We start from the raw sequence: 254061 nt of genomic DNA on the forward strand, positions 1-254061 counted from the left end.
CCGCACCGAGGACGATATGCTGCACCTTGTAACAGCACTTGAAAAATGAAATTATTTCAGAATTAGATTAGAATCAGCTGCTGTATTTGATTAGTGGATTATAAGGTAAGAACTCAATTTCCAAAAATGAGATTTGATTTCTTTGACACTGGCAATCGTGCAATGCTTTGAAGGAAATTGAAGGCAGCTCTCCTCTTCACCTCTGTCTTGCAGACAGCTGCCCTGGCCTGCCCAGGTCCCAGAGGCTGGCTCCTGGCCTGGGGAGCGCGCCAGTGTTGTATGGGTCCCCTCCTTGCACTGAGGGGTGCCTGGGGGCTTGCATTGAGACACACTCACGCTCACTTCCTGAACTCCCGTCTCTTCAAGATCGAAGCGCTATGTGACCCGTTTGTTTCTTCTTTCTCATTGTTGATGCTTTTGTTTCCAAAGCCGGGAGGGCACATCTGGTCCCTGGAGTTCTCCTGGCCCAGGTGCAGTCTTTCTTATTCACTTGCAGTGGAAAAGGAATGCTTTCAATACACTTATAACCTTATGCAGAAGCTCCTCCTACAGGCTGTGGGGACACACGCCTGCATTCACAGCCATGCTCCATGTGACATTATGACTTCCACACCAGGACGCTGCCAGGAGCCCCAGGGACAGGCACCTCCGGCTCTCGCCCCTCAAGTCGCTTCTGTGTGAACCCTTCCTTGGTGCTACTGCTCATTACAGAGCTCACAGTACTTAGAGTACTTACTTACAGTGCACAGTACTTATTCCCTCAGCTGTCACCGACTATGTAAAGTGCACGTTTGGAGGGCTGAACTCTGAGTGTGTGTGTGTGTGTGTGTGTGTGTGCATGCATCCCTACACTGCTGTCTATATACACAAACAGGTAGACACACACGCCGAGGCTGCTGCCCACAGCATATCTGGCCGCTGGCCACTCTCCTATGTTCTCCACTCCTGGGCCCAGGTGGGGTCGACGCCTCAGCTCTGCACTCAGCAGCTCAGGGAGCCTGGCAACCAAGGGACTTGACTCCTGCTCTCCATCTTCTCAGTAGTGTCTCAGCCTCTCATTACCTCTTTGGAGTCAACTTCTAAGTCACCTGGGCTCCGGTACCGCCCCTCCTTCCCTGTGCTCAACCCTTTTCCCTTTTAGAGAGCATTTCAATGCTCTCTGCTCCGAAGGCTCGAGCCCTGCGTGTGCCCTCAAAATGCCTTTGTTGTATTTAACAAAATCCATTTCCTTCCTCCTGTGGGACCTTCTGAAATCTTTAAGGATAAAGACTTTTCCGCTGTTATCTTCACTAAGATTCCCACAAATGCGAGCAGGTTCCCCCATGAAATTGGCTTAGACTAGACTTCCAGGCAATATGAATAATTCATTTCCTGTACTTCGGTTCAGGATGTGGGATCCTGTCTGCCTGTATGTCTGTAAGCCGTCCGCAAACCTAGCTACAAACGGCCTCGGGGTGTAGGCTACACTGATGGCACGACTGTGTCTGCCTGGCTCCACACGCCACAGGACCACATGCAAGGAAGCCTTTAGAGCGAAGCCGTGAGGCCCGGATGCTGACAATCCATTCACAGTTGGGTTTTTCTCTTGTACATAATTAACACCTCCAGACAAGCTCTATTTTAACATGTACAGAATTCTCTTGCAAAAAAAAAAAAAAGACAGATGGATGGGGAATGCAAATAGAAAAATGTGATGGTACAATGACTGCTCCGGCGGGCATCTTAAATAATTTACACAAATATGTTCCAATTTGTGAGCCAGAACAAAAATAGCAGCAATTGTCAAACAGAAGTTAAAACTTTGTTGAGGATTATAAGGCTTGATTTACACATCGGATGGTTATATTGGCCATTGTTATGCACGCCATAAGGGCAGAAGCCGAAACATCAACATGCCTTCCTCCACAGCTGCACAATTGTCTTAATCGGCACTAATTTTCCAGCAATTTCAGCGTCATTTGTTTTCCTTGGTGGGGAAAGGCAAGTGGGTTTGCTTTTTCTATCAATTCTCTGAGAGAGCAAGCAGGGCATCACAGCCTGCTAATCTGGAGCACTGAGCCACAATCGATGAGTGAGACACTCAGTGAGACGGCCTCCCACGTGCCTACTTGTTACACGTACGGGGGCCGCAAGAGGACATTTTGATTCAATTGGATTCATGATTTGGGGGTTTAGAAGAGGTAGTGGTTGACCTTTGGAGCACTGCTTCTCCCTGCTTGGATTGGCTTGACAACTGTAACACCTGCATTGAAGCTTACTTTTTGACTGATAAATATGGTTTCATTCAAGTGAAATAATGATATTCATCTTCAATATGATATGGACCTAAAAAGGTAAGAAAACCACATCACCATGTTTTTCATGGATGCCACAAGAAGAATTTTGTGTCTTAGTTCAAAGACATAGTTTTTATTATAATTTTTTGTAAGTGCTAGGAGCCACTCAAGGAACATCTGAAAGGTGATAGTCCATCAGTTGGTGTCAACGCATCTTAAAATCATTTCTGTTCAGAAATTATATTTCACAAACTTCAGCATGAGAACGCTGTGCTACTCCCAAAGAATGAAGAATCCAACAGAATCCTCTGACAGAGCCACATGGCAGAAGAGAGTCACTGAAGGAGACAGCTCCAGGGCTGGCCAGCGTTGTGGCACAGCGGGCAAAGCTGGCACCACTGCTTCAGTTCCAGTGCCCTGCTGATGAATCAGGAAGAGCAGCACAAGATGTCCAAATCGGCTTGATCTGCTGCCACTCACACAGGAAGCTGGATGGGGTTCCAGGTTCTCGGCTTCACCCTGGCCCAGTACAAGCTGCCATGGCCACTTGGGGAGTGAACGGACTCTCTCCATCTCTCCTTTACCTCTCTCTGTAACTCTGACTTCCACATAAATAACAAAAACAGAAGTCATCCACGACAGGGCTTTTTCATGGAAGCAGTGCCACATGCCACCATGAGAGAGAGAGATGTCCTTCCTGGGAAAAGGCTCTTTCAAAGCACCATCAGGAAATTGCAAACATCTCTGGCAGTCACATCCTGGAGTGAAATGTTCCCCAATGGGAGCTAGGGGGGAGCTAGGGGCTGGAGGATTGAGATGTTAACAGATAAAGCCACTGCCTATGATATCAACATTCCCTATGGGCACTAATTTGTGTCCCATCTGCTCCACCTCCTCTTCTGCTTTCTGTTTATCGCCTGGGAAATGCAACTAAAGATGACTCAAGTGCATGGGCCGCTGCCACCCATGCAGGAGACTTAGTGCTCCAGGCTCCTGCCTTTGCCTGGCCCTGGCCCACTGAGGCCATTTTGGGAGTGAATCAATGGATAGAAGATTCTCTCTCTCATTCTTTCCCTCTCTTTTTCTCCCTATCGCTGTGACTCTTTCAAATGACTGACTGAATGAAGGGATGTTCTCCAACAAGGATGCATGTCAGCTTCTTCTTCCCTTGGTAATCACACAGGAAGGACAAGTCTGAAAAATCGACCATCTCCATGAGTTCTTTTGGAACTTCTTTTTCTGTGTGAAAGGCCAGACGAGGGGACCTAGGTTCAGTAGCAGACCATTGGGCAAGGTGCTTGGTCCTTGCTACAAATGATTCTTTGAGTTGACTCTGAGAGGCTCCCTATGAGATGCCTCCCCCGTCCAGCCCGCTGCATTCCCACGAGGCAGCTCACTGCTTGTCACCAGGAGGCCCGTCACAGACAAATGTTCAGTATGCCTGAGTTTACCTCATGCTGTCAATAATAGGAGTCACAAACTGCAGGGCTCATTAACCATCTCCACACCATATTGATTACATCTCTGTAATCCTGGATCAAAATGAGAAATTTTAGACTGGGAGCAATCTGAATTCCAACAACTGCTCCATTAGGATAAACAGCTGAAAGCTCTGGAAATTAAGGAGATAATCATATCTTCATCATTGTTTTACATTGTAGACAGGCTTAAGACAACCAGCCACTTTGCTACAAGTGCCATATTGCTGTCACAGCAACTTTGGAAGAAGTCACAATGAATTGGAAACTGGAATGGTGATGGACCCAAAAGGCAATTTAACAGTGCCTGCAATGATTCCTGCTGGGGAAACACGGCCACACTGCAAGCAAATATGTACACTCTTACCAAGCTTCATGTTTCTTGCTTCATACATTTTTAAAATTTTGGAATAATTTTAGACTTGGAGAAAAGTTGCAGTAGTAATCTGAAGTTTCTACATAGCCAGAACCCAATTCTCCTTAGTGTTAACATCGTAAATTGTGATGGCACACTGTTGTAGTTAACTGATATTGACATAAAGGTGCTTCCTTCAGCTTTCTAGTTTTTCTTCCAAATAGCCTCTTGCTACCTGAGGATCCTGCCTAAGAACTCAAATTATATCTAGTTCTCACGAATCCTGACACTCACTGCTCCTGACTGTTTAGTTTCCTTGATTCCTAATAACTTTGACAGAAGCTCAGAGTCCTGCACTGCTTAGCGTAACAGTGAAGATGCCAGCTGGACCCCTGCCGCCCATTTCTGAGTGCCTGGGTTCAAGGCCTGATGTGGCTTCCAATTTCAGCTTCCCACTCATGTGCAGTCTTGGCAGCAGCAGGTGCTTGGGCCCTGCCACCCCACTAGGATATGCAGCCTTAGGTCTGAGCACCCAACATGGCCAGACTCTCCTATATGTGCCTGTTAATGCCTGACTGCTCCATTTCCCACCGAGCTCCCTGCTGTTGCCCTGAGAAACCAGTAGAGGACAGCCCAGAGTCTTGAGACCCTGCACAAGCTTGGCAGACCTGGAAGAAGCTTCTGGCTCCTGGCTTTGGATTGGCTCAGCTCCAGCTGTTGCAGCCATCTGAGGAGTGAACCAGTATATGGAAGATCTTCCCTGTGTCTCCTTCTCTCAGTAAAAACTGATCTGCCTTTCCAATAAAAATAAATCATTTAAAAAAATAAAGTGATGATACACTTCATTCCAGTGAGAAAAAGAAGCCAATAAAAAAAAAAGGCTCTTTCTCCACTCCCACACCTCCAGCTCAGTCCCTCTCCACTGACATCCACGCTCCCGCACTCATCCTGCCTGAATGAACGCGCTCACTTGACACATTGTCCATTTGCGCATCCCATTCCATCCTTGGGACCGTACTCTCTTTGGATTTGTCTAATCTCATTGGCCTTCCTGTAATTTCTTAGTTATCATAGAATATTAAATTAATTTGGTGCAATGGGTAATTATGTTAGTTCTTTAAAGACTAAAATGACTATTTTTAATGAGATTTACCTATTTGATTACTTGAAAGATAGCATGAAAAAATAAAGGGAAAGAGAGAGAGAGACTGATTATTTCTATCTGCTGGTTTAGTCCCCAGATGGCTCCAATAGCTGGGTTTGAGGTGGACTGAAGTCAGAATCCAAGAATCCATGAGGATCTCCCACTCGGGCAGCATGGTGTCCAACATCTGAGCCGTCACCTGCTGCTTCCCAAGCACATTAGCAGGGAGCTGGATCAGAAGCCTGGCAGTTGAGATGTAAACCAACAACCTGATATGGGATGGCTGTTGCAAGCTGCAGCTTAATATTTTATGCCACAACACTTGCCTCATAAAGCTTTTTTTTTAAAGATTTATTTTATTTATTTATTTGAAAGGCACAGTTAGAGAGATACAGAAGCAGAGTTTGCTGGTTTACTCCCCAAATGGCCATGATGACCAGGACTGAGCCGGGCTGAAGCCAGGAACCAAAGCTCACTCCTGGCCTCCCATGAGGGTACAGGGGCTCAAGCTCCTGCCATCCTCTGTTGCTTCCCCAGATACACTAGCAGGGATTTGGGTTGGCAGTGGCTCATCCTGGATTCGAGCCATATTCATAAGGAAAGCTGGCATTGCAGGTAGAAGATTTACCTGGTATGCCAGAACACAAGCCCCAGTTTCTTGAAATGCATGGCTCTAACTGCTGAACTTGCAATTCTTCATGTCAGAAAAAAGGGAAATTTTGTTTTACTGCAAAGAAAAGTTTTAGGGAATCTAGGAGAGGACAGTTAGCCTAGCAGTATCTCAGAGAACAGGGCTCAGTCCCAAGCTCCGGATCCTGACTGCAATATGGTGATGCATACCCTGGGACGAAAAGTGATGGCTCGATGAACTGGGTTCTTGCCACCCACGGGGACATGGAGACCGAGTCCTGGCCCCTAGCTCCCAGCCAGCCTGGCTGCAGCCCTCGTGGGCATCTGGAGAGTGGAGAGCAGATGGCAGGTTCTCTCTCTCTCTGCCTATAAAATATTTTTTTACAAATCAAGTAATATAAAGTGAAAATCAAGTACATGTTCCAAATTCTTTTTAAAAAAAAACAATGTTTCTTGATCAAACTAGCGTTTACAAAAAGCTTCCAATTGCCAGAAACTGACCACATTTCAGAGCATTCACAAGCCTTCCTCTGAACCCACGAATTCCGGTATTTAGGCTCCAGGTCAGTGCTTCTGTGTATGGAATGTGGTACACGGGCGAATGAGGGCTCCAGAGACCACTGTCTCCACTGAAGGAAACGCTGTCCACGTGGCCTGGTCTCACTTGGCTCTTCGGCATGGGGACAGGTCACAGGCTCACTGCTTTCAGATGGAGTCACTAAACATGCCTGAGCTCCAGATGGAACAGGGTAGGAGGAAGCAGGCACGAGCTACCAGGGCTTTCAGGAATAGCACTCAGCTCTGACCTTGACAAGTGACTTGCCCACTCTGGATGCTTGGTTAGACAAATGCATCGTAACTGCAGGAGGTGGAGTGGGATGCCTCTAGAACCTTCCATCTTTACTTTCCTGTCAACTTTAATTCTCATTTATTTTAGCTCCTCATGTATCTTTCCTTTATGTCACACTTGTCAAGAACACATGAGCCTTGCACAACACTGTCTGTGCCATTTAATCCAACAAAACTAGCTCCCAGAGGTACAAGTCTATGCTTATTATCTTCCCAGAGTTTCAGAAGTATGCAAGCTATTCTTTAAGATACAGCATCTACGGTGGCTTTAACAAAGAGAGTCTTTCAAGGAAAATTCAATCGTTAGCATTCAAGATCTCTGGGAGGAAATTTTGTCTTTTAAATCAATAGTTTTTTTTTTTTTAAAAAAAAACCTACCCATACTGGAATTACAGTGTATTCTGTTTCTGACAGTGATTTTTTCCATTCACATAAATAATACTTGGCTCTGAAGTCAAATCAACGACATGAATGGTGCCACCTGCCAGGCTACCAATCCCAGCGTGCCTATTTTTAATTTCAGTGCTTGTTAGAATTCTCTGATGCTTTTGAGGAGAATGAAGTATTTTTAAACAAATGAGAACCATACACTAAAGTGTACAGAATATAGTTTGGAAAGTTGTCAATATTTTTACATACCTTATTTTTCGGATTTTTCCTTAGAAAAAATGAGCTATTGCATCATAACAAGTATTAAATGGTGAAAGTTACATCACTGAATGTATATTGGACACAAAAGTATTATTACACTTCAGTAGAAACTGTAAAATGAGTGGTAACACTCAAAAATAAAGATCAATGTTATCTTTTACTGTTTTTTTTTAATTAAATTCTTATCAACTAAGCCACAAATCCACAATGGTTTGTTGTAAGCTTTGGACTCCTCTAAATGATCTAGAATTTACTGGGTGTAGATGATTAATGACATGTTTCTAATTTGTTTTCTAGCTTTCTGGGAAATAAAGAACAGAAACAACCTGCTTCGGTCATCGCCACCGTCCCACCACACCTGCCACTTCTCCCTTATATTGGACTCAGACTATATATGGGGCTACAGGAAGTAAACAACTTTTTAACACTTTAATTCATTAAGGGAGTGCGATATAACAACACCACCAGCAATCTCTTCTCCATCTTGAGACAATTCACTGAGAAGAGTAAAAACAAAAACACACACAGCGGACACTCAAAGGGACAGAGAATGCTGGAGATTCCAGAAACCATGGGACTTCGAGCAGCAGCCAGTCGGAACATCCAGGTGCAAGGTTGGGAATGTATTTCTCTTTGTGATGTTATGACCTATTTTTCTGCTCTTTCACTGTGTGTGAATCACTCTCCTTCCCTTCCTTGCTCCTGAAGCATGGGTGGAGAAAAGGTGGGCATGAGGCCAGCCTTTCAGGAGACAAAAAAATATTCTCAGCTGCAGCCTCATGGACTTGGCTGTCTCCACTGTGTGCGTCTGAAAACTCACTTTGGATTTGTAAAATACGACTTCTTTGAAAGTATTTGTCCATATGTGTGGGAAGTATGTATCATTCTTATCACGGAAGTCTGTGGGGGTAAATCAAAGGAGCAAGTGGGGAGGAATGAGGGATGCTGAGTCCACAGACAGGCCGACAGGGTGCTTTACTGAGTTGTGTCTGGACCTCCTTTCTCACGTGAAGCTGCATCTCTTCCCCTCTGCACCCCATCCTGCAGTCCAAGCACCCCATCTCCCCACTGGGGCATGCCAGCAGGTCCCCTGTCTCTGTCCCAACAGTGAGGCTGCATGGTCAGTTCCTCCAACTTTTCACTGGATGTCTACCCTCACTGCCCCCAAAGGACAGAATGTGTTAGTGAGAATATACCTGACATTTAGCATTTCATGAAGCAGGAATAAAATCCCTCCTCTCGTGGTATTAAGGTGATTGATGTTTGCACGTTCCTAAAGATGTAAGCAAAATTCCAGAGACAGACAGGGGTGTGAGGGAAGCAGCATCGCACCACACCACACTGCGTCATGACGTGGGGGAACACACTGACCCACGGCATTCTCATCAGCCCAAAACACAGAGCCACATGCTTCTCTCCATATTTCCAGAGCACTTACAAGGCCAATCGGACTCCGAGGACTACAGAAAGAGAGGAAAAGCCACACTCACGTGCTTTCAAAGAAACTCTTCTCAAGATTAGAATAACCTAACCCCAAAACCCTCCCAGAATGACCCAGAAAACCACAAAGTCCTGTCTTTACTTCAGTGAAGATGTGGTTATCCTCGAAAAGCCTGAGTGACAAGAAGCAGAACATATCCTCAAGCAATCTGGGTCTGTCTCTGAAGAGTTCAATCTGGAACAGAGGGAGTGACAGCAACCATACAGATCTCTCCCACAAGGGAGAAAGGAGAGTACAAGTTTCTATGATTAACACCACACTACAACTATCAAGTCATTCTAATTTGAGATTTGCCTGTCAGTCTGGCTTACCTGCAACAAAGAGAAAGCTATAAAAAAATTGCCACTGTCCCTGGATCAGAGATGGTGAGAGCTGATTCTTAGGGCGTGGCCAGGGGACCTTGGGGAAGAACGGTTAACTCTCCCTCGGGTGGACTGCTGGGAGCTGTATTAGTATCTCAGAGATGCCAGAATCCACATGCTTCATGTTAGTTTTTTTCAGAACACACACCAGATTCAGAAATTTGATCATCACCTCTAGTAGAAAACTGTATGAAGACAAATGGAATCCATAGCACAATGCCACAACTTCCTTTCCGAAAGGTCACCTCACACTATGTCATGATTTCTCCTGTGGGAAAGTCAAGTTAATGATTTTTATCTTGACGGTGAATCACATCGAGCTTCTCTACAGGGTAGAACCAAAACACTCAGTCGAGAGACTGTCGGAACGCGTAAGAGACAGGGAACCAGGATGCAAGTTAGTACGCTTTCACGTGTCTTCCTGCTCATTACATGCTTCAGAACAGAAAATGGAGTCCAAGTTGATTTGACAGGATGCAGTTGATTTCCACTTTTAAAAATTATAAGTGATGCATTTTCAAGAATAATTTTAGGAAACCTGTCTCCAACACCTATTTCTCATCACTGTTTTACCTGTTTTGGTGGAAATCAACATCCCTCTAGAATCACATATTCTTACAGTTTGATTAGAGAACAGCTTTTATTCATACTTTTGTAATTTAATATATATTTTTATAATCACAGTTTCTTTTTAAAAAAAATATCTACTTATTTTTATCAGAAAGGCAGATTTGTAGAGAGAAGGATAGATAGAGAAAAATATGCACCCTGCCTGGAGAAGCTGCAGATCAAAGTCCATCAACAGCTTTGCTTTGCCCAATTCTAACCCAGAACAAGCAAAAGCTCCATTTTCTTTCCATATTTATTCAGGAATTCTTTAATGTAGCTAATCCACGCCTGGAACAAATGCAATCCTCACTTAATTTCAGAGTTGACAATGTTTCAGTTGCAGCGTTGCAAAAGGGGCCAATACTGGTGTATATATTCTTTTAAAAAAAGCCAATGGATTGTAAAAAATCTACTTCAATAAACAGTCCAGTTGGCCAACACAGCAGCACAGTCCTTCATCACCACTGGGCGGTTATCACCAGAGGTCAGACAAGGTGCGCTACTCTGCTTCTTTAGGGTTACTTCCCATCACCTTAGGCGATGAAGACACCTTTGGAAGGAACTTTTGAACCCATCTTTCCAGACTGTCTGCCTCTTCCCCCATTGTCTGTACAGCTGCTAACAGATGAGAGCAGAGTCTTGGATGGGGTTGGGATACAGGTAAGTGACAAAGGAAGTAAGTCTCTGGTTTCACCACGAATTTCAGACCAACAAAAACCAAAAGAAAGACATGGTACTCCTGAGCTCTGACGGTGCAGGTGGGTTTTACAGTCACTTTACAGTCCTGAAAGCAAGTTGAGCGTGAAAGTAGATTTCGCATGCCCAGATAATGTTGGTCAATTCATAGACTTTAACATCAATGACTGATTTTTGGACACATAATTTCAAGAGATTAAATTCTAAAATCCTAGTGATTGACATATGTATGTCTTTCCAATATGAAAATTAACCACTCAGCCAACTGCCAGTGTATTTTACATTTCCAGCAAATGCTGCACAGCTCATCAAATGTCTGCTTTCTTATAGCATTCTGAAAACACCCAATATAAAAGCTGTATTCAATATAATTCTAAAAAACTTTCTATATTTTCATATTTTCCAAGGTAAACACCAGCAAGCTTAAAATACATAATTCCCAATGTTCATCAAATGTTTTATCAAAGACATAAATCTATCTGATTAATAAAATGTAACAAAATAAATAAAGAAATGACCGCATACAAACATTTTGTACTCATTTTCTGAAAGCAAACTATTAAAATCCGATGATGGGCATTCAAATCAAATTTTCTTACACTGAATTCTTCTGTGAGTGATCCTAAACTTAATGGTGTCCCTAGCATGCTTCCAGGAGCTGCTGTGACCTAAAATTTAGACCAATCCCCGCCCCTCAAAAGCTGATGCAGTCAGCACAAGAGTAGATGAGTTTGTAATCGCTCACAGACTACATGGAGAAATCACTTGTCTAATTACAAACTTGTACTTGTTCCGGCAATATTTTCCCCCAGTGCTTCAGGATGTGCCCTCCTTGAAGGCTCTTTAAAAAGCAGCATTTCTCAGCAGTGATTCATCTCCAGGACTGCTGTAAGACTGACTTGTTCAGTTGAAAGGCAGTGGTACACAGAAAGCAAGAGATGGAGACACAGAAAGATAACAAGCTCTTCCATCCTCTGGTTTGCACCCCAAATGGCTGCAACAAACAGGGTGGGGCCAAGGCTAAAGTGAGGAATCTATACTTGGTCTTGGTCTCCCACAGGGGCTGCAGGGGCCCCAGGGCTCAGGCCATCTGCTGCTTTCCTGAGAGCATTACCAGAGAGCTAGATTGGAAGCCGAGCACCTAGGACTCACACAAGTGCTCAACATGAGATGCTGGTGTCACAGACAGTGGCTTAACCGGCAGTGCCAAGTTTTCTCTGAGCCAGCCTGACCTATCATTTCCATGGCTCTCTCTGAAGGGCTCCGTGAGCTGTCCCTCCAATGGGCTGATTGATTGATTCATTGATTGTAGGCTCTTGGCTTTTTCCCTTGGAATCTCCAATTATAACTTGCCTGAGATTCTAAAATGCACTTTATTGATGTGGCAGCAAAGACTGAAGGGATCCAACAGACCAGAAAATCTGATTAGAGCCTGGGCTTGGCTTTCCTTTTTAAAGGTTTATCTTTCTGTAGATCAAATGAGATCTACATTGTATCATTTTAAGCTGCCTTGATGATGCATTTGGAAAACACATAAAATCACTCATCACTTTGGTCTCACTGGCTAAGGATGCTGACAGAATGCTGCCTGGATAAACCATGGTTATTTCTACCGCAAGCTTTCTCCCCAGTTTGGCATGATTTTGAAGAGAATCTGTAAAGAGATGCCCAGCCTCTGGTTAGTTCATTTCCACCTCTATGTGCACAAGACTCAATCGTAGGAAACATTTCCTGATGGCTGCGTCAAGCGCTGGCGAAAGCCTTACCCTGGCCAGCCCCTTCACGATGTCCTTAGCTCAGGTCCCTGCAAGCCATTCCTGGGGCACATGACACAGCGGCTCCGGAAGGCGCACACTGCGAGACCATCTCCTTATGCCTGAGGAGGAAGACAACCCCTTCAGCATAGACTTTCTCTCCTGAGAGAACATTTTAAACACTAACTATATCATAATGGAGCCAGCCTGCTCAGCCACAAAGAAAAAAAAAATCCATAACAAATGTAGATAATTACCTGATGGAATGTAGCAGATAATTATAGGACTCCTGTACTTTAACCAGAATCTAACTCCCTATTGTCTCAATCAGAAACAGTTACCAATCAAAGAGATGACACAAAATGATAAAACCTTAGATTGTGGAATTGTAATCGAGATAAAAAGAAATTTAATACTGGTTAAAAATAGCACAGGGGATAAGAATGTCTGCCTGCTGGAGCAGCAGGTCTCTGCAGAGCCAGTATCCAGGTAACAGTCCCAGCTGGTGCAGGCACATTCCTGCTGTACTCGGGAAGCATTCCTCTAAGACAGATACGGACAGATCTGTCCTTCATGACAAATGCAAGGGAGGGAAAAATCTGTATGTTCTTGTAGCTGATTGACATGGAAAATGCAAAAAGGGAAGAAAGGAATCCCAGAGATGTCCCAGGGATGGGGCTATGAAAGAGCAGGTGCCTTGTTAGTGCTGCTGGAGGAAGCTGTACACCAATACTGTGGGTTGAGGGATTAGGCGCTCACAGACTGAAGGACTCCCTATTGGAGAAGACTCCATTCTGAGGAATAGCTCAGCCTCAGGGTTACTCCCAGGCCAGCTCACCCATCCTGCATGAATTGTCACAACTTCTCAGCTGGCCTTTCTCATCAACAAATAATCAGAAAGAATTTATCTGAAAGCCAATGAAACTTTGTCTCAGTTTTTGTACATGTCTTCCCTCATACTTTTCTATCTAATTTTTCTTTCTAACTTTTTCATCAAGAAAGTAGTCAAATTGTATAAAGCTTCCTAGGACCTAGAATTTGTTGTTTTTAATCTGCTGTTGCCTTTCCAGTTTATTCTCAATAAAACAGCCACAATGATTTTCAAAAACCTCTGCTTCAAGCCCTCCACTCTTCTTCCATCTCATTCAGGGTAAAAGCCAAAGACTCTGGATTGGCCCAGAACGTCTCCCTGGTTAATGCAGTCATGTTGCTCCGCCTGCTCCACCCTGCTCAAGATTTCCAGCCCCTCCTGGAAAATGTCCAGCGTGTTCTGCTTTGGGACTTGTGCACTTGCTGCTCCCATGCCTTCACTCTCTTCCTCATTGCTTATTATTTTCATCAATGTAAATTCCAGTCCTTAAAGTTCTCAAATGTGAACCTAACATAATATTTTAGTGGCTAAACCCTTTCCTTGAATGTGCTGGCAACATATTCAGGTGCTGTCTTGTGTCCTGGCTGCCCCAATTCCCATCTAGCTCCCCGACTATGACCCGGGAAAGCAGTAGAGGATGGCCCAAAGCCTTGGGACCTTGTACCCACGTGGGAGACCAGGAGGAAGCTCCTGGCTTCTGGCTTCAGATTGGTTCAGCTCTGGCTTTTGTGGCCACTTGGAGAGTGAACCAGCAGATAGAAGATCTTTCTGTCTGTCTCTCTGTAAATCTGCCTTTTCAATAAAAATAAATATGTTTAAACATTTTTCAAATTTTTCACCCCACTTTCCAGTTCAACCATTCTATTAGCAATCACTATGATCAAATGTTGTATTTTACCTACTAATTTACTGATTGTCTGTGTCTCCTATTCAAATTTCATTTCTATGAAGGTACAGAATTTTTCCAAGTGTCCCTGCAATGCTTCCTGGAGGCCTAACATAGGTGATCAATAGACACGTGTCTAATGAAAGAAAAGAAAGCAGCTGCTTCTGCTATAGCGCCAGTGCTGGTTCCATGGAGAAAATACTGGAGGTTGCATGTTGAAGGGTTCCAGGAACCTGAACACATAGAAATGAGCAAAAACACACAGGAAAGCATGAGCCAGACCCATCAACTATGTTGGCGAGTTCTTTTGGGCTGCTTCCACCTGGATCTCAAGTGACTGTAGTTTGATGTCATTCACATGCTGGGAGATAGCACTGCGGACATTGGATGTGAGGGTTTTAACAAAATTTAATCAAATTTCCACAAAAACAAAAACAAACAAACAAACAAACAAACAAAAACTGATCTGTTTAACTTCCAGTAGTTTCAATCAGTATATGTCTCTACATGTAACATCTGAAGTGGTTGACTTTCATCAAATACATTCTGTTTCAAATATCATTGTAATTACATACAATTGTAGGAGTGAACTTGGTAATTGAAAAATGATGCTTTTCTTCTTGACTGCCTAATACCTATCATTTATTGTACATTAAGCGACAACAGAGAAATCTTTGCCGTTCAAAGTCACAGAAATCATTTCCATTGAAATTATATTCAATTTCCTATTTTTCCTTCTGGGTATAAAGAGCGAAAAAAGAAAAATCCAAGAAGACAACAGTAAGTGCAGGTGTGACATGGAATACAGAGACCCCAAATTCTTCCCTTTTTTCCCCTCCTGGGGTGGGATACTAAAGAAAAAAATTCTGAAGATCACACTACACATTTTTCAGTCTGGACTCCCACTGGTTGTCCTGAGACAGAGCATGCGTAGACAGGAGGCAGACCTGCTGGAGAAGCAACTCCCCCTTGGCACCACAACCACAGGGCGTGGCCTCCTGTCCGGCTTCATCCTCTCATCTGGACACACAAAGTCCGGCTCCAACAGTTCAGTCCTGGTTGGAAGGAACTTTTCTTGTGAAACTGAGCTGTTTCATGCCAATTAATTCAGGAGGGCAGGAAGAAATGGGATACATTAAGGAACTGCTATTGCTATAGCAACCAACAGGAGAATTACAATTATTTTTATCCCAAATGTATATTTTATAGGAACTTCGGCAGGAAGTGGAACTCAGGAAGCTAAGCAACAGATTGAAAGTCACATATTCCCTGAAAGGCTTCTTCCTGTGTGATAATCACACTACTGTCCTCTCTGCACCAATTCTTCCCTAGGACCAAAAGGAGAGAAAGTCCCCCCCGGATTCATGCCATCCCTTGGTGAACTACCACTGTGCTCCAAAAGATAAGTGTGTGCAAACCTCTTGGACGAAATGGTTCATCATAAAAGTGGGTCTTGTTATCCTACCTACAAAACCCATCAAGTTCTTGACCTTGACGGTCAAATTATCCTCAGATCCTGGGAGGCCCATGTGCACAGACTTCCTCCATAGAACCCTCCGCACTGTCCTTCTTTCCCCACACATACAAGCCCCAGTCACACTGTTATTTTCTTTTCCTCTGCAATCATTTATTGATCAACAAGTTTCTATAGCACTCAATACTTTAGATTATGACTAAATGTTATGTCAATATTCCTTCTAGGTGCTTCTCTCGACAGCAGAGATGATGGTGTATGAGTCATAAATATTTAAAGTCTTCTGAATGGTCTGCACAGAGTCACTTCTACAGAAGAATGTAAGCCAATATGCGGGTTTTTTTTTTATAATCCAGCCTTATTAATGGAAAGAAAGAATCTTTCACAATAACATTTTAGTGAAAATAAGGGAGAGGACCAGTGCCAAAGACTAACCTTGTTCTCAAGCTTTCTCACTGGCAGGTGGGCTACGATGCCCCTCTTCAGTTCTCAAAAGGTATTCAGCAACTTCTGAATCAGCTCTAACCTCCTGCGCATGCATTTTATTTCGAATTTGAAGATTCTCTGGGAAGTAGTTTGGCAATACAGGCCATCATCCATGTTTTGGAAAGCCATGACTCTGTTTTCTTTAAAATATTTTATAATAGTTTTGTACTAATATGTTCTGCAACTCTAAGGCAATCTAAAACTTGAACACCTACAGTCTACAGGGTTATTCTGGCTCCCAGTCCCTTTATTATCTAACTAACGTCATTGCTCCTGCTTTCCAAGAAAACCAAGGGCAACTTTACTAACACTAAAACTCAGAGAGGGATGGTAACCTGTCCTATTTCTCACAAAACATAAAATCAAAGCCAGCTGAGGAGGTCCCAAAAGGTCTAATGTCCACCAATGACGCCAGGTTACGCGTCCTTGGTAGAAATCATCATGCTAGCTGGAAGAACCTCGAGAAAGGAGCGAGTGCTCTTACAGGCCCCGGCTAATGCTGCATCTAGAGCATCTTGCAAGGTTGCTGAAGCTTTTAAAGTTCTTTGGAAAGCAGGACAGATCTAAAACCCATCATTGTTGGGCATCCATCACTGCAACCAATAGTGAAACATCAAGCTTCCAGAAGCTTTTCAAATAACACATTTTGAAGCATGAGACATTTCAGTGAAACCTAGCTGAAAGATATTTTCACCAAGCATCTACCATGCACAAGTCTCTCAGCTTCCTTTGTATAACTGGGTGTTCATGAAGCATTATTAAGGACTGACTCTGGGAGGGATGTAACCTGGCTCAGGCAAACACACAGCAGAGGAAGACAGGGAGCAAGCACAGGGCATCCAATTCATCTTCTAATTGGTCACCTTTCGTTCTGAACTACAGGGCCAGTGTTTTCCTCTTATCAATATGATGGATTTTTGGAAATAATTGCAATTTGCAATTGTGTTCCATAAACCAGATCAGTACCTATTTCTTATGAATGTCTTATTTTTCCAGATTATATTGACTGACAGTACACAAAAAAACTTTGAAAATCAAGCTTTTCTGGATGCAATAGGCCGAAAAGAACTGAAATGAGGAGATATCATTATAGGCAGAAGTATTTGGTAGAGACAATTTAAGATCCTAAATGCATAAAAATCATTCCTTAGAACACCCACCTCCTCAGTTCTACAGCTTTCTACCGAAGAGCTGACCAGCAGCTGCCTGAGTTCTCCTATGGCTCTTGGGGTCTGACTACACAGGGAACAGAGCTGCAGATAACTCCAGTCATTTAGCACAGAGAGATCATCCTCTCCAGGCTACTTTTGATTGGCAAGTGGAAATTGTAAACAGAGAGAATACACAAGGTGTGCGGGAACAGCCAAAAGACTGACCACATTCAGCGGCCAATCCCTACCGAAAAACACGGCCAGCCAGGCCTCCGAAATGATGCAAGATCAGCTTGGACAGTCCCTGAGTAGTTGTGTTGGCTTAATTTTTTTTTGGCTGAGATTAATTTTCGTATTTTTCCTTTAAAGACGCAAAAGCTCCTTTTCTGACATTTTACCTTCAGTATCAATTTCATGTTTGCTTTGAAGAAAGCACTTAGAAAGGTGGTAATTGTTACTAATCGTGTATACCTGAACATGACATGGGTTAAGCGACCTTCATTTCTTCCTCTGGCTTAGAATCAATTGAACGCTTTCCCTTTTGATCTGCTCAATAGGCAGCACGATCAAAAGCTGAGACATTTAATTAAAGCCAAAATTTAATAGACAGCAGCTTGGACAAGGAAAAATAATTACATTGTGAATTTTAACCTTATCCAGCTTCATTAAAATTGAACATTAAAGTATTCTGAGGAACAAGAAACAAAGTTGAAACTGCGATCGCTACCTACTTCATCTGAACCCTATCACGCCTCCCTTCCTTTATTGGATGTTGAGTTACGCTCTTGATATTAGAATAATTTTTCATTGGTTCAACGTGCATGAACGGGTCCTGTACATCTTTTCAAAAGCTTTCTCTTGTGCAATCATTTGAACAGCTCCTCTCAAAGAGAAATTCCACTTGGGCTTCACAGACAAGAAACACAGGTTCTGAATACGGGTGACTCGGTCAGCAGGAAGGGCACTCAGCTCCTGGGTCCCAAGCCCATTGCTCTTCCCAATGCCTGATGATGCTTCCTTCAAATGAATTACAACACGATTTCAAACATATTACCAATTGACATCAAGGTACTTTTTATTATCAATCTTTATGGAAAAAAATGATTTTCATCTCCTTGAAAGGTAGAGAGACAGAGATCTTCAATCAACAGACAACTGACAGAGCCTGGATCAGACAGAGCCAGGAGCCCGACTCCCGCCATGCCTGCCACAGAGGTGTCAGCACAATGACTGCCTCCCAGAGCAAACCAACAGGTGTCCCAAGTGGCGGCCTGACCCAAGTGGCACCACAAGACCCTCCCCTAATTCTAGTCCTAAAATGGAATTATGTCTTTAAAATTAAAAATGGCCTTCCAAAGTTTAACACATTTTTAAGCTTGATAAGGAAAATCCCGGCCCATTGATTGCTTGGCAATGTCTCCTTGCCTTCCTGACTGGAGTCAGGCTCCTCCATTACGCAAGGAGTGTCCGTGGAGTACTAAGCATGTACCGGCCTAATTTTCTTCCCTCCTAAAGTATCGGCTGTGCATTTTAAAAATGTTATTCAGGGTGATTCAGTGAGAGGCACTTACTACAGAGGCGAGCAAAGTCCATCCTGGGAAGCAGGAAGAATCACTTCCCATCAGTCAGCAGACTTACGTCCCAGTTGACATTTGCCATGTAATCTTCAGTGAGGTAGAGAGGATGGGCTTTTCTTTCTATCTGATAATCATTCGGAAGCCTGAATTACATTTTTCATTTGCGTTTGGATTTCCAAAAGCCTAACACTCACCATAGCAAGCAGATTCAATGAGTGCTCCACTGCAGCATTTCCCTATTGACCCCGTAGAGCAAGCTTTACCAGGATATGAACGCCTAGAGGACCAAGTGTCTTACGTGCCTTGGCATACAGGCAGCAAAGCGGTGGTAGAGCTTGGGGCTCTGAGGGCAACCCGCTCTCTGCCTACTGCTCTCCACCCCAGGCCAGTAGAGCCAATCTCTGCCCATCTCCACTCCCCATTTCAAGCAGTGAGACTGGGCACCTGCCACGAAGGCTGCTCCTCCAGAACTGGCCATGCTGAGCCTGCTACCAACTGCACTTGGATTCAGCGCAAGAGCCTAGGAAGTGGTGGTTACTTTTCTGGCCCCAGAGCTTTGGGGAGGATTCACCTGCAGTTCCTTTAGGACTCCTAATGAGACAAAGACCTTGTGACTCAAGATGTGATATTTGCCTAATTTCTGCTCCTAGCAACAATGTGGGAGGGAGTTATAAAAATCCGGGTGGGAGAAAGGTTCTTAAATTAGCTGCTGTAGTGGTTAGTCACGAGAAGTCTAAATTATAGAGGAGTGTGGAGTGCCTCCCCAGGCCTTCGTCAAAACCAGAGCAGACGCACCAAGGCGACTGCTTTGTCACCATACAACGTCCGCTACATCTTCAAGTTCAACATGGAAAAGGATAAGAGTGCAGGCAGAGGAGTGAGGTTCAGTGAATAACTTCACTGATTAGATCATAGCCACGTGGAAGACATCAAAGATGTCCACCCAAAATTCAACAGAATCCAGAAACGACTGTAATCAGCACTAGGAAGCTACTGCTATCTGTCCCCAGCAGGACTGCATTTCAGAGAACAACCAGTCCATGGCAGAAGCAACTGAGATTAAACTGATGCAGTTTTGGCTCTGGCATGGTAACCTAGCAGCTAAAGTCCTCACCTTGCATGGACCAGAATCCCATTTGGATCAGCACTGGGATAGAGCGAGTGAAGCCGCATCTTGCAACACTGGCCTCCTCTGTAAGTGCCAGGTTGTGCCCTGGCTACTCTACTTCCAACCCAGCTCCTTGCTGATGGCCTGGGAAAGGCAGCAGGGGAGAGCTGGATGTCCAGACTCTTGCTTCATCCCCGGCCCTGGCTGTGGTCACTCTTGGAGAAAACCATCAGATGCAATCTTAATCTCTCTCCCTTCTTTCCCAGCCTTTATAGCTCTGGCTTTCAAACCAATACTTTAAAAAAAAGTTCATTTAATATTTATCAGGAAACTCCAACAGGTACCTGGTGAACACCAACAATGAAATCTGGAGGGAGGAGCGGGATGCAGAGGGGTATGATTCAAGAAGAAGCAAGGGAGCTCCATGAGAAGCAGAATGCTCCAGGCACACTGGGAGGGGTGTGTGAGGTGCTACACTGGCAGGAGGGGTGAGGTGCTGCACTGGCAGGGATGGGCGAGGTGCTGCACTGGCAGGAGTGGGGTGCTGCACTGGCAGGAGTGGGGTGCTGCACTGGCAGGGGTGAGCAAGGTGCTAAACTTTGGCTCTAGCAATGGAGGGACTCGGTGGATACTTTAAGAGGAAACATGCAAATCAGCTTCCCCAAATCACATATTGACAGGAACGTCACACCTTCACAACAGACACATTTGTAGAAGCAAGTCAGGTTCTGAGGCACCAGCAACATTCAGAAGGAATGAGGAACCCACATGCCTACAAAAACAGTGAACTAACAGTATCCCAGTTGGGAACACACTCCTCTTGCCAGCCTATCTCGTCCCCCAACCATTGGCAGGAGTGGAACTCACCAGTTCACCACAGCCCCGGCTGCCATGTCTTCTTGCGTATTTCAGCAGCTGTATGAGTTTTGAGTTTTGGCTTCTTCCCTGGCCATTCACTGGATATTCTCCGTGCAGTCTGGAAGAGAATAGTGCATTAAAATGGGCTGTAGAAAAACATCACACAGAGCTCCACTGAATAGAATAACTTGCCTTAACTTGAGAGCTTTATGAAATCAATAGTTTGACTTGCCAGGCCCCCAAACAACCATACACCAAGTAGCAATAAACAGAACAAATTATGGGAGGCTCGGCACCGTCAGGCTGATCTGGCTCCTGAGGAAATCTATAGGAGACAGGAATCGGTGACAGAAATGGAAACGACTTGACATTGGAGGAGCTTGGGTCTGAGCTATCCTAAAGTTCTTTTTCCCAAGCACCCCACGTTTCTGTGCTCATATGGTTTCTAAGCTGTGAGTTTACAAACATGCACCCTTTCAGATAATAACTATAAATGGTACTTATACAAGAGATTAAAAATAAAACCTTACTTTTCATGCAAAGACCAACAAAAGCCAGGAGACCCAATGCACAGGAAGCGTACTACATATCTGATTTTAAAGTTATTCTGGAAGGGCCTGGATTCTAAGGGCTGCAGATTCTAAGACCTAGAGAAGACAGAGTCCCTTTTAAAAATGATTAATGACTTGCTTCATCAAGGCAGAAAGAATACTAACAGTTATGCAAATTCTGAACTGAGGCAGAAAACCAAGTCATTGCCAACGTGCAGGACAAAGATGTCCTTAGCCCTGAGGCCACGGCTGCTGCAAGAGGAGCAACAGTCGCTGTGATTCTGATTTAGAATGTGTCAATTTAGAGTACGTCAACATCTCAGTGATCTGAAAAGGCTTGCAAAAACGCACAGGCTCAAGAGCTTTGCTCACACAAAAATCCAGTCCAGAGAAGTGCACCTCTACCTTCCTCAAGGTTTAATGCCCTGGGTCTAAAGAACTCATATTTAATAAAAGTTCTTTCAAAGATATATTCTGTATAGCTTGTATGACCCATTCATGAGAATGTGTGTGAGTTTTCTTGCAAGAGACTATTTGAAAGGGACTGAACTGGTGAGATGAAATAAGCCCACTAGTAAGTCAAGAAATAGCTACAGCCATTTACCAATATAATCTAAACTATGCGGTAAAATAATAAAACAACCAAAATTGGAAGACAAAAAATGATTCTGTGGCTTGTCTTCATCTTGTGTTCCTAGGCAAATCAATGTAATGTAAGACTTGAAGCCTAGGACACTCACAGAAAAGCGTGTGAATCATACAAGGACGTCAAAGATGGAGCTACTGAGATCTGCTGGGCACACATTCGCCCTTTGCAGAACACTTGAGACATTAGCTGCAAGGACGTGACACTGAAGAATGCGGAAACCTAACACTTCTCCAGCTACGCACACATATCAGAAAGCAAGAAGAATGAGGAAATAGTGAGGACCTTGATAAGAACTATATAAATACCAAAAAACACAACTCTCCAGAAGGTATATGCTTTCCTTGTACCACCATATCCCATTTATGGCAAGGGTCAGCAGGAATCACTGGTATCTAACTTTGTCACAACTTCTGAATAGTTTCCAAATAATTTCTAGAGCTCGTATCACATAAAGATAAAAAGATCTCTAACCAAAATGCCAGGGGTAACGAGGCTGCAAACCAACGTACTGCCATGGTCTCTCCTTTGGTATTCCAGAGCCAGGATGCTACACTTTGGGGTGGTTTCCTCAGTGACCCCTGAGCCAAGTGGATCACTTCAGACAACTCCTTTAAGTATTTTTCTTTCGTGTCACAAGACTAGCTACCCTACCCTTCCAGACTGTATACTAACATGAGTCACAGCCTTCTTTTTCACAATGATAACCAATTATTAGAACTCTAAATTTGTTAACCAAGGTTAAAGTCAAAATCCTCTCCATCAAGCAGCTTCCCTTACCTAAAGTTCTAATGTCTGAAGTTTCAGGTACCTGAAATCAAGTATGAACCACTGGAAAATTCCAGAATCAGCCCCATGTCCAAAGTATCCGGCCTGTTAGTCACTTATTAGCCATCTGTGTTATTAGAATGGCTGTCTTGTCATGTATTCCAGTGCTGTAAAGGGATTCCTTTAAGATAAAAGATGAAAGTTCCCAACTTCGTAAGAATAGGAGATTCCTAAGATCTACAGTAAAAATGAATATTCTGTCTTTGAAATTGTGAAAAGGGACAAAAAAAAAACATCTTGCGAATTCTGACATCACATCTTATACTGCAGACACTAAAGGCTCGGTGCTTATGAGTCTGGTTTATGCAGAAGTGGCAAGGTGCATATGTTCTAAGCATCCATTGAGTCTTGGAACATAATCCCCACAGGTAAGGGACTATTGTGCTTCAAAAGGTTTGGGGAAAATAAATTTAAAAGATAAGTTAGTTTCAGTGCAACGAAAGTTCGAAATTCATACCTACCAGCAGTCTTCAAAAATGTTTATGAAAAATGCTTGTTAAAAAATCCCAGCCATGTAGGTTGAAGCATTTTTGTACCAAAAATTAAAATTTTGCATTTCATGTCTATGAACATTTTGAAGTTCTCATGTGTCTTCTATGTGATTTTTCTTGCTCCCAGTTGAAGAGATATAGACAGGCGAATGAAATGCAACTGAAGGGAGCAAGGTGTGTCTTTCCCCCTATCTTCTTATAACATAACTGAGATGGGACAGATAGGCCCACAGAAAAAGTGATCAAAATAAATATTATGGCATTTCCGACTCTGCAAATTCTCTATTACATGTGTTAAATTCACGTGTACACCTTCTTAAGAGTAGTATTTTCTGACACCGATTGCTTCTACTCTCAACCCCCAAAACTTCTTTATTCTTTTCATTATTCAGTATATGTGGAGTCAGGGTGTATTCCATTCCCACATTTCTCTGCCAGACTTGTCTGGGATAAATACTATATCCCTGTAAATTTGTTCTTAGGAAACTGGGTTTCCTACTGCTAGGAAATTAGACCCAGTACCAGGAAAAATGGCAAGCTTAACACAACCAGCAAATTGGTTAAATATTGACTGCTCTTGCACCACCCAAGATCTCCACTGGTATGAAAATTTCATAAGAAACAGGCTAGCTGACATCCTAGGATTCAAGGTTATTTGCTTTTTTTCCTTTGAAAAAATTGGTGAGTTTCTTACTATACTAATTATATTCTCTATAGAGAAAGTCCATTATTTCAGAGAGAGCTTCAGGCACGGAAGAAGACTACCTGAGAATAAAATACCTTGTTTTCAATTTTTCAACTTACTTTCAAGAATCAGAAAGAAAATATGTGACAAATCTACGTTGACATTATAACAAGGACACAAAATAGATAACATGAGATTGACAAATTTCTTCAGTGACTAGGAAAAAAATCATCCTGTGCAAAGGAAGGAAGGAAGGAAGGAAAAGAGAAGGAAAGAAAGAAAGAGAGAGAGAGAGAGAAAGAAAGGCAGACAGACAGACTGACCGACCTCCAAAGGAGGTCATGAAGTGGACCTTAGCCCTTCTTGTAGTCAGGTTGGGCACCTCCTCACACACACTTGCCCAAGCATCAGCCGGGATCTTGCCTAAGCTGATGGAAATCAGCAGTGCCCCTCATGAGCCACAGACATGAGCCACATTCTTGCCTTTTCATTTTTCTAGAGCTACTTTGTAAAAAGTTAAAAAAGAAAATATAAATTTTTAGTAATATATGTTAGCTTAACATAAAATCAATACACAATAGTATTCTATTGTGACTGCTGCACTAATTAACCTAATGCTTATAATATTAAATTTTTAGCAATACATGTTAGCTTAACAAGGAATTCATATATAATAGTACTTTATTGTGACTGCTGTGTTGATTATTAACATAACGTTTATACTACTAACATTGGTAAACAATATGTTGCTGTGTTGGTTGTATAAAACATTATATTCATATTAAATACCAACGTTAGTGTCTAGTTTTATACTAAGTTTTTGAAATCCATTTTATGTCTTTGTGTGTGGCTCAAAACAATCTCGATACACTTGAAGCACACAGTGACACTTGTGGCTGGTGGCTGCCGTGGTGGGCAGCACAGGAATAAAGCAGTGTTTCCAAACAGTATTGTGCTGGAGTCCCTGCCAGGAGTTTTTCGAAATGCTGACATTAAGGCTGTTCCCCAGATAACAAAATCCATCATCTCTGGGCACCACCCCCTTTAGTTCATTGCAAGTTTTTAAAACCCAGGGAACTCGAGCTGCAATATACAGCAACACTGACAAGCCAAGTGTCCCGTGTCCCAGGAAACATCTAACACAAGACTTCCACCATGAGCAATGCTCCTTGGGGCTTCTGCATTCCGGGTGGGGCATCCTCTCGTTTCTCCCCTTTGAAATGAGTGTTTGGGAGGGAAGAGTCAATAGGTGCAGTCCACCTTTTATTCAGTTTCTCACTTTTGCAGCAAAACCTGGACTCAGGTTCAACTGGCAGCTGACTAATCGGCCCTATTTCAGAGTCACAGGAATGAAGTCACATCTTTGCAGTGGCAGTAGTGCTGCCAGGGAAAGCCAATGCTGACTCAAGTCAGCACGGTTCTAGCACAAGCTAGGGAAACAGAATCCTGAGACATGGGTGGCAGTACAGCACACAGCTTCTCTGCACTCTCCAAGGATTTTGGTCCAAGGAAGTGGATGTTTGCCTTCCCATTCTGCCCCTGCACATTCACTTCCTGGCTGTCTAAACACCAGGTCTGGTGTCTACATGCCCAACTGTCCAGAACCAACTGTCAAGAACCATCGCTAAGCCTGGCCTCTGAATAAAAGAAATATTCAGGCAACCTATCACCAAATACTGAGCTGACGAGAATGTGACGGGGGTCTCCAGGGTCCTTTATTTTCTCTGAGTTTGACTGCATTATGAAAGAACTTGGGCAAATGAAAGATCTGCCCACTGATTTATAAGTGCGGTCTTCATAGCTGGACGCCTAGCATGCTAACTTCTGCAATGTGCTTGGAAGTCACAGCTCGAACTGCATGCGCAGCGTCTTGGAGAGAGGCTGCGGCAAGCCGCCCAGGAGGACGGAAAGGAACCACGACGTGGAAAAGGAGCCAGTTCTGCCCCACCTCACGCGGTGCTCTTGCTCCCACAACCCGCGCTCTGTCCAGTTTCCATTTCTGTCCTAAATGCTCCAGGTACAAGTGAAAACCCATGTGCATTTTTGGTTTTTACAAGTGTATTAGCGGTACTTAATCAAGATTTTGAATAGGTGTATCCTTGATTCAGTCATTTCACCTATACGAATGTGTCCTCCAGAAGCACACACACATTCACACAGCATTCAAACAGAGATGCTCATTAACCGTGTGCGTTGTAAGAGTGAAACGGTGACAGCTTCAGTATCAGTTAATACAGCCTGTAGAAGGAAAATCGTCCATCTGTGTGTACTGACACAGAACCACCTCCAACACCTCAAGTTACCAAAAACAATGCCCCCAGCGCCACCCTGCGAACACAGGAGGAGAAACAGAGGGGCCCATGCTCAGAGCATGTTTCTAAAAGAATATTTGAAGACCTGTTAAGAGTGTTGATTTCTGCCAATGCAGGGGGAGTTGGGAACATGACTCCACACCATTTGACACTGTAATGTGGAGAACAAATTTCCATAGTGCTGCATAATTAGAAAATAAACATCTTCAGGAAAATATTCCCCAACCTCACGGCAAACAATGTGGAGTATTCACAAGGGCCATCTTACTTAGAGACGTAGATGTTCTTTTTAAATAATGAACGTAATTTTTCTAACTCCCACTGTGCTAGAACTTTGCATGAAAGTCACTTGTATGACGTCTAAAGAATGAAGAAAAACTAATTAAATAAAAATAATAAGCAACTTAAATAATGTCTTTTCTCAGTGGTGATTCTGCTGGGGCTTTTGAGTTACAAATGAAATTGAAAACAACTCTGGAAAGTGGAATTTCATGACACTTTCCATGCTCCTGTTTTAAAAAATTTGGTTTGTAAATTATAGCCAAAATAAATCATTCAGAACAGGTGTTAAAGCCAACAAATAAAAACAATCGGTACAAATATGCTGCCTGTGCCAAGCCTTGATGGCATTCCCAGGGTCTGATTTCCTAGGCTGGGAGAGACGTGTGCTGCCCTGCGGAGGCCCAGATGAAGGAAATACCATTCACCACACCAAGCACCAGGATGTGTGCCCAGGAAGTGGACCCTGGGCTCGATCCACCTAACCCGGATGAGGCTCCGTTTGTTCTTCCTCTCCCTCCCAGCTTCTAACAATCTCTATTCTGGGCTCAGATCGAACTTCTATGTATGTATGTATGTATGTATGTATTGCTTCCAGACAGGACATAGGACATGCAGTATTTGTGGCTTATTTCACTTAAATGGTGTCCCCAATTTCTATCCGTTTTACTGCAAATGACAATGTTTTATTTTTTCTACAGCTGAATAGTACTGCATTATGTATGCATGAATATCTCTACCTACCATCTATACTGATTTACATATAAATATGGACACACACACATCTATACTTATCTATATGTGCCCTTAGTTATCTATACTTATGTGGATGGATGCATGGAGGGATAGATGGGTGGTGGGATGGACGGGTGGAGGGACGGATGCATGGAGGGATGGATGGGTGGAGGGTTGGACAGGTGGAGGGATGGACGGGTGGAGGGATGGACGGGTGGACCAGCCCATGTGTTCTTTATGCACTCATTGGCTGATTGACAGTTTGGTTGGTTCCGTATCCTGAGGACTGTGAACACTGCTGCAATGAGCGTGGTGGAGCAGGTATGTCTTTGACATAATTATTTCATGTATTTCCAACACACACCAAGTCACGGGATTCTGGCTCATTCAGCAAGTCCAGTTGCATTTTCTTTAAGGTTTCTGTCCAGACGGCTTCCCATAGTGCCTACACTGATCACATGCCTACCCACTTCACAGTTCTCTGCAAGTTGTCCTGCCTGATGTAAAGGCAGGTGCAAAGCCCTGGAGCACGGAGACAGCTCTGGAGTGGAGAGTGTGTGAGATGGTTAGGACTGGTGCACAGCAAGGAGCACACACAAGGAGCACAGCAGAGCAACAGCAACTGTAAATAGCACCACGTTCAGAGGACCCCGGCCCGGACGGGGTGAGCAAGACAGCTGTGGGGAAGGAAGCCAGAGAGCCCAGAACACAGGAGTGTCTGCTGCCAGCGTGGCAAGCAGAGCCCAGAGGACAGGAGTGTCTGCTGCCCAGGGTGGCAAGCAGAGCCCAGAGGACAGGAGTGTCTGCTGCCCAGGGTGGCAAGCAGAGCCCAGAAGGTGCACGGCGGGCTGCGGGCAGAGCCGGAGAGGTCTGCCAAGCGCCTTCGCACAGACTTCACGGTGGCTGTGCGAGCATTTACATGCATTTATCTTTCTTGGCTTCATTAATTCCTTCAACAACTTCACGAGTTGATTGTTAGAACCATTTCCCATTCCTGAGATAAGGAGAATGAGAGTATTGGAAAAGGCCACTGATCTGCTCAAGACCACATGGCAGATGAGGGGGAAGGACCGCCTGTCAGCCCAGGCTCCTGGGCACATGTCGGCTTACTGATTTGAAATGTCCATTATGCAAATGTCTATAAGCAGCTCGTCAGCTTCCCTGCGAAGCTAACTGAATGAAGGGGAAGGCGATGTCATCAACAAAAAGATGAGAATAAGAGGAAGGAAAATACTTCTGCCAAGCTGTCAGTTTTGTGTTAGCTGTTCAGGGAAGTGAGAAATGGCTCAGCGGACAGGGAGTTGGAATGCGTTTGCTTGACAGGCCTGCCCTGGGCAGAGATGCTAAGTGGGAGCCATCTCCACTGCCAACCTCAACTCTGTGCTGCAGGGACCCTCGGGGACGGCGGGCGCGGAGCAGGAAGGGCTGGAGCAGAAGCAGGAGACGGGAGGCTGCCTGCAGCTTCCAAAGCCTGCTGCACCTGCTCCTCATGCCACACTCTCGACCCCATGCTTGCTTCCGGGTTCTTTGGGATGCTGAAGCAGGCCACTCGGTACAGAACTCCCGGAAGCCCCCACACTTGGTGCAGGCTGCATTTCCATCTCAGCCCTGCCACTTCCTGGTCTCCAACATAATGAGAAATGTCTTGGTAGACAAAGACCCTTTAAACTTCCTATGACTATGACATCATCAAAAGCGTAATTACGTCATTAAACCTCGAATCCCTCACAAGTCAGAGTCCTTAACAACTAAGACAAAAGTCATTCTAGTATCACCAGCAACTTCTGCTAAGGCTCTCCTCCAGCCCAAAATGGCTCATCTTCCTTTCCCTTGCACTTAGCATGGAGCTGGCAATGATTTTGTTGTTACTGTTGTTAGGCAATTATTCATCTGAGTTACCACATATCTTCCCTCGAACTCATCACCCAGGTGAATTCTGGCATCCAGCCAGCTCACCCTAGGGACGAAACCAGACGGACAACAGTTGGCAGAAAGACGTTCTGAAGCACATCAGGCACCAATGTACCGTGTGCAAAATGTCACAGCAGGCAGACAGGGGGTCAGATGTGGGCAGGTTAGTGGGAGCAAGCACAGAGGAGCCACGGTTGAGGGGTCAGGGGTGGACAGGTTCAGAGGGAGCGAGCGCAGAGGAGCCACGGTTGCTCGGCCTTTTCCGTCAGCTGCTTCTCAGGGAGGTTTACTCCAGATTGTGATCCCTCAGAACCCAGTCCTGCTGAGATCGCCACACATCTGCCTGTGAAGGGGGAGGGGGCATTAGCACTATAGTCGAGTAGTCTGAAATGCTTATGGAACGACTAATTTTTAAAAAAGATTTATTTATTTTCATTGCAAAGTCAGATATACAGAGAGGAGGAGAAACAGAGAAAGATACTCTGTCCAATGGTTTGCTCCCCAAGTGACCATAATGGCTGGAGCCACGAGCCACGAGCCTCTTCCGGGTCTCCCACACAGGTGCCGCGTCCCAAGGACTTGGGCCATCCTCTACTGCTTTCCCAGGTCACAAGCAGGGAGCTGGATGGGAAGCTGGGCTGCTGGGATTAGAACTGGCACCCATATGGGATCCTGGTTCATTCAAGGCAAGAACTTTAGCCTCTAGGCCACAGCGCCAGGCCCAAGAGTAATTTTATTCCAAGAGTAATTTTATACTGGTTAAAGTATTATCAAGCTCTTTTCAAAGTGTTCAGTTGATAAGAGACATGGAACTTTAAGCCCTTACTGAATAAAAATGCATTTAGGTCAGGAGCCTTTGCCTAAATGTAGATACCGTGTGTCAGGAGACGAGAAGGCCAAACGATGGGCACGTCAGAGATGTGCTAATCACTTAACTGAGCATGAATTCAGCGCTGAACTCACCTCTGTAGATGACTGCCAGCAGCGTCAGGAGCAGGCCAAGAAACAGCCCAAGTCACGCGTCCTCAGTGTTCCAGGAAGGGCACGGACTTGGAGCGACACCGGAGGAGGACAGAGCAAAGTGCAGACCGAACACAAGCACAGACGTGACAGTGGTCGCTGTTTTAACCTATGTGCCACCTGATGTGTCCTGACCTGGGACTGTCATAGGCACACTCAGATCTGTGGCACCAGGAATTTCTGCTTTTGTATCCACACACACACACGCTGACAGCAGGGACTCCAACCACACCCGAAGGAGAACCACGACAAAGACAGTAACTCTGAAATAGTCTAGACTGATAAAAGGCAGGCGAGTGGACTTGGCCATGTTTCTGCATTGCTGAGACAGGCCAGACCCCCAGGAGCTGCATCCCCACGAGCCAGCTCTCCCGCCCCAAGCCCTGTGCCTGCGGTGTCTGAACAGTGGGCGACTGAGCTGGCCACAGGAAATCAGGCCTGCAGGAGCCACGGAAGAGGGTCTGAGCTCCTGGCTTCGGAGCGGCGCAGCACCGGCTGTTGAGGTCACGTGGGGAGTGAATCACGGACAGAAGTTCTTCTTCTCTGTCTCTCCTCCTTTTTGTATATCTGACTTTGCAATAAATAAAATTAACAAATCTTTTAAAAAAAGATATTTAAGAATAAAGCAGGGCAAAGGGAAGGATAAGACTTCCTCCATGGTTTACTTTGAAATTACCTGCACTAATATTAAAAATGAAGACTGCATCAATCCACAAACTAGACCCTAATGAGTCCAAAGAACGAAGGGCAGAATGGCATGATTTCTGAAATGGCTTGAAATAAAGCATTCTCATTGATCATGTGAAACTGAAATAATCTGGGGGCAATAAAATGTAAAATTAAAGTAATACTGTACTATTTTCCTGTCAAGAATTTTTGAAACAAAGGTAAACTAAATATATTGCATAAAGATTTCATGAAAAGTGAAATAAAAGTGTTAGGGGTTCTGCTGTTTCAAGAAAGAGTTCTTACAATGCATTTAAAAACTTCCTCATATCTATCACTTCTATTTATTCAACCCCTTCTCAGCTAACCTGACGATAAGCACCATGGTTCATGAAGTCAATACTATCTTCTCCACACGTGCAGGGTGGTGAGCAGGTGATACCCTCTGTACAGATGATGTTTCTGATGGGAATTCTAGTGTCACTCCCTAGCATCTTGTGTGCCTCCACATCAGCGCAGGAGAATTCGGGTCTTTCTCTTTAGTGGCTTTCCTATAACGTTCCTTAAACAGCCAAGCCCTCCCTAAACCTTCCCGTCAAAACCGAGCCCTCGTGTCAGAAGTGACTCCCTGCTCTAGGCAGCTTGCTCATCTTTGTAGCTGTCCCAGGGGACCATCTGGAAACAGGCAGCATGTGCTTTCTTTGCACCAATTCCCAACCACAAATACCATGTGAGTGGTGAGCTGGGGAGGCTGAGCACTCGTGGAAGGACCCAGAGCGGCCTCCAGGTCTACCTTCGTGTGTCTGCAAGTTCTGGCTCCATCTCCTCTCGTGTGCGGCTGCGAGGACGAGCACCTGTGTTCCTGTGGCCAGTTCCCCAGCGGCTCCCCCAGGTCACCAGGCCAGAGAAACATCCTTCTCAGCTTCTTATGTCACCTGCTATGCTAACATCAGACACTTTCTGGCTTTGCTTGTGTTTGGAAAAAAAAAAAAAACCTGATCTACCCTCTCATGACTTCATTCCACTATGCTTCTCTTTGGTTCAAGTGTAGAGACTGCCTGTCTGGCATCTCCGTCTGTTTCTTCACATCCTTAAAATATATTTACAGATTATTACACAAGGATCTCCTCGCATCTACTTACAGAATATCTGCCATATGCTTGCATATGTGAAATTCACAAAAATAAGCCTGACATTAATTCTGCTCTGCAGAAGATTAAATTCTGGAGGGAGAACTGTAACAGTAATACAGTGAATACAAACACGGAGGATGCGTGTGAAAGCTCAGGCTGTAAAGATGAGGCAGATCTGGTACTCCTGCAGGTCAGAAGGAAGATTACTTTCCAGCGATGACAATCAGGCAAATTTCAACCAGGAGGGAAGTGAGACAGAGAAAAGATTTAGACAGGCATGGGCAGGAAAGAAAGGCAATCCAGGAATAAAGGGAGAAGAAATAAATGTAATACATGGGAATTGAAAGGAGACATCAGCGGCCAGAACTAGCAAGCCTGCAGCCCAGCGGGGCTGGAGGCCGGGTGGACGAGGAGCCCTGCAGAATCTAGCTGGGGTGTGCAGGTCTGAGTTGAGTTCTGGATATTACAAAGGTGAAGGACCAATAAGATAACAAAGTGGAATTGTTCAGTAGAGAACTGGAAGTTTGAAACTGAAACAAGCCGAAATTCAAATGAAGGTTTTGAGGTCTTCAAAACAAGAGTGGCCAGAAAAGCGATGGCATTATCAAGGGAGAAAGTGCAGGGAGAAGAGTGAAAGTGATTTGATCGATGACTGATTTTATATGTGACTGTCCCAACACATCTGAGAAATGTAACCTGAGGATATTCAAATTCATAAGTAGCCAGCATACACTCTTGAAGCACCCAGTGTTCTGTGTGTTGGGGATGCTACAACGAGACAGACGCACTGTCTCTGTCATTAAGAATCAGTTGTTCAAATTAGAGAGAATAACCACACAAAACAAGCAAATGCATTCATAGCAGAACTCCACATCGTGGCAGGAAGACAACAAGGCATCGTGCAACTGCCTAGGTTGGATACTGAGCCCAGCTTCTGACTCCAGCTTTCTGAAAGTGTGGACCCCGAGAGGCAGCAGATGGAGGCTGGAGTAAATGGGTCCCTGCCACCCTCATAGGATGCAGCAGAACTGACTCCTGGCCTCGGCTAGGCCAACCTGAGGGGCATCTGGGGAGTGAACCAGTGGATAAAAGCTCACCCAATTTCTCCCTCTCAGATAAAAGATGTATAAATGTAAATGTGTGTATACATGCATACACACATATACACAAATACACACGTGACTCAGAGTAAAGGTGTATGGTACCCTACTTTTTATTTTTTCATAAAATCACAACTGCCACTTAAGGAGAACACAGTACTACTATACTATGTCACACAGGTCTTAGTTCAAACTCAATTTTCCAGAGAAAAACAAAAAAAGCTGGGCTTAGAAAATTTTAATTATTTCTTGAGTTCCTTGAGTAACTGAAATGGTGAGCTAGGCTGTGGTGTCAGCCTCCTCCGACCATGGTGACTACCTTGTGCCTGAGAGGGCTGCACTGGCACTTCCTGGTCCCCCAGGCCTGTGCTCCAAGCATATTCAGTTTCCTTGAGGATGAACCCATTACCAAATCAAGTGAATTGGAAAAGCATCAGCACTTTACTCTTCACATTGCCTGAGTGGTTTATGTTTTGGTCGTGCCTGGGATTACTCTTGTAGCTACAGACATGTTAGTGCTGGCCAAGTGGGAACCTCCTTCCACAGACCAGGCAAGGCACCAAGGGCTTTGAGAGTAAAGCAGCTTGAGCCTGGTGCAATAACCTAGTGGCTAAATCCTTGGGCTGCTTCTTGTCCAGGCTGCTCCACTTCCCATCAAGCTCTCTGCTGGTGGCCTGGGAAAACAGTCGAGAACAGCCCAAAGCCTTGGGACCCAGCACCCAGCACTGTTAGGAACTCAGAAGAGCCCCACACAATAGCGGGGGCTACGCAGGTCCAGCATGGATACCGAGAGCATCGGTGACTACAAGAAGCAGAAGCTATCTCTCTGAGTAGTCAACAACAGCCTTGCTTCCTCTACTGGCAAACCACTCTAGTGCAGGGACGTATACTGAAAGGAATAGGAGCATCACAATCATGAAGTGACACTTTCTCTCATATAATTATGACATTAATTAAGATAATCACTGCTACTTTGGTTTATTAAATATATATTTTTAATTATCAGTGCTCTGAAATATCACAGATTTATAGTAATAACAAATTATAACAGCTGGGGTTCATTTAGCAAATACCATATACTAGTTCAAGAAACACAGAATTTTGAAAGAGGAAACAGTCTCACAACTGCGAATAACAACCTTACAAACCAATACTACCCTTAAATACGCAATTTATAAGAAGTAAATGCAAAGGTGCTTCTGCCACACACACAGCTGTAAGTTCATTAACTTGAACTTTTGAGTCAGATAATTTCACAACTGACAGGCATTTGTTATTTCTAAGAACAAAACTAAGTACATATTAACAGGAACGGTGTGTCTCTCAGAAGATTGGAACGAGCCAAGGATTTCCGGTCATGTGCAGTCACCTGTCAGCCAGGCCCAGAAGGACTCCACCGAGTCACACGTGCAGCTGGGGCGCTGCCCGCCTCCACAGTCCTCCTTCTCGGCCTTCTTTGTGAACAACACAGCCTGCCACCTGCCAGACCCTCCACACAGTCTCATCATCACCCCGTCAGCAGTGCCCCGCTCGCTCAGGACAGGCGCCCAGTGCCCAGTGCCAACACAGAGGCCCATTTCTCTTGCTAAATCCTTGGTCAGGGCCACCATTTTGGACAGAGTTGAGAAAACGCTTGTTACTCACAGTGTACTTCCCCTGGACTGTTGCTGTCAAAGGCCTGGCTTACACACAATCCATTAAGATGTGGGAAGCCATCCAAAATGCAGCAAGAAAAATGATCTGGTGGTCAAGTGGAGACATAATGAGGTCTCCAGGCCCCAGTGAAGTGCAGGTTCACTCAAGGCAGCCCTGCCAGCCTGGAAGGACACAGCTGCCCGAGTCTGAGTGAATTACAGCCCAGAACCCTTCCGCTTCGCAGGCGAGCCTTCTGGTCCTGGGCAGAATTTAATTTGGTTACTTTTTTTAAAATCAGGTTTGTATTCCTTTTATTCAGCTCTATGATTTGTTCCTCTTACACATTTTAACTCTTTAAATTTTAATTTTGAATTTTAATTGGTATTCAAAACATTTCCCATGATGGCCTCCACTAAAATCTGCAAAATGCAAACCAGGGCCAAACTGAGAACAGAAAACAGCCGAAAACGCAAGTGAGCTCCACCAAGTTCTATTTTTGAACCTACGAAATAGACTGACTTCTTCCAAGCAGAGGCCTTGCAAGGTCCAGAAGCAATTAGCAAACGTAATGATGTTTTTCTTCTCTTCTTTCAGCACAGAATTCACTGCATTTCCGAGATACCCGCTCCGCCCCATTGCGAGAGCGCCTCCCTTCCCCACTGCACGCCACTTCCTGCTGGGCCCCGGGGTCACTTTCTGTCACTGCCCTTACAGAACCTGACTCCTAGGCCTCATCATTAGATATCCCATCACTGGCTGGCAAGAAATGCTACCAAAAAATTGATTTTGACAGTTTCCAATCCTTGGTCATGCAGTGTAATAGCTCAGAGATTCCAAACAGAAATTGAGGCACAGTCAGTTTTCACAACACTCTACTCCGCGCTAAATGCCACCATTTTACACACCTTACGGATGTCCCAGAAAACGATCCGATACTTCTGCCTCAAGAATCAGCCTGTAGCCAAACATCTTTACATGACACTTGATCCATGAAACGCTGCTTCACTTTTGAGCATCTTGATGAAAGGGAAATGGCTATGTATCGCTTTTTATTTCCTTATAAATGTAAAACAGACCATTTGGAATTGAATTATTTTTGCATTTTTAATTAGGGTAGGTATTCTGATTTCTTACAAGAAGGACTGCAGATGCCGTCACAAAACAGTTGCGGTTCTGGGCTGTTTTCCGTTCTAAGTTTTTGCCTTTTGCCTGGTAATTAAGTGCTGTGTCACGCTTCATAGAAGGCACGCAACAAAGAGGCTTCTTTCCAAAAGATTTACAAAAGAATAACACAAAAAACGAGAATTTTACCTTAGCCCAACATGTTTGCCATGAATCATCAACCCTCAACACAAAGCACCGATCATTTCCGGCTGTTTCTCAGGGCCCACTCGACTGACTGAGAAACTCGAAAAGGCAGCGTATCCCCTTCCTCAACAAGGAAGCTGTGGCAGCGCATTGGTAACAAAAATGATCAGGAAACAAAAAGCCATGTATTTTTAGCTTTCTGATTCACCATGAAAATCCAGGTTCTCAGGACAGACACAGCACATGGAAAGGGAAGGTTATCCGTGAGGTGTCATGGCTACCGAAAAACCCAGAAGCCTGGACGATGGAAATTGCAGCTGACAAAAGTGGCTATTAAAAGCCTAACACATGCATGCCTCCATCCCAAGAGCTGTTCTCAGAGGGGCAACCATGTGGACCTGCAGGCACAGGTGCCAGGGCACCTGGCAGAGGTGCAGGATTCCAGAAGAGCCTGTCTTGGCTCCATGGCTCTCTGGAAAGGCTCTTGGTTGTGGCCAGCCCCTGAAGCACTTCCAAGTAGAAAGCTTACAGTTCAAGCAGCCTCTGCTTGGGAAGCAGGCCCTTACTGTTAGCAGCCGGGAGCTAGGGTCATGCACGCTTCACACAGGCAGCTTCATCTGCCCCAGCTCCAACGATAATCGATCCACTGCAGGCAGCCACTCAGAACACGAGGCACATTTCTCAAAGCTACAAAGGACACCTGTAGTTTAGGTGGAGTCCTGCAGACATGCCTGGTCAGACAGCTGGCTTTGAAAGCCACAGCACTGCAGCAACTGCTTCGACAGACCCAGGAGAGCCAGGACTCTGAGCAGAAACTTATCAAAGCAGCTAGAACTGAAGAGGAAGAGAGAGAGAACAAGACAAATGAAAATAACTCTAACTCATACTTTCAGCCGAGGCACTCGGGCAGAATTCTGAAAAGCAGCCCTCTCAAAATGTTGATTTTGAGCAGCAGGGTTGGTAGGTGCAAAATGTGTGACAGGTAACTGAAACATCACACAGCAAGTGCAGGACCGGCATTTTCAGCTACTCACTAGTAACATGCCCAACGTGCAACGGCTTTACTGTCCCTCGACCTCAGCTACTCGCCATCACCTCCTAACTTGTCAAATGGGCTCCACAAAATCAATGCCGTTTCTCTCCTGTTGGCTCCACCTTTCTCTCCCCACTCCAGTGGTCATGCCTCCAATGACCAACTACACAAGTGGCCACACGTGCTTCCGTTAGACTCCCCGATGCCAGAATGTCCAAAAGGCCATGACCCTGGTGCGCCGACGTACCCCCTTTCTTCTCTGGCTTCCCACTGGGAAAAAAAAATAACCACACCCACACCCACTGTGTGCTGACGATCCTGCTGTTTTTATCACCTTCAGTACCTGGGAGTTTTATTGTGCTCAATTTCAAGGATTACTAATTTTTCTCTTCCATAAATTGAGTAAAACATTAGAATATAGATGCAAGCAACTTCAACTCCAAAATCACACATTGCACATACTCATGGTAAAATGAATTTTTAAACAGCAGTCACGAGTAGCATTTTGATCTCCCTTTGGCTTCATCATACATAATTTAAGAACTACGTTTCTGTAAGTGAGGTCCAAAAACAGCTGCCTCAGAATTGGCTATTAAATGGATGAACACATCATTTTGGCGAGTGGGCACCCCTACAAGGGTATTTCTTGTGGAGATGCTAAACTCTGTAATCGCTAGGACCCATCTCAGCAGGGAAGTGAGGACCCTTGTGCGATGCAGCAGGAAGACCACAGTCCCCCGTGACATATTCTTGTCCAAAAGCTATGTTTATAGGCCTGGCTTGTACTCCTGAGAAACAATGGCTTCTGAGTTAAGTAAACAGGAAGAATTTTTTGTAAAATTAAAGATTCAAAAAACGAGGAGGCGGTAGGGTGGAACTAGATGGTAGACTGGGAAGTGTATCATTAGAGTCTCAAAGCTGTATATATGAAATACATGGAACTATATTCCATTCATTTAAATCTTAAAATGTAAAAAAGCTACTGAACATGATCATATTCAAATCTCTGGAACCAATGACTAGCTAGAGGGAATACATGGGATGGAAAAATGATCAGATAACACTACCATGAAGAAGCAAGCAGCCATTCCCAGAACCTGTTTTTCCCTAATAAATCCATGACTTGAGAGGGCGGTGGGAAGAGAATCTCGCAGCAGGAAAGCCTGGAGCCTGGTCAGGAGGAAGGGGGAGGGAGCTGCCAAGCCCTCAGACATACCTACAAAGCATGAGACAGGAAAAACAAACTTGGCTCCCAGAATCTTCACAAACAAGAATGCCTTCATCTTTTCACATGGGAGTATATTGGCAAATGTGAAATTCTAATTGCCAAAGTCCCAAGAATTTGGACTTTTGCAATGAAAACTGCCCTGGGCACAGTCAGGTTCAGAACAGATAGAGTTCAGAATCCCAACACAGGCGGTTCCGCAGCACAGCCAGGGCTGAAACGGGGCTGCTCGGTGTGGACAGGAAGAGATCTGAATCTCTGCCACACCACGACGCTGCCTCTAGAATTCTTAAAATATGAATTTCATTTCTTCACCTGTAACTTACCTCTCTGCACGCAGAGAGATCTTCCCTCCGTGGAATGCCCGCCACAGGCCAAGGCCAGGGCAGGGCCCGCACCTGGGCCAGCCTCTCCATTTGCAACCCCAGCGCTCAGATTCCCACAGGAAAACACCTAGAGGCCGGAGTGCTCAGGGACAGAGAAATGAGTGCTTGACCTAAACAGAAGGGCTTCTCTACATCACAGCACAGTAAAAGCAGCATTCCCATTCGTCATGCGCTCAAACAGTGCTGCTGGCAAGTCAGTCACAGCATTTCTTCCTCTGGAACGACCCAGCCAGGCTGCCTGACGTAGCAGGTCACATGCTGAGCCCACACTGCCGATGTAGACATACTGTTCCAAGGTGCACTGCGCTCTATCTATGTAAAGAGCACCACAGACACAAAACCGGGGCGCTTGCACTTCCTGTGTTTTTCAGTACCTCCGGCGCTTGCATTTCCGGTGTTTTTTCAGTACCTCTGGCGCTTGTGCTTCCGGTGTTTTTTTCAGTACCTCTGGCGCTTGCACTTCCGGTGTTTTTCAGTACCTCTGGCGCTTGCACTTCCAGTGTTTTTTCAATACATCCGGCGCTTGTACTTCCGGTGTTTTTTCAGTATATAGATTAGGAAACTGTTGTGAACTGGGTGCTTGGAAGATGTCATACAGATATGTCAAGCTCTTGTCTATTCACTCACATTTTTACATCAAAAAGTGGGACATAATACCAAACAAACTTGCCTTTGCAGAAAAGTGAGGCGGAATATTTAAAATTTGGACAGAATAAGAAAAGTCATACATACAGAGAAATCTTAGACTTGTTTTATGCTTAATTATATCAAGGAAGAAATGGCCATAAACATTAACTATGCATTTATTCACAGAACAGATTTTAACAAAATTGTGAATGTGTTAGGGTCAAACTCAAAGTATTTCCAGAAAAGAGTTTGTGCATTACTTCCTAAAATTCAGAAATAAGCCTAGAGGTACTATACATATATATATACACACACAAACAATATTACATAAAGATAACATCAAGGATTTTTTTAAAAAGATTTATTTTTATTATTTTTTTATTGGAAAGGCAGATATACAGAGAGGAGAGACAGAGAGGAAGATCTTCCGTCTGATGATTCACTCCCCAAGTGAGCGCAACGGTCGATGCTATGCCGGTCTGAAGCCAGGAGCCTCTTCCGGGTCTCCCACACGGGTGCAGGGTCCCAAAGCTTTGGGCCGTCCTTGACTGCTCTCCCGGGCCACAGGCAGGGAGCTGAAAGGGAAGTGGGGCTGCCGGGATAGAACCGGTGCCCATATGGGATTCCGGGCATGCAAGGTGAGGACCTTAACCACTGCGCCACCGCGCCGGGCCCATGGTTTTTTTTTTTTAAGTTAAAAATAACAGATAGATCCGGTGCAGTGGCCCAGTGGCTAAAGTCCTTGCCTTGCATGCACTGTGATTCCGTATGGGCACCAGTTTTAATCCAGCAGCCCTGCTTCCCACCCAGCTCCCTGCTATGGCCTGGGAAAGCAGTCAAGGATGGCCCAAAACCTTGGGACCCTGTGTGGAAGATTTGGAGGAGGCTCCTGGCTCCTGGCTTCGGATAAGCTCAGTTCCAGCCGTTGCAGACAATTGGGGAGTGAATCAGTGGACGGAGGATCTTCCTCTCTATCTCTGCTCTTCTTTGTGCATCTGACTTTGCAATAGAAATAAATGAATCTTTTCAAAAATAGGTGACTTGTAATAAGAGTGTTGATTAAAGTTTCCTGTCATAAACTTCGAATACCTAATATTTATTTAGCTCATATGAAGTTTCCACTAGCAAAAGATCCTTTATACACATATATTAATTTATCCTTATCCTGGAGGAATGCCTAAAATTCCCAATTATATTTACATATTTCAATAATCTATTTCTGTTTCCTTAAAACATTTAATGAAGGCATAAGCATATAAAAAGTTTATGCTGTGATCATTCTTATTAGTTGCTAAAACTTGTAATTCCCTCAGATACAGAATCCTGCAGTTTTGCACGGTTCGTTGGCCAAGTTAAATCACTGTGTCTAACCGAGAGCCGAGGGACAAATCAGATCTCTCCCCTCAAAAGTTTATTAAAATAATTTATCTTAAAATTCCAATTAAAATAAAAACTTAATATCCCAAATATTTACTGTGGTACATGTTTTATAATTGGATTATGAAATCACCTCTAACTGAGAAACTCATCAACTAAATTCATAAAACATCGTATTGCTTATACAAGTTAACAGGGAACTGCTATTTTAAGCTTGTATAAACAAATCCTAATATGTTCTGTGTCTCATTTTTCACATTGACATACAGATCACAGTCATCCATCAATTTCTAGGGTTCAGTAGGAAAAACCTACTTGTGCAAGCATTCTGGATATTAAATCTAAATAAGAAAGATATTGGAATGGAATATTCAGGACATAGTCTAATGAGGAAATAGCCAGATCTCATAATACAACAGATATAAAGAAGGTCAGAGCCAAGTCAGTCATTGCTGCACACGTTTTCCTCATGGGAATGGTGATGGAAGAAAGAGAAAGCAGATGAGTGACACTTCTTTATTTGTCATGTGTCTTTGGAACAATATAATAAATCCAGGAGATATATATATATTCTTTTCCCATACCCTTACACAATTCAAAAGTCTTTTTCATCTCATTTATACATACTTTAATTATCAAGATTTCCTTATGGTATGATTGCTTCCCAGAAAGTAAGTTTCTGAGAGGTTTAAGACATAGTACATTCCTTCAAAACACACGTACGGAGCCTCCCTCTGCTCTGGGGCAGATACTGCCTCAGTCCTGGGGGTTGTGACTGCACCGGACACATGCTGTCCATACAGACCGGGCAGGTGACAGGTGCATCAGCCGGGCCCAGGGAGTAAGACAGGACACAGGAACAGGCCCAAAAAGCAACCCTCAAGGGTCTTGGAGTTACAGTAGCACAACATCAATTCTCTACTCAAACACCCCCATCTCCCCGAGGTTTCCTGTTAGCGTCACGTCTGACGGCTTGCTAAGGCTCCTGGTGTTGTCTGCATGCAGGGGAAATGGCCCTCCAAAAATCATCAGTGTTATCAGATAAAAGGAAATGGCACTAACAGTGAACTAAGGCATCAGTTGTCAAATTCTTACTATATTTCTAACATGAATTACAGATTCCACTGCCTGTTTCCAGCATAGAGAAAAAGAAGACACATTTAATGAACTATATGTGTAAGAAAGAATAGAGGTTGTTCCGAAGCTGCTCACTTTTCCTCACCCAACACAGGGCTAAGTTAAAGCTGAGACAAACACAGAAGCCACTGCAAAATTTGTACTAGCCTTTTCATTTACAATACTTTTTCTGCTGTGTATTCTAGTCCATCACTCCTGTGTTCCCCAAGGCCAGCACATAACCAGAAGACACGTCCATGAACTGAGTACCATCAGACGGACAGCAGGCTTAGCACAGCGGCACTCCACACCCCCCATCCCACTCCTCACAGCCTCTGAGGAGAAGGAGAGACAGAAAGGTCCGTCACTGGTTCACTCCCCCTGTGGCCACAACGGCCAGAGCTGAGCCAATCTGAAGCCAGGAGCCAGGAACGTCCTCCAGGTCTCCCATGCAGGTGCAGGGTCCCAAGGCTTTGGGCCATCCTCAACTGCTTTCTCGGGCCACAAGCAGGGAGCTGGATGGGAATTGGAGCAGCCAGGATATGGACTGATGCCCACATGGTACCCTGGCACATTCCAGACAAGGATTTAGCCACTAGGTATTGCACCAGTCCCTGAAATAGCTTACAATATGTCAAATCTACATATTTGAATACTCTTAAAATATGAAAATAAATATATATCGCTGATTTCTAAGCAAATAGAAAAAAAGCTCTTTTATTGATAAAGTTACTTTATTTGACTATTTCTTTAAGCAATTTTGGTTGGAAATCCTAGAAACACTATAACCTTCATGTAGAATAACTAGAAAATCATGGGAATAAGCCCTGGCCAAAAGAATGTCCTGAGGCCAGAAAACTGTGAGTCTGCGAAAGCGAGAGCAGAGCGAGGAGGGAAGGAGAGGGGCCCGGGGCAGCAGCCTAGGATCCCAGTGCAGCTTGGTGCAAACCCCAGCCACACCCAGCGTTTCACTAGAAACTGTGTTTGGCAGGCTCGACACAGGAGGGTGACCGCACTGCGCCTCACCAGGCAGGCTTGGTACGATGAGTCATACTCATCTGGGAAAGTCGAGCCTGTCAGCTCGAGGCCTCCGTTTAAGCAAAAAAGATACTTAGTGAGGTTAGCTAAGCAAATGCAGGCACCTTACAAATGAATTCCTGTGGCCCAAATAGCATTCGCCTTCCTCCCAAGACACGAGTTCATCCAAGATCAGCCTGTGTCCACGTGAAGGTGCTTTATTTCCACCATGTTTAACACACTCTCTCTGAAAAGCTTTGAATGAACTGGTTTCTTAAACTACTCTTTAAAAACTTACATACTATTTTTTTTTCAAATCAAGTAATATGCTTTATTGTAAACATGTATATGTCAAAATGTGTACAATGCAGAAAAATGTATTAGAAAAAGCAAACCATTTGAAAAGGCAAGCTGCTGCCTCCCTCATTAAAGATGATATTGTTATTTTCATGTCTTGGTCTTTCAAATGCATTTTTTCAGTGTGCTATGGTCCTGAATGTGGTTTAGTCCCATAGGTGCATGTGCTAGAAGCTGGGTGGCCAATGCAATGTTAATGAAACATACGGGACTTTCCAAGTGGGCCACAGGGTGTCACCCTCAGAAGGACTGATGTTTTGCTCACAAGCTACCCTCTTGCTCTCGCAGGACTGGACCAGGTATACTGGGAGTTGGGTGTTAGCTAAGCCAGTCTAGTGCTTCCCCTTAACTCCCTCCTGGGCTGCCTCTCTTCTGCACTTGGCCTCCTTCTTCGCTCCCACAATATGTGCAGCATCAAGTCCTTACCAGATGGGGCCACACAGCCATCAACAGGAGGGAGCCCAAAGAAAGCTTCTGCATCCATCGCCAGCCTTCAGCATTTTGGTGCAGCCAAACAAACTGGACTAGTGAGTCTGCTTAAAGCTCTCTAGAAGCACATCTGAAGGGTGAACAGGTGCCACGGCAGCTGGGACACTGGTTTGGGATGCTTGCATCTCATACCTCAAAGCCTGGGTTTGTCTCAGCTCTATCGCATCCTGCCAATGCACATCCTTGGAGGCAGCAGCTGATGGATCAAGAACTTGGGTTCCAGCCATCCACTGGAGAGTCCTGATTTAAATTCCCTGGTCCATGTTGTAGCCAGGCCCAGTCACTCACGGCATTTGGAGAGCAAACCCACACAGGTAAATCCTCTGTATCCCATGGCTGAACAATAATAATAAAGCTTTTCTAGGATTCTAACTAGAAATTTGACAGTTATGGCACTTAACTAGTACAGTAATCTGGGAAAAGTGACATTTTATGTTAGGTCAATTTGTTTACCCAGTTCTCTTATGTCCTAGATAAAATATTTCTGCCCGAAGGACTTGTGTATTTTTAGCTTAGTACCTGTACATATTGTTTTGCTGTGATAATACTTACAAAACTGTTATCATTTGTTCTGACAACATATTGTTAAGCATTTTAAAGGAGATGATTCGCATCTTTCGAAAGAAAGATTTAAGTATGCATTGCCATTATAAAAAGATGCCCATTCTTAAACAGCAATAACAACAACAGTTATCTATAATGGTTATACTTTCTCCTTTTATCATCGCTTCTAAAATGCAGAAAAACACAGGATTCTGAAGACTGAACAAGAACCTTACCTGATGTACTCAGGGTAGACATCCGGGAAAAACCACCTGTAGGTGAATCTGTAGGATTATTTTTCACTAATCAAAATTTTTCCTTTTAACATTGTCTTTCTTTTCTTACTTGAACTGATCATCTTTTGTGAGCAGCAAACTAAACCACACGTGAAAAGAAATGTGTACAAATTACCATGTTAGCAGCCACCATCGTTTAGCAGAGTGGTGGCTTAGTGCTGCCTGTAAGCTCCAGGCGTCTCCTTCTCCCCTTCTCTGACTGCTGCCCATCAGCACATCCCCCTCGCATACTTGAGAGGCTTCTATGGAGTCTAAAGGAGCACAGTAGGTCCATCACTGATGGATTTTATTACCAAAAGTTGCTATTGACATCCTTCATCACTGAATCAGTTAGAACCCCCTTTTATCTACTCTGGATTCAGCACCAGCAAGTGAAAACTTCCAGCTCCCTGGGTTCATGAGACGCCACCTTGACCACTGGGGCCCTTGCAAGTGCTAAACATGGTGCTGCAGTCTTGGGCCCGATGGCAAACTGGTGTCTCAGCTTAGAACATTTCCTAAACTCAATATATTCCACTAGATTTGTCAACTTGCCCTGATAGTAAGACAATCACCAGATGTGTGTAGTGTTGCACTAAAATATTGCAAGACAAATACTATGAAACCTTGATAACACAGACCTAAGAATCTAGACACCTGTCTCACCATTATCCACCTCAAATTGCTCTTGAGTTAATAATCATACATTTTCTATTTGAGGAATGTCTGCAAGATACCAGGAAAAGCTCAGAGCTAACAAATTCTATGAAAGAAAAGTGAAAACATCATTCATTCTTCTCTCCTCCTCTCTATTTCTTCTCCCCCTCTGCCCATCTTAGGCTTTCCCAGCCCCCATTTCCTCTTTGTGTTCCTCTAATGAAAGAGAAAAGCAGAGGACTTTGAGAGTGGCAGAAGTGCTCAGCCTGGTATTCAAACAGTAGCTCCATGCCACTGTGTCTTTGTGAAAGCCCGTGGGATGAAGGTCCCTAAATACAACCCAAACATATGTTACGTACGTTGGTTGACCAGGATGTATCAGTGTAGGTTTCCTGGAGGTCATGAGTGAACCATGCCAGCGGGAGATGCCCGAGTGGGCAGGCTGTGCGTGCAGGGGCTGGCCAAGGGGGTACAAGGTGAATGCAGTTGTAGGATCTCTATCCTCCTTTCATTTTTGTTTGTTTCTTTATTTGTTTTACCACAAACTAAAACTTTTCTAAAAAGTCTATTCATCAAGAACAAAACAGGAATGGATGCAGTAGAGAACTCCAGCCTCCACAGGACATTTAGAGGCTTGAGCCAACAGTCAATTCTGCAGCAAAGACAAACAGGCTGGAGCCCAGGACTAGAAGCAACATGAATTCCAATCTTGTCCACATAGAAAAAGCCAAAACTGTAAAAACTGTTTAGCATGCTAACAAATTCCAAATGAAAACCCAACACAAATGAGAATACATCTATGATAAGACCCCAAAAGGTCCCAGAAAGAGGGAATTTAAAGATAAACTTATGTTAGTGCCAAAAAGTTATTGAAATCTGTACCTTATCTACAAGAGGTCTTAAAAAAAAAAAACTCCAGGGCAGTGATATGCTGCAAAAACTATGCATAGCTTTCAAATGTGGGGACACCAAAAGCCACTTATCTTTGAACTCGGTTTTTACAAGAGGCTCCGAGAGTCCCTGGCGCCTCAAGGGCAGAGCCCAGAGCACAGCCGCCCAGGGCTGACTTCCACGATCCAGTCCTCCTGGTCTCCCACGGGTGGGAGAATGATCCAGCAAACACGGCCTTGCTGATGACAAAATTAGATCCTACTTCCCTCAACTTCGGACATTTTCAAAATAACGGTGAGTGGGCTCTTTCTCACATGCAAGCAACGCTCATTTTCTCTGAGATTGTTGAGTCGTGGCTCATGCAGGTCTGTGCCGTGCTGCAATGAGTGACGTTCTGAGCTTTACTTGTGCAGCTTTCTCTTCTTCTAGAAAGATGCATGCTGGCTCTTGGTCATAGCTTTGAATTCATACTTACATTCCCCCGTAAGATTCCTGGGGTGGGGTGGGGCAGTGAACATCAAAGTTTTCTATTTCTTTGGGAAATAAGAAAAAGTCATTTACCATTTTCTAAGCCACTGCCATGGAACAGAAGAGTGAGGCAGCAGCTGTACCCAGGGTTAGCTGGGGACAAAAAAAGGGGGAGAAATAGAAAAGACAGAATCAATTAAAGAAATTCTAAACAAAAATGGGTAGCATAAAGCAGCAAATGTAATTTTAGAAAGCTTTTCATTCAAAGCTTTAAAAATGAAAAAAAAGAAGCAAAGAAAAAAAGCAGCAACAGAACAGAAGAGCCTCCACACAGCCGCTCCAGACTGAGAAGTACGCTTTGCCACGGAAAGGGTTCTGAAAGAGCAATTGTCACTGCTTGGGGAATTTATCAGGATGCTTAAGATTTTCAATCAATACAAGCCAGTCCTCTGAAAACAAGGACTTCTTGACGCCACAGATAAGGTTTACCAAAGGCAATGGATAGAACTGAATGTCCTGCCTCAGTGGTGACTTCCACACACTAGCCCTTAGGTCCGCGAACAGAGCAGCCCACCCCTGCTCCTCCACTGCACCTGCCGTGAGAGATGTTGGGTTCTGTTGCAGAAACACAGTGATCGTTAAACATGACTAATTACATAGTAGGATTTGAAAGTCACTGGGAAAAACTGGAGTAGGACAAGAACGGCTGAGACACAGGTTTTGGAGGAGAGGACCAATGGATGAGCCAAAGGCAGGTTGCTTCAGAATGGGGACATGTCAACACGGGTCTAGAGCAGGGAGTCCTCACCACCAGTCAGTGTCAGGAGGTGTTTGCATGCCTGAAGGGTACAGGAAGAAAGCCAGACTAACACCCAAAAAGCAACCAAACACAAAGTGTAACACCAACATGATGAATTCTGAGGAAGAGTGAGGCTAAGAGTACAACTCAGAGGATTTCTGGAGGAAGAGATGTGCGTTCAAATGGGCCTTACGATGTTGCTAAAGTTTTCCCTCCCACAGGAGTAACAGCAGTGATCACAAGCACCTATGGAAGCTACTAAACAGCAAGGCAGACACAGCGATGCTCCAGCACACCACCACACACACGCAGCATCGCCATGCTGGGCTACGCTCAAGTGTGACGCGTTCTAGGAACACGCAGTCCCCACCCACACTGTCCCTGTAGTGCTGGCCCAGCCATCTCTTTCAGAGGGTGTCAGGTCTGTCCCTTACATCCTTTTCCACACTCTTCTTTGGATTCCTCCATCTCGGACACCTGCTGAGCTCCCATAGGCCCCTACAAACAATGTTTGTCTTGCTTTAAAATCCAAAGCATACTCTTTAGTTACTTTGTTGCTTGACCTTGTAATTTTCTTTCGTCTCTTGCTCTTTCCCTCCTACCATTTTGTTCTTGTGATGCTGTCAGCTGCACACACAGCTGGCTGTGTTCTCAGATCTCTGTTCCTCAGTACTTACTGTCTCCAATAGCACTTTTTCTTCAGATGAAGTGCCCACTCCACTATCCACCTAAGTTACCAGGTAACCAGCAGGTGCCAGTTTCTCCAAGCCACCTGAGTTACGCCAGCTGTCAGAACACAATTGCGATGCTGCCCCCTTGCATTTACACACAGTTGTTACAGAAGAAAGCACATTCTGCTACAAGACACAAACACGTTTTCAATTCAGAACTCTACACAGACTTAAGTCTAAAGCCATAGTCATCTGTCTGCTGAGGTTTCAGAAGAACTCAGATTGATGTAAATGCTCCCCAGCCTTGCTGGGCCTTGCCGGGCCTTGCCAGGCCTTGCCGTGGCCACATCCCCTTTGCAATTCTCAGATGGCTTCCATCTCGTCGCTCTGGTCACTCCGTCATCTGTTCAAGGCCTCCTGGCCTCCTGATGATCCTGGATGCATCCCTGCTTTAACACTCTGCCACACCAGTTCTTTCTGCTGGGAGGGCTCCTTGCCCAGCCAAGTACCCATTTTTGTCCTAAAAACGGACCCCTAAGATTTTCAGTGGGAGGCAAAGGTGAGGGACCCCAATGCACATTCTTCGTCCAAAGCACCATATGCTCTCACCAGGAGACACGGTCAGAGTACATGGACAGAGTACGTGGTGATTGTCCGTTCCGCTCTGCCTCCCAGCAACTCCATCCAGTCGCAGCTTGAGGCCTGGACCTTGTCACCGACCTTCCCCGGCATGGAACTGTAGGTCTCCGTGCAAGTTTACTCAGTGTCTGAATTAAGTGAACTAACTTGGCGGAGCTCACCAAGAAAACCTTCTCTGACAATCATCATTCCAACAAATCTGTAAGTCCTTCAGGCGCCTACGTGTAGAGTGGAAATTAATACCAAGTGCAGTCTCCACTGTTCTCATTATGTTGCTTTTAAAATTTTCTTCTTTATATAATAACCTCACAGAGCTGTTGAAGAACTAGTCAAAATTCAAATAGTATCTTTTCCTAAGGTCTATTCCAGTGCATTTTCAAAGGATCATATTTATCAATGAGAAAACATGTACCTAATGATAATATAAAAACACTCACAAAACACTGTAAATGCTGACACTCTCACTCACAAAACACTGTAAATGCTGACACTCTCAGGTAAAAATAAAACTGAATGCATTTCTGAGCGTATCTTGTCTTCATATGTTAAGGTTGAATTTTGGAATATATTCAGTCTATAAAGTTAGATTTGCATCTCTGATTTTACGCTTAACACACTGCGTGAAAGGGGTTGTACAAAATGTAAACTTCAGCGTGTGCCTGTGAATCAACTGAAAAATCTATGCATCATTGAACATTGATTTTAAAGATATGAGAAAGAAATAACTGTAAAAATGATAAAGGTTAAAGCAACATTTCAAGACAGACTAACCAGACTTAAAACAGAAATACTAAAGCAATTGAGAGAATGGATGGATGGATGGATGGATGGATGGATGGATGGATGGATGGATGGATGGGTGGATGGACGGATGGATGGATGGACAGATGAATGGATGGATGAATGGATGGATGGATGGATGGATGGATGGATGGATGAAGGGTTAAAAAGATAAAGTCAGAGTTCCATGTGTGGCACAAAAAAGGAAGTACCAGAATGAAGATCAGTAACCTACATGTGAGCACGCGTAGAATGTGCTGAGCCACGAGTGGTGCTGTGACCTGCCACATGATGCAATCACCAAGACCACGTGAGTTTACATGTGCTTTTCATTTTGGAAGGGAACAATTTCATATATTAACTGTTTTCAATGTGTCCAATCACAGGACAAAGTTTTGACTGACTTTTAAGTATTAACCAAATATTTTTAAAAAGACTTTATTTTTATTGGAAAGTCAGATATACAGAGAGGAGGAGAGACAGAGAGAAAGATCTTCCATCTGCTGGTTAACTCCTCAAGTGGCTGCACTGGCTGGAGCTGAGCCAATCTGAAGCCAGGAGCCAGGAGCTTCTTCCAGGTCTCCCATGTGGGTGCAGGATCCCAAGGTCTTGGGCCGTCCTCCACTGCTTTCCCAGGCCACAAGCAGGGAGCTGGATGGGAAGTGGAGCTGCCAGGACACAAACCAACAACCATATGGGATCCTAGCACATACAAGCTGAGGACTTTAGCCACTAGGATATCACGCTGGGCCCTCACTGAATCCTAATGGCTTAAGAAATATATTTTTCGTTCATACAGCATAGTCCACTGAAAAGTGCACGTGCATTGTAGTGTTTGATACATAGTCAGTAGTGAACTTGCTGAAAGAATAAATTAATAATTATGAGAAAATGAGAGGGGCAGAGGAGAACAGGAAGAAAGGAACGTGGAAGGAAGAACAGGAAAGGAAGAGAGAAAGTCCTATTTAACTCTGCTCAAATCCTGCAGCCCTGCAGCCTCAATTCTCACATCATTTAGTGACTAGGAGAAACACTCATTATTGTAATTCCCAAACGTGTAACATAATAACCCCGAATGCATGGGAAAGTTGGTTTTTGTTATCAAGATGAACTTGAAGCATAGCTCATATTTATCTTATCACCCCAATCTCACTCCCACGGCAGTGTGCTACAGGAGAGCTCCGTTAACTCTGTTCTCACAGCTTGCTTCCAAGGAGGAAGTCCTTTGCTTACCAACACTTCTTTAGCAAGCGGACGAAATTCAACCAAACAGAAGGAGACAGCAGTAGAACTTGGCCTTGGAGTAATAAAGCATCAGCAGGCTGCTGAGGGACAGACTGGACCAGCGTGGAGCAGAAGGGGCAGATGTCAACCCACTACTGTAACCGATGACAAACATCAGCAGGTGGATATGTCCACCAACACTACTGTGTACAGTTCTACAGATGTCCCTATTTTACTGATGTCACAGACTACAAAAGAGACCTGGCAATACTTAGTGGCTGAGCTGGCAAATCAGAATGAATGCTAGATTGAGTTCTAGAATCATATCTGACTCCTGGCTCTGCTACCAGCTCACTTGTGTGGTTGCCAGCAAGTTTCTTCCCTCCCCAGCACCCACAATCCCTGTCTGTAAATGAGAAGGCTGCGGAGGGAAACGTATTTGTCTTTCTTTCAGCAATGCAGGTTGATGAAAGAGAGAGCTCCATCAGTTGGAGGGCAGAACCGCTCATGGGAATATCAGTAGTGCAGCTGAGTATCAGTAGTGCAGCTGCAGTGAAGATGGGGTTTGAAAATGACAGGGAAAAGCCCTTTTACCAACTTCTGACACCTAAAAACTGCCTGTCTGTCATAAATGGGAAAACGCCTCTTTGAGATAAAGTTTTCACCTCATTGCTATTTCAGGTGCAGCTCACCCTTGGAACTCGGTGAACTGAGGCTGTAAGGACTCAGGAAGCCCAGGTGCATGCCGCACACTCACAGCGGGTCTGCACAGACAAAGCTGGTCAAGGCTGTGCCCGGCGGCATCTCAGCTCACCTGCACCCTCTGCCCACTTGGGCTTTCTCTTCCTTCCTTCCGCATTCTGTGATCTTGAGCATATCATTCATTTGATGGCATCGGAGAGCCTGATCCAGTTAATTCAGTCTACGGTGCTGGCATGAGAAACAAGCCCATTTGCAGACAAGAGATCCACTCCATGGCACAAGCCAAAGTGATTTAGATATCCGAGCTCCTCAAAGAAGCATCACTTCTCTGCTTCTCTTTATTGTCTGAAATACGATCTTGTGCAGCTCTGGGGAAAGCAGACTAGCCAGTGTAGGTCTCCTGGGACACCGCTGGTGGTCTCCTCCGGGATGAGTCTTCCTCAATAGTTTTGTACTCCATCCCAACTCAGTGCATTTTGGAAACTACCACTCCCCTTGGGCATTTGGTTTAAAGCCTTTTCACTTCCACATTTGGTGCTATATCACTACAGCATCTTATCCCGGGCTCTGCTAACAAAGACACCTGCTGTGTAAAAGGGGCCTCAGAAAACCACTCTCCTGCTGTTCCATCAGACTCGCGGTCAACATCGCAGATGCAGAAGAGGACATTACTGCCCTCTGATGGAAGCACTGAAGATTGCAGGGCCACCTGCTCCTCACAGCCGCCAAAGACACAGGGCCCGCCTGAGGATGAGCCTGCTAGGCTGACAGCGCCTCTGAGGACATGACAGAGTCCCGTGCCCTCCGACCCATTGCCCCACGCTATGGGTAAGGACTGTGGTCACGGGGACTTACTTCCTCGGCCAGCGTGGGGTTGAAGACCCTGAGGGTGATGGGAAGAAGGGGGAAATGATTGGGATTCTGAGCACTTGGTGCAGAGCTAACAGGAAGTCTCCCTGGCTGTGGGAGAGGCACCCTCCTTAGGACGTGTGGAGATGTGTCCAGGCACATGAGGGGGAGGCAAGCAGGTTCGGGGGGGGGGGAGCGGTCCGTTGACACTGCACTGGTGCAGCTGTAGCTGCCACACCCGCACATGCACTCCGGGGCAGGACAGATCTGGCTACCACTGCCTCTCTCACAGAGCTGCCAGCCTGTCTACAGCCACCCAGGGAAGCTCGGTGACACTGCCACCAGGCCCCCACATCCGGGCCCTCTGGTTTCCAGCATTCTCATACATTCTCTGAGCGTAGGCAAACAGCCTTGGACACCTGATAAGATACAATTTCCACTCTGGGCTGGCTGCTTTGTCACCATGGTGTTGGGAAGCCCTTCTCCCTGGGATACTACTGAGCTCATTTCTGAGAACGGTTCAAGGACATCTCTGCTCCACTGTCTTCTGCAAGGAATGCCAAGGTGCTTTCTGAATCTTGCCCTGACTCACCATCCTGTCCATGGCGGATCAGCATGATCTAGCCATCTCTGTGGATGTCAGCTCCAAACACAGACTCTATCTTGTTAAATATACTGATGTTCCACTGCAAATTTGCTAGTCAAATCCAAGGCAGCATGGTGAGGCCTGAAGCGTGACACCGTGCCCCGTGCACTACGCGTCTCAGACTGGCGGGTCCTGCAAGGGAGATCACGCCAGACAAGTCTAAGATGGACGAAGGCATCTTTAGTAGCCAAGCTTGGAGACGGCAGGGCCCTCTAGAAATTAGCAAAAGAAAAATCACCGTGGAAATCCAGCCTGAATCGAAACCCTGAGAAAAGCACATGCTTCTTACTGGGAAACCCATTTGTTACACTGAAGACCCAGCTGCCCTGGCAATATAAATTATCTTAAGAGAACTGCAAGACAACCTGGACACACTGACAAAGCTGCAAATATTCACCTTTTTCTGGCTTCTCTGCCCACACCCCATTATTGCTAGGCCTCGCCTCCCCTGGAACTCAGTTTGGCCAATATTATCAGACTACGACCATATGCAAATCACCGAGGAGCTTTGTGAAGAGAACAGCATTTTACCTTCAATTCTATTCAATTTTTTTTTCACCACAAAGAACGGACACCTTCTACTGCAAATCTTTTCAGATATTTTACATAGACACGGGCATCAATCTATCACCCACAAAAATAAGGATAAAGAAACACACACAAATGAAAATAGCCATAAAAAGCCACCCGGCATTTAAGCACAGCATTGTGGATATGCCAGCTGGACTGTATTCGGCGTGTATTCGGGTCAGCTTTGTTGATTTATCCACAACTTCCAGCCAATACAAGGCAGACTGCAAGCCAAACATGGGAGGACTCCAGGACGCCACAGAGCACAGCGCTCTGAGCCTTGCCCGAGGCAAAGGGCACAGCGAGGGCAACAGACCCAGGCAGTCCGCAGAGCTCCCAGGCAGAGGCCTGTGGGGTTGGTCCTCTTGGTCACCCAGGACTGACTTCAGAGTGGCATGGCACACGTGTCAGTGCTCTGCCATCCATCCCATCGTCAGGCCCACATGAGCTGCCATTTCCTTGGAGCGAAACCATCAACTTCTGCCTTCCCGCAGATAAACAAGCCAGCTGTGAGCTTCCAGGGCTGTCTTGAACACAAACAGTGCATTCTAGGTCACTAGTAAATGGCTCATTCAAAGCTCATCCCAGCGTCAGTACCAGAACAGACGTCAGCGCGCTCCCAGAGGTAAACCACACAGCAGTTCCCGTGCAGCCACCACATGAGTCAGTCTCATACAAACCAGAGTCACCACCCAGGTCCGGGTGCTCTCTCCTGAGCTTAATTCATTCTAGCATCTTCCCTGTCAACTCCATAATAGAGCTTTGAATTCTCACAAACTAAGCTTCCCACTTTGAAACAGTCCTGTGTGAACCAAGACACTGAAGAGTCAACTTAAACCTATTATAAATTCAGAGGCAGTACCAAGAGATATTGAAATTTTTCATATTCCCCTGCTTTTCGAAAAGAATGCATATGCTGTTTCTTATCAGGGAGAGGAAAAGGCAAGGAGAAGAGAAAAAGAAATCCAACATCTGGGAACCCCCGCACACACCAAGGGCCCTAGGGGTGCCACCTGCACCACACAGCTCCCAGACACCATACCAGGGGTGCCACCCGCACCACACAGCTCCCGGACACCATACCCCGGCCCCAGGGGTGCCACCCGCACCACACAGCTCCCGGACACCGTGCATGCAATTTTGGTGTGGATGGAGTCCCACAGTGCATGGCACACAGACATCCTGCTGACCCCACAATTACATTTTTGGCAGTGTGATGGGGCTTTTGTGCTTTTCAAAAGATGATTCTAAGACGCAGTCAGAGCTGAGGACTGCTGATGTAAACCGCCTTTTTCCCATAAGCTAATTCCACGCCGTGGAGGCCCACACTGAGATCTTATTGTCTTCAGTATCTGCCTGCTGAGCAGCTGTGTTTCTTCTCCGTCAATAACCTCAGGAATGTATCTTTTCTCATACATCTAGCTGTAGTCTGTTCTCACCCTACAAAGACACTTGCCTTTGATACTAGTTTCATTTACTTGGTGCCATCATCCCAAACTGGTGCCATCACACCTTCTCTTATCTAATTTTTACATAGATGTTTTTCTAGATAGTCCGCACATGTCAACAACCGTGTAAGGAAATCAACACAACTGTAATATGACAGTTACCTTGGAAGCATTATTCTGCTTTAATCTCTCCTTTTTGTTTTTTTTTAACTTGCACACCTGAGAGCCTTAGGAAGCGTGCAAACCCCACCCTGCTCCATCAGGATTCAGCCCAGGTTCCCCATGTGGCAGGGACTCCTCCCTGGAAAGCACCACCTGCCAGCCGCCAGGATGCAGCCAGAACGCTGATGGGACAAAAGGATGTGAGCCAATAGGAGCAGACTGAGAGGAGACGGCAGGTTCTTTCCGCTCAGCTTCTCGGTGGTCCTCTACTGCATCATTCGTGTTGCCAGTTACTGGCCTTTCTGGAGTGAGGCTCACAGATCCAAGGGCGAGGCAATGTATGTCAGAGAGCTTCTCCGAGGTTAGCCCTCACACTGACAGATGGGTGCAGTCAGAGCCACATTTTAGGGTTTTTTTTTGGGGGGGGGGTTAAGATTTATTTCTTTTTATTGGAAAGGCAGATTTATAGAGAAAAATAGATACAAAGAGAAAGATCTTCCATCTGTTGGTTCACTCCCCAAGTGGCCCCAACAGCTGGAGCTGAGCCAGACTAAAGCTAGAAGTCAGGAGCTTCTACCAGGTCTCCCACATGGTACAGGATGCCAAGGCTTTGGGCTAACCTCTGCTGCTTTCCCAGGCCACCAGCAGGGATCTGGATGGGAAGCAGAGCAGCTGTGACATGAAGCAGTGCCCATATGGGATCCTGGTGCCTATAAGGGGAGGATTTGGCCAACTGAGCCATCGAGATGGGCTCACATTTTAGGTTTTCAGGCTGGCTTTCGCGAAGATTTCTGGTTCCTATGGCCTCTCCAGAAAATGGTGGGCAGGAGGAGAGCAGAACACTAGAAGCTTGCCTTCGGAGGCCTCCCCCTCATGGGGATGGGCTCCTGCACCCAAGAGGCAGTCCCTTGGGTTGTTTGGTTTTCCATGGGTTTTGGGGGCCCTCACACTCTTCCTAGATGTTGCTGCATCTTCACGGCCCATGCAGCCTGGAGGGTGCAGGTGGCTTCTGTGCACAAGACACCCTCTTGCATCCTTAGTGACCCTTCCTTTGCCTCGGGCTGGTGAGGACATAACTGACTCAGGGCAATCAGAAGCCTGTGCCAGGAACCATATGGAACTGCATCGCTGACACTGCAAGAGCCCTGACTGATTGATCTCTTGTTCCAGTTCTCATTCTACAAGTAAACATGTGGACTTCAAATAAACTGTGCCTTGTTCATGTTAGCCAGAAGCGGTTTGTGTCACTTGCAACTGAAAGATGCCCCAGCTAGAGAAGTGGGTAGCCCAGGAATTTAGGTAACAGAAGATCAAGGATGTTTGCAGTGTCCAGGTGTACTTTCTGGGCAAGATGGTTTCAGGGAAAGTGGATAAATGCCCCACTCTGGACAGGGGACATTGCCAGCAGGGTGGGCTCTGACAGAACAGGGAGCTGTTGCCATTCACCAAGACAACTGGCCCAGGAAGACTTGTTGCTTTCAGCAGAAACAGTGGCTGTGAGCAAATGACGGGGTTTGCAAAATACAGAATGAGAAAGTTCCGGTCTTAACCCCTCCGTCTTCACGGAACGGAACTCAGGGTCTAAGCAGACCTGCTGAGCATCTTTCACAGGCTTCCTTTCTGACAGAGCCTCTGGACAAACACAAAGACATGTGCTGTGGATTCCTGAACTGGCCCAGGTCAACTAACTGCATCTCAATACATCCCTTGGGAAACACTGGAGCAGTGATCAGGGAGACGTGAGAAATGGGCAACTCAACGTGACCAACTGTGGAGAAGTGGAAGAACTGGAGAAGTCCACAACCACACACATCTTAGAAACACCGCCAAGTACTCCTTGCCTGAGGCTGCCAGGACTCTCACGGAGGAGACAAAGATGCTATCCATGCCCCGAGCCCTGCTGCTCCCTCACCCGTGAACACAGAGGAAGGGAAGCACGGGCCCAGAAGGAATTAAAAGCTCCCATGGAGTGCTGTGGCTCGGGGTTGCCTTACTGACCTAGAGAACATTTGTGCAAATGCTCTTTGAAAGATGCCGATACTGCTGGGTTGCTTGTAAGTCACAAAGAACGTCGGTAAAGCTGAATGTATCAATATGCATGCAAGCACCTGAAGATCCACATGTGACGTGCTGGCTAAGGCCCCGAGAATGATACCATCAGTCTGTTTTATTCTGGCCCTCAAGTGACTCAGAGAGGACAGAAAATTCTCGCTCTAGCCTCGGGGGTGGGGGACATTCAGCCCATAAGCTCTGTCTGGCCCTGTCAAGACAATCATGGGTAGGACTCAAAAGTTAATCAATATGTAGCAGGCTAATTCTAAGTTGATAATTTTGAATGGCCCACAGATGAAATCCAGATGGCTTTGGGCAGAGAAAAGGTTCCCAATTCCTGGTAGAAAAAGGACCTCTAGGGGCTGGTGTGTTGAACCAGTGGGTAAAGGCTCGTTTGAGTCTCAGATGCCTCATGTTCAATGCCTGCTAAAGGCACCTAGGAAAGCAGCAGATGATGCATGGCTCCATTGCATGGGCCCCTGCACGCCCATGGGGGATGCAAAAGGAGCTCCTGACTCCTAGCTTCAGCCAGGCCTGTTGTAACACTGAGCTTTTCTGAGGAGTGATCAGCAGATTGAAGATCTCTCTGACTCTCTCTCTCTCATCTCATAAGAAAACACAAGTCATTTGCATGCTGCTCACTGGTCGTGATCTCCAGAATCTTGATGATTTGGGTATGACAACACATGACAGGGGCTCTCTAACCTTAGTGGGTTTCATTGGAGCCCAAAGTGACTGATCCTGAGTGGTTCCATCAGCAGGGTAGAGAGGAGGAGAGGTGTGGTTCTCACCTCTCACAAGGAGCCTTAACATGAAATGATCTCAAAATGGCCAAAATGTGAAATTGCAGGGATGTATTCAACAGGTCATCTCTGAGGCCAGACCCAGTTTGTGAATCAGGGAGAACAACCTGGCCCTGGTGACAGCAATGCAGCACAGCTGGCTGCTCTTCTCCTAACCTCAAGTCAGACCAGGGGCCCTGCTAAACACTATCGCAAAGAAAGCCCAAACCAATCCGCTTGGGATATCTGACACTTCCTCTTAACCTTGCTTCAAATTCTATGGCAGATGATGGACAAGGTTATAAAACAGCACCTGTGTCCATGGCTGGACAAGGTCAGAAGAACCATTGGTCAGGATACAGAGGACTAACAGTGCTCTGGCCCGAGCTGGCCTCACAGCAATCCAAGAGCCCCTCAACTCATCCACTGTTAGTGCCCAAGTTCCTAATCATAAATTTGAATGATGTCAGCAATCAGCTATACCTGCACACTGCCCCCATGACCATGCATTACTGTCTGCTACAGAAGTCAGAGCCATGTGAAGATCATGAACAATTCTGCCACAAGCACATGCAAGTAAACAAAAAGCCACAATCTCATGACGCATGAAATCAAACAAAACTGTGCTGTCACAAACCCATAAAGATGTAACTGCTCAGCTTGCATATCTTCCACTAATTCTCCCATTTGGCACATGCAGCAGATGGATGGGTGTGAAAAAATGGCACTAAATTACCATAAACAAAATCAGTGCCTAAATGCCTACTGCCCAAATGCCTACTTCTCAGTGTCCCCAGGTTAACACACTGTCTGGCAATTGACACCCATTACTGAGCCTAAGAATGCTGCCTTTCTCCTTGGAAACAAACACTGAACCACAAAGAAAATAACAGATGGCTGGTACTCCCCTCTCTCACTTGCCAGAGTCAGCAGTACATTTTACACACTTAACTCAGGTGCGTGGACACACACACACACACACACACACACGCCTATGAATGCAGCTCAGGGATCTCACCAGTTCACATCTGGGTTCCCTCTGCCCCTCCCAGCCTCTTGTGGGACCCATTGATCAGGATCTGAGAGCCTGTCCTGTCCAAGTTGCCATTTGTCCTGCTCAGTCTGACTTTTTTTTTACACTACTTGCTTCAAGAGGAGCGGGCAGACTCAGGGCTAGTGCAACTGAATGCCCAGGGGAGAAGAATAATGAAGGACTACAGCAACCTCATGCCAGAGGACTGCAGACAAGAACAGGGCCAGCTCACTTCCTGGCTGAGGTCCAGTGGAATGTGGGAAGAAGTAACCAAGAGGGCAGTTAGCCCCGCAGAGACCGCGTAACCACTGGGGAAGCAGTGTAGGCCGCGGCTCCCAGGGTGTTCTGTGTTTAGCACCTAACATTACAGGGTTTGGCTTTCGTTGCAGACTGAACTTTGCCACACCAGCTTTGATTTCTCACAGACAAAGCTCATGTTCTTGTTTTCTAATAGTGATTGTATTTATTATTTTGTGATAGACTATTTCTCAGAGAAGCCAAAATCACCCTTTCTCAATTTCTAAAGTCATTTGAATTTCAATCTTATCCTCCATTGCATTTAACAACATTGTACCCACACACCCATTACAAGCTCCAGGCAAATGACTTCTCAAACACCTGGGGAACAACTTCCTTCCCGCCACCTCGTCAACCATGAATATTGACGATAAATCCGGTGACATGTCCATGAACAATGTGGACTTAGGTCACTTTAAAAAGTTTTATTTATGGATTTGTTGGAAGGGCACAGTGATGTCAGTAGAGGGAGAGAAAGAGGAAGACTTTATTACTGTTCACTTCCCAGACACTGGCAATAGTCAAGGCTGGGTCAGGATGAAGCCAGGAAAATAAATTTCATCCAGGCACTCCCTCTCCCAATGGAGGATGGCAAGGTGGCAAGGTCCAAGCACGCCAGCCCTCAGTCGCTGCCTTCCCAGGTGCAGGAGCAGAGAGATGCTTGAGGCTGAGGCAGGACTCGCTCCCGGGACTCCAACATCCAAAGCAGCAGCCCAACCTCCTGCACCATCACACCTGCTCCAGCTAAGTCACTTAGTTACAGAAGAAGCTTACACACAAGTCATTTGAAAGCGTGGTAGATTGTGAATTATACAAGACGTTTAAGCATAAATCTTTGTTCAAAAATTTGTGATGATGAATAAACATCCCTGGAGAAGGCAAGATGGTGGTAACAGGGTGTGGGCAGGTTTAAACAGACAGTGAATCATTAGCCAGGATGAAGCACAGAGAGCAGAGTCCAGGAAAAGATGGAGGACAGGCCACTGGCAGAGGGGTTACCGGAGACCCTTGGACACGGGGAAGCAGTGGAGACAGCAGAGCAGTGTTGTAGTGAACAGATACCCCAGCAGCAGTCGGTGAGTGGTGATGCGAGCTCCTGCAGATCAGGTGGAAAAGGGAGTCCACCAGAAGCTCAGGGGTGAACACAGCACAGAGCTGCCCATCCTGCTGATCCCTTTGATCTGACCATGATGAGAGACGGAACAGCAGACTCCAGGGGGTGGTGCAGGCAAGGGATGGCTCTCACGGCCCAGACCAGCACCAGTGCCCAATCAGGCACCCTTTTGTGCAGTGGGCCAAGGCTGTGGGACTAGAGGGATGGCTGAGAACAGGCTCATTTCTAGCTTAGCACATTGCACTGATCCCACAGGGAAAGCAGTGCCAACTTCGCATTCTGCAAGTTCCACACAAAGTGGGTCCACGTGGCCAGCAGACCCAAACTCTACCAGCACCACATCAGAAACTGTTTTGTGTAGTTGGGCAAAGGCTGTGGGACTAGTGAGACAACAGTAAGCTGTGTATGTACTAAACCAGAAGTGATCAGGAGCCATTGTGTAGCGAGGCAAAGGCTGTGGGACTGGAAGGACAACAGTGAGCTGTGTAAATGTTAGACAAGCAGCAAAACCCCTTCCAGCTCTCTGCATTGCACTGGTCCCCAGAGAAACAGTTCCAACGTGGCATTCTATAGGTTCCATTCAGGAGACACAGAACTACACCAGTGCCACATCTGGCACCAATTCACGTAGCATGACCAAGGCTGTGGGACTAGACAGAAAGCAGTAAGCTGCACAGGCACCAAGCAAACTCATTCCGGGCACAGCGCATTGAACTGCCCCCTCCCCGGGGGAGGACAGCAAAGGTGTAGTACCCTGCAAGTTCTACCCAAAATAGGTCTGGGTGGCCTTCAGACCTAACAGCCAGCAGAAGATCAGACTGAAGAAGGAATACTAGAAGTAAGAAGATGGGGAAGTGACCATCTGAGACTAAAGAGGAGACGCTCAATGCATATGCTACATAAAATGACCACAGGAAATATCTATTTACATACTCCTCTTAGATGTCAAGACAGTTCCCTTTTCAAATGCGAGCAGAGAGAACTATGTTCATCTTATCAATAGAATTAACAGTTTCAAAAACACTGATTAACAATCCTCTATTCACACTTCTTTCTAAAAGGAATTCAGCTGTCTAAAAATCTCACGGATCAGAAATTAATCTCCAATCAGAAAAAAAATCCAATGGATTTTTAAGACCTCTGCGCGCTCAGGTTGACTTGGTGAAATGTATACTCTGAAGGGAGCAAGCTTCACCTCTCACGCACAGCCTATCACTTCTTCCACAGTTTTCAAAAATAACCAGCTGTCCAGAGTCCATATCCCAATGGAAATAATGTCTAAGAACCCCCAATTCTGACAGCTACAGGGGAAGGCAAGTGAGTGAGTGAGTGTAGAATGCTGAATGAGGCAGTGATGCGTGGTGAGGCTGAGACAATGCGAGTCCCTGTTTGGGGGAGACAGCGGAGCTCAGCGCCCACCTCTGCAGGGAAATGACAAGCAAGCAAAGCACTGTCCAGATGTGACTTTTCAAAACAGGCTAGAAATTAAGACTGTTACAGGAAATCTCAAATTCTAATCACCAACGAACTTGAGAGTGTTGCAACGCTGGGGAAGCCAGGTGAATCACAGCCCCTCCAGCAGCCTAATGACATCACGGAGAGGAGCATCCACTGATCCTCAGGAGTGACTCCAAAGGGAAAGTCAATGACACCTGACATGATCTGTTCAGAAGAAAATTTCACATCCGTAGGATTACAGTCTTAACATGATAACGATTTCAATTGTTTGAAAACCCAAGCTGTCTAGAATGAAAAACCACTGGAGTCTTCATCAGCAGCCTTCTTTTACAGGTGTATGCCATTAGTTAGCGTAGTTTGTCATAGATAGATCTGGGACCTGCCTATGGTCAGGGACCGGTGTAAAAATATAATGACTGGGCTTTCTATCTGATTCTATCAACTCAACTTCTTATAAAACTTTCACTTACAAGACAACTCCCAGAATGACAGTAAGAACTACTTAAAGTCTCTGGAAATTGTCCTAAGGGCATACAGCAAATGAAAAAAAATTCAATAAAATCTACTAAGTCTCAGTAAAAATAGCAAGTCTGTGCCATCTGGGCTGTGACCTACTTCCTGGCAACCCCACCCTCCACGAGACTGGCCTCAGGGAAGCCCTACTGCAGGTGGGGGTGGTGGAGGGAAGAGGCTTGCAAACAGGTCTCCTTTCCATAGCTCCTGGTGTAAGCCCACCGCTCTGCACCGCTCCGCCAACAAGGGAGGGTCCTCCAGCATCTTCATCCTCAACCCTCTGTGTGGCAGACGCGAGGCAGCTGATAACGGATGCAGGGCTTTCTTTCACGGCGATGAACCCAAGGCACACCGAGAGTACCGGAACCCTGCTCAGCCTGCAGCTTCCCAGGGGCACAGCCGTGTGAAGATCAAAGGCTGCTGTCCTCACCAACATGCTGTTTGTAAATCGCGGGCATCTCTGGCTGCCCCAGCTCCGGAGCAGCTGCTGAGGGCTCCTCCGAGGGAAAGGCAGAGCTCCCAGATCTCCCCAGGAATGGGATGTGAAAGCACCGAGGGCGACGGTGATAAGTCATGGGGAGTCAGGTGTACAACAGATTAAACCACAGAACAACGAGAAGATGCCAGATTGCTCCAGGGAAAGAGAGAGCTTGGATCAGCCTTCCTGGGGTGGAAAGGACGTGAAGAGAAGCAGACAGCTTGGAGAAAGGAAGGAGGGAGAGAAGGGGTTGCTGAATGGACCGTCGTCAGGGCGAGGTCATGCTCCGGCTGTCTCATGAGAAGCGACACTGCAGGTTAAAAGACTTCACCAAACAGTCCAGACAGTCACGGAAGAAACAAGCAAGGAGCAACCGAGACAGGTTCTGGAAGGGCAGACAGTAGCTGGCCCTGCTGCAATCTAAGCTGTCTGGTGTTCAGTAACGAGGGCGCATGCGGCTCAGACACCGGGCAGGTGCTACACACACACAAACGGGGGAAAGAGAATTGCCTTTGGCAGAAGCAAGAGGTGGACGCAGCAAACAAAGTTCCGCTGCAGCTACTACAAGTGTTCTGTAAGGGAAACCATATCCTTGGAAGTAATGGAAACTGTGAGGACAGCGTCTCATCAAACAGTGAATATCAGTGAGGAAGTAGACCTTACTGGTGAAAGTCACATGGAGATTCTGGAGACAGGGTTGTGGCTCAGCAAGCTAAGCCCCTGCTGGCCAAGCCAGTATCTCCTAGGAGGGCCAGGTCAAGTGTTGGCTGATCCACTTGCAATCCAGTTTCTTGCTATGTGTCTGGGAAAGCAGCAGAGAATAGGCCAAATACTCAGACACCTGTTAGCCACAAGGAAGACAGAGATGAAGTTCCCAGGTCCTGACTTCAGCTCGGCTCAGCCCATGCCTGTGCAGCCATCTGGGGAGTGAGACCAGACGGAAGAATCTCTCTCTCTCTCTCTCCCCACTGTCTCTCTTCCCCTCTCCCCAGCTCTGCCTTACAAACAAATTATAAAAGCATTTTAATAAAATGTACAACTTTTGGTCCTCTGCACTGAGAGAGACTCAAGGTGGCTCAGTCACTGCTTCTGTGGCCTTGCATGAGGCTTGCATGCCTAGGACGCACGACACATGACAGGATCCACAGTGCCAGGAGTGGGGCAGGGCTGGGATCTGCTCTCCAGGCCTCCTGTCCTGCCGCAGCCCTGCGTGAGGCAGCTTCAGCTGCTGCCCCGGAAGCTGCAGAGAGGAGCCTGGGACAGACATCTGCATAGTATCTGCTCTCATTGCATGGCCTTCCTGGGGATCTGGTCTGGGCTGCTGAGGGAGGACCCAAGTGGCCACTGCTGTTAGGAGCTGGCCAGGGCAAAGCACAGGGAATGAACTGACCGGGGCTGACCCCAGGTGCTCAGTTTGCATGACCTCTGCAGGTCTAGCGATTTTCAGCCATTTGTGGCACTTCTGTCAGGGTAGGGGCAGCAGCCTGAGGGGCCAGTGGCTTCTCAGGACGTGATGTCACCAGGAGGCATGCACTGTGTTGGGACTGTCCCTTCCCGGGTTCCGGCACCAAATGTTAGTTGATGACCGCCTACGGCCTGCTGGTGGAGTAATATCAGCAACAAAAGCTTTATTGGAACATCCGCTCCTGGACCCCCTTCACACAGAGCAGAGGGAAGTGGGAGGAAGTGAAAAGGGTGGCTGAGGTGCATATTGAGGAGTTTTATACCACCCTGGACATGTGGGCTGGCAGAGGGGCTGTCTATGTCCTGATTAGGTAAGGAATGTCCGTTCAGGTGTGTCATTGGTTGGCTGGAATCCCGCCAGGCCAGTGACGTAACTGGCCCCCGTGGCCCCTGCTGTTCCGGGTTGAAGCCTGGGCACCATGCTGGGTCTGGAGCGGAACCAGCCTCTTGCCTCCAGCGCCCTGGGTAGCCATCACAAATGTGACGTTTGCTTCATCATGCTTTCATAAAATAAACATTGTCTGCATATATAAATTTTAGTTCTGCAAAATAAATCTGACTAGAAAAACATCAAATTTCACCAACTGGCAAATCAAATAAGAAAAGCAGAAAGAATTGCATGTAGTTAAAACCAGAAAGAATCTGCTATGGCTTGAATGTGCCTTGCAGGAGTTCAGTCCTGCAAGTCTTACCTGAATGGTACCATGAAGGTGCTGAGGTCACGGAAACACAGCAGGGGATTTAGAAGATGATTCAGTTAGACCCCTGGGGTAGACGGAGCCCCAGGGCTGAATCCCGTGGCTCTGCAGAAACAGCCAGGTCAAGTCTACTCCCTACCTCTCCAGGAAATAAATGTTCTATGCCAGATGAAACTCCTAGATCTTTCATTTCCCAAACCGTGGACCACAATAAAACTCTTTTCCATTTCATTATAGTCCTAAGAAGCTGACGTGGTTTGAGAGACGGAAACTAGAAGACATTCCAAGGCTGAATGTCTCTCAACTTGCCCTCGCTGGGTAACGGTCCCTGCCACCTTGCCGGGCACCTCCCAGCCACGTTCTCCATCCACGCTAGCAGCCATCAGCAAGAGCCGGTCTAAACAAGCCATTTGTATTACTCAATGATTCTTTACTAAAGGAGATTTATTACATTCTTACTGTTATTGATCACACAGTAATGAACCACGTCTCCACCCATAGGCCTTGTGCATTTTGCCAGAGCCAAAAAAAGAAGCAAGCAAAAAAAAAAAAAGGAGAGAGAGAGAGAGGACAGCACCCAGTCCCTTCATGGGCTGAAGGTCACGGTTACATGACAGGACATGATTATGACAGGGATTCAGAAAAGGTCTCTTGTGGATGACACTTGAGCCAAAACCTGGAACTCATCGAGGAATTCCATAGAACAGATGGAAAACTGAGGCTTAACCTGGTTGAATAATTTGATGATGTCACAGAACTAGTTGGTGAGACAGCTAAGGTTTTCTGTGTTGCACTGATAATGGAATAAGTCTGAAGGCAGCATTACATGCAAATGAAAAACAAATTTCGCCATGGTGGAAATGAGCCTAAATCATCATTCACCATCTCTCTTTCAGCCTATCAATTATTCAGTTTATAGCATGTGTTTTAGCTGAACAACAGACTCCTGGGAATGGAGTTGTGGCAGAGCTGGTTAGGCTGCCTTCTGAGATGCCAGCATCACACAGACATTGCTTTGAATCCGAGCTGCTCCACTTCTAATCCAGCTTCCTCTTCATGCAAAACAGGGGAAGATGGATCAAGTGCTGTGTCTGTACCACCCGCTGGGAGACCCAGATCAAACTCGTGGTTCTTGGCTTTGATCCGGCTGGACTGTAAAAGTTGCAGCCACGTGGGGAATGAACCACACGACAGATGTCTCTCTTTCCCTCGCTGCTTCCTTTGTGGCTCTGCCTTTCAGAAACACTGGTGAATCTTTGAAGGAAGACAGGCAGACACCCCCGCACCCCCGATACAGGGTAGTCTCTACATCACGGCCATTCAAGTTGCAATTTTTGTTTTTACTTTCTGATAGCACATAAGTGACAAGGATTCAACAGAAATAAATAAGAGTTATTTCACTTATCTGAAAGGCGGAATTATGGAGGCAGAAGGGGAGTGATACACATGCAGCCCAGAAGAGGCATGAAACACGCTCAGTTCCCTGACCAGGCCTGCTCCCAGCCACCAATCTTGCACATGCTGATTGCTCCAGCTCATTCCGGCATGGCCCACTCCGCATTCGGGCCTTGCCACCAGATGCTGCAGCCTGCCCCTTCTCTCAGTTCGCCCACCTGCACAGAAAGCCTTTTCATTGCTTTAGCGTGACAAGAAGCAGAATACGGACAGCTCTGGTGCACGCAGCTTGAGAAGCAAGAGCCAGGTTGAATTATCAGGCTCCAGTCCACTGCTGCCGGGGCAGTAAAACACCGGAAAGCTCTGCCAAGCTGGGGGCCTTTGAGCCCTTGTCCACATCAGGAGGATCCTAACTCTAGATTTGGGGTGCAGCACTAACTGTCTGACAGGCAGGTGCACCCAGGATCTTCCTCATCAGCTGTATGTTTACAACTGAAAGGACTCCTATTGTAAAGCTGTATTACCTGTTAGGGAAGGAAGGAAGCAGTTAGTGAAGGTATTGTGGGACGTGGAGTCAGGGTTGTGGGTTGTGACCCTTAAGGTAACTGCTTTATGCAGTGAAATATCAATGGTTGCTAATGAGGTCTAACTCAGTTAGCATTTGAAACTAGCCTAGAATCCAGACTGCCAATCCCACAAGCATTTACAAAATGCAGAATCAACCTTTTAACCTCCTAACTGCAACTCAAATTCAATACAAAACCATCAGAAACTCAGCCCTATCACAAATGTTCTGACCACATTTGCATGAACTCAGCATTTCTGCATTGTTTTCTACAACAACTGCAGGTTAAGCACAGTGCTTGCGGAGGCTGTCAATAACCCATATTCATAATTTAGGGGAAAATAATACCAAATTACACTGATTAAAATCTAAGCCACTATGGACAATGGTAGGTTTTTCTTCAGATACAAAACATGCATTTTGTGTCTGTAAGGAGCCTTTTTAGTGGACAGCCATGTCATTTTTAAGCCTAACAACCCAACTTTTTGAGGGAGATTTGTTTTTCTTCCTCAATTTCTTCTAGTCCCGTTGGAGTTCACTCTGAGACGTTTATGGCGTGTAAAAACACAACGAACAGAAATCAGCATGTCAGGTCCTCCGCTGTTTTTCCATGCCATAATCGGAGCTGGATGGAAAATGGAGCACCTGAAGCCAAAACTGGCACAAGCATGGGATGCCTGAGCTTAAAGGTAGAGGATTAGATTACTGAGTGTTGGCACCAGCTCTTACTGATAGATACACTTTAAAAAAATATTTATATTGCAAATTCAGATATACAGAGAGGAGGTAAGACAGATAGGAAGATTATCCATCCAAAGATTCACTCCCCAAATGACTGCAACAGCCAGAGCTGCACCAATCCAAAGCCAGGCACTTCCCCCAGGTCTCCCACACGGGTGCAGGATCCCAAGGCGTATATCAAGAGGCAGGAGATGGGGCACCTGTGTTCTTGGTGCAAATCACAGAATATGAATTATAGGAATTTTCTTACAGGCAGCCTTGTGAACCCTGGAGGTGATGATGGTCCAGGAGCTGGCACCTTCCTAACCAGAGAAAGTAACAGGACCCAAGTTGGCTCTCAGGGACAGGCTCACACTGCAACAGGTTGATGTTTTCTAGATCCCCTGATGATTCTCCATGTCATTTATACACTGGCTAACCTATTCACAGGCATTTTCTCCTCCAGCCTACACAGCCAGATTCCAAACCCAGGCATGCCAAGTCAAATAAAGCTGTTTAGAAGATGGAAGGAATGGGGTGAAGCAAGCAACACAGTTACAACATAATAATGTCAAGTACCCAGTGCTTTGTGGATGACCCCAACAGTTTCTAGCTGACCTTCTCAAGACATGAATTTCAAGAGTCAAGGTTTAAAAGAAGAATAAGGAACGAGAGATTTATGAGTGGAGTATTGCTCCTTGGGAAACACACGCTGGTGAATAACCACTTTTCATCAAGAGCAAAAAGATGAAGAGGTAGGAGAGTCCTACAAGTTCCTGAATCTGGATAAAATATCAGCTCAGGGACAGGTGGATGGAAGTCTAAACTGCTGGCTTCAGCCCGGCTCAATCCTTGCCATTGCGGCCGTTGGGAGATGCATCTCTCTCTCTCTGTCTTTCTCATTCTCTCCCTCTACTTTTACTTCCACCCTCCCTAAGTAAATAAAAAACAGTTTTTGAAAGAATGGCAATTGGCTGGTATTATTCAGATTCGTCTACGCAGCAAGATTGAGACATGAGATGCAAGCGGCTGCACGTGAGGAAGGTCAGTGGGTCTCACAGTGAACGAGGCTGTGGCTGTGGATGCGACACAGCTGGCCTTGTTCTGACACTCGAATTTTCCAACCTTGCACAGCAACCGTGTTATGAAACCCCTTCCCACTTTCTGGAGGAAAGCTAGACTTTTAGTGGGGCTCAAGCAGAGCTCCCGTTTTGGGCGAGAATACCTTTCTATTCAAAGGCTTCTGCATCAGCCATCACTAACTGTGAGCATCTGGGGACAGAGGTTACGTCCTGTTCCTGTGGGACATACTCCTTTCCCACCAACGCCGCTACTGCTGCATCAGGACCAGAATTAATGCCAATAATTAGTTCTCCCTTGAGGGCACATCAACGAAAACCCTCATCTTGGAAGATGAGATTGATCAACCCAGGGAAATCCATGCTTTTAAACAAGCACACAGCTTCCCAGTTCCCAAGTGAACTTTCTGTCCAGTGCTTAGAGAGTCAGGAAATCGGAGGAGCAGTGGAGAGCAGAGAAGGAAGCAGCCACAGCGCCCCGCGGTCTCCATGTGGTGCCTTTCCCAGGGAGGAGTTTTGCACCAAGGCTAGGTCACAGGTGGGAACCAAAACCCAGCCTGTCCCAGACACAGGACTTCGCCATGCCGCACACAACTGTGGTCAAGTGTGGACGGCCAACTTTTTCTTTCTAATCAAAATGCATCTATTTTTAAAAACATAAAAGTTGGACCTAGAAGGACTCCTACAGAGATTGCAAATTGCAGACAGACTCATCTTGCCGCTACATTTTGTCACATTATCATCTAACCTCTGAGACCCTCATTTCTCATAACTCATTGAGAATTCAGAAAGACAGGCAGATTGAATGAACTAAGCTTAGTGCTTCCCCCCCACCACCAAAAAAAATTCTCAACAGACTCACGTGTTGCCATGGTAACCTACTGGCATTCGTGAGGGTCTCTGCTAAGCAGGTGCAAATTGAGAGTACCACATAGTCCTTGGATTTGAGGCAGTGACCTGGAAGGCATTCTCAGGAGACGTCTGAGAGTCCGCTAAGTGCCTGGCCTTCACGTCCTCCAAGTGCAAAAACCGCGTTCTTTCTGTGGGTTTTTTTTTTTTTTGGTAGCTCATTAACATCAATGAATATGAGAAGATATTATAAAAATGACATCATTTTTAAGTTCATTAGCATAATGTAAGCCAAAAAAAGAATACGATACGGATATCAGTTATACCCCTTTCTTTATTCTATTTAGCACTACTAGAAGACTTTGGATATTTTAATTTGTAGTCAGGAAAGTGCTAAGAGCTGTGAATTTTTAGCAAGGTTAGGAGAACACACTAGTGGAAATGGAAAGAACTTGGAATCATGTTGGAAGAACCAACCAATAACAAACTTCTAAAGTTACACATGCCATTAAAAAGCATGATGACAATCAGTGACCAAAATCAGCCTACAATTTCTAAAAACCGTATATACCTGCAGGATATTAAAACGATATAAAATGTATTTTATATTTAAAATATAATTATATTTATAGTATTTATTTAATTTCTAATTATACTTAAAATATAAAAATATTAAAACTTTATTACTCTAATAAAATCAAAGTAACCACTTCATACACAATGACAGCTGCTCAGTGTGACCCCGGGAAGCACCAGTCCCTGCCATCAGCAGACACTTGCAAATTCCCTAATAGGGAAAAGGTCCAGGATGTCCTGACTTATCCCAGAGCACTGTGGATTACCAACAAAGTGTTAGGTTGGGCAGAGGGGGATGCTGGCAGAGGCGAGCTAGATTGAGTCCATGAGGGTCACCTGGCCCTTACCTTCTCAGGAACATCTGGAATGTTCTAAGGAACCAGGTCTGGTGTCAGCCTGCCGGAATCCCTCACACCTGCAACTGCCACGCTCTCCCACCCCGCACGCCCCAAATGTCAGACATCCCAGAGATGAATACCCTGGGTGCCCATCTTCCTCATGGTCGCCCCCCCTCCCAACCTACGGAAGTGCTCCCAAGCTGTCTCCCCCAGTGGGACAGCCCATCAAATTCTCCCCCTAATAAAACTCAGCCTGGGTTAAAAGCCCCACTCTCTGTCTTTCCAAATCACCCCTCAACCTAAGGGAAAAATTATCCACAATGTGAAATTAAGGCAAAAGTAGAGCTGCACAGTTCCATGGCTAATGTACATGCTTTCTGGCAAATCCGAGGTTGCAAAAGCTAACAGATCGATTCTTCACAGCGGAAGAACCAGGATGGCGTGTGAAAGCAGATGCACAGCAGGTCATTATCTTAGATGACATGTGGATATCCAGGAGCACCAAGCACCTTGTTTGTACACACTTCTGCCCTTGGCTCCCTGGGGACAGCTGACCTGAACACCAAGGTTATGGTGTTAGGAACAGATGCTCTCCCGAGACAGTGCAAATCTGTAAGATGGTACCAAGCCCAACACGGCCATGTGCTTTGGCTCTCACTTTAAGCATTCCCTTTACCCCCAATGGTCACTGACCGCATAGCAGAAATGCAAATATGAAGCAGCTCACTAGCAAACACCCTCAGTGCACGCAGATGTTGGGTGTGCTAGCGCTTAGTTTCCCACACCTACCGGGGAGAAGTCCAGACCTGGAGAACAATACCAATGCAGTGTGCCCTCGCCAGGTGAGAATGGAGGAACCTGGACGCGAGGCTGCTGCACCTGCTCCTGTGACAGATCACCGCGCCCCGCCCGACTATACCCCGAGCTGACATGTAAAAGGTGACTTCTGGAAGTCCCTTCAGCAATCAGACACTTCAAGTAATTAGAGCATAATTAGTGCAGTGTGAAGAGGCTGTGACATTCTAACTGCTGATGTGGAGCCCATAATTGTCAAAACTTACGAAGGTTTTACTTATACAGTTAAATCAACTACAGTTTTTTGAAAGTTGGTGCTGAATACCAAAACCACCCAGCAGAGCAAAAGTCACTTTATAGTCTGTCAATCAAGTATTAGAAATATCTGGAAAAATATCAGTGCCTCCAGATCTATAAAAAAATTTAGCTTCTCAAGTTTTTAGTGTTCTGAAGTTCTTAAGAATAAACTTGAAATTAGATAAACTTCGTAACATATTTCTTAAAACAAAGAATGAACTGAAAAATTATATAATTGCTGCGCAAGATTTCAAGTGAAATCTTGCATTTATGCTTTGTACTACTCATATTTCAACCTGTGGAAAATATTAATAGAGCTTGCTCTGTATTCACCATATTTATATTCTGCACAAAACAGAATAAGGAGACTCATAAATAGAAAAATGTGCTGTTAGATGTTTAAATTTTTAAAATATTTTTACCTTTCTGGATGCAAGATCAACATTAAAAATTATATGTTAGCAATAAGCACTTTGAAAAATGAAATTATAAAACAGCTCCTATAAATTTCAAAAATAATAAAATCAGTGTAACTTTAATAAAGGAAGCTCAAGATTTGTACATGGAAAACACTTCTGAAAGAAAGTAAAGTGATAAGAGAAAGTGAACACGACGGCCGATGCTACGGCAATCCGAAGCCAGGAGCCTCTTCCGGGTCTCCCACACGGGTGCAGGGTCCCAAAGCTTTGGGCCGTCCTCGACTGCTTTCCCAGGCCACAGGCAGGGAGCTGGAGGGGAAGTGGAGCTGCCGGCGTTAGAACCGGCGCCCATATGCAAATCCATGAGTAACTTGTAGTGATCCTCGACAGTGACGACCCTAAAGGAATCCAGAACCAGTGGCCGTTGTTGTATCTGCGCCTGCGCCGTGGCTCCCATTGAGCGGGTGAGCTCACACAGAGTGATGCACGGAAGCTGCGAGCGCAGCGCTGACTTCAGATGCTTCTCTTTGCACATAATTAGGGCCTCAAAGAGCGATCTGTGTTAGCATGAGCAGAATTCTCTCAGCAAGAAAAGACAGATGGAGCCGAGACGGGAGATAAGCATAGCGTGGTTTGCCAAAGGTCACCTCACCACGCGTTGCAAAATATTTACATAACTGCTTTCCAGTTTGGGAATGTAACCGGAAAGCTCCCCGTGCACTGCGCTGCTAGCCACTCCTACCTGTCTTTCCAAAGCAAACCAAAAAATCAGTTTTGCCTCACACTGTAATATTAAAAAAAAATTGTTTGCATTATCAATCAGTTTAATGTTAGACTATTTACCCTAAATAAAGCATGGTGAGCTCTGTCAATCATGAGCTTCCTCTGCTTCTTCAGCCTGAAGCATCTCTCCACCCCTGCCGCCTGTCGCGTTCCCACGCCATCAAAAGACACAAAAGTGAAGAAAACAAAGCTAGGCAAAGCTGCCGGTCAGCGCCTCCTGCCCAGGTGCTGTGCCCGTCTGGGGCGGGCAGCTCCGGCCCAGCAGCGTCGGCTGTCTCAGGAGCACTTCAACACTTCCTTAGAAACCTAATTCATGTTGCGTTTCAGCTCTTACTAATGAAAGAGTAGACGCAGAACTTCCACAGCTGCAAAAATCCCAAATCCTAACACTGATGTGTGACCCCAGGCACCCTTACATTAATGAGTCATTCTGTGTTTCTCGGTGTGGAAACACAAGCATGTTTGCTTTCAGGATTAGCTTAGCATCCTGAAGGAAAGCGGATGACGCTTTGTTTGCCAATCAACTGAAGTGAGTTGGTTTTGAAATGTTTTTCCCACAGAAATCATTTGAAATTTATCTTGCATTACAGAAAATGAGACCAGTAATAACTCCAGGTGGTGTCATCTTTGTCTATTCTTCTCTGCTCTTTCTCTAGATGTCTTAAGAAACGAGAAGACTAATCTTAGTCTCTATATGTATGTATGTATATAAACACGTTCCCGTAGACTCCCCTGCGTTGAGCTAACATGGGCTGTCCAGTGTGGAGTGGCTTGCTTGCTCGGCTCATGATAACTGTGGGCAGGAAAGGACAAGATGAAGGCAGCTGGCCCAAGCACATCCAGGAGGAAGAAACTGGCCTCAGCAAACCGTGAATCCACCTGCGACTGGCTGAGATCTTGGCTGTAGGATTTCTAGGCCAGGAGTGTGGCGATGTCAGGGTAGACCACAGCCAGGTGTTACGTTGTGTTTCTCTCATTCTCTGTAGCTGCCACATGCTCACACACATCGCCCTTGCTCAGCTGATCCAAAGCCAGGAGCCTTAAACCTCTTCCGGGTCTCCCATGCGGGTGCAGGGTACCAAGTCCTTGGGCCGTCCTCAACTGCTTTCCCAGGCCACAAGCAGGGAGCTGGATGGGAACCAGTGCCCTTATGGGATCCTGGCGTGTTCAAGGCACTTTAGCTGCTAGGCTACCGTGCTGGGCCCAAAGGCTGAATTTATAGATACACCTTCAGTGAAGCATTTTTCACCGCACTCTGCTGTGGAACTGATGGCTGCAACTACAAGCCAACAAGAGCACTGCTCTGAGGGTGCCAGGACTTCCCACCCATCGATTAAAGTCAGCCACTGTCACACGTCCACTCTCCTTAGCATCAGCTTTGCGCCATCCTGTCCCAAGGTGATTCTGTACTCCGACGAGGGGCAGTTGCTTACACCGCATACATTTACCCATTTTGGAGCTCAAAGGTTTCATTCACCGTGTCAAGATCTGGGTCCAAGCAGCTGTGAAACAACTCCTGGCTCTGCACAAACCATTCCCTCTTACTTCTCTGTCAGTATTTTCATGTGGAAACTAAGAATAAACCGAAGAGTTCCAAGAGAAGAAAAGGATGTGACTGTAACGTCATAGATTAGGAAAACTCCAAATACCATTTAAGTGAACAAATGCTTTGACAATTAGGTATGTAGATTCAGGATTAACCCGCGTGCCATCCAGTCACCCCAGAGGACATGCACAGGGGACGGTCGGCCTTAGATGACACCGATTCCTCACTCCAAGCCCGCATTACTTGCCTTGAGCACTGTGAACCATCAGCAGGTGTTCTCTCGGAGGCTGGCATGATGGCTGCATTGGTTAATCTTTTGCATGCAAGTGCCACAATCTCAGATGGGTACCAGTTTGTGTCCCAGCTTCTTCACTTTCCATCCAGCTCCCTGCTCTTGGCCTGGGAAAGTAGAGGAGGATGTCCCAAAGTCTTGGGACCCTGCACCCAGAGGAGACCCAGAAGAAGCTCCTGGCTCCTGGCTCCAGAACAGCTCAGCTCTGGCCATTGCGGCCATTTGACGAGTGAATCAGAAGATGCAAGATTTTTGCCTCTTCTTCTTTCTGTAAATCTGACTTTCAAAAAAATGAATAAATCTTTTTTAAAAGAAGTTATTCTCTTTCTTCCACTTGTTTACCACAGTGAAAATATGCCAAAAGCTGTACCAGGAAAGTACAAGTCTCTAAGTTACAATAAGAATTTCAAATATTGAGTTTTCTCTCTCCCATATTGATACAATGTGTGTATCTTTGGTTCAAATCATTCAATTCTGGAAGCAATCTGGGTTTCAATAAGTTTCATTAGAATTATGTAAACAGCTGGAAGCTCTCAAAATTCAATAGATAATGATATTTTTACAAGGGCTTCACACTGTTTATAGGCTTAGCTTTAACTAGCCACTTTGTTACAAGGGCCATGCTGTTGCCATGGCAACTCTGGAGAAGGTCATGATGAATGTGAAATGAGTTGGTGATGACCTAAAGACATAATTTAATAAGGACTGCCACGATGCCTGCTAGGAAGGCAATGTGAGAAATGAAGGGACTGTGTCAACCCCCGCAAGCTCCACACGGCAGGCTGCTTCAGGGCTTCGTGTCAGGCCAAAGCAGCAAGGAGTTAAGCACTCACTCCTTTCTTTGGCCCGGTAGTACCTGCAACTTCGTCCTCAAGAACATTGCTTGGTGTAGGAATAGCACAAACTACATTCCCACACGTTTAACTTTTTGTTTGTTTGTTTCTCCAAAGTGGGGCCTGTCCATATCTTCATTTTTCAGTTAGTCACTCATCTAGAGAAAACCTGTATTTTTCATTTATGAGAAAAGCTTCCTCTGAAACAATCACCTGTAGGTAGCACCAGGCACGGAGTAGCCCTGCGACACGTTACATCTCTGCTCGTTAGGCACCGAAGCCCCTGTCCGTCCTCGTGTGCTTTCCTAGCTTGCATTTGTCAACATGAATATTTTTCAATGCATAAAATTATTTTTAGTTTTTAATTTTATGGTACAATTCTTTCGAGTCTAGGATCGTCCCTCCCCACCAGATTCCCACTCCCCAAATGATTTTCCTCATTGTTACAATTAGTGCTTCAAAAGGCCAGGGAAAGCAGTCGAGGATGGCCCAAAAGGAATTATAATTCCATCAACCTGTCGTTTAAGTGTGCCCTGCATTACTGGTACAGACAGTGTCAGATGGCCCAGCATCCCATTGTCTAGATTGCCCAACAGTTCCATTGGGAGTCCATCCTTGGTTTGGAAGTAGGGATGCATGTTGCATTGTATCTTCACTTCTGGACATGGCAGTCTCTGTTACTCCATCACTATACATTCCTTTAATTGAGAAGCCATGAAACAAGGTCAACAGCAGGTAGGAAGTTAAAACAAAAACAAAAAGAATTTAAAAATACAGCACCATGGAGTTGAAAAAAGGTGCCACCTAATAACCAACACACAGGTGATGAAAATAAAACACAAAAGCCTCTGGGGTAAAATGATGCCACCGTGTGATCCATGAGCCAACGATGAATTCAACAAGAGAAAAAAAGTATTTTGAAGAAATGAAAATGAAATCAAAAACATCAAAACACATTGGATACAGCAAAAACCACATGGAAAGGATTATTGGTCTTAAAATTTGCACAATGGTCTCCTTACATTAAAGAGAGCATATGGTATTTGTCCTTTGGGGATTGACTTATTGTCCTTTGGGGATTGACTGAGCATAATGGTCTCTAGCTGGGACCATCTAGTTGCAAATGGTATAATTGCTTTCTTTTTAATGGCTGAGTAATATTCCATGAAGTAGATATACTACAGTTTCTTTAGCCACTCCTCTTTGTATGGACATCTGGATTGTTTCCATGTCTTTGCTATTGTAGGTTGTGTTGCTGTAAATATAGGATTACAGGTCCCCTTCTCATATGCAGTTTTCATTTCCTTTGGGTCTATTCCTCGGAGTGGGATAGCTGGGTCATATGGCAGGTTTATCTGCAATTCTCTAAGCACTCTCCATACTGATTTCCATTGTGGCTGTACTAGCCTGCACTCCCAGCAGTAGAAAAGATGCCAAAACTGCAGGCAGTCAAAGACAAAATAAATAAATGGAGCTACATCCAACTTAAAAGTTTCTGCACAGCAAAGGAAACAATTAACAAAGTGAAGAAGCAAATAACAGATTGGGAGAAAATTTTTGCACACTACACAAGTGACTGGGGACTAATATCCAGGATTTAGCAAGAGCTTCAGAAACCCAGGGACAGAAGGAAAACAATCCTGTGAAAAAAAAATTGGCAAAGGAAATAAACAGACATTTTTCAAAAGAACAGATTCAAATGCCTAACAGACACATTGAAAGATGCCCAGGCTCCCCAGCCATCAGGGCGAACACACTGAGGTTCCACCCAACTCCAGTCAGATTGGCCTAATTCAGAACTCTACCAGCACCGCCTCCTGCTACAGATGTGGGGAGAAAGATTTATCTATCTTTATTGGAAAGGCAGATTTACAGAGAGGAGAGACAGAAAGACCCCAAATGGTCAATGGTCAGAGCTGAGTCAATCTAAAGTCAGCAACTTTTCCAGGTCTCCCAAGCAGGTGCAGGGTCCCAAGGCTTTGGGCTGTCCTCGACTGCTTTCCCAGGCCACAGGCAGGGAGCTGGATGGAAACTGGGGCAGGCGGGATAGGAACCAGTGCCCATATGGGATCCCAGCACATGCAAGGCAAGGACTTTAGCTACCAGGCTACTGCACCAGGCTCTGAAATCATAAATATTTTTTAAAAGGACATTTTGTATTGAGGTAATCACTACAAACTTAATAGAAATATTTTTAAAGAGTTGTCTGTGAGGATGGTAAAGAATATTAAGAAGTAAAAGTCAGGAGAAGACAACAGTTTATTATCATAATTCCCTGAATCTTATGCTTTTCAAAAGGCACAAGCTGTATTCTTATTTTCCAGGTTTTGGAGAACACAGAATGCGTTACATTTATCTGTTTCTTGAGCTCTGTCATGTAAAAGAAGGTGGTTAAGCTGCATTTTCTCAAAAACTCAGAATTGGGCTCTATATGGCTATTTCTAAAGGCCTCTTATCAGCTCTAATTTAACTTGCAAGTAAAGGCCACCCGTCCTTGGGGTGTGGTTTTGTAAAGCAAGAAGACAGAATAATTCTCTTCATCACACTACTGAACTGTCCCTTCGCAGCGGGAGGATGCGGCCAGTCCGCGTCCAGGACCCTTTAAAGGTAACAAGGTCAGAGAATCTAATACAGAAAACACGCCAACCCGACATGAATACTTCAGTGAGTGCAGATTCCGGTCAGTGGCTACAACATCTGACACGGTTGTACGACTATGAGAAAGGATGAGGTAAAAGACGTAACAACAGGGTTTTGAATGTTTTATTTCAATCAAAACTATTTAATGTGCATCACCTAATGTCATTAAATACAAAAATCTTTTTAAAAAGCTTTATTTATTTTTATTGGAAAGTCAGATATACAAAGAGGAGAGGCAGAGAGAAAGATCTTCTGTCCGATGGTTCACTCCCCAAGTGACTGCAAAAGCCAGAGCTGTGCCAATCCAAAGCCAAGAGTCTTATAGGAATAAAATCCTAGAAAGGCAGTGAGAGATGCAGCCAGGAGATGCAGCCACTGGCCCTGCCCTCATCGCTGGCGCTCAAAATCTGACAATGCGGGAGACCAAGGCACGCGCTGTGATAGAACCCTCAGCCTAGGCAGGATTTACCCAGTTTCTGCTTTTCTTTTTTCTCTTTAGAGCTTACTTTAGAAAATTAAATGTGCAATTAGAATTCATCAATATTTACATGTATTCTGTGTTCCTGGCTGCTTTAATTTGGATGAGCCTCTTCATTTTTTTCTGTATTTTGGGGGCGGGGGGCACACTGGCTTGTTCCAATTAAAAAGCAAACCGAAGTGCCATTCCGTTCGCCATCAGCACGATGCAGGACCGCCCGCATTTCCCAAGGTTCTCATTCTTGCTGTCAGAGCTCCCATCCGGGATGCCTCTCCTGTGAGTGCCAACCCCACAGACTTTGACATGTGAACATGTTGTGGCAAAGCTCCCACGGGGCTGCAGGGGATTTGGAGGTGCTTATTGCTTTGTGGGTGTTTTCCTGCTATCTTGCTTTTGAAATGCACTTTAAGTAGGAGCATATTTGCACATGGCTGTGTTCTTCGGTAGCTGTAATGACTTCCTCACTGTACTGTTGCCCCATTGTTGCCAGTGAATGCCAGCTATAGGTCTAATTGCAGTTTCAGTGCTTAGGAGGTGTTTGATTTTTCTTCCTCTCTGGTTCCTTTCAGATTTCTCTCCATTTTTGTGTTCTCCAGATGTACTATAATGCCTCTAATTGCAGACTTTGCTCGTGTTTATTCCAGTGGGAGTAGCAGGGTTGCCCGGCTCTTTGCGCTCAACACTTCCGTAAATTCTGGAAAGCTCTTTACTGAAAGAAGCCTCTCCTCCCCTCCAACAGCTGTGACATGAGACCACTGCTGTCCATTAGCCACAACTCCTGACCCCTCCTCATGTTTCAGATCAGACAATTTTAAAAAAATGGCACCAGTAAGGCTAGAGCTCCTGAAACAGTTCTGGGACGTGTCCATAACCTCGGGCTCCTGGAAAGGCCCAGGAATGTGAGCGTCCTTATCGCAAGAAACGACAGCACTCCAGGGTGAGATGCGGTGTTTCCTTCGCAGCTCAAGCAGGAAGCTCACTTCCCCAGACTGGTTCCCTGGAATTGGAAGGACACGCTTGTCCGGTTCTGTTGTTCACTACTAGACTGGATGTGGCTCTTGCTGATTGGACAGTTCAAAGCACACGTTTACACTGATTGGTATCTGAGTTCCTCACCACCACAGTTGATTGGATAATCTGTAATGTGCACCGGTGAACGCTCGGTTGGTTGAATAATTCCCATCACGTACCAGCGCGCCCTTAGTTGATTGAATGCTGGTTACTCAAAAACCCCTGAACATGGCTGATGGGGCCACTCCCCTCCTCCGTGTGTGATAGAATGGGACAGGCTACAGGCCGGTGAATAAAGCCTCGTGGGCTCCCGAGAGTCTGTCTCCACCTCTTTGGGGATAGACTTAGTCAACTCACAGCACTCCTGCTTCCCATTCTGCCTCTTGGTTCTGCGTCAGCAGATGCTACAGAACTGATCTCCCGGCCTGCCCCTCTCCCAGTGGGCACACCTGCTGTGCTGCTCCCCTCTCCCCCACCCTGCCAGTGTTTCCAGATGTTACATTGTCTTTTGTTTTCCATTCAAGTTTGGGTTTCCTTTTATTTTTCCAAGCATTTTGAAAGTGATTCCAATAACCAAAATGTTGGTAAATTTAATTCCTTAGTCTCTTTTCAGGTTTTTCCGCATTTGCAGGGTCTTTTTCCTTCCTGGATATTCTTCCTGCCACCTCATATTTCTTGAGTCTCTGTAATCCTGATAATTCATTGGGAAGATGTTTATTTGCTTGTCTGCGGTGACCACAGACTACCGATCACAAGCTTAGTTTTAAAAGATGGTTAGGTGTTTTCCTTAACTACCTGATTAAATGGGAAGCATGAAAGCAAATCTGGCTGAGAACTCCACAAATTGTGTGTGCAACATGGGAATTTTCCTCTTTTAGCCAGGGTCAAGTGTGAAGAAAAGCAATTTTGCTTTCAGTTTCTCCAGATTTGAGGTTGGTAGGCTCATTTCCCGCTCACTGTCACGCTGGGAAGGTAGCTGCGTGCAGCCCTGTGTTACAGCACCCTGACTACTGCCTGTCTCCACAAGCCAGGCCTACACCCTTGTTCCATTTGCTTCATGTCCACCAGGTCAAACAAACTCAAACTCAATTCAGCAGGTTCATGAAATGCCCTAGGATAAAAGTTAGCTTTGGCCCTCTACTTTTCTTACAGTATTTCAATTTCTTGACTCCACTGGCAAGCAACACCAGCATGCAGTCACTATTCAGCCCTCAGAAATACAGGCTTACACAGTTAGGAATAAGTTAAACTCACTGACACAGCTGATCAACTCTAGAACCACCAAGTTACAACTCAGTCTAATAACAGGAAAGTTCACTGATGACATAACATTATCTCCAGGATCCAGAAGAACACCTGCTTTGTAATTGGCTCTGAATAAATACTTAATAAAAAGTACATAATGAGCCAGCTCCTTGGCTATTGCGAGGCTCTCGTGCGTTTTTCTTCATGCCGTAGTCATAATGGGAGGGGAAGGGAGGGCACCCAGCTCCCTTGTCATCTCGGTGTCAAGAGGAGGTTCATGGCGTGGTTGGAGCTAAGAGACATGGGTGTGAGTTATCAGAGAAGCTTCCCTAAAAATGCTTTTAAGGGAATCAACTTGTTGATATTACTCATTTTACCTTGAGCTCTTTCTTCTTTTGTCTTAAAGACAAAATACCAAGAAAAGGAATAGCAAATCCTAATGTGCCTATGAGTCTACAACATGCTGGTAAACTAAACAAAACAAAACCTTGTCTAGAAGACCAAATTAGAAGGGTGAACAGTGTGGGTCTCAGATAACGTCTGAACTGCCAAATCAAGCCTGAACCTCCCCTCTGAGGCCCTTGAGTTTTGTGAACTGAGGCCCTGCACTTGGAGGATAAGAAATACAAAACGCAGGATTTTCCTTAGCACTGAGAGATCTCAACTATTATAGTCTTGACAAATGTGGAATAACTGAAAACAGGAAGAGGAGCAACATCAAACAAATCTTAAACATTGATGACTTTCTACTCCACTGCTACTGGACAGCAACCAAAGCTACATGCTGCATGAATATCAAAGCAGCATGCTATTTGTGGAAACCATTACATCTTCAAAGCCCTTGCCTTTTTATAAAATTGCAGCATCTCCTTGAATGGTTAGTATGCACAGACACTCAACACACCAGTGCTGTACAGGCTGTGCAGTCAAGGCAACCCCGGCACCTGCCCAGGACCCAGCCCAGGCATCTGCCCGGGCACCTGCTCAGGACCCAGCCCAGGCACCTGCTCAGGACCCAGCCCAGGCACAGCCCTGCCTGCTCCATTTCCTGCTCCAGACCCAACTGCTGTAGCTTGAAAACCATCCTTGGCTTTGCAAGGTCACATCAAAGGCAAAAACTGCCAGGGCAGCTGACACAGTGAAGGAGATGATTCTGGAAAAGCCCCACTGGCTTTGGGGACATGAACATCCCTGGGGACCCTGACACGAGTTATCCCAGGAGAGTGGTTGGGACAGGTGTCAGGCCAGAGTGCTGAAAAAGTACAGAGTAGGTTTGTGTAACTTCCTGGACTGAGTAACTAATTGAAAACTGACACTCACTCAGGACATCCTAATCATATTTTTAATAGCAACACTTCATTATCAAATTAGATCATTAGTAACTTACTTTAAGAAAGTTCATCTAACCTTCCCATAAAGGGCGAATCAAGAAATTGCTCTTAGAATGTCAATGAGCTCACGAGAAACCTAGAAGATGTTTCAGTTTCTGAACACTGCCTGGCAGCGTGCACTTATTCACAAATACAAATGTGGTTTATTTTCAGACTTGTTAAACTGTCTCTTCTACATCTCACTTCTGCAAAAAATCAGTGAGTATGAAGAGGACTTGTGTGATTTAGAGATTCATCGATACAGAGCAAGGAAAAGCATGGCAGCACAAAATCCTGGAGTTGGCACAGCACTAAAACTCACGGACCCAAACCCAAGTTGCTTAGAGGACAAAAAAGTTTTATCTGTACACTGGTGTAATTTATTGATGTGCATATTGGCATTTCAGCAAAATGATTTTTAAAAGAAGATGCTTTCTAAATACTTGCGTCTTAACTGACCTAGTTTCTGGGTCCTCTTGTAGGATCAGACGGTTAACGTCTCTGAGAAAGAAATCTCATCTACAGCTGTGTCAACAATCCTGATTGATGAGACCGTGGGGGCAGCCAAGGGATCCAGCCCAGCCGGGCACCCGCACGCTGCCAGGACACTTTCACTTCCTTTCTTCCTCAGGTCCCAAACTGAGACATAATGGCATTTCTCACACCTGAGCATATTCTGAAGGCAAATCATCCCATTTACACAAAAGTGTTTAACCAAGGAAAACTAATACAGTCACAACAATTTCAGCTACTCTAAGTAGACACACAAGAGAACTTGTTTCTGAAAAATTAAATTTTAACCCATGGTCCTTAAATATTCAGACCTAACTTCTCAAGAAAGCAAAATGAAATTCATCACTGTTAAAATGTTAACAGAGAATTTCATCTCTTCGTCACCTGCATCTTTCATGACTAAAGTCTTCATCTGCTCTCAAGAACTTCACCTAGGCATGGGGAGGAGAACAACGGCACAGAGTTGGACATTGCATCCATCTCACCCTTGCAGACCTGGCCCGGGCTCCACCCTAGCCATTTGCTCCCACAAGAACACTCTAAGTGCTTACCATATTATAACAAAGGCAGGCCCACTTGGCCGTGCTGGGAAACGGCACACGTGTGGATAATAACCATGGATGCAGTGGGTAATTACAGGACTCCAGTTCTGTAACCAGAATAGAACTCCTAATTATCGCAAAAGCCTAACTTTATAAAACCAAAGGCAGTTACCAAAGAAATTGAACAAAGTGGTAAGACTATCAGTTCCTGAAACATAAAGGAGACAGAAAGAATTGTGTGTGGTCTGGGGGAGGAAATGGAAACTGGCTGAGGACATGCCAACGCCTTGGGGTGTGGCTGGTCTTTGTCCTCGCGGCATTGGCAGCCCTCAGCCTGCCCAGAGTCAGCGACCCTGCACCCTAGTGGAGGAATCCACCCGAAGTCCTAGCCAGTCTTAACTCTTCTTTCCAGAACAATTCCTCGAGGTAGTAGTAGTTTGAATTCTACCCATGGCTGATTTGGTACTTTTTCTTCCAGTCTACAAGATACTGGTTAAACAAGCAACCCAGTTACCGGCAGGGGAAGAAAAGCAAGCCTCCTTAGGCAGCCGGCAGTTCACCACCAAGGTCAGAATTCTGTAAACCAAGATAACATGTTCCTACATTTCAGAAGTGGTGGCTGGAATAAAGCATCTTTCTCTAGTCACTTCTTTCTCAAGAGGCTGCTAACCAAGCATTTAACATTTTTAGAAGCATAATTAAAATAAAGGTTCGTGGGTTCCATCATGGACCAATGGCGTCAGAACATAGAGCTAACAAGACCGCCCGCATGAAGCCCAGGTCATCCCAAACACCTTGTCAGGGAGTGCGACCCAAGCCTGACATAGCTGTGTCTGTCCCCAGCATCGCACTTCCCTCCATGCTACACTGCTATCCCAAGCCCAATGTGTAAAGGTTTCACCATTCCTGTTCTCCCTGCCTGATGGAGGCTTCCTGGGAGAGCTCTGCAAGGCCTTGGGGTGTGTCCCTGACTCCCGGGAGTGGTAGCAGGACATGAACCTGGCTTTCTGCTTCTGCCGTCCCACCCCCGCAGCCCCCTCAAGTCAGGAGGCCTTCGGGAAAGCACCCAAGGCTTTCAGACCTGGTTCCTGCCTCCAGGTCACATGCAGAAAAGGGTGGCCCCAGACCTCTGTGGTGGCTTTCCGCTTTTAGAATTTGTTTTATTATTTTCCACTCATTCCCTTTCACTGTCTGAATCACCGCACATACAAATGGCTTTAATTGCTTAGGAAATGGAAATAAAGAGCCACAATAACTCAGAGTAAATGATGAAAAACAGTTTCCCAAGGAAAACCCTCTATTTGCATGAAAATTTTCATTTCTCTCTTTGGTAACTAAAGCTTTTCACTGCATTAGATTAGTTCTGAAAACAGCAAAATTCACAGCACCAAGGGCACTGACGGGCTTGACAGCCCACCAGACAGACTTAGCCACCCAAGATCATCGGCAGGAGCATGTTGGGCAGTGTGGGGTCACTGCGTCATCCCCTCCTCTAGAATTAGAATAATCCACTGGCTTTGAGAGAGGTGTGGGGCATGCCTACCAGGGGAGGAGCAAACTCTATGCAGACAACACACTTAGAGCCTTCCCTTTTTAAAGTAAAATTAGCCAACATGGAAATTGTATGAATATTTGCATTACATAAAATGTGTGGGTGTCAAGGAAGAAAAATACAGAGCTTAGAAAGCTCTGTGATAAACGTGACAGTATGAAATCAAAATTTTTATGTACTTGATGTATCTTGAGGTACCAAATGATAATCCTCTCAACAAGTTGGTATAGTCTAAATGAAACTTTGCTTTTATTAAATATGGAACTGTATAATTAAATAGGATCTAAAACTCACAGGAAGTTTGCTAAGCTTGGGCAGACAGAATATTTAGCTGAATGAGATGTGACAACAATAACTTAAGACCCTAAACTTTTTGGAAATAAAGTGATCTTTAGTTGATATTTTCCTTTACAGCCCAATTCACGAAAGTTCATGGTCACAAATGGTGGTGATAGCTGTCAAAGCTGGGGTTATGATGCGTGGGCACAGGACTGGGAAGAGCCAAGTGCTCTGGGGGGGACTGGGGGGGACCACAGAAGCACAGTCACAGCGTGAGTGGAGCAAATAGATTCAACCTAACAAACTCTGCCAGGGCCATGAGAACAGACAAGTCCCAAGGTCTCATGGGCCATCAAAGCAGGCGACCCCAGAGTGCAGCAACAGCTTCCCTACCCAGAGACCTACAAGCCGAGACCAGTGCTGCGGCTGCAGTCTAACGGCCAGCACGCTCCATCTCAGGGAGAACCAGTGCTTCCATCGAGTTGACAGGCAAAGAGAAACCAAGGACCCAGTCTGAAGGCAGTGAGGCAGAAGCAACAATCTCTGTTGGAACCAATGTTTTGCCGTAACAGGCTAGGTCGCCGCCTGTGACACTGCCATCACTTGGCTTGCTGGTGGAGCCCTAGCTGCTCCACTTTTCTTCCATCTTCCCACTACTGTAGCTGGGCAACTGGCAGAGGATGATGCTTGCCACCCACATGTGTGGCTTGGACAGAGTTCTGGGCTCCTAGCTTCAGCCTGGTTCGGCCAACGATTGTGGCCGTTCGTGGAGTGATTCAGCAAATGGAAGATCTCTTCAGCTAGAGAGAGGGTCGCTCACCTTGTTCTATCCATCAAAGTGGACAACCTGCTTTACTAAGTCTACTCCTTGAAATGTCACGTTCATGAACAAACACTCTGAGAATACTGCGTGACCAAATATATGGATACTTTTATAACCCTGTTGATATAAAATATAAAATTAGCCATTACACATGGGCAGCTATAATCACAGAAAATAGCCACCCACACACTTAACAAACACCTGGGGAAGGAGACTGGCTCTGGTCCAACCAACGATGCATTCGCTCAAATGATTCTACTGTTGTAGTAGCAAAATGGAGAAACAGTAAAGAAATAGATTAGAACTCACTCCTGGAAGTGTGGAAAAGGAGTGGACAACTGTAACCCTGGTCAGGAAATTATGGATATAAACTGAATGAAAGTTACAGTAACAGCAATAGCTTTTTTGTTTGCTCATTTTTGGAGAGACATCTCCTGGTTATTTGTTCACTCCCCAAAGCCTGACACAGCCAGGACTTGGCCAAGGCTGAACCAGGATCCAGAAACTGAACCTAAACAGGTGCTAGGCACCTGGTTACTGGCCCCATCCCCGCTGTTTGCTGGGGTCTGCGTTATAATAACTACAGTAGAAAGCCAACATAACTGGGAGGTGTGTGTTACAGCATTCAGTTCACACTGCCACATACACTACTTCGGGGACTGGAGAACGGCGGAGCTATTCTTGTATTCATTCCACAATTCTCTCCCGCGGTCTTACAGGATGTCAGATACTGAAGGCAGAGCAAGCGACGTGAGTGCCACTCTGTGCCCGGTGGCTTGTGGGGGTGGCAGGTGGGAGCTTGGATGAGGAGACTCTAGCTCACTCACGGGGCTGTCTGCATCGGGCGTAGCTGACCCCATCTTTCAAAGGTGACTATGACAAACCCACTGCAGCTGTGCTGAGCAGCATCTCGAAAAGGCAGCCAGAGTTCGGCTTTCTCTGCATAGTCCGCAGGAGTGAGTGCATGCACTTGGAGTGCCCAGCTGGCTGCCCTCTCCAGCACTCACAGTCACACCCACTGGCCAGGAGCGGAGCCCCAGAAAGCAGCCAGAGCTCTCCAAGAGCGTGTGGCCGGAGAAAAGGGAGCCACAGTGGAAGCCCCAGTGTCTCAGAACCATACAGGTGTGGTATAAAATAACCTTATCATAAAAGAACACCCTGATAACCTCATCATGAAAGAGCACCCTGTATTTTTCACGAATCCTCCACGAAACCAGGAGAGTTGAAACTCTTATTTCACAGGTAAGAAAGGTTTTACTGTTTAGGATGGATGCAATCACGGAAATGCTTCAGTACTATTGGCCTCTGCTACTTCTGGCCTTTGGCATGGCAATGTTTCTTTTGCTCTCTTTACTGTTAAAATCTATTTAGCACTGAAGTGTTAACAAAGTGAGTTTACTAAAACTCTGAACTTCTGAAGTCTACACAGAACTCAAAATATAAAAAGGAATGCAGAGCAATGTTCAAGCAGAAATCATACAAACCAACAAAAGCCCACATCTCTCTTTTTGAATTTTATAGGAACATTCACAGTGCCTGTAGTACTTATCTGATGCCCAGTACTCCAGCAGAACAATGTAGATGCCTACCAACAGCCACTTTGAAAGGCTCCTTTAGCGGCGTTTCCACACACTACCAAGTTTAACAACCGGGCAGCCCTCCCACACTGAACTCAAAAGTACGAAATGAAGTTTTCAAGGGCACCGAAAAAAAATGAAGAAAAAACCTTGTAAAATACAAACTGCAACAGTCCTGTTCCCCCGATAAAGGAAACAGCGAAACTGGGAGAACGGAGCGTGGCTCTCCTAGACGTAGCATTTGTTTTTCACAACATTTTGGTTCAGCACAGAGGAAGGATTTTGAGATAGAAATGAGCAAGGCTGACCTGCTGAGGATTCCCAGCAGCCTGTTGGTGCGCAGCCTCTGCAGCAGGGTGCTGGGGGTCTGCCAGGGTGAGAGCACCGTGGCTCACGGGCGCCTCAGAACAGCGTGTGCGGATGACAGCGCCCCCCAACACCCCCAGCAGCGTGCAAGGAGACACTGCAGCTTTGGGTTGCCAATGAGGCAGAATCAGACTCTGACATGAGAAATCTCAGCAACACCATTTCATCTGCGTGCCGAGAGTGACAGCTGAGTTAATATATTATTTCTTTCCCCCCATACAGGCTTAACACTCCTCCTGAGGTATGAATATTAACACGTGACAAATAGAAAATATAATAACAAAGAACAACATCACCCAAGCACACACACACACACACAAAATGCTTGGGAATATAAACAAAGGCTGTACAAAATAGACCGAACATTTTCTTGAAGGCCTGCATGAGCCTGGAAACCACACTGTTGAGAACTACAGAGTATAAATTCCAGCAGGAAAACATTATGACATGGCTTGACATTTTTGTTTCCCCCATAGTTGGCCATAAAACAACGTTGTGGGTTATAATTCACGGCGTTCCGATGTTGATCAATGTGGTTACAAGGGGTCGAGTCTCCCAGGACTGCGCTAGAGGAACGAGGGTGGGAAACACCGTGTGTGTACCAATGCCTGCAACGATTCTTTGAAAATTCATAGAAACTGACAGACTGTTTTACAAAGCAATGCTTCCTTGCAATTTTGCAATTTATTCTATGGTTATTATCAATTAACTGTATGAATTCATGGGCATCTTCAATTATTTTGACTTTTGCCATGGTATAACAATGTGTCAAGTTCTTTGATTATCCTACCTTCAAAAGTGGAGCTGAGTGTGACCTCTCCGTGGCTTCACGCCGAGGTCTGTGAGAACAGTGTTGCAAAAGCAACAGTTGGTGACGTGCAAGAGTTAGTTACAGAAGGGACCCAGATTTCCAGGTGGCGTAAACCACACCACGCCGTGCGGGCAGCACACATCCCGCAGCAGAGCGTCCGGGCTCAAGCCCTGATTCCTGCTCCCGGCTGATCTGCGCTGCAAGGCAGAAGAGGAGGGGCCCCGCCTCCAACAGAGTCTCACATGAAAATCTGCGCAGCTCTTTCTATCAAAGACATCATAAAATGTGCTCTTACTGTAAGGTCTGCCTTGTACGAGAGCTCCGAGATGGCTAACCAGGGAAAAACCTGCTGACTTGGACTGTAGCAAAACAACGCGGGAAACGGAACAGAACTGCATTCTTAGGGGAGAGTTGGACCAAGGTTTGCAGTGGAACCTCTACCAAAAATAAAGAGAACTGAAATTCTGATGAGCATAGATACAAACCCACAACAAAATGCTAGCCAATAGAATCCTACAACACATCAAAAAATTTACTGGGAATGGGTGAGATGCATCCTTGGTACGTGATGCTGACTTAGCAGATGCAAATCAATCAATGTGATACATCATATTTTCAACAGAAGAATAGGACTATATGGCTATGTCAATAGATGCAGAGAAAGCATTTAATAAAATATAACATCAATTTATGTTTTTTTTTAAAGAACACAAATTGGGTATAGAAGAAATATTCTCAATCACAGCAATATTCTAAAAAAAATCACAGCCAGTATCAAATCAAATTTCAAAAAAATGCTTAGGATTACCTGCCATCAGGAAAATGCCAATAAAACTTACCATAAGGTTTTAACCCATCCAGTTAGAATAGCTATCATCCAAAATTTAAAAAAGCAAAATAAAACAAAAAATGCAGGCAAGGAAGAGGGGAGAAAGGTGCCCTGACATATTGTTGACGGGAATGTCCACTGCTACAACCATTATGGCGGACAATAAGGAGAGTTCTTTTATTCCTTTCATAAGACCAGCTTCAAACATTTCACAGTCCCCTCCCCTGCCTTCCCACATGGGAAGAGTGGGAATTGAGCCTCTACTGCTCTTCCCACTGCTCTAGCCAAGGCTTGACTCGCCTCCCCCGAGGGCTCAGCATCCCCTACCAACACATCCCGCCACGTTAAACCAAGGAACACTTACCAGGGCAACACTGATGGCATGAAAGCCAGTGACAGCTGAGCGCTGGCTGCCACTACTGAGCCCTGTCTCTGCCTGGTGAGAAGACCCTTCATTCATAAGCTCAGACACAGAGGGTAGATTACCTGGCAGGGCAGGGTCTGCCAGCACCATTGTCACCTACATGTGTCACTCAAAGTTGGTCTCTCTCCTGACTGTCTGGGATCCTTCTAAGAAAACCAATATTCAGCCTGAATCCACTGCTCTTGGTTTCTCTTGAAACCAAAGCAACCTTGGAGTCATACAAGCTGCGGGTTTCCTGGGACCTCAGTGTGAGTCTGAGGGCTTGGTTGGTGGTGAAGTGAGAGGGGAGGAAGTGTACTGATGTACTTTGAGACCAGCACGCTGGAAGCCACAATGGCTGTGGAGCGAGGGGATTGAGCATACACTAGAACCTGTGGCCAGGGAGAGCACAGGTGGCTCAGTAGCGCAAGGATGCTCCTCCAACCCGAGGCAGCTCCTCCCACACAGCCATCCCACAGTGTTTTCAGTGACCTTACCATTGGGTTTTCTTTTTTACAAAAAGATTTATATTCTCACATAACAAACAATTTAAAAATTATATGTTTGGTCCATTCTCAGTGATTTTTAAGAGAAACCAACATACATTTTAGGATTTTCCCTTTATCAGCCTCCATAATTGCGTAGATCAATAAATTTACACTCACCTCAGGATGCTGGCGGTTCTGGGACTTGGGACCAGCTCCCAGCCACACGACCTGAGTCAAAGAGATAAACAGAGTTGAAACAAATATTTTCCTCTTTTCAGATTTTTATTTATTTGACAGGCAGACAGAGAAGGAGTGACAGAGGCAGACAGGGAGAGAAATCCTCATCCTGCCTGACCACTCCCCAAATGGCCACGATGGCCAGGGCTGTACCATGTGGAAGCCAGGACCCCAGAACTCCATCTGGGTGTCCCATGCAGCTGGCAAGGATCCAAGTACTGGTCCAACTTCCACTACCTGACTTAGTTCATCAGCAGGGAGATATATCAGGTCAAGAAGCCGGGACTCAACATGGCAATCCAATATGGGAAGCCGGTGCCCCAAGTGGTGGTTCAACTCTCTACACTATAACAGCTTTCCCTGAAGTATATACTTTCTGAGAGCTTTTATTTGGGAGAGCTTAATATTCTCTATAAAGTTTCTAAATATTTTAAAGATTTCTTGATTAAAACTAAAACAAATGTAAGCTAAATCCCAGAAAAGAGAGCATCCCTCCTCAAACTGCATCTCCACTTCGTTTTTCCATCTGTCCCATCAAAAACACTCTTGTCATATTCACTTTTTCTTAAGAACATGCAAAAATCACCATGGACACAGCTCTCTATTTTGCTTTTCCAAATATGAGCACCATGCCTCAGACTTCTGCATTTCTGCTGGCATTCTTTTAAGGACTCTTGATATTTTGCCGAGTTTCATCAGCCCATTTTGCCTGAACTCTTGCTCCTCAGCATCACTGAGAGCGCATTAGAACTACAGCAGCATCTGGACCACACCCCAAGATGGTTTCTGTAAATCCAGGTAGGAGAAGGCTGCTGTGGGTAACAGGACACGCCTGTGCTCTCACAGGACCAATGCAAAACGTTCACAGGGCTTACTTGCTTGTGACAGCACACGCATTCATTTTAAAGTAAATGTTGTTTTAGGTAAAGCACTCAGCAATAGAGAGGAAACCCAAATGAAATGAGCTCATTACACCAATACAGGTCAGACACACAGAGACGGAAGCCCATGAGGAGATCACTATTAAAATCTGTAGCACTGTAGTCTTCTGCAGATTCTGTTTGTTTAGCGTGACAGTTTTAGAAAAGTAATGAAGACTAGGATAGGTTCAGACACTGTGAACTGTTACCATAGAAACAAAGCCAGTGGAACTAGGCTTGAACACACATCCCAAGTAATGACACAAGTACTTCCGGACAGGAACAGAACCAAGCAACGAAGTCCACATCTACTTTTCTTCTCTGCAGACCAATCATAACCTACTTCTTGAATCTGGTTTTCCAGGATGGAAAGGATTTCCCATTCCACCATTCCTTTTGCTACCATGCTGTCATGACCTAGTTTTCTAGGTCATGAGTCTCATGGAGGCTATGCCCTTGGGGAGAGCCCAAGGAATGCAGGGAAAGCACCCCGTCGAGCTTGGCATAGGTGTAACACCCCTGTCATCTAACTCTGGCCGTAAGAGGGCTGTTCTTCAACTCGAATCAGCTCAGCTCTGGTCATTCCAGCATTTGGGGAGGGAACCATAGGATGGAAGGTGTCTCTCCTTCTCTCTCTGCAAATCTTCCTCTCAGATAAAAATGTTTAAATCTTTAAAAAGAGAGACGAGAGTGCCAAATGGTCACTGTTGAAATGAAGTTCTCTTCAAAAGGAAGACGAAAGCAATAGTGATATCTGAGTAGCAAAGCCTGTATACCCCACTTTCTCTTATTGAAAGCAAACTTTGAAAAGCAGAGTTCTACCACAAAGCTCTTGACATACACAGTCCTGGCACCTGAGCTCTTGTAAATACCCTGTCTGTAATGAAATCCATGCTTTGGTAATGATCATATAGTCAGTGTATGAGGCCAGGGGGCTAGCAGAAACCCCAGCCTGCCCGTGCTGGTACCTAGTGCCTCACTAATGGACTGGCATTATCCCCGACAATGAATCCTCTTGTGTAAACAGCCCTCAAGGGAAGAGCCACAGCAAGCTTTCTCTTTGAACATATGAGCACCAGGTTACAAAAAAAAAAAAAGAATAACTGGAAGATGAAACAATAATTTATGTTGTAAATAGCTACTAGGCTAGTCACTCGTTGACCTCGCTATAAACTAATGGAATATTATTTCTCTTTATAAAGAAGAAAATGAATGCTCAGATCCATGAGGTCACTCATCATGATGAAACAAGGATGGGATTCTGGCACAGCCCAACCTGGTCCCATCCAGAAAATGGTGTTTCCCTCCAAGGTCTTCAGGAGCTGGCATTTGTAACCAACCCCCAAAGTGCACGAACATGCTCCCCTGGAACCGCAAGGAAACCAGCGGCTGGAAAAGCTGCAGCTGAGTCTGCTCGCTCACCGGATGAGCATTCCTCACTGCCAGGGAAGCAGTTGGCCGAAAAATCAGGGCCTCCGTGATAGCTGTGGCAATGTGGCATGACAGCCAGGATTCTAGAAAGGACTGGGAAATCTCCTATGTTTGTGCATGGTTGAAGACCAGGTCCATTGTCCGTGGGCTGGGTGAGGGTCTCCCCACTCCTCCTCAGGGACCTCCCCCACACATGATCCAGGAGAATGCTGGGAACAGACTTGAGGCTGGGGCTACAGAGAGAGGGTACAGGCCGAGAACTTGGTGTCATGGCTGACACTGGATGTCGGGAAGCGAAGGAGAACAGTCTTAAACCTCTGCCTGACTCTCCTTGCTTGTGCTGCTCCAGCAGCATGCCACGGATAGGGTTATTTATAACAGAAATGTAGCTCTCACTGCTCGAAGCTGGGAGGTCCAGAGCAAGGTGCAGGTAGGTTCCGTGGGGGATGAGGGTTATTGCTCGTTTCCAAGGTGATGCTTGATTAAGGTGCCATCGCATGGCAGGAGGGGGAGTTGAGATGCCCTTCATCAAAGCCTTTCACAAAAGGAGACCTAGTCCCATTTCCCAGGGAGGGGCCTGAAAGGCCCCCTTGCAACTCAAAGACGCCAACTCCCAGAAATGCCACATAGACAGTATCAACTGTTACGAGAAGGATGTTAAAACCACAACACCCACTTTGTACATACATGTGGAATTTCCCTAATAAAATGGGTTTTTTTTTCATCAGTGCTCAGTGATTTTAAGATATCCATCTTACTTGCCTATTCAGTTTGGGGAAAGGAAAGACAATGCTTTTGAAGTTGTGTATTGGGGGATTCCAGGTGGCAAAATGGGGTACAACCTCCTCTGGGATAGGCAAGAACAAAGGAAGGACTATGTTTCCAGGAATTGATAGGCAAAAATTTGGGACAAAGAGGCAAAACACACACACACAATGGGACAAGAAGAGGGATGCACTACTTGTGGCCAGCTGTGCAGGGCAGCCAGCTGCAGGCTGGGAGCTGATATTGCCACCAAGTAGAGGTAGGATGAGCCACTGCACACCCTGCCTCTGGTGGTCACAGCAGAGAGGGAATCCCTGAGCAGCCACTGCCTTGAACTCCACCCTGGGGAGCTGGCTGGAGTAGAGCACTCTGGGAGGTGGAGGAGGGTAGCTGTATTTTCCCTGCCACCTCTCCCCTACCCACAGAGAGCCCAGCACGACTCGGTTCTGCACCCACCAGCACTGCACCCACAGTCATGGCAACCTGTGAGGCGCATACAGCTATGCAAGATTTTGTGCATTAACCCCACACCTACCTTCATGCACTCGACATGAGCCGGGGGAATCCACCTTAGCTGCTGGAGACCAACACCAGAGGCAGCCCAGTGAAAACGTCACTCCCTCCAGTGCATCTGGATTTCGGCCCCAGTACACCCTGTGACATCACAACATTCATCCTCAATCAAATCTCAGCGCTGCTGGAATCTGCCTGGTGGACACAGAGGAGCCCACCTGAGCCCTGGCTCCCTTGGTCCTAGCCTGTGGAGGGAACTCTCCAGTGTACCTTGTGGTCACTCTGTAGGACTGGAACAGGGTTCTGCTCATGTCCTCTAGTCTTGGGCCTGGAGCTGTTGCCTTCCTGGGCAGAGCACCACTGGGACTCTTCTGGAGGAACTTAAGATGAGCAATTTTATATGAGCAATTCGAGTCCCAAGCGCCTCTCCTGCAATCCAGTGCCTTGCTCACAGCCTGGGAAAACAGAGGAAGATGGACGGCCCAGGTGCTTGGGACCCTGAATCCAGGTGCAAGACCTGGAGGAGGCTCCTAGCTCCTCATTCCAGCTAAGTTGTAGCCATTCGGGGAGTAATTGGAAACAAGCGCTGTGTGTGTGTGTGTGTGTGTGTGTTCCTCTCCTGTTTCGGAAATAAAATCTTCAGCCAGTGAAATTAATCCACACACGGCCAACTGATTTTCGACAAAAGTGCTCGGCCCACACAGTGGGGTGTGGATAATCTCTTCAACAAATGGTGCTGGCAAAACTGGGTTTACAACCTGAGGAAGTGAAGCTTAAGTCAGCCTTGCCAGTGGCTTACAGGAGCCACACTCCGCATGAAGGTGGCTGCTGCGGAAGGGAGCCTGCATCCCTGGGGACACAGGTGGGACACCTCTCATGCTGCCTGCCCTCATCTGTCCTAAGGAACCTGAGAAAATTAATAGGGTAAAAACTCAATTCCAAAGCAATTGGGGGGGGGCTTCCTCAGTGTACTGTGGGCTATGCAACTCAGCTCAGCCTCATGGACCACAGGCAATAGTTCCTCAGCTTCTATTCAGCTCAAAGGGAAAAGCAGCTCTGGTTTTTCTCTCTCCAGAAATCGCCCTGGAGCCAGCAGCCTCTGTGAGGCACTGTCAGGGCATAGCAAAGAGATGGGAAAACAAAGATTTACGTTGACACTTCACGGAGGCCTCCGGCTAGCCTTAACATGGAATTCCCACATTAGGCATCTTAACTGCGTGTCTGCCGTCACTCAGCAGCCCTTAAACAACCATCTGGCAATCAGCACAGGTTTGTTCATAAACACCTATAGATCATCAAGAACACAGCACACTGTGTGAGTTCCTTTGTGGATGAAAGGTTAAGTGTAGATCCTGCCCCACCCGTGCCACTGGAGTCTGGAGAGAGACTCAAGTGTGCCCGCCAAAGCAGCCTAAGAAGATGAGCAGCAAGGAAGACGGGGAAAGTCCTCCTGAGTCTCCGAGCGGGAAAGATGAATCCAGCTGAGCAGATGGAGACATGCATCTCCACCGGTTGCACGCAAAGCTGGAAGAAGTCTTAACAAACATGGCTTGTGAATCGATTGCTCTCACTAGAGTCAGAGGTGTGCTGTGGGAATGGCAGTAAATCGAATCGGAAGTCGCTTCTTGGAAGGAGTTGTAGTAGAATGTTGTTTAAGATCTTTGATTAAGGGCATATACCCATTTTGGAAAACAACATGAAGATTTCTTTGAAGGTGAGACCTGCAGCCGTCAGGCTGACTCCTGGGTCCGCCCACGAGCCCACCAGGGTGGGCCGACCAGGGTGGTCTGCAGGGAAGATGCAGCCACAGCAGGAGTTCGCTGCTTTTCTTCATATAAGGAATTGAATAGTTAATTTTTTCAAAGAATTGAATCTGTCAAAATAAAAGGAGAACGCGTTCAGAAAATCCAAGAGCAAACTTGGAATAAGCGCCCTTCCCCCAATGCCAGTGCTGCCCTCCGAGCGGACGCCACGCAGGTTCTGCCACCGGACGTGACGCTTTCAGTATTTCCTGCTGATTTCCAGTGATTGCTAGAAATATCAGTCCAAAATAGAAAATGATCCTGGTGGCAGTAAATCTTAGTCACTTCCACTGAAAGATATTTTAGGACTAAAGATGCAGGTTCTTGCTTCCCCAGCAAGCCAAAGCCACAGGAGCCACGGGTCGCTGCCGCCATTCCGGTGTCATTGCGTGCAGCAGCACGTGGCCCTGACGTCTGCTTTCCCAGCTCTGATCGACTTTCTCCTTTTCTTTCTTTGGGAAATGAGCGCCTCTCATCCTGCCTCAGCGTTCCTTCACCCGCCCGCCTCTGCCAGGGAAGCCCCTCCTGCTTCCTTTGAGGTCTGTAATGGGCTTCTACTGTCCAGAGCTGGACGAGCATGGGTGACAGTGCTGGGCACGCGGATGGGGTGTGAGACACACAGGGGCAAGGACACACCAAGCCAACCGAACGCGCCATGGAACAGGAGACCCCAAAAGCAGTCTGATCTTATTTTAGTACACACCTTCATCTGTCAGGGCTCAGAAAACAAGCTTTAATAGCCAATTGAGGCAAAGAAAAGAGAGGTTTTCTTTAGCACGAGAGGTGAAAAGAGCAAAGTAATAGATTTTCTTTAATTCTACTTACAATCAAAGCCAAGTCCTTCAGTTCAACAAAGAAAAAATTCACTTAAGTTTTGACCCAGAAAAACAGCAAAGGAGCATGGGAAAACATCTGAGAAGCCATTTGGAGAAACTAAGAGCTCTGTGCTGACCAAGCTGGAGGACAACTGTCCACTGAGCACAACCAGGCCTCTTGCACCGTGGCCATCTCAACATGTGACGGGACCACTGTGCAAGAGACGGGCCCTGAGAGCGCCCACTCATCATTACCATGGGAGAAGCACTGAACCCTCACGCCCTAGGAACCTGCTCTACTCAGATTCCCCAGCGCCAGTGTCCTCACAGGGCCAGCCTGCCTTGTCCCTCTGTCCTCGTGGTGCAGCCCGGCATGGTGGCTTACCACCCACCCACTGTGTCCAGTCACAAAGACTGCTGGGACCTATGGCTGGCTGAATTCAAGTCCTTATCTCTGCTCTCTTTCCGAAGCCTTCTGTTACTTGGTGACTAACAGATGCACGGCTCCCCGAATCACATTTTCCTTGCAGCATATTTTTCAGCAGCCCCCTCATTCCAGATTCATTCATTTGAAAAATGGTTTTTCAGGGTGCACTGTGGGCCAGAGACTCTGACAAGCCCTGTGGACATGAAAGTTAATGAACCAGACAAGAATCCCTGATCTCGTGGAATTTACATTATAAAGGGACATGTAGAGAAATAAGTGAAACAGTCGATGCAGAACAAAATGACAGCTGTTAAGAGGAAAAAGAACTTGAAGCAGGCAAGGTCTGATAAGGGCTTTAAAAGTTTGGGGTTGTAATTTTCAGCAAGGCAAGACACAGTGTTAGATATTGATTATAAAACCGAAGGAAGGAAGGGGGTCAATCCTGTGTCCAGCCAGAGAGGACAGGAAGTTCAAGGACCCCGAGGCAGGATGTGCAAGACACACCAGAACACTACCAGCAGGCGTGGTGTGGCACAAGGAGGGAAGAAGTGACTGGAGGCCTATCACAGAGGGCCCTGTAGGACTACTGGAAGAAGCTGGGCTTTCACTCCAACTAATGTTCCCAAGAAAAATGAGACAATGAACTTGGAGCACTCTACTGGGAAAACTGGCAGAGTCCATGTATTTGAACAGAAGCCCAGAGAGGGGCCACTGCGATGCCCGGGTGTGCAGTGCTGGTGTCTGCCCAAGGTGTCAGCAGTGGAGTTGCAGGAAGCAGCTCTGGAGTAGTGATTTCTGGACAGAGAAGAGGGGACCAAGAGACTGGAGGACTGGAGCCTCAGGACTCTTCGACACCGGCCGTCCTGAACCCTCTCCACCACCAGCCCAAAGTAGTGACCCACCAGGTCTAAGCACCGATGGACAAGGGACCACCCACCACCCCCCTCAATCTGTCTTCCTTTGAGCTACAAGGCATGGGGTAGCGGATGTGACTTAGCATTTTTCCGTGTCATCTCTGGTCTTCATACAAACCATATTTCCTCTGTAGCATTTATCACACTTGATACTTATTGATCCTGCATGCCTTGTTCACTGTCTGCCTACTTCACTGCAAATGTAGAGTTTGGAGACCAGCTGTGTGCCACCTGCCATGAGCACAATGCCTGCTTGTACGGAGCAAACGCACTCCTGGAAAGGATGCCAGTTCGGCTGGCTCCTCAGCAGGTGAGGCTGCAGCATTCCCCAAGCCTCCCAACTGAGCAAAGCAGCTGAGGTTTCCTCAGCGTGTCCCACGGGTGCTCCCACAGAGCCCCCCTTGTCTGCAATGCTTGGGACCAAAACAACAACAAAACACATTTTCCTGGTGACCCTCAACAACCTTATAGAGGGCAGCACTGCCCCCTGGTGGAAATACTAAATACTGTACCTGAGAGCATTCCCGGAAAAATCAAAAATCTTCCTAGGTAACAACATCCAGCAGCTGATCCGGAAAGGCAGCCAATCTCGGGCAACCCAACAGACGGAAAGGCCGTGGGGTCCGCAGGAGCTTACTTCCAAGTTCTCTCCCCTCTTTCCCAGCCTCTTGCTCAGGTCTCCGCATCAGGCACACCTCCCCCACAGGCTGTCTCCATGATAGATGGAAACAGGGAAGGACTCAGGTCCCTGCCCATGGGGACTCCAGGCCTGGAAGGGCTGCGTTTACACGGCAGAGTTCTCAAACAGCTGGAGTCTGTGGAATGCTCTGCTTCATGTCCTGAAGGAAAGCCAAGTTACAAATCGCCTCTGAAACCCTTCCCAGTTTCTCCTACCTGCCAGATCTTTTGTGTGTGTTGACTTGAATGTATGGGGCCAGTGCCCTTCAGGGTCATTTTGTTTTACCCCCTAGCAGTGTGAGACACAGGGAGAATCGTGTGAGAGGGGCTGCAGGTTTTTTAAACAGAGCAACCCTGCTCTAAGCAGCAGTGGAGGGCTTCGAAAGCTCTGTGGCATGTTATGCATGATAACCTCATTTACCTTCAGGAGAAGCAGAAGGCTGCTGTAGCTGCGAGTGAGTGGCTTTCAGCTTTCCAAGACCTTCAGTTTGCAAAGTCTGTGGTTTTGTTACCTTGTTTCACATGGCTGCTGTGGCTGTGTCAGAGTCCTAGCCACCCGCTGAAACAGGTTATCAGAAATTGAGGGTTCTGCTTGAGTGAGCACCCCAGGAAACCTTGAGCTTGAGCGTGGTTCTTCCATGCTCCTTACGCATCTAACATCACGGACTTCCTTTCCTTTCCCAGCTGCCACCATTCTCGCCACATTAGCCTTTCCTTTCCCAGCTGCCACCATTCTCGCCACATTAGCCACTTGGCTGGGCTCTGGCAGTGGGCACAATATCCAGGCAGCTTTTCTTAGCCAGCGGCTCCCTGTCTGTGAATTCAATGAATGAAGGATGGGACATATTCTTTATTAACAAAAACAAACAAAATTGCCAGTATTGAATATGGCTAAGCTTTGGATTATAAGATTTTATTGGAAAGGCAGATTTACAGAGAAGAGGCAAAAAGATCTTCTATCCATTGGTTCTCTCTACAAATGACCACAATGGCCAGAGCTGAGCCAATCTGAAGCCAGATGCCATGAGCTTCTTCTAGGTCTCCCACATGGGTGCAGGGGCCCAAGGACTTGAGAAATCCCACACTGCTTTCCCAGGCCACAAGTAGATAGCTGGATTGGAAGTGGAGCAGCTAGGACACAAACCAGAGACTACACGGAATGCTTGTGCTTGAAGGTGAAGGATTAGCCTGTTGAGCCACAGTGCTAGCCCGTGGACAACTTGTTTTTCTTACAATTCCCTAAACCCCGCAGTATCATGACTATTTACACAGCACTGACATGACATTAAGTGTTACCTGTATAGGGTCCTGGACTGCCCCTGCACCTGCTGAGGGAACACGCTCCTAGTGCAGTGTCAGAGTGATGGACAGTCCCAGTGGCAGCCTCCCCATGGCTGTTGGGCCTCAGCATGGGTGACTGGAGCTCTGGAAGCTTCCCGCCCCTATGCGCCCCATCCCCACGGGTCTGCAGATTGACAGGCCTTTGCTGAGTAAGGAGCAGCTTCACATCTTCTGTTGCTCTTTTCCCAGTTTATCGGAAACATGATAGCCCGGTGGACTCACATGGCTGCACACGGCTCTGAAATCCATGCAGCTCTAGACTGCAGGACGGCTTGGGCAGACGGCCGCAAGTCCAGAGACTGGCAGCTCCAGCTCTCCTTTCGTGTCCTGGTCTGCTTCACTCGTCTCCTGACCTCAGGTAGAGCCCTCCGCAACAGGGTGCCCAGGCTTGGAATTTTATTTAATTGTAATTAATCCGAATTTAAGCCGAGCAACTGATACTTGAATCCACCAGTGAAAATCATGTTGGGAACAACTTGTACCATTGAAATAAACTTTTTCAACTATACATTAGATCAAAACTAAACTCAGAGTATACCTCATGGCAATTCATATCTAACTTGATGTAATACATTGATGATTTCTAAGCTTTAGTACAAGACAGGGTGGCAGAAGATCTCAGGAGTAACTTTGACACTGGTACCATGCTGCAACGTGATTTCAGAAAGCTCTTGTAAACCAAATGCAGTCCCCAGGGCGTTTCCATCGGGCAGTCCTGGCTTAGAGCATCCTCCACACAATGAATGCGCTAAACCAGACCTGCGTGTCTTCACTTCATCCCCTCCTGTCCCCAGCCAAAGACGCCAGCTCGCAAGAATGGAACCCAGTTGACACGTAGCAAGCCTGTTTCAGTCCCGTGCCTCAGTTTCCCCAGGAGCCTCTCACTGCTCCTGGGGCCTGTCACCACAGAGAGGGATTATCTAAGTGGCTGAGCTAAAGGAGAGAAGGCAGCAAGATGCATCAAGTACTGGAGACGGCGCTGCTAAACGGAAACAGCATTCTCCAAGTTCAATCCTGAACGCACTTCCGAGCAATTTTCCCGCAGGTACAACAAGGCCACGGCTAAACCAGGCTGTGTAAACTGACCAGGCAGCTGCTCAGTTTCCCTGTGGGACTATTTTTGCCTTGATGAGAAAACAAAAAGAAAGCTGTGGTAATACAGTTCCCCTCATAGTGCTAGACAGTTCTCCGAAGTACCAAATTCCACCAAGGATGTCAAGTATATTGAGTAATGCAACATTAGTCAAATTATGCAAGAAAGATGTCCTTGCATATTGACACTAAAAACTTGGAGGATTAAAAAAAATTTTTTTTTACTTAATTTTGAAATACTGGGTGGGAGAAAGAAAAATTTCCACCTGCTGTTCACTCCCCAAATGGCCACAACAAAGAAAGATTTTGAAAGCCAGAGGGGCAAAATATTTATGTAAGCAGGAACAAAGCGGAGAGCTATGTCTGATTCCTTCTCCGAAAGCAGGACGAGGGCAGGAAACTATACTGAGAGGGAAATAAACAACAAAACTTACAACCTGTGAAATCGTCCTTCAAAAGTGAAACAGAGATCAAGACTTTCTCAAACCTCCTGTATCAGGAATGAGCAGAGCCAGCAAGGAGTCAGCCAGCACATGGCTGGACTTGGCAGTGCCATCGAGTGGTGTGACTGCCCTCCTTGGCCCACTTCATCCAATCACTGAAGACCACACACCCTTCTCCAGCTCGGGTGGAACAGTCCCCAAACACAGTGCACAGTCTGTGGCACACAACACTGAAGCTTTCTGAAAGAATAGAAATCATACAGTGTCTTCTATAAAGTCACAATAGAATTAAACTAAATTAAAGCCAGGATCAGAAAGAGGGAAAACCTCTCTTGTACCTGATGATGAGCCAGCACACTTTTAAATAACATACGGGTCAAAGAATAAACCTCAGAGTTTCACATTTTTAATTCAGCCAAAATTTTAATTCAACTTCAGGCATTACAGTCACTTGAGGAATGCACCTGTACGTGGAAAATCTGTCTCTCTTTGTGTAAATCTGACTTTCCAATAAAAACATTTTGCAAAGATGAAATACAAAGGAAGTAAAAACAAAATTAATAATTAAAAGTAGATCTCTTAATAGGAAATCCATAGACTATCAGATTATAGAAAAAAAGCAAAAACCCGATGTTTTGAAACTATCCATCACAATCAAGAGGCCTCTGGGCTAAGAGCAAGGGAGAAGACACAAATTACTAACACTGGAAATGAAAGAGGGGGCTCCACTGGGGATCCCTCGCACGTCACAAGGGTAATAGAGAGAACAGCTTGGCCTCCCTCACGTGAGAACAAGGCCCAGTGGACTGAGCCCGTGAAACATGACCTGCCAACATTCCCACTTGAAGACAGCGGCCACAGGCAGGTATCTACGGGGGAGGGGGGGGGCTGGGTGATTTGGAATGAACCCCCCCTCCTGCAGAAAGCATCAGGCTCAGGCAGGCCCACTGGCAGATTCACTTAAGGATGAAATAACACCCACTGTTGTGTGGTTTGTAGTTTTTTCCTTAAGTTTTCCCTTTCAAAGGGACTTCAAAGAACTCACACACACAAAAAAAAATGAATGAAAGGATACGATGTTGGTGCCAACATTTTTGAAATCCATGCATATGTTTGTGGTAAGTAGCATTTTTCATGAACTCTTTGAAGACTCCTCATATTTTTAGTATTTTTTTTTCTGCAAGAACATTTACTTATACCTATAGAGCAGAAATAGGATATATCTCCCTTTTTAAAAACAATATTTGAGAGGCAGGAGAGAGAGACAGATCTCCCATCTACAGCAGGTACACACCCCACACAGGCAGTGACCCAGCTGGGAATTCAGCCTCAATTTCCCACACAGGGTTAGGAACCCAGGGGCTTGCACCACCAGCTGTCTCCCAGCGTTGGCATTAGTGAGAAGCTGTCCGGAGCCAGCAGGGGCCGAACCCAGGAACTTCAACAAACAATGCAGAAGTCTTCATCACAAGGTCTAATGCCCGACCCAACTGGGCTTCTCCTGAGCGGTGGGAAATACTTAAGATGTGTGTATAAACTACTCCCTGGAACAATCTCGGTTCCCTCTTCGGGGACTTCTCTTGTGCTTTATGATGTGAACAAGAAGGCGTCATTTCTACAATCCTTTATTTCCAGGATATATCCTGATGTCTGACATGCTTGTCACCTCACTGCGTCTTCTCAACACTGTATCATGATTTAATGGAGGATAAAATTCAGGGAAGTTATTTTCTTTCACTGGGAACTTTTACTTCAAAAGGGAAAGTTGATCTCCCGGTCCAGCTCTTTGGACAACGCTCCCCTTCTGATCTCATTGTTCAACATTCTAGCGATAGGACTGCTGTGAGTAAACTCCCTTCCCCTTTAAATTTCACAAGTATGAAATCTGTCAACTGGGGTTAGAAGTATATTTCTTTCCACTTTGACAATTTTACCACTACCATTTAAAAAAAAAATCCTGGCAGATTAAGCTGACACTAGTAGCTACGAATGTGTGAGCAAAGCTGTGATGCTTGATTTCAAACATTCAGCTGAGAACTGGCAGCCTCTTGCTTCATCTTGGACATGCTCAGTGTCTAGGACTAGAGGCCCCAGCAGAGCCTTGCTTGAAATACAATCGATAGATGAGGTGCAGTAAAGGGGGTAAAATCAAGACAGACCAGGCGCCCTGACACTGAGGGTCTGAGCAAGTGCTTGGTTGAAGGGAGTCCCCAGGCCCTCGGCTTCTGTTCAGAGAACCACGGATTCTCTGAGTTGCTCTGGAGCAGGAAGCGCCTGGTATGAAATGGTGCTCTGAGAAGCATTTCGACAAGGTGGTCAGGGGAGAGGAAGGAGAGTGGGCTCCAGTGGGAACAGCAGGGAAGGGGCGGGCGAGAGCAGAGATGTGAACCCCACCTCCGGATCTAAGCCAGGCACACGAAGGAGCTGGCCAGGAAGACTTCTGGACCCTGCCTTCCAATCCCCCCGTATGGACACGCCGCCACACCAAACCCAAGGAGTCTCTCACTGCCGCAGCCCACCAGTGCCAGAGGGGGGCTCTCACATAGCAGCTTCCTCCCCACTTCCCAGCTGCTGATCCATTTCACACTTGGCACTACCCACCTGAGGATCCCAAGAGCCTGCTCTGCACTTCCCGGTGTGTGGCATCTGTCCCTTCAACCCTGCACCTCCAGAGCGATTTGTTCCTGGTCTACAGAGTCGTTCTTGGCTTCCCTGTGGCGAACCCAAACTCAATCCCCTCAACTCGGTGATTGCTGGTAACTAGGCCTCCCCCCTCCACAGCACTCAACAGCGCTGGGCCTCCTCCTCCCCTTTCTCATTCCTCACTCCAGCCTCTCTTCACTGACACGCAGGCAACACTCAGAGAGAACCCCCTCTAGTTTCTGTTCCCTTGACAGCAAACCAGAAGGAAGGCTGTCAAGGGTTTTCACCCCAAATTCTTTTGAGAGAGAGCAGCTACTCACCACACTCCCCGTTTCGTAGAGGCAGTCTTTCAGGCAGGACACAGCCGGGCGAGATTCTTAGTTAGCACAGAGTCAGTGAGAGTTCAAGGGCTGGCAAGAAGACTGCAGTCCAGACTGTTTTTGAACTGAATTCCTGCCTCTGTGATCCCGGCGGGGGCTGCACGCTTGCCAGCTCGGTTCCACGTGAGGTGCCATGGGATTCAGAACTGGTAAGGGGTCCCACAGCCACCGCCTACAGAATGCTGGGCTTGCATGGGTTTTCAGCTCTGTTACCGGACGTGGCTCCTGATCCATCCGAAGGGAGCAGGAGCAGCTGAGCCTCAGGGCTTTCAACGTGGGAGCGGGGGAGCTCGTGTCTAGAAACTCAGGAGAGCGTGTTCTTCTCAATCGGAAACACCGGGGCAGGAGCGGGCAACCTGCGCTCCACCCTGCCCTGCAGGTGTTTCTAACTAGAACGTGATGCTCAAGAGAGAGGCACTGTGACCCCTGCTTGGGAGGCTCCCACCTGAGGGAAGAGGATGCCCCCGGACTGGAGCTTGGGAAGACCATCACACGCGCGTGTGCACCAAATATTTCCTCCTAAGTGAGACTGCACTGAATGAAACTCTACTAAACCTTTTTCTAATTGTGAAAAGGAGTGAGAGACCAAACACCAGCAGGTGCCCATTGTTCTCTAAGAAATGCTTTCCCAACAACTGCCTTCTGCCTGAAGGTGAAGAGAAGTAATTATCCCGCGTTGACAGCCAGTACGGTGACGTTCACACGGTGACAGGGATGGCGGCCTGCTTCTCACCCCCACCTGCCGGCCGCCTCTGCAGGACTCACCAAACCGTGTTCTCACAGCCAAGGGAGGGGTCTTCTCTACACAGAACACCTGGGCTGCAAGAGAAATCCCATTATACCCTCACCCTAGCTGGGAAGCAAAAGAACACATTTTTTTTTTCACAGCTCAGTTATGAAGTATGGAATAACAGAACAAGCCAATAACCATGTTGCAGAAACAACGGGAATCTGAGTAAGGAACTGCAGGTGCATTCTTCCAGGTCCAAGCAGCCAGCCATCAAGGGAGGGAGGGCCGTCTTAAGCCTTGCTTGGGACAGACACAGAACATTAACGATGGATGACAGAAAAATCTTTATGATACAAGGACCTGGAGTCTCAGACCCCTGCTAGAGATTTTTCAAAAAAAAAGTGTGAAATAGATGAGGCTCGTTTAATCTAGAGAGATGCTTAACGTGAACGCGCCAGAAACAGGAGGGCCAGGTGTTGCCACTGGTTCTGACATGTGCATCGTTGCCAGAGGACAGAAGTACTTTCCAGTCTGCACCACTTGTCTTCCCACTAACCACACGTTCCCCTTGGAGAAGAACTTTACATGGAGGGGGTGGCATACAATGAGTGGCCAGAGAATGAAGTTTAGGGCACACATAGTAACAATGTTCACAAATGTTAGTGATGTGGTGTAACACATTGAGCTACCACCTGTGACAACAGCTTCCCACATGGGAGCCAGTTCCAGCCCTGACGGCTCCACTTCCTGGCCAGCTCCTGACTAATGTACCTGAGCAAGCAGCAGCTGACCCGAGAGTATAGGCCCAATGAGGCTCCTGGTTCCTGACTTCCACCTGCTCCCAGCCCTGCGCAATGTGGCTACCAGGAGACTGAACCAGCAGTGGTTCAGGCCCCATCTGCTTGATTTCCAGTCTAGATCCTTGCTAATTATGGGGAAAGCAGCAGACTCCAGGGCCTGGACTATTGACACCCACATGAGAGACCTGGATGAAGTTTCTGGCCTCCTGCCTCAGCCTGGTGCAGCCCTGGCCTCTGAACTCACCTGGGGAGTGAACCACTAAATCAATCTCTCTCTCTTTCACCATCGCTCTAATGTTCAAATGAATAAATAAATCTTTTAAAACATAACAAAAAATAAAATGGGTGCTAGGATTTGCAGTTTACACGGGCACAGAGCTCTGAATCCCACGGAATTCACAAGTGGGACTGGAATTCTCTAATGTGCCCAGGGAGGCCGTGGCCTACGCCAGGAGGATGCCCTCTTTGTCCATGGGGGAGGCTGGAACTGCTCTCCAAGTACAAGGGCGGCGCTCACTCTGCGCATGAGGACAAGCATCCCTGCATCCCGCCAGCTCTTCATCCCCAGTGTCATCCCCACCGACACTTGAAGAAACCGTCAAAGCAACCCCCCAAAATGAAACACCAACTGAAAGACCCGAATTTGGAAGCAGGCCCGACTCTCATCCCTCAGGGGTTATTTAAGTGGGGCCTTCTTTGAGGAAGGAGGCAAATCGACCAAGTCAGCTGAGTTTAGCATCTATAGGAAATTTGTTTTAAATCCCCATTTTGTTGGCTCTGAGAGACAGCAGGTCCTTGGGTGCTCAAGTCTTTGGGTGCCTGCCACCCATGCGGCAGAACTGGACCAAGCTCTGGGCTCCTGGTCCCAGCCTGCTCAGCTGTGGTTCGTGTAGGTTATCAGAGGAGTGAACCAGTGGACAGTACACATCTCTCTCTTCCTCCCCTCTCTCCCTTTTAAATACAAAAACAAAATCATAAGAATGCTTTGCTCTGAAATCAGGTATTCATCCACAACAAGGGACAGAGAAACACGCGTGTGGGTGAGTCATCCAGCTAAAGCGAAGGCCTGGCTATCATGCAGGGCCGGGCTCCTCGCAGGCCCCGTGCCCCTAGCTCAGCAGGACTGCCATCTGTCAGTCATGACGCCCTCTCTGCTCTCCAGGCAACCAGGGTCGCCGCCATCCTCACATCTCTGGAAGTCACTTACTATTAGTTTTTCCATCTATGTTCAAGTCCCTAAATTTGAATTTAATAGCATTCTGTTGAGTTCCCTTCAACTGTAACGTTCCACAGTGCGTGCTTCCGAATGTTTCACAGCTACTGAGCACAGACGGGACCAGCAGCTCCTGCGAAACCGCCTTCCTGACCCTGATCGCACCCAAGGGCTCCTCGCCCCGGCCATCGCTGACAATGACCAAAAGAACAACAGAGTGGAACTAATTCATGGCAACACGTTTATTTAAGCACTAGCTAAGCCTTCATTTACACGCGTATATATTCAGGGGAAAAATGAATAAGACAATATGTTCAAATGTTATACCTGCTACATTAAAAATTAAACTGGCAGAATTTACAAATTAATACTCTCAGCAGACAGAAAATTATATATCCCTTTGCAAAACGCAATCTACAGCACTAAAAAATTCATACAGGCAAAACACAGGAATCTCTCTTTACAACGCACCTATGTACAAAGCTTCTCTCACCACTCGTAATAATATTCATCACAGCTACCACGGTCTGCAGACATAGTGTGTTTGAAAATATATTTAGCAGCATATAAAAAATTAGGTAATGAGGGAAGAAATACTACCATTAAATAAAAAAAAAATGAAGAAGTGATAATAGAAACAACTCCATAGGAAAATAGATCAAAATATATTTCTGTTAGGACATCAGAAAGCTTCCCATCACAGAACACACACACAGCACTACCCAAACAACCGTGTGAGCGTGTCAGAGTCCTGAGCACAGCAGACAGACAGCAGAGGTGCAAAGCTTTGGTCAATACAAGGCCAACACTGAACACGGAGACCAAGAGACAGTCTTCCTTAGTAGTTCAAGATCAATGCCTCTTTACAGAAAAGCATCGGTCATACGCCCCTTATTGTCTTCTTTACCAGGACGTGAAGCAGCTTCGAAATTTGGGAACCTTGTCTGAACTGCTCTCAGTGGCTGACGAGCAGATGGCCGTGTGGCTAACGTCTCCAGGGGGTTTACCATGTCAATCACGGGCAGGCTGCAGAACGCAAGGCCGGGGGCTGGGCTGTATCCCAGGTGCATTTTCTGATCATCACAAACGCAGCGTCTTTAGAATTCAGATAACTTGGGAGATTTTATATATATATAGCTAGGCACAAAAATCCAGCCACAATAGAAGTGCAAATCAAGCAGAACACCAACTGTAGGATACATACGTACTGCTAGATACTGACATTGAATACACAGGATGGCAGACGGTTTTATTAGAATACCATTCCTACTCAGCAGCTGGAGCCAGATACATTTTCCAGTTAATCCCACTCATAAGTTTTTTGCCTAATAAATACAGGACAGAATTTCCACAAACAACATAGATAATGTGTCACAGTATTCAGCTTATGACTTATCTTCATTCACGTTTAATTACTGGCAATATCTTCTCCCAGGTCTCCTGTGTCAGAAATTTGGCCATCTTGCAAACTGCGAGCCTTCCAAAGTCTCACGGTTCGATCACTAGAAAACAGAAGGTTAAAAGGGGCATGTGAGCAGAGGCAGAAGGCAAGGACACCCGTCCTGGGATGACCTGTCACTGAAGCACGTTCTAAATCAGCCTTTAGATGAGGCAAGTACACACACAGATGTCCTAAGAGGAGGGGGTGCCTGCCCATCACAGCAAGGACGCCCCTCGTCTCCCGCCCATCATCACAGCAAGGACGTCCCTCGTCACCTGCCCATCATCACAGCAAGGATGCCCCTCGTCACCCGCCCATCACAGCAAGGACGCCCCTCGTCTCCCACCCATCATCACAGCAAGGATGCCCTCTCGCTATCAGTTTTACAGGAACAGACAATGGGACTCAGCTGTCAACACTAGCAAGCACCTTCCCCGCGTCAACTGCCACTACAGACATGGGTACCAGCTAGGAGCAAACTGAGGTCGAGTCAGAAAGTCCGTGACTGAGACCAGATCGGAACCTGGGCAGAGGAGGCCTCAGACCATCCTCTCTCATCTCTGGACCTGGACTGTTTCGGAAAACCTAGACAACGGGCACAGGGCCAGACATTTTCAGGCCCAAGAGCGCACAGTGAGGCCTCTCGGCAGGTTGGGGACTAGGGCACAGTTGCCAGGGAATTGGTGAAACAGACAACTGTCAGGAACCACCATCCTTGGGTAATCTGCAGATAAATGCACAGGAAAGCAGGAGGCTATTGACAAACACCACCTTGCACAGAACACACTCATCCTCCAGGGAGGAGGGCTTGGTGCCCATGGCAGCAGAGCAGAGCTTACTGGAATGCGTGCCTTGCGATGGATCAGCCACCTGCTCAGCTCCCCAAAACAGCACACACATGTTCACAGCAGGCGTGCGAAGTCCTCCACCCTTCAGAGCCCCCAGAGTCACTCACGTGCTCGACACATGCTGACCGTCTGCTGTGTGCCACACACTCTTCTAAACACTCGAGATTAAAATAATAACAACAATAATAAAAGACTTCTTTATTTGAAAGGCAGAGTTATAGAGAGGGAAAGAAAGACTGAGCTATACCACCTAATGCTTCACTCCCAGACAGAAGCACAGGTCAGAAATGGGCGGCTCTGAACCCAGGGGCAAGGAGCTTCGTAAAGGTTTTTCATGTAGGTGCAGGGGCCCACATACCTGGGTGATCCTGCGCTGTTTCCCAGGACCTTGCAGGGGACTCAACCCTGGCCATTGCAGCCTTGGAGGGTGACTCAGCAGATCTCTCTGTCTCTCTCTCTCTCTCCCTAACTCTACATTTCAAATAAACCTTTCTAAAAATACCACTAATAAGGCACTAAAGGTAAACGTCTCAGAAAAACAAAATAAATTGGCCTTGACGTACCTTAGAAACATACAACACCTAATGAAAATGAAGATTTAAAGGCAACAACGTAAAGACACAAAAAACTAGACTTCAAAATTAAATCAGGATATTCATGTGCTTGAGACAGATGGAATTGAAGTGCTCCTTAAATTAAATTAAGTAACATAACAGGTTCACAAATGAAACATGCAGATCTTTAAAGCTACAAATTACATTTTACCTGAACAAGACCAATGCCTCACATTAAAATGAATGCGTTGTTCTTTCCAAGGTACTTACATCGTACCATGTCATTGTTACGGTCACCACTTCAATCCCTTCTTGAAGGCCACTTTCCCGTGGAGGCCTTGCCTGGCCACCCTAATATATCAACGTCCCCTCCCATTCTGCCCTGTTTCTTTCCCTCCATTGTACCTGTCGCCACATAACATACTGAACTCATTCGACTGAAGACTAGGGTTTGGCTCTCTTATTCACGGCTGTATTTCCAAGAGGCTGGAATGGTGCCGAGCACGTGGAAGATTCATTGTGAAAGAAAAACAGCAAAGCAAATGAGTCAGTCCTCACTGCATGGAGGGAAGCTAACGGGATGAGTAGATACGTGGGCTTAGAAGAGAGCGTGAAAAGGAGACTTCTTTTTTCTTTTTACATGTATTCATTCATTTGAGCGGCAGAGAGAGAAGCAGAGAGGCAAAGCAGGAGAGAGAACAGAAGGATAAAGAGAAGAGAATGAGACAGAGAGGAAGTGAAATGGATCAATCTTCCACTCACTGGATCACTCCCCCCCAGTGTTTGTAACGGACACTGCTTGACCAGGTTGAGGCCAGAACCCAGGAACTCCAGCTGGCTCTCGCAAATGGGTACCAGGGCCACTGCCTGCTGGCTCCCAGGCATGGTAACAGGGACTTGGATTAGAAGCAGAGCAGCTGAGCTCAGACTGGAACTCTGCACACTGATTTTGGATGCCAGTATCACAAATGGTGGTTTAACCCACTGTACAACAGCGTGCAACCTTAATTAAGCTTGTTGTTTGCATTTTTAACAATTTGTTACAAATATGAAGAATGGCAAGCTTGTTATCTTTCTAAAAGAAATAACTTCAGAAATTATCCATGTATGAATTCCATTTTAAAAGTTAAAAAATCATTGGGCCTGGCATGGCAGCCTATTGGTTAAAGTCCTCGCCTTGCATGCACCAGAATCGCATATAGGCACCGGTCTGTATGCCAGCTGCTCCACTTCTCTCCCAGCTCCCCGCTTGTGGCCTAGGAAAGCAGTAGAGCACCACCCAAGGCCTTGGGACCCTGCAGCTGCATGGGAGACCATGAAGAAGCTCTTGGCTCCTGACTTTGGATTGGCTCAGCTCCAGCTGTTGCGGTCATTTGGGGAGTGAACCAGCAGATGGAAGCTCTTTCTATTTCTCATTCTCTCTGTAAGTCAGAATTTCCAATAAAAATAAACAAAATCATCTAAAAGAAATTAAATTCATTATCCAAACACTTGGCAGCAGACGCTCCATGGCAAGCCATGAAACCTAGGGGCTTAAAGCCACCACTCATAGTAAGCATCACAAAGCAGACATGCAAGTGACCACAAGAACACAAGAATCTGCAATGCCTTAAGTTTTTCTCAGTGTAGACAGCTTAACAATATCTGTTAAACCTGAACACAGGCAAGCAACGCAGAGAACACTTGCACAGGAAACACGTACTCAGCCGCCGTGAAGACATGGGTTGAGTTAACACAGATGGCATTGATGGGGCTGTCATGCCCCTTCATCTCGGCCACAGGCGCAAACGTGTCCACGTTCCACAGCTTCAGCACACCCCCTCTGCAGCCGCTGAGCAGAACCGGGTGGCCGGGCACCATGCCCAGTGCACAGACCCAGTCCTTGTGTGCATTTGGAACTTGCTGGAAGAAAAAAGAGAAGCCACTGCTGAAATGAGGCTTTCTAACCTGACATCTTACAAACATCTTCATTGATAAAGCTCAAAAATTTGAACAACGAATGGCCTAAAGGTTGTGGAACTTCATTTTCTATGCAATCATTCAACGACTTGAACAAAGAAATCTATGCTTAGCTCTGCAAGCTGCCTACTTTGGCCGCTGCTCTCAGTCCTGAAGGCCTGTCACGTTACTGAGCTGCAGAATCTAACAAAGTTCACGGAATCTTCACACTTCGCAGCTTCTTTTCTGACAGCAAATAGCAAACCATCCTGCAGAATCTCTCTCCATTGAGCAGGAAGCATTCAGCTAAACACATGTGGGAACTACAAGCTACAACAAAAGGTAGAAATCCCACTTCTTAAAGCATGAACTTGAACCACTCGCTTGAGCCGTTTTAGATCTGTGCATTTTTTTGTCGGAAGATCAGAGGCAATCTTTATATTTCAGGGTGAACATTCATTGGATCTGAATACAGAGCTATATTTTATGAAGATAATCATATGCTCAATATAAAATCAAAACCATGAACGCATGTGTACGAAACAGAAGCAGAATGCAGCCGCATGCCGCCGTTGGCAGGATCTTTCCACTAACATCCATGCTTCCTGTTCATTTGTTTTTCATTTGCTGGATGTATGCAAGGCATGCAAATGTGTGCCTGGGCATACACTCGTAAGAGAAAGGTTGCAACTGACGACGTTTTCATCTATTCATGAGTTCTGCCCCTGGTAAGGAGAAAGCACCAGTATTTGAGTTTACACACACACCTCTTCCATGGCCTTCTGCAGGAACGTGCTCCTTGAGGTGCACGACCTCCTCTTGTACTCCTGACTTCAGCCAGACGCGGTGCACTTTGCATTGGTATATACAGAAGGCAGAAACTGCAACTGATCTGTACAACAAGGCTGATTTCATTTAAACCGTGTATGAGAATCTCGATGCTTCAGTTCTTATCAGCGTCTATTCTGCTCTGAGCTTGTGGGTGTTTTTATCAAAACCTGACTGTTAGTGACGGGGCACTTGATAATGAAACAGTCCTTAAACTATCTTTCAAAACGAAAAGATACACAAAAGCTCGTTCAGTCCTGCCCCAGAGGTACTGAGCGGTGGTGAAACGCCTGCTGCCCACCAGGAGGAGGTGTGTCTTACCTGCAGAAGGTCTTTCTGGGCCAAGTCCCACTTCTTGATCCCATTGTCTCTGGACCCGCTGAAGAGGTTGTCGCCTTGAATGGTGAGCGCTTCGATGCCGTCGTAATGAGGCGGCTCAAAATTGTGAGTGGGACTCACAGTGCCCAGAGCGCCTTCGGTTACATCGAACATCTGAAACAGCAGAAAGCAAACTCTGAAGTTTGTAACTTCAGTTACAAACAAGAGCCTACATGTGCACAGTCAGGGATACACGGAGACAGCCATGTGGGAATCCAACGGGACTTCTTTTTGGTGTTTATATTAGGCATGTTTTGTTAAGATTTTATTTACTTGAAAGGCAAAGTGACAAAGAAAGGAAGAGACAGGGAGAGACCTTCTATTCACTGGCTGATTTCCCAAACACACTGCAACACTCAGGCAGGTCAGAGTAACCCATGAATTCCATCAGAGTTTCCCACTGGAGTGGCAAAGGCCCAAGTCCTGGTACTCTCCCAGCTGCACACAGCTGGATCAGAAGCAAAACTGCAAGGGCTCTACCTTGGATTCCAAGGTGGGAGGCCAGTGTAAAAAGCAGCGACTTAACCTGCTGTACCAAGTACCTCACCAAGTTAACCTGACATGGACAACACGGGGGATGAAGCAGCATCTTTCCTCAAACTAGCTGCTAATTTCACAAAATTCTGAAGATCTTAAATATCTTCGGCAGAAAAGATAGAGGAATGAGGACAGGTTGGAAGACAAAGTTAAAAGTCCTTTAGGATGCCTTGCAGCCTACTTCCTAGAAAAAAATGAAAATTCTTGACAGAATGACAATAAATTCAGCTATGATAAATGAAGAAAAAATTAGGAAGAACCGACAAAGCCTAGACCACATAAAACAAACAAACAAAAACGGATGAAGAGAAAGGTCCAGACGAGCCTTGGCACTTTCAACCTATTGTTTACCAGGTAAACAGAGGTTAATGTTCTGTTTTACATACTTTAATGTAATGGTCCTTGGATCCAGTGATGATGAGATCTTGCCCATTGGAGATCTGATCAACAGTCAAGCACATAACAGGGCCCAGATGTCCCGTTAACTTTCCCGTGGACTGAAACCTTCAAATTGGAAGAAAAAAAATTAATTTGGTTGAAACTGTTTCTAAGCATAGCTGACACAATCCCAGCATAAGGACTACAGAGTCCTTCTTAAAATCATTCACTTCTTTTTTCATTGGAGCTCCACGACTATGAAACTCCATTCAAATTAAAATCAAAGAACAGTTAAACGAATACATGCGATGATGGAAATTGGCACTGAGTCCTCACTGAACGCTTCCCAAGCTGACTGATGCCATTTGGGTAGTAAACAAAACAGCAAAGGGCTGAGAAACTGATGCAGGCTGACTGTAACTTCCACATAAGTACAGGGAGGTTTCAACCTATTCAATGTGTGAACACATCACAGACATACAGCTGATGCTACCAGGCTCAATTTGGAATTCGAGTTAAACAACTATTCCACTGAAGTATTTATAAAATCAACAAACATACGGACAAAGTAAGATTATTTATTACACACATTTTTCACACCTACGCATGTGTCTCATACACACATGTACAACTGTACACACATGCATCAGGAAACAGGTGTTCCATCCCATCAATCAGACTCAAGGTATGATTCTCCAATAACTTCTGGGCTGTCACACGCATGAGGTCATGAGTACACGAGTAAGAATGACATCAAACCTGCCCTAGGCAAGACAACATCTTCTTGGCTGTTCTACCTTTTAAGATCCCACATTCTGACGGCGTTTCCGGAAGCTGCGTAGAGGAAGGTGCCAGTGGGGTTCAGCGCGATCTGGTTGATCTGGTTCTCTCCAGAAGGGATCGCGACGGTCCGGCTGGTACTGGCTGAACAAGCATCCCCGAGGGTCACTTGACCGGAAGACCTTCAGACACAGAACACAGCAACACAAGTCAAGCAAGAGCAGGCATGAGCTCAGTCAGGAATTCACTCAATTCCTAGGAGACTGGCTGTGGGGAACAACTGGAACCACATCTGTCACTGTAGGCACAGCACACAATACCAACACAGGGTTGGCATGCATGAACCCGTGTTGGGTGAGTAAGTGAACTTACAAATGGACAGGACTGGTGGTATGTCTTAACAATCTTTCTGTGAACACCAACTACAATGTTAGAAATTCCAGTCTGTGAGCTAGGGGTGACCAACACAGCATTCACAGAAGATTCAATGGCACAGAGACAAACTGGGAAAGTAACATATATCTGCTGCTGGCTCTCCTGCTCGTCCAGAAGTCCCCTGCAGTCATGCTTACCAATATTCCTTTTATGAATAAAAACAGCCTTGAAAAAAAAAATCATCATTTATTGATTTATGTGAAAGTAAAAGAAAGAGCTCCCATGTACTGCTTCACTCCCCAAATGGCTACAACATTCATGGTTGGGCCAGACTGAAGCTGGGACAGGGAACTTGATCAAGGCTTCCCATATGGGTGTCAAGGAATCACCTGCTTGGTCTGTCAGGGCTGACTCCCAGGACATGTGCTGGCTGGAAGATGGAGTCACGGCCTCCCACAGGGCATGCAGGTGTCCTAACTTCTAGCCAAATGGCCACCCCGTGTAAGTAACTGCCTTTGTTGATGAAAAACATGGGGGCCGTTTCAGCGGCATGCAGCCACTTGCTCATCGTGCTGAGTTACTCACGTCAGCGTCCGGATGCACTTTGCTGAGTCTCTGATATCCCACACCTTAATATAAGATGTTGACACAGTGAAGACCAGACTGGTGTAATTACAGTACTTTACAGAGATGACATTGTTGGGATGGCCTGCCAGGGACATTATCTCCTGTCCGGTCACTAGATTCCACACTTTACAAGTCCGATCTAAAACAAAGACACAGGAAAGACTGCGATTAGGTTGTCTTAGCAATAAAAATTATTTAAACAACGTACTTATCCAGGGAAGAAAATGAAAATAATCAGGATCTAGTTAACCAACAACAGGCACCCAACTTTATCCTTGACCCTTGAAGCACACTCAAGGGCACGGTGCACGTAAAGATGAGAAGAAAATCAAGGGATATTACGTGCATTTATTTCATGGCATGAAACTGACAATGGGGTGACATTTTCAACTGTGTTATTAAAGACTCTTGAATCCCAGTGCCTTGAACGTGAAGTGGGCATCCCACGTTAGCCTCTGTAGACCACCGGTGCGGCTCCTCTATCCTCCTTACAACCCTCCACGCTCACGACCCTTCTGCTCCAGGGTCTGACGGACCGTGTTTTCATCTTTGAACAAAAACACAACCACAAAATGCCTCTATTATGTGTTTTTGTAGCATGTTGAATATCTAATCATCCTGAAGAAATAAATTTAATCTCAATCATTACGAAAGTTTGAAGCAGATTGTTTTTCAATTGAATTGCTTGCTATTATTCTCCACATCAAAGTCCCAACTTGCTCGGAACTGTACCAAGGGATTAGGAGTGTTAGGCTGCACATGGGAAAACTTGGGTTTCTAATACTAATTCTTCGAGCTTGAGCTTGTTCACCTTTAAAATGAGGATGTAATACGCAAGTCACTGGAATCACTGTGAAAAACAAAGGAGATATATCTGTACAGTGCCTGCCACAGTCTGACACTGGTTACCATCCACCTCACTCTTTACCACAGTGGACATTCCACTGGCCTTTTAGAAATTTGCATATGCATAAGCTGCAGTACACAATCCAGGACCTGGCACCCAATGGGCGCCCAAGAACTGAAGGGAGGTGTGTTCTCTCACCACTGCATTCACAAAACACTGAAAGAAGTTTTACTTTCTTTCTAATTATGCAATGATTTTAAAATTTTATATACTTCAGAGGGTAAACCAGACGATCAGCTTCCTATACTGGGCACAAACAGTATACATTTCTCAGGGCCTGTTGAAAGCTATCTGCAGGAGGAACGAGTGGCACCTTTGGATCCAGTGAACAGAAGGTCATCAGTGGCGTCCACACACAGCACAGCCTTCGTGTGCCCTTCAGCAATGTGGACACACTGCAGGGCGGAGGCACGGACTCCTTTCGAGGCGGGAAATGGGTTAATTATGCCCCTGAAGTGAAAAAGGGAAGAGAAAAAAAAATGAAGATCCACTTGGATTAACAATATACCAAGACCAAGTTAATTCTATTCCCTGACCTTAAGAAATCTTTGTAAGTAATTAGTGATAAGATTGACAGCCCGTTTGCCTCTTTTTTAAGCAAAAGGATAAAGTGTGAACACTAATTAGGATGCTGGAGGCATGCATCAGACATCTGCCAGCTCAGCAACCCCCAAAGAGCAAAGCCTCGGATCAGGTTTATTTTCTCAGGAGCAATCCCATTGCTCCACAGTTTAATGCAGCCGTAGTGGGAGCTGGGCCAGTGTCCTGAATGCTGACAAACGGGAGAAACAGCAACCAGTGAGCGCGAGACGCGGTTCAGGGGTCACACCAGAGCGTGATTCCAGGTCAGAGGACGCGTGCTGGGGGAAGCAGAACATACACTCCCAATGCTGCAAACACACTTTCCAAACGAGAAGTAAAGACAGGAGTGATAGCGTCAATAGAAATTTTAAAGGGGGAATTGCTCAAGGTCTAAAAACTTCAAGAAAATTTAGGAACATCTAAAAAAACAATGAGAATTTGAAACAGCAGTGAAACACTTTAGAGAGCTCTCTGAAATTGAGTATTCAAGAAGTTTCTGCATTACACTACTTGACCACGCATTTTGGAACTTTAAAGAATATTAAAGCATTACCCTTATATTAAAGGATCTAAATTGACAAAAAAAAAAAATGTGTTGGAAAAGCTACAGGTAAGAATGGATTACGATATGATAACGGCCAAATATATCTTTTTAACACAAAGCAGAAAGAAAAACCATATTAAGATGTGTCCATTACGAGACAGGTGGCAGAACACGAGAGCAAACTTAAGGATAGTACAAAACAGTTTCATTTGCATCTTCTTGACAAGAAACAACAATCTTCCACAGCAAGGAGCAGAAATAATTAAACAGAAATGTGGTCCAAGTTAAGCTGGAGCTGAACACGAAGACTTACTCCTTGACTTCAAGCACTTGGGTCTTTTTTTTTTTTAATTATTATTATCATAAGGTTTTGGAAGCGTGTGCCTCGGTAGAGGAAAATTCCTTGCTGGCGCTGTAAGAAATCATCAGGCTTGACAGTGGGAACAAAACCTACAGAGCAGACTGTTCAAAAAGCAGGAGGAAATGTGAGCTTCCTACGTCACAGGGGAGGAAGTCAGAAACCCACCATAAACACTTGGAAATAAACGATGCTGCTGCAGAAGCCTCGTGAGCTTATCGATGGCACAGGGAAAGTTCTCCGCAGAGGCCACAGGCAGGCAAGTGGGGTAAGGTGTGTCCTATCTGAAAGATGTTCCTTCCACCAAAGCCAATACTGCAAGCTTTCAGATGTAAGTCCAGAGCTAAATGGGAAAGTCAGGAACCGACGTGGCTCCGTAAGTGACGAGAGTCACGGCGAAAGGCCCCAGGCCTCTCCGCCAGTTAGGACCGTCCACAGTGTCTGATCACTCTTTCCCTTGCAAAGCTGACTCAGTGCATTGCCCAAAAGAGCTGAACACTGGATCATACTATCCAGAAATATTCACTTGTTTCACGTACTTACCACTACAAATAATCATCAGTCTAAATTTAAATTTAAATCTAAGCCAGATTCAAAAAACAGAATGCTCTTGGTAGAAAACAAACTCAACAGAAGCCAAGTTTACTGAACTGATGGATCGTGTTACCGAAAATGAGATCAGTGGACCAACCGTTGATGGTTCCTCCACGAACACTACTGATGACTTGGTCAACAGAAGCAGCTTTGCAGGAGGCAGACCTGCTCTCCACTGTGTAGGCCTCATTTGCAAAGGATTTTAGTTCCACAGGCCACACTTCAAGAACATTGAAAAACTAGAGCTTTTCCAAAACAGTAGAAGCAAAATTAGGGATCTGTAGACTCTAAGGAAAGTACAATAAACTAAAACTACTGAGCTGATTAAAAAAATCCACTGCAGAAAGGATACATCAGCACAGTAAAAGGATGGTCGCATGACAGACAATACAAGGTATATGGTTAAAGCTGGTATATCCAAAAAGGGCTAATGGAAAAACTAATGAACAGAAATTTCAGGAAGGTACATTTAGGCTCAAAAAAAAAAAAGAGAAACCTTTCTATGTAGGGTCTGATACTGGTGACTGCAATAGTGAAGGGAGTATCTAATCTCAAGGATCTCTTGCACAACTGCGCTGTCAGTATTAGTATATATCTGTCAACCGGAGGTTCCTGAAATCTAAGATGAGGACACTGTTTATAAACTGACAGTTTAACCAGATTGAAGCTTAACTGGGAGCAACATCCCCCAAAAGTCTGAATCTGCTTTTCTGACCCTGGAGATGGATGATCCACCCTGAGGAGCTGCAGCCGCCACATTGCAAATACTGCTTCAGGCGGAGAAGGTTCTTATTGACAGTAGTGTCGTTGTCTCTCTTCAAACAGAAAAACGGATACACGGACATACCCCAAAAGGCCTGTTATAAAAAGGGGGAAATGGTTGTAACAGCAGAAGAACTGCTTCTGATGGATATTTAAGATACAAACCATCTTTAAAAAACAAACAGCTGCCCAGTCTTTTCAGATCTGTCATTCTGGGTCTCCAAAAGATTTTCTTTGGATGGGTCATCAGCTTTATGCTGAGTGTATCAAATGCTCCCCACCCCCGTGGATGTAAGAGCACAATTCACCCGTGCCGAGGCCTGTCACATTGGTAAGGTACCCCATCTGCCTCCAGACATCTGTGTGTGACAGTTATCCTCTAGACAGTAGCATGCCTTTTCTTTATCCTTAGGAGTTTCAATAACCTTGAACTGTCGTCTAGTTTTCTCCATATTAAATCGAATATTCTACTACTTACATACTTAAAATGTTCTCATTCATATTATTAGAATTATAATTTTATATAGATTACCTTACAACAATGATAGTAGAAAGATACAGATATTGGAAGCATACACTCATAACATTTCTTTCTCTATTACACTTAATCCATTCATACCTTAAGTAAATACTTCTTTAAAAAAAAGCTTTAGAAGCACAGCAGACCAGATGGGGTAGGGAACCCACACTTCTTTTTGTTCCATGCAAGCTAGTCCAGGATCACCAGTCTGACTGAGACCAATCCCCTCCCCCCACTCCTGTGCCTACCTTCTGGAGGATCTGCTGAGCTCAGCAAAGTGGTCACAAAAGAAGGGAAAGACACACACGGAGAGCAAGAGACAAAATGAGAAGCAGGGAGAGCGAGTGAGAGAGACAGAAATTAAGGGCCTCCCCAAACCCAGGGCTTGAAAAACACAGAACGCTGTTATCTTTTAAAAACTGCATCAGTAAAAATATGCATAATTTTAAAGGTTTCTTTACTTTCTATTTCTTGTTCTAATTTGAGTGGTACAATCGTGCCCTTTTTTTCCCTAGCGCATCTTCTTTATGACATATTTTTTAAAAATTTCAAATCACTAACCCAAGAGAAAATTATCTACCTCTTACACTTTGAAATCATGGAAATATTTAATCACTGAGAGGCCAATTTTCTTGGAACCAACATTTGTAAGACTCAGTTTCTTATAAAGAAAACATTAAACATAGAAAGCAAACACACCACATTTTAAAGGTATCATATAAAAAAATTCTCCCACTATTTATCTGCAAGGTATGATCATAAAAGAAACACTAAAATAAGTAAGTCTTCTTAAATATTAGTACATTTACACAGCTTATAACAAACCAGGCATGCAAGACAACTGAAACTTGCTTAGATTTGCTAGGAAAGCATTTCAGAACATTCACAAAATGCAGAATGTCGGAAAGGTAGCAAGAAAGTACCTGTGTACTTCGGACAGAGAGGAGTCACTTTCATCAGACCTACAGTGAAAGAGTTAGAATTAAGAACAGGAAGAATACAGGTGTCCACAGGCAATGACAGTGACTTCAGACTGAAAATCAGCAGACGAATAAGAGAACACATAGCAAACATTCACTTAATTGTGCGTTGCTTTTCTATTTGTCCCACAGATCAGCTCTAGCCAGGTTTTTTAAGAAAAAATGGTTCTATTACTTCCTAGTAAGACCCTGGTGGGGAGGCGGGACTGTCGACTAGGGATCTGTTTCTAAGCTAACCACAAGAACACACGTCCTTATCAGTTTGACCAGTACTAGAATTCCAGTAACTATCAATGGATGTTATTCACCGCAAGAGCTATCCCTGAGACCTAAACTCTAATGTGGATGTTGCACAAACAATAGGCTTGTATGAAAAGAAAATCAAATTTCTAATAACCCTTGGGTTTTAGCTTATGTCAAAAACTCAAAGTTGTTTTGACTAAGGAATGCCTTAGCCACACAAGGCTCTTCAACTAGCTCATGAAAAGTAAGGGCTAATAGGGAAAAAAAAAAGCAAGGATTAAAAAAATATTGTGTACTAAACTACACATATCTTTTAAATACCTTTCCATGGAGTTTTTTGGGGGTAGTCTGAGGTTAGGGGGGTTTCAGTGGAATTTAAAAGCAGGTAATAAGCTGCTTGTCTTGTTCTGCGGCCCCTGACACTGGCAGTAAGTGTGGCTGCAGTGAAAACTCCAGGAGAATGAGGAAGGGTGTGCTGGACCAGAACGTGACCAGGAATTGTGGGTGACGGTCACATCAGATGAACAAAGCACGGTGATCTCAAAAGGTGGTCCTAGAGCATGACAGGGCAGGTTCTGAAATGCAGGACATCCAGCTACTCCAAGGGCAACCAGCTACTCCAAGGGCAACCAGCTACTCCACATTTCAGCTGCTCAGAGATGACACCAGTGTTGAGTTATCGGGAATTCATAAAATATTTCAGCAAAGAACACAGAACTATCATCAGATATCAAGGTTATCAGGACAGACAGAACGTAGCCCACTGCAAACGAAAACCTAGCAATTCCTTACGTCACGTCCCAAGGACATCTCCAAAGGCGTCCCTAATGTGCTACTTTTCTCAACGGATGAAAGAAATTACAATATTTAAGATTGCATTTGTTTAAGAACACAAATATTTACCTCTCTAAGTTGATTTCAAGGAAACTACGTGAAAGCCTACTAGGGAATTGCTAACGAAGCAGACTAAACATTCTTGCAAAATCACGGTGTGTGTTTGCAAACTGACAGAGCCACAGAGCACCCTCTGAAACGCCAACAGCTCTTGGACAGCAGCCCGTCACTTCCAGAGCCACTGGTGTATGCAGAGAACCAACCTGGGAGGTGGGGATGCCAGGCAAGCAAGCAAGCACTTCATCTGCAGTGTTGATGCTCCAGACCCAAGCAGACAAGTCTGTGTTAGCAAATCACCTTGAGGCAGTATTGTTAGTACAGAATTCTTGCAGAAGAGATTCTGGCTCAATGTGGGTTTTTTTTTTTTTTTTTTGACTTGACCTTACGCTTTCCCCATCTCTCTAACCTCTGTTCCCCTCCAACTCACTCCAGATCCTCCCTCCACCCATAAGCATTTCCTTCCAAGCACGCATGACTGCTGTTTTGTCGTTGGGTTTCTCCAGAACCACCCAATGACAATAACATGTGACCCATGTAACGATCACCCTTGTTTGATCCATGACAAGAAGAACAATCTGTCTCTTCTCGACTCAGGCCACCCGGATCGGAGGCTTGCACTGGCCCAAGCATCACTAGATATTTAGCAGTCTCAAAGAGTCTGCACTTGTAACAGACATGTGCAAGAAAAGGCAAGACAGGTGCAGAAGGTGGAGCAGTGCGAATCTACAGCAGGGAATGATGTTCAGCAGGAGAATAATGTTCTCTAATTTGGGCTCCAAGATGGCTTTCCATTGGACAAATACGTAAGACATGGCAAGAGTTGACAAATCAGACAGCTCATTTCCCACACAGAGGCGGGACGTGGCTAATTGTCCCAGAAGGGTCAGAATGTGGGGTACATGGTCGGTTCATTCCACAGTGACTTACTTATCCTGCTGAACTGCTGTGTTTCCCTGAGAAACAGTAAGACGATTAAAAACATTCAGCTCGTTACGGGGCCGGCTTGGTGGGGAGGAAGGAGGTGAAAGGCTAGCCTCGGAAGTTCCAGAATCTGAGCTACAAGAGAAAAAGAATAGTAAGTGGGGCAACTTGCAGCAGTTAAAGTTGTTAGGGACACTACGGGAAACATGCGCTTCGCAAAAGCTTTTCATTGGAGACCTCCTTTTTCCCTTCCTTCCTTCCTTCCTTCCTTCCTTCCTTCCTTCCTTCCTTCCTTCCCTCCTTCCTTCCTTCCTTCCTTCCTTCCTTCCTTCCCTCCTTCCTTCCTTCTGACCCTTCCCTTTTCTTCGTTCCTTTCCTCTTTTTCCTTTTGTAAAATACAGTGCTCTCGGAAGAGGTTAAACAATCTTCCCTACCAGCTGCTGTTACGGTGGCCACAGGAGGGCACTCAGGAGAGGATTCTGCCCCCTGAAATCCAACACAAACTGCTAACTACAAATCTCAGAGTTGAGGCCAAGTTGCTCCTTTTACACACAAACAAGTAACCGCAGTGAGCTTAATGGAGATTCGTCTGTTTGGCTGCCTCCTCCCGGCCTTGATTTTTTTTTCCCTCCTCTATTTTCTAAGTGCCCTCGAGACATTAGATTCAACCCAAACAGGCAAATCACATCTTCAAACCCAAAAAGCAAGGACACTGGAAAAGTCCACTTCTATGAACTCGAATCAGCTCACCTCCCAGCCAGGAAGAGACAGGGTACGACTGTCACTGAGGGCAGACGACACACTGACACATGTTTTGACACTGATGTTGAAAAGCTTCCCTTTACCAGTCTTTGGATGTGGCCTGGTATGGAAGTCAGGCACAGGCATGAGACAGGCCCACGGTGGGTGGAAGGGAGGAAGGAAGGAGCCCTAACCCGCTTGACCACCGTGTGCTGGGGCATGAGACAGGCCTGGCCCAGGCCCACGGTGGGTGGAAGGGAGTAAGGAAGGAGCTCTAACCCACTTGACCGCTGGTGCAGGAGCGGGGCAGCGGGGTAGGCAAGTTAAGTGCCCGGAGCTGCGTGCACCACTGGGTTACAGGAGCTGCTGCGTGGTCAGCTGCCCCTCACAAAACGTGCAGATGGAGCAAGTGAGGAGAACAGCAAGAAAATGGCCCAACTCGCACACCTGAGATCCCTACGGGCACTTTACCAGTCACTCTAGGGGCTGAAGTCAATGTCAGTCTTATCAGATGACACTGATTCATTTCAAATTAATGTTAAAGAATGTCAAGTCTCCACGGAAGACCATTTGAAGTCTAGATTGAGCAAGCCTCACTGCAATTGTATATTAACCCTCTCAGTGACACACACAGAATGGAAAAGTCTCCGTGGGCCGGGACTGGGACTAAGGGGTCAGCTCTTCTCTAATCTGTGAGTGACTGAGGAAGTCAGAAGGTGACAAGGCCAAGCCAACAGCTGACGTGACTGTCTACAGAAGGCAGCTCAGTCACAAGCACAGAGCCAGGCCGGCCCTGCACGCTCACTGCACCCCGCTCCTTCAACGGCAGGACTCGGACTGCCTGCGCAACGGGCGGCCCGGCTGCAGCAACTCACAGCTTCTGCTCCTTCGCCTTCGGTTTCTCTGCTTTCTCGTATGCCTTCCTCCTTGTGACAGGGGAAGGCTCTGGGACTCTTTTCTCCGATAGAGAAGACTGTCTGGAACTAAAATAGAAAAAAGAACCATTTAATTACACAATTTTGAATATATAAACTTACTGAAAAGATTGTTACTTCAGTAGCAAGAACTAAGACTAGGAGAGGAAATCAAGTTATTTTTAGCTGATGGAAGTTCGACATACGAACTTTTTAATTGTCACTCATTAAAGACACATGAACTTTGTTATCTTCAAAGGTAAACATCATGTTACACTTTCAGACAGCTACAAAAACGTTTTATTTTAAATATATTTGCATATAAGTTTCATAGCAAACTATTTCAGTTGAAGAAAATTATCTTTATAGTTTTGTAAGAAAAATTATTATAATATCAAGAATAAGACTACAAGAAACAATGCAATCTAAGGAATTAATATTTAGACATTCACAGGACAGTATCATAGGCAATCACAAAAACACAATTATTTTTCCTTTTTAGTATTCACAGATTAATCGGTGTCTGTGTACTTCAGTAATAAAAGCATCTCTGCCTTGTAAGTTTTAGTTCCTGAATGGTTGCTATGTAACTGAAACTTCAAGACTATGACTTGTATAAAATGGTAATAATCATTAACAGAAAAAACAATGAATCTTTACTACACTTTACTAAATAATTATCAAAAAGGAAAAAAATGCAAAGAAACTTGAAGGCAAGTTGGCAGAGTGGGTTGAAAACTAAAAAAAATCAGTGAAAACTGAATGTAGTTTAAAGTTCACACACGTGATTTGTCTGAGAGAGGAGAGCACATTTGAGAATTGCATTATTTAGTTTCTGAGGATTGTTTTTATAAAATATTTGCTGAGTAATTTTTGACTTCATGAAATAGAAGCCATGCAATCATGACTGACAAGTCACTACACACAACGTCTATGACCAACTGGCCAATCGGTAAAGAACTGCAGTTTTCGTATTTATGAAAACTTAAATCATACAAAGTGATAGGATCCAAAAGGTAACTCCTACAACCTGTCACGAAGAATACTTTCTTTTTTTTAAATCAAAAAAGGCAAAAAGAAGATATTACCTGATTCTGGATTCCAGGTCACTTAATCTTGAAGTTTCCAAAAGTCTCTGGCATCCGCCAGAGTACGTGTTAAATACACGCGGGCTCCCCACAGCGTCCTGCTCTCTCTCACTACCTTTATCCCTAGCACTTCTACTCTCCTCTCACACGGATGCACTGAAGCCACAGCGGCCTCCGTCAGCCAGCTCTAGCAGCAAATCCAACGGTTTAGTCACCTCAAGCACATGCAACAGAGTTCTGTCATTAAACAGTGAATCTGGCTCTATAGGCAGCGAATGGAATTACTCAATGGAAGCTAATAACAATATCCTCATTTAAAAAAGAACAGCATGGAGAACAGATGTCCAAGGATGGAAGGTTTGTTATTATATATTATTTGTAATGCTTGCTGCTTTTAGGAGCAATATTCTTCAATGCAGAGATAGTCGTTCCATAAATCAGGCACAAGATTATATAGAAGGTTAGTGTGAAAAAAGTCACTAAAAATCTTTGCCAGTGAATCACTGATCTTTGCAATAACTATAAAACCATACAGGGCATATACATGTGCGTGTGAGAGCAGGGAAATCTTTCCTTGTCCTAAAAAAATTAATGAAGCTTCAAAAAAAAAAAGCTTCAGTTTGTTTTTTTTTTGTTCAGATTTCCAAACATAGAAGACAGAATTTCCCTCCATCAAGTCTCTAAAAGCAAAAAAAAAAAAAAAAAAAAAAATTATGCAGATGCCCATCTGAGTCATGCAACATGGTACTGGGTAAAGAATTAAGAAAGTTCGAAGTGTATTGTCCATGATTGGCACTTCTTTTTCTTTCTTAGCAAAGAGATGCTATTCTGACCAGGCTTTTAGCAGAAGGACACGGGTAAGCTTAGAATAAATTATGAGCCTTTGAAGCTTCTGTTTGCAGATAATGCTTTTACAGGTCTAACCTTAACTCAAGTGCTTCTCAACAGGTTTTATTTATAATTTGTAACTCATCTTTCATGAAAGCCTGAAGAATGATCATAAAACTAAGAGATAAGACAAGGCTCTTTCACTAAGATGACTGAATGGAAAATAATAGAAAAATCTCAAATTATTTCAAATCTCCAAAAAATTTAGGGAGATAACATCTAGCAGAAATTATTTGGAAAACTAAAAATTTTATTTGCACATTTAAAAAAAATAGAAATAAGCAGTTAGCAACATGCATATTAAAAATGAACAGTCCAAGGCAACAGGAAGGACGTTAGTACGGCTGCGTCAGACTTACATGCTGCCTATCTTAGCAGGCAAGCCTGTTGCGGGAGCAGGCTCTTTCTCCCCAGCACAAGCGCCACTCGTCTCAGCAGTCACGCCAGTCTCCTGCCCTTCGGCAACACGCGAGAGAGGGCCTGGCAAGGGGGCACCTCCCGTGCTAGTGTCTGAAGCTAGCTCACTGCTATCTGCATACAGCAACTCCATCTGAGTGGTGGTCCTCCTTCGGGCCTAGGCAGAGAAGGGATGGAAAAGCCATCAGGAGACTTCTACATGGAACTTGATGAGAGAACAGATTCATACGAGTTGAAACAGGAAAAAATACTTAGTGTGTCTTCTTCTAGCAAATGTCAAACACAGCACATGAGAGTGAAAAGGCAGAGCTATGGCCAGGTAAGCCCTTCCCAGGCGCAGAACCAGCCAACAGTTCAGGGCACTATGTGCTTGGTACTGTCCCAAACACTGTAGTCCATGGGCACAGACGGGTAATGTCATTATCCAAATTCCTGAAGGAGGAAACTGAGGCTCTGAGCAGCAAAGTGAGGAATCTGCAGGGCCACACATCTGGCCAGTGGTGAGGCCAAACCACTGAGGCAATCCATCTCCAGCAGTACTGTGCTACCCTCTAACACACTGCGTTTTAACAAAACAAGCGAGGAAGGAAATGTACAAGACAAGAAGAAAGATACTAAACCGAAAGTTAGTTACAGGGAAGTTCACCTAACTTCTGATGCTTCCCAGGCATTAACGTGAATTTTTTACATTTTATTTTCTATTGTGGGGATCCTTCCCTCCTGATGCCTGCAACAATACAATGTTTAATGTGCTCTCTAGAGAACTCAGCATAGCGAGGAAGGGAAAAATGCTTTAAACTTGCTATAAACGGCTCCTTCTTACTCCTGGAATCCAAGCATCCTCACCAGCACTGTCTACAGCTGGTTGCTGATGTCACTCAGGGACCGAGAGCTACTCAAGGGCTTTGCCTGGAGAGCAGGCACCCTGTTCTATTCAATTACATTTCCCCTGCTCTTGATACCATGCTAACACATACCCACTGAAGCAAGATGAATAAAGCTAAAGCTATTGACTCAATGAGTGACAATGAGATCTTGCCAAGCCTCTTTAAAGCTCCATCCAGGTAGCTGGCGGCCGTGAGGAAAGCCGTGGCAAGAGGGAGCCCAGCAACCACTTTCTACAGTGGACCTCCCCACTGCCCATGGTCTGGGGTAGTATTTCCTGGCGATTCCTATGCACAGGCCTTCTTTCAGGGGTTGGCATTCCACTAGGGCAGGGCCTGGGCGATGGAGGTTGCCTTGAGGTTCTCTCGTTTTCCTCAGACCGTAATCAGATGTTTTCTTGAATTTTCCTGACCTCTGCCTGGTGCTAACATGCTCCAGTTAGAACACCTGTGTCCCATAGGGAAGTGCCTGGGCTTGCCGCGTGGCTTCACTGCTGACTCCAGCTTTCTGCTGATGCAGACCGTGGGAGGCAACAGGCCTGCTCAAGCTTCCAGGCAGGTGGGTTCTTGCCCTCTGTCTCCTGCGTGCGACCTGCACACCACTCAGGGCCGCTTGCTGCTTCCCCAGCTGGAGGCCACCGTGCGCGTTTGGTTAGTGAACAGGGAAGAACTCCAGATGCTTCTGTCTCTGTGTCTGATTCTTACAAAAAAAAAGTCTTCAAACGATGTTAGCAACACTAAAAAGGTGTCTGGAAATGAGTGACTTTTGTAATATCGTTAAGATTAGGAGATGCTACACAAAAGGCCATAGTTAAGACCTTCTTGAAAAACAGAATTTGGTCATTCTTGGCCAATGTCCTCACATGGCAGAAATGACCACGACTTAGCTGTGGTATCTGCTTCAGACGGAGCACGCATCTCCAGGTGACCAGAGCAGGCTCCTCGCGCACCCTGACCCCTGCATGTCCCACCACACTGCTCATGTGCACTCACTAACCATGGTGGTCTTTATCTTGTGCACTGGCACAGTACTATTTTATTCAAGCACTTGTTGTGCTGTCGTAGGGTCTGAAACTTGGTTAACGGAAGCTCAAGATTTACTTTCCACCATCACCCTGGATGAGAGGAAAGTCCAAATTCCAACACAGAGGAATTTTCAATACAGCTTTTTTAGTTGCCACTTAAAGAGGAATGTTATTTTTAAAAAATTACTTCACATACACGGGAGAAATTGGATGAGTCCACATCCATTTCCTAATCTTTGAACAGTCACAAGGCACAGCAGGAAGCACCTGCCCACCTGCCCACATCTTCCACAGTGCTCACCTGCCCACCTGCCCACCTCTTCCACAGTGCTCACCTGCCCACCTACCCACCTGCCCACCTGCCCACATCTTCCACAGTGCTCACCTTGTTCTTGGGCTTCACTTCCCCACACAGCTTCATGAGGTCTGAGGACAGCGTGCTGCACACAAACGAAGGCTAATTGAAAACCATGACAAAACCGGAGGCCCTCTAGGCTTACAATTATGGAAAATATGTGCTATTTCCATAAAAATACAGACAATATTCAGAATCAAAGTGAGTGCATTAAAATCATTCATTTTTCCTCCCTAATCATCCCAGTGGTTGTACTTTAAAATGCACAAGTGCCAAGCACCGCCGAGGTGGGCTTCCAGCTTACTGTTCCTGCTGCTGGTTAAGCACTGCCTTGTGGCACTGTGCTCCGACTGCACTGAAACACTATACCCACGGCAGAGACAAGCTGCACCTGCTCACCTTCCTTCCGATCCTGGGCTGTGCAAAGGTGCGTCCTCATCGGTACTATCCTCTGCATTTTCTAAAAAAAAAGACAGTCCAAAATAGAGGTATCATTCACACGTCATGGAGACCGCAACCCCTCTGCTACCATAACCAGCAGCTGTCTGTCTCAGTCTGGGCGCTTGGGTGTCAGCCGCGGAACCAAAATAGAACAACAGAACAGTGTCTCTAGGAAACTCCTGGGCTGAGGAAAAATATGTTCAAAACAGGAAACCCGTCAGTGTGAACGGTGGAACACAGCACGCACTCATGGGGTGAGGGTGAGATCATGTGTGGACTTGGATCGGTATCAATGTCTAGGCATGGTCTGTCAGACTCACGTATTTATGCGGCACCAGGTAAACCCACAAGGTCCACGAGTTAGAAACACAAGTTCAGAATAAATGCTACATGAACTCCATCCATGGAGTTAGCCATCATGAGCACTACCGGGTAAGTGTAAAGACACTTGTTACACTTTGTCAGCTATGCCAACTTACTCCAGCATTTTAGCTTGTTTAATTTGGCCTCGAGCAGCGAGACTGTGCGTGAAGGTACTCAGAAGTCACATGTCAGCATGCAGCTCATTCACGTGGACACAGAGGACAAGAACAGGCTGGCATGCAACGCTCCTGTAAACTAGCACAAGTAAACCACACTATTTCCAAACAACTGTCGCAGACAGGAAATGGTGCAGGACACTCAGACACATAAAATCAGTAAGAAATCAGTTAAAAAATACTGGCCTTAGGAAAATAAACTAAAATGTCAGCAAGCCCCCACAACAGGTGCAGAATTTTAAAATGCATACATTTGACTGTAAAACCAGCTCACCAAACTGAAAATAATATTGTGATCATAAATCTAAACTACTTCTTCCCCTTGGGATTTGTAATTTTACGTCACATGAGGTGACTACCCTTTGGCTGACTTCTGCACACTTGGCTCCCAGAGTGTCCCCAGGCGGGGTTAACTGCGAAGGCTGCTCACTTGACACGGGCTGTGCCTATGCAATGCTCCTGCTGCACTCCTGCACTCCTTCTAGAAGGTGCTGAACATGACCATGCTGGAAGTCCAACAGACTTGCCTGGCACAGACCTGGTGCACACGTGAGGAAGCCTGCACAGGGATCACTACAGACCATGTGTGCGAGCCAGCTGTGTCCTCACCACAGTGCTCCCCTCAGTCTCTGGCCATGAAGACACGCTTACGCCAAGACCAGTGAGTATTCTGGCAAATCGGCCACAAGAGGGGTAAACGCTGGGACTCCAACAGAGACAGGGAACAAGAAGAAGGTAATACAGATATTATCAAGTGTTACAAAAGTGCAAGCTGGTGGCGTCAGGCGTGGCCCTGGCTGTGCCTCTAGCCTGGAATTCTGCCCTTCTCACCCTTACGGCTCCTCAGCACCAACTTGCTTGCTGGCTCCATTCACACAATACAGTGGCTTAAGCGCCTTAGGATAATAACATCTGTATCTATACTCTGCAGCTAGTCTCAAAGAAATGCTATTCTGATATTAAGATGTAGTGCAAGCATCTAAAAACCTCAAAGAGGCCATTTCTTCTGCTCGTTCAGCCTTCTAACATGGGGAATCGATGCACAGCTGGGCATTTGGCGCAGCCGTGAGCAGCTGTGTGGGGCACCCACGTCCCTGGGTCTGAATCTCATGCACACTCCCTACGTAGCTTCCTGCTAACATGCACTGTGGGAGGCAGCAGGTGCTGATCCTATTACTTGGTTCCTGCCACTCACAGGGGAGACCTGAGCTGGGTTCCGTGCCGCGGGGCTCAGCCTCACACACTAGTTAAGGTGGTCATTGAGGAGAGAACCAGAGGATGGAATCTCTCTGTTAACTACTTTCTCTCTCTCTCAAAAGTAAACAAATAGTTAAAATAATAAAATACATGTAGAGTCATAGATCATTGCACTGAGTCTTTCAATTACTTTCCTCTCATTTAGAAGCATTTGGAAAACTCAGGACTTTCTGTGTAACAAAGGGCAAAAACTTTTTGACACAAGTTTAGTTTAAAAAACACTGCTCCAAAATCACCATTTAGGATGCTATCTGGATCACGGAAGTGGAATGAGAGCCATGACAAAATCTCCCTGATCCCCCTCATCCTGCGCGTGCAAGCACTAAAGGAGGCAGTGCCTGGAGCCCACGTCACAGCCGGAGAGCGGGGAGGAAGAGCCGAGGACTCGACAAACAGTCCTCCACACAGCCCCTCCCTGCTTGCAAAGGCTCTGCAGAGACACGGTCTCAAACTCCAAACAAAATCCCATGGACACTTTAATTTAATTTGCAATATTAAAAACCAGGTGCCTAATTTTACAAACATAAAGAATCCAAGAGAAAATAGCAACAGTTGCTGGAGACAAATATATGCCAAAGAAAGATATGTACAAAAGAAAGTTATTTGTGAGGTTAAACCAATAGGTGCAAGTTAATAGACACACTGGAAATTTTTAAAGTAGCACATATTCCTATTCCATATTTTTCCTATCAGAAAGACAAAAAAGTTGGAGGGCTTATGAAACTGGAGCTGCTGCTGGAGCTCAAATAATAAAGAAGACAATTAACTAAAACATACTTCTTTAAATATCTAAGAATTTTAAACCAGGAATGTTTAATACAGACAAAAGACTTAGTATGTTTGTGGCTGTGGATACATTTCACGAAAGATCATGCAAAAATCGATTGGCTGCCAATAAAAAGAAAATCTTAGACATAAGATATACCACAATTAGTGTACATGAACAATTAGTAATTCATGCAGCTGTAGGATACACAGAAAGCTAAACATACTTACCTGATGGCACGCTATCTAGATCTGTGTAATAACAGCAAAAAGGAAACAAAAGCAATACTCTAATCAAAACAGATCCAATGTTAAAGACTTCCATATAAACAAGACTATGTACCATTTAAAAGATACACAGAATAGATGCCATAGCAAACACTTTTATAAATTTCTTTTTTAAGGCCGTTAGATACGCAGAGTAAGGTAATGAAGCTTGGTTAATAAGTAATTTAAATAACCAACTCAGAAAATTATTTAATCTTCCTTATTTGCAAAAATTACTGTTTCATAATGTTAGGAACACCTCTTTAGTTGGTCATCATTTATTGGAATAACAATGACTCCCCCCCACAGATTTAAATACACATGCACAATGACGAAAGCGTCTTTATCAAAAGCATGACGAGGTACGGCATCTAGTCACTCGAGCCACAGAGCAACAAGGTCAAGGATGGCATGTTCAAAAACCGAAGCTACCATGCAAGTCATCCAACTAAAACGGACCCCAAGTTACCTTGTAAAGCATGGCCTAGCAAAGCATCCAGCTCAGGATTTAATTCTGCTTTCTCTTTCAACATGTGGAATAACAGCTGGTTCTGTGTAGCACTGGTTATTTCCGTTTGCTTGAGTCGACCTTCAAGTACTTTAATTTGAGCCTCTTTCTGAGCGGCCTGAAGACCCTGTAAAAAGAACAAATTGTCTCAAGTCATACAAAACAGAACCTACCACACCAAGACTGCATTCACTAGAAAATGCACATAATATACACATTTTGACATCAGATAGACAATAGGAAATGTACATGATGTGTGGGCTTGGGCATTTAACTAACCTTTACTTATCCCAGCTCCCCCACCAACCAGCTTAGTGATCTTGAGACAAGTCATCCTTCCAAGCTGTGACGTTCCTTCTATCTCAGTTTCTCTCATGCAAAATGATATGAGTACATGTGGCAGGTGCATAATGAAGGCTCAGTGAGAGAACATAACAGATCCAACACAGCCCCAATAAGCAAGTAAAGTGAGTGAGAAATCATTACCATCGTTGGCATTTGGGCAGAAGTTTCTTATTGGTGACAATTCACAGCATTTACATGCAAAAGAGGAGGGCAGAACAACTGTACTTTTTCTTTCTGATTTTGAGTTACAGAAAATCAGTATCAGAACACTCATGATATCAAATGTGTTTGCATCGTGAGAATTTTTAAAATTTCTTTTGCTATTGAAAAAGGAAAATTATTTCTTCCTTAAGTTGTCTGTTCTAATGCCAAGTATAATAAATGACAGGCTAATGAAATTGACCTAAATATTGCTAGTTTTTCTAAATTCTTAAGAAAGGTGAAAGGAATATTGTCCCGTGAAGAAAAGTCTTCCTGCTTATTACCCAGAGAAACGTTACAGGAGAAAAACAAACAGAAGCACAAGGAATTCACCAAAACCTGGGTTTCCAGCACTCGCCTTATTGATGCCCATGGACAGGAAGTGATCTAGAAGATACCGGGCTTCCGTGAGTGTGCAAGCATTAATGACTGCAGTGACATCCAGCGCCTCACCTTCCTCCTGCATGAAACCAATGTAACCAGCATCAAAATTTGAACTGGATTAATCTGAAGAGAAGACAAAAGTCCATCTCGTGTCATTAACAGAGGGTACTGGATTAGCTAAGGAGAAGGCTTAGGAAATTGAAAAGCATAGTCTCTACCCCAACTAACACACGACGTAACAGAAAACAGAACAGCTGTTCGAGTGGTGACGAACTCAGGCAGGAGATAAGCAACAATGCCCCTCTCACATGCCAAAAAGGATGCCACAAAGTCAGCAGAAAAATCCAGGGCTCAGGCAAGCATCTCCACCTAAAGCCTAAGAATCTGTAAATCTGATAATCCAAGATTGATAACCCATCAGCAGAAAATCCCTTACTCTAAAAGTTCAAAGGCTTTTAATGACACACGATACGTAAGAGTTGGTGTCACCTTTGCCTCTTCCATCTGCATGATGTTGGCTTGGCAATCGGAGATGCTGTCATTGATGTAATCTATATTTGCTGTCAGTGATTCTAGCTCCTCATTGATGTTGGCCACATTTTTGTCCCCCTCTCCAGTATCCCTGATGATCTTCTCTCTTCTTTTTGAAAGTTTCTCTCGTCTTTTTGTGAGTTCTTCTCGTTGCTATGAAAAACACAGATTACACATTAAGGAACAATATTCACCTACTCGTGGAGAGTACACCCAAAACCGGAAAAATAATATACATATAAGCCGGGTGAGTGTCGCACTTTTCAAGGAACACATCCGCTGCCTGTATGCCCTACCGTGAGCAGCCGGTTCATGTCGGCCTCCATGTTGGAGATGGTCATCTTCTGCATGATAATGTCCGTGACCCTGCGCTCAAGCAGCTGCCACTTCATGCGTGCCGTCTTGGAAGTGAACACTCGGCCAGGCAGTCCTTTCCGCTGATACTTTTTTCTAGAGTCATAAAAACAAAGGTAATTCTTCCGGCACTCAGGCCAGCGCACCCAGTCAAACAAGCCATTTTTTCATTGAGAGACGACCATCCTTGTCAATGCCCACAGACCTGGTTCCATTGGCTGCAGGTGTTGGTAAGGCCTGGACCCTGGCTACAGGAATTCTCATCTTCTGCTGGGCTCCTGCCCGAGACGTGTCCGCTTCCACAGCAGCTGCACTGGTGCCCGAGTCCTGAGCAGCAGCATCCGACGAGCTCAGCTTCCGAGTGACCTTTCCGGCCACTTTGTCTGACATGGGCCTGACTTGCCGGCGAAGAGCTGTGACCTGAGAAAGCAACAGACACCAACATACTGTCTCCAGTCTATAAAGCGCTCACCGATTTCAATCTGAACATCTCCAATCGGCTAACTTGTTGACACTACCTCTTCAGTTTTGCGGCGAAGAATCACTTCTTGGTTTCTTTTTTGGGCCTCCAGAAGTCTAAGTTGATGCTATAAAATAATTTTAAATAAGGTGAAACAGTAAATCAGAAGATTTCTCTATTTATGAGAAACTATGAGAACTTGAGCTAACAAGCTTGGACCGCACAGGCATAGCTAACACATACAAACACATACTGATCTAGCCATAAAAGTCATCTCTCTGACACTTTACTGAACACAAAGCTTACTCTGCGCTATAACTGTCTGTTTTACAAACACAATTTCACACAAATGTCCACCAGTATATAAGTGAATCAACAAAATGTGCTTTATCTGCACAGTCCTAAAAAGAAATAAAGTGGTGGTACACACTACCCCGTAGGCGAACCTGAAAATGTCATGGTAAGTCAAAGCAGACAGTCAGGGAAGGTTAAACAAGGTGTGACTGCACTTGTGTTAAACGTCCAGAGTAGGCAAATCCACAAATACAAAGCAGAGATCCGCAGCCATCCCCGGCTGAACAGCAACAGACGACTGCCAGCGAGTGCAGGGTTTCTATTTGGGACGGCGAAAAATGTGCTGGAATTGGATAACAGTGACCAGTGGAAAATGCTATGAATATATTAGAGACTTAAATTCTATTATTTAAATAAATTTCTACGTGTCGTCTTGTTGTTGATTTTGTACTGTGGCTTTTCATTTAAGGAGATGTATGGCAATTATGTAATGGAGACTGTCACATCCAGATGTGAGGATACAAAGTAGTATGCATCTCTACTTCCTGATCAAAGATGAACTTCCACTGAAACTGTTAACTATATCTTGACAATAGGGTGCTGGATTCTGCCATTGTCCATGCCTGCAATGATGGACATATGGTTGTTTATGAATATTACAGTAATAACAAAAGGGAACTCGGTGGGGGGGGGGAGACTTGGGATGGGGACAAGGGAAATCCCAAAGTCTAATGAAAAATAATATAAAACAAAAGATAAAAAATAGTAGGGTCTGGCATGATGGCTCAACTGGCTAATCCTCTACCTCAAAGCGTCAGCGTCTTATCTGGGTGCCGGTTTGTGTCCTGGCTGCTCTGCTTCCCATCCAGCTTCCTGCTTATGACCCAGAAAGCAGTAGAGAATGGCCCAAAGCCATGGGGCCCTGTACCCACTTGAGTGACCAGGAAGAAACTCCTGGCTTTGAATCAGCTCAGCTGCAACTCTTGCAGCCATTTGTGGATTAAACCACTGTACAGAAGATTCTTCTCTCTGTCTCTCTCTGTAAATTTGCCTTTCAATGAAAATAAATAAATCTTTATAAAAATTTTTAGCAGTATATTTTATGGTATATACGTTGTAGCTCAACTTTCTTTTAATGTTAAAAGTGCTTCCTGATTTCAGCTGGATTATAATGTATAAACAAAATCTAAAATGCTCTGGAATTACCCAAATATACTGATTACCAAAATACATCAGTATACATGGAAAAGAATAAACACAGGCACGGACGGAGTGCCTGGCTCGTGTGTTCAGCACAGCCTTGCTGACTGCCGGAGTGACAGAGCGTGAGAGAGGTGAGAGCTCAGCCTCCCCTTTCCCTCTGCCTCTCCAATGAACCGACGGTTTAGACTTCAGGATGAGTGTTCTCGGTGACCCGCCAGAGCTCACTCACATCTCTTTTGCGCTGATCCTTTTTCAGCTGCGCAATCTCTCGGTTTCTTCTAGACTCCGTCAGTCTGGCTTTCTCCTGCTCTTCTTTCATTTGTTTCATCAGACGAACCTAGAATTAGGTTACATACCATTCAGTAAACAAACCACACAGACGAAAAGAAACTCTTGCAATTCTGAACACACACACACACACACACACAGTTTCGTTGTCTGTTTTAAATAGGTAAGTCTTATTCTGGCAGCATTAATAATTTCTGTTTCAGTTACACTTCCACTGAGTCGCTTCATGCTCCTTGCTTTTCATAGTCAATGTTCAGCTGTTTTATAACCTGAATGAGACTTTGATACCATCAATAGCTGCATGCTAGTGGAGTAGTTACTTAATTTCTCCAGGTTTTTTCTTTCTCATCTATAAAATGGAGGTAGTATTTCCATGTCACTGGACTACTGTGAGAATTCCACAAGCTAGTACCTACCCAGTGCCTGTAACAGAAATCACCTAATAACGTTTAGCTATGGCTACGCTTGTTTTCAGCAGCTACATAACAATCTACTTCGTAAAGCATTCCCATGTCAGTAATGGAATTCCCATGTCAGTAATGGAATTCCCATGTCAGTAATGGAATTCCCATGTCAGTAATGGAATTCCCATGTCAGTTTTAAGGAAATTAGCTGATTTTCATGGTTAAGAATAATCCAATCTTAAAAACAAGGAGCAAGTAAGGATCCATATATTCTTTGGTCAGAGAAAGAAACCTATTTTTTTTTAATTACAGGAATTATAAATATCAAATTCAAGACAGTTCTTACCTCCCAGGGAACGGGTACAGGGCCAGGAAAGGGCACACAGGAAGTCTGCTAACCACTTACAACACCGTGAAGTAGACAGCGAGCGTGTTGCTCCCTTTCTTCCCTACCCTAAACATGCTGTATCCCAAACGACACCAGCATCTTCCAGCCCGGCTTTCACGGAAAACGTAACCGATACCTTTGTTTTCTTCATTTCCATCACATCTTGCTGCAGCTTCTTCAACTGTTTTTCATACTGAGACTGATTTTTCAGCAGCCTGGCGTGCTCCTTCTGAGCAGCCTGAAGTCTCTGCAACTCCTTGTTCATGGCTTGCAGCTTCTTCTCATACTCAGACTTCACTTTTTTTGCCTTTTCTTCTGAGTAGGATTCGACTGAGCCTACGTGAGCAAAGGATGCTTGCACTGCTTTGTTCCGTGAGACACACATTCTCACATCCCAGAGGCTGCCACTTTACAGCCCAGAAGACGCTCCCTCAGACGCACCCTGGGAGGCCACAGGCCTTCCAACCCTCCTTTTCATCCACTCTTAATAATCCTGATTAATGGAGTTTGATTTTCTTATGTATATGTTCCCCTGATTGGATTCTTGCTTTGGCCTGGAGGCACTGGGGCAGGGGGTGGCGGGGTGAGGAGGGAAACAGCAAAAAGGCGTTCTCTCTGTCTCTTTTTACCTCTCAGATATATATAAATAATAACAAAGTTAATTAAATTCTGGCAATAAATAAGCTGATATGCTCCCAACATAATTTAAAACACAAAAACATACGTTTGGATCAAATAGTTAAATAACCTAGATAACAGCATGAAAACACAAAATAAATCATATTGAACATAATGAGACAAACTAGCATCTATCTTGTGCATTTTGAGAAGTTCCATCTCTTGGTTCACTCCTGGAACGTCTGTAGCAGCCGGAGCGAGGCCGGCTAAAGCCAGGAGCCAGAACTCCAACCCGGGTCTCCCACGTGGGTGTCGGGCTCACCTCTCTCCCCCATCAAGAGAATGCAGAGCGGGTCACTGGAATGGGGAACGAAGCCATGCGAGGAATACACACACCCCAGTACGAGGCGCAGGCATCCCAAGCAGAAACTTTCTCAGGACACCTTGCTCTTCTGAGGGAAGAAGGGGTAAAAGCCCCTTGTAAGACGTGCCTTGCGCTTGCTCCATCGGCCCTTACCTAGGTTCTGAAGCACCTGGTCTCTCTCCAGCTGAGTGTCCCGGATCTTGTGCTGCAGCATCATCAGCTTCTCTTCATACTGCCTCTTCAGCGTTTGCAGTCTCTTCTGGCTGTTTTCAAGCTCATCAATCAGCTTTTGCTTAATGGCAATTTCACAAGTGATGTTCGCTAAGTCAGCTTGGTAGTTGGCTATGTACGAAAAAAGACAGTGAAAATACTAGGAATATGTGAACTATCTTAACTCGAGTTTTCAAACCATAATGTAAACACCATCACCTACACATCCAAGGATTCACTCCCATTTGTCAGGGACTACAGATGATATTTGTACTAAACCAAAGTGGAAACAACGGGATGAATAACCGAGCCAATGAAAGACCCTGTGACTGCTTGGGGCGAGGACCTCAGAAAGGACAAGGAGGTCACTAGGAAGTAAGGCCATACTGACCAGGGATGATGCGGATATTGTAGGGTTCATAGTAACTGATAAATAGAGCCAAAGGAAAAAATGTGAAGTATATGAATGAAATGGACATCTGGAGATGTGTTACTGTTTTCAGCCCTTGCTATGCTCCTGAGTAACAGAGGTCTTTCTACCTACTACTAAAATTCATTACTTACTGGGGAATGAAGATTGTAATTACAAAGTAAACTGAAATCATGTCACCAGTGAAACTAAAAAGAAAAAAAAAGAAGGAAAGAGGAGGGAGGGTGAGAGTGAGGAGTGTATATACGAAAGACATGGAATTTGTTCCTTTTCCATAAATAAATTTTCTAAAAAAGATTATGCTTCCATTGGAGAGGGGGAAAAAAGGAGTTTCGTGCAATGGCTTAAACAACTTCACCAAATGAACGTCTTCTCTGTGCTGAAGATTAAGTACCTTTCTCATCGGACTCCGAATCTGATTCGTCAGAGCTTTCACCCCCTTCAATGTCATCTTCCTCCTCCTCCTCCTCCTCTTCCTCATCTTCATGCTCACTCACTTCTTGGCACTCTTCCTAAAATGTGATTTGAAATCATTAGAACAAACCAAGGACTTCTTGAAGTAAGAGGTGGCTGAGCACAAAGTACAAAAACAAAGCTTTACTTTTCATCAGTGCAAAAACTACTCCAAGAATTTCACATCAGTACTAAAGTTCTCTTAGAACAGTTTCTCACATGTCGTAGCATTCTCTCACACACACTCACACACAGCCTTCCTAATAACACTAGACAGAACTGCCAATACTTTACAGCTCATACTTACAAAAAGAAGCGCTCAAAGAAATAATTCAACCTCAATGCATGAAAATCATTTCCTTTTCTACATGGAACACAGTACCATCATCAGCAATAGTGACCTGCCCTGGGACAACATGTTCAAATTTGTCTGTTCACACTTACCACTTCCAACTCACTGTTCTCTCTCTCTGAAACACCCTTGTCTTCCTTCTTCTCTTGGTCTGTATCTGCATTTTCTTCTCTACTAGCCACGCTATAAAAAAAAAAAAAAAAAGGAGGGGGGGATGGAAAAGTATAGTGTTACACATGAAAATTATTCTTCCTATCAAAATTTTAAAAACCATCAATTATGTGTGAAACAATTCTAAGCTGGTCGCTTACTGTGCAAAGCTATCTAACGCTTCAGAGAAAAACAGAAACCATCGCTCAAGGACTCAAGTGGTGGAGAGAAGCTAACTGGAAACATGGAGGCAACAACTCACCCCCTGAAGCCTGATGTTTCCTGGGTCAGCTGAGACACAGCTCAGCAACAACCAGCTAGCCAGAATGCAAAGCTACTGAATTTCAAAAGAACTCAAACATTTTTTTTTTCTTTCTCTATCTTAAGCTCTTTCCCATACAGAGACATAAGAGCTGCACTTTCTACTGATGTTCCGCTGCAACTAATGATCGACCTGAGGACTGGGTGCAGCTCCGCCCCGTCCGTGTGCCCACAGTGGCTGTGCCCGGGAGCGTTCCTGTGCCTCTGTGTCAGCGCACGCTCCTTGTTCTCAGGTCCTCCCCGTGGTCCGGGGCTTGCTTCTCATGATGTTCTCAAGAACACGTCTTGGCTAGCACTACTGGCTGCCCAGGCTGCCCTTAGAGTGGAAAGTTCCAGGGCCTGCCAGAAGTTTCATCACACATGTGGCAGCCCTCTTCATCTGTTACGTAGTACCTACAACTAGGACTCCACACTGGTCAGCAAATGGTGATGGCTAAACAAATCCATCCCTGTGACTGTGACAAAGTTACAGGAGGTAAACTCACCGCACACCAAGTCACATCCTCCTTGCGTTTAGCAACCAGCATCAACCATGCTGACCAGACGCACACATGTAATCAAGCTAATCAATCTTAACAAAGGGAATTTCTAGTGAGCCTGTGAAAGATTTTTTCTGTGCTATATTAGCATTATCAAGTCATTGAGAATAAAAATCGTACTCCAGGCAACCATTATCCACATAAAGTTCTTCTAAACTTCAAATCCTATCAGGGTAGCTTCATAGCAGTGGTAACTTACTTCAGGTATTCTGCTTTGTGAAATAATTAATAATGTGGATTTAGTGTTAGCTTCTAAGTGAAATTTTTAATTTCATTATAGCCCTATTACTATCTCTTAACTCTGAAGTTTAATTCTAGACTTCTCAGATACTTTTGTGCTCAGAGCAACATGGAGACAGTATCTTTCCCTGTATTTTTTGTGGCTTGCTACTTTTGTATACTGAGTATCTACTCGTCTCCTAGACTATGAGCCTCAAGTAGGCAGGGAGACTCCTGATCTGATCGTAAGGAGGGCCCAACACCCGACAGTTTGCCTGTAAATGAATCAACTCCCGTAAACTATGCATGAGCAGTTCAGATCGACACGCCTGTGTGTCTCCTGCACTAGTTAGTGCTGAAAAGCAAAACACAATTGAAAGATGCATAAAGCTGTCTGGAAGACAGCACATCACTGGACTAAATGGGAAAGACCAGCAGGAAGGTGAATAAAACAAAATTTACTGGAATAGTCAGCTCGGGATCCTTGACTACTGTGGATCAAATCACTGTGCCACAGAAGAACAAACCTCATCACTGGGAAATGTCTACAGGAGCCTTTAGGACCAACAAGAAGTCAGACTGTGTGATATACAGAATGCCTCCCTGGGTTGTTCACGGCATGCCAGGACTGCTGACTGCACCAGCACAAAGGCCAGGCTGAACCTCCTGGGAGAAGGCTCCCTCCATGCAGTCACAGTGAGAAGGCCAACAGCCCTGCCCCAGCAGTGCCCCTGCCTGAGGTGAGGGCCCAAGGCCTCGGCCGGGAGGGAGAGTGTCAGCAGGTCTCCGCCCTCACTGGCAGTCAGTCTTTGCTTCAGTCCTTTCATGACTTCCATCCCCAACTCCCTCTCACTCAGGATTATAACCACACACCACCTTCCCCTGAACACATGACTCCAACTCACCAATACACAGTTTAACACATAATATTCACTTACACATTAACTCACGAGTGTTCATTCTACTCTAATGCAGCAACAAAGTCAGCACATAACTTGACGTGCTTAATCCACCTTTTACAAATCAAAGTATAGACTTTTTTTTAAGTGTAAACTCTTAAGATACCAGTTGATATTTATCTTTGTACCTCAAACATTCAAGCTTTCCTTGATAAACTGAGGCATATTGATATCTAAATGAATAAAACAGCAAAGGATGCTATTTAAATTTGCACTTTACATGAAATCAGAATCTTGGGAGCTGGAAGGAACATTGGCTATTAACTCTTTCAACTGACAAACAAAAGAGAAACTGCGGCCTGAGGAAGCTGCTTCACTGGAGGGAACTGCAACTGAGATCCTGACTCCCGGGCCATATTCCAGAATCCTTTATGCAAAGTCCAGTTCATGGGGCAGGAACACCTGCGATACAGCCAGAGCTGCAGAGTGTGGCATGTCCACCTCAGGCCTGCTGAAGCAGCTGCTGCTGGGCACGGGCCTTCCCCAGGAGGTGGCCAACCTGCTCCAGGCTGAGCAGCACTCGCCTGGAACCCTACCTGCTTCTGTCCTTCTGTTGCTGAGGAATGGGGACACTGAGGCCTCGACTGTTTTAACGTTTTAATAAAGTGCTTCCACACGCAGCTTTAAAAGGGCATCTTATTTTTCCACTTAGAAGAACTGCACAAATGTAATGATTAATTCCAATGGAAAAATATGTATTGATTAGTTCTAATGTTACTGATAGCTACAATTATAAAATTATTGAATACTTTTTTTTACAAAGTTATGAATTTAAGGGGTAAAAGTACAGAAATGAGAAAAAGATAACATTTAAATCATGGAATTATATTGTGGAATATAAATAATTAATTTACAGAAAATTAAAACAGTAAGTTTCAATATATTTAGATATTTAACTGCATAGTGGAAGTTCTCAAATTCCTATTAAAGACAAAATTTCTAAAGTTTTGCTTCTAAAATATTTAAATATTCTTTGTAAATGAGTTTGCTTTCTTAAACATTTTGAGGATTTTATCTAGAAAAATTCAGTTGAGAAAAATCTACTGAAACAAGTTATGGGGCTCAGCGCGGTGGCCTAGAGGCTAAAGTCCTCACCTTGCACATGCCAGGGATCCCATATAGGTGCCAATTCTAATCCCGGCAGCCCTGCTTCCCATCCAGCTCCCTGCCTGTGGCCTGGGAGGGCAGTGGAAGACGGCCCAAAGTCTTTGTACTCTGCACCTGCAAAGGAGACCTGGAAGAGGCTCCTGGCTCCAGGCTTTAGATCGGCTCAGCTCTGGCTGTTGTGACCACTTGGGAAGTGAGTTATGGGATGGAAGATCTTCCTCTCTGTCTCTCCTCCTCTCTGCATATCTGAACTTCCAATAAAAACAAAAATTAAAACAAATGATAAGTTCTGATAAGAAGCAAAATGCTACTTATTCTGTGTAAATAGTCATAATTCCAAAACAACAAAGTACAAAATGCTACCAATACAGGGTTCACAAAGTTTGCTCAAGAAATTGTTTTCAAATTTTACTGTCTCAATTTTTTTTATCCATTTCATGTACATTTTAAAAGCAAAAAAACTGCTTTTTTCTATTTCAAGCTTGGGAATTCTCTGCAAATTTTAGCTGGAGTAAGGCCACAATTTCCTTTTGATTTTGTGTCATTTCAATGTGGGTTTTAAATAAGATGACACCACATCAGGGACACAGGAGGCAGGGTTAATACCATGACCCTACACATAGAAGCAAAATGTCAAACCCCACCCAATTAATAACTTCCCTCCTGCTCACAAGTTTCTGAGCAACAAACCAATTACTCACTTTTTATTAATCAATGGTATTTTGGGGTCATTTGTAGAATAAATTGGGGAATTAAGTCACCATTATAATCATGACAGCTCCAAATTACTTGAAATTGCCTGAATCTAAATACAAATAGTAATATTTTTGTTGTTTTAAATTCTATGTTTAAAAAATGTTTTGGCATTTTGTGATTTTTTTTTTTTTTACAAAATCACAATTCCTTTTAGGAGCACCCAGTTTATCTAGTCTGAAACAATCTACAATTCTATAACACATTTCCTTGTGCACGGCAACTAAGTATGTAAATGACATTGTAAGGAAAAACCTGGGAAATATTCCAACCTTCTTTCTTCTCGACTGCTTTCCTCAAGTTTCTGTAGCCTTCAAAACCACGAGGCACAGTATTGGAAGCCAAGCCAATGAAGGACAAACCCGACAGTAAAAGGCGAGAGTGGTAAGGAGGTAAAAATGATACATGAGCTTGAAGACTTCAAAATAAATGTAAAAGATATCATCAAAGGACAATACACAGTAAAAAGGCAATACATTCTGAATGAATAGAAGGTAAGTAGGAAACCATACAGCATCGTGCCTAACAAGAGTGCCTAGACTCTGGGCTGAAGTGCTCAGTAGGACCACTCGGTCTCCCGTTTACAGAGCACCTGGATGCCAAGGCTCTGATGATTCTGAAACGAGCCACTTTTTCCAGCTTCTCTAGAAAAGTCCACATTCAATAAGATCCTCCTCCTTTTAAACCTTTACAGAAGATCTTTTCATGGCATCATGCAAACAATTTCACAAAGTAATGCCTTTATACCATAAATACGGAAATATCAGTAACACTACGAAGACTCTACTCTTGAAAACTTACGCTCAGTTTTAATCAGTACATGCGAACATCACTATCTCTAAAAAATAAATCCTATTTCAAAATTATATATGAAATGGTATGACGGGCAAACAAACATGGTTGTTATGAGGTCAATGATAAAGACTGATTTTAATAATTAAAAATAAAATCTCCACAGGGTTAAAGATTATATTATACTAGTTGTTATGCATTATCCACGAAAAAGGAATATCTACAGCAAAAGTGGTCAAAAATAGGAAATACAGTACTTTCCTCTAGTAATTTTTTTTAAATTACAAAGGTGTAAGACTTCAGATTTGTAGTTAACACCTTTGTAATATAATTTAATCAACATCCAACACACACGGATATCTTTACTCAGTGGAAGGCACTGTACTCCAAGAGTTGTCATGTAGACAAAAAAAGATAGATATGCTAGGCTCTGTCAAAGAATATATATCAATATGGATATAGCATTCCTTTTCTACAATTCCAAAATATTTTTTTGGAATTGCCAACGCTTAATGAAATGAAGCGACTGAATCTCAGATATGAATTATTTTATCAAGCCTATTTTTACATGGATTTATAAAAGATGAGGTCACATATGATATTAATTCATGAGTCTGCGACTGTTTTTTTTAAATCATCCTCAATTATGTCATTGCAAGATGAGACTAGCAATCTTTCCAAGAAGTAAGTATACAAAGTGATATCTATCTGGGGTCAGGGCCTAGTATTATAATCAGAAAAGAAAAGAAATCTGTATTTCCAGGTGCCAACCAGTGCCACCCAATCCAAACAGCGTGCAGTCTGATAGATGGGTGAAGTTTTTTTATATTCCAAGTCATTTAAAGCTAGATATCCAAAAGTAAGAGACTGAATGTGTAAGCGATAGATTTTCTTTGTCCATATACGCTAAGAATAGTAAGCAGGCTAGATTCCAATAATCATGAGATACCATATTTCAAAGGATAAAGGTCCCTTGTAGATAGCTCAACTTTTTATTCCAATGTAAATGACAAGTGTCTAAATTAACAAGTGATGCTGAAATGCGTCCCTGCTGGCCTCTCCAGCAATCAACAGTTCACAAAGACAGCCGAGGAGCAGGGAAGTGACGCAGCCCTGCTATGTCGCCATCATCTACTGGAGCTCGGTTTTTATTTCAATTTTTATTTCCACAATAATCCTTCTCTGTAAGTAAGAGAAGAGATCCATCTTGCCAGCCAGTCTCAGCATCTGTGTACCTGAATGATGGGTAGCACAGTCTAGTCAAGTAATCAGAGGTAAACCACCCAGCCAACAGGGCAGCCAGGACCCCAGAGACCCCTTTTTTTCCTATTGTCTACATCTCTGCATTAACAGAAAATCAGCACTAAGAAGCAAAAGCGCAAACCTTAGAACCTCATCTCTTGGCTACTGACTACAGCTCAGACAAGACATGGGCAGAAGAGGATGAGCAGACGTCAGCAGGATTTGGGGCGAGCTGCTAAAGCACCAGTGCAGGTTCAGGCATCACGTGAGCCCGGGGCTGCTGCTCCTCCCACCATTTCCTCCACCGTCCACTGTCGGAGGCCCTGTGGCTGCTATCACGGAACACAGCTACCCATACCCAAGTGACTTACGCAACACGGAGGTTAGTGGAGACAGGGACGCTGCCACGAACCTCAGGGCAGCTTCAGAGAACCAGTCCCAAGATGAAGCCCCAGACAAAGTTTAGGAAACATCTTCCCCCATACATCTATTTGTTTTGCATGTTGCATGAAGGTTGCCTTTTATCAGAGAGAACATATGGTATTTGCCCTTTGGGGACTGTCTCACTGATGAACTATAAAATGTAGTCTTATTTGGCTTCTTCATTCTTATCACAAAAATTTTACCTTTAATTATATTTCCTTTTCTTAGAAAATAACTTATTTTATTTCCAAGAAAATATTTATATTTCAATGTTTAAATTTATATTTAAATGAGCTGATTAGTGAGTTCTTACAACTATTGACATTTACTACTATTTTATCATAATTAACATGTATCAGAATCATTGAATTGATCTCAATTTTCCACCTTGAAATAACTACTGCTTTACTTAAATTTTATCTACTTTACAAAGGATAGGAGTCCAATAGTAAAGTAACAAAGACACATCTTAATAATTATACGCCTTGGCATTACTTGGTACTACTTATTAGCTAAAAGTGCTTCTTACCCAGCATTATTACAAAAACAACCTGACCCAGAAGTCTTATTTGGGGTACTCTCACTATATGCACATCCAAGGAAGCAAGGCTATCGGGATTCCTAGAGATTTTCTATTTTCCATATTCTACAGGTGACTAAAGCAATAGGTCTGCATTTATCTCAGAAGGAAAGGGCAACACCGGTTCCAGGCCTTGAGAAATACACCTTTGCTTACAAACCATCCAGCCCACAGAAACCAGTCCACCTGACACTGGTACCAACTAGAGGATTAGGTTTCGCAAGTCAATGACAAGTCATGTGCAAAAGTCTCCTGTTCACTCGGGCAGCACGTGGGAAGCACTAGCTTCAGGAATCCCCTTCTGGAGGAGAGCAGGTCACTTAGCACTTCTTAACACGGCCACAGCCAGCTACCCACCAAGACCATCTCAGAACACGTCAATATCTCAAGAATGAACTTTCGGCGGGAATGCCCCCTAACCGTAACTCCTTGTTTTAATTATAATAATCACGCATTCTTAATTCAAGGAGTAGAGTCAACTTGAACAATTTAAATTTCTAGTAGTTTAGAGATGAAATGCCTGATTTCTTAAATATATTTCTAAATAAAGTAAGCATAATAGCATGTAATAAATGTCATCAAGAATCCGACAAAACACTCCCCTCGTAACAAACCATGTGGACAGATAAGATGGCTTTGTATCCTTTTGAATATCTAGCCAAAAATGCTTAAATTGAATTTGACTGGTGTGCTCAAAACATACTCTCAGTAATTAACATGACTGCACTGCAGAATCAATATGCAAGCATGTAGAGAATTTATGAATATTTAACCACTCTCACACATTCCAAGTGGTCAGATTTCATTTTCTTTTGCTTCTCTGCACCAAGCTAATTTCAGAGGGAGATGTTACCAGGTCACAAGGGAAAGAAAGCCTCCACAAAAACGGTGAGAGATGGAAGGACTATGGGTTAGAAGATTCAAAAAGTCTAAAATACCAGGAGTAACTCTAATAGAACCGAATCAGATGACAGAAAACACTAGAGACCAAATGACACTAAATGACAATCTGATGAATTAGTTTAGCCTTTAGTTAAACTAATTTAGATGGAAATGAGCATGTCTATGGGACCATATGATTGCTTTAGGAAATGGGAGAAAGAAAACAAAGAAATGAGTTGAAATGATGCAGTAAGCTTTGCACACAAGCAGGCAGGGGAGATGGACAGAATGCAACAGCAGCTACTAGGAGAATTCAAATAATTTCTAACAGTAATTCCACCTGTCACAGTTTAAATGAACTCATTCCCATATTGTTACACTCACTTGTTCTTACAAAGTGAGAGAGGGCATTAAAAAGCATATAGTTATTGTCAGTAAATTTAAAAAATTTATCACACTAGTATACTTACCAGACTACAAATATTCACTGTAATTACAAATCAAAATAACAACAGATTCGTGTAGCAGTAATTTTGTTACTACCTTCTTTTCTTCTTCTTTTCCTTCCTTTTTAGCTTCTCTAAATCTTTCTTCGCTAGATCTATAATCTCAATGGTTTCCTTGTCCGAGGACAACAGAGGAGAGAATGCTGACGACCCACTGAAATACGGCGATCTCGCTGTGGCTCTCGTCAAGTTTTTCCGGAGGTTCTCATTCACAGCTTCGCTTTCCAGTAACTTGGCCCTATTGGGAAAAAAAAAAAATATATATATATATATACATATTTAAATAGGGCACTATTTCTGTTATGGCTAAAAAGAAAACAAAGTTTACCACCATAAGCACTTCTTTCCAGATGGTGGAGCAGCACGGTGCTAACAGGCCGTTCCTTACCCGGCACCGTCCCTTTCTAATTCTGTCAATCTGTCTGCGTTGAATAAACAGGAAACGCCTCAGATGTGTGCCTCTTCAGGCTGAGACCTTCCCCAAATGTATTTCAATACGGCTACAGGGTAAAGTTTCTTAAATAAATGTCTTCACAAACATTAATACATACGACATTTTAAAATTCCCTGATTGATACATTTGAAATCACATCCTTAGTGGTCCTAAGAACTCTGCATCTTTACATGTTGGCAGTAATTAGTTAAACTGAATTGTGGCCAGTGGGCAACAGTTGTTCCTGCTTTGAAAACCCACTATTCAAACTGAAAATATACAGGCAGCAGGGTCCCCTCGGTGCACAGTAATAGCACGTCCAAAACTTCGCGAGGAACAGCTAGTCAAACTCGCCCCTCACTGGCTGACAGACATCTGGCTCCTGAATACGGTGTGGGAAAAGATGATATCTCCAAGGAAACCCGAGTATTAGAACTGAAAACACTCTTTTGTTCAAGCAGCCCTAATAATGACAAGAGAATAATGTACCTGCTGTTATTCGCATGTGAAAACACGGAATATTGAGAACCGAAAGCAGCCTAGGCTAGCTGCCACGTCAGAGTCCTCTAGATCATTCTCTCTACATCAACTTGTTTTAAACTATCAGGAACCCGACTGTCTACCTGAATGTAACGGATATCCTAGGCTACTTTAGCACAAAGCTGACTGAGACAAAGTTAAACAGAAGGCAATACCACCTCCCTCTGTCTCACACTGTGTTGTTAAGCACTTCTGCCACATGCTCGAATATTGCAGAGGAAGACACTAGATCATCTACAGCCGCTGAACGCTGGAAGACCTGGTCAGCATAGCGATTTTTCATTATCTACCACATTTGTTCAGGAATCTCAAAACCAGCTAGTGATACGGTGTATTAAAATGGTAAATACACGAATCAGTGTCTTAAGTGTTCTGTAATGAAACTGCTATGTTACATATCTTACGTCACATAGGGGAACAATCACAGCATGCTTATACAGCTGAATAGTCATGCACCAACTCCTACATTAATTAAATGATTCCATTTGAGCAAAATTGTATGATGTCATTTTAACTAAGAAAGTAATGTAAGTATAAAATAACAATTATTAAAAATTCAAAGTCAAAATTCATGATCATCAACCAAAAGTAAACGTTTCTATATTTTTAATTTCCAGCACAAAGCCCAACTATATAACTGCAAAGAATGGAAGTAAATCAGTTAACAGTAAAAAACCTGCATTTTAATTGGTTCCTTTATTGTTATGTAATAAATAGAAACTTTTATTTTTTACATGATTTTGAATGCTGGTATGTGGCAAGGATACATTCGATGCTTTTCCACCATGGGTGCTGACATGGACTCCCCTCCATAAACCCTAGGCCACACAGTCGGAACCTGCTCTCCATGCAAGCGCTAGAGTGACAGTCTTTCCTCTCTGTTCTCCTTACACAGACGTGGCTGCCTGGGTAAAATTCACAGGAGACCAAGCAGTAAAGCCCAGGGGAAGTATACGGACAAAGGCCCAAAGTCACACACCTTATTAATAAATAAAAGCTTGACTTTTAATCCAGGTAATCCCACTTGAATTCAAATTCATTTAAGATTATCTCAGATGAAAATTATTTTATACTGAAAATTATAGTCCTGGGATTCTGCAAGGCTACTCTGCACAGGTGGGACCCAGCAATTAGAAAGCCATCAAGGTGGTACCGGGGATCTGTGCCAGGAACCAAGAGGTCAGTGACTGAACTCGGAGCCCGTGAAGCCATCGCTCTTTTCTAAAGGGCTTAAGGATTCGTCTTAACTCGAAACTTCAGAGGAGTTTCTGTTCTTTTGCCACAAGATGGGTGGGGAATGATTCAGGCACTTCTCCGAGAAAGAACTACACTGATCCTGCTATTTGGCCCAGATTGCGGCCAAGCTTCTATGCAGATGTACAAAACAGGAGGGAGAAGAAGCAGATTGTGGGAGCAGCTTAAACAACTGGCCAGTGCCAAGAAAGTGCATGCAATCAACAGGAAAAGGAAGAGGATTTTGTGAGTTTCACCTGAAGAAATGGTAAGGTTGGGGTCTGGAGATAAGGGAGAAGGTGATGAAAGAATGACTGTTGAGCAGGGAGGGCAGAGTCTTGCCAACCAAAGATAGCAGCTGCAAGCCCAGGTGGGCTGCTGAGTGGAATTAGGACGCAACGTCCCTGACAACTCTGACAAAGAGTAAAGCCAGAAAAATTACACAGACGTAGCCACATGCTCTCAGCCACAAACAAGAAGTTAACATTGATTTGAGTAACTTCATCAGTATCTTCTTCAGGGTTTTCACTTATTGAAACATTGAGGGTATCCAGTGTGTCTTGGGGAGTCAGAACAGGCAGTACTTGCCTGATTTAAAACATCCACAATGATCAGATGAAGAGACAGGGAAAGAGAACTAAATATGAAGGACAATCTCCCCAACTTGGATAGTGCCTGCAAACGGGCGTCAAAGTGACCTCTGCACTGCGTACACGCTCCTCCAGCGGCCTCCCAGGAGTTCAGCCATCAAGGCAAGCCAGGGAGACAATAGACGATCCAAATAAACTGGTGACAGTATGCAAATATTGATGAATTCTCAAAGGGTGAGGAAAGAGGCTCAGAGAGGAAAGACACACAACAGAACTCTGTAAACAAAGCAATCACCTACTGATGGACACAGAACTAAGAGCAGGAGGCTATAGGGAGTAAAGAAAGTACCTCAGAAAACAATACTACGAGAAAGCAAGTACCTGGTTTTCCTAAAGGGAACCTGACCAACAGACTAAAACATTCTTGCGGACAGCAGCTGCACAGAAAGCTCCAAGGACAGAAATTTCACAACATTGCAAAGCTCAAAACAAACATGCACAACATGTGCCATAAAACACGACTATACCTGAGGTCTTCTATTTCTTTGATATAACTGTGAATCATATTACTAATCTCCTCGTTCCCTTCACCTGAAAGACAAAGCATGGAATGAAAACTTAGGAAGCTAGATTTCGACAAAACAAGAGAAAAAAACCAGCATCTGGGGAAAAAAAGAAAGCAGAGGTCTTGTAAAGCACAACACTCACATCACAGCGGATATTTCACCCTTAACAACATGAGCAGACCACGGGCCAACCAGATACAAAGCAAGCGTCACTTACGCAAGCATCCGTGATTTTTTTTTTAACATTAAGTGTTTAAATGACATACTGTATTTACACAAGTTGGCATTTCTACTCCCACGCTGCTGGGTAATTATTCGACACAAAGAACATCCCCTGCCCGCCCGCGGGGCCTCTCCCGCTCACCCCGCGTACCTGCTCTGGCAAGAACCTGGTTGGCCTGGTCACTGACCAACTGTGTGATCCTGGCCCTCAGTGCGTCCACTGTCTCTTGCATGGCTTTGATTCTCACCCGCAGGTTATTGTTCTCCGTCTGTAGCATGGCATTCTCATGGAACATGTCATTGATGCTTTCTACGCCTTCCTCGTCAATTATTCTTTTCCCCTAAGGGAGGAAAATATGTCCTGGATGGTGCAAGAGCCTTAAATACACACCAGTTTCAGTCAAAGATACCCCAAGACAATACAATTCTACAAGAGCGTGAGGTCCTTTACGCTCTACCATGACCCTCCATGGTACATGAGTCACTGAACACTGAGGAAGCCTTCGAACAAGTGCTGGTCAGTTACATTGACAAGCACTACTCCCCAGGCTGAGGAGCAAGGCTCCAGGGGTTAGGGTCAGTGTGGTTGCGACAGAGGACTTCCGAGACACACAGTGCAAGCCATCACTAACAGGCATGGGGGATGTGCCGCGAAGCACCGTGGCCCGCAGAGGGACTTACCGTTTTGTACTCCATGAGCTCCATCTGAAGGCGCGTGATCTCACTGCGGAGCGCGTTGATTTGCTGGCTAGCCCTGTCTTGGTTGACCATCACCTTGTTTTTGATATTCCTAGCTCGGTTAGCATACTTCAAGGTATTGAGCGTTTCCATAAAGTCTCTGTCGGAAGGGCTGACACAGGCTATCATGATGGTTTGGCTGAAAGTTACATATAATAATTAGGGTTATAGATAAAGGCAAATAAAACACAAAAATAAGCCTTTTAAAATAGCTGTCATTGATCAGGATAGTCACTTCAAAACAGTGAATTAACGGCACTAACTTAAAACTAGAAGTAATCTCAAAAGCTCCATGGTTTAAGCACCTCAAAGAAGATTTTATTTACTTGGGTAATATCAAGAAAAATTAACTTCTTTGAACAATACCTTGAAAAAGTACAGCTGTACATGTCTTTGTTTTCACTCTACCAAAATCTTTTGAAGCAATATACACAGTAATCCCAAAATAAACTATTATGATCAATCAAATACCAAACACTGTTTCTTGCACGACTTACTAAGTTGAGTAGTCTAAGAATTTCTTTATTTAATAAGTGGTATCCTGACTCTTGATATCAGCAAAGAAATTCACACCAAATTCCATCACACCCAAGCAGGAAGAACACCTGGTCACCCCCAAGTTTCACCTCATAAAGTCTCACTTGTGAAGGCTGATGAAAGATTTAGGGTTTCTCATCAGCTCACACGGGGAAAAACAGGAGCCATGTCCCCGGGAACATTACGTCATGGTCTTAATAAACTGCTGTGCCAGCTAAGTGGCACAAAGCCTAAGCCCAGCGACTCTGCAGGCCAAGTTCAGGAAGATTCTAGCAGACATTCACACTGTGACTAAAACGTCAATGGGCTGGCAATGGAAGAGCTCTCTTGTGTATGTGGACGTGAATCAACGCCAGTCCACCCCAAAGTTTCCCACACAGTCTCCAGCTTCTCTTGTCCTCCTCGTGAGTTCAATACAGCGCTCTCAGTGCCCCTTGCACAGGGGGTCACAATACAGCGCTCTCAGTGCCCCTTCCACAGGGGGTCACAATACGGCGGGCGCTCTCAATGCCCCTTGCACAGGGGGTCACAATACAGCGCTCTCAGTGCCCCTTCCACAGGGGGTCACAATACGGCGGGCGCTCACAGTGCCCCTTGCACAGGGGGTCACAATACAGCGCTCTCAGTGCCCCTTCCACAGGGGGTCACAATACGGCGGGCGCTCACAGTGCCCCTTGCACAGGGGGTCACAATACAGCGCTCTCAGTGCCCCTTCCACAGGGGGTCACACTCTGTAACCTGCTCACTCTCCCCTGTGCTCTTTCTATTTCTTAAGCGTTCAGGTAAGTTTTCACTTGGTCATAGACCCTAACCCTCAAGTCAGCTGTACCTTTCAGTCTCCTCCTATTCTTCGTGTATCTCTTTCTTATTACATGATGACTGTTTCTTTAAAATTTTATAAACCTCCAAACTCTTGAGCACTAAGCAGGATTTACAAGTTTTATTTATCAGGGTACATCAAAGCATAGCACATAATATTGGGGTTCCTTAATATTGTTCGTATTATATGCCATATGTACAAAATATCCATTGTGTGGATCAGAAACAGAATTCCACCACTTTAGCTCTCTCTTTTGATAAAGAAGATAAAGTATTCCAGCAAAAATGAGGTTCGTGGAGACTGACTGCAAGCGAGCAACTCCAAGCACGGTCGCTTGCTCTCCTGCAAATCGTCTCTCGTAGTCAGCAGTGAATGCAGAACTTAGAGCGAGCATTCTAGAAGCTTTTATTTTAGGGCCTCCTATCATGAATGAACTCAAGTCACCGAAGAGACCAGAGGAGACCCCCTCAAAGGTTTGCAAACTTAGAGGGGCGCTCTCAAACAGGGCAAACCAAGCCGAGGCATGTACAGCGTTAGGCCGTTCCGAAAGGAGGGACTCGCCCTTCACAAATATTTTGCGAAGCACTGGGATCAAGAGCTTAAAAGACCTGTGAAAGCTGGAGCCAAGGGGAGTGGCCACAATCAACTACCCGGGCAAAAGGTCACAGATTAAACCAACCCCAGAGAGGTAAATTTCAACACTGAATCTAGTTAAAACTCAAATACCAGAGCTGCTTATTCTTAAAGTTCATGTAACCATAACCCTGTTTTAAAGGCTTCTCTGTCAAATATACTATGGTATCTATTATGAATTTTATATTTTAAGTTGTGCATCTAAAAGAAACACAGAAAACTATGAACAGTAATCCCATCTATGCAGTAGAAATGGAACTGATTTTTATTCATGCTCTATACTCTGCATTTTCCAGAATTCTTGCTGCAAACATCATGTTTTATTGAACATTAGAAAGTTATAACAGTGTGTTTTACAAAGAAATTATTCACATAAATATATGAAGCTTACTTTCAAAAACACCTGGTTTTTTTTCACTTATGCTTAATGTGTGGTTGTTGTTATTGTTGTCTTAAGGCATTTTCCTTTCAGAGATTCACACACAGTATAAGGCTAGTCAACCAGGAGTCCAACGTTACCATTTTAAGCAGGGACTGAGGTCGGCTAGGATGGCAGGAGAAGGAGAGCTCACCCTTAGGGCACTGCTACCATGACGGAAGTGGCAGAGGAACAGCTGAGCCGCACACTGGCCTCAACTCCAAAGGAACTCCAAAGCCTGCAGTCCAACTATTTTAGAGTGCTTCAAGGCAAGCAAGCTTTTAAATGTAATGACGTACTCAGAAGTATTTAAACTTCTGAAGAGGGGCATTTGCCATCTCTGTTTCGTTTTACAGTCAAGAAATAAATATAGCAAAGAGCTACACATGATGTGACTTAGAAATACGCACATTTGACTTAAAGAATAAAAATTCTACTTTGTTATAATAAGACCCAGAAGAACAGTCAAGTTCAGACCAAAAATACAAGAGGAAGAAACATGTAACAATAGAAATAAATTATATCTGCTGATAGGATATGATGAAAAGGGGTAAGCTGAGAGAAGATCAATATTATGTAAAAGGAAGAAAAATTAAAAATGATACTGTTGAATTCTATTTAAAAAAATGTTGCTTCTAAACCAAACTGATCTAGAATCTACAGATTTAACTCTAGCTAAAATTTTCTGAATAGCTGACCTAAAACAAAGCTTTAAGTTTAACTACTAGATTACTAGATAGCATCTTAGGATCTTTCCAATCAACATGGTTGGTTAGACTGTTAACAATACTGAAAAAAAATTGGAATCATGTGGTTGTGTGTAACTCCTTGACTTGTGCTATGATTACTCTCAAATGTCAAGAATATTTCCACCTGTAAGATCAACAGATTGACATCTAAACAATAGAATGCATTATCAAAAAGGTGTGCTTAGCTGATGAAATACTTCAGAATAACTAACGAATTAAAACAAAGAATATTAGCAAAGTTATTAACCACCAAACACCACACATCACCTTCGACAGACCTTTTCAAAGATTTATTTATTATTTTATTGGAAAAGTAGAGTTATGAGGGCATGGGGGACTTCCAAATGACTTGTTGGTTCACTCCCCAAATGGCCACAATGGCTTATCCAATACAAAGCTAGGTTCCAGGAGCTTCTTCTGGGTCTCCCAAGTGGAAACTGGGGTCCAAGAACTCAGGCCAGCCTCTCTTGCTTTCCCAGGTCAGAGCAAGGAGGGTTTCAGGAGAGCAGCCTGGACTCGAACCAGCCCCACATGGGATGTTGGCACAACAGACGCAGGTTTTGCCTGGCACGTCTCTCCACTGACATCTTAAGACAAATTTTCCACACATTTTAAAAAAAACAGTGAAGGTTTAGAAAACTTGGCAAAAAGTTAATAATAATTTAAATTAGTCTATGATCACTTGGAAGACAATGATTTTTTTTAATTTTATTAAGCACCTACTATGTGCTAAGCATTTTAAAACAGAAATGGTAAATGCCAGAAACAGTGTACACTATAGACTTCATTTACAAGCTAATTATTTAGCTTGTCTGAATTTCAATTTCTTACCCATAAAGTAGAATAATAACGTCTACTCAATGAATATTAAAAGGATTACATACAATAGCAACATATAACATGACTCACATACTGTAGGTCCCTAATGATATGATTATTAGTTCCGTATCCAATTAATTTGTTTTACAATAAAAGCAGTTCTTATGAATCACCTTAGATGCCTGATTAAAAAAATAATGAATAATCAGAGCCCAGCTCCATGTCTCAACTGGCTAATCCTCTTCCTGTAAGTGCTAACATCAATATGGATATTGGTTCCCTTCCTAACTGCTCCAGTTCCCATCCAGCTCCCTCCTTATGGCCTGGGAAGGCAGTGGAAGATGGCCCAATGCCTGGAAATTCTGTACCTGTGTGGGAGACTCAGACAGAGCCCCTGGTTCCTGGCTTCTGGCTTCTGAATAGCTCAACTCTGGCAACTGCAGCCGATTGGGGAGTGAACCAGCAGATGGAAGAGTTCTCTCTCTCTCTCTCTCTCTCTCTCTCTCTCTCTCTCTTTTGCTCTGTCTCTCTCCCCTTCTGTCTATAAATCCCCCTTTCCAATAAAAATAACAAACAATCCTTTCAAAGTAAATAAGGAATCATCAGCATGCAGTACTATGAAGAACACCCCTTTATACGTACCTATTGCCCCCCAGGGAATCCTGCAGGAGTCTTGTCAACTTGGAGTCTCTGTAGGGGACGTGGGTGGCCCTCTTGCTCTTATCGCCCAGGGCGCTGATGACATTACCAAGTGCCAGCTGAAAGAGAGGTGGGGCGGGGTCATACACTCTCATTCCAAGAAGGCTCGCACAAGTAATGCAGAGCTATGACAGAGCTGAGACAGTCATGTTTAGCTTTGCTTTCATCTGTATTTAGAAGTGCACGAGGAACTTCCAAGTTTTTGTGTTAGCTGACACCAGTCAAAGCTTAGTGCCCTATATATGCTACTTCACAAATACCTGAGCTTAGATTCCAAGATATTCCCTAGCAATATATCCATTAGACCGATGATTGCCAGCTATCCCTAGACAAGCAGATTGTATTACTCAAAAAGGATTAATTAATGCTGAAAATTCTCCTCAGATAAATGAAAAAAAAAATTCAGATAGCTCAATAGTCCATGAAAATGTTTATATGAAATTTTCTTGCTACAATATTGTTCCCTTCTGGGAAAACAAAGTCTCCTGTAAATACCATAAACATTTCCGCATGGAGGCCAGTGTCATGGCTTCTGCATAAAGCTGCCACTAGTGTCCCAGCATCCCATCTGGGCACTGGCATTTGGGAGGCAGCTCCCTGCTAACGCTCCTGGAAATGCAGTGGAAGATGCCCCAAGCACAGGGCCCTGCACACATGTGGGAGACAGGGAAGAAACCTCTGCCTCCTGGCTCCTGTTCCAGTGGCTCCAATTCTCTTCCAGCTCTCCTTAGAAGAGACGGAAGAACTCTCTTTCTCTCTCTGCAATTCTGCCTTTCTACTAAATAAAGAAATCTTTCCAAACAGAAAATCAGTGTGCTTTCTCTGAACAGGTACTTCTGTGTAAGCAATGCTGTCCTTCAAAATCCAATGTAACCATGCAAAGCACACAAATGTTTAAACCCTACCCATCCTTCCTCCTGCCACCGCTACTGCTTTCCTCACTCTCACAGAACTGCCACCTGCAACGTGACTGCCACCTTGGTCACACCCCCTTCCTCAACACAAGCATGCTGTCATCTGAGCAGTCCAGGGTCAGGCTGGCAGCGGCCCAGCCATCCCACCATGTCCTAGTCCCTCGCTTCCAGAGAGGCCACGGACAGTCTGGAGTGCTGACACCTTGCTAGCACGCTTCCACAGCCTTCCCAGGGACACCCAAGAAGGGCACCTCTCCTGAAAGTACCTCCATTTTGTATCTCAAAAACAACACACAGAACCCAGGCTTCAGGTCACCCTCGTGTGGACACTGCAAACACAGATGAGGAGCATGAAAACATGTCCTGGTGCTGGGAGGGAAGCCTGAGTCACTACTCAGACTGGAAGGTACATCCCTCACGGGCTGCAGCTGACACTATCACATTTTGAGCAATGATGGGGGGCGTGCTAGGGAGGGGAGGCCCAGGTGTGTGGAGACTCCGGTCCCAGAAGGAGACGGAAGTAAGGCAGAAGACACACACCCTGGCCGCCAGCACCACGGGAATCTAGGGACATCACTACTTTTCTGCAGGAATAAATATTTGATTTCATAAACGAAGACAAGATTAGGCCCAAAACATTGCTATTTACTTAAAAACCATTTTCTTCTAACAATCACAGGTGTCATCCAATCAAAGTACCACTAGGTGGCATGATAATACAGCTAATTCCTAACCTCTAGAAACATTTCTTATTTTGAAAATATTATTACTAAAAGATATTTTTTATTATCATGTCCAAAGTCAATTTAAAAAAAAAACTGTCATAAAGTGTTGGCAAAGCACTAATTTGGAAGTCCTACCCCGTGAAATATTTAAAATTAAAAGCTAAATTTGACTATATATATATATATATAGTCAAAATTAGCTTTATATATATATATATATATATATTATGTGGAATGTAAATTCTACATGGGGGGGGTTGGTGTGGTGGTGTAACCAACTAATCCTCAGCCTGCAGAGCTGGCGTGTACACTGGTGCCAGTTTATGTCTTGGCTATGTTACTTCTGATCTACCTCCGTGCTGATGGCCTGGGAGCAAAATGAAGCAAAGCTCAAACCCTGGGTCCTGGAAGGAGCTCCTGGCTCCTGGCTTTGGATCAGCTCAGCTCCAGCCTTTGCAGCCATTTGAGGAGTGAACTAGCAGATGGACGATCTCTCTCTGTCTCTCTGTCTCTCCATCTCCCTCTGTAAAATATACCTTTCAAATAAAAAGAATGTAAAAAAAAAAAACTTAGGAAAAATAAAAAAACAACTTCCATATAATTGTTTGCATGTCATACGACTAAATCACATTCATGAGAAAATCCGCAACGTGAAGCAGAGAGGTGAGATGAGCGATGCAGCGCATTATCCGTAAGCACTGTGGTCCCACTTCCCCGCTCGGTGCCTGCAGGGTTCCCACGGGTTCCGTACACGCACGGGAGAGAAGGACAGGCCCCAGCACATTGCCAGCACATTGCCAGCACCAAGCCTTAGTCTTACCAGGCCACAGTTGATGGAAATGCCTTCTTTGGCTCTCTCGCCGGTGGCCCCTGTTCGTTTCAGCCTTTCTGATCCTGCCAGATCAACAAAATGGAATTTTGCCGTCAGGGTTTCAAATTCATTCATCTGTGATGACTCAGAAATCATCTTGTTATCAGTTGCGTTCTCCTGTAAATAAGGAAAATAATTGCAAATACTTTATTAACATAACAATAAATGCCCTCTAAGCCCATCTCACCTTCAACCCACATATACACACAGACACAGCCAAAGAAGTGGGCATGAAGACAAACAAATTCACATGAAAAACACCTGCTGGCAGTGAACTCTTCAACTTAGAAAGATGCTAGAAGCATCAGAACCCAGCTGTCATCAAAGGAGATGGCTAATGCTGGTGAAGGCAAACTTGGCAGTACAGTGTCCTCAGATTCAAGGATCCTGCGTGACTGTCCCTCACCAGATGGCCACGGCACACTTTCTGTTTTTTGTTTTGTTTTGTTTTGTTTTTTAATTTCAAAATCTCACGTGGTTGGCCAGCTTCAACTTACACAGGATCAGAATAGAAAATGAGGAAAAGGAGGCAGCCAGCAGGCTGAGTCTGGCCCAAAGACTCATTCTCTCACTAGGGATTTTGGGGAGACAAGGAGCGAAGGGCACTCATGACTCACGGCATCCATCTGGGGACACACTCTGGTCTGACACACGTGGATGGTGAAAATGGCGTGCGAACGAGAGCTCTGCACGTTCATCTGGGTACTGGCCGTGGTCCTGGACAGAGCTCCAAGCTTCAGACACTGCATCATCTGAAAGGCGGGGAGAGACAAGGCCGTCAAAGGGGCACTGACGTGTCCCCCAGGACAGTGTGCAAGTCACAGCCCAAGCCAACGGCTAAAGCCCAGAATATTAAGGCATGCAAAAGAGGCTGCATTTTCACATGGTTATTTTGGATACAGGCACCTTTTGAGCTGAACTTCTCAGTATAATGGCATATTATCTTTCAGAGAAAGGACTGAGATTGCTTTGTTGGCCATTTGCTGACATTTGCAGCTTCTGTTCCAACACTGTTTGCAGTTGGTACAAACTGAGCAATAACTTCAATTACTCTGTTTTCTATGTTGTGTTGAAACATTTTTTAAGGAGCCAGAACTTTCCAAATTACAGCAAAAGGCACAACATAGTTCATGACAATTACAGACTTTTCTTTTGGTTGTTATGCCTGTATCCTTCAATCATTCTGATGCCATAATAAATGTTCTGACTTCCTCATAAGCCTGACATTTTTATAACAGCATTTTGACTTTTAAAAAAAACAAGGCAAGAGTTTAACTCCATCGAAGACTACAGATACAAATTTCTTAACCATAAGCAGGCTAGCAAACAGCCGATCTATTTCCACAACATAAATGTCACCTCCGATTCTGTGTTCACAGTGCGTGTTGTGACGCCCACAGTGTAAATTCCTCCCGTTGAATCTTCATGAATTCTTATATTTGATTTTTTATTTTTGGAATCAATATCACGAGTAGTATCAAATAAGTCAAGGACTTCTTCATTATAGAGCTGTCAAAAAGAAATATCATAAGTTGAATAATATCATCTTTCAAATACTTTTTTTCCAAGATGACATATATTTCTTCAAAACAACACATAAAATGAACAAGGAAATTATTACTGGAAATAATAAGCATATGCCATGTTTGATTACAAGGCTAAGATCAATAAAGGGCTTAATCACGACTAATGAGGTAAGGACTAGCTACAACGATAAACCAGTTCGTTGCAAGAGACCAGCAAAGTTCAGAAGCAAACGCCAAGAACTAAATGGCAAACATGTACAGGCAGATTTGAAGTTCAGAGAGTGAAGGATTTTTACTACTTGAGAGCTAAAAATGCATTTCCTAGGCCGAGTACGGTGGCTTAGCGACCTAAGTCTCCACGGGCAATGCCAGCATCCCATAATGCTCAGGATTTAAGTCGCAGCTGCCCCCACTTTTAATCCAGTTCCCTCTGTACGGCCTAGAAATGCAGCAGAGGATGGCTAAGTACTTGGTCCCTTGCACCTACATGGGAGACCCAGAGGAAGCTCCTGGTTCCTGGCTTTGGATTGACTCGGTTTCAGTCACTGTGGCCATCTGGGGAGTGAATGAACAGGTGAAAGATTTCTCTCTCTCTTTCTCTCCATTAGCGTGTGTATGTGTGTCCTTCTCTTTGTAATTCTTTCAAATAAAAACACATCTTTTTAAATACAGATTTCCTACTACCCTATCTTGATCGATACTAGGCATTTTGCAATGCCAGCAATAACAGTAATGTTTTTGCATCAGTGGGGGCTGACAAAATCAAGCCTGCTTCTTAGAAGAGGAGAGAGACCTTTTTTTCTTTTAATATGCTTGAAGGTCATAATGCCTAACAGCGTTCTACAAGACGCAAGGGAAGGCAGAAGGACGTTGTTTCTTTCCTTTTTTCCTCTATGATTTATCTTTCCTTTTGGTAGAATCTCAGTCACATTTTTCTTGATTTTTCCTAAAAGGGGTTTTCACCACAGTCAACATTTCTGACATTCGTTTTTATGAAGTTTCCTATTTATGCTATATATTGCAGAATGAAATGCTCCATCAACGACCAAAATCATTAGCTCGTGGATCAGGTGCTCTGAAGTGGAACACTCTTGGGACTGAGACTCCAGAGTCACGATGTCACCGCCACCTACCTGCAATGCGGCTCAAATCCTGCATGTTCTCATACTATCACATCCCTCCCATACAACAGATGGCACTCAATCCAAACCTGCCCCAACCACTGCACAGGAACGAGCTTCTGCAAGCCGGTGAGATGCACAGCATAGAGCCTATCACTCATACACTTTCCCCACTCCCTGTTGGTCTCACTCACTGAGTTTCCAGCACTAGGTATCTAAATCACAACAGACAGTTGGCTTTTCTTCATGACAAAGAGAGGACCTGAAATAAATAACAGCTGTTCTTTTACTCTAAGAACACTAGTCAAGTGTTTGTATTATTATTATTATTATTATTATTATTATTATTATATTTTAAGGGTAGCGAAGCAAAGGCAAAGAGACAAAAAGGGGTCTCCCATCTGATGGTGAATTCCTCAAATGCCTACAGTCAGTGAGGCTGGGTCTAGTCCAAGCCAGGAGCTGAAAGCTCTGTCTCTTTCTCATGTGGGTGGCAGAAATGCGAGGACTTGAACCATCAACTGCATCTGCTAAGAGTGCACATTAGCGGGAAGCTGGAATCAGGATTAGAGCCAGGACTTGGACACACCATGTAGGCATCGCATGGAGCATCTTCATTCTGTACCAAACACCTACCCCAGGTGTTTGTAACCTTCAGTATCAACATCATTGGCTTCAAGTACAAAATGCTAACTTCCTATTACCTTGTGCCCGTTGAGTCAGATAGCATTTATCAAGCACAACATATAATGCACAGTATTAGAAGCTCACAGTTAAAATCATAATGGCTTATGGTTGTAACAACAACACTTAAACTAGTGATATAATCGGATTATTACCTCTAAGAACTGGGCATTCACTTTAAAATCTGGAGGAGGAAGTCCATTTTTGATTGCTGTGGTTTTTTTTTCTTCGATACTCTTGAAAAGGTGTTTAACAGCACGAGAAATAATACCCTGTTCTTCCTCAACGATGTTAACATCAAACCCTGTTCCCATCGTGTACGTTTTTCCAGCTCCAGTCTGGACAAAAGAACAAAGAGAAATGAGTGTTCTGCCTCAACCTAACCTCAAGAAACAAGAAATGAAAAGTGCAACTCAACCCACTTCTGAAGAGTTACAAAACCTGTGAGAATAACACAGACTCACCTGTCCATAAGCAAACACTGTAGCATTGTATCCTTCAAAACAACCTTCAATCAGTTTTTCAATGCACTGAGTATAAATTTGCTGTTGCTGGGAGTCGATGTCAAACACATAATCAAACGTGAAAGCCTTGTCTTTTCCCAGGAAGACCTGAGGTTCTCCTGGTGTGACAGATGTACATATATGGCATCCTTCAATCTTTTCTTTGGCAAGCTGAGGTCTTATTCTGTGAAAAATAATCAGAAAAAAAACGATGTTTAAAATTTAAAAGGGGCAAAAAAAAACCGTCAAGAAATAAGTTAAAAATCCTTGGCCAATTTGTTTATAATCACTAACATCATCACAGCAAATTAATACCAGTTTCTAAGATAACTTGCTTAACAATCCCAAGGATTTACTTGCCATTCTCCAAACATCAACCAAAGTAAAGTTTACTTCTAAAGTTAAACAGTTGAACAGATGACTACTTTCCTCAATTCTATAAGGTGCAGACAATCAAATAAATCCTGCTACATAGATGCTGTTCATCTTTTTCTAAGATTTCTTTTTATTTCCAGTGGTGATGATACAACCAAATGAAAATGTTAAGGACATAAAGCTTATCATGAAGGTCAGATGTCCCTAACTCTGCTTTTTCTTTTGCCAATTCTGCACCAGTGGTTTCCAAACTTCCTTGACTAGTAGTCACTGGCAGCTGAACAAGTACAAGCACAGTCCTGCAACTCACTGCACCTCTAGTCATTTATAAACATCACACCTAGGCTACTTTATTCATCTATCCTATGCTGAAATACATAGAAAAACACTTTGTAAATAAATTTCAAATAAACACAAAAAGAGATTCTAGTATTTCCTTTCCAAAACTCAGTGGGTCATTATGAGCTGTCCGTCCGCCAAGTGGAAGACCCCAGCACCACACCCACCACACATCCACTCCCATCCACTTCAACACCTTCCAGGTCTGTCTTCTCTTATTTCCAAAGCAGCAGACGTGGTAACAACAATCATGAGCTAAAGTCTGACCCTATTATCCTGGACATACAGGCCAGTGACCTGCTAGGTCTTTCACAAGATTCCCAATTGCACAAAAGAGTAGCTTTAAAAAGAAAGACAAGATGACTAGATAAAGACAGACTAAGATACAGATTTTAGAGGGATCTGGCCCCAAATCCTTATTTTGTGAGGTAAGAGGCTCTCAGAGATAAAATGAGTTCACCTACTTATTAGAGATAAAAGTTGAGCCTTGGTCCAGATTTCCAGCTTCACTCATTCAGCTTGTCATGATGGAATGTCAACGGAAGGATAAGAAAGAGAACTGAGAGAACTGTATATTTCTTCAACCCTAGTTATCTAACGTGGGATTCTGTACTCCCAAAAAACTGTAACTAAAGAATATATTTATAATAAAAATGTACTACTAATAAGTATATATTGCAAAATTATAGTATGTAATTATTTTCTGTGTGATGGTGGAACTTTCCTTGATAAAGCCCGGCTCTGAGGGAATGCAGTGTCAGTCAGTATGCTAGCAGCCAGGCAGTGGGGCAAGATCAACAGCGTGGCCCTCAGAGGACTTGGGTCCTCCTATTCCGTCCCATGGCCCCCTCCCACAGTGTCAGTGTCCTCACCTAGTGACAGAAAGAATAATTTTCAAGATTCTTTCTGGATCTAACATTAACTATAAGTCACTGTATTAAAGAAGAAGAGAGAAGGGGAATAATATCATGCATTGTGACACAAATGAAATTATATAACAAAGAATTCCTTTTTGGAAGATTTATTTATTTTATGTAGTTGAAAAGCAGTTAAAGGGAGAGAGGGGGGAGAGGGAGAGAGAGAGAGAGAGATCTTCCATCCACTGGCCACAACTGGGCTGGGCCATAAGGAGGCCAAAACTTCTGGTTCGTCAAGTGACTACAGGGGCACAAACACTTGGGCTAGCTTCTGTTGTTTTCCCAGGCATATTACCAGAGAGCTGGACTAGAAGTAGAACAGCCAGAACTTAATTAAACCTATGCTCATCTGACATGCCAGTATCACAGAGGGAAACTTAACTGGTTGCACCACAACACCAGCCCTGAGAGTTCTTCATAAGAGCTATGTCCCAGGATCACAAGAACTGTCCATGGTAGTAGAAGCTTCACCTTTCTGATCCTTCCTATTCCTCAGAGTTCATCTCTTATTTCCAAACACTTCTTCCCCTTTATCTGCCTAAGGAGGAGCAATCTAAAACAGCACATGATCCTCTTTGGGAGAGCTGCCATCTTGATTCTTGCTAACCCCCAAAAAGGGAGAGCCAGAACCCACTGAGCATTGGATGTCTGTTCTTTGCTCTTCCCTATTGTACAAGCCTAATCCGCTTCCATGAGCTATAGTTATCTCCAGGACAACTCTTCAGCCCAGAGCTCCTTCCTACTCTACCACCATCATGCTTATCAAGGCCATAATTATCTCTTAGAATATTGCAAAAATCTTGTTACCATATGCTTGGCCCACATACTGCAGTATCAGTGATACTAGAAACTATGTTGATTGTATCATAATGTTGCTTAGAACCCTTCAGTGTATCTCCAAGTCCTTCTGCTTTCGCCATCCTTCATCTATGCGGTAACCAGTTTTCCTTGGTAGTGTAGTGATGGTTTGTTTACTTAAATCGGTTTCAGCAGCGAACTCTGGTCTCTCTGGCTTTTACGTGTTCAAATACAGTGCTCCTTTTCCCTGGACCCTCTTCTCCACCCTCTCAATTCCAGATCCTTCAGCAGCCCGAACACCCATTTCTTGTTGATGCTCCCACACACTCTGCATCCCAAATAAAATCACACTGGAGTTCACACTTTCACTGAAAGCTGCCTTGTTAATCCCAATCTTTGCTGCTTTAGGACTCTGTGAAGCCTATTAAGTCCCAAGGAGCAAAACAGAGAGAGGAAAAAAAAAAAACCCACAACCGTCAAAATGGAAACAAGAGCTGGTTGCTGTGTGAAATCAGTGTCTTACTAATTTTAAGTGACTGATTTCAGCCATAGGCTAATGTACTTGCCTATTAAAAAACTTGTAATTTCATTTCAACACACATACAAAGAAAAACTAGGACATTCAACTCTGACAGTTTTAGAATAGCAGAGTCACTCAGAACGTCTTCCATTTTCCTAACTTCTCCTAACTTGCCATGCTAATGGCAAGTCAGACTCCCTTTGAAACACATATCATGCCCATTTCCACCCACTGGCATGAGTGGAGACAATGCGAATCAATGCTTAGGCAGGCCGGCTCCTTTTCTACCAGATTCAGGCAACAGAAATTTCCCAGCACTTCTGAGACATTAAGAGGGCCTGGCAGCCCACACATGCAGACACCTGAAGCTGACTGCACTTCAAAAGTCATGGACAAATGTGCCTTTTCACTTCCCCTGCAAAAATTAGTATTATAAAGTCTCCAATTTGGGGGCTCAACTGGCGTGTTTTCCCCCTTCAAATGTCGTCATCCCATTTGAGTGTCAGTTCATGTCCTGACTGCTCCACTTCTGACCCAGCTCCCTGTTTGTGTCCTAGGAAGGCAGCGGAGAATAGCCCAATGCCTTGGGACCTTATGTTAGAGGCCCACAGGAAGCTCCTGGCTCCTGGCTTCAGATCAGTTCAGCTCTGGCCATTGTGGCCATTTGGGAAGTGAATCAGCAGATGGAAGATCTTTCTCTCAGTCTCTCTTCTCTGCAATTATGCTTTTCTAATAAAAAATTTTTTTTTAATTCCTAAATTTATAGTCAAGAATTCTGATACAGTCCCAACTCAAACCCATTTGCCTGCTTTAAAACAAAGTATGCCATGGGGGGGAGGGCATGGGGAGGGGTTGGGGGAATCCCAGAGCCTATGAAACTGTGTCACATAGTGCAACGTAATTAATAAAAAAAAAAAAAAAAAAAAAAAACAGAGTATGAAATCTACCCAGATATACCTCAGCTTTAAAACTATGATTTGTTATTATATACAGACAAAACATACCACTTATGGGCAAAAGAATCTCACATAAGTATCTTCTTAGTATTTTTTTTATGTTAAAAAATCATTACACACATTCATCTAGTCCAATAGTAAGTAATCATTATATTGACACTTGAGTCAACAATATGACAAGCAACACCAAAAAATAACAAAGCCTTGAGGCTTCTAAAACTATGCAATCATACAACTCAACATATTTGAAACTGCTTCTTCAAGACAAGCAAGTATGCCTAAAACTTGCATCACTAACATTTATAATGTAGTCTACTATTAACATAGTAATATAATATTAGAAGGCTATCATAATTATAGATAATCTATAATCAGGTTATCTATAGATATCTATAATCAGGATCTATAATCTATAGATAACCTGATTATAGATAAATGTTAGTGTTAATCTTTCACAATACATTGTAAATAATTACATATGGATTACAATGACAAAAGCTGTGATTTGTTGAAACTTGTTTGTGAAGGCTAAAGTTTGAAACAGAACTGATCTGGGATGCTCGCTAGCCAACTTCCAGGTGAGGGAGCCAGCACCCCGGTCTCCATCCCTCCTCTGAGCCTCCGTCAGCACTCAGCCGCAGTAGCTCTGCTCCCCCACCACTGAAGTTACTCTAATGGATGACCCCAGTCACCCGGTGACTCCCAACATTCCCTAGTCCTGCATCTCAAAGCTCCATCACAGCCACATTGTGGGACACCCCCATGAACCAATTCTGATGTCTGAACCAGTATCTCCCCTTAGACCTCGTAAATCTGTTTCCACAGGGAAATGTGTGTGATCTCAACTTAGCACTTAAGAATTTTTCTGATTCCTCCGATCTCTTCATCCTCAACTCACTCACACTCAGCTACATACAACCTTGCTTCCTTTATTGATTGATGTGGGTGCTGCCATTTAGACTGAGTTCCTCTGGAATGCTGGTCCTCTGTCAATGTTTAGAAGCATTTGTAATTCTTCAAGACTCACTTCAAACATCACTCCCTTTTGCCTCCAAGATGAATTATTTCTCTCTCCTTGTGTTTTGCTCATGATTTTATAATAGTAGATATCAAATTCAATTTTCCTTTCCCCACTAATAATTGAACCTTTGTATATCTTATCTTTTGATAAAGTAATTCAACCAAAGTATGGGGTGGGTATTTGATAGTTAAGAAGCATCTTGAGGTACCCACATCTCGTAGTGGACTGCTAGATTCAACTCTCAGATCCACTCGTGATCCCAGCTTCCCACAAAGGCACACCTTGAGAGGCATCTACTTCTCTCCCTGCCACCGACACAGGAGATTTGGACTGAGTCGCAGATCCTGGCTCGAGGCTTGGCTCCAGCCCCAGCCAATGCAAGCATCTGGGAGTAAACCAGCGGATGAGATTTCTCCATCTCTCTCTCTCTCTCCTCTCTCTCTGTCTCTCAAACAGCTTTAAAAAATATATATTTTTTTTTAATTGGGAAGGTAGATATACAGAGAGGAGGAGAGATAGAGAGGAAGATCTTCCATCCGATGATTCACTTCTGGCTCCTGGCTTTGGATCGGCACAGCACTGGCCGTTGTGGTCACTTGGGGAGTGAAACATCCCTTCTAGTGTTTGTCATATTTAGAAGAGCAGCATTCAAGTCACTTAATAACATAAGCCCAGCACGCTATCCAACCTGTCCTGAAATCCATGCACTTCTTACAGTGCTTCTCAGACTTACTCCTTCCCAGCCCTCCCTCTCCTCTGAACCTCCACCTGCCCCACAGACAGAAGCAGAGTAACACACAGGGCTTCCTCTCTGCAGGTGGCCACTGCTGACCTCTCGGCCTGCCTCACAGCACTGCTTGTCCTTAACCTGTGGTTTTACTGATGCGACACGTTTTTCCATCACCTGCGTCTTTGTGAACTGTCCATTCTGTTTTTTACTTGAGTTACTCTGCTCTCATCCTCACATGACTGGTCAGTTTCCAACTAACTCACTAATCTGACCTGGTTCCTATTGTGTGCGGCTCCCTAACGTACCCTGGCCCACTTTTCTCCCTCTGGAACACTAGTAAATCTTTTGTTTGTTCAGTTTGGGGTGATCACTAGACTGAGTTCTATTCATTAATGTTCATTTTGATTCCTTAATGTTAACTAAAGCTTCCTAACTTCTTCCCCTCCCTCCCAGCACCAATTTCCAAGAACTTAGGACAACTAGCGCACTGTGTCAGAATTGAGCCGCAGAAGTTTCTGAACTGATAACATCAGGAAGCGTCTGCCTTACTTTAACCCTCCACCTTCTGTTCCAGAAGCTTCCAACACACAACACAAACTTGACAGATCTAAGATATCAGGCTCAAACAATAAGCAATTTAGGTCCACAAAAGGAAATTCCTCCCTTCTAAATGGATCTTTTAATTACAGTGATGGCTGATGGGAAGAAAGGTATTTCTGTAAGATATTCAAGAAAGGGACACACCTCAGTAATTCCATTAACAAGATTATTAATTCAGTAAAAAGCTCCAATGAGGGCAAGAATGTGCAGGAGTGTGTTCCAGGGGCTTCCACGCATGGCGGAGCCAGAGAATCCATTAATGATGAACTACTGACAACACTACCCAGCAATCCCGTCCTAATCTATAGAATTAGCCCTGGTCTTTCTGTCTCACTTGACTACAGGTCATTCTTTCCCCATGATATAAAATGACATTCATAAACATAGCCATTTTTTAATACATAACATACACTGCTCACATTCAAAGCTGCAACCCTAGACCGGTTTTCCACACCATTCGGAGAAACAGAGATTCCTTTGCTTGTGTGCAATTCCACTGTGGCTAACGAGGCAGAAGCAGCCAAAGAAAGTCTGATGAGACAGTGTGTCACCTTGCTGTGGCTGTAGTATCTCCCACCCTTTTCTCCACATGTTCAGCCAGGGACACTACACGTAGCAAGCAGCTCTCTCTCAAGTGTCCTTCACTGGGAGTGGCCCTGACTCCTCCCTCTGCTGTATACCAGATGTTTGAAGAACTACACCCAAGTACTACACACAGACTGTAAATTCAGAAGTTAGCCACTTTCCACATTTAGGGGAAAGCCCATTCCTGTGTGTGACTGCAATGAATCCCTTTGGAAACTCTAGGGCTTTTTTTTTCTTCAACTTTCTACCTCCCAGAAATAGAAAAACATCTATTCCCCCAAAACCAAGGTGGTGAGGCAAGAGGACACTTTCAGTGACACCATGACCCACCTGCCTATTTCAGGAAGGGCTTACAGATCTCCTATTGCTGCTGGCAGCCATCCACAGCAGCGCAGTTCCACCCAAAGCCCCCAGGAACAAACCCCAGGGAAGCACTCACCAGACTTCAGTGTGCAGGGCAAAGATATTCAAAGCAAGCAAACAAGCCAACTTAGAGAAGTGTAGCCAGGGTAGGGAGCACAAGATAAAGGAGCTGGAAGATGACTAAATACATGCTGAATGGAACACTAGACACACGGGGAAAATGGAGGCAAGATTTGCCAGGAAGAAATGGAGGCGGAGTCAGAAAAGAGGCACACTGGAAATTACATACGGCCTGGATTGTGAATGCTAATTGTGATTTTTCAGAAAGAAAAGGTAGAACTAGTTCAGGCAGAAGAGGAGCATTTTCTTGCTGGTTATGGCACAGCCCTTTCGGGGCAGAAGTGAGGATGAACATTGCTAGAATTGGGGAGTGTTTTCCAACTTTGATGTCACCATCTCACCAGGCAAGCCACAAAGACATTAACCTTAAAAACAAATACCACCACCACCATCACACTCCAATCTCCCCCAGGTTAAAGATGCTATGCAAAGACATCCTTGAGGTCTTGGCCTGATAATTCTTGGTGTCTTCCCCCGATCTGAGTCCTGAGTCTCCAACTCCCCTTCAACTCAGAGACTGCCAGTGGCTGCAGCAAGAGTGCCGGAGGAGGCACCAGGCTTCCAGGGACGTGCAGCAACGGGAGGTGCAAATGGGATGTTGTAGCGTAGGAAACGAACAGAATTGGAGGCTCCTTGTCCTGGTTCCTTCCCCACCAGGTCGCTTGTCCCTTCACCCAAGGCCACAGCTCCTGCCAGGAAGCCACTTCTTACAGCACAGCCCTGCTTCACCCCTTTGCAGTCTCCCTCATCAAACTCTCCTCAGCTACCCTGTCCATACCACCCTGAGAACATGGCAATACCCACGTTCAGCTGCTGCTGCTGAGTCAGCCTGCCTGGCATTCCCTCTCCTCCAATCCACACTGAGCCAGAACACACTCCCGACCACTCGCCAGCCCTTCACAAGCAAGTCACTGACCCATTCTCTGTCCTGTGCAACACTGGAATTTAAAAATCTTTGTTGCTCAAGAAAAATAACTTCAAAAACTCTTTAATAGGTTTTAATTAGCCCATACTTATCCTCAAATATTCATGACACAGCAGAAAAGGGAGGAAAAAGAAGTCCTAAAATTAGAGTTGTCATAACTATATAATATTTAAACTCTCATTCAGAGTCAACATGTTTCTACTACACACCTCTCTTTTTTTTCCCCTCCCATACCAACTATAGACAGAACTGTCAAAAATCTTCCTATAAAGTTCTTTCAAACGAAACTACAGGAACCAGAACCATGGCATAGCAGGCCCAGCCACCACCTGCAGAGTGGACATGCCATGCAGACACCAGTTTAAGTCCACCTGTTCTGCTTCCAATCCAGCTCTCTGTCAACACCCATGGAAGAGTACAGGGTAGCCCAGTGCCCGGGCCCTTGCACCTTCATGAGAGACTAGAAGATCCTGTCTCCCAGCTTCAAACCGGCTGAGCTCCCACTGCTGCAGCCATCTGGGGAATGGGAGACGCCTCGGTCTCTCCCTCTTCCTCTGCAACTCTGCCTTTCAATGAAGTTAAGCACATCTTCCTTCTAAAAAAAAAAAATCAAACTACATATTCTCTGGGAGAAGCGGAGAGCCTCTTTCTGTTGCCCAACAATACTATATCAGAACAGATAAGCACCACATAACGAGGTCTTGATCAAAAGCAGACCACACACACAACAGCAGTCCCACAGGGTCACACTGCTTAGCGCCACGTTGGCCATCTCGGCTGCGTGAGTGTACCTCCGTGAGATTTGCAAAACTGACCACATGATGCATTTCTTAAAGTAAGTCCCTATCTTCAAGCCATACATGACTCTATGTCTATTTCACTATGAGAAAAGCCGATATAATTCTCTGTAATCATAACAATACCTTTTGATCTCAGATTCCTGTATTTTGTGTTTATAATTGCTCTTTGAGAAGTAAAACTCTTATTTCATCTCTGCCTCTTAGAAATAATCTTTCAAATGTGCAAATGATATCATGCAGAGTAACGTTCTTGTTCTAAAGTAATAAACTGATACTGAATTTTATCATCGAAGAAAGATAACTGCTACCACAAATGAGAAAATACACCATAATTCTGTCATCTTTCAACAAATCACAAGCAATTGCTCAAAGAGAAGGCAAGACACATTCATTTTTATAACAAAGTGTGGCAGGCAGAATTTTAAAATGCTCTCCAACCCCGCATACCTAGAAACAATTCCTGCCCTGGACTGTAGCTGGGACTGCGAATCCGACCAGAAACCACTCCTACTGCAGTTATTAACCAGCCGACCTCATCACAGAGAAATCAATGAGGCTGGCAGACGGGCCGTCAGAGGAAGGTACAATGTCTGACACATCAAGCAGGCTCGCAGCAAGAAAAGGAACAGTCATGCTGTGAATTGTAGACCCCAAAAAGACGACAGCAGCTGAGACTGGTCCCCAGCTAACAGCTAGCAAGAAAAGAAGGACCTCAGTCCTATGACCACAAAGTTCTGTCAACAGCACTGAGGAGCTGGAAGACAGCCAATCCCCACCCCATGAAACCTCAGGCCCCGGGCCACCCCCACGAGACCTGGGCAGAGCACCCGGCAAAGTCATGCCTGATTCCCTGATCCCTGGAAATTGACACATAATAAACAGGTTGTTTAAGTTGCTAAATACGTGATAATTTGTTACCTAGCAATAGGAAACTAGTATAGAAAGAAATCATATAATCAGTATTACACTAAACCCTATTGCTTCAAGACCATAATCTCTGGAAGTACTGCTTAAGCAATTTTGAGCTCAGAACAAGTCACATGAGTGACACCAGGCATATTATTATGATGACAGCAATAAATAGATCAAAGAAGACCCATTCATGACCCCAAAATCTATGTATCCTTTTGGAGGAAATGAACTTAATCCTATTTCTATGTGACAAATCTCCAACTAGTTTTCTTTAAGCATGTTTCTTCCCCCTTTGAAACTAATTTACCTCTGCATTCTGAAGTTTAAGAAAAAACTCAAATGTTCAACTAAAGCCTGTATTACCCATAAATCCTCAAATAAAACTAAACGTTTAACAAGTGTAAAAAAAAATAATAATAATTGATACTAGAAACAAGATTTTCTTTCAAATAATATCATCAAATCGTTCCATTCAGAAGCAATTGCATCTCTATGTTTCTTCAACATTCATTTAACCTGCACTGCTATATTCATTTTTCTCCATTTTTCTAATAATTGGGATATTCTTCTTGTGGAAGTGGCTACTGCTACCGATGGGTACAAAAAATAACAACAGATGCCTAAAATAGACCGTGTGCTGTATTCAGCTGAATAACGGCCTCAGATCCCTCAAACCTGGACATTTCATCCCACATGCAAACAGCATGCGCGGGAGATCCTGAGAGTACCCAGGCGGGCATCCCAACACAACCACAAGTACCACCCGACAAAAAGGCAGGCAGCTCTGCTACTGTAGCTGCAAGTCAAAGTGAGGGAGGCACGTGAGGACCAGACCAACGGTGCCTGACTCGAAGATGGAGGAAGGGCCAGCCACCAAAGAAGGCAACTAGCTTCTAAGAGCAAAGAAAGCCTAAGAGATTCACCCCAGAGCCTCGGCAGAAACGCAGCCATGCCGGAACATGCCACAGCAACAAGAGAGCAAACATCTATGTGTTTTTCAAACGGTAAAGTCACAGTAGCAACAGCAAACTAGCACATACCCTCTGCTTTGTGTACACAGCCTGATCCTAAAACATCAGTGCCAGCTGCAGCGGCCGCATTCACCGCTGTCCCAGTCAGGATTCTTTCAAAAGCGAAAGGGCATACCATTAACAGCCACTCCATGAGAACTATCACACATTGGGAATGCCCCAGATGACCTGACACTCAGGGGCAGCCTAGCATGGCTCATACACAGAACATTCAATCAGTTATAGAGATGGCTGCCTCAGCTCCAAAGGAGGAACGGCTTCTTAACAACGAAGCCACCAAAAGAGGCAGAGAGGCATGGGGGCAGAGGAGCCAGCACCGGAGCTCCTGCGAGGCAGAGAGCTCAAACCTGGCCGCACAGAAGAGTCACCTGCTAAGCACAAGGTGTTGATTTTGCACTGTTCTACTTTTAACTTAGATTCCCAGGCCTCACCCTGTGGCTATTAAGTCAGAGTTTCCAAAGGTGGAGGCCAGGCTCCACGGTCTTAACAAACTCTTCCAGCAGTTTTAACTCCGTGACAGCCTAGCACCAAACTTGGGAAGCAGTGATGAGCAGACTCTGGGAGTGGAACACACACACAAATAATACTGCCAACCATTTTCTCTCGTCCCACACACAGTCTTAACCCTGAGGCCAAACGTGTGGAAAACATAAGGCCAGGTCACTTCCAGGGGAGACACCCCAGGGGTCCCTCAAAGCCGTGCTCCCCGTTGCAGCTCCCTCCCAGAAACCCCCAGGAATGGCCCAGGGGAACCAGTCCTGTGTATCACCAGGTCAGTGGCCCCGCTGGCTCCCTACTTGGCTGTGACTATGCATGGCAGCAGCACCTTAAAAACACGTATGAGCCCTCATAACGCGAAGTGTTCCAGGTTTGGGGTTTGGGAATACTTACATACACAAAATGGACCACCCGGGGGATGGAAGCTAATTCTAAACACCAAATCCACTTGCGCTGTATTCAATATTTTTAGTGCTTCTCCATTTAGAATGCAATCCGTCACCTGAGGTCAGATGCGGAATCTTCCACTTGCTTTCAGTATAATGCTCAGAAAATGGCGGGTTTGGGAACATTTGGGTTTAACATTTTGAACTTTCACAACAAAAATGCTCAAGCTTCATTTATAAATCATTGCAATTAGCACAGTGCATTAGGCTCTCCTCCAGCTTTGTGATACACTGCCTTCCCTTGGTTGTCAGTTCACCCTGCCTGAAGGTGCCTCAATTCGGGAGTAGGAGGGAGACTGCTGCTCTCGTTGCTCTCCTAAGGCACAGCAAGTTCAACTCCTCATCCACTTGGAAGATTCACTTTTGAGAGGCAGAAAGAGACAGAAACATCTAAATGCCCAGAACTGGGAAAAGCCAAAGTCAGGGGCCCAGAACTTCCTCCAGGTCTCCCAAGTGGTGGTGGGGCCCTAACAACTTGAGCCCTCATTTTCTGCTTTCCATTAGTGCAAGCCAAAGTTGGGAGCTGGAGCTCCAGCTCAAGTCGGACCAAACTCAGTTACTATGATAAAAGATGCAGATGTCTTAACTAGCATCTTAACTACTAAGCCTAAAACTGCACCTGCGGGCCCGGCACAGTAGCCTAGCAGCTAAATCCTTGCTTTGCATGCTCAGGATCCCATAAGGGTGCTGGTTCATATTCCGGCTGCTCCACTCCCCATCCAGCTTCCTGCCTGTGGCCTGGAAGCGCAGTGGAGAATGCCCCCAAAGAGGAAGTTCCTGGCTTCGGATCGGCTCAGCTCTGGTCGTTGCTGCCGCTTCTGGAATGAACCTGCAGACAAAAGATCTTTCTCTCTGTCTCTCCTTCTCTCTGTATATCTGACTTTGCAATGAAAAATAAAAGAAAAAAACTGTACCTGTAACAAAGTATAATGCTAATTTTAAAAATGCTCAAAATCTCATCACAGAGAAAATTGCAGCACACGGCAGGGGGTGAAGAGGACGACTGACGGCTCGCCTTGGCACTAGTTCTAAGACCCTAAAAACCTCCTGCGGCAAGGACCCAAAGGACAGTCACAGAGAAGCCGACGGGCAGTAAAACAAAAACCCGGATCATGTCCAAGAGAACAGGACCGCCCGCCTCTTGATTTCCCAGGTCCCCATGTATTCGTATTTGGAAGAATTAGCTCCAATGGGTATTTTAACAGATTTGGCAGCTTTGGTTTTTTAAAATTATTTTTGTATGCTACAGACTCATTCTACGAGACAACTCTGATAGCTCACCAAACTACTTCCTCAGTGCTACAAGGTCAGACCAATGATGCCAAACAATAATTTCACAAACCACCCAAAAGGAATTCCCACATGACATTTCTCTAAACACACACACGCCTCCTGCGATGGCACAAGGAATGAAATGGCCTTGCTATTACATTCACCTCCTTCTGTGAGGCAGTAGTTCAGATCCTGTGCCGTTCGGAACCCGGATGAGTTCCACCCGCGTTACTCCCCAGAGTCCGGAACGGCGACTGTACATCGCAGTTCACACACCACTCTAGGCAGTTTAACCTGATCAGTCTCCTTTACAAGGAGATCAGAGTTCAGAAGTGCCAAGATCCCTGGCGAGTGGACAGGAGCAGGTGTTGAGCAGGGCTAGCTTCTCTCTGACATTTTACTGTACAAATGTACTCGGGACATTAGAGAACAAAAAGTATCTTTGATAAATGACAGAATGCACTTAATCCGCCTCTTGAATTGAAGGTCAGAGGAAGCAGATAAATACCGTCCATTAACACGGATTGGGAAGAAACAATCTGAGTCTTATTGGTTTAATAAAAGCGTCATTAGAGATTTTCCAACCACAATGAGCTGTTTCTAAGCCATTAGCTTCCCCTTCCTGGCAAAGGTCTAATGTCTATAGGTAGATGGTGAGGGTTCTTGCCTTATCAACAAAACAGTGCTCTAAATAGCACACATCTGAGGCTAACTGTAAGAATGAAAGCTTTCCAGAAAATGGGAAGAAATCCTCTCAGAGCCAATACAATTTAACAAATCATTTATCATGTCTCTAGACCATTCTAGACACTCCAGGGAAAATGAAGACTATATGTCAAGTTCCTTGATTTGTAAGTTTATCATTACACAGAAAAATGAGAAAATTGGAAGATAATTACAATGCAGCATGCCACACAATTAAACATACACAAGGTCAGAGCAGCGATTCTTCAAACCTCAATACAGTCATGGGAATGAATTCCAAGAGGAGTTCATGAAAGTGCACGTTACGGAAGCAGCCTTTATCCTAATGGACAAGGTGCCAGTTAAGGAGGCTGCAACCCCATCAGAGTGCCTGACTCCAGCCTTCTTCTAACGCAGACTCAGAGAGAGAGCACAGATTGTTTAAATTATTGGGTTCCTGCCATTCCAGCTTCAGCTCCAACCACTGTGTGTATTTGGAGAGCAAACCAATGGACAGAAGCGCTCTGTCTCTCTCTCTCTTTCTCTCTACCATTCTTATTTGTTAATTTTTTTCAAAATACACATGCTAAAAAAAACACTCACATGCTGATATTTAGGTTTGGATAAGCAATGAGAAACTGTACATTTTTAAAACATTTATTTATTTTTATTGGAAAGCAGATCATATTTACAGAGAGAGGGAGAGACAGAGAGAAATGTTTTCCATCTGCTGGTTCACTCCCCAAATGGCTGTAATGGCCAGAGCTGAGCAAATCCAAAGCCAGGAACCAGGAGCTGCTTCTAGGTCTCCCACACAGATGCAGAGTATCAAGGCTTTGGTCCATCCCCTATTGCTTCACCAGGCCATAGTAGGGAGTTGGATGGGAAGTGGAGCATCCTGAATATGAAACAGTGCCTATATGGGATCCTGGTACTTGCAAGAAAAGGATTTAACCACTGAACCATTGTACCAGGCCTAAGGGAGAACCTGTATTTTTTTTTTTTAGGATGTATTTATAATATCTGAAATGCAGAGCTACAAAGAGATGATGGAAAGAAAGAGAAAGCAGTAAGAGATCTTCCATCCACTATGTCACTCCCCAGTTGGTCACAATAGCTGGAGCTGTGTCTGGCTCTTCCACCTGGGTGGCAGGGCACCAAGTACTTCAGCTGTCTTTTGCTACTTTCCAAGGCGCATCACAGGTGCTGGATCGGAAGTGGAGCAGCCAAGACTCAAACCAGCATGCATATGCTATGGCAGTGTCATAGGCAGCAGCCTAACCCTCTGTGCCACAACACAGGCTCTGAGAATCCATATTTCTAACCATCTGCAAAGAATGTTTTGCCATACTCCAAGTTTCAAAGCCTTAAGTTTCAAAGCCAAGTTCGATGAGGGAAGAAAAATACAATCAAGACAGACTGTGAGGAAGAAGACACAAAATGGTAAAATCGAGGCTGGCATTGTTGCACAGCGGGTGAAGCTGTGATGCAGGCATTCCACATGGGCATTGGGTTAAGCCTCAGGTGCTCTGCTTTGGATCCAGCTCCCTGCTAATGATAACATCGATCATCCAACAAAACATATCCTTTCGAGGGCAGCATCCTCCAGTTGCAGTGCTGGCATCCCATATGAGCTCTGGCTGGAGTCCCAGCCGCTCCACTTCTGAGCCGCCTCCGTAGTAATGGTCTGGGAAGAGCAGCAGAGGATGGTCCACGTGTCTGGACCATCTCTAGGAGATGTCCTAAAAGGAGCTTCCCAGGATGAGCTCAGACAGGAAGGCTTCACACACACTGGAATGTACAGACATCACCCTGGAGGGCAGCTCTTGCTCCACCACCTCTGACAAGGCTGTCCCCAAAAGTGGGCAGCCACACCCACGCAGGGAGACGCACGTGGAATACGGCCTTTCCTCTCAAGCAACATAAAGCTTTTAACATCTGGATGCATCTGTTGTCAATGTGCAACAAGAATTACTACAAATCAGGGGCCTAAGAGAATGCACACATCAGGATGAACAAGTTTACCTAAGTCCCAGGTACAGCAGAGCAGGGGCCTTACTCAAAATCTTCCTTGGCTGAAACCAAGGCAATGGCTGCTGGTGGACTCAGCGTGGGCTATGGCTTCTTCCGCCAGGTTGTTCGGCTGCTGGCAGAATTCAGTTCCTTCAGTCTTCCTGCTGGCAGATGGTCAGGTCATTGCTACTCGGTGCTCTCACAGAGCGGCAGTTTCCTATTCCAAAGCCACCAGGAGACTTCCTGGTGTGATCTGCTAAATCCTAGTCTCACACAACACAACCATGGGACTGACGTCACACCAGCTTAGCCATGACCTTCTGACACAAGTCACAGGTGTTGCTTTAAACCAATGGCATTTTTCAAGATAAAAAACAACAGCAGTGAGGGCCAAGTGTGTGCTGGGCAGAATCAGGCTGGACTGCAACAACCACTGATTCCAATGGAAGACAGGGCTGGAAGCAGAACTGACCCAGCAATTACAACCACCAGCTGACTGGGGCGATGGACTGTGCCGGGCACTGTACTTGCAAGTACACACAAGAATCTGGTCTGGGATCACCTCAAAGTTTCTTTGGGAATCTCCCCAATTGAACTGCCAGACTCAAAACCCTAACCATGAAGAGAAGTGCAGGTTCCATGGTCTGCCATGGAGTGCAAGTATCAGGGCCGAGCCTCCTCAGAGGCTCAGACGGAGCAGTGGAGGGCATAACCAGGTGCACATGGAGGATATGGCAGTCTATTGGAACCTGCAGGATACCTGGCACAACAAGAGAGGACAGAACGAATCAATCAACTATCTGAGCCATGTGTTGGCAGTGAAAAACTGGGCAAACGGAGACTCTAAGGTAGACTATGTCAATCAGTGGATTCTGCTGTGACTCTTGGAATGGAGAGACTGGCAGCAATTCATAACTCTATCAAAACCACCTGAGCAAGATCTTCGGAGCACGCCCCATATCAGGGACCTGGGATGAGTAGGAGGCTGGGTGGGGCTTCTTCCTTTACCTCCCCCTTTACCCCAGATACAGAAAAAAAATGTGGAAATAATAGTCTTACCCACTTTCCTATAGCCCTTGAACCTTTGTACCCTAATGAACTATGTAAAGATTGTCAAAAAAATAAAGGAAAAAAAAAAAAAAAGAAAACAACAGGAGGCAGGGAGCACTGGGTGTGGTTTCTGGGATGTCCATCACAGTCAGGACAGATCTTTCTCAGAACACATGACATCTGATTACAGAACTGAATGAGAATTGCACACAGGAAGGCTGACTGAGGGCGGAGGAGGGAATGAATGAGAAGGGCAGTCGTCCACAAAATGCCTACCGATGTAGTCCTATCAGAAGCCTGGGAATTTCATCTCTGGGGGCTAATGAATGTCAAGTAAAAGATCTAGTGCATTATCCAAACTTCTCTGTCATTTCTTGCACTTTCAAAGAGAAATGCATCAATACAGAAGATAAAAACACACTCCATCATCTTCCTGCAGGGTTCACTTTTTTAAAATATAAACTTGATTTCCTAACATAAGTTCTATCAAGTGCAAAACATACTTTCTAGGGCCTGGCGCGGTGGCACAAGTGGTTAAAGGTCCTCGCCTTGCACGCCCGGGATCCCATATGGGCGCCGGTTCTAATCCCGGCAGCCCCGCTTCCCTTCCAGCTCCCTGCCTGTGGCCTGGGAAGGCAGTCGAGGATGGCCCAAAGCTTTGGGAACCTGCACCCGAGTGGGAGACCCGGAAGAGGCTCCTGGCTTCGGATCGGCGTAGTATCGGCCCGTTGCGCTCACTTGGGGAGTGAATCATCGGACGGAAGATCTTCCTCTCTGTCTCTCCTCTCTGTACATCCGCCTTTCCAATAAAAAAAATAATAAAAATAAATCTTTAAAAAAAAAAAACATACTTTCTAACTGTTACTTTCATGTTATCTGACAGTCACAGAGAAAAGATCTTTCATCTGCTGGTTCATTCCCAAAATACCGACCACAGCCAGACTGAATCAGGCCCAAACAAGGAACCTGGAACCAAGAGATGTTTAAAGCCCCGGATGGTATGACAACGTTCCAAGCTCCTGACTTCAGCCTGCCTAGCCCCAGGTATCACGGTCATTTGGCAAGTGCACCAGCAAACCGAAGATATGTTTGTCTTTCTATCTCACTCAGTCAATCAACTTTCAAATAAGTAAGGATAAATCTTAAAAACAAAATAAACAACAACAACAAAAAATCCAGACATGCCTGTGGAATATACAGATGCAACGGAGCAGAATATAAAATTCGTATTCATCCTTTGGATAAGACTTGAGGACTTGATAAATTTTTCATTTGAACTACATCTGACATTTTCTCTCTCTGCAGTCAGGGAACCATTGCTGGGAAAGCTAATACAATGCTTTGAGGCCACTCTGTCCTTTCTACCTCATGAAGTATTAATGAGAGAAAACGCTCTCCCAGGTGAAGAAATAAATTTTTAAACACAGTTTCAAATGTGATACACACAGGCACATTCACTGTTGCTTATGAAAGACAAACTCAGACTAGAAGTTTCCCAAGGCAGCTTTGTTCACATACCTGGCAGCTGGGCACTGAAACCCAGCGTATTGTGCTGTACAATTAGCTCATCCGGAGTTAAGTTTCCAGGTGGTCATAAAGACTTTCATGTTTGCTCCTATTCTTTAAAATCCACATGGGAAGCCTAGGTTTTATGCCATTAGCCTAGGTTGCTAATGGCACTCCAAAATCCTATCTCTTCTTTTCCCTTGTTAGTAGAACTTTTTACCCTACACATCTGCAACTTCCTTGAAGCTGGACATGGCCATATGGCCAAGTTCTGGTTGACATAAGCACGATACAGGTGAACACTGAGGAGGAGTCCTCCTTCCGCCCTTCACACACTGGTCACACACTGGTCAGGATGTAGGATGGCAGTGGTGGACCCCGACCAGATGAACAGGAGCATCACCTGAGGGATGGCAGAGCTACATCCCAGAAGGAGACTGTCTCCAGCAATGAAACTTAACAGCTCTGGGATGCTCATAACCAGAGGACAGGTCAACATCAAAGAGACAGAGTGAGAAAGAAAGATCTTCCATCTCTAGGTTCATTCCTCAAAAGCCTGGCCAGGCTAAACAAAGCAGTAGAGGATCTGTCATCACCACACAGCCAAGTTAAGCAGTCACCTGTGACATTAGCATGCCACATGAGCAATGGTTGAAGTTCCAGCTGCTCCACTAAAGTACCTGAGCCACTGCCTGCTGCTTCCCAGGACGCATGTCAGTAGGAAGTCCGACAGGAGCGGAGCCAGGACTCAAACCCAGGCTCTCCAATACGGAATGCAGGTATCCGGCAACGTCACCAAACTGAACATCGCTCCAAACCTCTGCTTTGATGAAGCCTTGTCACTTGGGGTCTTTGTTTTAACAGCACAGTCTTTGTTCTAACATAGCATGTGACACCATCAGAAGCTGTACCCTGTATCAAAGATGGCACAGCAGAAGGCAAGGAAACAGCAGGGTATGAAACGGATACCTTCTCTCTGTTGTGGCCTGGTCCAGCTGACCTGGTCCAGCTGAACGCTCTCCTTGAAAGCAGTCATCAGGCCTGGAGCCGCCAGGACGCTGGTTAAAACGTAAGACTGTCAATGCTGCTCTCAACAGAGTCCTTTGCAGAACAAACCCAACCTCCACGAGACCTTCCCAAGCACATGCAGGAGAGAGCTCTCAGTTCTACCACAGAGCCTGCAAGATGAGCTGTTAACACGGAGGGTTGTAGGCTTTAAACCTAATTTCTTCTATACTCTACCCAAACATAGTTCAAATAGGGGCATCAGAAGACACAGCTTGGATAGACACAATCCTAGGACCCCACCAGGTGCCAGAGCCAGTGGGAGACAGCCCAGCAACTGAGATATTAAAGGTATTGCTGTCTCAACTAAGCATACTAAACATTGATTTTAAAACAGGGGGATTTGCAGGGCACAGTGACCAAACTACAACAGCATTTTTAGCTGGATGAAAGTTACATTTGGCTGTGGTCATTTGTGTTTAGCCTATCAGATCAAATAGCAGCCCTGTTGTTTGAGTGGACAGAGTACACACACACAGGTCTGTGTCATGAAGGCCTGTAATTGTTCACCGCCAACCCAGTCCCTGAGGCTTCCTTACCTGCACCAGCAGGAAGTCAGCTTTGAAAGCTATCTATCCCCAAGAAACAAGGCTACTGTCCAAAGACCACGCTAGGTCTGGCTGTGGAGAATAACAGACAATTATTTGTCCCAAAGGATAAAGTCAGGCACCAAGGAAAACAGGTGACTTCCTCCCGAGGGCAACGGGGCAGGCTTGCCAGCAGGGCTAACAAAGACCTTTTTCTACTGTCAGGATAAACACCTTCACGATTCCTGTACACAACACATACCAGTTGCTAAGGACCCGGGGCTGTGGGCCTTCCTATCTTCACCTTTTTGATATGGAGTGGACTCCCATGCTTCTTCTTCATCACGGTCTATTGGATGTGTGGCCCTGCCCCTATTCTACCACTGCACGCTGCATATGTACTTGAGGCTAGAAGACTGCCAACAAATTGGCTTTCAGACTGTGATACTAATCACAAGAAGTTATGTCAGGACTTGGACAATGGACATCCCATCGTGAACATGCAATGAATCATGAGATGGTTGAGACTTGTGGAAGATGTCGGTGTGTTGCATGGAAAGGCCATTTGCAATACAAGGCAACTGTCAGGATCTGCTGCTTGACTCCCCAGGTCCCTGGGCCCCGCTTCCATAGTCCCTGGAATCCCAGCTAGGTATTGTGGCAGCTTGTATGTCTTAACCTGCTTTGCTACAACATGGTGTGGTATGACTGCCTCCTGATTAAAAAACTACAAGAAAAGGGAGTGTGCTATTTCCAGGCCAATCTCTTAAAACAAAGGAGTATGCCCTCCGTGTGACCCTGCCTGCTGGGTGGTAAACATAGTGGACTCTGTCCACACACAGGAGATCAGCAAGCTAGACAGCAAAGCCAACGAGACAGGAGCCTGGGAACCCCACTGCAAGGTGCCCTGCTAGCCTGAAACCAGAAGGATAATTTATTTAAGCAACTTTCTTTTTCTTACTTCCCTGTTACAGTAGTTAGCTTATATCCTAACTTACACAGGTGTACAAAACCATAGCAAGCAATTTTTAAACAAATGTACAGATAAGGATAACAGCACAATGTTCTTAAAACTGGATTCCAACTAAAGTGCTGGCTAATTTAAACTATGACTCACCATGATAATCTGTGTTTTCTTAAACCATTTGTAGAAGATAAGAACAAAGGTTAAAATAAGGCCCACATTACTACTTATTTTGAAAATTAGGAAAACTCTAAACATACTGGAACTTCGGTGAAATGAAATGCATACTCTACCAGATATTCCTAAACACAGTTAAGGAATTATAAATTATAAAAGGAATTCTAAATTATAAAAGTTGGTAGCTTTTAAACTAATTTTCAGGTAATAGTTAATATATAAATTTTGTATTAGTACACACTACTTCAGAGTAAGTTGAACATAGAGTTTTTACTTCTTTATCCTCATTTTGTTATGATTTACTTTATGTATGTGAAAGGCAGAGTTACAGAGGGAGAGAAGAAGAGACAGGGGAAGAGACCTTCCATCTGCTGGACACTCCCCAGATGACCACGAGCAACCAGGTTTGGGCCAGGCTGAAGCCAAGAGCCAGGAGTCTCTTCCCTGTCTCCTGCGGAGGGTCCCAAGCACTTAGGTTGTCTTCTGTTGTTCTCCCAGGCACTTCAGCAGGGAACTGGATAGGACGTGGAGAAGCAGGGACTCAAAGCAGCACCCACATGGGCTGCCGGTATCACAGCTAGCAGTTACATCATACTGCACCCTTATAAAACATATCTTTAGATGAAAAAAAAATACTGTCACACAAACTAATGCCTATTCCATATTTTACTACTTAAATTGCTTCAAAATTTTTATTAAAACTGTGGCAAAGAGAATTAAGCTGCCACTTAGGAAGCCTTCATCCTGCACTGGAGAGTCAGTTACTTGTCTTGGATCAGCTTCCTGCTGACGTGTGCCTTGGAGGGCCAGCGGATGATGGCCAGGGACTGAGCCCCGGCCACCCGTGGTGGGAGACCAGGATTAAGTTCACGTTCCTGGCTTCAGTGTGGGAATTGAATCAGCAAATGAAATCTCTGTCACCTTCTCTCTATCACTCTGCCACTCAATAAAATAAACAACCTGTGTGTGTGTGTCTTGAGAGAGTATTTACTTGCCAATGGAAACAAATTATTTAAACTACTGTGAATTAAAATTTCAAGAACTTCCATTTTTGTAACAATGAACATCTCAGTAAAAAGAGCCTTGTGCTCCAAGAGAGTGATGGATAGGGATGAACTTGGAACACACCTCCCCTGGCAGGAAATGGTTGTCTTCTCAGTCGACGCCAAACCTTGGCACGCTTCGTAAGCTGATGGAAGACACTTGGTGAGAGCAAACAATCTTACCTCACAAAATTCTATGGCCTGAGTTGCTTGCAAGTATCATTTGGCCTTTGAGGACTCCGTATTTGCAATGGTCAACAGCTTCCCCTGCAGATGGATCTGCGGGGGGTCTGAAAGATGGTTGCCACTTAGGGTATCCAGAGAGCATAATGGCCTTGGACAAAGCAGCAGAAGATGGCCCAAGGGCTTGAGCCCCTATACCAACGTGGGAGACCCGAAGAAGCTCCCAGCTCATGGGTTCAGCTTGGCCCAATCCTGAGCCACTGTGGCCATGTGGGGAGTGAACCAGCAGATGAAAGATCTCGCTCTTTTTTTTCCTCTCTGTCTCTGTGTCTTTTCCTCTCTTTTTTTCTCTCTCTAGCTCTTTCAAACAAACTAGTCTTCAAAATAGAAAAATTATGAAGAACTAAATCAAAAGATTAGTTTGATACAAAAAATGCAGAAATCTATGCACAATTTTTTCATGATATACATTTCCATGAACTTTTTAAAGATTTTTTCACATAGAATAAAATGGTACAACAATACCTGTCAATTTAAGCTAACAAAGAAAAGATCAAAGGTACAAGTTTATGGGAAAAAGTAGACAAGCAAAGATTGTTGAATATGGGATTTTATTTTCTTTTAAAGAATTATGTATTTGAAAAAGTGACAGAGATGTTTTATACACCACTATAGCAGCCAGGATTGGGTTGAAGCAAAGTCAGGAGTCAAAAATTCTGCCCCAGACTCCATCAGTGGCAAGGGTCTAAGGACTAGGCCCATTGTCTGCTACCTTCGCAGGTGCATGACCTAGGAGCTGGATTGGAAGCAGAGCAGCTGGGACTCCGACTGGCACTCACATGGACGCTGGCACTGCATAGCTTAGCCTGCACTGCTATCATGTGAGCCCACAGATAGTCTTTTCTTACAGACAGCCTTTTTGTAAAATATTAAAATTTATGCTAAAATATAAAACAAAGAAAATCAAGATATGAGCTTGGCTTCACTATAGACCTGTGGTATCAATGTCATCAATGTCATATCAAATTACCAGGTTATACCCAAACAGCACCAACAAGAAGATCACGTGTAAAGTGAAGCCGTTTAGCGCCTAACCCACAGAAGCTATTGCATAAAAATGAGTGACTGGTGCTTTAAGGACAGAAACCACAAGGTCAAGGTGCAGTTCGAGATGCCAGCATCCCATATGGCAGCGCTGATCTGAATCTCCCTACCCCTCAGTTTGCCATCCATCAGATGGTGGCTCAAATACTTGGGTCCCAGCCACTCCCACGGGAGTCCCAGATGAAGTTCCAGGCTGCTAGATCCTGCCTGACCCAAACCGGAAGGCTGTAGGTGTTTGGGGGAGTGACCCAAAGGACAGATGGATCATCTCTGCATTGTGTGGAATGTCTGTGTGTCACTCTGCTTTCAAAACACATGAAAACAAACACTGAAAAATAAACATGAAAAACATTTGTCAGGATTGAAGGAGATGAGTTGCAATGATAAAGAAATCGATACTTGCCATGTGCTCATGATACCATCAGTCATGTCACGTCTGTTGTTTTTATTCAACAAAGAATTCCCTAAGAATGCATCCTGTTTTTACAGTTTTACAAGCGACAAAAGCAATGCATCGATACTTAAGTTGGCAGAAATATAGGAATTCACACCAAGGTATGCCTTATTCCAAAACCTGCACATATTGTCTGTCCGGGTCACACTCACTCCTGCACAGCTCTCCTAACAGTGGTAACAGAACAACCGCTGTACTCAGGTCACCATGGTTATAATCACTGCCAGTAATCATTCCACTGGAGCCTGGACAAAAGCAGGAAGTGCAGCAGCCTCAGTGAGATACCTGCTGACTCCATCACTGAACACAGCCTGAATCCTCAGCTATCCGAATCTGTTTCCTCAGCTTGACGAGAGTTCCAACAGCAAAGATCCTGATCCTATTGAGGTTTAAGGTTTGAAAAGGCAAATAGCAAAAGTTGGGAGACTACAAGATTTATTTTTAAAATTATCAGATTGGTTTTCAGTTTCTGAATTCAGGTAGCTGGAGCTCAGTGGGCAAGAAATACCATCTTAAAAGAATTTTATAGCAAGCTTGCTGTGAGTCACGCACTAAGTTCAGTCAGGTATATACGTAAGGTTTAAAACATGAGTTTTTGGTCACCAGGAGCTGCAATTCATTTGTTTTTCTCAACAAGTGTGTCACACATCTGTGTGCATGTTAATGAATGTATTAAGTCTGTAACAGTGCTTGAAGACTCAGACAGATGCTCCAAACTGCAATAATCTGTAAAAGCAAGGACTGCTAAAGATGGAAATAATCATGAAAGGCCACGTGAACAGATGGCATAAAATAGATCCTAAAGAAGAATTAAGCAGGGCCTGGGTAGTGAGTCTCCTTCCAGCAACGGAGGAGTTGGCAGAGTATTCATGGAGGGGGAGAACACAGGGAACCTACATCGCACTGTGACATGGCCTCAGCCTTCACTCCTCCCAGCTCCTATCCACACAGCTGCACCTTGCAAGAAACGCATAAAGAGCATCTGCTTGAGCAGCTCTCCAGGTCCCACACAACAGTTCAATGGTCATCCCTTAGATTGCACATGGGGAGTCTCCAGCACACGCACACCTCGCACTAACAAGGTCTGTTTGTTAGGATCTCTGTGGTGGTGGAATGACAAGAAGTGCCACTTGGCAGGACTCCCTGGGCCTGGACAAGCAACTTGCTGGTGTTCCCATCCGTGGAGATGTGCAGCACTGTGCACTTGGGCCCAGGTGCTGGGGGCCTCCTCACAGTCAGCTGCATCGCCTCAAACAAAATGTTGACTGTAGCAAAATACATACTGTAAAGGAACTATACAAGATGTTTATAAGAACTAGAATCATCATTTTTTAACAGAAAGGGTATCAGAAATATAGTGTATTATAAAGACCCTGCTGTGTAAGAAACCCAGTTTGTAATCCTTGCCCTGCCTGCATCACCTCCTCCCACTGTCAGCTGTCTTGGCCTTGCCTGCAGGGAGGGCAGACCTCCTGGCATGACAAAAAGCCACAAAAATCTGTCACCAGACATCGTCCGACAAGCCTCAGGAGGCCCTGGTACCTCTCACCATTTCTGGACTCCAGTGAAAAGCAGCTCACCAGTGCAGGACCCAGGTTTCCCAGGAGCTGCCCTGGGCACTGAGTAGCAAACCCAGCAGGACAGTGCACAAACGCTGACAAATGAAGAGACCCTCGAGTCCCTCTCCCTTCCATAAAAGGAGCTTCCGCCAGGCTCACCCAGAGACATCCCTTCGGCTCCACTGTATTCACAACTCGACAACATGTCACCTATATTTGCCATCCTAGCTTCTCCACCTTGCTTCATTTTCTCACGTGTGTGTGTGTGTGTGTGTGTGTGTGTGTGTGTGTTTCTGAGTGTTTCTGTTTGCAATCTGGGCAAAGCAATGGCTCCTAGACAGTTACCTGAAAATACTCAGTTTGGTGCAGGTATCATGACATACCCACTAAGCTACTTCTTGGGATGGCCACAACTCCTATCCAAGTGCCTGGGTTCTTGTCTCACCTTGTGATCCACCTTCTGGCTAATGAACACTCAGGAAGGCCAGGAGGCGACAGCCCAAGATGTGTGTCTCTGCTACCCACATGGAAAACAGACTGAGTTCCCAACCTGTGACTTCAATCCTGATAAACCTCATCTGTTGCAAGCACTTGGGACAGTGGGGCACCTAATAAAAGATCTGTCAGCATCTCTTTTCTTAAAAATGAAAATATATAAATACAGATTTTAAGAAAAAAACAGGCTAAGAAAGAAAATGTTCAATTAACTGAGATGATTTTCTGATACTTTTGCCAAACGATAAAGAAGGAAGAAATGAAAATTTATTTACATATCATTGTGCAGACAGTGGAATATTGACAGGGAACTAATAAGAGGTGAACATTTCCCTCTGCTGGCATTGTCCTGGGCCTTCCTATCATTTCAGAGAGGGCCAGGTAATCCTCACAGTGAAGGACAAAGACAGAAGAAAGGTATGAGTCTTTTCCCTAGGACAGAGATGAGCTCAGCACAGCCTGCCAGGCAAGAAGCTTGCACTCAGCACAGCAGCGGGCCTCATCAGCCCAGGCTATTCCAGAACTGGAGTGTATACAATACCACACCAATCTGCGGGAAATCCATTAGCACTCCTCATTTTGAATGCTTGGCTTCATCGGTTTCATTCCACCATTCAGATGTTAATCAAAGCGCACGGGCAACCAGGCAGTGCTCCTTCCGAGCCAACAGCATCTCCATGTCAAATGGATCGCCTTTGTGCATTCTCCCTTTTCAAGTAGACAAAGTCCTGGATTTCACTGAGTTTCAACTGCATTTTCTTCAACCAGATCTCCAAAGAAACTATATTTGGTTTATTTAAGCAAGCCCCCTTACTGTAATTAGAAATAAATGCAATGGTGGTTTGTAAGTTTGTTGATTGTGCCGTTTTTGCATGTATTTTACAAACTAAAGGTATAGGTAAATCTATATAATACCGTTATTCAAAATTCACAGAAACCACAATGATTCTATAGACTTTCAGATCACAGACACTTAGACGACATATCTGCAGCATCTCTATTTTACGTGATTTCATTATGAGCTCCTTCAGTCTCAGGCTCTGAAGAGACCATGAAGACGTTCGAAGTTCAACAACCACTGACTACTGAAATCCAGTCTAAGGGGCTGGCGCTGTGACACAGCGCATAAAGCTGCCACCTGCAACACAAATAGCCTATGTTGGCACCAGTTCAAATCCTGATGCTCCACTTCCAATCCAGCCCCAAACTAATAAACTGGGAAAAGCAACGGAAGATGGTCCAAATGCTTGCAACCCAGTCACTCACATGAGATACCTGGAAGAAGCTCTTGGCTTCCACCTGGCTATCTCCAGCCACTGTGGTCATCTGAGGAGTGAACCAATAGATGGAAGATCTCTCTTTCTCTCTAACATTTTCAATTAAATGCATTGTTTTTTAAAATCCAGTCCAAGGCACTGTCATGAGTGTGCTTCATTGAGTAGAAGTTCTCAAGCAACAGAGTCACTTCCTCATTAGGTGATCATGAATAGACACATGGCCCTCTCAAGTGTCATATCCTTATGACTCACACAGATCCTGCACATGGGTGCCCCTACAAAACCTCTATCTCCATTCCCAGGTATTTCTGAAGATCTAAGCCCATTCAATAATCCAGACAAGTACCATGACTCAACACACAACACACAATTTACACTGTTGTCACAACTCCACACTTCTCACAGCAACCCTGGTTCCAACAGCAGGAAATGCCAGTACACCCCGAGACTCCTGTCTTAACCTTCTCCCATAGAATCCCGTCTCCGTGTCTGTTTACCCCGTGTAAAGCTTCCCAAACTATCTTCTCCGTGGCAGCTGTTCCTGCCTCGTTCAAGCCAACGTCAATTCTCACTTAGACAACCATGCTAGTCTTCATCACTCCCTTCCTCCTGGCTCCCGTATCTCTTTCTTCAACCTGACATTTGCTCTAAACACTTCATGTATCTGCCGTTACCATCATGCAAGGACAGCAAATTTGGAAAAACTGCTATTCTTTCTGTAAAATCTCTAACGGCACCTCATCATTACCTCTGGCCTCTCCCTGCACTGCTCTAGAAATGTCCTGCCCTGGGGCCAGAGCCAACAGGGGACCAAGCCTTCTCCTGCGGCACCAGCACCCCTTATGAGTGGTGGTTTCTGGCTGCCCTACTTCCAGTCCAGCTCCCTATTATGGTCTAGGAAAGCAGCAGTGTCCACGTGGAAGACCCAAAAAGCTCCTAGTTCCTGGCTCCTGGTTTTGGATAAACTCAGTTCCTAATATTGTAGCCTTTTGGAGAGTGAACCAGGACATGAAAGCTCTTTCTGTCTCCTTCTCTCTGTAATTCTGCCTTTCAAATAAAAACAAATCTTTAAAAACAGAAAAAGAAATATCCTTTCCTAGCTTACACCATCCTCCCCGCCCCTACCCCATCCATCTCTTTCTTGACCACTTTCTTATGAGGCCAGTGCTAATTCCTTCTCTCCATGCTCTCCACGAGCAGCCCTGGGGTGGGCACCGATTTATTGCTAAAGTGCTGCTAACATACCTACATACTGTATCAGTGTACCTGAGTTTTAATCCCAATTTCAGCTTCCCACTAATGCACACCCTGAGAGAAAGCAAGCGATGGATCAAGTCCTTGGGCCCCCGACCACCTGCATAAGAGACTTAGATGGGGCTTTAGGATCCTGGCCTGGTCCTGGCCCAGTCTTACCTTGACAGGCATCTGGAGAGTGAACCAACATGTAGAAGATGGGTATCTCTCTCTCTCTTTTGTGTGTGCGTGTGTGTATCTTGAATAAAAAATAACATTTGTTTAAAATAAGTAGCACCTTGTGCTTAGCACTATAATTGAAGCCAGCTATTTACCTATTTTTTTCTGTGATACCCTGAGATTCCTAAGAGCAGATAGATCTTCTTCTTGTCTTATTGTATACCAATAAAAAAGAATAAAATGAAATCAGCAAGTTATCTTACAAACAAAAGTTCATATTTTTACATGCCTAAACAGAAAATAAATTATTTCCTCAAATAACTAATATATAAAGTAAAGGAGTAGACATATGGACACACTTACACATACACATTGGCAAACACACTGAACAACCTTGAGGAAATCAGAAAGAGCATTTATAGAGAAGGAAGTTCAAACCAGGAGTTTGTGTGACTTGCTCAAGTTCCCCAAACTGGTGTAAAATACCAATTTGCTTTTCACTCTATTTCCTACCCGACAGTCCCTAAAATCTTTGGAATCTTGACGTGTCAAGGGTCTTTGGTATCCTACAAGAGGGGGCTTGGCATCTCTAGATCACCAATTCAGAAGCAGAACTTGCCACGGAAGACCGATGTGTGACTACTGGGTTCAGAATTTTCAGTCCTGTCCCACCCTTGATCACCTAGGAGGGGAACGGGCCGACAACTGAGTTGATCACAAATGCCCACAAAGTGATCACACGGCTGCAGCAGAAAACCTCCAGAAAACCCACAAGAATGGGTTCTGAGAGCTCCTAGACAGCTGAACGCATGGAGGCAGGTTCCTGGAGGGTGCCCTCTGGCAAGCCCAGCTCTTCACACATAGCCACAGCAACTCAAGCGTTGGCAAAAATCCTCTCATGTCAGGTACACAAGATAAAAATAGCTGGCTACAGAACTCGCAGGCTTAACACGATGTTGCATGAAGTGAGGAACAAATTCCTCGGTTGCTGAGTGTCAGAGTTGTGTCTCAACCACAGCCACCCACACAAACCTATGGCAATGCTCTCAGCCAGACTCCCAAATTATATCCCAAGGGGCTTTGATGTAGCCACAAGTCAAATGAACAACCAGGAAGGATTCTCTAACTACAGCCTTAGCTACAAACGACGTAACTGACACATCCTTGTTATCTATGATACCAACAATGTGGAACACACTATTCAAAATACGTACTTCTCAACTGTTCTGGGAAAATCATGCACCGTGTTTTGTGCCCTGGGACTGGAGCAAGCATATTATCAACAAGTGGCATTCTCCGGACGGGAACGTGGACACTTTTGACGCCCCCACTCCTCATGTTTTCCTACAGTTCTTTAATGTGCACTGTAACAAAGGTTACAGGAAGTGAATAGAATTGCATAGTTTCTGTCTACATACACTGTACCTCAGCAGAAAAAATGACAGGAATCCCGGGCTTAACTCACTACCTCAGGTCATAAAGACCAAAGCTGGGACTGGCGCCAGAGGAGGTCCACTGTCATGGAGGCTGCTCATAAAGAAAACACCTACATGGCTCGACTTAGGAAACACCAGAGGTCCAGTCCGAATTCAGGAATTGGTCTTCACTCAGTTATCTGATGGGGAAGTAAAGAGAAAAAAAAAAAGACCAGCAAGTCCAGACACAGACACAGTCAACTCACCAACTCAGGCTGAGAAGCCCCAGGCTGTGGTCACAGCAGTGTCCTTACAGAACTGTGGTCAGGCACGTGGAACCTGACGTCAGACGGCATGACCAGGGTTCAAATCTTGACTCAGTCATTTTGTGGCTCAATAAACTTGGCCCTGTTTCCTTGTCTCTAAAACAAGGAGATGGACACTGAACTCTTGATGTGTCAAGAGGATGGGTTGTTGGTGCATATTTTCCATCTGACAGTCTTGGATCCCAGACCCTGGGTCAGGAGGAGCCTGGGGAAAAGCAGCAAAGCCTTTCATTGCCAGGCTCCGTCCTTATTCCAGGTCTGGTAAGGAGCAAAGGTGCCAAGGGAATGTTCCATGGAAGCCTCAGCTACAAGATGAACACTCTTGACCTTGCAGCCCAAGGATGATTTAGCCCTAACCTACCCTGCTTGGGTTAGTAATGAATCACAGACTGGTTAAGAAACAGGAGTGTGGAGGACAACACCGTGGTAACACAGTGGATCAGGCAATTGCTTGTGATGCCAACAACCCCCACGGGAACACTGGTCCATCAAAGGCTGCTCCACTTCTGACTCAGCTCCCTGTTAATGCAGGAGAAGGCAGGATGACCCTAAGTCTCCGGGCCCCTGACACCCACATGGGAGACCCGGTTGGAGTTTTTTATGGTTCCTGGCTTCAGGCAGGCATGGCCGCATTTATTGTGGTCATTGAGGGATAAGCCAGTACATAGGGAAAAAAAAATGTTCTTTCTTTCTCCCTTTCCATCTTCCTCTCTATGTGTCACTTTGCCCTTCAAATAAATAAATCTTAAAAAAAAAAAAAAAGGACACAGCAGTGCCTGCAGCGGGGTGTGGGGGACAGGTGGGGTCCCTTAACAAGGCTGAGAAATTAATCTAGGGTGGAAAAAACAACATAGCAGGTCTATCAGGAGCCAGACTGCCTCCCCCCATTCACTAAAGAGGAAAGTGAATGCTGAGTAACACACCCAAACCACAGGCCAGCAAGGATTTTCTCTGCGATACAGCAAAAAGCTTCTTAAAAATGTAACAGCTTTAAGCAATACAAAGTCAAATTTCCAATAAGGAAAGAATTAGGCCAAGATGCTGAATACAGTATACATAAAAGAAAGTACCAACCTGCTTTTCTTAATCATTTAAGTCTTAACTGGCCCCTACGAAAAGACAGATTTCACATCGACAAAAGTGCAAAAGCAAAGCATTAGAAATTAAAGGGCTTCAAATACTGGAATCCAAAGCAAGGAAGGGAAACGAACTCTCATTGATCACTTCTGTTTCCAGTGCGTTTACCACGTGTGTCTCCTGTGTACAACAGCCGCACAGAGCTCTTCCACTAACAAGTGGGAACAGCAATGCAGACGCAAGTCGCAAGTCAGAGGGATGGCAACTCACAGTGCTCTTCCTGAAACTGCCAGTCACTCCACTGTGCACCATTCTCTTTACAGAGAGCTGGATGTTAGCCATGCTCAGCTTTCCCTTTAGGTCATGAGAAACGCAGTCAGCAGTTGGGGACTTACACGCCTAGGGGAGGATGACAGGGCTACTGCTGCCTCACAGTGTGCTAACGGCAGCAAACACAACTGCAAGGGTCAGAAACAGAGAAAAGACAATTGCAGTTAAAGCTCGGAATGCTACCTTACGACCAATGCCAAGAGAGATGTGTCCCACCCAGACGTACAGTTCAGAAATCGTAGCACAGAAAGGTCAACTCTACACAAGCAGAATTCTACCTTCTGCCTAGGTCTTGTAACAGTTCAGGAGGCAAGTGGTTTGTGCAGACCTCAATTACTAGAAACAGGATCGAAAGATTAATTTAGTCCAAGAGAATGGACATGTAGTGAGCACGCACTTATTGAAAAGCACCAATGAGGGGCTGGCCTTTCAGCAGTGGGTAAAACTGCTGCCTGCAACCCTTGCACCCCATGCCAGCTGCTCCAGTTGAGATCAGGTTCCTGGGAAGCAGCAGGTAACTGCCCCTGCCACCCATCTGGAAGACCTGGATGGAGCCTGGGCTCCTCTGAACCAGCCCTGCTTGCTGCAGGCTTTCGGGGAATGAGTCAGCACCTGAAGAGCTCTCCATTTCTGCCATTAAATTGAAAGAAATATTTTTTAAAAAAGAATAAAAGAAACAAAAACAGGAAGGAAGGACGGAAGCAAAGCACCAGGACTGGTACTTGAGAGAACAGAGGCAAGATGAGCTCACGTTCGGTCTCAGAGAATACAGCAGGATCCTTAACATTAAAAAATAAATTAACAAACAATAGGAGGTAACTAGCAGGCATTTAATCTATCAGCTAAGACACCAGAAAAATGAAAAAAAAAATGCCATAAAACGCCAAAGGGAACTATTATTGTCAAAAAGAAATCAAAAGAAATACAGGGAGTATCTTAAGGAAGGAAAGCAGAGGTTTTGCAAGGTCTAGTTGCCACTGTAAAGCAGTGGTTCTCAGAACGCTAAATGAGGACAGAAAGAAGCAGGAAAACTGATCTGCCATCAAGTAAAAGTAACGGAAAATACGGGAAAATGAGTACTAAGGAAACACATTCTCAAAGTAAATTCTTTATCCAACAGCTTTGTCTTACGAAAAAAACTTCAAAAGTCATCGCTTACAATGAAACACACTTTGGATGGTACTTAAGTATAGCAACAATTAAAGGGTGTTCACAACAAAATGCTATCAACACAGACAAGGCCAAGTTCCCATGATGCTACAGATACTTGCCGAGCCAAACTCGGAGTGTGGCCAGAAAGAACTTGGAATGAATGGGAGGGACACTTGGCCAAGCCCCAGAGACTGAATCAAAACCAGTGCCCAGAACATAAACCCAAGACACATCTTCATGAGAAGTAGCTGAAATCTTTTCTCCTCTCAAATCTTTTCCCAGAAAAAGTAATTTAGTAGACACTACCTTTCAGAAGTGGCATTTCGGGATTAGTAGTGAATATATTTAACAATCATATGCGTAGATTGTAAAAAGAACTATGAGTATCACAGTTTACCCCACAATTTCCTTTGAAAGTTTCATTCAATACTCTTCCTTGTCAAGCCAGTTATGAGCTGCAATTATGCAGAAAAACAGACTGAGCGCGTTTGTGTCATTCACTCCTCCTACTCCTTACTGGCAGGAAAATTAAGAATACAAAAAAAAAAAAATCAAAGCTGTGGTTTATCAAAGCTTCATATATATAGGAATCGTTCCAGTACAGAAAAATGACTGTGCATACTTAACACACTAAGGAATTTTTAATTTATATTATATAAAAAGATTTCTACTTAGAACTTTCAGTGTCTTTCAGAACCATGTAGACTGCTTGGGTAGGACAGGTGGTGAGTCAAGGTACTTCTCTTTGAAAATGTCAAAGGGAAGTAATCAAGTTAACCTGGAGGCTTGCTAAGGTCACAAGCACTTTCGATGTTCTCTGCTGAGTTCTGACTTCTCTCAAATAGGAGGAACACTCTGCACCTCCACTTCAAATTTAATTGTACTCTGGCAGCATACATTATGCTTACTCAGGAAAAATTCTATCTATGATCTAAAAAAGTGCACATCAGCCTAGAACACACTGCAAGAGAGGAAATCTACCATTACATGATTGTTGTGCTTCCTCGGGCAGCACAGCTGGACAAGTGCCGGTGAGACCTGGCACAGCATGCATCTGTGACTCAAGAACACACGTCATCCCACGTAAAAACCAAGGGCCTTATAGAGAGCCATTTCTATCCTATATAAGAATACACATTCAAGGCCTTCAAACAGTGCCTACTGACACAAGAACTGAAAGGTCATTCATTTGCTCATGCGCTCATTCATGCAGCCAACACTTACTGAACATCCACAGGTCCTCTGTGCAGAAGAGCAGCCCAAGAGAAGACCAAGACACAGCCCAGCCAGTTCATGCCCGCATACCAGTTCATGCCCTTATACCAGTTCATGCCCGCATACCAGTTCATGCCCGTGTACCAGTTCATGCCGCATACCAGTTCATGCCCTTACACAACTCACAATCTAGACCTGACAGGAGAAAGCACAGTCACAGTGTTAAAATACACCCAAGCCAATTTTTCTAATTAAAAAAAAATGTATCTTGTCTCATGATACATATAACTGTGGTATGTATACCTACACGCACACACACACAGACACACACGTTTTAGCCCTCACTTTTAGATAACTTGTATGGTATCAGCATTGAAAGAACATTGGTTTGGATGTAAAAACCATGTTTGAATCAAATTCAGCTTCTTCTTAGCTAACGTGACCTCTGGCAGGTCACTTGATACTCCTTAGCCTATTTCCCAATGCACAAAATGAAGATAATAATACCTGTTTTACCTACCTCACAAGATCGCAGTGAAGATAAAATGGCAATAGATGTAATAGTGTCATTAAACTCAGAACTCTATACAAGTGAACAATGCAATTGAAAACAGGAGAACATTTATTATAACCTTCACAGCTATTACAAAAAAAAACTTTATGTAATTTTTTAAATAAAACAACCTGTTGAAAAGCAAACTATCTTCAAGATAAATGTTCAAGACTGAATGAAATTGAGTAAATGTTAAGATTAACACTAAATTAAGAGTTAACATTAGAGAACTACCACTTTCCAAAAGCTCCTCAAAGAAATGGAAGTATCCAAATCTCCAAGGGTCTTAAACTTGTTAATCCCCAATTAACTTGCAAATCACAATTTCCAGGGACTAGAAATTAGGAAACCACATGTTTACCAAGTTCGTAGGTGACTCCTACACACAGTAAAATGGAAAAGTGCTAGCCTATGGTGAAAGGCCACGCTGCCCTTCTCACCTCATTAACAAATAACACCAGAAAAGAATGACACGGTGACCCAATGAGTAAAGAACCACATGGGATAACTTACTGAATTCTCCAGCTGCTTTGAAAATATTTTTAATTAAAAAGGGATAACACATTCTAGGTATGCATTTCATTACCTTAAGCAGGGCTGAAAAATAACCTGAGTTGTTGCTCTTTTTCATAACTTAAGAAATAAAGATAGTTGGGAAGTGAACAATAGGCATTTGGACAATCAAATGCAAAAATTCTTCTTTCCCATGAGCGAAACGCCATCTGCTCCTTGCAGTATACTACTACCGTCAAGTTGCTTGAGAGTCAGCAAATATATAACTAACATTTCTGCAAGAACGCTTTCCACAATAATAAATGAGTCTTCTCGTGTAAATATCCCTAAGTTGAATTCTATATAAAAATATATTTAGAAAATGAAATTTAAGAGATTTCCCCCCCATGGCAAAATGCATATAAAATATTTTAGTAACACCTATATGATTCCCAACATTATGCATTCCTTAAAAATCCAATAGAAATTTCAAATGAACAGTGTTAAAGTCTTCCCCTGTGAAAAGTAAACCTTTTCCTCAAGACCTTGTTTTGTTTGAGAGACAGACAAATACGCGAGAGAGGGAGCTCCAAAGAGAGCATGTTCACCTGCTGGGTCACTCCCCAAACACCCCGAGGCCTGGGCTGCCCAGAGCTGCAAAGGGATCTGGGAGGAATGCAGGGGTCTCTGCAGGCAGCAGGAACCCATCACCTATTTCTCCCAGGGAAGCTGGAGTTGGGAGCTGGAGCCCCCAAGAGTTGTCCAACGTGGCACATGGGCATTGCGGCCAGTAGACTACACAACAAGCCGCAAGGTCTTTCTGTCCCACATCAAAAACACACGTGATGGAGAGCCATTAAGACATATAACCGAAGCTTTATGTCCCTTAATGTGCTCAAATTACAGTGGAGAATTTGTTTTCAAGTTTTCTTTAATATTAATGTTTCCTTAAAAATAGATTAACTAGAAAAATTGCACAATTTATTTTTCAATATATGTATCTTTAACAAAATAATTACATTTTCTGGATTTTTTTTTCAATTGTTTAGGTGAAACAAATCTAGGCGCTTGTGTAAAACTGCAGCCATTTAATAAAATCACAGTGCAAAAAACAAAATGTTTAAATAGCCCCATAAGGCATACAGCTGCATATAGTTCTTTCAATATTCCTCACACTGACATTTAAAGAACAAAAACCCACACACACTTTTTCTTGCAGCTGCTTTATAAACGTGTATATATAAAGTTCCAAAACAAACTACTAAAAAAGTCTCCCATTATTGTTGCATGTTTCTTACTAACAGACATTTCTCTGTTTGAAACAGAGGCCTCCTGTTCCCTGAAATGATGAAAAACAGAGTTGGCCGTTCTTAACTAGGCATAATAAAATAAATATGCAAAAAGGAAAAATAATCAATTCACTCAGTTATGGACAAAATGGTAACAGGACAGTTATAAACCCATCATTAATGGGAGACATTTTATGTGGAATACGAAAAAAAGTATCTCTTTAGCTCATGTGTAAAGCATGTCTTTTCACATTTCCTTCCTGGCCCACCCACATGTTCAAGTCAAAGAAAGTCAGGAACTCTCAAAGCACTTCTGTAAATGCCACTAAAAATTTCAAGTCACACAACATAGCCTGTAAAAAAAAAAAAAAAAACTCCATAACCATACCCTCTCAAAAAAAAAAACCAGAATATTTTAAGTTTCAACAGCTTTTTTTTAAGATTTATTTATTTTTATAGCAAAGTCAGATATACAGAGAGAATGAGAGACAGAGAGAAAGATATTTCATCCGATGATTCACTCCCCAAGTGACCGCAACGGCCGGAGCTGCGCTGATCCGAAGCCAGGAACCAGGAGCTCTTCTGGGTTGCCCATGTGGGTGCAGGGTCCCAAAGCTTTGAGCCATCCTGGACTGCCTTCCCAGGCCACACGCAGGAGCCAGATGGGAAGCAGGACCGCCAGGATTAGAACCAGCGACCATGTGGGATCCAAGCTCGTACAAGGCGAGGACTTTAGCCACTAGGTCCCCTCACCGGGCCCTCAACAGCTTTTCAACAGCAAAAAACTTGGCACATTAACTGAAAATGAAGTGGCAGAAGTTTGGTCTGATGGTCGGGATTTCTTTGGGAACCCTGCATCTATCAAAGTGCCTGCTGGAGTCCACTTCCAGCTCCGGCTAAGGAGCACCCTGGGAGGCAGAATGCGACGGAGAAGTACCTCCCATCAGGGAAACCAAGCAGAGCTTGACCCAGACCCAGATGGAGCAGCTCGGTGGGAGACCCCTCCCCTCGTCCCTATCCCCCAGAAATCTTCAACTAAATAAAATTACAATGAAGACATCCAAAGCTCATCATGACTGATGTCTGTGTCTCATTTAGTGTCATCTTCTGAGTGAAAATGAGAAACCGGTGTCTGTCTGCCAAGCTCCACAGAGAGTAGAATCAAAACACCATTTAAAGACTCTGAATCTAAAGGCAACTTTGAAAACTGGAGAGATGCTCAAGCAGCTGCACCTGCTCTGTGCCCAATATTGCTCATCTCCCGCCGAAGCCACTTATGTCATCTGGAGGGTTGGTTCCCTTCCCCGAAGGGACAAAGCTGCTGGTGCGAAGGATCCAGGCAGCATCCACCATTTCTGACTTGTCTACACTCCCAAGATTCATTCACATCCCAAGTTAGATCAGTCACCACTCTCCTAAGACACCAATGCATGGCTCCACCCCCAGTACCTCCAGCTACTTTTCTTGCTTCTCACGTCAATGAGAAAGTACAAGCTATCACATTAAACATCATCTTCTCACTCCCAAACTGACTCACAATGCTGTGGAAAGCTCACTCCCTGCGCCTATCAAAGGTCCATCGCTCTGCTTGGAGTGTCCATTCCACACACTCCGCTCTACATGACATGGTTGCTTCTATACCAAAATCTTGCAGCTCCTGCGTGTTAATTCCTCCCTTCCCGCGAGAGGACACTCAACACGCAAACATTCCAACACCATGTGCCTCCCTATTCGAGCCAGAGTTCTCACTTTTACAGTGGAAGTTACAGTGGTATCTATTTCATAGAGCTAGTGTAACTATTGCTCTACTTATTATTAAGATTGATAATTAGATTTCTAACACTTTTAATCTAACCCTTAATTCAGATCTCCTTTTGATGACTACATGTCTCTAATTTGTTCATGTAATTCTAAAACACTGGCCAAGTATTGCTAATCCGTATTTGCCTGTTGCCTCCTAAGCCGCATCCATGCAGGTATCTGTCTCCACTGATCCCTCAAACTCACTGCCAAAGGCACCAACAACTATTTTGTAGCTAAATACAATGATCCATTCTCACTCCTCCAGAAATAATGGCCAACACACACCAAACACTTGCTATGCTGCCAGACATACCCATTTAATCCTCATTCTAGAGAAGAGGAAACCAAGGACCAAGAGGTTAAGAAACTTGCTCAAGGTCACAAAGTCGCCCACTCCCCAGCAAGTACTCGATAAAAACCTATAACTAGGCTAGCAGTCATTGTCATAACTATTCCACTGCTCAATTCCTTCGCAAGCAATATGTGTGCCCTACGTCTTTACCATTCTAGTCTGTGATTCTCCATTTGTCCTCACCCACAGCCTACTCTGAAAACAAACAAAACTATCACCCACTGGTCTTTAACATAACACATCCAACACGAAGTTCAAAACATGAAACAACATGTGGCAACAGGAAGGAACATGTGATCATCAGGAGAAAAAAACAGATAATAGAAACAAAAGCACAGGGATCAAGGCATTGTAGTTTGCCTATGAGGGTTGGTAAATAACTGCCACAAATACAGTGAAGAAAGAGACACAACGGATTAAAAAAAACTAATTTCACAAAATAATTTTAATCTAGAAAAGTAATTAAATTAATACACTGAAAGTGAAGACTACAGTATCTGACGTGAAGAAGAGTGCCGGGTAGTAGTATGGAGAGGGAATAAATGAACGAGAAGGAAACAGAGCATGAAGGAGAGATACTCCTTCCACATTCAACGAGCTGTAACTCGAGTTCCAAAAAAGGACAAGGCAAAAGCATTACTTGAAAAGACAGTGGCTAAGAAAGTTTCAAATCTGATGCAAGACACACTCAAAGCTGTAAGGAACTCAGGGAATCCTACACAAACACTGAGTACGTGGCAAGAAATATTACTAAGTAAGTACACAGAGGGATGTTGCCTATGGGGACAGACTCCATGCCTCATAACATGTTCAGGCTGTAAGCCTGGAAACTTCTGACTATGCTACCATACATGACAGAGAGTTTGCAAACACAACCACAACATTCTGAGATGGAGAGATTTCCCATATTGGGCGTGTGGGCCTGATTCAAATACAGTAGTAAGAAAAGAACCGTGAAGACAGAAATAGCGATTACAGAGACCCCTCTGCTGGCTTTCAGTGCAGAAGCAGAGAGCATGAGACGAGCAAATGCATGGCCGTAACTAAGCTCAACATAGCAAGCACTGGATTCCTTCCTAGAGTCACAGGAGCGTCCTCATGCTGCATTTCTACAGGAAGATTTAATTTGCATTGTTTTAAACCTCCAAGTTGTGATAATTTATTACAACAGCAATAAGAAATAAGTACATAATACGAACAGGGATCTATAAAACAAAAAAAAATCCTGGATTTATCTCCACCCAACACTATGGCATTAAATCTGAAAAAGCAAAATTGGGACAGCAAAGAGGGGAAACCATTAAATCCATATGTATATATCCAAAGGGAATTAAATCAGTCTGTGAAGAGATGTCTGTACTCCCCGATTTTATTTAATTGCAACACCATTTACAATAGCTAACAAAAGAAAACAACTAATAGGTTGATCAAGAAATCGTGGTCCTTACAATAGAATACTACTTGGTCATGAAAAGGAAAAAATGCTGTTTTTCCAACAACATGGATAGAAGTGAAGATGACCATGTTAAGTGAAATAAGAAAAGTACAGAAAGTGGTGCTACATATAAGGAGAAACACAGAGTGGAGGTTATCAGAGAGAGAAGGGGCAGAGTTGGTGAAAGGCTGATCTGCAGGTACTAAGTTATAATTACATAGAAGTAAGAGTTCCTGGCGTTCTCTTGTATAGGGGAGTGACTACAGATAGCAATAAAGCATTGTATGCTTTTCCAAACTAGAAGACAAGATCTAGAATACATGTTTATAATAATTCAAGCATCACTCAGTGTGTAGTTATATCAAGATACCACACATGGGGAGCTATGTTGTAGTTCAACAGGTTTAAGATAAGACTACGATCTAATATCGAAGTGTTGGTTCAAGTCCTGACTTCTCTGAATTTCCAATCTACCTTCCTGATAATGCACTTGGAAATCAGGGCAGGACAGCTCATGTGCCAAGGTTCCTGCGACTCTTAAGAGTTCCTAACTGCTTCCTGACCAGTCCAAGCTGTTTGGGGCATCTGAGAAGTCAACCAGGGAATAACAGCTTGACCTCTCTGTCTCCCTCTCTTCTCTCTCTCTGTCATTCTTCTAGAAAAATAAGTAATTTTTTCATTTCATACATCACATATACAATATGCATTTCCTATTTTTTATTTTTATACATCACATGTATACCAAAATAACTTTCATTTTATGAATGTTAAAATTTCAAAATAAAAAAACATATTATTTCAAAATCAAGTCAAATAAAAATTAGTAATTTTCTATTGACTTTTCTAATATTTACTAGCTCCTATCCTCAACAAAACCTGTATTATTGACCAAAAGGAGTACAGCTGTGCAGAAACCAGACCAAGAAATGACCTCTATGAAAACATTCACTGCTATGACATCATTGTCTTTAGTACTTTGTTCTCAAAAAAAAAAAAACAAGTTAATATTTGGCTAACAACCATGTATTACATAGTTAGAGACGCATTTTTTGTGGGGTCCACGGGGATGAGTTTTGAAACTGCTCTTAAAGAAGTCTATATACAGTGGTGTAGGCGTTTGGCACAGGAGTTAAGATGCCCACATCCCATCATCAGAACGCCTGGCTCAGGTCCACATTCTACACTCTCTCCGTCCACCTGCTCGCTGACACGCGCCTGGGAAAGCAGTGCATGATGGCTCACGTGCTTGGGGCTCTGACTGTCCTTGCACTGAGTTCTAGACTTCTGGTTCTTATTAGAAAATGAACCAGTGGATGGAAATTCCTCTCTCTCCCTCTCTACCTCTCTCTTTTTCACATCAAAGTAAAATATCAATAAAAACTGCTTACTGTAACACAAGGCTCTGTGCGCCAAACCCAAGTACCAGTGCTATTTTATCACTGATGTAAGTTCAAAAGCAAGACTCATAATGAAGTAAACAGTAAACAAGGCAGTAGCTAAGGCACAGTGTGCAACCAGACAGCAGAAAGCACAAATTGGAACAGTGAGATACAGTGGAGCCACAAGTTCAGTTCCTGGTATCCTGCTATGGCTGGATCAGGAACAAAGGTTTAATTCATCCTGAAACACCTCCCCCAAAAAAGAAGTGTATGCCTTTACTCAGTACTAGAGATGAAAAGACAAACTAGAGCATGTCCACCTTCTGAGCCCTCAGAGCTCAGGCTGGCCTGCTGCTGAACAGGCTCTGCCCTGGAGGCTGGGGCCATGATACACCTGTGTCAGGTGACTAACTTCGAAGGATGCAGACACACAGACACAAGAAAACAAAGGGATCGGCAGAGACGTGTTCAAAGTGAAACTTCAGGAAAGAAACCTCTAACAGCCATTAACAAGGAATGGCAGAGACTGCAAGACAAGGCACAGGGAAAACAGCAAGGGCATGACTGGAAGTCAGCAGACAGGGCTCTAGATCCTAGCCTCCGACACTCTCATTTTCTATGTTGGCATCTGTATGTGACATCACCTGATTAGAAGATTCAACTAAGAAAACTAAGGGATGTACCCCCCGCTCTGCACCAGGCCCTCATGAAACAATGAAGACCTGTGCTAGACTGAAAGGCAACGTGAATGGCCAGTGATGGAGCGAGAAAAATAAGAAATGTAACACATGAGAGAGAAAAAAACAGCTGGATTTGGAAGCAACCAGGAATACATGAAAAAGGACATTTTAAAATACAAAAATCAAAAGACACAGAGTTAAGGGGCCAGCATGATGGCATAGCACTCTAATCCTCTGCCTATGGTGCCAGCATCCCAGACGGGCACTAGTTTGGAGTCCCAGCTGCTCCACTTGCAATCAGCTCCCTACTTGTGACCTAGGAAAGCCAAGGAGGATGGCCTAAGTCCCTAGTGGCCCCTGAAACTATGTGGGAGTCCCCCCAAAAAACTCCTGGCTCCCAGCTTCCGATCAGCCGGGCTTTTGCTGTTACAATCACTTGAGGAGTAAGCCAGCAGACGGAACAGCTATCTATCTCTCTTTCAAGAAAATAAATCTTTAAAAAAAAAAGAAGATAGTGGTAAGGTAGTGATAAAATATATTACAATTCTAAACTGAAAAAATAACCTTGAAAATGTATAAACACAGAATCTTACGATAGCAAAGTCTTGGGAATGGGACAGAACAGTCTCTCAAGTGGATACAAGTTTATTCAGTGCAGTCATATTTTCAAATGTTAAAGATATTGGCAACTGTAGCTTTTTAGATTTTACTAAATTGCTATTGACCTTAGGAAACAGAAAAGAACATGTATTAAGTAGTTACTTTAAGCAGGAAGGGGTAAGTTACAATGTAACAGATAAGGGAAGAGCTGTTTTCTTTTTCTTACTAACTGGTAAGTTTCAGGAAGGCCAGAACATTCCTTTTCATTCTGGAAGGATGGTTTGCTCTCTGTGGGAACGGTCACAGCCTACCTGTCCACATGCTTACAAACGACACTGTGATGGGGTACTAGATAATATAAAACCTAAGGAATGGGGAAACGTATTTAAACAGAAGACAGTAACAACATGTCTACAATCTTCAAAATGGCAGAGCAAGCTCTACCACCTCAACTGTTAGTAGGAATCCAGCTTGTCACCTAAACGAACAAAGGGCAGCTGGAGACAGACCAGCATTCTAACCTGTACCTGAACAGACAGCGAGGAACAGTTTTCAGATCTCCCAGCTAGTAAGTCTGCAGGAGTAATCCAAATACATGAAGTGACTTCTTAAATATATTCCCAAATGTATATAGTGAAGACAAATTTCATGTATTACATAAATACGGATTCCAGAGAATAATACTTTGCATCCTACCCTTCCTCCCTCCCTCCATTCTTCCCCCTTCTTTCTTTTAATTTTTACAATGACATACTTTCAACATGCTTTATGATCACAAACTTAATCCACCACTAAAGAAAGAATTCAACAAGAAGCAAGTGGAAAAACCACTGATTGTTGTCATACAGACAATGAATACGAAGCAGACACTGATGCACCTACAGCCACGTCAGCAACAGGAAGGCAGACCTTTGCAACAGGAGCAAGGTTCTTTCTTTCCAGGATAAGTGATGATGCTGTATGATTTTAGCATGAATAGGACACAGTTAGTGCAGCGGCCAGGATATGGTCAAATGGCTGAACTGACCTTTGCTTCAAGGACGAGTTCACATCTCTTTAGCAGCTACTCTATATCAGGAACAGTAGCTAGAACATTCCCTATTTTATCTGCTATCTATTCAACTGCAGAGAGGAAGTGCAATATCTAGTTTGGAATTCAATTCTGTGTAATGGCTGGATTCATACAGAATAGTGTCACATGAGTTAAATCATGGAGAAATGAATGAATGGAATGGACCAGTGAGACATGGAATGCTTGGTGGATCCCAGCTCTACTCTGAAAGCTGTGAGCAGTCGATGCACATTCCAAGAGCTGTATAGGATGCCTTGAAAACTCACCAATACACTTTAAAGCCAGAGGGAATCTTAGAAAAGATTATGTAGATAAAACCAAGAGAAAAAATGCAATTAGCCTAAAGCAAACCCAGGTATTCCAACCCTCCATTCCTGTGGCGATGCCCGCCCATTAGAATGACAACTTAAGGGAACATTCTAAACAAACAAGCAACATCATGGGATCCCCTCACTTCTTAACTCACACAATAAAAGGCCAACAAGAATGGGACTTTATGGTTGTCTTATAAGACCAAGCATAAGCTTCAAGTAGAGCCACCATCCTCACAAGATCTAAGACCAAGTGGCCAAACTGGCCTGTCCGCCACCAGCCCTGATCGCCCGCCCTGCGGCTATGTAAAATAAGGTTAAAGCACTGTGTTTTTCTCTCCCCTCGGAGGATGTTAGTATTTCAATGAGCAAGCCAGATGCAGGGGAGCCCCAAGGTTTTCTCAACTAACAGAGGTGGAAGAGCTGCAAAAGAGGACCCTGGCATCCCAGTGCTGCAGAACTCCGACTTTCCGGTCTCAGGCGGCCCTTCCAGAGGTCAGGCCTGTGCCCCAGGACCCACCTCGAGGGAAGCCTCACACATGTCTTCCAGCCATAAAAACACAGAGCTGCAGAACCTGCCCCTCACCTGATGAAGTCTAAACAGGTAAGAATGTAAAGCGGAGAGGGCTGTCACTCAGCCAGTCACAAGTTTGCCACGGAACAAGACACAGGTATGTCGGACCACTCTGAGCTACAGGGGGTGAAAGGGAAAGTGGTCTAAAATAAGCCACGTCATTGGAATTTTTCCCAGGAAAGCAGACTCTGGGGGCAAAAGGGCACTTAGTGTAGGAAGCTATGAGCACAGCAGGAGATGGAGGCGAAGAAGCCAGGGCCCGCCTCAGAGACCAGACAGAGCGGGCAGCCTCAGAGGCAGCCAGGAGGCACAGGGCCAGTTAGGGACAACAAGGGGCGAGAGTGGAAGCAAGGCCTGCTCTTTAAAGCTCTGCACCAACTCCTTGGAAAGCCCACGGGCAGGCAGCACAGGGACCTGGGAAGGAAGAGCAGACAGCAGAGCCCAAACAGGCCATGCAACGGGATTGGTCCCGTCTCCTTCCCACAACAGGTGCAGTCTCCTGGTAGAGCCAACCAGCTGAAAAGACGAGGCTGACTGGAGTTTAAACCAGGCAGTGTTCTAATTCTTAAAATCAAAGCATCTTTGTGACTAAAAGTAACCTGAGAATACTGAGATCTACCCTAGAGGTTCAAAAGAAAAATCAGTCAACTCCTGACCAAAGCACAAAACAAGGTTTCCTAGCTGCAGCCCATCAAATTCAGCCCACTAAACGACAGGCTGCAGGAAAGTAGTTAGAAAACATGGACTTAGGGGGAAGCTCTTGGAAAACAATGAAGGGAAACAAAACATGAAAGAATAATCAGGAGGATTCGATTTTGTTACATTACTTAAATGGTATTAGGTTGTATAAAAACATAATAAGCAGAAATAACATGCTTTATATTTCAGTGAGAAAATTCTTACATACTTTCAAAATAAACAGATAATACCTCTGCAGTCAGAAAAAAAAATAGTGTGAAATGGTCTTATAAAAACACATGAAAATGTTTACTATTATGCCCATCTTCCTTTTAATATCACTAGTATTGGCCCAGATTTTGTAATCAAAGCAGTCGTTTTCACGATATCAAATGATGAGAAGTAAGACAATTTTGACTTTCAAGAACAGAGATAAAGTCGCTGATAGTATGTTCACCCAACACTGTCAAATAGGATACAGTAATAAAATGGTATCCCACTACACCAAAATAAAATAAATTTTCCTTTTATCTCTCTCACTGGAATCATGAGACACCTCAAAAAATTTCAAGGTTGATTTTATTTTTTTTAAAGGCAGAATTATAGAGGCAGAGAGGAAAAGAGAGAGACTTTTCATCCACTGATCTCCCCCAGAGGGCTGCAATCGCCAGGTCTGATACAACACTTCGCAGAAACGGCTCGGGCATAGCCACTGTACAAAGCTGCTGTGGCCAGCCCTTTCCCCCTTCATCCTTTGCGGGAGAAACCAGCACTCTCTTTTTCCCACTTTTTCTTGCCTTCCTATTGACCATACCTATCCAGTCTCCCTGGCTGGACATTTCCACGGCTCTCAACTTCTGAGTGACTCAGAGCTCCTGTCCCACAAACCTGCAATTTTCTGTCTTCCTGGGTGAACACACCCAGCCACCTAAACGCTGCTGGCTCTTAGAAGTGCATCTTCAAATCAGACATCGTTGCTGAGATCCAAAGTCACATATTCAATCACTGCTTGGCATCTTAAAGAAGATGTCCATCTAACATGCACAAGCTCCTCACCACAGAGAACAACTATTGCTCCCACCCCCTCAAAGCCCAAGCCTATGAATCTACTTGATTCTTCTCACTTTATCACACCCTTTAACAGTGCTAACAGTTCTATCACCACAAATCAACTGTTTTCACCACTTATACTGCTTTTTCACCATCTCTATCCAGGAACACAATATTAGCTTTCTCACCAGCCCCTCATCTGCAGATTTAGTCCTTACAGTAGAAGTTCCTCTTGCACGGAGCAACCAGTGTTCTTTCTTCCGAGATCAGACGAGATCGGGCGCGTTCAGGGTGGTATGGCCGTAGGCCAGTGTTCTTTCTAAAATCTAAGTCAAATCATGTCACATCCCTGCCTTTCCACAAAAATCAAAACGAAGTCCAAGATATACACTCTACATATCAGCTCCTAATTTTTTTATTGTAGACTTTCTCTGTCCTCATTCAGTGTTAGCTCCTTGTGGGTGGAAACTTCTGTCATGCTCATATCCACATCCTTGACACCCACAACACCCTTCCTGGCACATCAGTGGCAGTCGGACATTTTCAGACGGACGGACTAGGCAGCCTCCATGAGAACAAGCAGAAGAATGATGTGGTGGTAGAGACCAGAGCTGACATGCTGTTGATGTGTTAAACACTTGACTTCAAAGGAAAAAGATGAAAAAAAAAAAAAAAGAGTGTGTCCTTGCTCTTAAATATTTCATCTATCATTACAGGACAAAACACACAGCTACACTCAAGACAACAGCCTCAAAAACAGTCTATAAAAAGCCTACATTGGTATATGGGGCAACGATGTTGAGAATATGGTGGTCAGGAAATGCATCCTTAGGAGGAAGCCATTCTATGAAGCATACTCTTTAGTATGTTTTCATGATTGAGGAAGCTAAAGCCTCAGACAGAATGAGCAATTCGGCAATCTACAACTGGGAACGGAGTCAAGTTCATACAAGACTATTGAGATCAAAGTCCACCTTCTCTTAAGACATCATGCTCCGCCACTTTACCCAGACAGGAACCTCTACCAGAATCCAGAGACTAAATCATGCAGCTGTCAAGGCCACCAAGAGGTTTATGCAAGACTCAGCAACAGACCGTCACCAACAACAAGTGTTGACTATCCACTGTCCTTGAGTTTCTGAGTAACAAAGCAGACCGCATCTACTGAGAAAAAAAAATAGCCTGATACCCAAATGACACTGGCGAGGATGAAATGAATATATAGGAAAAAGACACAGTCACAAAAATTTCCTACGGTGTTCAAAATAATGCAATATTTTAGGACATTTCCATAGTCTTCCTACCTCACTCAGATCCAGTCTCGCCATGGTGAATGTTAGTAAAAAAAAACTGTGTGGAAAACAACACGTGTGTAAGTGACCACATGTACACATGTGTATGCTGACATCCTTGTACATGCAGACAATCAGCCGTCATAAATCTCAGCAAGTAGCACACCTATTAAAAGCAGGATAAAACTCTTGGACAGAGTTCAAAAAACAGAATGAGCATGGAAATTAGAAAACAGAGTAAGTTAACTACAGAGCAGAAAAAAAGAAAAATTAAAAAAAACACACACAGCTATGTTAAACATTAGGAAATCACAGATGTGATGGGACTTAAATTACCAAGAGATATTTACTGCACTATTTTGAAAAAGCAGGAAGCTACACTTTTCTGTCTTAGCAAATGGCTGAAAAGAAGTCATTTCATAAAAAATGACACCGGATTCCCAATGTGCAGACAAGACCCTCTCAACAGGCCTGTGTACTTCAAGCACAAAACCCAACACCAACTCACCTTGCATTTCCTTGCAAAGTCTGTTGAGCGCACCCCACCAGGATGTGGCTTATGAACTAACAAACTAAACTGAAGCACGCTGACTTGATCTGAGCTGAACTGAACTTGATGGAAACTACTTATGAGCTTTACAAACTCTCTTAAGAATACCCTTGCTTCATAACTTCTGCCAGGAGCACAATGAGTTCAGACTACTTTCTTTTTGCATCTTGCTAGCGACACTTTTAACAGAGCCTGCAGTGTCCTCGGTACAAGTACTGTCTACTCCACAAAGAGACCCTGAGTCACAGAGGTGTCGCTTTAGTTTCCAGGCACCACATTTAAAACACTGAGTCAGTGGAACAGAAGACATTTCAACTCAAAGTCTAACAGTACTGCCTTTACTATCAAAGCTCATTTTTAAAAGCTGAATTGTAAAAAGAAAAATTACATGCTTTGCAAAAAAAATGTATTGGTTGCTCAAAAGAGAGCACAACGATGACTTATTTTGTAAGCAGAAGTTACAGGCATTGAGTATTTTGTTGTTGAAGTGATCAGACAGTCTGGTTCTCAGCAGGAGGTGCAGAAAGCGACTCAAACATGCAGCGTCAGTTCTGTGTTCTGAGGACAGAGAATTTAATCATCCTCAATGACGAAGGATTCACTGATCACAGGACTGCTTCTGCCACTGCCGTCATTACTTCAATAGCTTATGTGTGACTGTCTTGCTCGTCTATACAGAAAATAGGACTTTATGAGTCATGTTCAAGAGTCCACTCAATCTTCCAACACTCCTATTCTAGGTCCGTGTGTCAGCACAGAGTATCATTTATAATAAACCAATTTGCAAAGGCACAGAGAAGTCCATTTATTTAACAACTCGTATTTCTGTTCCACACAGGTTTAAAAGCTTTTTTGTCATGATTATTTGAGTTTCAGACTTCATTTGTGGATCTTTTATCATTCAGAAGTGTGGTTTTCAACAGAAACAAAACTGATCATCTGTCAAAATCTTCAGTGGTTAATAATACAAAAACAACAAAGATGCAGTCATGGAGTAATGTCCTAAGAAACAGAGTCAGGGTCCAGCATGATGACTGAATCGGCTGATCCTCCACTTTCTAGTGCCAGGACTTCATACGGGCATGGTTCATGTCCCAACTGTCCCACTTCCTATCCAGCTCCCTGTTTATGGTGCAGAAAAAAAGTAGAGGATGGCCCAAAGCCTTGGGACCCTGCACCTCTATAGGAGACCCAGAAGAAGCTACTGGTTCCTGGCTTCAGATTGGCACATCTCCGGCCATTGCAGCCATTTAGGGAGTAAATAAGCATACAGAAGATTTTTCTGTCTCTCCTTCTCTCTGTAAATCTGGCTTTCCAATAAAAATAAACAAATCTTTTAAAAAGAAACCAAGAGGGCCTAGCACAGTAGCCTAGTGGCTTAAGTCCTCACCTTGCACATACTGGGATCCCAGTGCTAATCACAGCGGCCCCGCTTCCCATCAGGCTCCCTGCTTGTGGCCTGGGAAAGCACCGCAGGAGGGCCAAGGCCTTGGGACCCTGCACCCACATGAGAGACCCAAGAGAGGCTCCTGGTTCCTGGCTTTGGTTCAGCTCAGCTCCAGCTGTTACAGCTACTTGGGAAGTGATGGAAGATCTTCTCTATCTCTCCTCTCTGTATATCTGACTTTCCAATAAAAATAAAAATAAATCTTTAAAAAAAAGAAACAGTCACAATTACTTACGTTTTTACATTTAGCATGGTAAAAAAATTAAAAACAAATTATTTACATCATGATGGCACAGAGAAAGGCATGATTAATACATTGCTTTTCTTTAAACATTTATTTTTTATTGGAAAGGCAGATTTACAGAGAGAAGGAGAGACAGAAAGATCTTCCACACACTGGTTTACTCCCATAAACAACTACTACAGCCAGAGCCAAGCCAATCTGAAGCCAGGAGCCAGAGCCTCTTCCAGTCTCCCATGAGGATACAGGATCCCAAATCTTTGGGCCATCCTCCATTACTTTTCCAGATTATAGAAGGGAATTGGATGGAAAGTGGAGGAATCAGGGTATGAACCGCTACCCATAGGATCCCGGCACCTGTAAGGGGAAGAATAGCCAATTGAGCCATCATGCCAGGCCCAGTGTATATATATATATATTTCTTTTTCTTATTTTGAGAAGCAGAGAGGTACAGAGAAAGGACAGCCAGCCATCATAAGCTGCCATCACCTCATTCACTCCCTAAACATCTGCAATTGTGGTTTTGGGTCAGGGCCAGAACCAGGTTCTGAGAGTTCAACACAGCTCTCCCAGGTGGGTGGAGAAGTCCAAGTGCTGAGCTGTTCCCCTGCCTCCTGGGGTCTAAACGAGCAGCACGCTGAGGTCGGGGTGGAACCCTGCACTGTGGTGGAACAATGCAGACATTTTAGCCATTGGACTGAACATACGCGCCCCAAATCTGTCTTTTATTTATGTTAACAAAATAATTTTGTCACTCCCGTCATTCTTCAAAAGTCACTTCAAATTAATCATTCTGCATGGAAGCAATGAGATTATAAAGTCTATGGGTGTGTGTGTGATCACGTCTATCGTTTCAATAAAAGTCTTGTTGATATACGTGAAGGTGTGCCTGGGTTAATGACATACTAAGCAATACATTTAAAAGGCTTAAGGATTAACACGCCAGTCGACTCACCTTGCCAGGTAAATCAATAAGTAACCCCTTATGTCCTTAAAGATAAATAACAAAGAAATCTAATTGCATTAATATACACACCACTAAAGGACAAAGATTAGAAAAACATTTTATTCAAACTTAGCAAGGAAGCACACCATCTCAGGCTTGATTTTCACAGCCCACCATATTCATTTCAAAGAACAAACCCAAACATCATTGTGCCACATAATGCAGTGCTAACAGTTCAGCTGGTGATTTTTATTGCAAATGCATTGTCATCATCCTTTTTCTTCATCATTAGAGAAAGGCATAATAAATTTTAAAAACAGAGTCCAAGTAAAACCTTGAATCTCTGTGAAACAGATTCCTTGCAGAACCAGAATTACGGTGTAGCGCGTGAAGCCATGGCCTGCAACGCCAGCTCCCCACATGAGTGCTGGTTCCTAACGGGGCTGCTCCATGCCAGGCCCAGATGCTCCCTGCTAACGCACAGGGAAAGCAGCACAGGGTGGCCCAGGTACTGGGTCCCCAGCACCCACCGGGAGATCCAGAAGAAACTGCGGGTCCTCGACTTCACCTTGCATGGCCTCAGACATGGAGCAATTTGAGAATGAAACCAGTGGGTCCAAGATCTCTGTCTCTTTCTCAAGTCTCTCTCTTGCTCTATAACTCTGCCTTTCCAATAAATAAAAATAAATCTTAGAAGAAATACAATTTTATAAGTCAGTCCCAATTAACATTAATTGAGGATTATTCTGTGCCAGGTGGTTTTCTCAAATATTTTCTTATAAATATGCAATTAATTATAACCACATGATGTTAGTACTCTTAGTTTTTCTTCATAGAAAAACAAAAGTAGAATTTCAAAGACAAGAGGTCAGCAAAGAAATTATTCCTCCCTTGAACTGATTTGAAAACAAAGTATGGAGAGTCATCAGATAAAACCTGGAAAGAGAAAATAGTTAGAAACAGATAAAAGGGCTGGAGAGAGCGACAGAGCAAAGGAGGAAGAGAAGTAAGACACTAAGACCAAGGACCAGCATCTCCAAGCACAAGACATTTACCACTTTCTTATAACCCTAATAACCCCACAGGGTAAGCATTAACTCCATTTTATAGAAGAGCAAACTGAGATCATAAAGGTTAAGTGGCTATCCTGACGTTCTCATGTGTGACACTAAAGGATATGTTCCTTTCAACAAGCCACACTGCAAGACAAAATGAAAAGGAAGAGGTAGAATGTGCGGGAAAGGCCATGGCAGGTGATGGAAAGCTAGAAAGAGAGAAGGGAGACGAAGCAGGTGTCCCTGTGCCCTGACAAGCAAGGTAAGACAGCTTCATGGCCGCTGAGCTTCACTCAGGGCTGCAGGTGCACAGAACTGCAGAACCAGGAAGGCTGCTGGAGTCCAAGGACTCTTCCTCCCATCCCACTGTCCAAGGAAGTGCTGTGAAGGACAGACAGACAAGGGATGCGCTGGGAGTGCCAGACGTGTGCTGAGCACACAGCAGGTGCAGCATGGCCTGGCCCCACACAGGATACAATCAACAGGTGCTTTCTCAAAGGCAAGAAGTCATGCTATTGGTGAGCGTATATTTCTAGGCCACAGTGAGAGCCGTTTTCATGTTAATTTAAAAGCAGGCACAGTTCAGAAAGGACCAAAAATTTCCATGTCAAAATGACAATCAATAGGATTTCACATTTCAACTTTCCTTTTTTTTTTTTTTTTTTACAAAGTCATACACCTTTCTTAAGGTTCCTCTACCAGAGCAGCAGCTTGGGAATCTTTTTCATCAACTGATATTGAAAAACAAATATCCTTCGTTGATTAATGCTAGTAGATAGTATATGACATTGGTCATATTCATTCAACACCTTAATGGATTTTGTGTTGGGATATGTGAGCATAGGTGTATTTCATGTCAGTCCTGGTTCAAAACTGCAGCTTCGTCATCATGGGTGATTTTAGTCTCAAACACAATGGGCCCTCCCAGAACGCCCGTGCACACATACAAGTGGAATCCATCTGGTGCTACCTGGTTCCGAGGGGCCATAGAGTTAAAGAAGACCCCAGTCTGCAGAAAGGAGACAAGTACCCATCGTCACAGAAGGAGACTTTCAACAACTTCACTTAATAAGGGCTTGGGCTTGGTGATATGGGGCAAGGGAAATAAATCCTGAGACAAAGTCTGAAACGAAAGCTAGGTCTAGACAAATAAAACAGGATACTGGAGGGAAGGTTACGACCTTCAAGCATATGAGTTTGCCACAGTAAAACAAACCTGATACTTGGCATGGCAGAGTAAAATCCACCACTCATTGACCTGTGGCTTTGTCTAGGACTGTCCCAGAAGAACAGTTTCATTGACTTCAGTGGCTTGGAATAATAAGATGTTATCCTAACACAGCACATCTTGATGCTGACATGGGGGAGTGGTAACAATGAAGCATCAACCTGTCTTCTGTAAAGCATCTTCAAGAACATAACACTTGGTCACAGATTCTGCATGAGTCTTCTCCCAAAGCCTTCTGAAAGTTCTCAGGAGTAGAATCAGTGTTCAACAGAAATGCAAATGCGACCAACATCATAACTCAGAGAAGCAAGTCTAACGTCCTTCTTAAACAATACTTATCCTAATGAATTATTGAAATAAAGCAGATACTGTCTAGTATTACACATGTTGCTCAAAATGTCCTTCTTAATATAAAGACATGGAAAATGTTTTCTGTTATAATCTAAAGCGGTAAATATCAGGCAACAATTGGAATTCACAAGCTAACTACAGTAATTTTTAAAAACTGTATATGCTTATGGAAAAACAGTAATAAGAAGTACGTCAAAACGGTGAACTATAATTGGTTGCTTTTCTCATCTGTGTCCTGATACTTTTCCTAATGTGATCACATCACTTCCTTAATAGAAAAAAATCAAATAAGAATAACTTCCTTATCAAATTAGATGATCTGTTTTTAGACCACCAGACTGCAAGATCTATTTCCCACTAGTAGGAACCAGTCTTCTAACAAAGCATCCCCAGCTAAGTCTTCACATGGCTGTACCAGAGTAGGACAGACATGTCTGCAGGAGAGCTAAGGCCCAGGAAAAAAAGCAGGAGATGTGAATTTATTATAAAAGTTATACTACTATATTATTTGTTATTTCTGGTGCAATTATTACGTTTACCTCTTACAACCTCTTCAGTCAGCAGCGTAGTTTGGCAGCTTGCTATCAGAGAGATGTGACAAAGCCAAAAGTATGTGGCAACAGCCATCTCAAAGACCAGAGCCAGCCAATCAGAAAGAAAAGTCACCATATTCTTACACTAAACATCCAGTGGCAAGTCATATCACTTTAACTACGGTTAATCTCACAAAGTATATGATGATAACTTTACAAAACACGAAAAGCCACACCAGTTTAAAACCCTATGTGAAAAAAAAAATTAAATAGTGGATTCTATTAAACTATAAGAAGATTGTGGCAGGGTAGGGCAGGGCAATACCTGATTTACCATGCAGGGTTCCCTCTGTTATGTCAGACTGCTCAATGGCTTTCATATTTCCAGCCTAAATGATTCCAGTAGTACACAATGGAACCCAATAATCTGGATGCATGTAGACCAAACAAAACACGCGTTCAGCACATCCACAGATCAACGGGACCGTCAGTGACAGCCACAGCTCTCCCAAGTGAAAAATAATATCAGATCCTATTTTTAAAATGACAGTCCTGCTGTGCTCCGTGCGATCTCAAGCGCTGGGAAGAATCCTTGAGTTGCCCCTAACATTTCACCCTTGGCTGTACGCGGGACCCTCACTTGTCCGGCACCCAGGGGCACCATTCCTTTTGGCTCCTTCCTCTGACGCAAGAAGCAGATGGTGGAGAGTCACCCAGGAGACTAAATCCGGGGCTAAAGCTGTCACGACCTTCACTCCAATCTGGACACTGAGGTATCTGTCTGTTTCATGTCAAAAAACTTGATGTCCTTCGAACATGCACTACCCTCTGGAGAAAAAAAAGTAAATATTCTTCAAGTTTTAGAAACATTGTCAAGCAGACGATCAAAACCGTAGTTCTGTTTATGTCTCTCCAGTTGGAATTTCAGAAGCAGAGAGAGAAGAATCATACAGGGAGGGTGGGTGGCCCTAAAAGTAGACATTTCTCTACCTGGGAGCAGCTGGAAAAGTCTGGCATAGGATTTAGGACAACTATTGGATGACAGGCCTCCATTACAATCAAATGTGTTTTCTTTATCTTCTGAAACAAGGATAAAAAGGGTTCAGATGTTATTCAAAGCTAAGAAACCATTTACACCTAGTGAATTATATTAAAAATCGGGTCTGTTTGAATCACTCCAATTTCTGTCTCTAGCCTCTACTGCACAGAGCTTCACCCCACCCTGTCCTCCACCCCACCTGCCCCAAGGCAAGGCTGCTGTCACTGGAATGGGCTTCAATCCTTTAATTTTTAAAGTAAAAAAAAAAAAAAAAAAAAAAAACTTAGGAATTCATGGCAGGGCCCCGTCACACATCTCAGGGTTAGAATTTGACACAAGGTTGTATTACCTCCGCGGACCAGCCTTGCGGCTAGCAGGTGAAACCACCACTGAGAGGCTAGCTGACCACGGCATCCCAGGATGGGAAGCAGCCAGTGTCCCAGCTGCTCCACTTCGGGTTCAGCTCCCTGCCCACGGTCCAAGCAGAAGGTAGCACAGGAGTTTGGGCCCCTGCCATCGTGTGAGAGAAGCTCCTTGACCCTGGTGTTAGCTGCATCAGCCCTAGCCCTGAAGACCAGAATATGGAAAACTCTTTCTGCTCTTTTCCTTCTTCCCTCCTTTCCTCTCATTCCTTCCCTCTTCATTTCATTCTTACCTTCTTTCTTTCTCCTTTTTCTCTGTAACTCTTTCAAATAAATGCACATTTTTTAATTACCTCCAAATTAGACTCCACACAAATTTCATTTCCACGGTGGTTGCTAAAGCATCAGTGTGGGACCAGAGTGTTAGCAAGACTAGTTAATCCTCCACCTCCAAGCACTGGGGTCCCATGAGGGCACTAGTTCGTACCCCAGTCGCTCCACTTCCCATCCAGTTCCCTGCTTCTGACTTGGGAAAGCAGTAGAAGACGGTCCAAGTGCTTGGGACCCTGCACCCATGTGGGTGATCCCAAAGAGGATCCTGGCTCCCATCTTTGGACGGGTTCAGCTGCAACCACTGTGGCCATTTTGGGAGTGAACGTGTGGGTGGAAATTCTCCCTCTCTGTCTCTCCTTCTCTTTATAAATCTGCCTTCCCAATAAAAAGAAATCTTTTTTAAAAAAAGCAAAAATAAAGCATCAATGCATTACATATAACTGTGGAAAACAGTTAACTTTTTTTTTGTTAGACCTTGATTTCTCCTTCTGGGGTTCCGGTATTTACCCTGGAGACGCGTCTGTTAAAATCACTGGCCCAGTGCCTAGAACAGACACACTCCTAAACCAAGTGAAGGGCACCAGGCAGAGGCGACAGAGCTGGGGGCGGGGTTCATCACAATGTCCAGTTAAACTAGTCAACACCACATCAGGAACTAAAATCGCAGGTTTAGTTTTTTTTTTTTTTTCAAATACAAAAATATTCTATCTCTGGAGGTCTGCTAGCAGAACATGAAGTCCTAAACTCCACAGCGCCGCACAGCAAGAGGGCTTGAACTGTCAGAGTGAAGCCAGCGCGTGAGTGTCGAGTTGAACTCCTTCAACTGGCGTGGTCTCCGTTGCCTCCGACACCTTGAAACCAGAGTCTCCATCAGCACATGCCTTCAGCATCGTGGCGATACGTATAGGGAGGTTTAAAAATACACCTTTAATCTGTGCATTTTCAGTAATTTCAAACAACAGAAGAATAGCAAATATAGTTCTTTAACATTCAAAAATATCACATAACAATTGCAGGCTGTCATGAAAATTGTTCCCTCGGCTCCACTATCACTGAATTCCAATAAGGCCTGAGGAGGCAGACATTGTCGAACAGGGGGTTAAGCAGCTGCTGGTGAGTCCACATCAGACTGCCAGCTCCCGTCCCCCCACACTTCCTACCCAGCTTCCTGCTCAAGCACCTGGGAAGGTAGTAAGTGTTTTAGCCCAAGGACTCGGCCCCTCCCGCCATGTGCAAGACAAAATAAAATGGCTCCTGCGTTTGGCCTGCTTGCTACAAGCCGCAACATGCACATCAGCAGTGAACCAGCACTCCCCCACCTCTCTCGCTCTCTGTCACTCTGCCTTTCAAAGCAAGAATATTTAAAAAATAAATAAATACATAAAGCCTGAGCTGACAGAAGATTACATAATGAGTCCACTGGGAAACCAAGACAAAACACAGAATTCGCAAAGCCTCGTTGCAGAGGGAGGCACTTAGAGACAACTACAAACAATTTTTCTTTATTCTGAATAACACAAGTCCAAGGATTTGAAGGAAGGACATGTTATTAGGAGTCCACTGCTGTGTTGCAGCAGGTTAAGCCCCACCCTGGGAGGCCAACAGTGGCTTCCCATATTGTAGTGTCAGTTCGAGTCCCAGCTACTATATGTTCAATGCAGTTCCCTGCTAACAGGCCTGGGAAGGCAGTGGATCATAGCCCAAGTGTTTGGGCTCTTGTCACCCAATTCTGTGTGGGGGATCCACATAGAATTTCAGGCCCTGGCTTCGGCCTGGTCCAGCTGCTCGTCTGCAACAGGCATCTGGGGAGTGAATGAGCAGACAAGTTTATTTCTCTTTCCTTTTCTTCTATTACCCTGCCTTTTGACTAAATAGGACATCGGGAGGGTGGGTGGATGAAGCCCTGTCCATTGTCTGGCCTGTATTTTTATTTTTATTGATGTGCTTTCCTCTCTGATTCTCAAACTCAGAAGATGTCAGGTCATGTCTGATTTTGACAAAAAAAAAACAGCCAGTGATAGGGCAGAATCTTACAGGTGGGGAAAAGCATCTACAATAACCCATACTCCAAGTCCACTTCCTTGAATACGAATGGATGAGAAGTAGAAGATGGGAAAGATCACGGTCTTAGCTGCCAAGACAATTTCAGTTTCCGTGGCTTCACTAAACTGGAATTTCCAGTGCATCACTCATTACCCCATAATTACGCATCAAAATATTAGTCCATTAACAGTTGAGATGGCAAGAGCACAAGGCATAATAACTGAATATGAAACCTGACGTTTCACGAAGTCCTAAATAACAAACGCTACGTTAATAAAACATGTCTGAAGAAATGTCTCTTCCTATTTTGTAAATAAGCTAATTCACTGACTTTCAAGTTGCACCATCTGCAAACTCTTTCATTTTTTTGCTTTCATTTCCATTAGACCCTAATGCAAACACGAAAACCTGTAAGTGAGGTGTGGATATGAGACCAAGTAGAACATGATATAAATAATATCCTACTGACGCATGTTTTGGAGTTCAATCTATGAAATACATTTGGAAGCAAGGCTTTTGTTCAAAAATCCAGAAAATAACCAAATTAAACAATGCACTTGAGAAAAGTACGATACAAACTTCATTGTACCAATCAGTCTTCATTTATAGCACATGCTATTAATTCTATCTCATGTTTAATCCCACATATTTTGGGCATTCAAACAGCACATACAGCTAGGTCTAAGCTGAAAGAAAGTGTGATAGGACAGAGTTTGGTGCACACTAAGTGCTTATTAAAAAATATTTTCAGTAAGAAGCGAAGAAGGCATAAATAAAACCAAAATCAGATTCAACCACTTAGGATGCCACATCGCATTCTGCATTTCCTCAGAAGGAGTCCGACCTCAGCTTCTGACCCAGCTCCCACCTGGGAGGAAGTGATGGCTCAAGGACTTGCGCGCGCCTCGCCAGCCAAGTGCCCGACCCAAATGGAATTCCTGGCTCCTGGCTGTGGGCAGGCCCAGTCTCAGCTACTGCATTTGGGGGATGAGCCCGCAGATGGAAGACGGCTCGATCTGTCTCTTTCCTCTGCCTCTCCTCCACTTCATATGAAATACAAAAATTTTGAAAAACACATTTCCCAAATCATTTACTTGCCCCCACATTTTTCAATATTAATTATTTCAATTAATTTACCTCAGATGTGTCTTTAGCACTGCAGCTTAAAATATCTATCACATTGAAATTAATAAAGAAACATTTTAAATGGTCAAAGAGTACGTGCACGCGAGAACAGCAACCTGCACGGGACTGCAGTCCTGGTCCTCACTGAGAAACCCTGCCCAAGCACCCAATATCTCCAGCAGGCATTTTCCCTCCAAAAAGTGGGGACAGTCCATCCAGAATACTGCTGAGAACTGTAACATAAAGTAGAAGAATGGGGCAAAGGAGCCACAACAGCCTAAACATTTCTTCTTTGGTAAGAAGGGTACCCAAAGTAAACACATTATCAGGACAAACTCGAGATGTCACAACAACCCCTCGCTACTGACACAAGAGCAGCATGGTAGCAACAGTGACAAACAGCTACCCCTGCCAGTAGCCAGCACGTGCCATGTACTCACAGCTCCCCTCTCCCGGCTGCCGCCTCAGCGTGGGGAAAACGAGCAGAGCAAGGAGGTCACATTGCACACGGGTGCCAAGAACAGACCTAATACCAACTGCCCAAAGAGCCCACAAGCCTTCTGAGCAACGGCATTTTCTGTAAGTGCTGAGGGCAGTGAAGACACAGCACACCGACACGCAAATCAGACCATACCACATGCTAATCCGAACGCAAGGCCAAGGTTACAGGCCAAACCCAAAGCAAGTTCAGACACCACACACAGACAATGACACCAACACAAAGTCCCTTGGGTATCTCCATTTTCATCAAGCTTTCAACATATTCTGCAAGCTAAATTTCCTGAAAAGGAAGAAGTTACAGTCTTGTTGCGTCAGCACTTAAAGGTAGGGAAAGAGCAAAGGAGGCATCCTCTCATGATGTCTGAGAGAATACAAAGCGTTGAATTCCCCCGATCTCTGGGAGCTGAGAGTCCAATACCACACACCTCGATAACAGGACTGACACAGACACTACAACCCACTGCGCATGTCGGGATGACAGCCAGCATACTTTGTGGAACGTCAACAACCATGCAGAGCCCCCACTCGGTGCCAGTCTACATCCGTCCACCTTGAGAAAAATGCTATGAGCAAGCAGGTGTACGCGGGTTCGTGTCTGTTGGTAGATATGTGAGTACACTCAAAGAGCAGACACCTGTCATCCTGGCGTTTGCTGATGAGTGGTCAATCAATGATAGCACGTCTGTGAATAGCTTTATTTGGTGCTTCATCCTCACGTTAACCTGGTTATAGAGAAGCACTCTCCAGCAACGCTCACCACGGGAACCATCTAGGTGCCTTGGAAGTTTCTTCCAGCACATTCTAGATCACACACACAAAAGATGAAATGAATTAAACAACACTTCATATACCAGAATGAAATAAAAATATTGTTTCAATATAGAATTTAAAAAAAAAAAAAGGTGAGGCCTTTTCTAAGTCTTTGAATCTCGTGTTTACATTACACTTGTACCACCTGTCAATGTGGAACAAAATCTTGATAGGAAATACTGCACCAGTAATTACATTTCATAAACTTCACAGCTGAAAAAGGAAAGCCACATGACCAAGTTTTTCCAAGGATGTGGAAAAGTTTCCTGTAACTGAATCAAGGACCAATCTTTTACATTGAAATTCACTCGAATACAATTTCGAGTTTGGTTCCTTAGTAGTTTTCACCAAAACTCAAAATCCATACAGGGCTGGATAATAACTAAGACTCCCACAACGAAAGGTCACCACTCGGAACACCTTGAATATTCCCTGCCAAAAGGCACTGTTGAAAACGGAATACAAATCTTGCTCCCTGGACGAGAAGCTTCCCTGTTGAACCTCCCTCCCAAAGCCTGGTAGGGGCCCGGTACTTGTTTAGAGAAACCCACAGCAGACTCCCGGACTTGCACATGCTCCTCAGCTTCCACAGCTAATGACACGAGCCCCTCCGAGATGCTGTGTGCATCTACACACGTGCAGTCAAGTCTCCGGCACCTGCTCTTACACTATTCGCGGAAGGGAAAAGCAGGTCAAATGCCTGTGTTGGTTCTGTGTATAGATTCAACATTTTTTGTTGATTTATTTATCCTGCTGACAAAGCCAGCCACAGACTGCAAGACAGGATTGAGGACACTGGGAAGACAACCCGGAAAGGTCTTAGCTGGCTTCAGCTCGGGTCTTGTTTTAATGAGCGCTGTCTATTCTTGCAGTGCCAGGGTGTGAATACCCCATGAAAGCCATTCATCAGGACCTGAACTAGAGCCCAGACAGGAAGAAGCAACTGACCTTCGGCTAAGTAGGACTCTGCAAAGCAGGCTCTTGCCTCTCACCTAAGCTGGCTGGAGGGTCAGCTGTCTAGGTTGGAACTCCGGTTCTGCCGTTTGAAACCAGCTGACTTCAGGCAATTTACTTAAATCTTTCTGTGTTTCATTTGTAAAATGGACATTATGATTATAGGATCTAGCTCATTAGTTGCTATGAAGAGTAAACAAGATTTTTAACTTGTTGTAAAACATCTTAACACACAGCACTGACCCTGACAGCTGGCCAACAGTTAACACTATTTTTGTGTCAAAAGTAGTGACAACAGAGATGGAGAAAAAAAATCAGTAAAATGTTCACCAACCATCTATCATAAAGGAATAAGGCACATCCAAGCACCTCAAAAATACTACAGAGCTACATAAACATGGCATTTCTATCCTATATAGAGAAATTTTAGCTCAGAAAACAATGCATTCAATTAAAAAAAAAATCCCCACACTAAATGAGATGTTCCTTATGTGGTTTTCTAAGTTCTACCAAAGTTTTTATGAAGCTTTTGCCCAAAAAAACCAGACCCCATAGCACACCAGAACCAAAGTCACCACGGAAAGTTACACTAGGCTCAGCCTGGTTCCACCTAGCTCCACTGGAAGGAACTTTGCGTCCAACAGAATGGTCAACAGGTAGCCTGGGACACCTTGGAGGGGTCACACAATCTGGAAAAATGGTTCTTTCACAGGCCCGTGCTCTGTTCTTATTAAGACATTACGTTCTGCCTTCACCTTCCAGACCAGATCTGTTCAGAAAACGGCCCCTTGCTGGCCTTCCTGGCTCCCACTGCTCTCCCTGCTCTCAACCCACCATCCTCAATGCGAATCAAAGGCCACAAGGGAGGGAGCAGCAGCAATGCGACACAAATCAAACCAACAGAAATCACCTAAGATAACCAAGCAGGCTGGTTGTTGTTTTTAAGAATTATTTATATTCTATTAGAAAGTCAGATTAACAGAGAGGAGAGACAGAAAAATCCTCTGTTCACTCCCCAAGTGGCTGCAATGGCTGGAGCCTCGCCGATCCAGAGCCAGCAGCCAGGAGCTTCTTTCAGGTCTCTCTCGCTGGTACAAGGTCCCAAGGCTCTGGACCATCCTTGACTGCTTTCCCACGCCACAGGCAGGGAGCTGGATGGGAAGTGGGGCTGCAGGGACACGAAGCAGCACCCACATGGGATCCTGACACATGCAAGGCTATCAGCAGGCAGGCCGGGAAAGCTGCTTGTGAACAGGTGATTCTCAAGGGCCATAAAACTGTCACCTCCGTGGGAGGTCATTTCCACCTCCCTAAAACAAGGAACCAAAAAAGAAAACAAGACTTCCAGCTGATGCTTCCCACAGCTTCAAGATACAAAGTGTCTAAAACTGCTCTTTCAGTGCCCAATCAAGAAGCACCCTTTGTAACAACCAGCACAGGCACGCTTTCGGGATAGAATTCTTAAAATAATTTCTCAGGAAGAGAGCCCAAGTGGAAGGCCTAATTTCTTGTTGGAGAGCTCGTGTTCATCCATGAAGAGCAAAAATTAACGGTAAATGCCGAGGCCAGGCGAGCCCACGTCACTACAGCACCGCAGCTTCATTCATGTTTCCAGGAGCGCAATGATGTTGCAATTTTCCAGCAACAACTGTCAGTGGCCTTGCCAGGCATTGAAACGACACCAAGCCCCACTGTGACAGACCAGTCATTGAAAGACCCATGCCCACGCAGGTGCGATATCGCTATTAGACACCGACTGTATGCTTCTGCAGCCTCCGATGGTCACGGTCACCCGGGGACCCTTCCTCTCACTCAAGACTCTCCCCTCCTCCGGCAGACCCACCCCTGGGTGGCGATGGGAGGTGGCAATCGGACCCTAAAACACCATTCCCAGCGCCACACCCCGCACGGGCCAGATCCCTGCCCGAGTCCGCGCGCCGGGGTGTCCCCGGTCCCCGTGACGCCCGGCCTCGGGGACCCGCGGGAGCGGCGCGCCCCGGGCTTTGTCTCGGCCTCGGGAGGCCGCCGCCGCCCGCGCGCCCCTGCCAGATTCTAAAATAATCAGACACTGCGCCGGCAAACCGGACCAGCGACCGCCCGTGCGGCCACGCCGAGGCGACAGTCCCCGCGCGTGGGATCTCCCCCGTGAGGGGTCCGGACGCCCTCACCTCACCCCACTCAGCCGGGGCCAGCCGGTCACCTGCGCTCGCCCTCCACAGGCGACAGGGCGCCGCGGGTTCCGAGGAAGCGTGCCCCGCTGCCTCAGTTTCCCCAGCCGCCGGCTCCGGCCGGACGCCCCTCACTCAGCCCCGGCCAGGTCGCCGCGCGCCCTCCGCCCACGCAGGTCCCGCTCACCTGACAGCCACCCGCACGGAGCTCTCGTCCGCGGAGCCCCACATGCCGGCGGCGAGCAGCGGCCGGGCCCTCGGGCTGAGGCGGCGCCGGTGTCGCGGCGCTCGGGCTGCAGCAGGCTGGGCGGCAGGGGGCGGCCGGCTCACCTCCGCCGCGCTCCAGCCATGTTGGGCGACTGAATGGCGAGGCGGCGGCGGCGCGCGGGCGGCGGTGCACGGCCCGCCTGCGCCCGCCCCTTCTGCCCCGTCACCCCCCGGAGCTGGGGCGGGCCCCGCGCTTCAAAGGGAGCGCGGCGAGCGGTGGCCGGGCCTCCCGGCGGCGGCGGCGGCGCTCCCGGCCGGCCTGGGCCTCCCGGCGGCGGCACGGCGCACGCCAGCCCGCGGGGCGCGCAGCCTCGGCCACTCGCGCCGGCGACCACGGCCACCTCACGCTGCCCGCGGCGGGCGCCGTGTGAGGCTGCCGGGAAGGCGCCCCAGCAGGCCCCGGGGCTGCGCGCTCTGCGCTGCTGTGCGGGAAGGAGCGGCCGGTGCTCGCCCGGGAGCCTGTGTGCTGGCCCAGCCGCAGCCGGATTCGCTGGCTCCGGGAGCAGCGGCTTTGTCTCCGCCCTTGGCCTCCTCCTGGGCTCCCGGGCCTGGACTTTGACCCGGTGTGCGGACGCGCGGCCGCGGTGCGCGCCGAGCCAGCCGAGCCACCAGCCGCGGCCGTGTGGCCGTGGGAATCCGCCCGAGACTGCTGAATGCGCTTCTGTTGCACTGGCCCGCGCCCTGGTACCGCCAAGCGTCCGCAGAATACCCACCCCGACGTGCTGGGCCCATACACACTTGCTCGGGGCTGCGCAGCCTCAGCCGCGGGCTGTGCGGACATAGGCCCATTGTGGCTTCTGCCTGTCACTATTGTGTGTCTGCGGAGACAGCCTGTGTTCGCTTCTGCCACACAGAGACCTCTGTGGCCTGCTCCATACATTGGCACAGATAAACATGCGGTTCCGATGAAGTGCAAGATAGAGTAAATAACACTAGGCAAATAGGAGCCTTGTCCTGAAAACACAGCAGCCTAAAACCGCGTCCCGAATGGTGCCTGAGCTCAGAGGAGGAGGCAGCGCAGCGCAAACAAAAGGGTTTAGCTGTGGACATATGGCCCGGCAGCCAAGACACCTGCCTCCCCTCTGCCTTCCAGCTCACATGCACCATGGGAGGCAGCAGGTGGCTCAGTACTTGGGTCTGCCTCGCACACAGGGGTCAACTGCTGGATGGGGTAACTCTCGCATTCTCTCTCTCCACAAAAAAAGAAGCGGGGGGGGGGGGTTAAGGGAAGCACCCCAGTGAGCACAATGGGAGCAGTAACATCCTGGAGCCATGCGAAGGCTTGTGGCAAACGTAACTGCGGGTTGTCCCTCAAACTACACCTAAATCTTCCCGGATTCTGAAGTGTAGAAGACAGACGCTGTGAATGCGCCTTCGGCAGGTGCAGCGGCCAAGCGCTCCGCCCGGTCTTCCGGCATCACTTCTGGTCCCGCCAGTCGGCCCTGTCGCATTTTGTTTTGTCTTTTAAATATGTATGTATGCATTCATGTATGTATTGGAAAGGCAGATATTCAGAGAGGAGGAGAGACAGAGGGAAATACCTTCCTTTGATGGTTCACTCCCCAAGCGGCCCCAACAGCTGGAGCTGAGACAGTCCGAAGAAGCCAGGAGATTCCTCCCAGTCTCGCACGTGGGTGCATGGTCCCAAGGCTTTGGGCCATCCTTGACTGCTTTCCCAGGCCACAAGCAGGGAGCTGGATGGGAAGCGGGATCCCCGGGATTAGAACCAGTGTCCATATGGGATTCTGGTGCATGCAAGACAAGGACTTTAGCCACTAGGCTACTGCGCTGGGCCCCAGCCTTGCACTTTGGATGGATGACAGCTGTAAGGAAGGTGGGAGAAACTGGGATCACTGAAGATCTTTTGAAAAGGTTTTTGTTTTAAACAGCACTGTCACAGCAAAGTCTCAGGAAGCGCTGTTACAAAGACATGGCCACAAGACCCCTACAGGTGGTTTGAGTGCACCTTCCATGCTTGCTACTTTCGGCTTACAAGTGAGTAAGCAAGGTCTGAAGAGAAGATAAACTGCCCTTCCTTGCTTCTCTCTTCCCCATCTCAGAGTTCTGACTGATTACAACCAGAATTAATGCAAGTAAGAAAAGATAAGGTTGGGTTCTTTGGATCCCATTGTTTTTCCACCTTAGAAGCCAGCTCTGGATGAAGGGTGTCAGTATCCCTGCTTTCTCACTGCACACGTGGCATGCTTGCCTCAGGCACTCACTGACTTGTGTCTCACTCAACTCCCCATTTCAGTGGGGCTGGAATCTTGTGCTCCCGGTGGATCAGGATGCTACATGAGGGAGAGGACGCAAGAACCGGAAGGCATGTGCTTCTGCCCGCTCTCGTGTTCTGGGATCTTACTAGATCTCATATCCAAAGTAAATCATAAGACAGAATGAAGAATTTCGAGGCAGTGACTACAGAGCACTTGCGCAGGAGTCAGGAGGGTTCTGTGTGACAGTCCTCGTCACGTGCCCATGAGCCAGACTGCTCTCCATCATGCACCATGGCGTCACTCTTTCCTCACTGGCCTTACCATGAGCTGGTTTTTCCTTTCTGTCTCCCCCTTTTATTACGTCCCTCTGCTTGAATAAGAGCCCCAAGGTAGGGATGAATTCTGTCTTATTCCCTGATGTTTATGTAGCTCTCTCAAGAATGTCTGAAGCTTAGTAGGGTCATTGGCTATTTGCTTGGTGACTGTGTGACGTGGGGCAGGATGGGAGGTCTTGCTAAGCCTCAGCTCCTTCAACAGAAGGAATGTGTCTCTTTCATTATGAAGTTTAGGGGGTTGGCAGAGTTTGGCTGACTTTTATAGTTACCAGTAAGTGCACAATTAAACTACTAGCTGAATTGTATTCTAAATTTTGATTATAGATATTCTTATAAATATAGCATGTTCTTAAAAACAAGTACTGATACCTGTCCAAGGTGTGTTTGGAAGCAAGACTCCCTCTGACACTCTTACGTGGCGGCCAAAAAGGAGCTACAGCAGGCAACACAGCAGGGACCTCACGGGCGGCACCCCCGAGGCCATCCACCTTGTGTCTTTCAGATCTCCACCTTCTAATCAGTTATTAAAAGTTATTTGACTCTTCCATTTTTGCTGCTAGCAGAAAGATTTCAAGACAAAGTCCTGATTTGCTGGCTTTGGAAAAGCATGCCCAGACAGCCACCTCCTCAGAACTTGGTATAAATGGCATTGGGATGGAACAGCCATTTTCCCCCGTGACACTTCGGGTTGCTGCGTTTCCCCAGTAGGGCCACAGAGAGCACTGGGGTGACCACTCCGCCATGTGACACACGCTTAGATGGAATTCTTTCCACAATTAGCTCCATTCTACATATGGAAAAACAGAAACCTTCTCACATCCTATCTACTGTGCAGCCCCTAATCAAGCGACACCTCCTCCTTGAGCCTGTCCCTGGTTACGGTCCTCTCCCGGCCCAGATACTTGGCTTCTCCTTTTGCCAAATCTCCTTGTCATTTTGCTACTTAAGTCTTTGTTGTTACAATAGTGCTCTTTTTCTAACTTCTCATCCAGATGGCAAACTCCTAACGGGTAAAATTGGGGGAAATCCCAAGAGGGCAGCCGATGCTTATCTGTTGGATAAATAGCTCAGTGGTTACCAGAAGGGCACGCTCTGCTTTGATGGCAACATAAAACAAGTTTTGGGGTAGATAATCTGTTGTCTGCGGGTTCTAGTTCTCAGAGCGACTTTCCAGGTTGCAGTGTCTATCAGCAGCGCTGTTCACACGCTCAGGCGACGCGGTAAGCCAGCGACGGCAGGCGATGCTCTTGGAACTTTGAAGAGGAGAAGCGCTTCACAATCCTGCTTCACCCCATCACATCACCGCCAAGGTGCAGCTTTCCTCCGTTCCTGAGCCTTGGCACCGTGCTCTCTGGGCTCAGAAAGATCGTTGTCCGTACTCAAAGCGACTCCGCACGAAGAGCATGTACTGAAAAGCAATGAGCAAGTTTCACTTCATGAAGCAGTAATTTATAGTCAAAACAGACTCATTTTTAAGATTCATATTTCTAGAAAATCAAACTTAATAATACACATTTCTGCGTGTTTTCTCAGTCCTTCTTATTTCTAGTATTGGTGGAAATCATCTGAGTGGGAAGCAAGGGTTGAAAGCATGCTTTTTCCCTTCTTTGTGTCTTTTTATATTGCTGACAGTCTTAAAATAACATAAACCACTTGCACAAAAGCAGTAAAATTATTTTCTAGAGAAAAAAGTGACAAGTGGCTTAGCTCTTCTTTATTAAGAACAAAAAAATGGATACAAGTCAGATTTTGCTGTTCACACTTAAAATTGGAATTGGAGATGTGAACTTGTGTATGAAGTCCTAGACCTGCACATCACAACGAGGGGAAATTCAACTAAGACTCCCCTCAGCATTTGGGACTTGTGTTGTTGAGTTCCCAGCATCTGTGTGCTGCCTGCAGCTTGATTACCCCAAGGAACTGGCCCAGTTAATTGCATTCAAATGCAAAGTGCAGCCATTCAGTCCTGTTGATCTTCAGCCAAAATCCTGAGCCAAGTTGCTATGAGGATTGTGCTTTTTTCTAACTGTGCAGGACTGAACTTGAGAGACTGTCTGGAGTAGTCATCCATCACAACCTCACTCTTTATGCTTTTATTCTGGAATATTATAGAACTGAGTCACTGAGACACAGTTTTATCTATCATTTGTTAAAAAAAAAAAAAGAACATTCGGAACATTCTACAATGCCCTACTCTCCACTCTTGTCATCAGTAACACTGTTCTTTCCCTACGCCTGTGAACTAAAATACCCCATGCTGCCGTTGTTACTTCTCCCCAAATGTTTCCTTTCCATCTGGTGCAAATTCTCAGGGTTCTAGACACTCTGAAGTCAAAAGATTGGGTCCGGCGCGGTGGCCTTGCACGCCCGGGATCTCATATGGGCGCCGGTTCTAATCCCGGCAGCCCCGCTTCCCTTCCAGCTTCCTGCCTGTGGCCTGGGAAAGCAGTCGAGGACGGCCCAAAGCTTTGGGACCCTGCACCCGTGTGGGAGACCCAGATCCCTGGCTTTGGATCGGCATAGCATCGGCCATTGCGCTCACTTGGGGAGTGAATCATCTGACGGAAGTTCTTCCTCTCTGTCTCTCCTCTCTGTATATCCGCCTTTCCAATAAAAAAAATAATAAAAATAAATCTTAAAAAAAAAAAGATTAATGGAGTTCTGCATTTTTCATGCTTCTTTTTCAGAAAAACCTATAGCAGCTGGAAATATGAAGTCAGGTATAATCCTAAACATACAGCTTGCTAACTTCCGCGAGGCGCATGGTCTCCCACGACCCCCAAACAACAGCTGCGGAAAGAAGAGGACTCAACCCTCGTACCAGCTCACTCAGCTTTCTTTATGCAGGGCCAAATGCAGCACTTCTTTAGGTGCAAACACATTATCCTTATAAAGTGTGCTGCCTAAATCAGTGCAGACCTCCACCCTCATCTCGACCTGCTGTGAGATTGCAGAATCTACCAAGAAAGGCCTCCCGGAGAGAACAAGCTGGTGTCATTCTTATTGAAGATGCGAAGGCATTGCTCTAATTTTTGCAAAAGTACAAATGGGGACAACATTTCCATTAGGGAAATTGTTGCTACACTATCTTTTTTTAGTCCAAATACTCACGGAATGGCTTTGATTTGAAGGCTTTCAGTTTCTGACATTAGCAATAAAGTCAGAGAATTGAAAGATGATGAACAGTAGTTGGTGACATCATCATGCAGCACATAAATGCATGTGTTGCCTGCACATCAGTCAACAGGTGTTTCTGTACCAGTGAGAAACAGGCTGAATAGTTATGCAAGCAGCTTGAACTGGCAGGTCTCCACGCGGGTACAGGGTCCCAAGGCCTTGGGCCAGCCTTGACTGCTTTCCCAGGCTGCAAGCGGGGAGCTGGTTGGGAAGTGGAGCAGCTGGGACACCAACCACACCCACATGGCACCCTGGCACTTGCAAGGTGAGGATTTAGCCAATGAGCCATCACACCAGGCCAGAAATTTCCTATTTTAATACATAAGTAAAAGAGAAAAAAATTCTTTAAATAAAAGCATCATATTTACTTAGAATCATGCAGAATATCATCAAAACAGCTACAATTTCTTTTTCCTTTTTCTTATTTTTGGCAATCATAAGAGTGGTATTTAGTTAATAAAATAATCATTTGCTATAAGCTGCATCAGAGACAAGATGAAAAAATGTACCCTCCCTGTATGCAGTCTGTGCTGATTACACACATACATGATATCACTAACTAGCCAAGGTTAGTGGCTACTGAAAATATCCCAGGACAGCGCTACCTAAAGATACATCTGGTAGCATATTAGGAAAATAATAAACAAGTAAAAACACTGTGAAGTTTTAAAAGCAATCTTACAAAGCCTTATATTTCAATTTTCTTTTTCTTTAAAAGGAGCGACTTGCATGCAGCAGATTGAATATTTTATAGAAAAAAAAAGTGATCTAAAACCGTATTCATCACCATCTTCTTCCGTCTCCTCTTCCTCTTGTTGCCTGCTATCTTCAGCCTCCATTCAGCTCGGTCTGTGGCAACCTCCTTTTTGTATTCCTCCCAGCTGAGCAGTCTGCTTTCTATCAGCTGGTGTCCGCAGCTGTGTGTATCCACATCTATCCCCATTCCTTTGCGACGTCACGGGGCCTATGTGTACAGGGACCTGTGGGTTTTATTGTGATCTTGCTTGTTTTAAATTTTTGAAGTCAGCTCAGGATCACACACACACACACACACACACACACTCAAGATGAAAACTTATTCCACTAAATAGCCTCAATACCTTGGATCAAAAGCAAATCAAGGGGTGGGTGGGAAACCGGATGGGGCTTCTCCTTCAATATCCCCCTTTACCTCAGATACATGAAGGAAACAATATGGAAATAATAATCTTACCCACTTTCCTATAGCCCTTGAACCTTTTTACCCAAATTAACTAAGTAAAGATTGTCAAAATAAATTTTTAAAAAATTAAAAGTTAAAAAAAAGCAAGTCAAAATATACAGAAATAAAAACAACAAATAAACCTAAAATTCAAAATATAAGCAAGTGTAATGGAGATGAAGTCCTATGTACCTGCATAGAGAAGAGTGCCAACCATGTGCCACAAGGCATCACTTTAATTACATCCTAGTGCTTGTTATATTCTTCTTTCATGCATTTACTTGTGTGATGCTTTTATTTGGCAGCACCATGCATCAATAATAAGATTTTCTTAATTATTTTAATTTCATAATTGATCTAAACACTAAGTTATTTTGTTCTGTCTTTACTGGAGGGAGAAAGAAGTGCTTTCAAAATGTCCTGTCTTGACAGGCCAAGGCCTCCTGTCTGCTCCCAGAGGTGGAGGCGAAGGCCAGGACGGCGGCGTCGAGGTGCTTGTCACTGTATCCATCCAATGGGCATCTGATGCTGGGAGAGGCAAGATGGAGAGGGAAATGCACTTGGTACCTTCGGTGTCCATGGCTGCAACGGCTGCTATCCCACCAGCTCAGATCCTCAGCCACACAGCTTTCTCTGGGGAAATAGTCAAGTGCTGTCGCCAGGCACCTGAGTGCTGTTGCCTACCCTGGGCCAGCCACTGTGAGCAGCTCTGCTTTCCAGTGGATTCTCTTCAAGGTGGCAGGTGACAACATCTCCAGTCTGCACAGGTGGCCCACAAGAGTCACCCCTTCTGTGTATTCCTATTCTGAAATTTAGTCAAGTCCTGAAGACCGCCTGGGGCGGATAACCATGGCCAACATACAATCGGCTGCCATGAAGACTGAAGACTGATGGTTAAAGGCTGAATATTCGGGTGCCCAGCATCTGGGGCCCAACCCCCTGAGGAACAGTCCTTAGAGATGAAGCAGTTAGCATTAAAAGAGACCCTGAGAGAGGGTCTTTCAGGACAGAATTAGTGCCTTTGGAAAAAGAGATAGCAAAGAACACTATTCTCTCTCTCTCTCTCTCTCTCTCTCTCTCTCAATACATATTAGAAATAAGGGCGTTGGCTAGCGCTGTGGCATGGCTAATTATGCTGCCACCTGCAATGCTGGCATCCCATGAGTGCACCAGTTCAAGTCCAGGCTGCTCTATTTCCAATCCAGTTTCTTGCTAATGTTTCTGGGGAAGCATCAGGACAGGCCCATGTGCTTTGGCCCCTGCAGCCATGTGGGAAACCCAGCAGGAGAACCAGGCTCCTGGCTTTGCCCTAGTCCATCCCTGACTTTGGCGGTCATTTGAGCAGAAAGCCAGCAAATGGAAAGTCTGTCTACGTCTCTAAAACTCTGCCTTTCAAACAAAGCGTCAATCTCTAACAAACAAAAAGATTGCTGAGGACATTTCTAATGAGGTCTCGGGTGAGGGAGTAACGTCATTGGAGACTGGAGAAAAGGGAAGAAGTGACAAAGAGTATGGCTGAGCTATGTTCCAGAGTCTAATGGAAGGCAGAAATAGATAGCAACAATAATTGGATAGTAAGCTAAGAAGAAATACAAGCAAAGTGTTGAAGGAGTGATTTAATTTTCCTTGGATTGCTTATAGTAAAAGAAAAATGATGGGGATTAATTGAAGAAGCATTTTTGAATCAAAAAGCAATCAGAACTTGAAGACTTGAGAAACTCAGATTGTCCATGTTGCAAAACTAACTAACTAAATAAAACAGAGAGAAAGCACGGTCTGAAGAGAATACCAACAAATTCACAAGGGTGTTTTCAGAGAAAAGCACTGCACATTTGAACTAAAGGGACCTGAGACGGGATGAGATGAAGAAAGGATGTGAGACGTCTTGGATGTGGTGAGATGGCATGTTAGAACTATGTTCTTCAAAGAGAAGCAAAATGGTGCCAGGGATTCAGAGTCCCTCAGGCCCACCACTGGCCATGATTTCCCTTAGGAAACCCTCCGTGTACCGTGCAGTCCGTGGGTGTAACAGCTGCATGCACACTGCACCATCACACAGAAGGGCGGCACCACCCTCAACACCTCCCGACGCACCTCTTCCTCCCGCTTTCCCTTCTTTGTTCAGAACCCATCCCGGCTGCTGAGATTTCCAAACGGTCTCCATCCCTTTGCCTTTTACAGAGCGTTAACCTGTATTGAAGCAAAATGTTTATAAGTCAGACCACCTTAGGTGAGAAGCCAAGAATCGGTTACCAAAGGGATTCAACCACTGGGAACTTGTTTTATAACTAGCAAAGGTGGGTGTCATTCGCTGTCAATGTTATTACACAGAGCAACGGCATATGGCTGAATGAAACCATTCACATGCAGAGCACCGAGTAAATTGCTGCAGAACACAAAGCAAACATTGACATCTGTGCGGCAAATAAATGATGAAGGCGGCTTGAAAACCTCACTGTCATAGAAAGTCTGTGCCATTAGCAGAGTCCCCCGATGTTGTGAACAGAGCCCTTCAACAAGGTTTCAATGCAGAACAAACAGATTTGTTAGTTGGGAACCTCAAACACACAATTTTCCCCCTTCCCAGTGGTCTGGTTGGCTTTTTTGTGTTATGTATGCATGTTTATTTCCTCCCTCGGACATCAGGTGAACACTGGAGAGTTTCTTTATATTTATATTCATATTATGTATGTTTCTGAGCAATTTGCACACAGTGGGTAATTGATGTCTGATGCATCATAAACAAAACTAATGTAAAATACCCTTTTTTGCTTCTTTACCTCCTAAAGTTTTTAAATGTCTGGTCCATTTTATATGCAAGTATTAATTATTAAAAATCAAATCTACTTAAAGACATTTTAAACAGCAAGCTTGAAACATAGTAGGAAGAGACACGTTGAAGCAAGCAGGAAGGAGGGTGTCGTCTACACCAACTCTCCCTCAGCTCCGAGCAGCGCCATGGGGAGAAATACGTTCCTTCCCATTGGGAAACTCAAAATTAGTAAACTACAACAATAACAGCAGAAATAAACAAAATGGACAGAAACGGAAGAAAAAATGAAAAGCTATTTCTATGAAAAGATAAAGAAAATTCACAAGCCCATAGCAAGAGGAATAAAAAGAACACCAGAATGAAGTGAAAATGAAAAGACATTAAAACCGGCACCTCAGAAATACAATGGACATTAAAGATCATTACAATAATATGGCAACAAAACTGATAATCTAGCAGAAAGAGATAATTCTCTGAGCACATGCCCCTTGCCAAGTTTGAATAATAAAGACATGAAATACCTAAACACACCAACAGTGAGGAGCAAGACAAACTCATCTTTAAAAATCTCCCATCAAAGAAATGCTGAGGGCGAGACTTCTCTGCCGGGTTCCAGCCAACAGTTAAAGAACTCAGATAAATTCTTCTTAAATTTTTCAGAAAGACACGAGGACAGAATTCTTCCGCATGCGCTGTGTGAGATCAGAATGCATTCACTAGACTCTTTTCTCCTTTATTTTATCTTAACATTTTTCCTGCATTTGACATGGTAAAAAGTCTGAAAGTACTGGTTGCTCTTCCCTTCTTGATTTAATTATAAATTCAATTAGAGATTTAATTAAAAACAACTGCATACAATTCTTTGAGAACTTAATTAAGCATATTGCATAATGACTTGTATGTAATATCAATAGGTAAATATTATTTAAGAATACTTTTTAAACCACATTCTAATTTTACACTTGTCCCTCCGAAGTTGCTCCTGTAGTTTTGTAACTCAAAACTCAAAGTCAGACTTGCTTTGGAACAACCCATGAGTGAACAAAGCCAACACAAAATAAAATTCTGAGTCTCTTAGCGAATTCTAAACACTTCCTGCCATTCACTAACAAGGCTGGAACTTTCGGAGAAAATGATTGGTGGAACAGTTGTTGCTTCCTGAGGCGGTGAGAGCGACCAACGAACATCTGAGCCTTTGTATTCCCAGAGAACCCTTTGCTCATGCCAGGAGCCCCAAAGGTTGCCAGGCACCAGGCACAGGGGGACACCCAGATACTGTCATTCACGACCAAAGGAGAGCTTCATGGTGTTCAGGCAAGGCGTTAGACGGAAAGGAACAGGAGAGACCTGCAGTTAATGCATCTAACCTCTTACAAGAAATATGCTCTTTCATTTTGTGCTCATCTTCCAGACCATATTCTGCAACCCTGGTGAGCGCAATACCAGGTCATTGCTTCTGTATTCTTGATTGTATATCCACTCCCCTGTATCTGTTTTTGTAAAAATCCTGTTCATGCTTTTACAATTCTTAACAGTATTTTGAGCTACATAGTAGTGACATTATTTCTTAACAACTTTACTGATAACTATGCATGCTAAAAGCATAAAGGGATTGAAAGTGACCAAAGGACTTAGAAATGCAGCCTGACACAGCACTCTAATGGCTAAAGTCCTTGCTTTGCACACACTGGGATCTTACATGGGTGCTGGCTCCAATCCCAGCTGCTCCACTTCCCATCTGGCTCCTTGCTTGTGGCCTGGGAAAGCAGTCAAGGACGGCCCAAGGTCTTGGGACCCTGCACCCGCGTGGGAGACTCAGAAGAGGTTCCTGGCTTTGGTTCGGCTCAGCTCCAGCTGTTGTCCCCACTTGGGAAGTCAACCAGAAAATGGAAGATCTTCCTTTCTGTCTCTCCTCCTCTCTGTATATCTGACTTTCCAATAAGAATAAATAAATGTTAAAAAAAAAAAAGACTTACAAGCAAAGTTTTCAGGGAACTGTGTCTAAGAATACATGAGGAAGAACTAAGTCACAGACCATTTCAACACTGTCACGGGGAGTCCGTGCAGCAAGAAGGAGGACACTGGACCAGATGGTATCTAAGCTGACGCTCTTTGCAGCAAGAACAGACTCAGCTCTGTAAGGGGACAGTTGAGATTTGCTCAGATGCAAGGGAGAACGCCAAGTTGGAGCACCACCATGAAGAACAGTGTGAGTCTTTGTGTGTGTTTGACGAAGGAGGATGCTGGCTGAGGACGCGAAGGGAGTGCTTACGTTCTGGACACCATGGCTACCTGGGCCTGAGGTGGAAACCAGGACGAGAACCGGAGCTTTCCGGGCTGCGCGCTTGTCTTTATCCCAAACCTTGCTGTAGTGGACTTCTGCGGAATGAACCAGAAGATGTAAGGTCTGTTTGTCTCTCTCCGTCTGCCTGCCTTTCAAATAAATCATTGAAAATTAAAACATTTTTCTTTTTTATGTCAGTTTTTGGAATTCATACTTTCTAAAAATATATGTGTATTTCACATAAGTTGTCTAAATTGTTTGCAGGAAATTGTATAACAAACTTTTTAAAAGTTAAAAATATGCTTTCATATCGGAAGGAAATGAATTTAGTTTATTGGAGGGACATCAATAAACATACTGACATGTTTACTGCAGCATTGTTCACAACAGTCAAAAGATGGAATACCCTAAGTGTCATTAAGAGATGAAATGAGTAATATATAATCTATATTTTTTTATATAATATATAATTGAACTCTGTTCAGTCACTAAAAGTTTGAAATCCTATTATTTATGACAGCATGGATAAATCTCTTAGAGATCAAGTCAGGTGAAATCAACCAGACAGAAAGATAAATATCTCATGATCATTCACCTGTAGAATTTTAAATCATAGGCCCACGGACACGGAGAGTAGTACAGCTGTTACTAGCAGGTGTGTGAGGGGTCGGGAGACACCCACAACCCAGCACCAGATTGTAGCCACATGGCAGGAGCAAATGCCATGTTCTGTTACGGAGCAGAATAGCTATGGCTGACACATGTGCATTTCAAAATAGCTAGGAGGAAGCACTTTCAGTGCTCTTACCACAAAGAAATAGCAGCAGTTTGAGGCAACAGATGTGCTAAGTACTCTCATTTGTTCATTACACAACGCATTCGTTCATCAAAACATTACTTGTATGCTGTAAATATGTACAATCAAGTTTCAATTCAGGAGAAACAAAGCGGGAAGTAGGGAGCACCCGCGCACATACTCTTCCCATGCAGCGAGCAGGTGCGTGGCGCTGCCCCCTGGAACCTGGCCTACTTGTGCTAACTCGCTCGTTTCCCTCACTGATGATTCCGCTAACTGCAATGTGGGCAGTTTCCTTCCGTCCGTGAGCTTGTTTGTTCCAAGACCCCAGACTGGCTTGCTGAGTAGCACTCCGGCTGACATCACGGACCAGGGTAATCTCCAGCGTGACACAGCTGCACTCTCCTGGCTCCTTCTCTTTCCCTTTTGTCCAACAGCGTTCACCGCAGACACTTGCTCCTATCTCTTGTACACGTGGTTGGCAATCTTGCGGCTCAGGATTGTCAGCTGAGCAGCTTGTCGCTGTAACAAGCCTCCGCCATCACTTCTCTTCCACTGTCCACTGTAAGCCACTGATCACACTGACCCTACGGCTTTAGACGCAGACCTCAGCTGGGATTTTAGCAACTCACTTGCCACACTTGGCCTAAAGGCTTCATCTTTATTCTCTCAAGGTGAACCTATCTTCAAATATGGAATCTTTCACACAGTAAATCTGCAAGACTGCGATGCTGAGTTTCCTTAAAAGGCTTTCTAAAATCGTTTGCAGCAATGACCTCAAGAGAGGAAGCCGTTGGGTTTGATAATATACAACAGTTGTGCAAATAACAATAATGTGCACTTTATGTTATAAGAGGGTTGTTGAAGAAAAATCAGTCTTAAAACCACACCTTCTTTCTTTGGTTGTTTTTTAAAGAGCACATGTTCTTATCATGCACCCCAGGGAAATGTGTGCATATTACAAAGTACATATCATCTGTTATACTGGCTTGTGTACATAACAATAATAATAATAGGGTGTGGCACGATGGTCTAGTGGTTAAGGTCCTCACCTTGCACGCCCGGGATCCCATATGGGCGCCAATTCTAATCCCGGCAGCTCCACTTCCCTTCCAGCTCCCTTCCTGTGGCCCGGGAAAGCAGTCGAGGACAGCCCAAAGCTTTGGGACCCTGCACCCTGCACCCGCGTGTGGGAGGCCTGGAAGAGGCTCCTGGCTTTGTACCGGCGTAGCATTGGCTGTTGTGCTCACTTGGGGAGTGAATCATCGGATGGAAGATCTTTCTCTCTGTCTCTCCTCTCTGTATATCTGCCTTTCCAATAAAAATAAAAATAAATCTAAAAAAACCCTATTATTTAAAAATAAATAAATAAATAAACAACAACAATAATAATAAAAGCAAACTGTGTTCAGAATAGATTCTGCTTAAATGACTTTATTTAGCGATAAAGTAAACTTCTTATTCTCTAGCCTTCACAAACCTAACAAAGTTGTTATTGAAAAACAAATCCTATGTCTACCTTGCCATGCACAACAACAATTGTCCACAAGTGCTTTTAATCTTTATTCTCAATCCTCAATTGTCAGTATCTTTTCTTGGATTATCAGGCCTATAGTGTCTCATCTAAAAAAAAAATGGAATTTCTCACTGTGAAACTTGTCTCATAAGATAAATTGTTTTGAGTAAAGTCTTGATATACTTTGAAATTCTTATATCAAATAGGCTATTAAAAATGTTTATAGGGTTGGGTCTGGTGTGGTAGGCTAGTGGCTAAAGTGTTTGCCTTGCATGCGTCAAGATCCCATATGGGTGCCGGTTCTAATCTGGCTGTTGCACTTCTCATCCAGCTCCCTGCCCGAGGCCTGGGAAAGGAGTGAAGGATGGTCCAAAGTCTTGGGTCCCTGCACCCATGTGGGAGACCTGGGGGGAGCTCCTGGCTTCAAATCAGCTCAGCTCCACCATTGCAGCTGCTTCAGGGAGTGAGCCAGCAGATGGAAGATCTTTCTTTCTATATCTCCTTCTCTCTATATATCTGCCTTTCCAATAAAAAATTAAATAAAAATTTTTTAAAAGTTTGCAGAGATAGGAATTGTAGTATGGTGGGTTAAGCTGCCATTTGCAATACTGGCGTCCTATGTCAGAGGGCTGGTTGAATGCCAGATATTCCATTTCCCACCTAGCTTCCTGCTAACACACCTGAGAGGCTGGATGGTTCAAGTGCTTAGACCCCTGCCACCCACCTGGAAGACGCAGATCGGGTTCCTGGCTCCCGGCTTTGGACTGATCCAGCTTCGGTCACGTCACCACCGGGTAGCAAATCAGTGAATAAAAGGCCTCGTTCTCTCTTTCTCATCTCTTCACCTTTTCTGTCACTCTGCCTTTCAAGTAAGTGAAATAAATCTTACCAAAAAACTGGAATCTGCCTTGGCCATTGGTTTCCAATGGCACCTTGGAGAAGCGGCTGAGCACCCCAACGTTCAGTTTCCTCAGGGTGAGGGTGAAAGGCTCCACCAGAAAGGAAGCAGGGTGGATTAAGAAAGATACTCCATCTAAAATACTTACTGCTTCTTGGTACCATTAAACTAACTCGATAAATGAGAGCTGCCAACATAATGTCTGTCTCTACTGCAACTTCATTTCTTTTTAATGAAAAAAGGAATGTTCCATTAGACAATGAATGAGTTTTAAGCTGAGTACCCCAGTGTCCAGCATAGTTTTTTGGTATGTGTTTGTAGAACCTAATTGTATTTATTATCTACAGATAGGTCATAACGATAGACCATGTTTATGTCAATGATGAAAAATATGATATTTTGTGGTTTATTGATGGGGCAGAAGGCGTTAAAGAAAGCCATCTAAGAAGCATAAACTCTGATTACCTGTCTAAATTTCTAGTTGAAAAATTAAGTGTCCAAAAGGGAAAAGTGTCTTACAACTTCAAAGCGAGAAAATTAGAGTTTGAACAAAAAGTCGGGAGGTAAAACTGAATGTCTGCCATCTGTTTTTCTTCCTCAAAGCTCTCTGAATGTGTGCGTTGGGGAAAGGTTTAAAGATTACAGCGGTGATGAAATGACCATGAAGAGGCACAGGAGTACCAGAGAAATGTCAAGTGTGTCTCCTTAGTTCCTGCGCGATTACACTCAGGGACTATTCCACTTGTCTGGGTAGCAAAGCGATAGCCCTCACCCACGCAGAACGCGCTGGTGATTCTCCAACTGCGGCTCCAGGCCAACCATTGCCCGTGACTTGGGAGGAGGTGCAAGCACGTTCCCACGGAGGGCACCGCATGGGCTGTCCCCACTCGTGAGCGAGGAAAGCTTTGTGTGTGCACCTCTGCCCGTTCAACACAGCGCAGGCCCTGCTGCAGACGGCACCCCTGTGGGGGCGGAGGGAAACACGGAGTTTTCATTTCAGTCTATGGGAACGTTGATGCTCCCACTTACCTCAGCGAGGATAACAAAGGGACTTGTAAACCTTAGAGACAGCCCACTCTGCATTCTCCCGGAACCCAAGTGATAACTGATTACCCCAGACGAGGTGTGGCCTATTAAAACATTACGTCATCCGCGCACAGTGAGCCAGGGAAATTGTGCTCATCCATACCTCCACGCAGGCGGCCGGCGATCGGTGACTCAGAGGCACGATGATCCCACGCTGGCAGTCATCAACCTAACACACTTAGGGGGAGTCTTGGAGCTGCGTGAGATGTTTCAGACCGTCAGATTCAACGCCCACACTCTCACAACTTCTCCAAGATCTGCTTGGGGAAAGAATGAACTAAAATTCAGCCCTTGAGCTCTGGTCACTGCATGACACTTACTCTGATATAAGTCAAAACAAGTGGCTTATTTACAGTCATACTTTTCCTGTTCCATCTGTGGCAGGATAAAGGATATATTTTCCCAGTAATTATTCTTAAACACGTGTCTTAGTTCTTAAAAAAAAAATAACAACAACAAAACAGCCAACCGAAATTGAAACCTTATGCCGTGAAATATCAGTTCCCTGTTTTAGGGATGGAGCAGACTCCTGCTCTAAAGTTTTCTTTGTGCCCGGCCAGCGTCAAGGCGGCCTACCTGGTCACCTGTAACCAGAATAGAGCTGGGTTTAGGTGCCGACTCAGCTACTTAAAAGTTACATCACATTGAGGAAGTGGCAGGAACTTTAGTACACAGCTGGCTCACCTGTTAAGAAAATAAAATCCTTACTTTTAAAAGTGCTGGGATGATTATAATGAAAATAATAAGTATAACTTTCCCCCAAGAATGCCTAAGACACGTGTTAGGTGCAGACAATTTCAGAAATCCCTTGGTGATCAATAAATTCATCTTTCTCTGTCACATGATCTGTGATCTGCTGCTATGAATAGATGAACTGACTCAAATTCTGTATTACTCCAATTTGCACTTACAATGTTTCTCAGAAAAATCAATGATACTATGGGGGTTGGGGGTCGTAGAACTTCTAACCACCTGCTAATACTAAGAGCTCCCAATTTTTCTACTCAACGAAGCAATTGAGCCGCAGCAGTGACTGGGCTAAGTCTCCTAGCACCAGCGTTTCCCCAAGATTTTTCTAATTTATTAAAAACTAAAAGATTTATTTATTTGAAAGGCAAAGTTACAGAAAGAGAGAGAGAGCTTCCATCACTGGTTCATTCCCCAAATGACTGCAGCAACTGGAGCTAGGCAGGTTCAATGTTAGAAACCAGGAGCTTCACGCAAACCTTCTGCCTGCACGCCAGGAGCTCAGGGACTCGGACGAGTTCGACTGCTTCCCCAGGCACATCAGCAGGGAGCTGGATTGGAAGTGGAGTATCTGGGCCTGAAACCAGTGCCCACACGGGATGCGCTTGCCATAGGCCTCGGCTTCACCCTCTAGGCCACAGCATAACCCCGATTGTTCTGATTTAAGGAGGAGACCATGTAGTAGAGGTGTTTGTTTATTCAATGCATTTACAATGTGAGGGAACTGTGTGTGACCATTTTGTAAGTATTGATTTGAGTGTTGTTCTTACATTGTAAATATGCAAGATTGCCTGGATTGTACCCTATATTAACATGAAATTTGGTGCTTCTCAATAGTCATATTTATTTTATGCTTTGTGTCAAGTTTCCTTGTCCCAGAGTCTGCAAGTGCTTTGCATTTCCAAGACCCTTGTATGCAAAGCTGCAAGTCCTTCAAGGAACTTCCTGAAAGATGTCCCCTGCTGTCATCTTCCTTACTTTGTGAAAAGTAATGAAGGGTAACTGATGTATAAAGGCAGCGAAACTACAAAACCTTATAGAATTAATGTTAAGGAAAGTGCAATGGAGAGGCCAGTGCCTGGGCCCCTGCACCAGAATGGGACCCGAGAGAAGCCCTGGGCTCCTGGGATCAGCCTGGTCCAGCACTGGCCATCGCAGCCACTGGGGGAGTGAATCAGCTGATGAAGATCTCCCTCTCTCTCTTTCTCTCACTCTCTCCCTCATTCCCTCTCCCTATTCTCCCCTCTCCCCTTTCTCTCTGCTTCTCCCCCTCAGTAATGACACCTTTCAAATAAATAAAGGAATCTTTAAAAAACAAAAAAGATTGAATGGAAAAGTAGTGGCGTGTTCTCCTGGAATGTCACTCGGGAATGAACATGAGTCCCTGGCACGCACGGACACACGTAAGCCTCATCGGCACACTGTGAGTGAAAGAACTGGGACGCCCAAGAACACTGTTCTGTATGTCCACCTATGTAAAGTGGGGGGGGGGGGTCAATATATGCAAAGGTGATTAAAAAAAACACTGTGGTAAAGTTAAGGAAGTGATTCTCATGAGTCGACTGGCAGTGGTTGGTTCTGGACAGAGGAACAAGGACCAGCAGGGCAGCTGGGCACCCAGGTCCGAGCTGTAGCAGCGTTTTCCTCCCTGATACTAACCTGAGTGTTTGCTTTGGGATTTTCCGCTTCAGTCCGCATTCATCTTGAAATGTTCCTGGGCACATTACATTTTTTGGGATGCATCTGCTCATGATTGCGGTCATAATTAACCGGATACACCTGTATATTCGAAAATGTACCATCAGTTTCACGTGGACAGTGCTGCGAGAAATCCCAAAGTGAGAATGCAGATATTTTGTGAGGAAACGGGGGTGCAGTCTCCTGGGGAGCAGAGGAAATCTCTCACTTAAAACTGTCATAAAAAACATTCTGAAACAAAAATAAGATGGCTTTCTTGTTCCCTGGGGGTTGGCGTAAACTGGAGGACATGTTTTCATTCTGTAATTGCTTAGATGCGTTAACTGTCTGTGGTGAGTGAGCTGTCATTTTCTTCCATATGTCATGTCAAGCGGAAGATTAATGGAAGTGATTGCAGATTTAGAGTTGATAGGATCAGTTGGAAACAATTATTAAGGACAAGTTAGCACAAACATTTTCCTGCCAGCACTTAACTCAGACTAGGTTGCAAATTTTCAGTCAAAAATGCTTCAACTACTCAAAACAGTCTTCTGTGCCACTGGCACTGGAAGGTTTGGGAGCCTTCATCATCAGATTCAGCGAGAAGGGGGTTTGCACTCGGGGATTCCCTGCACCTGAGGCTGCAGGAAGCAAGGACAGGGCCTGGCCGCACCGGCGCCCCTTCCAACATGCTCTCCTGCTTCTCCACTGCTGAGCTGCTGAGAAACGCAAAAGCACCCGACCGGCTGTGTGTCTACGCCTGCCATTCTTGAGTAAAGACCGTTCTGACTTCTCAGTTTAAAAATTGGTTTCAGCATGAGGGCATTTGGCCTGGTAGTTAAGACACGGGTTGGAACACCCTCTTCCATATTGGAGTACCTGGGCTCAAGTTGCAGCTTCCTTTTTGATTCTACCTTTCTGCCGATGTAGACTCTGCAAACCAAGTGACTTCATTCCTGCCGCCCGTGTGAGAGCTCCCACTTCAGCTCAGCCCAACCCAGCCCTGGCCATTGTGGGCATCTGGGAAATAAAACAACAGATGGTAGGCTCCTCTCACTCTCTTTCTCATCCTCTCTCAAATAAATAACCATAAAAATGTGTTGTTTTTTTTTTAATAAAATGAAGTTAGGTTAAAAGAAAAGGACACGGAAACACTTACTGGCCAGGATCATGGCACAGCACATTAAACTGTCACTCTCTCTTGGTCTGGACTAGGCTGCAGCACTCACTAGCATAAGCTGAAACCGGGGACAGACTGGAGCGGACTAGGCAACAGCACTCGCCAACAAATGCCAAGGTGAGGCGGGTGCTGCCAGACTGGGCCGCAGCACCCACCAGTACACATGAGACCCGGTGGGTATGGTGCCATCCCGGTGGGAGGGCTGTTGGGGGCTTCCCTGCTGGGCCACTACTTCACTGGCCAACTGTGAAAAGTTACCGTCTACATGCTTCTCAATTAATCTTATCAATAGGATTAAATCTTCAGGAGGCATTCAAGCCTCAGTTTATTGCTGAGAAAAACCGAAGCTTGGGCAACTTAACAGACTTCCCAAATCCAGACTAATTCTGAAATACACATATTTATATGAGTTACGAAAAGGAATATAAAATATTCTCCAGTTTTTTTTTTTTTTTTGAATCAGAGCAGTGTAAATGAAAGGCTTTGAAATATTTTAAACCAAGAAGCTTTTTGAAATGTATGTGTAAAGATTTTCGGGTGTTATGGAAACAAGGGCTTGGCAGAGAGCAGGATGATCAATAAAAACCCTGGAAGTAGCGACAAATGATGCTGTGAGAGACAGCAGGATGGTTCGTAAGCACAGGAAGATTCCAAGAGGTACAGCATTGCTGATTCTGCTTCGGATCAGAGAACGGTGTATTCACTATCCCAGCATCTCCTCCAGGCGCACTGGAAAAGCACGAGTGAGGGACGAAGCCATGTGCGGCATTTCTTGGAGCATTCATGCTTCAGAAACCTTGTCTCCTCAAGGCTGAGAAAGTGTAAGGTCCCAGAGGCTGGGCGCACACCACACCCTTCCCAGTCACCGCCTCCCCACCCCCTACGCTCACAATCTCCCTTTATGTTCCCAGCTCGCACTACCTGCTCACCTCCTGTGTGATCCGTAACAATCAGCAAGACAGGACCTGTGTGGTACAAGGACCACGCCTGGCCAGTGTTGTGAGCAACCGCCTCAAGTGCTAGCAACCTAAACACTTGCACACTTCTGACGGCAAGTATTTCATAACTGATGCAGAGTGGATTCAATAAGTGCCTCTCTGTGGTTCACGCCTGACCCCCAGGTCGCCTTGCTCTGCCCACGGAGGTGGGCTGCTGGCTACGGCTGCGCAGGATTCGGCTTGCCTGGCATGGGAGTTGACTGTGCTCGCGGTGATTTATTCAAATTCAGAATAAACAAACAGAAACAATTTTTGGGCCCTGCTGCCACTGAGCAGGGGAGAGCAGGAGGCTCTGTTCAGCCGGCGGTCCATTGTAGCAGAGGCAGACTACCTGCTCTGCTTGCTGGTTTGTGACACCCCAGAAATGCAACATTCTGGCACTTTCTTAAGTCATATGCAGACTGAAGTATGCAAAAAGACAAAACTATACGACTTGATGAGGTTGTTTAAACCAGCACATCTCTAAGTTAGACAAGAGGAAATTGGGGTGGGAGTGTGGCGCAGTGGAATGCCTGCAGCCCATCCTGGAGCGCTTGGGCCTGAGTCCTGACTGCAGTTCATGCCTCCAGTTGCATCCACACTGAGGTGAAGGGCTCAAGCGCGTGGTCCTCCCCCCCACCCCCCAGGGGAAATCCCAGCCAACTTCCTGACGCCTGGCTTCCGAAGGCAGGGATGAATCAGAGGATGCAAGATCTCCCCTCCTCTCTCTCTCCTTCTCCTTCCCTGCCCTCAACTCTCTTCCAAATAAATGAAATAAATGTTTTCTAAAGTGAAAAAAATTGATGCTCAGAATCCCAATTCATTTGCTCAAATTCATGCTAATTACTGGCAAACTGGAATAGGCTTCAACTAATGAATTTGAGACACATATATTTTTTTTCTGCTAATTATTTCTTTCAGTAAACTATTTTTATTTACAGAATCTTAAAACACCTGAGATGCAACTGGAGACACTTCAGCTACCACAAAACCAAAGAGAAGCACATTTACTTGAATTTTTAAATTTCAATTTTGTTCTGTGCTTCTTCACACACTTCACTGAAACTAGGTTTCTTCTCTCAATATCTGAGTTTTGGTGGTACAATCTCCATTGGGCAATCTGTTTCTTATCATAATTTTGCAATGTTATCTCACTGGCTGCATTTTTCTCTGCTCTGTCACTGCATGCTCTCCAGGCTGATGAAGCACCCTTGGTGTTTTCACACCACGTGGGGCAGCCTCTGGGAGCTACCGAGTGAGCTGCCAAGCCGTGATTCTTGCCTCTCAACACTGTGTCTTATGCACCTGTCCTTGGCCAACTTACACGGCTTCTATAACAAATTCAACTGGGCTTCATGCACCTTAATAATCTTGGATCCATTTCATTCATGATTTTTTCCCCAAACATTAAATAAACCACTTCTTCTACCTTTGGGTGCTCCATGGACCAACTCATTTATATGAAAATTTCATGAAGTCGAGGCAAACTTTCTTACTAGCACTAGATCGGTGACTTACTCACTTTCACAGAGTTAGTAAATGCAGGTGATGGCTGAATCCCAAATGCAGACCTGAGGATCTCAGGGTTCAGGGCACGTGCAGGCACCACCACATGACACTTAGCCCCACCCCGGGCCCTTCCAGTCACAGCCTGAACTTCACGCTGGAAACTGAGTCACTCTCCTCTCTATCCCAAGTTCAGATAGAACTGAAAAGCAGAATGTTCACCTTTCAGACTGTGGACTTCTAAGGGCAGAGCCTGTAAAGTATTTACTTTGCCTTCCCAGTGACTAACAACCCAATTCTTTCTGTTACTTAATGAATGTGAATCATTGAATGAGTGAAGAAATGAATGAATAGGACCCAAAGTCCTCTCTTAGGAGGATAATCCTATCGATTATCTTTATATGCTTTAATGAATTCTATTTACAAGGTTGTACTTTAATGAAGCCTATTTGTCTGGTAATTGTTCACCTGGCTACAGCTTCCTACCTTCATCTCTGCCACGAAATAAACCACCCCTCTCCTGCAATGGGCCAGGATTGTGGGAAGCTGCAAGGTTTGCAGAAGATGCTGACTTCCTACCTTAAAGCAACATGATCCTGGGTGACACGTTCCAGGGATTCATTGTATGGCTATGAGGCCAGCGTCTGCAAAACCGGTGTGGCTCATTTGTAGATTACACACTGAAAGGGTGTACACCGCTCAAAGTCTGGTAGGCTGGGATGGCGATCAGTGGGGAAAGGGCATGGCAGAATAGGGGGCAGAAGAGCAAGTGGTGCTAAGGTGGTCAGAAACTTCTAGGAGCAGCCACAAAGTCGGGCTCCCCTTCCAGTGCCAGCCCCTGCAGAGAGCTGGGTGTGAACGTGGGCTCAGCGGTCATATTTCGACATGCCCAGCCCAGGTGCCCAGGGAGGAGTTGGACCTCTCCCTTTTCTCTTCTTTGATATTCAGTTAGTAATGACATGACAGCTGTCAGAGAGCACTCCTGCAGAAGGGTTCAGCTGGCGGGCAGCTCTCTGTGTCACTGATCCCATGAACCCAAGAACTACAGCTACAGCAGTCCTTTGACAAGCAGGTCCGGGACACCCGTGCCCCACGTCCAGCCACATAACCCAAGGAAGAGTTCAGGAATGCACTCACACTGACGTCTTGTTATTTCTGAAATTGCCCACATTATGTGATGGTGCCAATTATTCCACGTCTCTTACTCCATTTCGTTTTGCTGTGACAGAATTCACAGTCCAAGATTGTATAGTAGAAGACACTTCCTGGGCTTCCAGAAGCTGGGAAGCCCAAGGCCAAAGCTGCATCTGGTGAGGCCTGCCACCCCATGGCAGAGGGTGAAAGGCCTCAGAAGGCAGGAGACAGGAACAGATGGCATCTGGACCACATCTTAGGCATGCAGGTGATGTGCCCAGTTGGAAGGGAATAATGTACAGGGACAGCTACTGTGTAAACTGCGTTTTCTGGAGAACCTGGTAGCAGTGGCTCGTAGTTTACAGGGAAAGCTGTGGTGGATGTTTGAGCGCTAGTTCACCCACCGCCTCCCGGATTCTTACAATAGCCAGGACTGCCAAGCTGACTCCAGTAGCCTGAACGCAATCCGAGTGGCAGGGACTCAAGCCCCAAAACAATCACCTACTGCCTCCCACAGTGCGCATTAGCAGGAAGCCAGAAAGAGCAGTGCAGGGGGTCTGAAACACAGGCAGTCTCCTACGGGGCACGGGTGGTGCACACGCTATCTTAACCGCTAGCCCCCGGACAAAAGTGTCTTATTTTGGCTTTGACACTACAACATTACAGAATGAAATGTGATGTGTGTCGTGAGAGTTTTTAGACAGTTCTCAGATTACACAATAATTAATTACATAGGGAAACATGGTAGGAGGAGGAGTATGCATAGAGAACTCTGACCCAAGGGTTGTTAGTTAAGCAGCTGCTTGCAACGCCAGCACGCCTTACGAAGACCCATTCAAGCCCCAGCTGCTCTGCTTCCAATCCAGCTTCCTACTAACACACCCGAGATGGTCCAGTGCTAGGGCCCTTACACCCACCTAGCAAAACAGAATGAAGTTCAGGCTGTTGGCTTTGGTCTGGCTCGGATCTGTATGTTGCAGTCATCTGGGGAGTAAATCAGCAGAGAAAAGATCTCTCTTATACTCTTTCTCTCTCTGCCCCTTCCTCTTCTTGTCTGCCTTTGACTCTTCTTGTTACTCTGCCCATCAAACAAATTAAGTATTTAAAAGAAAAACATGAAAACTCTGACCTAAAATACACTTTATCAGCTCCAAAAAGATGAATGCTTTGAAAGGATAGAGAGCATTTTAAAAAGTATTTTTTTTTTCACCAAATTATTTAGAGGTGTTTGCAAAACTGTGGTGAAAAGCCGAGCTGGTGTTTGCTAGTCAAGGAGGGCAGGGAGAGGAGAAGTGGGGAGCAAAGCTGCTGAGATAAGAAATTTCTGCTCTATGTCGAGTATGAAGCAACACTAAACAAGTATTTTGCAAGGGAACAAATTGATGTTTGAATCCTACGTGCAACCATCTCTTATTATTTTATCTCTCTATTTTTCAGTCTCCTTATTGTTGAGTGAATAAACCACCTACCCCTCAGGAATGTAAGTGCTAGATAAAAAGTGTATTGCATAGTTTGGGGCATAAAGTAACTGGGTGAAGATAGTAATCTCAGTTTAAGAAAGGCAAGATGAGGACCTGGCGCAGTGGCCTAGTGGCTAAAGTCCTCCCCTTGTATGTACTGGGATCCCATATGGGAGCTGGTTCTAATCTCAGCAGCCCTGCTTCCCATCCAGCTCCCTGCTTGTGGCCTGGTAAAGCAGTCGAGGACAGCCCAATGCCTTGGGACCCTGTACCTGCATGGGAGACCTGGAGGGAGGAAGCTCCTGGCTCCTAGCTTCAAATAGGCTCAGCTCCATCCATTGATGTCACTTAAGGAGTAAATCATTGGATGGAAGATCTTCCTCTCTGTCTCCTCCTCTCTGTATATCTGATTTTGCAATAAAAATAAATGAAATCTTAAAAAAAAAAAAAAAAAAAGAAAGACAAGATGAGAATAGTGTAGTCTTCTACACCTGTTTGTTAGACCACATCCTGAACCACTGAAGCAGGACCCCAGGATGGGGGCCTGGTAATTTGTAGCTTTAAAACCATTCTGGTGCCTGTTATGAATGGGATGGGTTTGCAAAAGGCCTCTGCAAAGGAGCACTATAATCTTACTGACTTTCCCAACATGTCTCCAAGTCACCAACTAATAACCTGTAAGCGAATCTTCAAGGAATCTTTTCTTCTTTGGAACCTAGAAGCCACCCTCCAGCCACATGCAAAGCTGGAATTCTGGTTTGAA

General features: G+C 44.8%; 1 protein-coding gene across 2 annotated transcripts; it reads right to left on the reverse strand.

The window, feature by feature from the left end:
* Positions 1-107645: 107645 nt before the first annotated feature.
* On the reverse strand, positions 107646-228434 carry KIF21A (kinesin family member 21A). 2 transcript variants are annotated; one of them, XM_040978880.1, is made up of 38 exons: positions 228256-228429; positions 164547-164769; positions 164238-164420; positions 162111-162260; positions 161369-161503; positions 160701-160868; positions 158185-158300; positions 153510-153705; positions 152980-153169; positions 152568-152631; positions 149282-149482; positions 145092-145130; positions 140864-140954; positions 140361-140478; positions 139480-139668; positions 138481-138680; positions 137494-137601; positions 135826-135894; positions 135513-135727; positions 135250-135403; positions 134912-135106; positions 134397-134498; positions 133454-133619; positions 132949-132969; positions 130115-130175; positions 129746-129800; positions 127394-127608; positions 125020-125127; positions 123410-123538; positions 121289-121327; positions 120614-120625; positions 117319-117455; positions 116057-116237; positions 115114-115278; positions 114325-114442; positions 113345-113515; positions 111960-112159; positions 107646-108916 (listed from the first exon to the last, which is right to left on the reverse strand). In XM_040978880.1, the coding sequence occupies exons 1-38, from the start codon at positions 228297-228299 to the stop codon at positions 108823-108825; spliced, it is 5022 nt and encodes a 1673-aa protein (XP_040834814.1). In that variant the 5' UTR covers positions 228300-228429; the 3' UTR covers positions 107646-108822. The 2 variants fall into 2 exon arrangements, with proteins under 2 accessions (XP_040834814.1, XP_040834816.1); XM_040978882.1 differs by lacking the exons at positions 120614-120625; positions 121289-121327; positions 132949-132969; positions 145092-145130 and having other exon boundaries at positions 228256-228434.
* Positions 228435-254061: the final 25627 nt, after the last annotated feature.

This window comes from Ochotona curzoniae, unplaced genomic scaffold (assembly GCF_017591425.1).
Source record: "Ochotona curzoniae isolate NIBS_2020 unplaced genomic scaffold, NIBS_Ocur_1.0 contig_2927, whole genome shotgun sequence".
NCBI classification, from domain to species: Eukaryota; Metazoa; Chordata; class Mammalia; order Lagomorpha; family Ochotonidae; genus Ochotona; species Ochotona curzoniae.

Excerpts from the sequence above, each read along its gene's own strand:
- KIF21A (XM_040978880.1), bottom strand. The coding sequence starts at position 228,299 with ATGTGGGGCTCCGCGGACGAGAGCTCCGTGCGGGTGGCTGTCAG. Across the intron at positions 164,421-164,546 it reads CAGTGTTTGCTTATGGACAG|ACTGGAGCTGGAAAAACGTA; the intron begins GTGAGTCTGTGT and ends TCTTTTGTCCAG. Across the intron at positions 135,404-135,512 it reads CCTGCAGCCAATGGAACCAG|AAAAAAGTATCAGCGGAAAG; the intron begins GTCTGTGGGCAT and ends TTATGACTCTAG.